Source organism: Procambarus clarkii, chromosome 16 (assembly GCF_040958095.1).
Source record: "Procambarus clarkii isolate CNS0578487 chromosome 16, FALCON_Pclarkii_2.0, whole genome shotgun sequence".
In the NCBI taxonomy this organism is placed as follows: Eukaryota; Metazoa; Arthropoda; class Malacostraca; order Decapoda; family Cambaridae; genus Procambarus; species Procambarus clarkii.
Genome location: NC_091165.1, coordinates 11,619,473 through 11,907,830, shown reverse-complemented (window position 1 = coordinate 11,907,830; position 288,358 = coordinate 11,619,473). Strand labels below are relative to the sequence as shown.

The window sequence follows — 288,358 nt, the reverse complement described above, 5'->3', positions numbered from 1 at the left end:
ATATATATATATATATATATATATATATATATATATATATATATATATATATATATATATATATATATATATATATAACTGAAAACTCACACCCCAGAAGTGACTCGAACCCATACTCCCAGAAGCAACGCAACTGGTATGTACAAGACGCCTTAATCCACTTGACCATCACGACCGGACATAATGAGGTGATAGCCGAGGCTATATGAACCACCCCACCGCCGGCACTCGGATAGTTATCTTGGGCATAGCATTTTACCAAATCACCTCATTCTTTGGGGCACACGTGAGGAACACAAATGCGAACAAGCCTGAATGGTCCCCAGGACATATGCAACTGAAAACTCACACCCCAGAAGTGACTCGAACCCATACTCCCAGAAGCAACGCAACTGGTATGTACAAGACGCCTTAATCCACTTGACCATCACGACCGGACATAATGAGGTGATAGCCGAGGCTATATGAACCACCCCACCGCCGGCACTCGGATAGTTATCTTGGGCATAGCATTATTATTATATGTGTATATGTCCGGTCGTGATGGTCAAGTGGATTAAGGCGTCTTGTACATACCAGTTGCGTTGCTTCTGGGAGTATGGGTTCGAGTCACTTCTGGGGTGTGAGTTTTCAGTTGCATATGTCCTGGGGACCATTCAGGCTTGTTCGCATTTGTGTTCCTCACGTGTGCCCCAAAGAATGAGGTGATTTGGTAAAATGCTATGCCCAAGATAACTATCCGAGTGCCGGCGGTGGGGTGGTTCATATAGCCTCGGCTATCACCTCATTATGTCCGGTCGTGATGGTCAAGTGGATTAAGGCGTCTTGTACATACCAGTTGCGTTGCTTCTGGGAGTATGGGTTCGAGTCACTTCTGGGGTGTGAGTTTTCAGTTGCATATGTCTTGGGGACCATTCAGGCTTGTTCGCATATATATATATATATATATATATATATATATATATATATATATATATATATATATATATATATATATATATATATATATATATATATATATATATATGTCGTACCTAGTAGCCAGAACGCACTTCTCAGCCTACTATGCAAGGCCCGATTTGCCTAATAAGCCAAGTTTTCATGAATTAATTGTTTTTTGACTACCTAACCTACCTAACCTAACCTAACCTAACTTTTTCGACTACCTAACCTAACCTAACCTATAAAGATAGGTTAGATTAGGTTAGGTAGGGTTGGTTAGGTTCGGTCATATATCTACGTTAATTTTAACGCCAATAAACAAAAATTGACCTCATACATAATTAAATGGGTAGCTTTATCGTTTCATAAGAAAAAAATTAGAGAAAATCTATTAATTCAGGAAAACTTGGCTTATTAGGCAAATCGGGCCTTGCATAGTAGGCTGAGAACTGCGTTCTGGCTACTAGGTACGACATATATATATATATATATATTTATATATTTATATATATACATATACATAATATATATATATATATATATATATATATATATATATATATATATATATATATATATGTCGTACCTAGTAGCCAGAATGCACTTCTCGGCCTACTATGCAAGGCCCGATTTGCCTAATAAGCCAAGTTTTCCTGAATTATAATATTTTCTCTAATTTTTTTCTTATGAAATGATAAAGCTACCCATTTCATTATGTATGAGGTCAATTTTTTTTATTGGAGTTAAAATTAACGTAGATATATGACCGAACCTAACCAACCCTACCTAACCTAACCTAACCTATCTTTATAGGTTAGGTTAGGTTAGGTAGCCGAAAAAGTTAGGTTAGGTTAGGTTAGGTAGGTTAGGTAGTCGAAAAACAATTAATTCATGAAAACTTGGCTTATTAGGCAAATTGGGCCTTGAATAGTAGGCTGAGTAGTGCGTTCTGGCTACTAGGTACGACATATATATATATATATATATATATATATATATATATATATATATATATATATATATATATATATATATATATATATATATATATATATATAAAGTTTGTGAGGGTACTACCTCTGGTGCCAATGTGGGGACCCATAGCCTCGGAGAAGAAAATTTAAAGTATTCAGAGGAGGCCTTGTGGTTTCTCACCGAACACTAATATTATCTTCTCCTACCACCCCCATTCTTCTGTATGTACACATATATATTTGTTTTATTTGAACTTTGTTACAAAAAAGGAGTTACATATAGGTTACAAAGATGGTTATCATAGGTTGTTGAGTTCCTCCAGCTCCTCAGATGGCGGGCAGGAACCCTGAATGCAGTGCACATTTCCGCTCTGTATTGCCACACTGAGGCGCTGGAAAAGAAAGCTGGCAGCTCTAGGGTCCTTTGTTGTTTCAATGAGCCTAGAACCCAGTTCCTTCAAAAAACTGGTAGCACTGTTACCCTAGGCGCCGAGTGTCTCAGAAGCAATGGGGACAAAATTGGAGTGGTGATCCAGTTCTCTGGATCACTCTGGTTGTGCAACACTAAGATCAATGTAGGTGTTAGCCAGGGTTGATACGCATGTGTAGTCCCATACCAACTGCCTGCCATTCTTCCAGGGGTTCACTGTGATACCATACGGGCTACCAATAAGAGCATCAGAGTTACGGGGTGTTAGGTAACAGGGCTCTCTTTCAGCTGGACATCCAGCTGTGGTGAGGCTCCTCTTGATGTCGTTAACTTCACTGTGCCTCGAGTGCCATCCCCCTGTGCTTTGGCAGAGTAGGTCATGGTGGCCGTACCTGTCAGCCACCACTTCGCCGCAAATACACCTATATCTGGTGTGGATTGGGGCAACAAGGCTGAGGGCCACAGCAATTCGGAGGGCGTGTGGTGTGAGTCGCGTGCCAGTTGCCGACATTGGGGTTGCTAACAGGAAATCCCCTGCATGTGGGGCTGCTACTGCTGTGAGGCGAGCAATGTCGTGTTGTGTTGTTGCAGCACCCAGGCACTCTGCAGCAACTTGGTCTACAATGGGGCCATCCCAGCTGGATTGCTTGTGGGCTTTCGGGGATGGTGATTGAGGTGATGGGCCTGCACGAGAGGCCCACTCTGTGGCACAACGTGTAAAATTGGGATCATGTACACCTGCCAGCTGATGTAAGTGGGCAGGTAGAATTTCCTTCGCAAGGTCGTCGGATGCCGATAAGAAGGACATTAAGGCTGGAACAGCGATTTGCGTTGCTGTTCGAACTCCGAGGTCCCCAAGTCTTACAGGAAGAGAGGCTTGTTTCCACTGTAGGTCATCAAGAGAGAGGTTAAGGGCTTTTTCTAGCATTGATTTCAGTAACCGGTCATACTCACCGAGTTTTTGGCTACTGTAGGATGGTGAACACCTCAGAAAGTAGGTTAACCTGGGGAGGGACAGACATCTGGTGATGAGGTAGAGTGCATCATAAGCATCAATATCCTCAATCCTCCCATCCATCCTCTTAAGGTCAGAGATTTTCTTATAAAGGACCTCATCGATGGCTTTCAACCCCAGGGGAGCTCCTAGGAGTGTGCTGTCTTCAGGTTTAGTTTTGTGGATATTTGGCAGAAGACCCTCTATTCTCTCTACGATGCCCTGGTTGGAACATATTATTTCACATTTAGAAGGGTTCAGGGTGAGGCCTAAAACTGCACCTTGCTCCTGGATATTTCTGATGTCCTCCAGGAGGGAGTCTTGGGAACCAGCTAGGGTACTATCATCCAAGAACCAGATGTTAAGCTCGCTGGACAGGACCTCTGTGACTTGTTTGATGACTAAGCAGAAAAGGAGAGGAGCAAGGGGGTCACCCTGTTGGACGCCTTCTCGCGAGTCAATTTCATGTTCGCCAAAAAGTAGATTTAGATCCAAACTGTAGCATGAATGTACAAAAGGGTAGAGGGAAGGGAAATGACTATGAACCGCACGGAGTACAGCATCCCTCCGCACCAAATTGAAGGCATTTTTTAAATCTAGCTTGATAAGGGCCTTTTCGTCTGTGATGTTGGCGATGAAGGCTCGAGCTGCATGGGCTGCCGCCTCACACCCTTGTGGAATGCCGAACCCGAGCTGTTTTGGCTACAGCATGTTGGCCGCTGCATCACTAACTGTTCTTGCAGCTGCCTTTGCGACGAGACGCCGGAGAGAATTGCCTACAACTATTGTCCTGATCCCTCCATCCTTTTTCTTTAGAGCACAGAGAGATGCTCCAAAAAAGATAGGTCTTATGGTCGCTGGTATGTTGCCAGCTAGACATGTGTTGGTGAATCTGGTTAATTACACCAAGAGGTTCTTTGCAATGTCATCCAGTGCAGGGTTGAGCATTTGCTTGAGGTGGTTGGGTTTTAGTCCTGTGAACCCACCTGCTGATCCTGTAGGGAAGGACATGGCTCCTTTATGGACCACAGATTCAGCCACCCAGAGAGGTTCTGCTCCGGTAGCCCCCACTTGTACAATGTCGTCCTCACGCGGAGCCCTGGGTGGGTGTTTATCCCTTAGGGTTTGAGCTGTTGCGGCATCTCTGTCGGCAATTGAGTCCTCACTGGTGATGACTCTTATTGCGCCAATGGTGTTTCCTTCTTCTATTTTCTTGGTGACTGTTCTGATTTTTGATGTGTCGGATATGCCACTGTTGCTCTTCCTGCCGTGGGTGTTTCTCGCGCGAGTGGGAAGGCGCACCTGGTTGTCCTCGCTGGGAAAATCATTTATAGCTTTGATGACTGAGGCAGCTAAGGTTTTGTCTCTCCTTGCAGGGGTGGCTAGACATATGTTGCCAAACAATAGGAGGTTGTGCCATGCTTGGGTCGTTCCAGGAGAGTCGTTGACCTTTCTCAGGAGGGCAGATAATTTGGCTGCTGCATGGGGGCGGGCTGCTTTAGGGTTGTGTTGCAAGCTCCTGGCTGATGTTGCTTTGATAGCTTCTAATAAACTTTCTGTGGGAATGAAAGTCTGGGAGGTGTTTTGCCTGACAGGCGGTGTAGGCTGTTGATTGATGTTCTCCCTGGGAGGGCGCCCAGAACCCAAACACCTGGCTACGTTGTGGTAATGATTGTGCACATTACCGTCACTCGACCGGATATAGCATACCTTGTCACACGTCTGACATCTGCCTTGTCTACCCCTGCTTGATGGCTCATCTTGGCTTGGAGAAGCCTGGCTGTCTGTTGAGAGCTGCGACATGGGCGGGCGCTGGGCGGGCGCTGGGCGGAAGGTGGACGGCGGGTGGAGACTGGAGGGTGGGCGGCGGTTGGAGGCTGGGGGGATAGTCAGCTGGCCGTGGCACTTATATATAAGTGCCAGTATATATATGTGTATATATATATACATATATATATATATATATATATATATATATATATATATATATATATATATATATATATATATATGTCGTACCTAGTAGCCAGAACGCACTTCTCAGCCTACTATGCAAGGCCCGATTTGCCTAATAAGCCAAGTTTTCCTGAATTAATATATTTTCTCTAATTTTTTTCTAAGGAAATGATAAAGTTACCCATTTCATTATGTATGAGGTCATTTTTTTTTTATTGGAGTTAAAATTAACGTAGATATATGACCGAACCTAACCAACCCTACCTAACCTAACCTAACCTATCTTTATAGGTTAGGTTAGGTTAGGTAACCGAAAAAGTTTAGTTAGGTAGGTTAGGTAGCCGAAAAACAATTAATTCATGAAAACTTGGCTTATTAGGCAAATCGGGCCTTGCATAGTAGGCTGAGAAGTGCGTTCTGGCTACTAGGTACGACATATATATATATATATATTAGGTACGACATATATATATATGTCGTACCTAATAGCCAGAACGCACTTCTCAGCCTACTATTCAAGGCCCGATTTGCCTAATAAGCCAAGTTTTCATGAATTAATGTTTTTTCGTCTTCCTAACCTACCAAACCTAACCTAACCTAACCTTACCTATAATTATAGGTTAGGTTAGGTTAGGTTAGGTAGGGTTGGTTAGGTTCGGTCATATATCTACGTTAATTTTAACTCCAATAAAAAAAAATTGACCTCATACATAGAGAAAAGGGTTGCTTTATCATTTCATAAGAAAAAAATTATAGTAAATATATTAATTCAGGAAAACTTGGCTTATTAGGCAAATCGGGCCTTGAATAGTAGGCTGAGAAGTGAGTTCTGGCTACTAGGTACGACATATATATATATATATAACTGAAAACTCACACCCCAGAAGTGACTCGAACCCATACTCCCAGATGCCACGCAACTGGTATGTACAAGACGCCTTAATCCACTTAACCATCACGACCGGACATAATGAGGTGATAGCCGAGGCTATTTGAACCACCCCACCGCCGGCACTCGGATAGTAATCTTGGGCATAGCATTTTACCAAATCACCTCATTCTTTGGGGCACACGTGAGGAACACAAATGCGAACAAGCCTGAATGGTCCCCAGGACAATATGCAACTGAAAACTCACAACCCAGAAGTGACTCGAACCCATACTCCCAGATGCCACGCAACTGGTATGTACAAGACGCCTTAATCCACTTGACCATCACGACCGGACATAATGAGGTGATAGCCGAGGCTATTTGAACCACCCCACCGCCGGCACTCGGATAGTAATCTTGGGCATAGCATTTTACCAAATCACCTCATTCTTTGGGGCACACGTGAGGAACACAAATGTGAACAAGCCTGAATGGTCCCCAGGACAATATGCAACTGAAAACTCACACCCCAGAAGTGACTCGAACCCATACTCCCAGATGCCACGCAACTGGTATGTACAAGACGCCTTAATCCACTTGACCATCACGACCGGACATAATGAGGTGATAGCCGAGGCTATTTGAACCACCCCACCGCCGGCACTCGGATAGTAATCTTGGGCATAGCATTTTACCAAATCACCTCATTCTTTGGGGCACACGTGAGGAACACAAATGCGAACAAGCCTGAATGGTCCCCAGGACAATATGCAACTGAAAACTCACACCCCAGAAGTGACTCGAACCCATACTCCCAGATGCCACGCAACTGGTATGTACAAGACGCCTTAATCCACTTGACCATCACGACCGGACATAATGAGGTGATAGCCGAGGCTATTTGAACCACCCCACCGCCGGCACTCGGATAGTAATCTTGGGCATAGCATTTTACCAAATCACCTCATTCTTTGGGGCACACGTGAGGAACACAAATGCGAACAAGCCTGAATGGTCCCCAGGACAATATGCAACTGAAAACTCACACCCCAGAAGTGACTCGAACCCATACTCCCAGATGCCACGCAACTGGTATGTACAAGACGCCTTAATCCACTTGACCATCACGACCGGACATAATGAGGTGATAGCCGAGGCTATTTGAACCACCCCACCGCCGGCACTCGGATAGTAATCTTGGGCATAGCATTTTACCAAATCACCTCATTCTTTGGGGCACACGTGAGGAACACAAATGCGAACAAGCCTGAATGGTCCCCAGGACAATATGCAACTGAAAACTCACACCCCAGAAGTGACTCGAACCCATACTCCCAGATGCCACGCAACTGGTATGTACAAGACGCCTTAATCCACTTGACCATCACGACCGGACATAATGAGGTGATAGCCGAGGCTATTTGAACCACCCCACCGCCGGCACTCGGATAGTAATCTTGGGCATAGCATTTTACCAAATCACCTCATTCTTTGGGGCACACGTGAGGAACACAAATGTGAACAAGCCTGAATGGTCCCCAGGACAATATGCAACTGAAAACTCACACCCCAGAAGTGACTCGAACCCATACTCCCAGATGCCACGCAACTGGTATGTACAAGACGCCTTAATCCACTTGACCATCACGACCGGACATAATGAGGTGATAGCCGAGGCTATTTGAACCACCCCACCGCCGGCACTCGGATAGTAATCTTGGGCATAGCATTTTACCAAATCACCTCATTCTTTGGGGCACACGTGAGGAACACAAATGCGAACAAGCCTGAATGGTCCCCAGGACAATATGCAACTGAAAACTCACACCCCAGAAGTGACTCGAACCCATACTCCCAGATGCCACGCAACTGGTATGTACAAGACGCCTTAATCCACTTGACCATCACGACCGGACATAATGAGGTGATAGCCGAGGCTATTTGAACCACCCCACCGCCGGCACTCGGATAGTAATCTTGGGCATAGCATTTTACCAAATCACCTCATTCTTTGGGGCACACGTGAGGAACACAAATGCGAACAAGCCTGAATGGTCCCCAGGACAATATGCAACTGAAAACTCACACCCCAGAAGTGACTCGAACCCATACTCCCAGATGCCACGCAACTGGTATGTACAAGACGCCTTAATCCACTTGACCATCACGACCGGACATAATGAGGTGATAGCCGAGGCTTTTTGAACCACCCCACCGCCGGCACTCGGATAGTAATCTTGGGCATAGCATTTTACCAAATCACCTCATTCTTTGGGGCCCACGTGAGGAACATAAATGCGAACAAGCCTGAATGGTCCCCAGGACAATATGCAACTGAAAACTCACACCCCAGAAGTGACTCGAACCCATACTCCCAGATGCCACGCAACTGGTATGTACAAGACGCCTTAATCCACTTCGAGTCACTTCTGGGGTGTGAGTGAGGAAAGAATGAGGTGATTTGGTAAAATGCTATGCCCAAGATTACTGTCCGAGTGCCGGCGGTGGGGTGGTTCAAATAGCCTCGGCTATCACCTCATTATGTCCGGTCGTGATGGTCAAGTGGATTAAGGCGTCTTGTACATACCAGTTGCGTGGCATCTGGGAGTATGGGTTCGAGTCACTTCTGGGGTGTGAGTTTTCAGTTGCATATTGTCCTGGGGACCATTCAGGCTTGTTTGCATATATATATATATATATATATATATATATATATATATATATATATATATATATATATATATATATATATATATATATATATATATATATATATATATATATATATATAATGTCGTACCTAGTAGCCAGAATGCACTTATCAGCCTACTATGCAAGGCCCGATTTGCCTAATAAGCCAAGTTTACGTGAAATAATTGTTTTTCGACTACCTAACCTACCTAACCTAACCTAACCTACCTTTTTCGGCTCCCTAACCTAACCTAACCTATAAAGATAGGTTAGGTTAGGTTAGGTAGGGTTGGTTAGGTTCGGTCATATATCTACATTAATTCTAACTCCAATAAAAAAAAATTGACCTCATACATAATGAAATGGGTAGCTTTATCATTTCATAAGAAAAAAACTAGAGAAAATATATTAATTCAGGAAAACTTGGCTTATTAGGCAAATCGGGTCTTGCAAAGTAGGCCGAGAATTGCGTTCTGGCTACTAGATATTAACATATATATATATTTATATATATATATATATATATATATATATATATATATATATATATATATATATATATATATATATATATATATATATATATATATATATTAGTATATTTTGGTAGCAGTCTTTCCTGTAGACATATATTATTAAATATGACCGAAAAAGTAAGATTAATAATTCTAACACGAATTTTCTCAATCTTTCGTACATTTCTTTTCACTGTTGGAGGTAAATCAAAAATCAATTCTCCAAAATTCATTTTTATTTCTAGTCTGACGCGACGCGAGCGCGTTTCATAAAACTTATTACATTTTCAAAGACTTTAGTTCACAAATACACAACTGAATAGAAATTACGCATCTCCGATTTTATATCTACATTTGAGTGAGGTGGAAGGGGTGATGTGGCATTAACACAAGACAGAACAAGAGGTGGCATTAATAGGGTATTAATTTCATCAACACAAGACAGGTCAAGAGGTGGCATTAATAGGGTATTAATTTCATCAACACAAGACTGAACACGAAACAATGGGTATTGAATAGAAGTGTTTGTAGAAAGCCTATTGGTCCATATTTCTTGATGCTTCTATATTGGAGCGGAGTCTTGAGGTGGGTAGAATATAGTTGTGCAATAATTGGCTGGTGATTGCTGGAGCTGACTTCTTGATGTGTAGTGCCTCGCAAACGTCAAGCCGCCTGCTATCGCTGTATCTATCGATGATTTCTGTGTTGTTTACTAGGATTTCTTTGGCGATGGTTTGGTTGTGGGAAGAGATTATATGTTCCTTAATAGAGCCCTGTTGCTTATGCATCGTTAAACGGCTAGAAAGAGATGTTGTTGTCTTGCCTATATACTGGGTTTTTTGGAGCTTACAGTCCCCAAGAGGGCATTTGAAGGCATAGACGACGTTAGTCTCTTTTAAAGCGTTCTGTTTTGTGTCTGGAGAGTTTTTCATGAGTAGGCTGGCCGTTTTTCCGGTTTTATAGTAAATCGTCAGTTGTATCCTCTGATTTTTGTCTGTAGGGATAACGTTTCTATTAACAATATCTTTCAGGACCCTTTCCTCCGTTTTATGAGCTGTGGAAAAGAAGTTCCTGTAAAATAGTCTAATAGGGGGTATGGAAGGTGTTGTGTTAGTTGTCTCTTCAGAGGTTGCATGGCTTTTCACTTTCCTTCTTATGATGTCTTCGACGAAACCATTGGAGAAGCCGTTATTGACTAGGACCTGCCTTACCCTACGTGAAAATTCGTGTTAGAATTATTAATCTTACTTTTTCGGTCATATTTAATAATATATATATATATATATATATATATATATATATATATATATATATATATATATATATATATATATATATATATATATATATATATGTCGTACCTAATAGCCAGAACGCACTTCTCATCCTACTATGCAAGGCCCGATTTGCCTAATAAGCCAAGTTTTCACGAATTAATGTGTTTTCGACAACCTAACCTACCTAACCTAACCTAACCTAATTTTTTCGGGTACCTAACCTAACCTAACCTATAAAGATACGTTAGGTTAGGTTAGGTAGGGTTGGTTAGGTTCGGTCATATATCTACGTTAATTTTAACTCCAATAAAAAAAAATTGACCTCATACCTAATGAAATGGGTAGCTTTATCATTTCATAAGAAAAAAATAGAGAAAATATATTAATTCATAAAAACTTGGCTTATTAGGCAAATCGGGCCTTGAATTACCCCCTTATTAGGCAAATGGGGCGCTGAGAAGTGCGTTCTGGCTATTAGGTACGACATATATATATATATATATATATATATATATATATATATATATATATATATATATATATATATATATATATATATATATATATATATATATATTTATATATATATGTCGTACCTAGTAGCCAGAACGCACTTCTCAGGCTACTATGCAAGGCCCGATTTGCCTAATAAGCCAAATTTTCCTGAATTAATATAATTTCTCAAATAATTTTCTTATGAAATGATAAAGCCACCCATTTCATTATGTATGAGGTCAATTTTTTTTTATTGGAGTTAAAATTAACGTAGATATATGACCGAACCTAACCAACCCTACCTAACCTAACCTAACCTATCTTTATAGGTTAGGTTATGTTAGGTAGCCGAGAAAGTTAGGTTAGGTTAGGTTAGGTAGGTTAGGTCGTCGAAAAAACAATAATTCATGAAAACTTGGCTTAATAGGCAAATCGGGCCTTGCATAGTAGGCTGAGAAGTGCGTTCTGGCTACTAGGTACGACATATATTATATATATGTCGTACCTAGTAGCCAGAACGCACTTCTCAGCCTACTATGCAAGGCCCGATTTGCCTAATAAGCCAAGTTTTCCTGAATTAATATATTTTCTCTAATTATTTTCTTATGAAATGATAAAGCTACCCATTTCATTATGTATGAGGTCAATTTTTTTTATTTTTATTATTTTAATTTTATATATATATATATATATATATGTCGTACCTAGTAGCCAGAACTCACTTCTCAGCCTACTATGCAAGGCCCGATTTGCCTAATAAGCCAAGTTTTCATGAATTAATTGTTTTTCGACTACCTAACCTACCTAACCTAACCTAACCTAACTTTTTCTGCCACCTAACCTAACCTAACCTATTAAGATAGGTTAGGTTAGGTTAGGTAGGGTTGGTTAGGTTCGGTCATATATCTACGTTAATTTTAGCTCCAATAAAAAATAATTGACCTCATACATAATGAAAAGGGTAGCTTTATCATTTCATAAGAAAAAAATTAGAGAAAATATATTAATTCATGAAAACTTGGCTTATTAGGCAAATCGGCCCTTGCATAGTAGGCTGAAAAGTGCGTTCTGGCTTCTAGGTACGACATATATATATATATATATATATATATATATATATATATATATGTCGTACCTAGTAGCCAGAACGCACTTCTCAGGCTACTATGCAAGGCCCGATTTGCCTAATAAGCCAAATTTTCCTGAATTAATATAATTTCTCAAATAATTTTCTTATGAAATGATAAAGCCACCCATTTCATTATGTATGAGGTCAATTTTTTTTTATTGGAGTTAAAATTAACGTAGATATATGACCGAACCTAACCAACCCTACCTAACCTAACCTAACCTATCTTTATAGGTTAGGTTATGTTAGGTAGCCGAGAAAGTTAGGTTAGGTTAGGTTAGGTTAGGTAGGTTAGGTCGTCGAAAAAACAATAATTCATGAAAACTTGGCTTATTAGGCAAATCGGGCCTTGCATAGTAGGCTGAGAAGTGCGTTCTGGCTACTAGGTACGACATATATATATATATATATGTCGTACCTAGTAGCCAGAACGCACTTCTCAGCCTACTATGCAAGGCCCGATTTGCCTAATTAGCCAAGTTTTCCTGAATTAATATATTTGCCTAATAAGCCAAGTTTTCATGAATTAATATATTTTCTCTATTTTTTTTCTTATGAAATGATAAAGCTACCCATTTAATTATGTATGAGGTCAATTTTCTTTTATTGAAGTTAAAATTACCGTAGATATATGACCGAACCGAACCAACCCTACCTAACCTAACCTAACCTATCTTTATAGGTTAGGTTAGGTTTGGTAGCAGAAAAAGTTAGGTTAGGTTAGGTTAGGTAGGTTAGGTAGTCGAAAATACATTAATTCATGAAAACTTGGCTTATTAGGCAAATCTGGCCTTGAATAGTAGGCTGAAAAGTGCGTTCTGGCTATTAGGTATATATATATATATATATATATATATATATATATATATATATATATATATATATATATATATATATATATATATATATATATATATATTGTGACGATAATCTCCTTCAAGAGAGATTGAGCCTGCTCTTCCCTCTTAAGTACGTCCCTATACAACTAATATGGAAGAAATATCTAACAAATACAACACCAAGGTTTGCCCAGAGAGCAAACGTATTCAGCACCGGGAACACCTGCTCCACCTCCACCACTCAACCACCAAACTACCTGTCCGTCGCCTGCTCATTGCTGATTGGCTGGTGCCCTGTCGCACCTGCTCCCTCCACCTGCCACACTAGTTGATGTCTGGGGCCACCACGACCTACAGACCTCAGAATATCCTGTGCTTTCCACAAGTTAACACGTCTCATTGGTAGACTAAGCTCTGGCTTACGTGTACTAAGAGAGGTGGCAGCTTAAAGCCAATATTCCTGCACCCATATATTTCATTGTATATTATTCACTTGTTATTACTCACTTGTATTAACGTAACTTTTCATTTTGCCAGTGATTATTCTTATTATTTTGATTGATTGATTTTATGTTACAATTTGTATGTCCATTTTATTCTTGTTTTGCTTTTCTAACGTAATTAAAATCTCATTGTTAAATTTACTGTGTTTTGTGTGTCTTCCCATTACCTTACCTCAGACGAAAGTTCCAGATTTTCTCTTTTTGTTTCTTTATGTGACGAGGCCATACCCCTAGCTTTTGAAACAGCCGAACACCAACGCGTTACCGTCACATATTAAGTGGGGGCCTGTCCTAGGAGCTTCACTCAGGTACTGGTGCCAAGTAGTAATTAATGGTAAGCGTATTTAACTTTAGTAACATAGCTTTTACTATTTTTCATATTCCATTTTATTTTTTATATGGTGCGGTGTGTATTGTGCATTACGAGAGTAGCATATGGTGAAGGTGAGACAACTTTGGATTACGTGGTGACTGTAGGCCTCAGTCATACTCTTAATTGGTCATCTCTCCCTCCGTGTTATTACTCGTGTTTACCATCTTTTGTCCCTTGGATATTTCTCATATTTTCGACAGATCATCATATTGGTACCCTGGTACTGTGGTCTGCCCCGGGTCAAGTGCACCTAATCTTCTGCAATCTGACTGTAGGAGGATAAAGAGGGCCATAGTTCCTCTAGCACGAACTTTAGTTGCTGAATTGGGACCTCAGTAGCAGTTCTCGTCACCAGTTGACACCTCACACCCCTACACGTCAGTCAGAGATGATGATACATACAATGGTAGGAAATTAGCTTTCTTTTTCAGAGCACAAAAGTTCGCTAATTCTGTAAGTATCATATTAATTTCAGTAGGAAAGACTTGCTTATGTCCTATAGAGACTCGGCAAGGTATGCCTACATCCTTGGACTACCAATTTTACTTTTGAGGCAATTAACTGTTTCATTTGTTTTCGAAACTCAGTTTCACTTGTTTAGTAGGATTTTCTTGCCCTTATCCTCTTACATGAGTACCGGGTACAAGATTTCCTGGGACTTTGATTTAAATTAATCATTTAACATCTTGTACTTAACTTTAATTGTTAAAGATTCCACAGGATAGGTACCAGTTGCCACGTTGTCCTGTTTCTGACATTCACTATATAATGGTATATTCGTTGTACATTTATTTGCTAATTTCACCATGTTTCGTCTCCAAGCTTTCCGTGCAGATCCAGCAGGTGCAATAGGGACTTTAAGTCATGCCAAGAGAGCTGAATTACAAACTCTTGCACATGAGTATCAACTAACAGTTCCCTACCAAGCCAACAAGAGTGAAATACACAACCTGTTACTGGATCATTTCTTAGAGCAAGGTAAGATAGACTCTGAAACTCATGAAACTTACTATATTGCAGATAAAACTGATTTGGCAACGATGAAACTCAAACTAGAGCTGGCCAAGATTGAACGTGAGCAGCAAAGGGAAGCCCTCGAGCAGCAAAGAGAAGCGGCTGCCATACGAAGGGAAGAACAAGAACGTGAGGCTGCCTTAAGAAGGGAAGAACAAGAACGTGAGGCTGCCTTAAGAAGGGAAGAACAAGAACGTGAGTTTGCCTTAAGAAAGGAAGAACAAGAACGAGAAATCGCCCTCACGGAACGTGAACTCGCCCTCTAGGAACGTGAAACTACCTTGAAGAAAGAAGAACAAGAACGTGAGGTTGCAATACTCCGTGAGCGGAAACGAGTACAGCTTGAAACACAACAACGCGAGTTGGAGATGCAACGCGAACATGACAAGCAACAAGCGACTCTGGCTCTAGAGTGTCGTCAACGAGAATTCACGTTGGAAACTTCACACCTTGCTCAACGCCAGCAAGCTACTGCCAATCTTCCCATCAGTTTTAATATATCACATGCAAGTAAGTTAATGCCATCATTTGTAGAAGCAGAAGTTGACGTGTTTTTCACCACCTTTGAAACCCTTGCTAAACAACTCAGTTGGCCTGTCGACCAATGGGCCACACTTCTTAGAGTCCATCTTACAGGTAGAGCTGCAGTCACACTCAGTACTTTGGCGTCTGAGAATGACTACCAGACTCTGAAACAAGCAGTGTTGGACGCCTACCTCCTCTCCACAGAAAGTTATCGAAGGAAATTCCGTGACCACCTGAAGGCAAGTACCACTACCTTCCTCGAGTTTGCTAACACAAAACGGAGATATTTTATGAAATGGCTGGAAGCAGCACATGTCTCTACTTTTACAGAACTCGTCAACCTTATGCTAGTTGAAGAATTCTTGAGGCGTGTGCCGCCTCCTGTCCGTCTATATTTAGCAGATAAAGAAGAAACCGACTACCTGAAGTGTGCTAAGTCGGCTGACACTTACAGCCTCATCCTCCGGCTGACACCCGAACCATCCTCCAGTAAGAAGTCGTGGTACAGTTACGAGAAAGTGAGCACCGATCAAGCTGGCTCGCAATTGTACTGCAAGTATTGTAGACTCTATGGACATACCATAGATAAGTGTGGTAAGTCTCAATACAAAGGAACCACTGACACACAGAAACCCAAACCAACTCCTCCTAAGTCCGGTAAGCCTGTGATGAATGTTGGTGTTAATGTTAATGATCTTTCTCTTTTCAGTAACCACCTGTATACTGGAACTGTCTCTGCCAACGGTTCAAATCCGGAGGGACGTTTCAAATTGAAGATCTTGAGGGACACAGCGGCTCTTCAATCGATCATCTTGAAGTCGGCTGTGCCCAACATCGCCTACACCGGAGAAACTGTCTTCATCACTGACCTCACTGCTACCACTCCTTATCCTCTCGCCAGAGTCCACCTGGATTGTCCCTACGTGAACGGAGAAGTCCAAGTCGCCGTCAGGGAAAAGCCTTTTCCCATGCGTGGAGTGCAACTTCTCCTAGGCAACGACTTGGCAGAAGACCTGCAACCGACCAACCTGATCGTCATGGACAAACCCCAGGTGTGTACCTCTGTGCCAATTAACCCTATATTCGAGTATGTTCCAGCAGAGGTTCAAGAGAGTGATGAAGTTTCTCCTCCGGTTCTAGTGACCACCCGTGCACAAGCCGCACGACCACAGCCAGCTGACTCTACTGCTACCGCTGTCCCTCAAGACCCTCAGAAACTACACCCGAATCTGACCAAGTTGGAGTTCCGTAAGTTGCAGAGGGAAGATCTTACCTTAACACCATTGTTTTTCCAGGCTGAGACTCAACCCGACAGTATTCCTGGGTTCTTCCTAGAGAACGACTTGCTCTACCGCAGATATAGACCCAGTAAACTGAAGGAGGAGGACGATTGGGCCAACATCGAACAACTTGTGATTCCTACCAGCCTGCGGCCCACTATTCTACACCTGGCCCACGGAGCACTCTCCCACTACGGATTCAACAAGACTTACCATGGAATTCGTCAAGACTACTACTGGCCAGGTATGGTAAATAGCGTCAAACAGTACGTAAAACAGTGTCATACATGTCAGATGGCAGGCAAACCGAACATCTCCATTCCCAGAGCGCCACTGATTCCCATACAGGTGCCTGCGGAACCTTTCCACAGACTTATTATAGACTGTGTTGGTCCTTTACCTCGGACCAGTTCAGGTAACGCCTATATCTTAACCATGCTGCGTCCTACCACCAGATTTCCCATAGCAGTTCCAGTGAAGAACATCACGGCTGCTACGGTTGTAAAGCATTTATTGAAGATCTTCACTCAATATGGATTCCCCAGGGAGATTCAGAGCGACTGTGGTACCAACTTCACCAGTGATCTCTTCAAAAGGACAGTGGAGGAGTTCAACATCAAACAGGTATTGTCCAGCCCCTATCATCCTGCTTCACAGGGTTCTCTTGAGCGTAGTCATCAGACTATCAAAGCACTCCTGAAAAAGTTTTGTAGTGAAACCTCTAAGGATTGGGATAAGCAAATTGATTTGATAATGTGCATATATAGAAGTCTTCCCAATGAGTCCCTAGGAGTATCTCCTTATGAGATGCTCTACGGCCGTAAGTGCCATACTCCCCTCAAGGCTTTCAAAGACTCTCTCCGAGATGCCACCTTCAGTGAGCATCAGAATGTGCCCCAGTTTCTTCAAAACCTTCAACACATTCTAGAGAGAGTCCACAGTTTTGCCAATGATAATCTATTGAAAGCACAGGAGAGGATGAAGACTCATTACGATCAGACCAGCAAAGTAAGAAAATTTAAGCCGGGAGACTTCGTGCTAGCATACTTCCCTATCCCAGGTTCTCCTTTACAAAACAGGTTTTCAGGACCCTACCGCATCAAGGAGTGCCGAAACAACCATAACTACGTTCTCGAGACTCCAGATAGGCGGCGGAAGACCCAGCTGTGCCACGTCAACCTCCTGAAGCAATATAATGGTACTCCTCCCACTGTCATGATCAACTATTCTACCTTTACAGAACCCTACATCCACAGTGAGACCTTCCCTGCTTCTCCTCCCGAAAGCACTGACAAGGAGTCAGCGCTTTCTAATTCAAAAATCCATATTGATAATCCCAACCATTTTCAGGACCCTAATAGTGCTCCTTTGCCATATTCTAAATCCACTTTCACCTCGTCAGATAAGCCCTTCATCCTCCATGTCGACACCAGTAGTACCGGCGTTGGTGGTGTCGTGATGCAGCAACGAGGCGAGGAGAATACACCTGTCAGCGACTACTGCTGCAAGGAACTACGGAACAATTGGCAAGGAGCTACTCTTCATCATCCTGAAGCTTCCGCACTTTACTCCACACCTGAAAAGTGCTCGGTCTACCTTCAACACGGACCACACCACCATACACCTCCTGCAGCTCGCCCACTTCTAAACTCAACGTCTTCTACTATGGGCTTGATGACTGCAGGAATTCAACCTGGAGACCCGCTATACCGAGGTTCTGACAACATTATAGCCGATGCACTCTCCAGAGTTTATGAAGTAGAAGCGACTCCATCTATTACTCCACCACATAACGACGTACTTCTTCCAGAACCGCAGGCTTCGGGGGAAGAGTTGTGATGATAATCTCCTTCAAGAGAGATTGAGCCTGCTCTTCCCTCCTAAGTACGTCCCTATACAACTAATATAGAAGAAATATCTAACAAATACAACACCAAGGTTTTCCCAGAGAGCAAACGTATTCAGCACCGGGAACACCTGCTCCACCCCCACCACTCCACCACCAAACTACCTGTCCGTCGCCTGCTCAACGCTGATTGGCTGGTGCCCTGTCGCACCTGCTCCCTCCACCCGCCACACTAGTTGATGTCTGGGGCCACCACGACCTACAGACCTCAGAATATCCCGTGCTTTCCACAAGTTAACACGTCTCATTGGTAGACTAAGCTCTGGCTTACGTGTACTAAGAGAGGTGGCAGCTTAAAGCCAATATTCCTGCACCCATATATTTCATTGTATATTATTCACTTGTTATTACTCACTTGTATTAACGTAACTTTTCATTTTGCCAGTGATTATTCTTATTATTTTGATTAATTGATTTTATGTTACAATTTGTATGTCCATTTTATTCATGTTTTGCTTTTCTAACGTAATTAAAATCTCATTGTTAAATTTACTTGTGTTTTGTGTGTCTTCCCATTACCTTACCTCAGACGAAAGTTCCAGATTTTCTCTTTTTGTTTCTTTATGTGACGAGGCCATACCCCTAGCTTTTGAAACAGCCGAACACCAACGCGTTACCGTCACAATATATATATATATATATATATATATATATATATATATATATATATATATATATATATATATATATATATATATTTATCATTTCATAAGAAAATAATTAGAGAAAATATATTAATTCAGGAAAACTTGGCTTATTAGGCAAATCGGGCCTTGCATAGTAGGCTGAGAAGTGCGTTCTGGCTACTAGGTACAACATATATATATATATATATATATATATATATATATATATATATATATATATATATATATATATATATATATATATATATATATATTGCTGTATAGTGGCAGCAGCTTTTCTTTTATGCATGTCTCATTGAATATGACAGCATATGCCGTATTTACTATTTTCTGATTTAGTGCTTCTATCCCTCTTATTAATGCTCTTGCATCAGGGTTCAGCTGGAAGAGGAGTTCACCAAAAGTCATGTTGTTCTTAGGTGAAGAAAAGAATTGAATAATTGAAGAATATATTACAATAAATACAAAATTGCACAACGTTTCGAACCTCCATGGTTCATTCTCAAGTGAAAAGAAATTACAAAGCTCGGTTATTTATATCAGTATGGGGTCAGGTGATAAAACAAGTACAATAAAGGTAAAGACAAGGGGGATACATAGGTGATAAATTGGGGATGAAGCACATACAAAGATTAATCAGGTGTAATGGGCCTGTTATGTTGAACAGTGTCTTCTGTGTTGGCATCGTTGTATTCCAGTCTTGTCTTTACTCTCATGGTGGGTAGAGTAAATAATTCCGTGATTTGGGTGTTCATGGTAGGTTGTTCTATTCTTATGTGAACTGCTTTAAGAATTTGTAATCTTCTTACATCTTGGGTTTTGTCTATTATACAGGTATTCTTGTTCAACTTTTCTCTTGTTTGGGTGATGTCATGGGCTTGCCTCATGTGATTCCTAGGGGCACCGGATTGAAGATGACAGGTAAAACGCCTCGTCAGCTTGGTCGACGTCATACCTATGTTCTTAGATTGAAGGTTACATCCTTCGTGGGGGCAAGTGTACATGTATACAACGCTTGACTGCTGTAGAGGGTTCTCCGTCGGCTTCAGGCTTGTTTTGATAAGGAGTTCGGAAGTCTTTTTGGTTTTGTAGAATATAATCAGGTCTATGTTTTGGTTAGGAGTAATGCTTTTTACTCATTTACGGATTATTTCTTTCATTATTCTTTCCTCTTTTTTATGTTCACTGTGCATGGTTGATTTGTAATATAATTTTATTGGAGGTATTGTGGTTTCTGTTCTAGGTTCAGGATTATACCATCGGTCCAAGTGTTTTCTTATAGCAACGTTTATTTCCGTGTTGCTATATCCGTTGTTCAACAATACCTGTGTTATTCTTTCAAACTCTCTACTCACGTTGCTCCATTCGGAGCAGTGGGTAAGCGCTCGACGAATGTAAGCATTGAGAACACTGGCTTTGTATCTTTGGGGGCACTCACTTCGACCGTCCAGCCATAATCCTATGTTGGTGGGCTTAGTATATACGTTGGTGCTTAAAGAGGTTCCTGTTTTTGTTATTAGTACGTCCAAGAATGGCAGACTGTTATTTTCACTATTTTCATGTGTAAATCAGAATACTGACTCTCTCTTTCTAGATGGCTTTTTAGATCAATTGGTTCGTCTGAGTCTTTTACTGTGACGAATATGTCATCTACATAACGGCAATATACAGTTGGTTTTTGTCTGCTACTGAAGACCCTGTCTTCGATGGTTCCCAAATAAAAATTCGCAAATAAAACTCCTAAGGGGGAGCCCATTGCTACTCCGTCTATTTGTAAATACATGTCTCCTTGTAGACTGATGAAAGGGGCCTTCTTTGTACATGCCTCGAGAAGACTCTTCAAGTGTGGCTCGGGTATGTCTAATTTGGGGGAGCTCTCGTCTCTGTATACTCTGTCCAGTATCATTCTTATGGTTGTGTCGACTGGAACGTTTGTAAATAGGGATTCGACGTCCAGGGAAGCAATGATTCCATCGGGCTGAGCAGTTTTGATTTATTCTAGGAAATCTGCTGATGAGTGTAGACTATAGTTGCTTGGAGTGTATGGTGTTAGGAGTTCGTTAAGTCTTAACGAATATAGGATGTCTTAACATTGCCATAGGATATGCCTATGGCAATGTTAAGACACACAAACCAGGTAACCCACTATGCCCAATAATCAGCCAAATACCAACTCCAACCTATCACCTGGCAAAAAGGTTTAATGAACTCCTAACTCCATACACTCCAAGCCACTATAGTAAGCAACATAAAGGAAGATCCATAATTATTCTATACATATATACGAAGTAAAACCAAAACAAAGAACTCTGTAGGACCCTTAAAAGATGAGACTAACCAAGTTATATTGGATGATAAAAGAGCAACGAACACTCTGAATGAATATTTTACATAAGTGTCCACACTAGAAAGTTTGAACGGCATCCCATTACCCACACAAATGTTTCAAGGAAGTGAAGAGAGTGAATTAGGGATAAACCCATTACATACGAAACCATCAGGAAGAGCATTGACAAACTAAAAGACTTAAAAACCTCAGGTGTGGATGGATTTCAATCTAAAGTCGTAAAGGAACTGGCAAATGCATTATGCATGCCACTGAAACTCCTTATCAGAAAATTCCTGTACCAAGGGATAGTTCCCCTCTGATTGGAAATATGCAAATTTTACCCCTATTTTCATAAAAGGCAGAAAGAGCTCGGCAGGAAACTAGCGTCCGATCAGCGTGACATCGCACATCTGCAAGCTCATGAAGAGAATCCTAAGGGAAGGAATCAAACAACATCTCACCAAGAACAATCTTGTAAAATCAACGCAACATGGTTTGTTAAAAATAGATCCTGCCTTACTAACCTGCTCACATTTCTGGAAACGGTAACTGGATACTCAGACAAGGGACTTCCGGTAGATAAAGCTTACATGGACTCTGCTAACGTTTTTGACAAGGAACCACATGAGAGACTGACAAGTAAATTACAGTCACATGGAATAAGTAGGAGAATACTCGAATGGGTAAAACAATGGTTAAAACATAGAAAACAATGGGTAGTGCTAAATGGGAATGAATCAAATTGGGGAAATGTGCTAAGTCATAGGGGTTCATTTTGGGGCCAACAATTTTTGTTTATACATGAATGACATAGATGAGAATATTACAAACCACATCATGAAATATGCAGACGACACTAAGATCTATGGTAATGTGGGAAGTGAAGGTGATATTAAGACCTTACAAAGAGATCTACATGAACTACAAATGGTCAGATGACTGTCAAATGCTGTTTAATGTCGATAAATGCAAGACCTTGCATGTAGAGCACAACAATCCAGGTCACAACTACCAAACTTTCAGAACTACCTTACAACAGATAGATGAAAAAAAGGACCTTGGAGTCAGAATTCATCAATTCACTAAACGTTGCACAGCAAGTGGGAGCGGCAACAAAAAAAAAGCGAACCAAACACTGGGAATAATCAAGCATACCTTTACCTTCACGGAAAAGAAATAGTCGTTCAATTGTATAAGTCTCTGGTGCGTCCCCTCCTGGATTATTGCATCCAGGCATGGAGACGTTATCTTTAGAAAGACATAGCTGCTCTAGAGAAAGTGCAAGACCGGACAACAAAAATCACACCAAAGCTTAGTCCTCTCACGTGTCAGGAACGGTTGAGGTTCACTGGTCTAACAACACTGCAAACCAGGCATGACAGGGGCAGATCTCATCGAAACCTTTTAAATACTGAACAATTTGGAGGATGTCGATCCGGATAATTGATTCAGAAGGTCAGATGCAACACGAACGAGGAGCAACAAGTTCAAGCTCAACAAACCATAATGTAAGACAGAAAACGGGAGATGCTTTTTCAGCCATATGGTTGTAAACTCGGGGAACCGTCTACCAGCCGAAACCACAAACGCCAAAATTCTGCTGGGTTTTAAAAAGCAGCTGGAAAAGATCCTCAAGGCAAATTGGGGGACCTTAACAAGCTACCGACTTCCTGTCTTCTTCGAAGCCACTAGTATTAGTGCCCCCTCCCCCCCCCCCCCAGGTATAAATTCAGGTAAATTATAACAGTATTAATTTATGTATGAAAAAAAAATTCTGAATGAACAGCATTCGTAGTGGGGCCTCGTAGCCTGGTGGATAGCGCGCAGGACTCGTAATTCTGTGGCGCGGGTTCGATTCCCGCACGAGGCAGAAACAAATGGGCAAAGTTTCTTCATCCTGAATGCCCCTGTTACCTAGCAGTAAATAGGTACCTGGGAGTTAGTCAGCTGTCACGGGCAGCTTCCTGGGGGTGGAGGCCTGGTCGAGGACCGGGCCGCGGGGACACTAAAGCCCCGAAATCATCAAAAGATAACCTCAAGATAACCATTCTAAAATTGATATTTTTGTCTTTGGGGTCGACCACTGGATGGATTGGGTTTGGCCAGAGGAAGGGTTGCACTTGGGGCAAGTGTAGTGTCGAGTCGGTGGGCAACAGACTTTTTGGAGGTCTCTTATCCACTCCAACAGAGCTGGAGAACCCTCGGAGCTTCCAGCCAAGTTGAAGAGGCAGAGATGTAAAAGACATGAGTTGAGCGGGATACCTATTGAGAGGTATACCCCACAGTCTACCGTGTTAACCAAGACCCACCAAACACAAGTGCTAACAAGATCAGTGGAGTGTGCAAGTGTGGAGGAATATCCTACCAGGAATATATATGATCGTTATTTAATGTAAACAATTAGCGATTGATAAATGTACTGTAATTTTAAGTTAGTTAAGTGGACTGTAGGTTTAAGTTACGTTCCTGCCAAGTGTTGCCCACTTCACACTATTAGTGGGGGGGGGGGAGGTTGAATTTCGTAATCTACATCACCTGAGGTGGATAACAAGACTACAAGGATTAGTTAATTACAAGTTAGTAAGTAAACAGTTGAATTCTTAGCTTCACAGCCCATCCTCTGAATAGACAGTACGTTTTAATACTAAATGTAATAAGTACAATCCTGACCATCGGCATAGTACATAAATACACTTAATCGCCAGAATTGCACCAAAATATTGTGAATATTAGAGTTTACCTGAAAAGCTGTATAGAAAACCATGACCTAACCTTCTTACTGTAAGAGAACAAGCATTATATTGCTTTTTAATTACAATTAGCACTTAACCTATAGCTACATTAATATTACAGTTTTATCAAACTAATAAAACAAAACTAAAATATTTCACTAAATTATAAAGTAACTAAGGATATTTTCAAAATTTGTATAAAATTTCCATTGTTTAATAAATCTGAAAAAGAAATTCTTTATATTTAAAACTTTGTGTGCATAGAATTGAACATGAAAACTTCAACCTAAAATTTTAAGTGTCTGAACAGAAAATGGGAAACTATATGGGGAGGTAAATGTAACGGCACAATTAAGTGCATGTATATACTATGCAGACAGTAAGGAATGTACATACTGTATTTAGTACTAGCTGTACCCCGCCACAACAATCTTTTCCTGTCCCCCAGACCTCCCTACCATGTCTCCTCTCCTCGACCAGCCAACCATTCCCCACTCGCCCGTCCCCTAATCCTCCCAACCATCCCCATCCCCTCATCCTCCCTTCCCCGTCCCCTTATCCTCCCCACCATCCCCTCGTCCTCCCCACCATTCTCCACTCCACCGTCCCCTCGTCCTCCCCAACATCTCCCACTCTCCCTCCCCCATCCCCTCGTCCCTTACATTCTTCTCCTTCCCTGCCCCTCTTCCTCTTCACCATCCCCCACTCCCCTGTCCCCTATTCCTCCCCACCATTCTCCATTCCCCCGTCCCCACCATCCCCAACTCCCCCGTCCCCTCATCCTCCCCATCATTACCCCCCTTCCCAGTCCCCTCAAACCCCCGTCCCGTCGTCATTCTCACCATTCCCCACTCCCTCGTTCGATGCATTCTCAAATGATCTGATGTTCCCATCAGAAAATTGAGAACATCAAATGATCTGATGTTCACATCACTGAAAAATAAGAAAAACAGATAAAAAAACGAAATGAAAAAAGAAAAAAAAGAAAGAAAGAATCTATACTCACAAAATGAACGGTATGGTAAGCAACACAGATCAATTCCAACACAATGTCACACAAAATAATTAAATAAAAATAAAAATAAATCGAAATCTATGAAAATTCAATTTATCAATGCAATCAGAAACATGAAAATTGAATTGTAACATATTTATTATAGCGTGTGTTGCTCTTATGTGCAACAAATGGCGCTGTTTAAAAAAAAAAAAAAGGATGGTTTTACCTTTCACAGCTGTGGCATCTATACTTATACTCATGAAATGAAAGGTATGGTAAACAACACAGCTCAATTTCAGTGCAATGTCACACAAAATAATGAAATAAAAATAAAAATAAATTGAAATCTATGAAAATTCCATTTATTAATGCAATCGAAAACATTTAAATGGAATTGTAACATGTAGTATAGTGTTGCTGCTACGTGCAACAGATGGCACTGTTTTTCAAAAAAGCGTGTTTTTATCTGCCACAAGTTTTGGCATCAATATAGTAGGTATATACAAAAAAGCATATATTCAAATGGAACGTTGTGTCAAAATTTCAAAGTATTCAGTAAACAGGTTTCGAAGTTTTCCCTAACATGAAAATTACAGTTTAAAAAAAAAAGTTTTTTCCTGTCACAAACGTGTCATCTATATAGTATGTATATGAAAGCCAGCTCGGATGCGAATGGAAAGTTGTGTCAAAATTTCAAAGCAATCGGTGAAGAACTTTCGAAGATTAGTGATTTTGAACAAACGAACATTTACATTTTTATTTGTATAGAAGATTAAAACACACTGTCTAATCGGAGGATGTGTTGAAATTTTGAGTGTATTAACAGAAAATGAGGAGAATATATGGGGAGGTAAATGTAACAGCACAATAAGTGTTATTATGTACTATGTAATAAGTGTAATTATGTAGTCAGGAATGTACTTATTACATTTAGTATTAAAACATACTGTCTGTTTGGAGGAAGGGTTTTAGCTTCAACATAGTAAATGGCCTAGTCTTAGGTCCTAGATTTTCTTCAACTGTGGACAAAGAATCCGGCTAGTAGGCAAGGTAATAACATCTGGAGTAACCTCGTGACACTACATGTGATCTGGCATATCCTCGTGACACTACAGGTGATCCGACGTCCTTCTCTGGTACATTGCCTGCCGATTAAATGTCGAGTAGTGTGCTGTTATCAACACAAAATATATTCAAGGAAAATGAGTAAGCATTAATATTATGGCTTACCCAGTTTGTTTATTGCACCTGTATCATAACCGGGTACTGTCTACTAATCATGTAAATGGCCACCACATAACTTATGATGAATACTCGGATCCGATACTTTCCTTAAGGTAGAGCTCGACAGTTGGGTGGAATCTTGTTCTTCCTGTATTGTGAGGCTCAGGAAAGTTGTATTTGTTACTTATGTCAGAACACTAGTACAATAGCGTTGGTAAGTACACAATTATGGCGTCAATTCTTTAAGAGAGCTAGTGTGTCCGCACCTCTCGACAAGCATATGCACACTGGTGTGGCATAACCTGCACCTGCCCCATCTTTCAGCATATGTCCTGGACGTGTCCAGTTGCTCAGATTTACTTATCAGTTATAGGAGGAAGAAGCTTATTTATTCATAATTTATTGTTATATCTAATCTTGATAAATAATTTTCTTCGTATTTTAACCCAAAGACTGGAAACATTATGTTCATTGGGAGAAACATTAAGTACCTTGCTCACTTGGGTGATGCAACACTTCCCATGGTTGCGTGGGAATCTTTTGGTACACTTCTCTTTGATAAATTTAATAATGTTAGAATTATTAGTAAGTACCTGACATAACCATTTTAACTAGGTACGTCAGGGATTAGTAATTGATGTCGGAATTTCCGACATAATTCCGGGGGAGAGAAACACGGTTCGAGTCCACCGTTTAGGACCAAAGTACACTGATACTCCCCCTCAAAATTATAAATTTAATACGAGGTTAGTAACATATCTGTACATCTGTTCTTACAGTACGAATATCCCATACTAGAGTTATGTTGAGATTTCTATGAGAACATCAAAGAGATTTCACTGTTATTTTTATGGGGTTATATTGGGGTTTTTCACAGCTATAGGGACTACAAGTTTCGAGACCTCCATATAATTGGCACCGTAGAAATCCCATCCTACTTCTTTCCTCCCTGTTGCTCCAGTATGCCTCCTTCAGAGAGCCACTTCTGACAGCTACATCAAGTCCGCACGACACATGAGGAATCACTCAATAGAGCAACATGCTTGCAGGCGGGGCGGCCAGTTAAAGCAAACGATCCTGTCTTGCAATTGCACTCCATGCAATGATGCTGACACCAGCAAGGGACACTAGGCATCGTGTCTCAGGTTGGTCTTATCTTCTCCTCTTCTTTCTTCTCTCTTCTTCTTTCTCTCTTCATTTTTCTTTCTTCTCTCTTCTTTCTTCTTTCTTCTTACTCCCATGGTCTTTGACAAGTGACTTGGGGTCTATTGGGGTCCGTCCGTCCTGGGGTCCATTCTGGGTAAACCAATGTTGGTGGGACAGACTGGAGTCGCTGTTGCTCCTCTTCCATCTTTACTGGGTCGTCTGGGGTCGTGTGCAGAACGACCTGGGGTCCAATGGGGGTCCGTCCGTCTTGGGGTCCGTCCGTCCTGGGGTCCACTGGGGTCCAATGTTGACCGACCGAGAGGCTGCATCTTGGGGTCCCCCGGGGTGGTGGTGGTGGTGGTGGAGCCATGACATCCAGGTAGGGGCTGGTCGTGGTGGTGGTGATAAACACCTGCGAGTGTGGTACAGAGCATCCGTCTCCCTCTTCTGTATGTGCGTGCCTGTTACGTGCCCTTTTGGCCAGTACACCTTGTCCTCACCAGGCGTCGTCGTCCATTTGGTGGGGGTTTCGGGAGCTGACCCACAGATGGCGCGGTTGTCACTGCTCCGTGCTCGGACGCTGGATCCGGGTTCGTAACAGCGCCTCTCCTCTGGCTCCAACCTGGGAATGAACATAAATGCAACAATACCCGTGTTCCAACATGGTGTGTGACCCTGCCATTTGTATAGGGTTCACACAGTCCAATCATAACGCTCTCTTCCTGGCAACGATTACACTTAAATTTTAATAATCCAATTAACACTGAATGAAATTGACTTGGTGGAACATAAAACAGTACCAGAGGAAAGTTAGAGAAGAGAGAATAAGGTCGTCACTACTTTTAACTTGTCACCTAAAACAACCTCGACAAAAAAAATATCAATACTAATAGAGACAAAATACTAGCCTAACTTAACTATACCGTTCCTAATCTTACGTACTTAAATAGCCGTTACTCCCACCCTTAACCTACAGCCACCTGCGTGACCCAAAGTGTTTCCCTCGCTTCTCCGCGGGTCCACAACTCAAAACTTTTGCCACTCCTGTGACCAGACTATCTAACGTCGAGCGTCCCAACGTGAAGTCTACTGACATACTAAGCCTCCCCCTAGCATGCTGTACAATACCAGTACACCTCGAGTTATTTCGTTCAAAGGAGTAAAACAGTCGATCGCAACAACCTGAGCAGAACCACCACATAAAGCTACTTATGAACTACACCTGCTACTACCCCTACTGACCTGGAGACCAGCGGTGGCTGGGTGTCCCCCTGGGACATGCAGAGTCACCTGTCACACTCAGCTGATCTGCACTACCACCAACCGCTAAGTTCCCAAATCACCAAATATTATCACTAACATAAATCACTAAACACGCAAGTTCTGGTGAACATTCCTTGAACTTCATAAAACTCACAAAATCACTAGAACACAACGCCAGGGAATCATTATCTCCTAACCTGAAAAAAAACTTGCTAACTCGCGAATATTAAACACCTGTCAAGATCTCCCTGATAGTGCCTGAGCAGCAAAAGGACACGTGGGACTGAACAATGTTAAATGAATACCATCTACCTTAAACATTATTCAACACTGCTGCCATCATTGTAACGGGGAGTAGTGGAAATATCACTCTCTAGTCCATTATTCCACCCCCCAGTTAACTAACGAGGTCGGGGGAAACAGATCTCTTTAGTCAGTTATCCTGCCCTCAGTTAGCTAACTATTCTAGAGCACCCCCAGAGTTCCTATGGCAGCCTCTCTCGTTCAACACCTTGTAACCTAGGTGTCTGACTACCTAGGTGCTACAACTACAAGGCATTGTAACTTGATCGGCTACCCGCAAACTCTAGAGAACTCTAAAACACATTTCACTGCCACAAACGTATAAGAGAAACGAAAGGAAAGAGATGAATAATGAAGTACTTAGTGAGGGTTTGGGGTGAGAGAGGTAGAGAGGTGGGAGGAGCGTGGAGGGTCGTCAGTTGAAAGTGAGACTTTGGAGAGGGGTGGAGGGAGAGGAGTAGATAGGAAGAAGTAGAAAAGTAGATAGTAGAAGTAGAAGAAGAAATGCTCCCACCTTCCATTCATTCGTCCGTACCTACAAGACAAGGAATGGAATTTGTCTGTATCACAATATTCTCAAAGTTGTTATCAAGAGGTCATTATTAGTATGTTCCATCTGTATCATGTACTCATTAAAATCATGAAACCAGAAACCGCAGAGGGTCTCATCTCAACTCAAAAACTCTAGGGAACAAAGTTAAAGACAATTTAAACAATAAATTCATCAATTATATTTCACATGATAAGTATCATAATTTAAGCTATTCAACTTAATGTTCAAGATTAATATGCAAAGTGAGTCATCACAAGAACTCAAGAACCCTACAACTGTCTGCCCCTGATCATCACACAACACTTGTAAACATGAATAAGTCACCTTTCATGCTCAACTCACCACGTGTCTGCCTATAGCTGGGTAGAGAGGGAGGGAGTGGGGGTCTGTAGTTGACAGAGACTGTATATATATATATATATATATATATATATATATATATATATATATATATATATATATATATATATATATATATATATAAATATATATATATATATGCAAACAAGCCTGAATGGTCCCCAGGACTATATGTAACTGAAAACTCACACCCCAGAAGTAAATCAAACCCATACTGCCAGGAGCAATGCAACTGATGTACAGGATCCCTTAACAACTCGACCAACACGACCGGATAAAAGAGGATGGTAGCCGAGGCTATTTCCATCCCCCCTCCGGCACTCGGTTGGTAATCTTGGGCATGGTATTTTATCAAATCACTTCATTCTTTGGGGCACACGTGAGGAACACAAATACGAACAAGCCTCAACGGTCTCCTGGCATATATGCCACTGAAAACTCACACCCCAGAAGGGACTCGAACTCATACTGCCAGAAGCAATGCAACTGATGTACAGGATCCCTTAACCACTCGACCAACACGACCGGATAAAAGAGGATGGCAGACGAGAATATTTCCATCCCCCCTCCGGCACTTGGTTGGTAATCTTGGGCATGGTATTTTATCAAATCACTTCATTCTTTGGGGCACACGTGAGGAACACAAATGCAAACAAGCCTGAACGGTCTCCACGCATATATGCCACTGAAAACTCACACCCCAGAAGTGACTCGAATCCATACTGCCAGAAGCAATGCAACTGACGTACTGGATCCCTTAACAACTCGACCAACACGACCGAACAAAAGCTGATGGTAGCCGAGGCTATTTCCATCCCTCCGCCAGTTCTCGGTTGGTAATCTTGGGCATGGTATTTTATCAAATCACCTCATTCTTTGGGACACAAGTGAGGAACACAAATGCGAACAAGCCTGAACGGACTCCAGGCATATTTGCCACTGATTACCATGATAAAATACCATTCCCAAGATTACCAACCGAGGGCCGGCGGGAGGATGGAAATAGCCTCAGCTACCATCCTCTTTTGTCCAGTTGTGTTGGTCGAGTGGTTAAGGTGTCCTGTACACCAGATTGCAGAGTGCTCCTGGCAGTATGGGTTCGAGTCACTTCCAGGGTGTGAGTTTTCAGTGATATATATATATATATATATATATATATATATATAAATATATCACGATGTAAGTGTTGACAACACTCCTCTTGTGCCTGTCTGGGCAGTCACTATTGAGATTGAGGCACATTCCTATGTTTGGTTCCTTGGTGTTCCTTGGTGTAGACTGCAGTATGGAAGCCTCCGCTCCTTGCCATGACTGTTATATCCAGAAAGGACAGCCTCCCTTTATTTTTCATCTCGTACGTGAAACTCAACACAGAATTCTGCTCAAATGCCTCCTTCAGCTCCTGCAGACATCTGGCATCAGGTACCTGTTTAAAAATGTCGTCAACATACCTGCAGTATATGGCGGTTCTCAAGTCCATGTCAACTAAGACCCTCTGCTCGATGGTGCCCATGTAGGAGTTCGCAAACTGGACACCTAGGGGAGAACCCATGGCGACCCCATCTACTTGCTTATACATGTGCCCATCTGGGCTCAAGAAGGGTGCCTCTTTAGTGCAGGCTTGGAGTAGTTTCCTCAGTATGCTTTTTGGCATATCAAGACGAGTGCAAGCCTTGTCCCGATACACTCTGTCTTCTATCATCCCGATTGTTTCGTCCACAGGTATGTTGGTAAATAGTGACTCCACATCCAACGAGGCTCTTATTCCCGTGGACCGTGCTCCCCGCAGTAAGTCGACAATTTCCTTGGGAGACTTCAGGCTGACAGCACAGGATACGTAAGGAGTCAGCAACCCGTTGAGTCGCTTAGCCAGTCTGCATGTGGGTGTGGGTATCTGGCTGATGATTGACTGAAGTGGGTTTCCAGGTTTGTTAGGTCTTGACATTTCCATAGGCATACCCAGGTTTCTATTCCCCAACAACTTTTGGCAGGTGAAGTCCGGATTTCGTGGCCTTTACAGTTTCGATCAATCTGTTGACCTTCGTTTTCAATTCGACTGTAGTGTCCTTCGTTACCCTTTGGAATTTAGTTTGGTCAGAGTATGAGGTTCATTTTTGTTACATATTCGTGTCTTTTAAGAATGACGTATATTGGCGACTTGTCACCTCTCCTGACGACTATCTCCTTGTTCTCACGAAGGCTCTTAGCTGCCGCTTTGAGTTCGGGGGACAGTATGGTGCTTCTGTAGTTACCTCGAATCTTTCCTCCTTCTGCAATAAGTTCTGCTTGTAAGGTGTCCTTAGTGGTAACCTTCTTTTGCTTCTCGAGGTCGAATATATCGTCCAATAGGATCTCCAACTCTACTTTCCGGACCATCTCAATCGGTCTGGACATAACGTTACAGTTTGTACCCAGATTTAAGAGAGTAATTTGGTCCTCAGTGAGGTTGATTCCAGCAAGGTTTAAGAAGCCATCTCTGGGTTAAGACGCCATCTTTCCGGGCCGAGTGAGATGACCCAGAAAGTGGAGTTGGAGATCTTATTGGACGATGTATTCGACCTCGAGAAGGTCGTGTAAATAGCACAAGAGAATGTGTGGAATGAGTGAACGTTCAACCTGTTTAGGGATTTAAAAAGAGAGACTGTGTTTGTTGCCTGAAGACACTTTGTTCATGTTCAGATATTAGATTATTGCTGGGTAACTTCAGGGGGCTTTTTTGCACTGATTTTTTTCATTTTTATTGAATTTTTGTTTTGCTTAATCTACTTGTTATATATTCCAACTTTGTCTAAATGTTCAACATTGTAACAAAAAATACCAAGTTATTTTTGGGATGAGGGAAATTAAACAAATTATGGGAATCGATTAGTAATTTGTTGCTCTAAAAAAATTTAAAGTTGTAATTTTGTTTTACAAAAATAATTGAAATTGAAGTTCTTTAGATTTTTCTACTATGTAAATTTTCTTCTGACTTTCAATATATGTTGCAAGGTATTTGTACTCGAATATATCAAAGTTCTAGGATCCTCTTTGATCGAAATGGAAAAAAAGTGAATTCTGTTCATTTACTATGAATAAATACACATATATATAAATATTTATTATAAAACATTTTTTATCATTTATTTCAAAACATTGGCACTGTTGTATCTCTACCATTGACGACAATAGTGGAGTGATTTGTAGTGGGGGGGGGGGAGACGGAAGGGTAATAGTAATTTATTCCTAAAAATGTATTATATAACATATAAAGACGTCACTTTCACGAAAATGATGCCAGAAGCAACGAGATTTTAACCGAATTTTCTTTTAATTTTTCCGATTTTTGTCAACATATATCGAATTCTAAAGCACCTGGCCCTTTTAGGTGATTTGTAGTGGTTAAACGATATGCACAGATATGTTAGATAATGATAGATTAGCGAGTAGTATATTATGAGGCGAGCAGATTCAGGAACATAATATCTGATTTTGGAGAGTTTACCAAAAATTTTTGAAACTTTTTTGGCTAAGTGTTGTATGCGGGTGCTGAAGTTCAGTATCTTGTCTATGTATAGGTCAAGGAATTTTTCATCATTTTTTATGCTAATGGAAGAAATTGTCTATCTGAAGGTGAATTTGGTTTGATGATTTCTTCCAAAATAAATGTAGAAGGTTCTTTCTATGTTTATTATGAGTTTGTTGGTTGACATCCATGAGTGGAGTTTATTTAATTTGTTAATTACAAGATTATTTAGTGTGTGTGTATCATGGATTTATACCTTCTCCAGAGGTTACACTTAGTTATTAATGCTCGTTATACTACCTGTGTCATTATCCCAGTTCATTCATCCCATTTTTTTAATTTTTTGACACATTTTTTTGAACGAGTTCAGTGATTTTCTTAAAATTTTTCCATGATGCTTCCATGCCATGGATACCTGTCACCTCCCTTTAGGGAGGTGACAGGTATCCATTTTGCAATTTCCAAATGAATTCGTGAATGAACAATCATTCCATAACTAAGTCAACTTTCATACCTGAAGAATACCATTCTGAAGTCCCACCTCTAACAGTAACTCTGCTTCCAATTGCTTAAGTACTCCCTTATTCACTGGAGAATCCCTACCAGTTATTCTTGCCTATTTGTCCAACTTATGAACCAGCGCCTTAATGGGTACTGTGTCAAAGGCTTTCTGACAGTCAAAGAAAAGGCAGTCTGCCCACTCTTTTCTTTTTTGCTTAATCTTTGTCACCTTGTCGTAGAATTCTATTAAATCTGTGAAGCAAGAGGCATCCCGGAACTTATGTTGGTATGTTTCACGAAGTCCCTTCTCTCCAGATGTGCTACTAGGTTTTTTCTTACGATCTTCTCCATCACCTTGCATGATATACAAGTTAGGAACAAAGGCCTGTAGTTCAGTCCCTACTACCTGTCGCCCTCTCTGTATATTGGGACTTCATTAGCCGTCTTCAATATTTGTAAGCGGCACAAAATATGAAAGTAATATATATTACTAAAAAATATTTCAAATAAAACAAAAAGTTTTATATTATTGTTTATCCTTTAAATTGTTTTAATATGTTTGTCCTGTCAGGGGTCCTTATAATTACTTAAGTGTAGGAACAGGATGAGAGTTACACTCGTGGTGTTTTGTCATATAACGCTTTGAAACTACTGACAGTTTTGACCTCCACAACCTTCTCATTTGTTTCATCTGTCTACCACTGTTTGCGAAAGTGAATTTTCATATATTTTTGGCAGCTGCGTTTAGTTATTTATAATTTATAACCTCTTGTTCTTGAAACTTCAGGTTTCAGGAATTCTTCCTTATCGATTTTGTGGATTCCAGTTACTATTTTGAACACATTAATCACACCGTTTCTTTTTATTTTAGTTATGGCATATTTAATACTTCTAACTACTCCTTCTATTCTCCTAACTACTTTTTCACTACCCCCAACAACTTCAGCCTCTCTTCAGGTGCTTTAGAAAAGGTCCTTACAAGCTGTTACGATTACGATATTAGCTGGACGGTAGAACGACAAGTAAGTAAGTAAGTAATTATCAAAAGAAGGCACCAAACCAGGAAGGCTATGTAGCACCATCAAATACGCAAAATAATCAGAGGGCGCTAAATATCACCAAGGATGCCAATACGAGAACAAAAACGCATAAGGCGAACGATATCAAAAGTATCCGAGTCACCAAGAATTCTATCGAGGGACAGGTGACCGTGAGGGGCGGTCGGAAAGCAAGACATACGCTCGTCCTGGAAGTCAGGACATTCAAGAAGGACATGCACGACCGTAAGAGGGACAATGCAACTAGGACAATAAGGAGCAGGGCGGCGCTCCATCAAGTGACCATGGGTTAAGCGAGTATGGCCAATACGCAACCTCGCCAGAGCTGTTTCCCACCGCCGGTTACGGTGGAAGGAGGACTGCCACGAGGAAACACAACATTTAAGAGTACGTAGCTTGTTACCAGTAACAGACAACCAAGAAGCCTGCCAACGGGTAAGGACTGAGGAATGGATAACCGGGTAAAAGTCGGAATACGGAATGCCCTTACGAGAGATGGGACAAGAGCGGACAGCTTCCTTGGCGGCAGCATCCGCACGCTCATTTAAAGACACACCAATATGGCTGGGAACCCAACAAAACTCAACCGACTTAAATTTACTATGAACGAGAAACAGCCAATGCTGGATCTCGACAACCACTGGATGAACTGGATTAAAGGACCCGAGAGCCATGAGGGCACTACGAGAGTCAACAACAACTACAAAGGAAGACTGACAACGAGAAAGTAGGAGACGAAGAGCATAGAGAATAGCATAAAGTTCCGCTGTAAAGATGCTAGCCTCCGGAGGCAAGCGACACACATAAGTGCGATCAGGAAAAACAACAGAGTAGCCAACACCGTCCGCTGACTTAGACCCATCGGTGAAGACAGAAACGGAGCGGGAGTGAGAAGAAAAGTGCTCGAGGAAAAGGCGTTTTAGAACCGCAGGAGGGGTAAAAGCTTTAGTGATACGGGTCAAGGAAGTACAAAACCGCGGAAGAGGGACCCTCCACGGGGGCAAAGAAGGAACAACACGAGGAGAAACATCAGAAATACGAACGGAAAGAGAATCCTGCAGGAGAGATAACCGGACAGAAAGAGGGAGGTGGTGAAGAGGAACAGGAACCGCAGGAGGGGTAAAAGTTAAAGCACGACAGAGGCGAGAGGAAGGATGTTGCAAGGACCGCGCAAGATAGCGAAGACAGTAGCGATCACGGCGGTCCTGGAGAGACAGGAAGCCAGTGTCAACATACAAGCTAAGGACGGGAGTCGAACGAAAGGCACCAGAACTGAGGCGCAACCCAGTATGGTGCAAAGCATCAAGACGGCGAAGAGTAGAAGGAGAAGCAGACGAGTAAGCAGGGCAACCATAATCGAGCTTAGACAGGACGAGAGAAGAATGTAAAGCAAGGAGAGTGCGCCTATCTGCCCCCCAAGAAGTATGGGACAAGACCCGAAGGAGGGTAAGGGCCTTAGAGCACTCAACACGGAGGTAAGAGATATGGGGAGACCAAGACAAACGAGTGTCAAGGAATAACCCCAAAAGCTTCGCGGAATCTTTGTATTCAAGGGGATGACCATAAAGTGACAAAGAGGGACGAAGAACAACCCGTTTCCGCGTAAATGTCATGGCACAAGTCTTAGAAGTAGAGAACTTGAAGCCATGATCAGTGGCCCAAGACGACACGGCATCAATTGCAAGTTGAAGCCGGCGTTGAAGGAGAGGCGAATCATCACCCTGACAACAAAGGGTAAGATCATCGACATAGAGAGCGGAGAAGACACCAGAAGGAAGAGAGGAAAGAAGACCATTGAGGGCAACCAGAAAAAGAGTAGTGCTCAGAACACTACCCTGGGGCACACCTTCATATTGCTGAAAAGAGGGAGAGAGAGCGGTACCAAGGCGCACCCGAAAGGAACGACGAGAGAGGAAGCTGCGGAGAAAGAGAGGGAGATGACCACGAAGGCCAAAAGAATAAAGTTGAGATAGGATATGATAACGCCAAGTGGTGTCGTAAGCCTTTTCCAGGTCAAAAAGGACGGCAACAACGGAGGTCTTCGCAGCAAAAGCAGTACGAATATAGACCTCCAAGTTCACCAGGACATCTGTCGTGCTGCGGCACTTGCGGAAACCAAATTGAGAAGGGGAGAGGAGGTGATGGTGTTCCAGGAACCACATCAGACGAACGTTAACCATACGTTCAAAAAGTTTGCAGGCACAACTTGTGAGAGCAATAGGGCGAAAGTCCTTAGGGGAAGTACCCAGAGACCCCGGTGTGCGAACAGGGAGGACAACGGCATCGAGCCAGTCCTCAGGGACTGACGACGACTCCCAGATCCGATTATACAGACTCAGTAAATACTGAGACGTGCTCGGAGGGAGATGGCGAAGCATCTCATAATGAATACCATCGGAGCCCGCCGCCGTAGAACCGCAGAGGGCCAGAGCAGAACGAAGTTCAGAGAGAGAGAAGGGATCATTATAGGGAAGCTGAAGATGAGTGCAGAAATCTAAAGGACGAGACTCAAGGATAGGTTTACGAAGAAGGAAAGATTGGGGAAGATGAAGACCAGAGCTAACAGAAGAAAAGTGGGAACCCAGTTCGGAAGCGACCTGCAACGGGTCCGCCACAAGAGTATCATGGAGGTGAAGGACCGGTGAAACATCGGGAACGAACTTACCCGCTATCTTGCGGATACGCTTCCAGATCTGGGCCAGAGGGGTTTCGGACGTAATTGTTGAGACATAAGATGCCCAACATTCACGTTTAGCCGTACGGATGGCCCTACGGGCCACCGCACTCGCTTTCCGAAAGAAAAGAAAAGAATCGGTCGTCTGCCTACGGCGGTGCCTCTTCCAGGCTGCACGCTTACAGCGGACAGCCCGAGCACAGTCCGCATTCCACCAGGGAACGCACTTCCGTGGACCCCGAGAGGAAGAGCGAGGAATAGAGCGGAGGGCAGCGTTGAAGACAGTGTCATGAAAAAGGAGGAGAGCGCGAGAGAGAGGCAGAAGGGAGAGGTCAGAGAGAGCAGCACTGAGGGTAAATAGGGTCCAGTCTGCCTTAGCAAACTGCCACCTAGGGAAAGAGAGGGAAGGGCGAAAAGAGAAAAAGGAAACAAGGATGGGGAAATGATCACTTCCATGGAGGTCATCAAGAACCTGCCACGTGAAATCCAAGTAAAGAGAAGAAGAGCAGAGAGAAAGATCAAGACAAGAAAGGGCGCGAGTCCGAGAGTCCAAATGAGTGGGCTCACCAGAATTCAGAAGAGACAGGGAAGAAGATAGGAGAAACGGCTCAAGGAGGCGACCCCGGGTATTCGTCAGAACGTCACCCCAAAGAGAATGACGACAATTGAAGTCACCCAGCAGGAGCACAGGCTCCGGCAAGGAGTCTAGGAGTTGTTTCAAATCAGGAAGAGAGAGCGGGACACTCGGGGGGAGATAAATGGAACAAACTGTGTACCATTTCCCCACAAAGATACGAGCAGCAGAACAATGGAGAGGCGAAGGAAAAAGTAAAGGAACAAAGGGAACATCTGCACGAATCAAGAGAGCAGAAGAATTAGAAGCCCCAGCAATGGCTGGGGGGGGGGGAGAGAAAGGAATAGCCACGAAAACGACCAGGACGAGCACCAAGCATTGGCTCCTGGAGACAGACACAAAGGGGCGAAAACCGCGAAATCAGAAGTTGGAGTTCGAGGAAATTGGCGTAATAACCTCGAACGTTCCATTGAAGAATGGACAACGACGGGAAGAGAAAGGACAAAAACAGAGAACAAGGAAGAAACAAAGGCGAAAGAGCAACAGAGCACGTTAAAGAATATCAGGGTCGGGATCAGGGTCAGCAAAGTCAGGGTTAGGGGGCATGGGTAAACTGAGCAAAGACGGAGGGAAGGAAACGGGAGAACAGATCAGAGGTGGGCGGGCGGGGTCCGGAGGAGGAGAAGGAAGAGGAGGAGACAACGGAGAGGAGCAGTCAAGGACAGCAGTAGGAAGAGGGGGAGTAGGAAGAGGGGGAGTAGAAAGAGGGGAGCGCACCCCAGCAAGAGCAGCAACCGAAAGGGAAGCAGGGGCCAAAGAAACCTCCATAGCAGGAACAGGAGGCGCAACCACTGAAACGGGAGGGGAAGGAGCAACAGAGCCAGAAGTAGGAGCTAAGGAAGAAAGCGAAGCCTTCTTACCCGCCGGGGAAGAGGAAGGAGAGGAGCCAGGCTTACGCTTCTGACTTAAAGAGACAGGTGTCCCAGCAACTACGTACCGGGCAACGGATTCCAGTGTCTCAACAGGAGAAGCCGAACGAGAGCACACACGACGGCCGTTAGGAGAGCGATGGACATCCGCCTGCACCGACAGGCGGCGGGGAGAGCCGATAGATGGAGGCAGAGGATGGGAAGGAGGATCGGAGGGGGACGAGGAAGAAGACACAGGAGACATGACAGACCGGGTCGAAAGAAGGGGAACCCCAGACAGAGGACCAGGAGGGGGACCCCTCGGGAAAGAACTCAAAGGAACAGAGGAGGGGGCAGTGGGCGTATCAGGGTCCAAGGCCCGGAAACGGTTGAGAGTCTGAGGAAGGGGGGAAGGACGAGGAGAGGAAGAGCTCAACACGCGAGCATAAGAGATGTTAGTATAAGGCGGGAGCCGGCGAACCTGGCGCCTCGCCTCAGGAAAAGACAAACGCTCCCGGTGCTTCAGGTTAAGGACGGCCGCCTCAAGCTTGTAATGGACACAGGCACGGGAGAACGTAGGATGGGCCTCACCGCAGTTGAGGCAGCGAGCTTGGGGAGAAGTGCACTCCGACTTAGAGTGACCTTCACTCCCACACAAAGGACAGAGAGAGACAGTCCCAGAGCAGCGGAGGGCACCATGCCCAAACCTCCAGCACTTATTACAAAGTCGAGGAGAAGGAATATACTCCTGGACAGAGCACCTAGCACCAGCAAGAATGACAGAGGATGGAAGGGTCCTACCATCAAAGGTGATCTTCACAACGCGAAGGGGTTGACGGCGACGACCACGAGGGGGACGAGTAAACGAGTCAACCTGGAGGACAGAATGGCCTTGGGCATCAAGGATATGCCGAATATCATCGTGGCAATCCTGCAGATTCCGAACACCGGTTGCAACATGGGGTGGGAGGAGAATAGTGCCAACACTGGAATTCATCTGAACGTTCTTGGAGACCCGAACAGGGATCTCGCCAAGGCAAGATAAGGCAGCCAAGCGGGAAGCCGCATCCTGAGAAGGAGCAGCAACGACACGTGTACCGAGACGAGTGGGGTTGAAAGTAACACACGCATCCACGGAATCTACAAGATGCCGATGGAGGGAGAAATCGTCAGGAGGCGCAGAATCAAGAGGGAGGAGATCAAAGTATTTGGCCCATGAAGCAGGACCAAACAAGGCCTGATACGCATCAGCACGGGAAGGAATCGAGCGAGTGCGGTTGGGGCGCGAACGGCGTTGAGAACCCCTAGAGAGAGAGGGGTCAAAAGGCGCAGTAGTCACAACGAAAGACTTAGCCACACCAGGGGACGAAGTGGTCACCACCGGGGGCTGGAGGCTCGACCCAACCTCAGAGGAGGGAGGGGAGCTGGGGGAAGAAGTCAGGACGGTCAAAGGAGGAGCAAGGTCGGGGCCCAACGTAGCGGGAGCTACAGAGCCTGGTCTTCCAATACAGGCCGACTCGGGGGCTTGGTCGCCCACCCCACGAGCCTGAGAGGGTACAACGGAAACATTCAACGACATAGAGACGAAAAGTGACAAATTCATCCACGAATGCGCCCCCATACCCACCATGGAGCCACAATTAGAGGCAGGACACCCAACAGGAAGCTATCGCTGATCATGCCGGGGCCCCCTAGGGGTGCGTCGTGAGTATACGCCCCACAAACGCCACCTTAAGAACCGTCAGTCCGTCGAGATCGGGTTCAGCGACGAAAGGGGGATTGACAATAAAAGGTTCCCCTCGCTCGAGACGTCGGGTACTACAGTTCTACGGGTGCAAGAGTATGCCTCCTCAAGCACCCGGGCGTCAAAATAGAAGAAGTCCAAAGAAAGAATCCAAAACAAGCAAAAGGTCGGCAGGAAACGACAAGCAGATAGGAGAAGAGGGGGGAGAAAAACGAAACATAAGGAAAAGGAAAAGCGATCCGGCACAATTGGAGAAGACAGCAGCAGGAGTGCAAGGCCAGAAAAGGACAGGACTGCCCAACGGAGCATCACACTCCGGCAGCCGTCCACCAAGCCCCCTCACGTCGCCAACGGGCCGGAAGGGGAGGGGGGTAGAACGACAAGCTCGCTTCATGCAGGTCGGCGTTCAATCCCCGTTCTGTACAAGTGTTTAGGCATTATCCCTTCTTCCCCAACCCTGTTCCATCCCAAATCCTTATCCCGACCCCTTCCGAGCGCTATATAGTCATAATGGCTTGGCGCTTTCCTCTGATAGTTCCCTTCCCTTCCCTAGGTTGTGGTGTTTTTATAGTGTAACTAGTCAGTGTCACAAGTTTTATTGTCTTTGTATTAACGTAATTTTTCATATGTTATTCAGCTACTGTGTATCAGTCAAGAGGTGTAAGTCAGTTTTTTTTAATTCAGATGTTATTTGTTTATCCTTATTTTAGAGTAAATTTGTTATATAATTTTTTGTTTGAGTATTATTTTCACTCTTGCCCAATTCTCACACTGCTAAGGCCAATGCAAATGTTTTTTTCCTTTATTTTAGTGTGCGTGTGACATTGCCACTGTCCAGTACAACTGCAGTACCGTATTACATCACATTAATGGGGGGGGGGGGGGGTGTCAGTGGGAGCTTTTGCTTTAATGTTGGTGTTAATTGGTATACTTGGCTATTACATATTATGACATTTTCAATTAAACATTTAAGAAATTCCATATTTGTGACTACAAATGATTGTACTACAGATACATAGCAAGATGAAGGAAAGATAGAGGGAAAGAAAGCTACATGAATAGGAAGCTAGATGGATAGAAAACTAGTTGGACAGATAGATTGATGGATAGATGGACAGATAGATTGATGGATAGATGGACAGATAGATTGATGGATAGATGGACAGATAGATTGATGGATAGATGGAAAAATAGATTGATGGATAGATGGACAGATAGATTGATGGATAGATGGGCAGATAGATTGATGGATAGATGGCTGTACATATGGATGTATTGATGGATAGAATGCTAGATGAACAGATTGATTGATGGATAGATGGCTGCAAAGTTGGATGAATAGAAAGCAAGAATGATCGGTAGCTGGAAAGATATATTGACAAATGAACTGAGAGATGGACAGATGAAAGGATAGATAGATGGATGGAAGTAAATTTAGATGGATACATGGACAGAGAGCAACGACGGGTATTCCCCCTAGTCTAGCTATAGGTAGATTATGGATAGAATGATGGATAGATTGATAGAAGATTAGAAGGACAGGTGGATAAATGAATATTTAGGTGGGTGGATAGACGGATAAACAGATAGGTTGATAAAGATATAAATATATGGAGGGTTAGATAGGTAGATGGATGGACAGATGAATATATAAATTTTTAAATCAAAGTATTATTTGATGATTGGATAGATAAATGGATAAATAGACAGACAACTAAATGGACAGAGAGGTGGGTAGATAGATGTATGGATAAGTAGATACATAGATGATTGGCATGATTGATTGATGAATACACAGATGGATAGATAGCTGAATAGACAGGTAAATAGAGAGACAGATGGATGGATAGGTGGATACACAGATGATTGGCTTGATAGATTGAGGAATACATGGATAAATAGATAGCTGAATTGACAGGTAAACAGAGGGATAGATGGATGGATAGATAGATGGACAGATGAGAGACAAACAGACAGACCCTGTCAACGACGGGTATCCCCCTGGTCTAAGCTATAGGAATAAATGTCTGTCTGTCTGTTCAGAGTTGGAGGTCAAGCGGTTTGGTCCAGCCTCACCCAAATTGGCAGAGAGAATGCCAATTCCCAATTGAATGGGATGAACATAGGATGGTTGTGAGGTCGCCAGAATTCAAAAGGGAACAGCGTGCCAGTGTAACATTCAAACATCCATGACAATTTTTGACGCTGCCCGCCAGCTCCACAGCTAAATATTTTAAGAACAAACTTAAAAAAAAATGCTTCATATAGTAATATACACCATTATATTCACTGATATTGGGAAAATAAAAAGAAATTTTCTGTTGTAAATAATTTGTCCATATCATAAGAACATAAGAATGAAGGTAACTGCAGAAGGCCTATTAGGCTCATATAAGGCAGATCCTATTTATATCCACCCAATCTCATTCATATATATCTCTAACCTACCATTCGTAGGTAAAACATATATATAATATATATATATATATATATATATATATATATATATATATATATATATATATATATATATATATATATATATATATATATATATATATATATATATATATTAGTATATTTTGGTAGCAGTCTTTCCTGTAGACATATATTATTAAATATGACCGAAAAAGTAAGATTAATAATTCTAACACGAATTTTCTCAATCTTTCGTACATTACGCTTCACTGTTGGAGGTAAATCAAAAATCAATTCTCCAAAATTCATTTTTATTTCTAGTCTGACGCGACACGGGCGCGTTTCGTAAAACTTATTACATTTTCAAAGACTTTAGTTTACAAATACACAACTGATTAGAACTTACGTATCTCCGATTTTATATCTACATTTGCGTGAGGTGGGAGGGGTGATGTGGCATTAACACAAGACAGAACAAGAGGGGATATTAATAGGGTATTAAAAGTATCAACACAAACAATGGGTATTGAATAGAAGTGTTTGTAGAAAGCCTATTGGTCCATATTTCTTGATGCTTCTATATTGGAGCGGAGTCTTGAGGTGGGTAGAATATAGTTGTGCAATAATTGGCTGTTGATTGCTGGTGTTGACTTCTTGATGTGTAGTGCCTCGCAAATGTCAAGCCGCCTGCTATCGCTGTATCTATCGATGATTTCTGTGTTGTTTACTAGGATTTCTCTGGCGATGGTTTGGTTGTGGGAAGAGATTATATGTTCCTTAATGGAGCCCTGTTGCTTATGCATCGTTAAACGCCTAGCAAGAGATGTTGTTGTCTTGCCTATATACTGGGTTTTTTGGAGCTTACAGTCCCCAAGTGGGCATTTGAAGGCATAGACGACGTTAGTCTCTTTTAAAGCGTTCTGTTTTGTGTCTGGAGAGTTTCTCATGAGAAGGCTGGCCGTTTTTCTGGTTTTATAGTAAATCGTCAGTTGTATCCTCTGATTTTGTCTGTAGGGATAACGTTTCTATTAACAATATCTTTCAGGACCCTTTCCTCCGTTTTATGAGCTGTGGAAAAGAAGTTCCTGTAAAATAGTCTAATAGGGGGTATAGGTGTTGTGTTAGTTGTCTCTTCAGAGGTTGCATGGCTTTTCACTTTCCTTCTTATGATGTCTTCGATGAAACCATTGGAGAAGCCGTTATTGACTAGGACCTGCCTTACCCTACAGAGTTCTTCGTCGACTTGCTTCCATTCTGAGCTGTGGCTGAGAGCACGGTCGACATATGCGTTAACAACACTCCTCTTGTACCTGTCAGGGCAGTCGCTGTTGGCATTTAGGCACATTCCTATGTTTGTTTCCTTAGTGTAGACTGCAGTGTGGAAACCTCCGCCCTTTTCCATGACTGTTACATCTAGAAAGGGCAGCTTCCCATCCTTTTCCATCTCGTAAGTGAAACGCAGCACGGAACTCTGCTCAAATGCCTCCTTCAGCTCCTGCAGATGTCTGACATCAGGTACCTGTGTAAAAATGTCGTCAATATACCTGCAGTATATGGCCGGTTTCAAGTTCAAGTATATGGCAGGTTTCAAGTGAACTTGAAACCGGCCATATACTGCAGGTATATTGACGACATTTTTACAAAGGTACCTGATGTCAGACATCTGCAGGAGCTGAAGGAGGCATTTGAGCAGAGTTCCGTGCTGCGTTTCACTTACGAGATGGAAAAGGATGGGAAGCTGCCCTTTCTAGATGTAACAGTCATGGAAAAGGGCGGAGGTTTCCACACTGCAGTCTACACTAAGGAAACAAACATAGGAATGTGCCTAAATGCCAACAGCGACTGCCCTGACAGGTACAAGAGGAGTGTTGTTAACGCATATGTCGACCGTGCTCTCAGCCACAGCTCAGAATGGAAGCAAGTCGACGAAGAACTCTGTAGGGTCAGGCAGGTCCTAGTCAATAACGGCTTCTCCAATGGTTTCATCGAAGACATCATAAGAAGGAAAGTGAAAAGCCATGCAACCTCTGAAGAGACAACTAACACAACACCTATACCCCCTATTAGACTATTTTACAGGAACTTCTTTTCCACAGCTCATAAAACGGAGGAAAGGGTCCTGAAAGATATTGTTAATAGAAACGTTATCCCTACAGACAAAAATCAGAGGATACAACTGACGATTTACTATAAAACCAGAAAAACGGCCAGCCTTCTCATGAGAAACTCTCCAGACACAAAACAGAACGCTTTAAAAGAGACTAACGTCGTCTATGCCTTCAAATGCCCACTTGGGGACTGTAAGCTCCAAAAAAACCAGTATATAGGCAAGACAACAACATCTCTTTCTAGGCGTTTAACGATGCATAAGCAACAGGGCTCCATTAAGGAACATATAATCTCTTCCCACAACCAAACCATCGCCAGAGAAATCCTAGTAAACAACACAGAAATCATCGATAGATACAGCGATAGCAGGCGGCTTGACGTTTGCGAGGCACTACACATCAAGAAGTCAACACCAGCAATCAACAGCCAATTATTGCACAACTATATTCTACCCACCTCAAGACTCCGCTCCAATATAGAAGCATCAAGAAATATGGACCAATAGGCTTTCTACAAACACTTCTATTCAATACCCATTGTTTGTGTTGATACTTTTAATACCCTATTAATATCCCCTCTTGTTCTGTCTTGTGTTAATGCCACATCACCCCTCCCACCTCACTCAAATGTAGATATAAAATCGGAGATACGTAAGTTCTAATCAGTTGTGTATTTGTGAACTAAAGTCTTTGAAAATGTAATAAGTTTTACGAAACGCGCCCGTGTCGCGTCAGACTAGAAATAAAAATGAATTTTGGAGAATTGATTTTTGATTTACCTCCAACAGTGAAGCGTAATGTACGAAAGATTGAGAAAATTCGTGTTAGAATTATTAATCTTACTTTTTCGGTCATATTTAATAATATAAATATATATATATATATATGCGAACAAGCCTGAATTGTCCCGAGGACATATGCAACTGAAAACTCACACCCCAGAAGTGACTCGAACCCATACTCCCAGAAGCAACGCAACTGGTATGTACAAGACGCCTTAATCCACTTGACCATCACGACCGGACATAATGAGGTGATAGCCGAGGCTATATGAACCACCCCACCGCCGGCACTCGGATAGTTATCTTGGGCATAGCATTTTACCAAATCACCTCATTCTTTGGGGCACACGTGAGGAACACAAATGCGAACAAGCCTGAATGGTCCCCAGGACATATGCAACTGAAAACTCACACCCCAGAAGTGACTCGAACCCATACTCCCAGAAGCAATGCAACTGGTATGTACAAGACTCCTTAATCCACTTGACCATCACGACCGGACATAATGAGGTGATAGCCGAGGCTATATGAACCACCCCACCGCCGGCACTCGGATAGTTATCTTGGGCATAGCATTTTACCAAATCACCTCATTCTTTGGGGCACACGTGAAGAACACAAATGCGAACAAGCCTGAATCGTCCCCAGGACATATGCAACTGAAAACTCACACCCCAGAAGTGACTCGAACCCATACTCCCAGAAGCAACGCAACTTGTATGTACAAGACGCCTTAATCCACTTGACTATTCAGGCTTGTTCGCATTTGTGTTCCTCACGTGTGCCCCAAAGAATGAGGTGATTTGGTAAAATGCTATGCCCAAGATAACTATCCGAGTGCCGGCGGTGGGGTGGTTCATATAGCCTCGGCTATCACCTCATTATGTCCGGTCGTGATGGTCAAGTGGATTAAGGCGTCTTGTACATACCAGTTGCGTTGCTTCTGGGAGTATGGGTTCGAGTCACTTCTGGGGTGTGAGTTTTCAGTTGCATATGTCCTGGGGACCATTCAGGCTTGTTCGCATTTGTGTTCCTCACGTGTGCCCCAAAGAATGAGGTGATTTGGTAAAATGCTATGCCCAAGATAACTATCCGAGTGCCGGCGGTGGGGTGGTTCATATAGCCTCGGCTATCACCTCATTATGTCCGGTCGTGATGGTCAAGTGGATTAAGGCGTCTTGTACATACCAGTTGCGTTGCTTCTGGGAGTATGGGTTCGAGTCACTTCTGGGGTGTGAGTTTTCAGATATATATATATATATATATATATATATATATATATATATATATATATATATATATATATATATATAGACATATGTCGTACCTAGTAGCCAGAACGCACTTCTCAGCCTACTATGCAAGGCCCGATTTGCCTAATAAGCCAAGTTTTCATGAATTAATTGTTTTTCGACTACCTAACCTACCTAACCTAACCTAACCTAACGTTTTCGGCTACCTAACCTAACCTAACCTATAAAGATAGGTTAGGTTAGGTTAGGTAGGGTTGGCTAGGTTCGGTCATATATCTACGTTAATTTTAACTCCAATAAAAAAAAAATTACCTCATACATAATGAAATGGGTGGCTTTATCATTTCATAAGAAAAAAATTAGAGAAAATATATTAATTCAGGAAAACTTGGCTTATTAGGCAAATCGGGCCTTGCATAGTAGGCTGAGAAGTGCGTTCTGGCTACTAGGTACGACATATATATATATATATATATATATATATATATATATATATATATATATATATATATATATATATATATATATATATATATATATATATATATATATATATATGTCGTACCTAGTAGCCAGAACTCACTTATCAGCCTACTATGCAAGGCCCGATTTGACTAATAAGCCAAGTTTTCATGAATTAATTGTTTTTCGACTACCTAACCTACCTAACCTAACCTAACCTAACTTTTTCGGCTACCTAACCTAACCTAACCTATAAAGATAGGTTAGGTTAGGTTAGGTAGGGTTGGTTAGGTTTGGTCATATATCTACGTTAATTTAAACTCCAATAAAAAAAAATTGACCTCATACATAATGAAATGAGTAGATTTATCATTTCATAAGAACAAAATTAGAGAAAATATATTAATTCAGGAAAACTTGGCTTATTAGGCAAATCGGGCCTTGCATAGTAGGCTGACAAGTGCGTTCTGGCTATTAGGTACGATATATATATATATATATATATATATATATATATATATATATATATATATATATATATATATATATGTCGTACCTAGTAGCCAGAACGCACTTCTCAGCCTACTATGCAGGGCCCGATTTGCCTAATAAGCCAAGTTTTCCTGAATTAATATATTTTCTCTATTTTTTTTTCTTATGAAATGATATAGCTACTCATTTCATTATGTATGAGGTCAATTTTTTTTATTGGGGTTAAAATTAACGTAGATATATGACCGAACCTAATCAACGCTACCTAACCTAACCTAACCTATCTTTATAGGTTAGGTTAGGTTAGGTAGCTGAAAAAGGTAAGTTAGGTTAGGTTAGGTAGGTTAGGTATTCGAAAAACAATTAATTCATGAAAACTTGGCTTATTAGGCAAATCGGGCCTTGCATAGTAGGCTGAGAAGTGAGTTTTGGCTACTAGGTACGACATATATATATATGTCGTACCTAGTAGCCAGAACGCGCTTCTCAGCCTACTATGCAAGGCCCGATTTGCCTAATAAGCCAAGTTTTCCTGAATTATTATATTTTCTCAATTTTTTTTCTTATGAAATGATAAAGCTACCCATTTCATTATGTAAGAGGTAATTTTTTTTTTATTGGAGTTAAAATTAACGTAGATATATGACCGAACCTAACCAACCCTACCTAACCTAACCTAACCTATCTTTATAGGTTAGGTTAGGTTAGGTAGCTGAAAAAGTTAGGTTAGGTTAGGTTGGGTAGGTTAGGTAGTCGAAAAACAATTAATTCATGAAAACTTGGCTTATTAGGCAAATTGGGCCTTGCATAGTAGGCTGAGAAGTGAGTTCTGGCTACTAGGTACGACATATATATATATATATATATATATATATATATATATATATATATATATATATATATATATATATATATATATATATATATATATATATATATATATGGAGGTTAGACATATCAGCATGACGCAGACAATTCTTCAACAGCATCAAAACAATCTCAAGCCACAGTGCGTTATCAGAGCAGAAGGTTACTATTCTATTTTCAGTATTATCACCACCGAGCTCTTCTCACTGGCGACCACAGACACATTAGAGTAATATTTTTTATAAAAGAGAGAGAGACTGAGACACACAGAGACAAAGACTAACACAGAAACAGAGACACACCGTGAGAGGCTAAGAAAGAGATAGACAAAGTGAGAGGCTAAGTCAGAGAAAGAGACAGTAGGTAAATTGATGGATGGACAGATGGAAAGATAGATGCATAGATTGATGGATAAATGTTTGTATAGATAGTTGAAGGGATATAAAGATGGACAAAGGAGAGCCAGACAGACAGGCCCGGCAATGTTAAGTGCCTCCCTTTGTAGAATAGATATATAGAAATGTCTGTCAAAATGACTGTTCGATGTTGAAGGGTAGATGCATGGGGGCTAGAAGTACGCACATTTCCTCATTAATTTCTGTTGCATTCATGCTCTACATTGGCAGCTTGTGATTGACATGTATCTCTCTCTGTGTCTCGCTCTCTCTGACTCTCAGTCTTTATCTCTCAGTCTATATAACTCTCCTAAAAAGTCGACTTTTTCATAATATCGTCGTTAAAATGGCTATCCCATGAACACTATTTTTTTTTAATATTGTAACTAAAAGGACTGTGCCTGAACGACGACTTTTTCACAATTTCTTCGGTGAAAGGATTATGCTAGGACCAAGACTTTTCCAAAACATAGTCTTTAAATATCGCCGGTCGTGAGCGACGACCTTATAAAAAACAAGATATCATCGTAAAAATGACTTCTCCTGGACAACGACATTGCCACAACTAAAATAGCTTCGTCCTCTAGTATATAAATATTCTAATTTTCTGGATGGTTAGAGTTAAAATTGAGTTATTAGTGTGAGTGAGTTAGAGATAATTGTTAATAATGAGCTTATCAGTGGAAAAAATAGCTTAATTGGAATGGGTTGGAAGTGGCACTTGGTGCAGTTGCAGGGCGCCCAAACTGCTGATGTGATAAGGCATGTGAGATTGGGGATGAAGAAGACAGAGTCGGGGTGATAAAGAGGCGTGTTGTGTGATTGGGGAAGAAAGAGAGGAGTGGAGAATAAGGTGGTGATCTTCAAAAAGAATGAAGAAGCTGATGTGTTATTGAAGTGGTGTTGATGAGCTTCATTAATCCTTCTCTAGTAGGTGGTGTTTTTCGGGGTGGAATGGATGAGGCTCATCCATCCCACTCCGGGGGTGGGAGAAGATATGAGAACTAAACCACACACCAGAAGATGAGCAGACAATGACGTTTCGGTCCGTCCAGGACCATTATCAAGTCGATCTTCTGGAGTGTGCTTCAGTTTTCATATCTTCAATCCATGTTATTGTGACTTCTCCCAGCATGTGGGAGAAGGTGTAACGGTGAGAGTCCGCATGACTACCTGTTCAAGAGCTGATTAGAGATTAGGTAAGCTTTATCAATGGTGGGAGATTTACTCCATTTTCAAGGTGTCGTGTTTGTGCACGGTCGTTGTGGATCCTTTTCACCCAAGTAGTGCAGACGTAGTTCAACCCGTGCTAGATAGTAAAGGTATGTAACAACAGCAGTTCTGTGTATTATGGTGGAACACTCGAGCCCATACACATACATACATACATACATACATACATACATACATACATACATACATACATACATACATACATACATACATACATACATACATACATACATACACACATACATACACACATACATACACACATACATACACACATACATACACACATACATACACACATACATACATATATATATATATATATATATATATATATATATATATATATATATATATATATATATATATATATATATATATATATGCGAAAAAGCCTGAATGGTCCCTAGGCATATATGTAACTGAAAACTCACACCCCAGAGGTAACTCGAACTCATACTGCCAGGAGAACTTTGCAACTGGTGTACAGGTCACCTTAACCACTCGACCATCACAACCGAACAAAAGATGATGGTAGTTGAGGCTATTTCCCCATCATCCCACCAGCACTCTGATGGTAATCTTGGGCATAGTATTTTATCAGATCACCTCATTCTTTGGGGCACAAATGAGGAACACAAATGCGAGCAAGCCTGAATGGTCCCCAGGCATATATGCAACTGAAAACTCACACCCCAGAAGTAACTCGAACCTATATTACTAGAAGTACTTTGCAACTGGTGTACAGGATACCTTAACCACTCGACCTTCCTGGCCGGACAAAATATGGTGGTATTTGAGGCTATTTCCCCATCATCCCGCCGGCACTCTGATGGTTATCTTGGTCATAGTATTTTAACAAATCACCTCATTCTTTGGAGCACACGTGAGGAACACAAATGTGAGCAAGCCTGAATGGTCCCCAGGCATATATGCAACTGAAAACTCACATGTGACTCGAATTATACTGCCAGGAGCACTTTGCAACTGGTGTACAGGAGACCTTAACCACTCGACCTTCCCGACCGGACAAAAGATAATGGTAGCTGAGGCTATTTCCCCATCATCCCGCCGGCACTCTGATGGTAATCTTGGGCATAATATTTTATCAAATCACCTCAGTCTTTGGGGCACACATGAAGAACACAAAGGCGAACAATCATGAATGGTCCCCAGGCATATATGCCACTGAAAACTCACCCCAGAAGTGACTCGAACCCATACTGCCAGGAGCACTTTGCAACTGGTGTACAGGCCATTTGTAAAACCATGTTGTGAGTCGTTTATTAATTTATGTTTTTCAATATGGAGACGAATGGTATTTGCAATTATCGATACAAGTAACTGTCCCACAATAGACGTTAGGCTAATTGGCCAATAGTTTGATGCAAGTGATCTCTATCCTTTCTTAATTAAAAATTGGTACCACATTAACTACCTTCCATGACTCTGGCTCTCTGCCTGGCTCTAATGATTTATTAAATATGGTATACAATGGCAAAGCTCCTCTTTGCATTCTTTAAGCACCCTGGCAAACACTTCATCCGGCTCTGGGGATTTGTTTGGTTTGAGTTTTACTATTTGTTTAATAATATAATCCCTGTTAGACTAGTCTACCTGTTCTCGTCCCCACCCATATAGACTTGTTCGGCTGAAGGCATAGAGTTAAGATTTCTTTAGGAAATACAGAGACAAAATATTTATTAAAAATACTTCTCATCTCTTCGTCATTATCCGTTATCTGACCTGTCTCAGTATTTAATTGACCTATCCTTTCTTTAACCTTTGTTCGATATAACTGAAAAAAAACTTTATAATTTTCCTTTGCTTGGCCTACTATACGAACCTCATAATTTCTTTTTGCCCTCCTTATCATTTTTTTAACATTTCTAACCATTTGTACGAATTCCTGATCTAAACTGACTTCCCCATTCCTAATTCTTTTGTATCAAGCTCTCTTTTTACCTATAAGGTTCTTCAGATCCTTTGTTATCCACTTTGGTTCATTAGTATTCGATCTATTTAATTTGTATGGTATACTACGTTCCTGTGCTTTGCTTAAAATATTTTTAAATAAGTTATATTTTGAATCAACATCGAAATCCCTTTTTATGTCACCCCATGGCTTGGTTTTCGTCTCGCTCCAAGACCCCACCTTCCCCCCCATGCCCTAGACTCTCCAATCTATTTGACCCAAAGAATTACTTTTTCAATTAATATCAGCTTTTCGAAAATCCGGCACTTTAACATAATTTTCTCCTACAGATCTATTCAATTCTACGCTAAATCTGATTTCTCTGTGATCACTGTTCCCTAGCTCATTTCCTATTCCGATGTCATTCATTTGTGTTTCCCTGTTAGTTAACACTAAATCTAAAATATTATTTTCCCTCGTTGGTTCCTTAATGTGTTGCGTAATAAAGCAATCATCAATTAATTCTAGAAAATCTTCTGCTTCAATATTCTCTGTTTTGTTAAACCAATTTATTCCACTAAAGTTAAAGTCACCCATGACACAAATACTGCTAGACCTAGATGCTCTAGATATTTCATCCCATAGGTGCTTTGCTACCATCCTGTCTAAGTTTTATGGCCTGTATATAACTCCTATTAGAAGATTATTTGCTCTTTCGTTTAATTCTATCCAAATAGTTTCTTTGTGGATCAGTTTTGATTCCCTCTTTGAGATTACATTTTAACTTTTCCCTAACATATATGGATACTTCCCTCCTCGTCTAATATATCTATCTGTGTCAAATAGTTTAAATCCATTTATTTGGCATTCAGCTAGTAGTTCTCTATTTTCTACAGTCATCCACGTTTCGGTAAGTGCAATAATATTTATTTTTTTCTGTGTACACAAGAGCATATAAATCGTTTATTTTATTTCTTAGACTTCTACTGTTAGTGTAATATACCCTAAATGTATGGTTATTTTGAGGCCCTTCTCTTTCCGTGGTCATTTTGCCAATTTGTTTCCCCCACAAACACATACTTTTATTACTCATTTCTCCATTTCAATTCCCATACCACTATCTACTAACAGTTTAAACCCAAACCCAAACAAACGCCTCAAATCACTGGTTTCAATGAATTCGCAAGCACAACAACCCCAGCCCTCGATAGATGCACCCCATCCCGAGCATACATTTCATCTCTTCCATAAAAGTGTTCCAAGTTGTCTATGAAAGATATTGCATTTGATTTGCAATATTTTTCCAGCCGGCAATTCCATTCATTTCCCTCTCCCTTTCTTGGAAGAATGCCACATATGATCTGGATTCCCCCCTTGCTCCTAACTAAATCTATGGCTGTCTTATACCTTTGCATCAGTTCCTCACTCCTAACTCGTCCAACATCATTTCCACCTGCACTAATACATATAATGGATTTAGTCCCATTTCCAGCCATAACATCATTCATGTTATTAATAATATCGCCAGTTCCAGCTCCCGGATAGCAAACCATTAACCTGTTTCCCCCTATCTCTGGCACGAAAAGTTCTTTCCAAATATTTTGGAAAGAATTATATTTTGGACCTGGGAATCTCCTACAACCAAAATTCGCTTAGTTACTTCCTTTACTCTCTTAGCACTTTGAGGGACCTGCACTTCGTTGCTTTCCCTTTCGAACGAACTGAAGGCTCACCACAGCACTCATCCTCCAACAGGCAAATGAGTTGGAAACCTTACGGTACCTGTAGGCGACTTTGTTAAAGTCTTCTTAAGACCCCTGTCCTTTACGACTTTCCAAGACGAAGTCTTTTTAATAATGGTCTCCTCCTTTGTTTCTGCCTGCTGTTGTTTCAGCTGTCGTACATCCTCCCGTAGAGAACCCAACTCTGTCCTCAGAGCTCCAACTAGATTCATCAGTTCCTTCACTACAACTTCCATTATTGCTATGAAAATAGTACTACAATCAGAGCTCCAGCTACGCACAACCTCTCACTGTGACTACCTGTGCCTGACAAGTAGTCTCTCAGGCGCAGGTAATAATTTGGGTCTGACGCGGTTGCTTTCAAATTTCTACATGGAATTTTTCGAAAAGAAATTTGTTTCAAAAAGTACCCCTGGAATCATTACATGGTTTAGATATGTTGATGATATTTCTCTAAACGACAGAAAATTTTAGAGTTATGATTCATAAGAACATAAGAATAAAAGTAACTGCGGAAGGCCTATTGGCCTACGAGGCAGCTCCTATCTATAACCACCCAATCCCAATCATAAACATGTCCAACCCACACTTGAAACAATCGCAGGACCCCACCTCTACCACGTTACGCGGTAATTGGTCCCACAAATCAACAACCCTGTTACTGAACCAGTATTTACCTAAGTCTTTCCTAAATCTAAACTTATTCAATTTATTCCCATTGCTTCGTGATCTGTCTTGTGTTGATACTTTTAATACCCTATTAATATTCCCTTTGTTATGTCCATTCATCCACTTGTAAGCCTCTATCATGTCACCCCTAACTCTTCGCCTTTCCAGTGAATGCAATTTAAGCTTTGTCAATCTTTCTTCATATGAAAGATTTCTAATTTGGGGAATTAACTTAGTCATCCTACGCTGGACACGTTCAAGTGAATTTATATTCATTCTATAGTATAGCGACCAAAACTGAACTGCATAATCTAAATGGGGCCTAACCAGAGCAAGATATAGCTGAAGAACCACACCAGGTGTCTTGTTACTAACGCTTCCATTAATAAATCCCAGTGTCCTATTTGCCTTATTACGAACATTCATGCATTAATAATTTTGTTTAAAATTCTTACTAATCATAACTCCCAGATCCCTTTCGCAATCCGACTTCGCAATCTCAACACCATCTAGCTCGTATCTTATAACTCTATCATCATTACCTAGCCTCAGAACTTTACATTTATCAGCATTATACTGCATCTGCCAATCTTTTGGCCATTTCAAAACCCCATTTAGATCAACTTGAAGTGATAGTGAGTCTTCTTCCGTATTAATTTCCCCTACCCTACCGATTTTTGTATCATCTGCAAATTTGCAGATGTTGCTACTCAAACCTGAATCTAAATAATTTATATATATTAAAAACAACAGAGGTCCCAGGACAGAGCCTTGAGGCACTCCACTAACAACATTATCCCACTTTGACTTAACCCCATTTATACTAACTCTCTGTTTCCTTTGGAATAGCCATGACCTAATCCAACTTAATATAGCACCCCCAATACCATGCGCCTCTATTTTTTTAATCAGTCTTTCATGTGGCACTGTATCAAAAGCTTTCCTAAAGTCAAGGTACACTACATCACAATCCTTACCACTATCAACTGCCTCAACTATGCTGGAATAAAAAGATAGCAAAATACAGGGAGGATGTTCTTAAACAAATAGTAAAACTCAAACCAAACAAATCCCCAGGGCCGGATGAAGTGTTTGCTAGGGTGCTTAAAGAATGCAAAGAGGAGCTTTGTGACCCACTGTCAACCATATTTAATAAATCAATAGAGTCAGGCAGAGTGCCAGAGTTTTGGAAAGTTGCTAATGTGATACCAGTTTTTAAGAAAGGAGATAGATCACTTGCGTCTAACTATCGACCAATTAGCCTAACGTCTATTGTGGGAAAGTTACTCAAATCTATAATAGCAAATAAAATTCGTCTTCATCTTGAAAAACATAAATTAATAATTGAGTCGCAACATGGTTTTATAAATGGCCGTTCATGTTTAACAAATTTGTTATCTTTTTATTCTAGCATTGTTGAGGCAGTTGATAGTGGTAAGGATTGCGATGTTGTATACCTTGACTTTAGCAAAGCTTTTGATACAGTGCCACATGAAAGACTGATTAAAAAAATAGAGTCTCATGGTATTGGGGGTGCTATATTAAGCTGGATTAGGGCATGGCTATACCAAAGGAAACAGAGAGTTAGTATAAATGGAATCAAGTCAGAGTGGGAAAATGTTGTAAGTGGAGTGCCTCAAGGCTCTGTCCTGGGACCTCTGTTGTTTATAATATATATAAATGATTTAGATTCAGGTTTGAGTAGCAACATTTGCAAATTTGCCGATGATACGAAAATCGGTAGGGAAATTAATTCGGAGGAGGACTCACTATCACTTCAAGTTGATCTAGATAGGGTTTTGAAATGGTCAAAGGATTGGCAGATGCAGTTTAATGCTGATAAATGTAAAGTTCTGAGGTTAGGTAATGATGATAGAGTTACAAGATACGAGCTAGATGGTGTTGTGATTGCGAAGTCGGATTGCGAAAGGGATCTGGGAGTTATGATTAGTAAGAATTTAAAACAAAAGGATCAATGCATAAATGTTCGTAATAAGGCAAATCGGACACTTGGATTTATTAATCGCAGCGTTAGTAACAAGACACCTGGTGTGGTTCTCAAGCTATATCTTGCTCTAGTTAGACCCCATTTAGATTATGCAGTTCAGTTTTGGTCGCCATATTATAGAATGGATATAAATTCACTTGAACGTGTCCAGCGTAGGATGACTAAGTTAATTCCCCAAATTAGAAATCTTTCATATGAAGAAAGATTAACAAAGCTTAAGTTGCATTCACTGGAAAGGCGAAGAGTTAGGGGTGACATGATAGAGGTTTACAAGTGGATGAATGGACATAACCGGGGGGATATTAATAGGGTATTAAAAGTATCAACACAGGACAGAACACGAAACAATGGATATAAATTGGATAAGTTTAGATTTAGGAAAGACTTGGGTAAATACTGGTTCAGTAACAGGGTTGTTGATTTGTGGAACCAATTGCCGCGTAACATTGTGGAGGTGGGGTCCCTCGATTGTTTCAAGCACGGGTTGGACAAGTATATGAGTGGGATTGGGTGGTTATAGAATAGGAGCTGCCTCGTATGGGCCAATAGGCCTTCTGCAGTTACCTTTGTTCTTATGTTCTTATGTTCTTGTTAAACATGAACGGCCATTTGTAAAACCATGTTGCGACTCATTTATTAATTTATGGTTTTCAAGATGAAGACGAATTGTATTTTCAATTATTGATTCAAGTAACTTTCCCACAATAGACGTTAGGCTAATTGGCCGATAGTTTGATGCAAGTGATCTATCTCCTTTCTTAAAAATTGCCACCACATTAGCTACCTTCTATGACTCTGGAACTCTGCCTAACTCTATTGATTAATTAAATATGATAGACAGTGGCTCGGAAAGCTCCTCTTTGCATTCATTAAGCACCCTGGCAAACACTTCTTCTGGCTCTGGGGATTTGTTTGGTTTAAGTTTTACTATTTATTTAATTACATCCTCCCTGGTAACTGCTAAACTAGTCAACCTGTCCTCGTCCCCACTCACATAGAATTGTTTGGCTGAAGGCATATTGTTAAGTTCCTTTTTAGTAAATACAGATATAAAAGATTTATTAAAGATACTACTCATCTCCTCGTCATTATCCGTTATTTGACCTGACTCAGTTTTTAATGGACCTATCCTTTCCCTAGTCTTAGTTCGATATGACTGAAAAAAAAAATTTAGGTTTTACATAAGAACATAAGAACAAAGGTAACTGCAGAAGGCCTATTGGCCCATACGAGGCAGCTCCTATTCTATAACCACCCAATCCCACTCATATACTTGTCCAACCCGTGCTTGAAACAATCGAGGGACCCCACCTCCACAATGTTACGCGGCAATTGGTTCCACAAATCAACAACCCTGTTACTGAACCAGTATTTACCCAAGTCTTTCCTAAATCTAAACTTATCCAATTTATATCCATTGTTTCGTGTTCTGTCCTGTGTTGATACTTTTAATACCCTATTAATATCCCCCCGGTTATGTCCATTCATCCACTTGTAAACCTCTATCATGTCACCCCTAACTCTTCGCCTTTCCAGTGAATGCAACTTAAGCTTTGTTAATCTTTCTTCATATGAAAGATTTCTAATTTGGGGAATTAACTTAGTCATCCTACGCTGGACACGTTCAAGTGAATTTATATCCATTCTATAATATGGCGACCAAAACTGAACTGCATAATCTAAATGGGGCCTAACTAGAGCAAGATATAGCTTGAGAACCACACCAGGTGTCTTGTTACTAACGCTGCGATTAATAAATCCAAGTGTCCGATTTGCCTTATTACGAACATTTATGCATTGATCCTTTTGTTTTAAATTCTTACTAATCATAACTCCCAGATCCCTTTCGCAATCCGACTTCGCAATCACAACACCATCTAGCTCGTATCTTGTAACTCTATCATCATTACCTAACCTCAGAACTTTACATTTATCAGCATTAAACTGCATCTGCCAATCCTTTGACCATTTCAAAACCCTATCTAGATCAACTTGAAGTGATAGTGAGTCCTCCTCCGAATTAATTTCCCTACCGATTTTCGTATCATCGGCAAATTTGCAAATGTTGCTACTCAAACCTGAATCTAAATCATTTATATATATTATAAACAACAGAGGTCCCAGGACAGAGCCTTGAGGCACTCCACTTACAACATTTTCCCACTCTGACTTGATTCCATTTATACTAACTCTCTGTTTCCTTTGGTATAGCCATGCCCTAATCCAGCTTAATATAGCACCCCCAATACCATGAGACTCTATTTTTTTAATCAGTCTTTCATGTGGCACTGTATCAAAAGCTTTGCTAAAGTCAAGGTATACAACATCGCAATCCTTACCACTATCAACTGCCTCAACAATGCTAGAATAAAAAGATAACAAATTTGTTAAACATGAACGGCCATTTATAAAACCATGTTGCGACTCAATTATTAATTTATGTTTTTCAAGATGAAGACGAATTTTATTTGCTATTATAGATTCGAGTAACTTTCCCACAATAGACGTTAGGCTAATTGGTCGATAGTTAGACGCAAGTGATCTATCTCCTTTCTTAAAAACTGGTATCACATTAGCAACTTTCCAAAACTCTGGCACTCTGCCTGACTCTATTGATTTATTAAATATGGTTGACAGTGGGTCACAAAGCTCCTCTTTGCATTCTTTAAGCACCCTAGCAAACACTTCATCCGGCCCTGGGGATTTGTTTGGTTTGAGTTTTACTATTTGTTTAAGAACATCCTCCCTGGTAACTGCTAAACTCGTCAACCTGTCCTCGTCCCCACCCACATAGACTTGTTCGGCTGAAGGCATATTGTTAAGTTCCTCTTTAGTAAATACAGATACAAAATATTTATTAAAAATACTACTCATCTCTTCATCACTATCTGTTATTTGACCTGTCTCAGTTTTTAATGGACCTATCCTTTCCCTAGTCTTAGTACGATATAACTGAAAAAACCCTTTAGGATTTGTCTTTGCTTGCCCTGCTATGCGAACTTCATAGTTTCTTTTTGCTTTCCTTATCTCTTTTTTAACATTTCTAACCAGTTGTACGAATTCCTGTTCTAAAGTGACCTCCCCATTTTTAATCCTTTTGTACCAAGCTCTCTTTTTACCTATAAGGTTCTTCAAATTCATTGTTATCCACTTTGGGTCATTAGTATACGATCTATTCAATTTGTATGGTATACTACGTTCCTGTGCTTTGTTTAGAATATTCTTAAATAAGTTATATATTGAATCCACATCGAAATCCCCATTTAAGTCACCTATCGCTGGGTTCATGTCTCGCTCCAAGACCGGCCCACACCCCATACCCAAGCCTTTCCAATCAATTTGACCCAAAAAATTTCTTAGGCTATTAAAATCAGCTTTTCGAAAATCTGGCACTTTAACAGAATTTTCTCCTACTGGTCTATTCCATTCTATGCTAAATCTGATTTCTTTGTGATCACTGCTCCCTAGCTCACTCCCTATTTCGATGTCATTAATTTGCGTTTCCCTGTTAGTTAACACTAAATCTAAAATATTATTTTCCCGTGTTGGTTCCTTAATGTGTTGCGTAAGAAAGCAATCGTCAATTAATTCTAGAAAATCTTCTACTTCACTATTCCCTGTTTTGTTCAACCAGTTTATTCCGCTAAAATTAAAGTCACCCATGACATAAATACTGTTAGATCTAGATGCTCTAGATATTTCATCCCATAGATGCTTTGCTTCCATTCTGTCTAAATTTGGTGGCCTATATATTACTCCTATTATAATATTATTAGCTTTTTCGTTTAATTCAATCCAAATAGTTTCTGTGTGTGGCTCTGTTTTGATTCCCTCTTTGAGACTACATTTCAAATTGTCCCTAACATATATGGCTACTCCACCTCCTCGTCTAATATATCTATCTGTGTGAAATAGTTTAAATCCATATATTTGGTATTCAGCTAATAGTTCTCTATTTTCTACATTCATCCACGTTTCGGTAAGTGCAATAATATCTATTTTGTCTTCACTTGCCCTGCTATGCGAACTTCGTACTTTCTTTTTGCTTACCTTATCTCTTTTTTAATATTTCTAACCAGTTGTACGAATTCCTGTTCTAAACTAACTTCCCCTTTCTTAATCCTTTTGTACCACGCTCTCTTTTTACCTATAATGTTCTTCAGATCCTTTGTTATCCACTTTGGATCATTAGTATTCGATCTATTCAATTTATATGGTATACTACGTTCCTGGGCTTTGCTTAGAATATTTTTAAATAGGTTATATTTTGAATCCATATCGAAATCCCCTTTTCCGTCACCTGTCGCTGGGTTCACGTCTAGCCCACACCCCATCCCCAAGATATTCCAATCTATTTGACCCCAAAAAATTCTTAGGCTATTGAAATCAGCTTTTCGAAAATCAGGCACTTTAACAGAATTTTCTCCTACAGATCTATTCCATTCTATGTTAAATCTGATTTCTTTATGATCACTGTTCCCTAGCTCACTCCCTGTTTCCATGTCCTTAATTTGTGTTTCCCTGTTAGTTAACACTAAATCTAAAGTATTATTTCCCCGCGTTGGTTCCTTAATATGTTGCGTAAGAAAGCAATCGTCAATTAATTCTAGAAAATCTTCTGTTTCATTATTCCCTGTTTTGTTCACCCAGTTTATTCCACTAAAATTAAAGTCACCCATGACATAAATACTGTTAGATCTAGAAGCTCTAGATATTTCATCCGATAGATGCTTTGCTTCCATTCTGTCTAAATTTGGTGGCCTATATATAACTCCTATTATAATATTATTTGCTCTTTCGTTTAATTCTATCTAAATAGTTTCTGTGTGTGGCTCAGTTTTGATTCCCTCTTTGAGACTACATTTCAAATTGTCTCTAACATATATGGCTACTCCCCCTCCGCGTCTAATATATCTATCTGTGTGAAATAGTTTAAATCCATTTATTTGATATTCAGCTAATAGTTCTCAATTTTCTGCATTCATCCACGTTTCGGTAAGTGCAATAATATCTATTTTTTCTGTACAGACAAGAGCATTTAACTCGTTTATTTTGTTTCTTAGACTTCTACTGTTAGTGTAATATACCCTAAGTGAATTGTTATTTTGAGGCCCTTCTCTTTCCCTGATCATTTTGCCTATTTGTTTCTCCAACAAACACATACTTTTTATTACCTCCTTCCTCCCTATCAATTTCCATACCACTATCTACTAACAGTTTAAACCCAAACAAATGCCTCTTACCACTGGTTCCAACGAGTTCGCAACAGCAATAACCCCAGCCCTCGATATATGCACCCCCATTACGAGCATACATTTTATTTCTCCCATAGAAGTGTTCCCAGTTGTCTATGAAAGATATAAGAACATAACATAACATAAGAACAAAGGTAACTGCAGAAGGCCTATTGGCCCATACGAGGCAGCTCCTATTCTATAACCACCCAATCCCACTCATATACTTGTCCAACCCGTGCTTGAAACAATCGAGGGACCCCACCTCCACAATGTTACGCGGCAATTGGTTCCACAAATCAACAACCCTGTTACTGAACCAGTATTTACCCAAGTCTTTCCTAAATCTAAACTTATCCAATTTATATCCATTGTTTCGTGTTCTGTCCTGTGTTGATACTTTTAATACCCTATTAATATCCCCCCGGTTATGTCCATTCATCCACTTGTAAACCTCTATCATGTCACCCCTAACTCTTCGCCTTTCCAGTGAATGCAACTTAAGCTTTGTTAATCTTTCTTCATATGAAAGATTTCTAATTTGGGGAATTAACTTAGTCATCCTACGCTGGACACGTTCAAGTGAATTTATATCCATTCTATAATATGGCGACCAAAACTGAACTGCATAATCTAAATGGGGCCTAACTAGAGCAAGATATAGCTTGAGAACCACACCAGGTGTCTTGTTACTAACGCTGCGATTAATAAATCCAAGTGTCCGATTTGCCTTATTACGAACATTTATGCATTGATCCTTTTGTTTTAAATTCTTACTAATCATAACTCCCAGATCCCTTTCGCAATCCGACTTCGCAATCACAACACCATCTAGCTCGTATCTTGTAACTCTATCATCATTACCTAACCTCAGAACTTTACATTTATCAGCATTAAACTGCATCTGCCAATCCTTTGACCATTTCAAAACCCTATCTAGATCAACTTGAAGTGATAGTGAGTCCTCCTCCGAATTAATTTCCCTACCGATTTTCGTATCATCGGCAAATTTGCAAATGTTGCTACTCAAACCTGAATCTAAATCATTTATATATATTATAAACAACAGAGGTCCCAGGACAGAGCCTTGAGGCACTCCACTTACAACATTTTCCCACTCTGACTTGATTCCATTTATACTAACTCTCTGTTTCCTTTGGTATAGCCATGCCCTAATCCAGCTTAATATAGCACCCCCAATACCATAAGACTCTATTTTTTTAATCAGTCTTTCATGTGGCACTGTATCAAAAGCTTTGCTAAAGTCAAGGTATACAACATCGCAAATGATATTGCATTTCATATCATCGCAAATGATATTGCATTTCATTTGCAATATCTTTCCAGCCGGCAATTGACACCAAGTGCCCTCGACATCCATTTATTCCCAACGTTCTTTCTTGGAAGAATGCCACATATGATCGGGATTCCTCCCATGCTCCTAATTAATTCTATATGAGCCTCTATTTTTTTAATCAGTCTTTCATGTGGCACTGTATCAAAAGCTTTGCTAAAGTCAAGGTACACAACATCACAATCCTTACCTTGAGAGCTTGGTACAAAAGGATTAAGAATGGGGAAGTCAGGTTAGAACAGGAATTCATACAACTGGTTAGAAATGTTAAAAAAGAGATTAGGAAAGCAAAAAGAAACTATGAAGTTCGCATAGCAGAGCAAGCAAAGTCAAATCCTAAAGGTTTTTTTCAGTTATATCGAACTAAGACTAGGGAAAGGATAGGTCCATTAAAATCTGAGACAGGTCAAATAACGGATAATGACAAAGAGATGAGTAGTATTTTTAACAAATATTTTATATCTGTATTTACTAAAGAAGAACTTAACAATATGCCTTCAGCCGAACAAGTCTATGTGGGTGGGGATAAGGACAGGTTGACTAGTTTAGCAGTTACCAGGAAGGATGTAATTAAACAATTAGAAAAACTAAAACCAAACAAATCCCCAGGGCCGGATGAAGTGTTTGCCAGGGTGCTTAAAGAATGCAAAGAGGAGCTTTCCCAGCCACTGTCTACCATATTTAATAAATCAATAGAGTCAGGCAGAGTACCAGAGTCATGGAAGGTAGCTAATGTGGTACCAATTTTTAAGAAAGGAGATAGATCACTTGCGTCAAACTATCGGCCAATTAGCCTAACGTCTATTGTGGGAAAGTTACTTGAATCAATAATTGCAAATACAATTCGTCTCCATCTTGAAAAACATAAATTAATAAATGAGTCGCAACATGGTTTTACAAATGGCCGTTCATGTTTAACAAATTTGCTAACTTTTTATTCCAGCATAGTTGAGGCAGTTGATAGTGGTAAGGATTGTGATGTTGTGTACCTTGATTTTAGCAATGCTTTTGATACAGTGCCACATGAAAGACTAATTAAAAAAATAGAGGCTCATGGTATTGCGGGTGCTATATTAACTTGGATTAGGGCATGGCTATTCCAAAGGAAACAGAGAGTTAGTATAAATGGGGTTAATTAAGTCAGAGTGGGATAATGTTGTTAGTGGAGTACCTCAGGGCTCTGTCCTTGGACCTCTGTTGTATATAATATATATAAATAATTTAGATTCAGGTTTGAGTAGCAACATTTGCAAATTTGCCGATGAAACGAATATCGGTAGGGAAATTAATTCGGAGGATTACTCACTATCACTTCAAGTTGATCTAGATAGGGTTTTGAAATGGTCAAATGATTGGCAAATGCAGTTTAATGTTGATAAATGTAACGTTCTGAGGCTAGGAAATGATGATAGAGTTACAAGATACGAGCTAGATGGTGTTGAGATTGCGAAGTCGGATTGCGAAAGGGATCTGGGAGTTATGATTAGTAAGAATTTAAAACAAAAGGTTCAATGCATGAATGTTCGTAATAAGGCGAATAGGACACTGGGATTTATTAATCGAAGCGTTAGCAACAAGACACCTGGTGTGGTTCTTAAGCTATATCTTGCTCTGGTTAGGCCCCATTTAGATTATGCAGTTCAGTTTTGGTCGCCGTATTATAGAATGGATATAAATTCACTTGAACGTGTCCAACGTAGGATGACTAAGTTAATTCCCCAAATTAGAAATCTTTCATATGAAGAAAGATTAACAAAGCTTAAGTTGCATTCACTGGAAAGGCGAAGAGTTAGGGGTGACATGATAGAGGTTTACAAGTGGATGAATGGACATAACAGGGGGGATATTAATAGGGTATTAAAAATATCAACACAAGACAGAACATGAAACAATGGGTATAAATTGGATAAGTTTAGATTTAGGAAAGACTTGGGTAAATACTGGTTCAGTAACAGGGTTGTTGATTTGTGGAACCAATTGCCGCGTAACATGGTGGAGGTGGTGTCCCTCGATTGTTTCAAGCGCGGGTTGGACAAGTATATGAGTGGGATTGGGTGGTTATAGAATAGGAGCTGCCTCGTATGGGCCAATAGGCCTTCTGCATTTACCTTTGTTCTTATGTTCTTATGTTACCACTATCAACTGCCTCAACTATGCTGGAATAAAAAGACAGCAAATTTGTTAAACATGAACGGCCATTTGTAAAACCATGTTGCGACTCATTTATTAATTTATGTTTTTCAAGATGAAGACGAATTGTATTTTCAATTATTGATTCAAGTAACTTTCCCACAATAGACGTTAGGCTAATTGGCCGATAGTTTGATGCAAGTGATCTGTCTCCTTTCTTAAAAATTGCCACCACATTAGCTACCTTCCATGACTCTGGAACTCTGCGTAACTCTATTGATTAATTAAATATGATAGACAGTGGCTCGGAAAGCTCCTCTTTGCATTCATTAAGCACCCTGGCAAACACTTCTTCTGGCTCTGGGGATTTGTTTGGTTTTAGTTTTACTATTTGTTTAATTACATCCTCCCTGGTAACTGCTAAACTAGTCAACCTGTCCTCGTCCCCACTCACATAGTCTTGTTCGGCTGAAGGCATATTGTTAAGTTCCTTTTTAGTAAATACAGATATAAAATATTTATTAAAGATACTACTCATCTCCTCGTCATTATCCGTTATTTGACCTGACTCAGTTTTTAATGGACCTATCCTTTCCCTAGTCTTAGTTCGATATAACTGAAAAACTCCTTTAGGATTTGTCTTCGTTTGCCCTGCTATGCGAACTTTATAGTTTTTTTTCCTTATCTCTTTTTTAACATTTCTAACCAGCTGTGCAAATTCCTGTTCTAAACTGACTTCCCCATTCATAATCCTTTTGTACCACGCTCTCTTTTTACCTATAAAGTTCTTCAGATCCTTTGTTATCCACTTTGGATCATTAATATTCAATCTATTCAATTTATATGGTATACTACGTTCCTGGGCTTTGCTTAGAATATTTTTAAATAGGTTATATTTTGAATCCACATCGAAATCCCTTTCTACGTCACCTATCGCTGGGTTCACGTCTAGCTCTAAGACCGGCCCACACCTCTTACCCAAGACTTTCCAATTTATTTGACCCAAAAAATTTCTTAGGCTATTGAAATCAGCTTTTCGAAAATCAGGCACTTTAACAGAATTTTCTCCTACAGATCTATTCCATTCTATGCTAAATCTGATTTCTTTATGATCACTGTTCCCTAGCTCACTCTCTATTTCCATGTCCTTAATTTGTGTTTCCCTGTTAGTTAACACTAAATCTAAAATATTATTTCCCCGCGTTGGTTCCTTAATGTGTTGCATAAAAAAGCAATCATCAATTAATTCTAGAAAATCTTCTGCTTCATTATCATAGCAATATGGAAGTTGTAGTGAAGGACCTGGTGACTCTAGTGGGAGCCCTGAGGACAGAGTTGGACTCTCTGCGGGAGGAGGTGCGTCAGCTTAAAAAACAACGAGAAGTAACGAAGGAGGAGACCAGCAGTAAAGGGACCTCGTCTTGGAGAGTTGCGAAAGACAGGGGCCTTAAGAAGACTTTGATAAAGCCGCCTTCAAACGCCATAGCAACTTCAAATTCATTTGACGTTTTGGAGGACGAGTGCTGTGGAGAGACTGTGGATCGCGCAAAAGGGAAAGCAACGAAGAGAAAGGAAGCGCAGGCCCCTCAGAAAGTAAAGGAAGTACCTAAGCAAACATTAGTTGTGGGAGATTCCCAGATAAGGTATTTGGATAGAACGTTTTGTGCTAGAGATAGGGGGAACAGGTTAAGGGTTTGCTATCCCGGAGCTGGCATTGGTGATATTATAAACAACATGAATGATATTATGGCTGGTAATGGGAACAATCCCATTATTTGCATTAGCGTGGGAGGAAATGATGTTGGTCGAGTCAGGAGTGAGGAACTGATTCAGAGGTATAAAACAGCCATAGAGTTAGTTAGGAGCAAGGGAGGAATCCCGATCATATGTGGCATTCTTCCAAGAAAGGGAGTGGGAAATGAATGGATATCGAGGGCACTTGGTGTCAATTGCCGGCTGGAAAGATATTGCAAATCAAATGCAATATCTTTCATAGACAACTGGGAACACTTCTATGGAAGAAATGAAATGTATGCTCGTGATGGGGTGCATCTATCGAGAGCTGGGGTTGTTGCTGTTGCGAACTCGCTAGAAGAAGTGGTTAGAGGTGTTTGTTTGGGTTTAAACTGTTAGTAGATAGAGGTATGGGAATTGATTTGGAGGAAGGAGGTAATAAAAGTATGTGTTTGTGGGAGAAAGGAATTGGCAAAACGATCAGGGAAAGAGAAGGTCCGCAAAATAACAATTCACTTAGGGTATATTACACTAACAGTAGAAGTCTAAGAAATAAAATTAACGAATTAAATGCTCTTGTCTGCACAGAAAAAATAGATATTATTGCACTTACCGAAACGTGGATGAATGTAGAAAATAGAGAACTATTAGCTGAATATCAAATATATGGATTTAAACTATTTCACACAGATAGATATATTAGACGAGGAGGTGGAGTAGCCATATATGTTAGGGACAATTTGAAATGTAGTCTCAAAGAGGGAATCAAAACAGAGCCACACACAGAAACTATTTGGATTGAATTAAACGAAAAAGCTAATAATATTATAATAGGAGTAATATATAGGCCACCAAATTTAGACAGAATGGAAGCAAAGCATCTATGGGATGAAATATCTAGAGCATCTAGATCTAACAGTATTTATGTCATGGGTGACTTTAATTTTAGCGGAATAAACTGGTTGAACAAAACAGGGAATAGTGAAGCAGAAGATTTTCTAGAATTAATTGACGATTGCTTTCTTACGCAACACATTAAGGAACCAACACGGGAAAATAATATTTTAGATTTAGTGTTAACTAACAGGGAAACGCAAATTAATGACATCGAAATAGGGAGTGAGCTAGGGAACAGTGATCACAAAGAAATCAGATTTAGCATAGAATGGAATAGACCAGTAGGAGAAAATTCTGTTAAAGTGCCAGATTTTCGAAAAGCTGATTTTAATAGCCTAAGAAATTTTTTGGGTCAAATTGATTGGAAAGGCTTGGGTATGGGGTGTGGGCCGGTCTTGGAGCGAGACATGAACCCAGCGATAGGTGACTTAAATGGGGATTTCGATGTGGATTCAATATATAACTTATTTAAGAATATTCTAAACAAAGCACAGGAACGTAGTATACCATACAAATTGAATAGATCGTATACTAATGACCCAAAGTGGATAACAAAGAATTTGAAGAACCTTATAGGTAAAAAGAGAGCTTGGTACAAAAGGATTAAAAATGGGGAGGTCACTTTAGAACAGGAATTCGTACAACTGGTTAGAAATGTTAAAAAAGAGATAAGGAAAGCAAAAAGAAACTATGAAGTTCGCATAGCAGGGCAAGCAAAGACAAATCCTAAAGGGTTTTTTCAGTTATATCGTACTAAGACTAGGGAAAGGATAGGTCCATTAAAAACTGAGACAGGTCAAATAACAGATAGTGATGAAGAGATGAGTAGTATTTTTAATAAATATTTTGTATCTGTATTTACTAAAGAGGAACTTAACAATATTCCTTCAGCCGAACAAGTCTATGTGGGTGGGGACGAGGACAGGTTGACGAGTTTAGCAGTTACCAGGGAGGATGTTCTTAAACAAATAGTAAAACTCAAACCAAACAAATCCCCAGGGCCGGATGAAGTGTTTGCTAGGGTGCTTAAAGAATGCAAAGAGGAGCTTTGTGACCCACTGTCAACCATATTTAATAAATCAATAGAGTCAGGCAGAGTGCCAGAGTTTTGGAAAGTTGCTAATGTGATACCAGTTTTTAAGAAAGGAGATAGATCACTTGCGTCTAACTATCGACCAATTAGCCTAACGTCTATTGTGGGAAAGTTACTCGAATCTATAATAGCAAATAAAATTCGTCTTCATCTTGAAAAACATAAATTAATAATTGAGTCGCAACATGGTTTTATAAATGGCCGTTCATGTTTAACAAATTTGTTATCTTTTTATTCTAGCATTGTTGAGGCAGTTGATAGTGGTAAGGATTGCGATGTTGTATACCTTGACTTTAGCAAAGCTTTTGATACAGTGCCACATGAAAGACTGATTAAAAAAATAGAGTCTCATGGTATTGGGGGTGCTATATTAAGCTGGATTAGGGCATGGCTATACCAAAGGAAACAGAGAGTTAGTATAAATGGAATCAAGTCAGAGTGGGAAAATGTTGTAAGTGGAGTGCCTCAAGGCTCTGTCCTGGGACCTCTGTTGTTTATAATATATATAAATGATTTAGATTCAGGTTTGAGTAGCAACATTTGCAAATTTGCCGATGATACGAAAATCGGTAGGGAAATTAATTCGGAGGAGGACTCACTATCACTTCAAGTTGATCTAGATAGGGTTTTGAAATGGTCAAAGGATTGGCAGATGCAGTTTAATGCTGATAAATGTAAAGTTCTGAGGTTAGGTAATGATGATAGAGTTACAAGATACGAGCTAGATGGTGTTGTGATTGCGAAGTCGGATTGCGAAAGGGATCTGGGAGTTATGATTAGTAAGAATTTAAAACAAAAGGATCAATGCATAAATGTTCGTAATAAGGCAAATCGGACACTTGGATTTATTAATCGCAGCGTTAGTAACAAGACACCTGGTGTGGTTCTCAAGCTATATCTTGCTCTAGTTAGGCCCCATTTAGATTATGCAGTTCAGTTTTGGTCGCCATATTATAGAATGGATATAAATTCACTTGAACGTGTCCAGCGTAGGATGACTAAGTTAATTCCCCAAATTAGAAATCTTTCATATGAAGAAAGATTAACAAAGCTTAAGTTGCATTCACTGGAAAGGCGAAGAGTTAGGGGTGACATGATAGAGGTTTACAAGTGGATGAATGGACATAACCGGGGGGATATTAATAGGGTATTAAAAGTATCAACACAGGACAGAACACGAAACAATGGATATAAATTGGATAAGTTTAGATTTAGGAAAGACTTGGGTAAATACTGGTTCAGTAACAGGGTTGTTGATTTGTGGAACCAATTGCCGCGTAACATTGTGGAGGTGGGGTCCCTCGATTGTTTCAAGCACGGGTTGGACAAGTATATGAGTGGGATTGGGTGGTTATAGAATAGGAGCTGCCTCGTATGGGCCAATAGGCCTTCTGCAGTTACCTTTGTTCTTATGTTCTTATTATTCCCTGTTTTGTTCACCCAGTTTATTCCACTAAAATTAAAGTCACCCATGATTCATGCCAGATTCTGGCACGAATCTTCTCGATATTCGTAATGTTTTTCTTCATTGAAGCAGGAAGTTTAAAAATTAACTCTACAAAGTTCATTTGTACTTTTGATTTGTGTCTGACACCTAGTAATGCGTTTCGTTAGGTCTCATAATAACGTAAGAACTAAGGTAACTGCAGAAGGCCGATTGGCCCATACGAGGCAGCTCTTATTTATACCTACTCATTCCCACTCATATATATGTCCAACCGAAGCTTGAAACAATCGAGGGACCCCACCTCCACCATCGTACGCGGTAATTGGTTCCACAAATCAACAACCCTGCTACCGAACCGGTATTTACCCAAGTCTTTCCAAAATCTAAACGTATACAATTAATACCCATTGTTTCGTGTTCTGTCTTGTGTTGATACTTTTAAACCCTATTAATATCCCCTTTGTTGTATCCATTCATCCACTTGTAAACCTCTATCATGTTACGTCTAACTCAAAAAGCTACATAAGAACATAAGAACAAAGGTAACTGCAGAAGGCCTATTGGCCCATACGAGGCAGCTCCAATTCTATAACCACCCAATCCCACTCATATACTTGTCCAACCCGTGCTTGAAACAATCGAGGGACCCCACCTCCACAATGTTACGCGGCAATTGGTTCCACAAATCAACAACCCTGTTACTGAACCAGTATTTACCCAAGTCTTTCCTAAATCTAAACTTATCCAATTTATATCCATTGTTTCGTGTTCTGTCCTGTGTTGATACTTTTAATACCCTATTAATATCCCCCCGGTTATGTCCATTCATCCACTTGTAAACCTCTATCATGTCACCCCTAACTCTTCGCCTTTCCAGTGAATGCAACTTAAGCTTTGTTAATCTTTCTTCATATGAAAGATTTCTAATTTGGGGAATTAACTTAGTCATCCTACGCTGGACACGTTCAAGTGAATTTATATCCATTCTATAATATGGCGACCAAAACTGAACTGCATAATCTAAATGGGGCCTAACTAGAGCAAGATATAGCTTGAGAACCACACCAGGTGTCTTGTTACTAACGCTGCGATCAATAAATCCAAGTGTCCGATTTGCCTCATTACGAACATTTATGCATTGATCCTTTTGTTTTAAATTCTTACTAATCATAACTCCCAGATCCCTTTCGCAATCCGACTTCGCAATCACAACACCATCTAGCTCGTATCTTGTAACTCTATCATCATTACCTAACCTCAGAACTTTACATTTATCAGCATTAAACTGCATCTGCCAATCCTTTGACCATTTCAAAACCCTATCTAGATCAACTTGAAGTGATAGTGAGTCCTCCTCCGAATTAATTTCCCTACATAACAGACTAAATTGTGCACGAATGAATTTCAGAAGAGATAGAACCGAAACTAATCAAGGACTTCTTAGAGCTGTCCGAGATCATGTGCACGAAGAAACAGCAAAAATCAGAGAAGGAAAATGGCTCGAGTGGTGTGCCAAGCTAAATCAGCATACATCCTTGGGCAACATCTGAAGGCAGATCAACAAGGCCCAAGGAAAATCTCCTCCTGCTCCGCCGCATCATGTTCATCCAGAGCAAGAAGCGGAAAGGTTAGCAAATCTATTTGCTTCTTGAGCCAGTTCCACTCAACTTCCTCAAGCAACTGACCCACCAACAAAGACTTCAAGCAGCAAGATGGAAAAAAAATAGATGATGACCTGACGAACTAGACCAACCTTTCAGTCTGAAAGAACTCAGAAGAGCTACAAAGAAAACTAAAAATACAGCTCCAGGCGAGGACAAAATCACTTACAACATGCTGGCCAAGCTAGGAGAAAAGGGGTGAAGACGCCTTCTTGAATCTTATTAACAGAGTATGGGTGACAAGAACTCGACCACTCTCTTGGAACAGTGCAATTATAGTTCCCATTCCAAAACCTAAAGACAAAGGAAATCCAAGACCCATCTCATTAACACGCTGTCTGGCCAAAACAGCAGACAGAATGGATCTTAATCGAATTGAATAGAAAGCCAATCCACTACACCAAAATATGTTTGCTTACAGAAAAGTTGTTGGAATCACAAAATGCCTTACCTCCCTCCTGGATCATATCAATGACAAAACTGGAATCCTTATTTTTCAAGACCTTGAAAAAGCCTTCGAGTTAGCCAATGCTCCAGCTACACTGTGAGGCTTTGTGGATAAGGAAATCAAAGGACACGCTCTTGTCTTTGCCAAAGGAAACCTGCTTAAGCGAGAATCTAAAGTCAAATTATAAGGAAAAACATCGACCTCAAAGAGGCTGCAAAATGAAACATCGCAGGAAGGAATACTAAGCCCCTTCCTCTTCAACTGTCTCAAGGAATAATTCATGAAGCTCAAGTTACCAAAAGCCAAACTACTTAACTATGCAGACGACTTTGTGGTCATCATCAATGGCAAGGCGCAAGGAACCATGCACAAAAATGCCTAGATATTATCAGCAGGGAAAGCGGAATGCATAGCAGTGAAAATAAACAGCAATAAAACAAAATCCATGGCTGTTACAATGAGAACTGAAGACATCAGACTCGCAATACAAGGACATGAAATTGAGTGGATTACCTCTTTTCAATACCTAGGAGTCATAATAGACAGTCGGTTGAAATTATTCAAGAAATTGAATATCTTCGGCAACGTTATAAAGCCAGAAACTCAGCTTTGCGCTCCCTGGCAAGTCTTAGAGATGGTGCATCCCTACCAGTACTCAAAATGTACTACGTTCAAGGAGTTAGGTCATTCATTGACTCTGCTGCTTCTGCTCTAACATCCCTCAGTGATAACCAATGAGAGAAACTGGAAGTGTCTCAAAATGATGCTCTCAGAACAATGCTGGGAGCACCTATATGGACGCGTACAGAGAATCTAAGAAGGGAAACCAACTTACCAGCATTAGAAAACAGGATCAAACAAAAGATAGCCACCATAACAGCAAAACCTGTTAGAACCACCGCCAGACTGCCAATCAAAGACAGCATACACAGATCGCTTCAGAGAAACCTTCTATATAAAACAAGTGCATAGACGGATAATCTGGTCAAGATTCTAGAGGAAGTGGGCTTGAAATGGACCATTAAAAACAAAGGGTAAAATTAACCGTATCAACACTTTCGGCAGCCTTCTCCATGGGAAGAATCGAGTCTAAAGATAATCATTGAAGGATTACCAGTTAAAAAATCAGCATGTGACTCGCAGAGGCTTGGAGCATCTCAAGACCTACAAAGACTCACATCTTCACAGACGGATCAGTTGATTAAGAAAGAGGTTCTGCAGGGGCAGCAGTTTACACTACCAACCATGAAGCTTACTGGAGCATGAATAGTTGGTGCTCAACATTGCAAACAGAATTATATGCCCTGAAGCAGGCCATAAACTATACAATTGAGAATAATTTACATGATGTCATCATTCATACCGACTCTAAATCTTCGCTCCAGGCATTGTTATCCAGTCAGCACAGAGATAATATACAACTCCTCACAGAAATCCAACATATAGGAAAAGAAGCCCATAATCTGGGACTGTCAATCATCATAAACTGGATAGCAAGTCACATTGGCATAGATGGTAATGAAAAGGCAGACTCACTAACAAAATCTGCTACTGTTCTACCTGTTGTACAGGTTCAAATACCTCCAAGTTTTTCACAGTTTATGGAGCAAATCAAGAAGAAAATACTCCAACTATCAAAAGTCGCCACAGAGCCAAAGTAGCGGAAGGAAGATCCACTGAGATATGATACTAACAAGCTGCTGGGTACTCCTCTTTCAAGCCTGGCAAAAAGATATCCAGAGACATTGCATTAATGTCTTTATTAATGTCTTTATTCTTTATTAATGTCTTTATTAATCTTTATTAATGTCTAATCTTCTGTTATCAATGAATCTATCAATGATTTTGGTGTTACTCGTCAAAATATCCCTGATGATCGTCTCGTTGTGTGTAGCGAATATATATTCCTTGATAAGGCCTGTTTTTTGTGCATTGTTAATCGCCTAGAGAGAGACGTTGTTGTCTTGCCTATATACTGAGTATACCGAGGCAAGACAACAGTTCTTCTAGCCGTCCAAGTTCTTCTAGCCATAGTAAAAAGAGGTACTTTAGTTATTGAAGAAAGATTCACCCCTCACAAGCACACCCTCATTCTATCATAAGTTTTCTTTGAACCAGGACTCACCACCTAGGAACAAATCTTAACATCTTCCCCACAGCATCGTAGATTTGGGCCTTAAAAAAGGCGCCTGCATTATAAGATCTGTATAAGATGCTTACAGTAACTGCATTGATTCAGCCTCTAGTTTCTGTAATCCCATGATGACTGCTTTGAAATTACTCATGTGACTTCCAAGAAGATTCACTGTAACTCCTACGTCCTAAGCTATTCACAAAAACGTAATGTCTTATGTCATGGATTATGACTGTTATATTAAGGTATATCAATATGGTATCTCAACTCTTACCGTTAACCAAGCTTGAGTAAATATATTGCGAATAACGATATTGCTCAGTATAATTTGTATCAAAATATTTAATTTATTGTTCTGTAGGGTATTGGAACCCTCACGTTCAGGTCTGCAAGAACTCGGGAGTCATGATGAGCTTCACTGAGCAGGAATATTTGGGGCTGACCCTTGAACACCTGGACGACGTTTGTGACCTTCTTGTAAATCATTTCTATCCGCGAGACATTATAGTAAGTCGGTCGTAAGTTATCGTACACCTGGCATGGTACTTGGTAGAATTTTCAAATACTTATACTAATCAGAAAAAAATCAATATGTTACTGAGAAGATTACAAAATTTTCCAAAGTCAAATTTAATGAGCATGCATAATTTACTGTAACCAATTATTTTTCTACATTTTTAAATTGTCCTGAATCATTGCAGACTTTAGGGCTGGGTTTAAGCCCAGAAAACAGGCTGACTCTCGACCTTCCTCACATACGGACATGCTTGGCATCTGGGCTTTCAGTGGGCGCTAGAGAAAAATCAACACGGCGGCTGGTTGGAGTACTTCTGAATTACATATTCATTGCTGACTCTACACCGAAGCAAACTTTAAAAAATTACACCACTGAAGCTGAGGTAAGTTGGTGTACAAGTAATTATACAATGCCACATGAAGGCCAGTGTTCTACCGTCATTAATGCAGGACCTGAAGGTTCTAATCTGGTTGAGAGAATACAGACCAAAAGTGTCAGAGAAGCTACAGGGACGCAGCTTAATTAAATTTTGGCTGCAAGAAGAACATCACTCTATTGTATAATTAACAACATAAAAACAGTGTATCTTCAACAGATTTTGTGCCCTGAGCATTAAACAGAAATATTCCTATATACTCTAATGAGGTAGAGAAATATACTCTTGACTTTAGGAAAACTTGCATTATTTAATAAACAAGACATTAAAACTAAGCAACCCGTTCTCGCTATAACATAGTACCTACGTAACTAAAAGCTAGTAGTGTAAAGTGTGACTAGAACCGCGCACACCACCTGCCCAGGTGGCTCTATTAAAGTCAGCTGGGCAGGTGGTGCGCAAGTGTCTAGTCACACAGGGTTTTGGGGGGAATTTTCCCGGAAGTTTGGCGCGTTTCGGACGCGTGTGAGCGTCCGGTGTTATGGTATGTGGTCAGGAAAGATGAGAGGTCATGTTGTTGAGTGCCAGGTGGTGCGCGTCGTCGTCGTCGCAGCGCGTCGTCGTAGTCGCAGAGGGTTTGGGAGGGTAATTTCCCGGATGTTATGACGCGTGGCATCCGGACAGGCGTCACTTGAGAGAGTGTCATGTTGGGGTTGGAAGCTAAGTGGTTGGTATGCAGTCATGTAGGGAGGAAGAGGAGGGGGGAGAGGAGGAGTGAAGGTTATGTTGTGAAGGGAGGGGGGAGCCCCAATACCTGAGAGGATATCAATGACGTCCATTAGTTCTCCCCCTACATGGGCAGGAAGTGTTGAGGGGAGCGTGAGAGACCAGGGTCTTAAGATTGGAGGGGGAGAAGGAGGGGAAAGGGAGGTAACAGCGGGCAGTGGGTTTGTGTGTGAAAGTAGTCATTATTTTTTCTTAAAGAATGACAGTTTTATGTACCCTCCCTGCTTCCTGAGCGCTAAGGATATGTGGGCTATACCTACCACATAGCTATGAAGAGTGACACCACATGTCCACATGGGTTACCTCTTCAAAGGCTGAGGCCTAACTGTTGCGAATGTCATCATCAACCTCTAACATAGTCAGTCAGTCATGCCCTCCCCCTCCATCCACATAGCAGGACATACCCACTTACCACCACCACCACCACCACCACACTGCGGGGAGTGACAGCAATATGGCATACCATACTCTCTCATGACACAGCTCTCACCGGCACATAGCATTGAGTGTGACAATGTTCTTTCTCAAAGGTGAACCATGAGCGCAACATACAAATTCCAAAATGCAGTCCTGGGAGTTTGACACACATTGATTAACAAGCTATCTGATTATTTATACAGCTTCTCGCTCTCTACATTATATGCGGGTTACATAGTGTGTCAAGAACTCTCTCTCTCTCTCTCTCTCTCTGTCTCTCTCTGTCTCTCTCTGTCTCTCTCTGTCTCTCTCTGTCTCTCTCTGTCTCTCTCTCTCTCTCTCTCTCTCTCTCTCTCTCTCTCTCTCTCTCTCTCTCTCTCTCTCTCTCTCTCTCTCTCTCTCTCTGTCTCTCTCTGTCTCTCTCTGTCTCTCTCTGTCTCTCTCTGTCTCTCTATGTCTCTCTGTCTCTCTGTCTCTCTCTCTCTGTCCCGCTCTAAAGTCCACCACACGTCTCTTCACTTAGTAAACTCAGTCAAAGTCCGGAGGTTAGCGTTTACTAAAAGAGAGAAACATTTCACATCATCACTGAGACGCGATCTCTACCTACAAATTATTCTTGTTAACTGTGATCACATCATCTGCTGGCTCAAATAAATATCCTTGAAATGTATGCATGTTTACTCAATCTCCATCACCTCTTCGTCCTACATCCATTACTGCTGTGCAGAGGTTGTATCACACACAACAGGCGTTATCATAGCAAGACTCCTGAATGAATGAATCGGCAGCCCCTCTCGCTGAGGTCCAACCTTCGTGCCGGTTTGTGCTGTAGTGAGATGGAGGATGTAATGGGCCGGCCTTATCCTCTCCCCATCCACCATACCCACACCCCTACCACCCCCCTCCATGCCCGAACCATCACTGCTCCCTTCCCAGACCGGATGTTCTGTTCTAAGCTTTAGTATCATCATTCTTTGCTGAAATAGCATTTTTTTTAAGAATATCCAGTCATAAGCTGGTCTTCAATCTTATTATTATAACAAATCATAATTTGCTGTTCTCTCTCTCTCTCGCTCTGTCTCTGTCTCTCTGTCTCTCAGTCACTCTCTCTCTCTCTGTCTCTCTGTCTCTCTGTCTCTCTGTCTCTCGGTCTCTCGGTCTCTCTCTCTCTCTCTCTCTCTCTGTCTCTCTGTCTCTCTGTCTCTCTGTCTCTCCAGATCATTTAGTAGTTGGGGAAAGTAACATCATTTCCTTTCTCCTGCTGCCGCTGTTCACGTATCTTTCTCCATCAAGGCTGTCTCTCTTAAGACCTACATCATCCAATGTAAACACCAATCGATGAGAATAAGACCGGTGAGTCGATAGTGAAATAGGTCTGGGTTAAGTCTGTTTTTCAGTTCTTGTAACACAGTCAATGTAGCGTAATGGGAAACCAGTCTTTCTACTGCCTACATAAATAGCGTTTGAAAATGTATGCAAGTCTAGACAAACTCCTATAGCCCTTACATTCTAACACAAATAAAATATTAGCACACGATTGCATCGCATTATATCATCATTAAGTAACGTAGAGATCAACTTTCTGGCTGTTGTCCGAATATCATTATTGAAATGTGAACTCATTTAGCCAAACACAGTATCTCCATTACATCTCATAGCATATGAATATTGACCTATACCAGTTTAGCCCTCTGTAACACAATGTAACGTAACGTAACGTAACGCAATCAACTTTGCAGCCCAAAATGACATTTTTAAATAAAGTACAACTTAGTCCATCTTCGTTACATCTCTCACCATATAGACATATGGTGTTAGCATATTAGGTGAAAAAAATAGTTGATTTCAATTCTTAGCATGTTCTTCACATGTTCAGTGTTCATTCTTGTATTCCCTATGTTCCCTATCATGTCTTCTTATTCTCTATAAGTTCATATTCCCTGCATGTTCACTCTATTCATCAACTTTTTCTTACATGTTTTCTGTGTTCACCGTATGTTCACTGTGTTCATTCCCCTACTTAACCTCAATTTTTTTTTATGTTCTTTGTTTCTTTAAACCAATTTGTTTCTTCCATTCACTAACTAGTTCTTTGTCAAATAATATTATACTGCAATACAGTCCCCTCAACAATTTTAATCACCCAGTTTTTATTTACAATCTATGTCAAAGTAATTCTCGTCGTCAACTTAATAGTTCTACCAACCCCGTTCTTAAACAAATCTACACTTTATTCAGTTCCAAATTTACAAAGACAAACCTTTCTTGTAACTTGTTAACTAAAAATCTTTCACCAATCAACTAAGTAAGTAAGTAATTATCAAAAGAAGGCACCAAACCGGGAAGGCTATGTAGCACCATCAAATACGCAAAATAATCAGAGGGCGCTAAATATCACCAAGGATGCCAATACGAGAACAAAAACGCATAAGGCGAACGATATCAAAAGTATCCGAGTCACCAAGAATTCTATCGAGGGACAGGTGACCGCGAGGGGCGGTCGGAAAGCAAGACACACGCTCGTCCTGGAAGTCAGGACATTCAAGAAGGACATGCACGACCGTAAGAGGGACAATGCAACTAGGACAATAAGGAGCAGGGCGGCGCTCCATCAAGTGACCATGGGTTAAGCGAGTATGGCCAATACGCAACCTCGCCAGAGCTGTTTCCCACCGCCGGTTAGGGTGGAAGGAGGACGGCCACGAGGAAACACAACATTTAAGAGTACGTAGCTTGTTACCAGTAACAGACAACCAAGAAGCCTGCCAACGGGTAAGGACTGAGGAATGGATAACCGGGTAAAAGTCGGAATACGGAATGCCTTTACGAGAGATGGGACAAGAGCGGACAGCTTCCTTAGCGGCAGCATCCGCACGCTCATTTAAAGACACGCCAATATGGCTGGGAACCTAACAAAACTCAACCGACTTAAATTTACTGTGAACGAGAAACAGCCAATGCTGGATCTCGACAACTACCGGATGAACTGGATTAAAGCACCCGAGAGCCATGAGGGCACTACGAGAGTCAACAACAACCACAAAGGAAGACTGACAACGAGAAAGCAGGAGACGAAGAGCATAGAGAATAGCATAAAGTTCCGCTGTAAAGATGCTAGTCTCCGGAGGCAAGCGACACATATAAGTGCGATCAGGAAAAACAACAGAGTAGCCAACACCGTCCGCTGACTTAGACCCATCGGTGAAGACAGAAACGGAGCGGGAGTGAGAAGAAAAGTGCTCGAGGAAAAGGCGTTTTAGAACTGTAGGAGGGGTAAAAGCTTTAGTGATACGAGTCAAGGATGTACAAAACCGCGGAAGAGGGACCCTCCACGGGGGGCAAAGAAGGAACAACACGAGGAGAAACATCAGAAATACGAACGGAAAGAGAATCCTGTAGGCGAGATAACCGGACAGAAAGAGGGAGGTGGTGAAGAGGAACAGGAACCGCAGGAGGGGTAAAAGTTAAAGCACGACAGAGGCGAGAGGAAGGATGTTGCAAGGACCGCGCAAGATAGCGAAGACAGTAGCGATCACGGCGGTCCTGGAGAGACAGGAAGCCAGTGTCAACATACAAGCTAAGGACGGGAGTCGAACGAAAGGCACCAGAACTGAGGCGCAACCCAGTATGGTGCAAAGCATCAAGACGGCGAAGAGTAGAAGGAGAAGCAGACGAGTAAGCAGGGCAACCATAATCGAGCTTAGACAGGACGAGAGAGGAATGTAAAGCAAGGAGAGTGCGCCTATCTGCCCCCCAAGAAGTATGGGACAAGACCCGAAGGAGGGTAAGGGACTTAGAGCACTCAACACGGAGGTAAGAGATATGGGGAGACCAAGACAAACGAGTGTCAAGGAATAACCCCAAAAGCTTCGCGGAATCTTTGTATTCAAGGGGATGACCATAAAGTGACAAAGAGGGACGAAGAACAACCCGTTTCCGCGTAAAAGTCATGGCACAAGTCTTAGAAGTAGAGAACTTGAAGCCATGACCTGTGGCCCAAGACGACACGGCATCAATCGCAAGTTGAAGCCGGCGTTGAAGGAGAGGCGAATCATCACCCTGACAACAAAGGGTAAGATCATCGACATAGAGAGCGGAGAAGACACCAGAAGGAAGAGAGGAAAGAAGACCATTGAGGGCAACCAGAAAAAGAGTAGTGCTCAGAACACTACCCTGGGGCACACCTTCGTATTGCTGAAAAGAGGGAGAGAGAGCGGTACCAAGGCGCACCCGAAAGGAACGACGAGAGAGGAAGCTGCGGAGAAAGAGAGGGAGATGACCACGAAGGCCAAAAGAATGAAGTTGAGATAGGATATGATAACGCCAAGTGGTGTCGTAAGCCTTTTCTAGGTCAAAAAGGACGGCAACAACGGAGGTCTTCGCAGCAAAAGCAGTACGAATATAGACCTCCAAGTTCACCAGGACATCTGTCGTGCTGCGGCACTTGCGGAAACCAAATTGAGAAGGGGAGAGGAGGTGATGGTGTTCCAGGAACCACATCAGACGAACGTTAACCATACGTTCAATAAGTTTGCAGACACAACTTGTGAGAGCAATAGGGCGAAAGTCCTTAGGGGAAGTACCCAGAGACCCCGGTTTGCGAACAGGGAGGACAACGGCATCGAGCCAGTCCTCAGGGACTGACGACGACTCCCAGATCCGATTATACAGACTCAGTAAATACTGAGACGTGCTCGGAGGGAGATGGCGAAGCATCTCATAATGAATACCATCGGAGCCCGCCGCCGTAGAACCGCAGAGGGCCAGGGCAGAACGAAGTTCAGAGAGAGAGAAGGGATCATTATAGGGAAGCTGAAGATGAGTGCAGAAATCTAAAGGACGAGACTCAAGGACAGGTTTACGAAGAAGGAAAGATTGGGGAAGATGAAGACCAGAGCTAACAGAAGAAAAGTGGGAACCCAGTTCGGAAGCGACCTGCAACGGGTCCGCCACAAGAGTATCATGGAGGTGAAGGACCGGTGAAACATCGGGAACGAACTTACCCGCTATCTTGCGGATACGCTTCCAGATCTGGGCCAGAGGGGTTTCGGACGTAATTGTCGAGACATAAGATGCCCAACATTCACGTTTAGCCGTACGGATGGCCCTACGGGCCACCGCACTCGCTTTCCGAAAGAAAAGAAAAGAATCGGTCGTCTGCCTACGGCGGTACTTCTTCCAGGCTGCACGCTTACAGCGGACAGCCCGAGCACAGTCCGCATTCCACCAGGGAACGCACTTCCGTGGACCCCGAGAGGAAGAGCGAGGAATAGAGCGGAGGGCAGCGTCGAAGACAGTGTCAGGAAAAAGGAGGAGAGCGCGAGAGAGGGGCAGAAGGGAGAGGTCAGAGAGAGTAGCACTGAGGGAAAATAGGGTCCAGTCCGCCTTAGCAAACTGCCACCTAGGGAAAGAGAGGGAAGGGCGAAAAGAGAAAAAGGAAACAAGGATGGGGAAATGATCACTTCCATGGAGGTCATCAAGAACCTGCCATGTGAAATCTAAGTAAAGAGAAGAAGAGCAGAGAGAAAGATCAAGACAAGAAAGGGTGCGAGTTCGAGAGTCCAAATGAGTGGGCTCACCAGAATTCAGAAGACAGGGAAGAAGAGAGGAGAAACGGCTCAAGGAGGCGACCCCGGGTATTCGTCAGAACGTCACCCCAAAGAGAATGACGACAATTGAAGTCACCCAGCAGGAGCACAGGCTCCGGCAAGGAGTCTAGGAGGTGTTTCAAATCAGGAAGAGAGAGCGGGACACTCGGGGGGAGATAAATAGAACAAACTGTGTACCATTTCCCCACAAAGATACGAGCAGCAGAACAATGGAGAGGCGAAGGAAAAAGTAAAGGAACAAAGGGAACATCTGCACGAATCAAGAGAGCAGAAGAATTAGAAGCCCCAGCAATGGCTGGGGGGGGGGGGGAGAGAAAGGAATAGCCACGAAAACGACCAGGACGAGCACCAAGCATCGGCTCCTGGAGACAGACACAAAGGGGCGAAAACCGCGAAACCAGAAGTTGGAGTTCGAGGAAATTGGCGTAATAACCTCGAACGTTCCATTGAAGAATGGACAACGACGAGAAGAGAAAGGACAAAAACAGAGAACAAGGAAGAAACAAAGGCGAAAGACCAACAGAGCACGTTAAAGAATATCAGGGTCGGGATCAGGGTCAGCAAAGTCAGGGTTAGGGGGCATGGGTAAACTGAGCAAAGACGGAGGGAAGGAAACGGGAGAACAGATCAGAGGTGGGCGGGCAGGGTCCAGAGGAGGAGGAGGAGGAGGAGGAGGAGGAGACAACGGAGAGGAGCAGTCAAGGACAGCAGCAGGAAGAGGGGGAGTAGAAAGAGAGGAGCGCACCCCAGCAAGAGCAGCAACCGAAAGGGAAGCAGGGGCCAAAGAAACCTCCATAGCAGGAACAGGGGGCGCAAGCACTGAAACGGGAGGGGAAGGAGCAACAGAGCCAGAAGGAGGAGCTGAGGAAGAAAGCGAAGCCTTCTTACCCGCCGGGGAAGAGGAAGGAGAGGAGCCAGGCTTACGCTTCTGACTTAAAGAGACCGGTGTCCCAGCAACTACGTACCGGGCAACGGATTCCAGTGTCTCAACAGGAGAAGCCGAACGAGAGCACACACGACGGCCGTTAGGAGAGCGATGGACATCCGCCCGCACCGACAGGCGGCGGGGAGAGCCGATAGATGGAGGAAGAGGATGGGAAGGAGGATCGGAGGGGGACGAGGAAGGAGACACAGAAGACACGACAGACCGGGTAGAAGGAAGGGGAACCCCAGACAGAGGACCAGGAGGAGGATCCTTCGGGAGAGAACCCAAAGGGACAGAGGAGGGGGCAGTGGGCGCATCAGGGTCCAAGGCCCGGAAACGGTTGAGAGTCTGAGGAAGGCGGGAAGGACGAGGAGAGGAAGAGCGCAACACGCGAGCATAAGAGATATTAGCATAAGGCGGGAGCCGGCGAACCTGGCGCCTCGCCTCAGGAAAAGATAAACGCTCCCGGTGCTTCAAGTTGAGGACGGCTGCCTCAAGCTTGTAATGGACACACGCACGGGAGAAGGTAGGATGGGCCTCACCGCAGTTGAGGCAACGAGCCTGGGGAGAAGCGCACTCCGACTTAGAGTGACCTTCGCCACCACACAAAGGACAGAGAGAGACAGTCCCGGAGCAGCGGAGGGCACCATGCCCAAACCTCCAGCACTTGTTGCAGAGCCGAGGAGAAGGAATGTACTCCTGGACAGAGCACCTGGCACCAGCAAGAATGACAGAGGGTGGAAGGGTCCTACCATCAAAGGTAATCTTCACAACCCGGAGGGGTTGACGGCGACTACCACGAGGGGGACGAGTAAACGAGTCAACCTGGAGGACAGAATGGCCTTGGGCATCAAGGATATGCCGAATATCATCGTGGCAATCCTGCAGATTCCGAACACCGGTTGCAACATGGGGTGGGAGGAGAATAGTGCCAACACTGGAATTCATCTGAACGTTCTTGGAGACCCGAACAGGGATCTCGCCAAGGCAAGATAAGGCAGCCAAGCGGGAAGCCGCATCCTGAGAAGGAGCAGCAACGACACGTGTACCGAGACGAGTGGGGTTGAAAGTAACACACGCATCCACGGAATCTACAAGATGCCGATGGAGGGAGAAATCGTCAGGAGGCGCAGAATCAAGAGGGAGGAGATCAAAGTATTTGGCCCATGAAGCAGGACCAAACAAGGCCTGATACGCATCAGCACGGGAAGGAATCGAGCGAGTGCGGTTGGGGCGCGAACGGCGTTGAGAACCCCTAGAGAGAGAGGGGTCAAAAGGCGCAGTAGTCACAACGAAAGACTTAGCCACACCAGGGGACGAAGTGGTCACCACCGGGGGCTGGAGGCTCGACCCAACCTCAGAGGAGGGAGGGGAGCTGGGGGAAGAAGTCAGGACGGTCAAAGGAGGAGCAAGGTCGGGGCCCAACGTAGCGGGAGCTACAGAGCCTGGTCTTCCAATACAGGCCGACTCGGGGGCTTGGTCGCCCACCCCACGAGCCTGAGAGGGTACAACGGAAACATTCAACGACATAGAGACGAAAAGTGACAAATTCATCCACGAATGCGCCCCCATACCCACCATGGAGCCACAATTAGAGGCAGGACACCCAACAGGAAGCTATCGCTGATCATGCCGGGGCCCCCTAGGGGTGCGTCGTGAGTATACGCCCCACAAACGCCACCTTAAGAACCGTCAGTCCGTCGAGATCGGGTTCAGCGACGAAAGGGGGATTGACAATAAAAGGTTCCCCTCGCTCGAGACGTCGGGTACTACAGTTCTACGGGTGCAAGAGTATGCCTCCTCAAGCACCCGGGCGTCAAAATAGAAGAAGTCCAAAGAAAGAATCCAAAACAAGCAAAAGGTCGGCAGGAAACGACAAGCAGATAGGAGAAGAGGGGGGAGAAAAACGAAACATAAGGAAAAGGAAAAGCGATCCGGCACAATTGGAGAAGACAGCAGCAGGAGTGCAAGGCCAGAAAAGGACAGGACTGCCCAACGGAGCATCACACTCCGGCAGCCGTCCACCAAGCCCCCTCACGTCGCCAACGGGCCGGAAGGGGAGGGGGGTAGAACGACAAGCTCGCTTCATGCAGGTCGGCGTTCAATCCCCGTTCTGTACAAGTGTTTAGGCATTATCCCTTCTTCCCCAACCCTGTTCCATCCCAAATCCTTATCCCGACCCCTTCCGAGCGCTATATAGTCATAATGGCTTGGCGCTTTCCTCTGATAGTTCCCTTCCCTTCCCTAGGTTGTGGTGTTTTTATAGTGTAACTAGTCAGTGTCACAAGTTTTATTGTCTTTGTATTAACGTAATTTTTCATATGTTATTCAGCTACTGTGTATCAGTCAAGAGGTGTAAGTCAGTTTTTTTTAATTCAGATGTTATTTGTTTATCCTTATTTTAGAGTAAATTTGTTATATAATTTTTTGTTTGAGTATTATTTTCACTCTTGCCCAATTCTCACACTGCTAAGGCCAATGCAAATGTTTTTTTCCTTTATTTTAGTGTGCGTGTGACATTGCCACTGTCCAGTACAACTGCAGTACCGTATTACATCACATTAATGGGGGGGGGGTGTCAGTGGGAGCTTTTGCTTTAATGTTGGTGTTAATTGGTATACTTGGCTATTACATATTATGACATTTTCAATTAAACATTTAAGAAATTCCATATTTGTGACTACAAATGATTATACTACAGATACATAGCAAGATGAAGGAAAGATAGAGGGAAAGAAAGCTACATGAATAGGAAGCTAGATGGATAGAAAACTAGTTGGACAGATAGATTGATGGATAGATGGACAGATAGATTGATGGATAGATGGACAGATAGATTGATGGATAGATGGACAGATAGATTGATGGATAGATGGAAAAATAGATTGATGGATAGATGGACAGATAGATTGATGGATAGATGGGCAGATAGATTGATGGATAGATGGCTGTACATATGGATGTATTGATGGATAGAATGCTAGATGAACAGATTGATTGATGGATAGATGGCTGCAAAGTTGGATGAATAGAAAGCAAGAATGATCGGTAGCTGGAAAGATATATTGACAAATGAACTGAGAGATGGACAGATGGAAAGATAGATAGATGGATGGAAGTAAATTTAGATGGATACATGGACAGAGAGCAACGACGGGTATTCCCCCTAGTCTAGCTATAGGTAGATTATGGATAGAATGATGGATAGATTGATAGAAGATTAGAAGGACAGGTGGATAAATGAATATTTAGGTGGGTGGATAGACGGATAAACAGATAGGTTGATAAAGATATAAATATATGGAGGGTTAGATAGGTAGATGGATGGACAGATGAATATATAAATTTTTAAATCAAAGTATTATTTGATGATTGGATAGATAAATGGATAAATAGACAGACAACTAAATGGACAGAGAGGTGGGTAGATAGATGTATGGATAAGTAGATACATAGATGATTGGCATGATTGATTGATGAATACACAGATGGATAGATAGCTGAATAGACAGGTAAATAGAGAGACAGATGGATGGATAGGTGGATACACAGATGATTGGCTTGATAGATTGAGGAATACATGGATAAATAGATAGCTGAATTGACAGGTAAACAGAGGGATAGATGGATGGATAGATAGATGGACAGATGAGAGACAAACAGACAGACCCTGTCAACGACGGGTATCCCCCTGGTCTAAGCTATAGGAATAAATGTCTGTCTGTCTGTTCAGAGTTGGAGGTCAAGCGGTTTGGTCTAGCCTCACCCAAATTGGCAGAGAGAATGCCAATTCCCAATTGAATGGGATGAACATAGGATGGTTGTGAGGTCGCCAGAATTCAAAAGGGAACAGCGTGCCAGTGTAACATTCAAACATCCATGACAATTTTTGGCGCTGCCCGCCAGCTCCACAGCTAAATATTTTAAGAACAAACTTAAAAAAAAATGCTTCATATAGTAATATACACCATTATATTCACTGATATTGGGAAAATAAAAAGAAATTTTCTGTTGTAAATAATTTGTCCATATCATAAGAACATAAGAATGAAGGTAACTGCAGAAGGCCTATTAGGCTCATATAAGGCAGATCCTATTTATATCCACCCAATCTCATTCATATATATCTCTAACCTACCATTCGTAGGTAAAACATATATATATATATATATATATATATATATATATATATATATATATATATATATATATATATTAGTATATTTTGGTAGCAGTCTTTCCTGTAGACATATATTATTAAATATGACCGAAAAAGTAAGATTAATAATTCTAACACGAATTTTCTCAATCTTTCGTACATTACGCTTCACTGTTGGAGGTAAATCAAAAATCAATTCTCCAAAATTCATTTTTATTTCTAGTCTGACGCGACACGGGCGCGTTTCGTAAAACTTATTACATTTTCAAAGACTTTAGTTTACAAATACACAACTGATTAGAACTTACGTATCTCCGATTTTATATCTACATTTGCGTGAGGTGGGAGGGGTGATGTGGCATTAACACAAGACAGAACAAGAGGGGATATTAATAGGGTATTAAAAGTATCAACACAAACAATGAGTATTGAATAGAAGTGTTTGTAGAAAGCCTATTGGTCCATATTTCTTGATGCTTCTATATTGGAGCGGAGTCTTGAGGTGGGTAGAATATAGTTGTGCAATAATTGGCTGTTGATTGCTGGTGTTGACTTCTTGATGTGTAGTGCCTCGCAAATGTCAAGCCGCCTGCTATCGCTGTATCTATCGATGATTTCTGTGTTGTTTACTAGGATTTCTCTGGCGATGGTTTGGTTGTGGGAAGAGATTATATGTTCCTTAATGGAGCCCTGTTGCTTATGCATCGTTAAACGCCTAGCAAGAGATGTTGTTGTCTTGCCTATATACTGGGTTTTTTGGAGCTTACAGTCCCCAAGTGGGCATTTGAAGGCATAGACGACGTTAGTCTCTTTTAAAGCGTTCTGTTTTGTGTCTGGAGAGTTTCTCATGAGAAGGCTGGCCGTTTTTCTGGTTTTATAGTAAATCGTCAGTTGTATCCTCTGATTTTGTCTGTAGGGATAACGTTTCTATTAACAATATCTTTCAGGACCCTTTCCTCCGTTTTATGAGCTGTGGAAAAGAAGTTCCTGTAAAATAGTCTAATAGGGGGTATAGGTGTTGTGTTAGTTGTCTCTTCAGAGGTTGCATGGCTTTTCACTTTCCTTCTTATGATGTCTTCGATGAAACCATTGGAGAAGCCGTTATTGACTAGGACCTGCCTGACCCTACAGAGTTCTTCGTCGACTTGCTTCCATTCTGAGCTGTGGCTGAGAGCACGGTCGACATATGCGTTAACAACACTCCTCTTGTACCTGTCAGGGCAGTCGCTGTTGGCATTTAGGCACATTCCTATGTTTGTTTCCTTAGTGTAGACTGCAGTGTGGAAACCTCCGCCCTTTTCCATGACTGTTACATCTAGAAAGGGCAGCTTCCCATCCTTTTCCATCTCGTAAGTGAAACGCAGCACGGAACTCTGCTCAAATGCCTCCTTCAGCTCCTGCAGATGTCTGACATCAGGTACCTGTGTAAAAATGTCGTCAATATACCTGCAGTATATGGCCGGTTTCAAGTTCAAGTATATGGCAGGTTTCAAGTGAACTTGAAACCGGCCATATACTGCAGGTATATTGACGACATTTTTACACAGGTACCTGATGTCAGACATCTGCAGGAGCTGAAGGAGGCATTTGAGCAGAGTTCCGTGCTGCGTTTCACTTACGAGATGGAAAAGGATGGGAAGCTGCCCTTTCTAGATGTAACAGTCATGGAAAAGGGCGGAGGTTTCCACACTGCAGTCTACACTAAGGAAACAAACATAGGAATGTGCCTAAATGCCAACAGCGACTGTCCTGACAGGTACAAGAGGAGTGTTGTTAACGCATATGTCGACCGTGCTCTCAGCCACAGCTCAGAATGGAAGCAAGTCGACGAAGAACTCTGTAGGGTCAGGCAGGTCCTAGTCAATAACGGCTTCTCCAATGGTTTCATCGAAGACATCATAAGAAGGAAAGTGAAAAGCCATGCAACCTCTGAAGAGACAACTAACACAACACCTATACCCCCTATTAGACTATTTTACAGGAACTTCTTTTCCACAGCTCATAAAATGGAGGAAAGGGTCCTGAAAGATATTGTTAATAGAAACGTTATCCCTACAGACAAAAATCAGAGGATACAACTGACGATTTACTATAAAACCAGAAAAACGGCCAGCCTTCTCATGAGAAACTCTCCAGACACAAAACAGAACGCTTTAAAAGAGACTAACGTCGTCTATGCCTTCAAATGCCCACTTGGGGACTGTAAGCTCCAAAAAACCCAGTATATAGGCAAGACAACAACATCTCTTTCTAGGCGTTTAACGATGCATAAGCAACAGGGCTCCATTAAGGAACATATAATCTCTTCCCACAACCAAACCATCGCCAGAGAAATCCTAGTAAACAACACAGAAATCATCGATAGATACAGCGATAGCAGGCGGCTTGACGTTTGCGAGGCACTACACATCAAGAAGTCAACACCAGCAATCAACAGCCAATTATTGCACAACTATATTCTACCCACCTCAAGACTCCGCTCCAATATAGAAGCATCAAGAAATATGGACCAATAGGCTTTCTACAAACACTTCTATTCAATACCCATTGTTTGTGTTGATACTTTTAATACCCTATTAATATCCCCTCTTGTTCTGTCTTGTGTTAATGCCACATCACCCCTCCCACCTCACTCAAATGTAGATATAAAATTGGAGATACGTAAGTTCTAATCAGTTGTGTATTTGTGAACTAAAGTCTTTGAAAATGTAATAAGTTTTACGAAACGCGCCCGTGTCGCGTCAGACTAGAAATAAAAATGAATTTTGGAGAATTGATTTTTGATTTACCTCCAACAGTGAAGCGTAATGTACGAAAGATTGAGAAAATTCGTGTTAGAATTATTAATCTTACTTTTTCGGTCATATTTAATAATATAAATATATATATATATATATGCGAACAAGCCTGAATGGTCCCGAGGACATATGCAACTGAAAACTCACACCCCAGAAGTGACTCGAACCCATACTCCCAGAAGCAACGCAACTGGTATGTACAAGATGCCTTAATCCACTTGACCATCACGACCGGACATAATGAGGTGATAGCCGAGGCTATATGAACCACCCCACCGCCGGCACTCGGATAGTTATCTTGGGCATAGCATTTTATCAAATCACCTCATTCTTTGGGGCACACGTGAGGAACACAAATGCGAACAAGCCTGAATGGTCCCCAGGACATATGCAACTGAAAACTCACACCCCAGAAGTGACTCGAACCCATACTCCCAGAAGCAACGCAACTGGTATGTACAAGACGCCTTAATCCACTTGACCATCACGACCGGACATAATGAGGTGATAGCCGAGGCTATATGAACCACCCCACCGCCGGCACTCGGATAGTTATCTTGGGCATAGCATTTTACCAAATCACCTCATTCTTTGGGGCACACGTGAGGAACACAAATGCGAACAAGCCTGAATGGTCCCCAGGACATATGCAACTGAAAACTCACACCCCAGAAGTGACTCGAACCCATACTCCCAGAAGCAACGCAACTGGTATGTACAAGACGCCTTAATCCACTTGACTATTCAGGCTTGTTCGCATTTGTGTTCCTCACGTGTGCCCCAAAGAATGAGGTGATTTGGTAAAATGCTATGCCCAAGATAACTATCCGAGTGCCGGCGGTGGGGTGGTTCATATAGCCTCGGCTATCACCTCATTATGTCCGGTCGTGATGGTCAAGTGGATTAAGGCGTCTTGTACATACCAGTTGCGTTGCTTCTGGGAGTATGGGTTCGAGTCACTTCTGGGGTGTGAGTTTTCAGTTGCATATGTCCTGGGGACCATTCAGGCTTGTTCGCATTTGTGTTCCTCACGTGTGCCCCAAAGAATGAGGTGATTTGGTAAAATGCTATGCCCAAGATAACTATCCGAGTGCCGGCGGTGGGGTGGTTCATATAGCCTCGGCTATCACCTCATTATGTCCGGTCGTGATGGTCAAGTGGATTAAGGCGTCTTGTACATACCAGTTGCGTTGCTTCTGGGAGTATGGGTTCGAGTCACTTCTGGGGTGTGAGTTTTCAGATATATATATATATATATATATATATATATATATATATATATATATATATATATATATATATATAGACATATGTCGTACCTAGTAGCCAGAACGCACTTCTCAGCCTACTATGCAAGGCCCGATTTGCCTAATAAGCCAAGTTTTCATGAATTAATTGTTTTTCGACTACCTAACCTACCTAACCTAACCTAACCTAACGTTTTCGGCTACCTAACCTAACCTAACCTATAAAGATAGGTTAGGTTAGGTTAGGTCGGGTTGGCTAGGTTCGGTCATATATCTACGTTAATTTTAACTCCAATAAAAAAAAAATTACCTCATACATAATGAAATGGGTGGCTTTATCATTTCATAAGAGAAAAATTAGAGAAAATATATTAATTCAGGAAAACTTGGCTTATTAGGCAAATCGGGCCCTGCATAGTAGGCTGAGAAGTGCGTTCTGGCTACTAGGTACGACATATATATATATATATATATATATATATATATATATATATATATATATATATATATATATATATATATATATATATATATATATATATATATGTCGTACCTAGTAGCCAGAACGCACTTCTCAGCCTACTATGCAGGGCCCGATTTGCCTAATAAGCCAAGTTTTCCTGAATTAATATATTTTCTCTATTTTTTTTTCTTATGAAATGATATAGCTACTCATTTCATTATGTATGAGGTCAATTTTTTTTATTGGGGTTAAAATTAACGTAGATATATGACCGAACCTAAACAACGCTACCTAACCTAACCTATCTTTATAGGTTAGGTTAGGTTAGGTAGCTGAAAAAGGTAAGTTAGGTTAGGTTAGGTAGGTTAGGTATTCGAAAAACAATTAATTCATGAAAACTTGGCTTATTAGGCAAATCGGGCCTTGCATAGTAGGCTGAGAAGTGAGTTTTGGCTACTAGGTACGACATATATATATATATATATATATATATATATATATATATATATATATATATATATATATATATATATATATATATATATATATGGAGGTTAGACATATCAGCATGACGCAGACAATTCTTCAACAGCATCAAAACAATCTCAAGCCACAGTGCGTTATCAGAGCAGAAGGTTACTATTCTATTTTCAGTATTATCACCACCGAGCTCTTCTCACTGGCGACCACAGACACATTAGAGTAATATTTTTTATAAAAGAGAGAGAGACTGAGACACACAGAGACAAAGACTAACACAGAAACAGAGACACACCGTGAGAGGCTAAGAAAGAGATAGACAAAGTGAGAGGCTAAGTCAGAGAAAGAGACAGTAGGTAAATTGATGGATGGACAGATGGAAAGATAGATGCATAGATTGATGGATAAATGTTTGTATAGATAGTTGAAGGGATATAAAGATGGACAAAGGGGAGCCAGACAGACAGACCCGGCAATGTTAAGTGCCTCCCTTTGTAGAATAGATATATAGAAATGTCTGTCAAAATGACTGTTCGATGTTGAAGGGTAGATGCATGGGGGCTAGAAGTACGCACATTTCCTCATTAATTTCTGTTGCATTCATGCTCTACATTGGCAGCTTGTGATTGACATGTATCTCTCTCTGTGTCTCGCTCTCTCTGACTCTCAGTCTTTATCTCTCAGTCTATATAACTCTCCTAAAAAGTCGACTTTTTCATAATATCGTCGTTAAAATGGCTATCCCATGAACACTATTTTTTTTTAATATTGTAACTAAAAGGACTGTGCCTGAACGACGACTTTTTCACAATTTCTTCGGTGAAAGGATTATGCTAGGACCAAGACTTTTCCAAAACATAGTCTTTAAATATCGTCGGTCGTGAGCGACGACCTTATAAAAAACAAGATATCATCGTAAAAATGACTTCTCCTGGACAACGACATTGCCACAACTAAAATAGCTTCGTCCTCTAGTATATAAATATTCTAATTTTCTGGATGGTTAGAGTTAAAATTGCGTTATTAGTGTGAGTGAGTTAGAGATAATTGTTAATAATGAGCTTATCAGTGGAAAAAATAGCTTAATTGGAATGGGTTGGAAGTGGCACTTGGTGCAGTTGCAGGGCGCCCAAACTGCTGATGTGATAAGGCATGTGAGATTGGGGATGAAGAAGACAGAGTCGGGGTGATAAAGAGGCGTGTTGTGTGATTGGGGAAGAAAGAGAGGAGTGGAGAATAAGGTGGTGATCTTCAAAAAGAATGAAGAAGCTGATGTGTTATTGAAGTGGTGTTGATGAGCTTCATTAATCCTTCTCTAGTAGGTGGTGTTTTTCGGGGTGGAATGGATGAGGCTCATCCATCGCACTCCGGGGGTGGGAGAAGATATGAGAACTAAACCACACACCAGAAGATGAGCAGACAATGACGTTTCGGTCCGTCCAGGACCATTATCAAGTCGATCTTCTGGAGTGTGCTTCAGTTTTCATATCTTCAATCCATGTTATTGTGACTTCTCCCAGCATGTGGGAGAAGGTGTAACGGTGAGAGTCCGCATGACTACCTGTTCAAGAGCTGATTAGAGATTAGGTAAGCTTTATCAATGGTGGGAGATTTACTCCATTTTCAAGGTGTCGTGTTTGTGCACGGTCGTTGTGGATCCTTTTCACCCAAGTAGTGCAGACGTAGTTCAACCCGTGCTAGATAGTAAAGGTATGTAACAACAGCAGTTCTGTGTATTATGGTGGAACACTCGAGCCCATACACATACATACATACATACATACATACATACATACATACATACATACATACATACATACACACATACATACACACATACATACACACATACATACACACATACATACACACATACATACACACATACATACACACATACATACACACATACATACACACATACATACATATATATATATATATATATATATATATATATATATATATATATATATATATATATATATATATATATATATGCGAAAAAGCCTGAATGGTCCCTAGGCATATATGTAACTGAAAACTCACACCCCAGAGGTAACTCGAACTCATACTGCCAGGAGAACTTTGCAACTGGTGTACAGGTCACCTTAACCACTCGACCATCACAACCGAACAAAAGATGATGGTAGTTGAGGCTATTTCCCCATCATCCCACCAGCACTCTGATGGTAATCTTGGGCATAGTATTTTATCAGATCACCTCATTCTTTGGGGCACAAATGAGGAACACAAATGCGAGCAAGCCTGAATGGTCCCCAGGCATATATGCAACTGAAAACTCACACCCCAGAAGTAACTCGAACCTATATTACTAGAAGTACTTTGCAACTGGTGTACAGGATACCTTAACCACTCGACCTTCCTGGCCGGACAAAATATGGTGGTATTTGAGGCTATTTCCCCATCATCCCGCCGGCACTCTGATGGTTATCTTGGTCATAGTATTTTAACAAATCACCTCATTCTTTGGAGCACACGTGAGGAACACAAATGTGAGCAAGCCTGAATGGTCCCCAGGCATATATGCAACTGAAAACTCACATGTGACTCGAATTATACTGCCAGGAGCACTTTGCAACTGGTGTACAGGAGACCTTAACCACTCGACCTTCCCGACCGGACAAAAGATAATGGTAGCTGAGGCTATTTCCCCATCATCCCGCCGGCACTCTGATGGTAATCTTGGGCATAATATTTTATCAAATCACCTCAGTCTTTGGGGCACACATGAAGAACACAAAGGCGAACAATCATGAATGGTCCCCAGGCATATATGCCACTGAAAACTCACCCCAGAAGTGACTCGAACCCATACTGCCAGGAGCACTTTGCAACTGGTGTACAGGCCATTTGTAAAACCATGTTGTGAGTCGTTTATTAATTTATGTTTTTCAATATGGAGACGAATGGTATTTGCAATTATCGATACAAGTAACTGTCCCACAATAGACGTTAGGCTAATTGGCCAATAGTTTGATGCAAGTGATCTCTATCCTTTCTTAATTAAAAATTGGTACCACATTAACTACCTTCCATGACTCTGGCTCTCTGCCTGGCTCTAATGATTTATTAAATATGGTATACAATGGCAAAGCTCCTCTTTGCATTCTTTAAGCACCCTGGCAAACACTTCATCCGGCTCTGGGGATTTGTTTGGTTTGAGTTTTACTATTTGTTTAATAATATAATCCCTGTTAGACTAGTCTACCTGTTCTCGTCCCCACCCATATAGACTTGTTCGGCTGAAGGCATAGAGTTAAGATTTCTTTAGGAAATACAGAGACAAAATATTTATTAAAAATACTTCTCATCTCTTCGTCATTATCCGTTATCTGACCTGTCTCAGTATTTAATTGACCTATCCTTTCTTTAACCTTTGTTCGATATAACTGAAAAAAAACTTTATAATTTTCCTTTGCTTGGCCTACTATACGAACCTCATAATTTCTTTTTGCCCTCCTTATCATTTTTTTAACATTTCTAACCATTTGTACGAATTCCTGATCTAAACTGACTTCCCCATTCCTAATTCTTTTGTATCAAGCTCTCTTTTTACCTATAAGGTTCTTCAGATCCTTTGTTATCCACTTTGGTTCATTAGTATTCGATCTATTTAATTTGTATGGTATACTACGTTCCTGTGCTTTGCTTAAAATATTTTTAAATAAGTTATATTTTGAATCAACATCGAAATCCCTTTTTATGTCACCCCATGGCTTGGTTTTCGTCTCGCTCCAAGACCCCACCCTCCCCCCCATGCCCTAGACTCTCCAATCTATTTGACCCAAAGAATTACTTTTTCAATTAATATCAGCTTTTCGAAAATCCGGCACTTTAACATAATTTTCTCCTACAGATCTATTCAATTCTACGCTAAATCTGATTTCTCTGTGATCACTGTTCCCTAGCTCATTTCCTATTCCGATGTCATTCATTTGTGTTTCCCTGTTAGTTAACACTAAATCTAAAATATTATTTTCCCTCGTTGGTTCCTTAATGTGTTGCGTAATAAAGCAATCATCAATTAATTCTAGAAAATCTTCTGCTTCAATATTCTCTGTTTTGTTAAACCAATTTATTCCACTAAAGTTAAAGTCACCCATGACACAAATACTGCTAGACCTAGATGCTCTAGATATTTCATCCCATAGGTGCTTTGCTACCATCCTGTCTAAGTTTTATGGCCTGTATATAACTCCTATTAGAAGATTATTTGCTCTTTCGTTTAATTCTATCCAAATAGTTTCTTTGTGGATCAGTTTTGATTCCCTCTTTGAGATTACATTTTAACTTTTCCCTAACATATATGGATACTTCCCTCCTCGTCTAATATATCTATCTGTGTCAAATAGTTTAAATCCATTTATTTGGCATTCAGCTAGTAGTTCTCTATTTTCTACAGTCATCCACGTTTCGGTAAGTGCAATAATATTTATTTTTTTCTGTGTACACAAGAGCATATAAATCGTTTATTTTATTTCTTAGACTTCTACTGTTAGTGTAATATACCCTAAATGTATGGTTATTTTGAGGCCCTTCTCTTTCCGTGGTCATTTTGCCAATTTGTTTCCCCCACAAACACATACTTTTATTACTCATTTCTCCATTTCAATTCCCATACCACTATCTACTAACAGTTTAAACCCAAACCCAAACAAACGCCTCAAATCACTGGTTTCAATGAATTCGCAAGCACAACAACCCCAGCCCTCGATAGATGCACCCCATCCCGAGCATACATTTCATCTCTTCCATAAAAGTGTTCCAAGTTGTCTATGAAAGATATTGCATTTGATTTGCAATATTTTTCCAGCCGGCAATTCCATTCATTTCCCTCTCCCTTTCTTGGAAGAATGCCACATATGATCTGGATTCCCCCCTTGCTCCTAACTAAATCTATGGCTGTCTTATACCTTTGCATCAGTTCCTCACTCCTAACTCGTCCAACATCATTTCCACCTGCACTAATACATATAATGGATTTAGTCCCATTTCCAGCCATAACATCATTCATGTTATTAATAATATCGCCAGTTCCAGCTCCCGGATAGCAAACCATTAACCTGTTTCCCCCTATCTCTGGCACGAAAAGTTCTTTCCAAATATTTTGGAAAGAATTATATTTTGGACCTGGGAATCTCCTACAACCAAAATTCGCTTAGTTACTTCCTTTACTCTCTTAGCACTTTGAGGGACCTGCACTTCGTTGCTTTCCCTTTCGAACGAACTGAAGGCTCACCACAGCACTCATCCTCCAACAGGCAAATGAGTTGGAAACCTTACGGTACCTGTAGGCGACTTTGTTAAAGTCTTCTTAAGACCCCTGTCCTTTACGACTTTCCAAGACGAAGTCTTTTTAATAATGGTCTCCTCCTTTGTTTCTGCCTGCTGTTGTTTCAGCTGTCGTACATCCTCCCGTAGAGAACCCAACTCTGTCCTCAGAGCTCCAACTAGATTCATCAGTTCCTTCACTACAACTTCCATTATTGCTATGAAAATAGTACTACAATCAGAGCTCCAGCTACGCACAACCTCTCACTGTGACTACCTGTGCCTGACAAGTAGTCTCTCAGGCGCAGGTAATAATTTGGGTCTGACGCGGTTGCTTTCAAATTTCTACATGGAATTTTTCGAAAAGAAATTTGTTTCAAAAAGTACCCCTGGAATCATTACATGGTTTAGATATGTTGATGATATTTCTCTAAACGACAGAAAATTTTAGAGTTATGATTCATAAGAACATAAGAATAAAAGTAACTGCGGAAGGCCTATTGGCCTACGAGGCAGCTCCTATCTATAACCACCCAATCCCAATCATAAACATGTCCAACCCACACTTGAAACAATCGCAGGACCCCACCTCTACCACGTTACGCGGTAATTGGTCCCACAAATCAACAACCCTGTTACTGAACCAGTATTTACCTAAGTCTTTCCTAAATCTAAACTTATTCAATTTATTCCCATTGCTTCGTGATCTGTCTTGTGTTGATACTTTTAATACCCTATTAATATTCCCTTTGTTATGTCCATTCATCCACTTGTAAGCCTCTATCATGTCACCCCTAACTCTTCGCCTTTCCAGTGAATGCAATTTAAGCTTTGTCAATCTTTCTTCATATGAAAGATTTCTAATTTGGGGAATTAACTTAGTCATCCTACGCTGGACACGTTCAAGTGAATTTATATTCATTCTATAGTATGGCGACCAAAACTGAACTGCATAATCTAAATGGGGCCTAACCAGAGCAAGATATAGCTGAAGAACCACACCAGGTGTCTTGTTACTAACGCTTCCATTAATAAATCCCAGTGTCCTATTTGCCTTATTACGAACATTCATGCATTGATAATTTTGTTTTAAATTCTTACTAATCATAACTCCCAGATCCCTTTCGCAATCCGACTTCGCAATCTCAACACCATCTAGCTCGTATCTTATAACTCTATCATCATTACCTAGCCTCAGAACTTTACATTTATCAGCATTATACTGCATCTGCCAATCTTTTGGCCATTTCAAAACCCCATTTAGATCAACTTGAAGTGATAGTGAGTCTTCTTCCGTATTAATTTCCCCTACCCTACCGATTTTTGTATCATCTGCAAATTTGCAGATGTTGCTACTCAAACCTGAATCTAAATAATTTATATATATTAAAAACAACAGAGGTCCCAGGACAGAGCCTTGAGGCACTCCACTAACAACATTATCCCACTTTGACTTAACCCCATTTATACTAACTCTCTGTTTCCTTTGGAATAGCCATGACCTAATCCAACTTAATATAGCACCCCGAATACCATGCGCCTCTATTTTTTTAATCAGTCTTTCATGTGGCACTGTATCAAAAGCTTTCCTAAAGTCAAGGTACACTACATCACAATCCTTACCACTATCAACTGCCTCAACTATGCTGGAATAAAAAGATAGCAAATTTGTTAAACATGAACGGCCATTTGTAAAACCATGTTGCGACTCATTTATTAATTTATGGTTTTCAAGATGAAGACGAATTGTATTTTCAATTATTGATTCAAGTAACTTTCCCACAATAGACGTTAGGCTAATTGGCCGATAGTTTGATGCAAGTGATCTATCTCCTTTCTTAAAAATTGCCACCACATTAGCTACCTTCTATGACTCTGGAACTCTGCCTAACTCTATTGATTAATTAAATATGATAGACAGTGGCTCGGAAAGCTCCTCTTTGCATTCATTAAGCACCCTGGCAAACACTTCTTCTGGCTCTGGGGATTTGTTTGGTTTAAGTTTTACTATTTATTTAATTACATCCTCCCTGGTAACTGCTAAACTAGTCAACCTGTCCTCGTCCCCACTCACATAGAATTGTTTGGCTGAAGGCATATTGTTAAGTTCCTTTTTAGTAAATACAGATATAAAAGATTTATTAAAGATACTACTCATCTCCTCGTCATTATCCGTTATTTGACCTGACTCAGTTTTTAATGGACCTATCCTTTCCCTAGTCTTAGTTCGATATGACTGAAAAAAAAAATTTAGGTTTTGTCTTCACTTGCCCTGCTATGCGAACTTCGTACTTTCTTTTTGCTTACCTTATCTCTTTTTTAATATTTCTAACCAGTTGTACGAATTCCTGTTCTAAACTAACTTCCCCTTTCTTAATCCTTTTGTACCACGCTCTCTTTTTACCTATAATGTTCTTCAGATCCTTTGTTATCCACTTTGGATCATTAGTATTCGATCTATTCAATTTATATGGTATACTACGTTCCTGGGCTTTGCTTAGAATATTTTTAAATAGGTTATATTTTGAATCCATATCGAAATCCCCTTTTCCGTCACCTGTCGCTGGGTTCACGTCTAGCCCACACCCCATCCCCAAGATATTCCAATCTATTTGACCCCAAAAAATTCTTAGGCTATTGAAATCAGCTTTTCGAAAATCAGGCACTTTAACAGAATTTTCTCCTACAGATCTATTCCATTCTATGTTAAATCTGATTTCTTTATGATCACTGTTCCCTAGCTCACTCCCTATTTCCATGTCCTTAATTTGTGTTTCCCTGTTAGTTAACACTAAATCTAAAGTATTATTTCCCCGCGTTGGTTCCTTAATATGTTGCGTAAGAAAGCAATCGTCAATTAATTCTAGAAAATCTTCTGTTTCATTATTCCCTGTTTTGTTCACCCAGTTTATTCCACTAAAATTAAAGTCACCCATGACATAAATACTGTTAGATCTAGAAGCTCTAGATATTTCATCCGATAGATGCTTTGCTTCCATTCTGTCTAAATTTGGTGGCCTATATATAACTCCTATTATAATATTATTTGCTCTTTCGTTTAATTCTATCTAAATAGTTTCTGTGTGTGGCTCAGTTTTGATTCCCTCTTTGAGACTACATTTCAAATTGTCTCTAACATATATGGCTACTCCCCCTCCGCGTCTAATATATCTATCTGTGTGAAATAGTTTAAATCCATTTATTTGATATTCAGCTAATAGTTCTCAATTTTCTGCATTCATCCACGTTTCGGTAAGTGCAATAATATCTATTTTTTCTGTACAGACAAGAGCATTTAACTCGTTTATTTTGTTTCTTAGACTTCTACTGTTAGTGTAATATACCCTAAGTGAATTGTTATTTTGAGGCCCTTCTCTTTCCCTGATCATTTTGCCTATTTGTTTCTCCAACAAACACATACTTTTTATTACCTCCTTCCTCCCTATCAATTTCCATACCACTATCTACTAACAGTTTAAACCCAAACAAATGCCTCTTACCACTGGTTCCAACGAGTTCGCAACAGCAATAACCCCAGCCCTCGATATATGCACCCCCATTACGAGCATACATTTTATTTCTCCCATAGAAGTGTTCCCAGTTGTCTATGAAAGATATTGCATTTCATTTGCAATATCTTTCCAGCCGGCAATTGACACCAAGTGCCCTCGACATCCATTTATTCCCAACGTTCTTTCTTGGAAGAATGCCACATATGATCGGGATTCCTCCCATGCTCCTAATTAATTCTATATGAGCCTCTATTTTTTTAATCAGTCTTTCATGTGGCACTGTATCAAAAGCTTTGCTAAAGTCAAGGTACACAACATCACAATCCTTACCTTGAGAGCTTGGTACAAAAGGATTAAGAATGGGGAAGTCAGGTTAGAACAGGAATTCATACAACTGGTTAGAAATGTTAAAAAAGAGATTAGGAAAGCAAAAAGAAACTATGAAGTTCGCATAGCAGAGCAAGCAAAGTCAAATCCTAAAGGTTTTTTTCAGTTATATCGAACTAAGACTAGGGAAAGGATAGGTCCATTAAAATCTGAGACAGGTCAAATAACGGATAATGACAAGGAGATGAGTAGTATTTTTAACAAATATTTTATATCTGTATTTACTAAAGAAGAACTTAACAATATGCCTTCAGCCGAACAAGTCTATGTGGGTGGGGATAAGGACAGGTTGACTAGTTTAGCAGTTACCAGGAAGGATGTAATTAAACAATTAGAAAAACTAAAACCAAACAAATCCCCAGGGCCGGATGAAGTGTTTGCTAGGGTGCTTAAAGAATGCAAAGAGGAGCTTTCCCAGCCACTGTCTACCATATTTAATAAATCAATAGAGTCAGGCAGAGTGCCAGAGTCATGGAAGGTAGCTAATGTGGTACCAATTTTTAAGAAAGGAGATAGATCACTTGCGTCAAACTATCGGCCAATTAGCCTAACGTCTATTGTGGGAAAGTTACTTGAATCAATAATTGCAAATACAATTCGTCTCCATCTTGAAAAACATAAATTAATAAATGAGGCGCAACATGGTTTTACAAATGGCCGTTCATGTTTAACAAATTTGCTAACTTTTTATTCCAGCATAGTTGAGGCAGTTGATAGTGGTAAGGATTGTGATGTTGTGTACCTTGATTTTAGCAATGCTTTTGATACAGTGCCACATGAAAGACTAATTAAAAAAATAGAGGCTCATGGTATTGCGGGTGCTATATTAACTTGGATTAGGGCATGGCTATTCCAAAGGAAACAGAGAGTTAGTATAAATGGGGTTAATTAAGTCAGAGTGGGATAATGTTGTTAGTGGAGTACCTCAGGGCTCTGTCCTTGGACCTCTGTTGTATATAATATATATAAATAATTTAGATTCAGGTTTGAGTAGCAACATTTGCAAATTTGCCGATGAAACGAATATCGGTAGGGAAATTAATTCGGAGGATTACTCACTATCACTTCAAGTTGATCTAGATAGGGTTTTGAAATGGTCAAATGATTGGCAAATGCAGTTTAATGTTGATAAATGTAACGTTCTGAGGCTAGGAAATGATGATAGAGTTACAAGATACGAGCTAGATGGTGTTGAGATTGCGAAGTCGGATTGCGAAAGGGATCTGGGAGTTATGATTAGTAAGAATTTAAAACAAAAGGTTCAATGCATGAATGTTCGTAATAAGGCGAATAGGACACTGGGATTTATTAATCGAAGCGTTAGCAACAAGACATCTGGTGTGGTTCTTAAGCTATATCTTGCTCTGGTTAGGCCCCATTTAGATTATGCAGTTCAGTTTTGGTCGCCGTATTATAGAATGGATATAAATTCACTTGAACGTGTCCAACGTAGGATGACTAAGTTAATTCCCCAAATTAGAAATCTTTCATATGAAGAAAGATTAACAAAGCTTAAGTTGCATTCACTGGAAAGGCGAAGAGTTAGGGGTGACATGATAGAGGTTTACAAGTGGATGAATGGACATAACAGGGGGGATATTAATAGGGTATTAAAAATATCAACACAAGACAGAACATGAAACAATGGGTATAAATTGGATAAGTTTAGATTTAGGAAAGACTTGGGTAAATACTGGTTCAGTAACAGGGTTGTTGATTTGTGGAACCAATTGCCGCGTAACATGGTGGAGGTGGTGTCCCTCGATTGTTTCAAGCGCGGGTTGGACAAGTATATGAGTGGGATTGGGTGGTTATAGAATAGGAGCTGCCTCGTATGGGCCAATAGGCCTTCTGCATTTACCTTTGTTCTTATGTTACCACTATCAACTGCCTCAACTATGCTGGAATAAAAAGACAGCAAATTTGTTAAACATGAACGGCCATTTGTAAAACCATGTTGCGACTCATTTATTAATTTATGTTTTTCAAGATGAAGACGAATTGTATTTTCAATTATTGATTCAAGTAACTTTCCCACAATAGACGTTAGGCTAATTGGCCGATAGTTTGATGCAAGTGATCTGTCTCCTTTCTTAAAAATTGCCACCACATTAGCTACCTTCCATGACTCTGGAACTCTGCGTAACTCTATTGATTAATTAAATATGATAGACAGTGGCTCGGAAAGCTCCTCTTTGCATTCATTAAGCACCCTGGCAAACACTTCTTCTGGCTCTGGGGATTTGTTTGGTTTTAGTTTTACTATTTGTTTAATTACATCCTCCCTGGTAACTGCTAAACTAGTCAACCTGTCCTCGTCCCCACTCACATAGTCTTGTTCGGCTGAAGGCATATTGTTAAGTTCCTTTTTAGTAAATACAGATATAAAATATTTATTAAAGATACTACTCATCTCCTCGTCATTATCCGTTATTTGACCTGACTCAGTTTTTAATGGACCTATCCTTTCCCTAGTCTTAGTTCGATATAACTGAAAAACTCCTTTAGGATTTGTCTTCGTTTGCCCTGCTATGCGAACTTTATAGTTTTTTTTCCTTATCTATTTTTTAACATTTCTAACCAGCTGTGCAAATTCCTGTTCTAAACTGACTTCCCCATTCTTAATCCTTTTGTACCACGCTCTCTTTTTACCTATAAAGTTCTTCAGATCCTTTGTTATCCACTTTGGATCATTAATATTCAATCTATTCAATTTATATGGTATACTACGTTCCTGGGCTTTGCTTAGAATATTTTTAAATAGGTTATATTTTGAATCCACATCGAAATCCCTTTCTACGTCACCTATCGCTGGGTTCACGTCTAGCTCTAAGACCGGCCCACACCTCTTACCCAAGACTTTCCAATTTATTTGACCCAAAAAATTTCTTAGGCTATTGAAATCAGCTTTTCGAAAATCAGGCACTTTAACAGAATTTTCTCCTACAGATCTATTCCATTCTATGCTAAATCTGATTTCTTTATGATCACTGTTCCCTAGCTCACTCTCTATTTCCATGTCCTTAATTTGTGTTTCCCTGTTAGTTAACACTAAATCTAAAATATTATTTCCCCGCGTTGGTTCCTTAATGTGTTGCATAAAAAAGCAATCATCAATTAATTCTAGAAAATCTTCTGCTTCATTATCATAGCAATATGGAAGTTGTAGTGAAGGACCTGGTGACTCTAGTGGGAGCCCTGAGGACAGAGTTGGACTCTCTGCGGGAAGAGGTGCGTCAGCTTAAAAAACAACGAGAAGTAACGAAGGAGGAGACCAGCAGTAAAGGGACCTCGTCTTGGAGAGTTGCGAAAGACAGGGGCCTTAAGAAGACTTTGATAAAGCCGCCTTCAAACGCCATAGCAACTTCAAATTCATTTGACGTTTTGGAGGACGAGTGCTGTGGAGAGACTGTGGATCGCGCAAAAGGGAAAGCAACGAAGAGAAAGGAAGCGCAGGCCCCTCAGAAAGTAAAGGAAGTACCTAAGCAAACATTAGTTGTGGGAGATTCCCAGATAAGGTATTTGGATAGAACGTTTTGTGCTAGAGATAGGGGGAACAGGTTAAGGGTTTGCTATCCCGGAGCTGGCATTGGTGATATTATAAACAACATGAATGATATTATGGCTGGTAATGGGAACAATCCCATTATTTGCATTAGCGTGGGAGGAAATGATGTTGGTCGAGTCAGGAGTGAGGAACTGATTCAGAGGTATAAAACAGCCATAGAGTTAGTTAGGAGCAAGGGAGGAATCCCGATCATATGTGGCATTCTTCCAAGAAAGGGAGTGGGAAATGAATGGATATCGAGGGCACTTGGTGTCAATTGCCGGCTGGAAAGATATTGCAAATCAAATGCAATATCTTTCATAGACAACTGGGAACACTTCTATGGAAGAAATGAAATGTATGCTCGTGATGGGGTGCATCTATCGAGAGCTGGGGTTGTTGCTGTTGCGAACTCGCTAGAAGAAGTGGTTAGAGGTGTTTGTTTGGGTTTAAACTGTTAGTAGATAGAGGTATGGGAATTGATTTGGAGGAAGGAGGTAATAAAAGTATGTGTTTGTGGGAGAAAGGAATTGGCAAAACGATCAGGGAAAGAGAAGGTCCGCAAAATAACAATTCACTTAGGGTATATTACACTAACAGTAGAAGTCTAAGAAATAAAATTAACGAATTAAATGCTCTTGTCTGCACAGAAAAAATAGATATTATTGCACTTACCGAAACGTGGATGAATGTAGAAAATAGAGAACTATTAGCTGAATATCAAATATATGGATTTAAACTATTTCACACAGATAGATATATTAGACGAGGAGGTGGAGTAGCCATATATGTTAGGGACAATTTGAAATGTAGTCTCAAAGAGGGAATCAAAACAGAGCCACACACAGAAACTATTTGGATTGAATTAAACGAAAAAGCTAATAATATTATAATAGGAGTAATATATAGGCCACCAAATTTAGACAGAATGGAAGCAAAGCATCTATGGGATGAAATATCTAGAGCATCTAGATCTAACAGTATTTATGTCATGGGTGACTTTAATTTTAGCGGAATAAACTGGTTGAACAAAACAGGGAATAGTGAAGCAGAAGATTTTCTAGAATTAATTGACGATTGCTTTCTTACGCAACACATTAAGGAACCAACACGGGAAAATAATATTTTAGATTTAGTGTTAACTAACAGGGAAACGCAAATTAATGACATCGAAATAGGGAGTGAGCTAGGGAGCAGTGATCACAAAGAAATCAGATTTAGCATAGAATGGAATAGACCAGTAGGAGAAAATTCTGTTAAAGTGCCAGATTTTCGAAAAGCTGATTTTAATAGCCTAAGAAATTTTTTGGGTCAAATTGATTGGAAAGGCTTGGGTATGGGGTGTGGGCCGGTCTTGGAGCGAGACATGAACCCAGCGATAGGTGACTTAAATGGGGATTTCGATGTGGATTCAATATATAACTTATTTAAGAATATTCTAAACAAAGCACAGGAACGTAGTATACCATACAAATTGAATAGATCGTATACTAATGACCCAAAGTGGATAACAAAGAATTTGAAGAACCTTATAGGTAAAAAGAGAGCTTGGTACAAAAGGATTAAAAATGGGGAGGTCACTTTAGAACAGGAATTCGTACAACTGGTTAGAAATGTTAAAAAAGAGATAAGGAAAGCAAAAAGAAACTATGAAGTTCGCATAGCAGGGCAAGCAAAGACAAATCCTAAAGGTTTTTTTCAGTTATATCGTACTAAGACTAGGGAAAGGATAGGTCCATTAAAAACTGAGACAGGTCAAATAACAGATAGTGATGAAGAGATGAGTAGTATTTTTAATAAATATTTTGTATCTGTATTTACTAAAGAGGAACTTAACAATATGCCTTCAGCCGAACAAGTCTATGTGGGTGGGGACGAGGACAGGTTGACGAGTTTAGCAGTTACCAGGGAGGATGTTCTTAAACAAATAGTAAAACTCAAACCAAACAAATCCCCAGGGCCGGATGAAGTGTTTGCTAGGGTGCTTAAAGAATGCAAAGAGGAGCTTTGTGACCCACTGTCAACCATATTTAATAAATCAATAGAGTCAGGCAGAGTGCCAGAGTTTTGGAAAGTTGCTAATGTGATACCAGTTTTTAAGAAAGGAGATAGATCACTTGCGTCTAACTATCGACCAATTAGCCTAACGTCTATTGTGGGAAAGTTACTCGAATCTATAATAGCAAATAAAATTCGTCTTCATCTTGAAAAACATAAATTAATAATTGAGTCGCAACATGGTTTTATAAATGGCCGTTCATGTTTAACAAATTTGTTATCTTTTTATTCTAGCATTGTTGAGGCAGTTGATAGTGGTAAGGATTGCGATGTTGTATACCTTGACTTTAGCAAAGCTTTTGATACAGTGCCACATGAAAGACTGATTAAAAAAATAGAGTCTCATGGTATTGGGGGTGCTATATTAAGCTGGATTAGGGCATGGCTATACCAAAGGAAACAGAGAGTTAGTATAAATGGAATCAAGTCAGAGTGGGAAAATGTTGTAAGTGGAGTGCCTCAAGGCTCTGTCCTGGGACCTCTGTTGTTTATAATATATATAAATGATTTAGATTCAGGTTTGAGTAGCAACATTTGCAAATTTGCCGATGATACGAAAATCGGTAGGGAAATTAATTCGGAGGAGGACTCACTATCACTTCAAGTTGATCTAGATAGGGTTTTGAAATGGTCAAAGGATTGGCAGATGCAGTTTAATGCTGATAAATGTAAAGTTCTGAGGTTAGGTAATGATGATAGAGTTACAAGATACGAGCTAGATGGTGTTGTGATTGCGAAGTCGGATTGCGAAAGGGATCTGGGAGTTATGATTAGTAAGAATTTAAAACAAAAGGATCAATGCATAAATGTTCGTAATAAGGCAAATCGGACACTTGGATTTATTAATCGCAGCGTTAGTAACAAGACACCTGGTGTGGTTCTCAAGCTATATCTTGCTCTAGTTAGGCCCCATTTAGATTATGCAGTTCAGTTTTGGTCGCCATATTATAGAATGGATATAAATTCACTTGAACGTGTCCAGCGTAGGATGACTAAGTTAATTCCCCAAATTAGAAATCTTTCATATGAAGAAAGATTAACAAAGCTTAAGTTGCATTCACTGGAAAGGCGAAGAGTTAGGGGTGACATGATAGAGGTTTACAAGTGGATGAATGGACATAACCGGGGGGATATTAATAGGGTATTAAAAGTATCAACACAGGACAGAACACGAAACAATGGATATAAATTGGATAAGTTTAGATTTAGGAAAGACTTGGGTAAATACTGGTTCAGTAACAGGGTTGTTGATTTGTGGAACCAATTGCCGCGTAACATTGTGGAGGTGGGGTCCCTCGATTGTTTCAAGCACGGGTTGGACAAGTATATGAGTGGGATTGGGTGGTTATAGAATAGGAGCTGCCTCGTATGGGCCAATAGGCCTTCTGCAGTTACCTTTGTTCTTATGTTCTTATTATTCCCTGTTTTGTTCACCCAGTTTATTCCACTAAAATTAAAGTCACCCATGATTCATGCCAGATTCTGGCACGAATCTTCTCGATATTCGTAATGTTTTTCTTCATTGAAGCAGGAAGTTTAAAAATTAACTCTACAAAGTTCATTTGTACTTTTGATTTGTGTCTGACACCTAGTAATGCGTTTCGTTAGGTCTCATAATAACGTAAGAACTAAGGTAACTGCAGAAGGCCGATTGGCCCATACGAGGCAGCTCTTATTTATACCTACTCATTCCCACTCATATATATGTCCAACCGAAGCTTGAAACAATCGAGGGACCCCACCTCCACCATCGTACGCGGTAATTGGTTCCACAAATCAACAACCCTGCTACCGAACCGGTATTTACCCAAGTCTTTCCAAAATCTAAACGTATACAATTAATACCCATTGTTTCGTGTTCTGTCTTGTGTTGATACTTTTAAACCCTATTAATATCCCCTTTGTTGTATCCATTCATCCACTTGTAAACCTCTATCATGTTACGTCTAACTCAAAAAGCTACATAACAGACTAAATTGTGCACGAATGAATTTCAGAAGAGATAGAACCGAAACTAATCAAGGACTTCTTAGAGCTGTCCGAGATCATGTGCACGAAGAAACAGCAAAAATCAGAGAAGGAAAATGGCTCGAGTGGTGTGCCAAGCTAAATCAGCATACATCCTTGGGCAACATCTGAAGGCAGATCAACAAGGCCCAAGGAAAATCTCCTCCTGCTCCGCCGCATCATGTTCATCCAGAGCAAGAAGCGGAAAGGTTAGCAAATCTATTTGCTTCTTGAGCCAGTTCCACTCAACTTCCTCAAGCAACTGACCCACCAACAAAGACTTCAAGCAGCAAGATGGAAAAAAAATAGATGATGACCTGACGAACTAGACCAACCTTTCAGTCTGAAAGAACTCAGAAGAGCTACAAAGAAAACTAAAAATACAGCTCCAGGCGAGGACAAAATCACTTACAACATGCTGGCCAAGCTAGGAGAAAAGGGGTGAAGACGCCTTCTTGAATCTTATTAACAGAGTATGGGTGACAAGAACTCGACCACTCTCTTGGAACAGTGCAATTATAGTTCCCATTCCAAAACCTAAAGACAAAGGAAATCCAAGACCCATCTCATTAACACGCTGTCTGGCCAAAACAGCAGACAGAATGGATCTTAATCGAATTGAATAGAAAGCCAATCCACTACACCAAAATATGTTTGCTTACAGAAAAGTTGTTGGAATCACAAAATGCCTTACCTCCCTCCTGGATCATATCAATGACAAAACTGGAATCCTTATTTTTCAAGACCTTGAAAAAGCCTTCGAGTTAGCCAATGCTCCAGCTACACTGTGAGGCTTTGTGGATAAGGAAATCAAAGGACACGCTCTTGTCTTTGCCAAAGGAAACCTGCTTAAGCGAGAATCTAAAGTCAAATTATAAGGAAAAACATCGACCTCAAAGAGGCTGCAAAATGAAACATCGCAGGAAGGAATACTAAGCCCCTTCCTCTTCAACTGTCTCAAGGAATAATTCATGAAGCTCAAGTTACCAAAAGCCAAACTACTTAACTATGCAGACGACTTTGTGGTCATCATCAATGGCAAGGCGCAAGGAACCATGCACAAAAATGCCTAGATATTATCAGCAGGGAAAGCGGAATGCATAGCAGTGAAAATAAACAGCAATAAAACAAAATCCATGGCTGTTACAATGAGAACTGAAGACATCAGACTCGCAATACAAGGACATGAAATTGAGTGGATTACCTCTTTTCAATACCTAGGAGTCATAATAGACAGTCGGTTGAAATTAATTCAAGAAATTGAATATCTTCGGCAACGTTATAAAGCCAGAAACTCAGCTTTGCGCTCCCTGGCAAGTCTTAGAGATGGTGCATCCCTACCAGTACTCAAAATGTACTACGTTCAAGGAGTTAGGTCATTCATTGACTCTGCTGCTTCTGCTCTAACATCCCTCAGTGATAACCAATGAGAGAAACTGGAAGTGTCTCAAAATGATGCTCTCAGAACAATGCTGGGAGCACCTATATGGACGCGTACAGAGAATCTAAGAAGGGAAACCAACTTACCAGCATTAGAAAACAGGATCAAACAAAAGATAGCCACCATAACAGCAAAACCTGTTAGAACCACCGCCAGACTGCCAATCAAAGACAGCATACACAGATCGCTTCAGAGAAACCTTCTATATAAAACAAGTGCATAGACGGATAATCTGGTCAAGATTCTAGAGGAAGTGGGCTTGAAATGGACCATTAAAAACAAAGGGTAAAATTAACCGTATCAACACTTTCGGCAGCCTTCTCCATGGGAAGAATCGAGTCTAAAGATAATCATTGAAGGATTACCAGTTAAAAAATCAGCATGTGACTCGCAGAGGCTTGGAGCATCTCAAGACCTACAAAGACTCACATCTTCACAGACGGATCAGTTGATTAAGAAAGAGGTTCTGCAGGGGCAGCAGTTTACACTACCAACCATGAAGCTTACTGGAGCATGAATAGTTGGTGCTCAACATTGCAAACAGAATTATATGCCCTGAAGCAGGCCATAAACTATACAATTGAGAATAATTTACATGATGTCATCATTCATACCGACTCTAAATCTTCGCTCCAGGCATTGTTATCCAGTCAGCACAGAGATAATATACAACTCCTCACAGAAATCCAACATATAGGAAAAGAAGCCCATAATCTGGGACTGTCAATCATCATAAACTGGATAGCAAGTCACATTGGCATAGATGGTAATGAAAAGGCAGACTCACTAGCAAAATCTGCTACTGTTCTACCTGTTGTACAGGTTCAAATACCTCCAAGTTTTTCACAGTTTATGGAGCAAATCAAGAAGAAAATACTCCAACTATCAAAAGTCGCCACAGAGCCAAAGTAGCGGAAGGAAGATCCACTGAGATATGATACTAACAAGCTGCTGGGTACTCCTCTTTCAAGCCTGGCAAAAAGATATCCAGAGACATTGCATTAATGTCTTTATTAATGTCTTTATTCTTTATTAATGTCTTTATTAATCTTTATTAATGTCTAATCTTCTGTTATCAATGAATCTATCAATGATTTTGGTGTTACTCGTCAAAATATCCCTGATGATCGTCTCGTTGTGTGTAGCGAATATATATTCCTTGATAAGGCCTGTTTTTTGTGCATTGTTAATCGCCTAGAGAGAGACGTTGTTGTCTTGCCTATATACTGAGTATACCGAGGCAAGACAACAGTTCTTCTAGCCGTCCAAGTTCTTCTAGCCATAGTAAAAAGAGGTACTTTAGTTATTGAAGAAAGATTCACCCCTCACAAGCACACCCTCATTCTATCATAAGTTTTCTTTGAACCAGGACTCACCACCTAGGAACAAATCTTAACATCTTCCCCACAACATCGTAGATTTGGGCCTTAAAAAAGGCGCCTGCATTATAAGATCTGTATAAGATGCTTACAGTAACTGCATTGATTCAGCCTCTAGTTTCTGTAATCCCATGATGACTGCTTTGAAATTACTCATGTGACTTCCAAGAAGATTCACTGTAACTCCTACGTCCTAAGCTATTCACAAAAACGTAATGTCTTATGTCATGGATTATGACTGTTATATTAAGGTATATCAATATGGTATCTCAACTCTTACCGTTAACCAAGCTTGAGTAAATATATTGCGAATAACGATATTGCTCAGTATAATTTGTATCAAAATATTTAATTTATTGTTCTGTAGGGTATTGGAACCCTCACGTTCAGGTCTGCAAGAACTCGGGAGTCATGATGAGCTTCACTGAGCAGGAATATTTGGGGCTGACCCTTGAACACCTGGACGACGTTTGTGACCTTCTTGTAAATCATTTCTATCCGCGAGACATTATAGTAAGTCGGTCGTAAGTTATCGTACACCTGGCATGGTACTTGGTAGAATTTTCAAATACTTATACTAATCAGAAAAAAAATCAATATGTTACTGAGAAGATTACAAAATTTTCCAAAGTCAAATTTAATGAGCATGCATAATTTACTGTAACCAATTATTTTTCTACATTTTTAAATTGTCCTGAATCATTGCAGACTTTAGGGCTGGGTTTAAGCCCAGAAAACAGGCTGACTCTCGACCTTCCTCACATACGGACATGCTTGGCATCTGGGCTTTCAGTGGGCGCTAGAGAAAAATCAACACGGCGGCTGGTTGGAGTACTTCTGAATTACATATTCATTGCTGACTCTACACCGAAGCAAACTTTAAAAAATTACACCACTGAAGCTGAGGTAAGTTGGTGTACAAGTAATTATACAATGCCACATGAAGGCCAGTGTTCTACCGTCATTAATGCAGGACCTGAAGGTTCTAATCTGGTTGAGAGAATACAGACCAAAAGTGTCAGAGAAGCTACAGGGACGCAGCTTAATTAAATTTTGGCTGCAAGAAGAACATCACTCTATTGTATAATTAACAACATAAAAACAGTGTATCTTCAACAGATTTTGTGCCCTGAGCATTAAACAGAAATATTCCTATATACTCTAATGAGGTAGAGAAATATACTCTTGACTTTAGGAAAACTTGCATTATTTAATAAACAAGACATTAAAACTAAGCAACCCGTTCTCGCTATAACATAGTACCTACGTAACTAAAAGCTAGTAGTGTAAAGTGTGACTAGAACCGCGCACACCACCTGCCCAGGTGGCTCTATTAAAGTCAGCTGGGCAGGTGGTGCGCAGGTGTCTAGTCACACAGGGTTTTGGGGGGAATTTTCCCGGAAGTTTGGCGCGTTTCGGACGCGTGTGAGCGTCCGGTGTTATGGTATGTGGTCAGGAAAGATGAGAGGTCATGTTGTTGAGTGCCAGGTGGTGCGCGTCGTCGTCGTCGCAGCGCGTCGTCGTAGTCGCAGAGGGTTTGGGAGGGTAATTTCCCGGATGTTATGACGCGTGGCATCCGGACAGGCGTCACTTGAGAGAGTGTCATGTTGGGGTTGGAAGCTAAGTGGTTGGTATGCAGTCATGTAGGGAGGAAGAGGAGGGGGGAGAGGAGGAGTGAAGGTTATGTTGTGAAGGGAGGGGGGAGCCTCAATACCTGAGAGGATATCAATGACGTCCATTAGTTCTCCCCCTACATGGGCAGGAAGTGTTGAGGGGAGCGTGAGAGACCAGGGTCTTAAGATTGGAGGGGGAGAAGGAGGGGAAAGGGAGGTAACAGCGGGCAGTGGGTTTGTGTGTGAAAGTAGTCATTATTTTTTCTTAAAGAATGACAGTTTTATGTACCCTCCCTGCTTCCAGAGCGCTAAGGATATGTGGGCTATACCTACCACATAGCTATGAAGAGTGACACCACATGTCCACATGGGTTACCTCTTCAAAGGCTGAGGCCTAACTGTTGCGAATGTCATCATCAACCTCTAACATAGTCAGTCAGTCATGCCCCCCCCCCTCCATCCACATAGCAGGACATACCCACTTACCACCACCACCACCACCACCACACTGCGGGGAGTGACAGCAATATGGCATACCATACTCTCTCATGACACAGCTCTCACCGGCACATAGCATTGAGTGTGACAATGTTCTTTCTCAAAGGTGAACCATGAGCGCAACATACAAATTCCAAAATGCAGTCCTGGGAGTTTGACACACATTGATTAACAAGCTATCTGATTATTTATACAGCTTCTCTCTCTCTACATTATATGCGGGTTACATAGTGTGTCAAGAACTCTCTCTCTCTCTCTCTCTCTCTCTCTCTCTCTCTCTCTCTCTCTCTCTCTCTCTCTCTCTGTCTCTCTCTGTCTCTCTCTGTCTCTCTCTGTCTCTCTCTGTCTCTCTCTGTCTCTCTCTGTCTCTCTCTGTCTCTCTCTGTCTCTCTCTGTCTCTCTCTGTCTCTCTCTGCCTCTCTCTGCCTCTCTCTGCCTCTCTGTCTCTCTCTGTCTCTCTCTCTCTCTCTCTCTCTCTCTCTGTCTCTCTCTGTCTCTCTCTGTCTCTCTGTCTCTCTGTCTCTCTGTCTCTCTGTCTCTCTGTCTCTCTGTCTCTGTCTCTCTGTCCCGCTCTAAAGTCCACCACACGTCTCTTCACTTAGTAAACTCAAAGTCCGGAGGTTAGCGTTTACTAAAAGAGAGAAACATTTCACATCATCACGGAGACGCGATCTCTACCTACAAATTATTCTTGTTAACTGTGATCACATCATCTGCTGGCTCAAATAAATATCATTGAAATGTATGCATGTTTACTCAATCTCCATCACCTCTTCGTCCTACATCCATTACTGCTGTGCAGAGGTTGTATCACACACAACAGGCGTTATCATAGCAAGACTCCTGAATGAATGAATCGGCAGCCCCTCTCGCTGAGGTCCAACCTTCGTGCCGGTTTGTGCTGTAGTGAGATGGAGGATGTAATGGGCCGGCCTTATCCTCTCCCCATCCACCATACCCACACCCCTACCACCCCCCTCCATGCCCGAACCATCACTGCTCCCTTCCCAGACCGGATGTTCTGTTCTAAGCTTTAGTATCATCATTCTTTGCTGAAATAGCATTTTTTTTAAGAATATCCAGTCATAAGCTGGTCTTCAATCTTATTATTATAACAAATCATAATTTGCTGTTCTCTCTCTCTCTCGCTCTGTCTCTGTCTCTCTGTCTCTCAGTCACTCTCTCTCTCTCTGTCTCTCTGTCTCTCTGTCTCTCTGTCTCTCTGTCTCTCTGTCTCTCTGTCTCTCTGTCTCTCTGTCTCTCGGTCTCTCTCTCTCTCTCTCTCTCTCTCTCTCTCTCTCTCTCTCTGTCTCTCTGTCTCTCTGTCTCTCTGTCTCTCCAGATCATTTAGTAGTTGGGGAAAGTAACATCATTTCCTTTCTCCTGCTGCCGCTGTTCACGTATCTTTCTCCATCAAGGCTGTCTCTCTTAAGACCTACATCATCCAATGTAAACACCAATCGATGAGAATAAGACCGGTGAGTCGATAGTGAAATAGGTCTGGGTTAAGTCTGTTTTTCAGTTCTTGTAACACAGTCAATGTAGCGTAATGGGAAACCAGTCTTTCTACTGCCTACATAAATAGCGTTTGAAAATGTATGCAAGTCTAGACAAACTCCTATAGCCCTTACATTCTAACACAAATAAAATATTAGCACACGATTGCATCGCATTATATCATCATTAAGTAACGTAGAGATCAACTTTCTGGCTGTTGTCCGAATATCATTATTGAAATGTGAACTCATTTAGCCAAACACAGTATCTCCATTACATCTCATAGCATATGAATATTGACCTATACCAGTTTAGCCCTCTGTAACACAATGTAACGTAACGTAACGTAACGCAATCAACTTTGCAGCCCAAAATGACATTTTTAAATAAAGTACAACTTAGTCCATCTTCGTTACATCTCTCACCATATAGACATATGGTGTTAGCATATTAGGTGAAAAAAATAGTTGATTTCAATTCTTAGCATGTTCTTCACATGTTCAGTGTTCATTCTTGTATTCCCTATGTTCCCTATCATGTCTTCTTATTCTCTATAAGTTCATATTCCCTGCATGTTCACTCTATTCATCAACTTTTTCTTACATGTTTTCTGTGTTCACCGTATGTTCACTGTGTTCATTCCCCTACTTAACCTCAATTTTTTTTTATGTTCTTTGTTTCTTTAAACCAATTTGTTTCTTCCATTCACTAACTAGTTCTTTGTCAAATAATATTATACTGCAATACAGTCCCCTCAACAATTTTAATCACCCAGTTTTTATTTACAATCTATGTCAAAGTAATTCTCGTCGTCAACTTAATAGTTCTACCAACCCCGTTCTTAAACAAATCTACACTTTATTCAGTTCCAAATTTACAAAGACAAACCTTTCTTGTAACTTGTTAACTAAAAATCTTTCACCAATCAACTAAGTAAGTAAGTAATTATCAAAAGAAGGCACCAAACCGGGAAGGCTATGTAGCACCATCAAATACGCAAAATAATCAGAGGGCGCTAAATATCACCAAGGATGCCAATACGAGAACAAAAACGCATAAGGCGAACGATATCAAAAGTATCCGAGTCACCAAGAATTCTATCGAGGGACAGGTGACCGCGAGGGGCGGTCGGAAAGCAAGACACACGCTCGTCCTGGAAGTCAGGACATTCAAGAAGGACATGCACGACCGTAAGAGGGACAATGCAACTAGGACAATAAGGAGCAGGGCGGCGCTCCATCAAGTGACCATGGGTTAAGCGAGTATGGCCAATACGCAACCTCGCCAGAGCTGTTTCCCACAGCCGGTTAGGGTGGAAGGAGGACGGCCACGAGGAAACACAACATTTAAGAGTACGTAGCTTGTTACCAGTAATAGACAACCAAGAAGCCTGCCAACGGGTAAGGACTGAGGAATGGATAACCGGGTAAAAGTCGGAATACGGAATGCCTTTACGAGAGATGGGACAAGAGCGGACAGCTTCCTTAGCGGCAGCATCCGCACGCTCATTTAAAGACACGCCAATATGGCTGGGAACCTAACAAAACTCAACCGACTTAAATTTACTGTGAACGAGAAACAGCCAATGCTGGATCTCGACAACTACCGGATGAACTGGATTAAGGCACCCGAGAGCCATGAGGGCACTACGAGAGTCAACAACAACCACAAAGGAAGACTGACAACGAGAAAGCAGGAGACGAAGAGCATAGAGAATAGCATAAAGTTCCGCTGTAAAGATGCTAGTCTCCGGAGGCAAGCGACACATATAAGTGCGATCAGGAAAAACAACAGAGTAGCCAACACCGTCCGCTGACTTAGACCCATCGGTGAAGACAGAAACGGAGCGGGAGTGAGAAGAAAAGTGCTCGAGGAAAAGGCGTTTTAGAACTGTAGGAGGGGTAAAAGCTTTAGTGATACGAGTCAAGGATGTACAAAACCGCGGAAGAGGGACCCTCCACGGGGGGCAAAGAAGGAACAACACGAGGAGAAACATCAGAAATACGAACGGAAAGAGAATCCTGTAGGCGAGATAACCGGACAGAAAGAGGGAGGTGGTGAAGAGGAACAGGAACCGCAGGAGGGGTAAAAGTTAAAGCACGACAGAGGCGAGAGGAAGGATGTTGCAAGGACCGCGCAAGATAGCGAAGACAGTAGCGATCACGGCGGTCCTGGAGAGACAGGAAGCCAGTGTCAACATACAAGCTAAGGACGGGAGTCGAACGAAAGGCACCAGAACTGAGGCGCAACCCAGTATGGTGCAAAGCATCAAGACGGCGAAGAGTAGAAGGAGAAGTAAGTAAGTAATTATCAAAAGAAGGCACCAAACCGGGAAGGCTATGTAGCACCATCAAATACGCAAAATAATCAGAGGGCGCTAAATATCACCAAGGATGCCAATACGAGAACAAAAACGCATAAGGCGAACGATATCAAAAGTATCCGAGTCACCAAGAATTCTATCGAGGGACAGGTGACCGCGAGGGGCGGTCGGAAAGCAAGACATACGCTCGTCCTGGAAGTCAGGACATTCAAGAAGGACATGCACGACCGTAAGAGGGACAATGCAACTAGGACAATAAGGAGCAGGGCGGCGCTCCATCAAGTGACCATGGGTTAAGTGAGTATGGCCAATACGCAACCTCGCCAGAGCTGTTTCCCACCGCCGGTTACGGTGGAAGGAGGACTGCCACGAGGAAACACAACATTTAAGAGTACGTAGCTTGTTACCAGTAACAGACAACCAAGAAGCCTGCCAACGGGTAAGGACTGAGGAATGGATAACCGGGTAAAAGTCGGAATACGGAATGCCCTTACGAGAGATGGGACAAGAGCGGACAGCTTCCTTGGCGGCAGCATCCGCACGCTCATTTAAAGACACACCAATATGGCTGGGAACCCAACAAAACTCAACCGACTTAAATTTACTATGAACGAGAAACAGCCAATGCTGGATCTTGACAACCACTGGATGAACCGGATTAAAGGACCCGAGAGCCATGAGGGCACTACGAGAGTCAACAACAACTACAAAGGAAGACTGACAACGAGAAAGTAGGAGACGAAGAGCATAGAGAATAGCATAAAGTTCCGCTGTAAAGATGCTAGTCTCCGGAGGCAAGCGACACATATAAGTGCGATCAGGAAAAACAACAGAGTAGCCAACACCGTCCGCTGACTTAGACCCATCGGTGAAGACAGAAACGGAGCGGGAGTGAGAAGAAAAGTGCTCGAGGAAAAGGCGTTTTAGAACCGTAGGAGGGGTAAAAGCTTTAGTGATACGGGTCAAGGAAGTACAAAACCGCGGAAGAGGGACCCTCCACGGGGGCAAAGAAGGAACAACACGAGGAGAAACATCAGAAATACGAACGGAAAGAGAATCCTGCAGGCGAGATAACCGGACAGAAAGAGGGAGGTGGTGAAGAGGAACAGGAACCGCAGGAGGGGTAAAAGTTAAAGCACGACAGAGGCGAGAGGAAGGATGTTGCAAGGACCGCGCAAGATAGCGAAGACAGTAGCGATCACGGCGGTCCTGGAGAGACAGGAAGCCAGTGTCAACATACAAGCTAAGGACGGGAGTCGAACGAAAGGCACCAGAACTGAGGCGCAACCCAGTATGGTGCAAAGCATCAAGACGGCGAAGAGTAGAAGGAGAAGCAGACGAGTAAGCAGGGCAACCATAATCGAGCTTAGACAGGACGAGAGAAGAATGTAAAGCAAGGAGAGTGCGCCTATCTGCCCCCCAAGAAGTATGGGACAAGACCCGAAGGAGGGTAAGGGCCTTAGAGCACTCAACACGGAGGTAACAGATATGGGGAGACCAAGACAAACGAGTGTCAAGGAATAACCCCAAAAGCTTCGCGGAATCTTTGTATTCAAGGGGATGACCATAAAGTGACAAAGAGGGACGAAGAACAACCCGTTTCCGCGTAAAAGTCATGGCACAAGTCTTAGAAGTAGAGAACTTGAAGCCATGACCTGCGGCCCAAGACGACACGGCATCAATCGCAAGTTGAAGCCGGCGTTGAAGGAGAGGCGAATCATCACCCTGACAACAAAGGGTAAGATCATCGACATAGAGAGCGGAGAAGACACCAGAAGGAAGAGAGGAAAGAAGACCATTGAGGGCAACCAGAAAAAGAGTAGTGCTCAGAACACTACCCTGGGGCACACCTTCGTATTGCTGAAAAGAGGGAGAGAGAGCGGTACCAAGGCGCACCCGAAAGGAACGACGAGAGAGGAAGCTGCGGAGAAAGAGAGGGAGATGACCACGAAGGCCAAAAGAATGAAGTTGAGATAGGATATGATAACGCCAAGTGGTGTCGTAAGCCTTTTCTAGGTCAAAAAGGACGGCAACAACGGAGGTCTTCGCAGCAAAAGCAGTACGAATATAGACCTCCAAGTTCACCAGGACATCTGTCGTGCTGCGGCACTTGCGGAAACCAAATTGAGAAGGGGAGAGGAGGTGATGGTGTTCCAGGAACCACATCAGACGAACGTTAACCATACGTTCAAAGAGTTTGCAGACACAACTTGTGAGAGCAATAGGGCGAAAGTCCTTAGGGGAAGTACCCAGAGACCCCGGTTTGCGAACAGGGAGGACAACGGCATCGAGCCAGTCCTCAGGGACTGACGACGACTCCCAGATCCGATTATACAGACTCAGTAAATACTGAGACGTGCTCGGAGGGAGATGGCGAAGCATCTCATAATGAATACCATCGGAGCCCGCCGCCGTAGAACCGCAGAGGGCCAGGGCAGAACGAAGTTCAGAGAGAGAGAAGGGATCATTATAGGGAAGCTGAAGATGAGTGCAGAAATCTAAAGGACGAGACTCAAGGACAGGTTTACGAAGAAGGAAAGATTGGGGAAGATGAAGACCAGAGCTAACAGAAGAAAAGTGGGAACCCAGTTCGGAAGCGACCTGCAACGGGTCCGCCACAAGAGTATCATGGAGGTGAAGGACCGGTGAAACATCGGGAACGAACTTACCCGCTATCTTGCGGATACGCTTCCAGATCTGGGCCAGAGGGGTTTCGGACGTAATTGTCGAGACATAAGATGCCCAACATTCACGTTTAGCCGTACGGATGGCCCTACGGGCCACCGCACTCGCTTTCCGAAAGAAAAGAAAAGAATCGGTCGTCTGCCTACGGCGGTACTTCTTCCAGGCTGCACGCTTACAGCGGACAGCCCGAGCACAGTCCGCATTCCACCAGGGAACGCACTTCCGTGGACCCCGAGAGGAAGAGCGAGGAATAGAGCGGAGGGCAGCGTCGAAGACAGTGTCAGGAAAAAGGAGGAGAGCGCGAGAGAGGGGCAGAAGGGAGAGGTCAGAGAGAGTAGCACTGAGGGAAAATAGGGTCCAGTCCGCCTTAGCAAACTGCCACCTAGGGAAAGAGAGGGAAGGGCGAAAAGAGAAAAAGGAAACAAGGATGGGGAAATGATCACTTCCATGGAGGTCATCAAGAACCTGCCATGTGAAATCTAAGTAAAGAGAAGAAGAGCAGAGAGAAAGATCAAGACAAGAAAGGGTGCGAGTTCGAGAGTCCAAATGAGTGGGCTCACCAGAATTCAGAAGACAGGGAAGAAGAGAGGAGAAACGGCTCAAGGAGGCGACCCCGGGTATTCGTCAGAACGTCACCCCAAAGAGAATGACGACAATTGAAGTCACCCAGCAGGAGCACAGGCTCCGGCAAGGAGTCTAGGAGGTGTTTCAAATCAGGAAGAGAGAGCGGGACACTCGGGGGGAGATAAATGGAACAAACTGTGTACCATTTCCCCACAAAGATACGAGCAGCAGAACAATGGAGAGGCGAAGGAAAAAGTAAAGGAACAAAGGGAACATCAGCCCGAATCAAGAGAGCAGAAGAATTAGAAGCCCCAGCAATGGCTGGGGGGGGGGGGAGAGAAAGGAATAGCCACGAAAACGACCAGGACGAGCACCAAGCATCGGCTCCTGGAGACAGACACAAAGGGGCGAAAACCGCGAAACCAGAAGTTGGAGTTCGAGGAAATTGGCGTAATAACCTCGAACGTTCCATTGAAGAATGGACAACGACGAGAAGAGAAAGGACAAAAACAGAGAACAAGGAAGAAACAAAGGCGAAAGACCAACAGAGCACGTTAAAGAATATCAGGGTCGGGATCAGGGTCAGCAAAGTCAGGGTTAGGGGGCATGGGTAAACTGAGCAAAGACGGAGGGAAGGAAACGGGAGAACAGATCAGAGGTGGGCGGGCAGGGTCCAGAGGAGGAGGAGGAGGAGGAGGAGGAGGAGACAACGGAGAGGAGCAGTCAAGGACAGCAGCAGGAAGAGGGGGAGTAGAAAGAGAGGAGCGCACCCCAGCAAGAGCAGCAACCGAAAGGGAAGCAGGGGCCAAAGAAACCTCCATAGCAGGAACAGGGGGCGCAAGCACTGAAACGGGAGGGGAAGGAGCAACAGAGCCAGAAGGAGGAGCTGAGGAAGAAAGCGAAGCCTTCTTACCCGCCGGGGAAGAGGAAGGAGAGGAGCCAGGCTTACGCTTCTGACTTAAAGAGACCGGTGTCCCAGCAACTACGTACCGGGCAACGGATTCCAGTGTCTCAACAGGAGAAGCCGAACGAGAGCACACACGACGGCCGTTAGGAGAGCGATGGACATCCGCCCGCACCGACAGGCGGCGGGGAGAGCCGATAGATGGAGGAAGAGGATGGGAAGGAGGATCGGAGGGGGACGAGGAAGGAGACACAGAAGACACGACAGACCGGGTAGAAGGAAGGGGAACCCCAGACAGAGGACCAGGAGGAGGATCCTTCGGGAGAGAACCCAAAGGGACAGAGGAGGGGGCAGTGGGCGCATCAGGGTCCAAGGCCTGGAAACGGTTGTGAGTCTGAGGAAGGCGGGAAGGACGAGGAGAGGAAGAGCGCAACACGCGAGCATAAGAGATATTAGCATAAGGCGGGAGCCGGCGAACCTGGCGCCTTGCCTCAGGAAAAGATAAACGCTCCCGGTGCTTCAAGTTGAGGACGGCTGCCTCAAGCTTGTAATGGACACACGCACGGGAGAAGGTAGGATGGGCCTCACCGCAGTTGAGGCAACGAGCCTGGGGAGAAGCGCACTCCGACTTAGAGTGACCTTCGCCACCACACAAAGGACAGAGAGAGACAGTCCCGGAGCAGCGGAGGGCACCATGCCCAAACCTCCAGCACTTGTTGCAGAGCCGAGGAGAAAGAATGTACTCCTGGACAGAGCACCTGGCACCAGCAAGAATGACAGAGGGTGGAAGGGTCCTACCATCAAAGGTAATCTTCACAACCCGGAGGGGTTGACGGCGACTACCACGAGGGGGACGAGTAAACGTGTCCACCTGGAGAATAGAATGGCCCTGGGCAGCGAGGATATGTCGAATATCGTCGTGGCAGTCGCGTAGGTCCCGAACACCGGTCGCAACATGGGGCGGGAGCAAAATAGTGCCAACACTGGCATTCAACTGAACGTTCTTCGAGACCCGAACGGGGGTCTCGCCAAGGCAGGATAAGGCAGCCAAGCGGGAAGCAGCATCCTGAGAAGGAGCAGCAACGACACGTGTACCGAGACGAGTGGGGTTGAAAGTAATGGAGGCATCCACGGAATCAATGAGATGTCGATGGAGGGAGAAATCGTCAGGAGGCGCAGAATCAAGAGGGAGGAGATCAAAATATTTGGCCCACGAAGCGGGACCAAACAAGGCTTGATAAGTAGCAGAACTGGAAGGAATCGAGCGAGGGCGGCCGTGACGAAGACGGCGGTGAGAACCCCCAGAGAGAGAGGGGTTAAAAGGCGCAGTAGTTACAACTAGAGAAGGAGCCACGCCAGGGGACGAGGTAGTCACCACTGGGGGCTTGGGGCTCGACCCAACCACAGAGGAGGGAGGGGAGCCAGAGGAAGGAGTCAGAGAGGCCAAAGGAGGAGCAAGGTCGGGGCCCAATGCAGCGGAGGCTACAGAGCCCGGTCTTCCAATACGGACCGACTCGGGGGCTTGGTCGCCCACCCCACGAGCCTGAGAAGGTAAACCAGAAGAAGCCGAAGCAGGGGTAATCATCTTGACGAAAGAAAGAATTCACTCACGAATGTGCCCCCACACCCACCATGGAGCCACAATTAGAGGCAGGACACCCAACAAGAAGCTATCGCCGACCTTGTCGGGGCCTCCTAGGGGTGCGTCGCGAGTATACGCCCCACAAACGCCACCTTAAGAAACCGACAGTCCGTCGAGATCGGGTTCAGTGACAAAGTGGGGATTGACAATAAAAGGTTCCCCTCGCTCTCGACGTCGGGTACTGCAGTTCTACGGGTGCATGAGTATGCCTCCTCAAGCACCCGGGCGTCAAAATAGAAGAAGTCCAAGGGAAGAACCAGAACGAGCAAAAGGTCGGTAGGAAACGGCAAGCAGATAGGAGAAGAGGGGGGAGAAAAACGAAACAGAAGGAAAAGGAAAAGATGCCCAGCAGAATTGGAGAGGACGGCAGCAGGAGCACAAGGCTAGAAAAGGACAGAGGACTGTCCCAAGGAGCATCACACTCCAGCAGCCGCCCACTAAGCCCCCACACGGCGACAACGAGCTGAGCGGGGAGGGGGACCAATCAACTAAAACATAGTCACTTTCCTCATTTCTCAACTAAACTTATATCCAATCAACCAAAAAATAGTCAAAGGAATCTTTCCAACGCTGTTCATAACTAAACTTATTCCCTAGTCATCAGAAAAATAACCGTGTTCTTCATGTTTCATTGTCATTTCATAACTAAAATTATCCATCAATCAACAGAAAAAGTCATATTCATCATCATTGTTCCTAACTAAATTATGTTTTGTCAAGTAAGAAAAAATAACCAAAGATATCTTTCATCGCTGTTCTTAACTGACATTATACTTTGGGGAGCACAAAAATAGTCTCCCTCGTCATGTTTTGTCTTTTTCCTTAACTACAAGTATTCATCAGCCAAATAAAAAATAGTTACTTCATCATGTTTCCCTGTCATTTCTTAACTGAAATATCACTTCTCTCATCTGAAATAGTCATGTGTAGCCTCTTTCCAACACTGTTCTTAACTAAAGTAGCCTTTCACTTTGCTAAAATAGTCATATTCATCATTGTTCCTAACTAAAATTATATGTCGTTAAGTACATCTTCATTAAAGTTATTCTCGGAGCTATCAAAATTAATCTCTAAAAACAACAAAAGTTAATCTCGGTCATCAAAGTTGATTTGCAAGTTACCTTCGAGACATCAAAGTTACTCTTCATTACATCAAAGACTCATTCAAATACTACTCTTGTTCTCAGAAGTCATTCTCAAAGTCATCACCGATTTTCTCAGAGTCACCAAAGTTATTCTCTGAGTTAACAAAATACTACTCATGTTCTCAAAAGACATTCTCAAAGTCATCAAAGTTATTCAAAGAGCTAACAAAAGTTATTCTCGGAGTCACCTTCGTTCTTCAGAGAAACTTTCCAAAACATCTTTGTTCATCAAAGTTATTCTCGGAGTCATCAAAGGTATTCTCTAACTCACTTTTGGTCATTAAAGTTAATTTCTATGTTATAAAAGTTTGTCTCAGAGACATCTAAAGTTAATCTTAGAGTTATCAAATGTAATCTCTAACTCACTTTTGTTCATCAAAGTTGATCTCAGAGTTAACAAAGGTAATCTCTAACTCACTCTCGTTCATCAAAGTTGTTTCAAAGACATTAAAGTTAATCTCAGAGTTATCCAAAGATATTCTCATGTCCACAAAAGTTATTCCAAGAGACGTCAAAGTTAATCTCAGACATCTTCGTTCATAAAAGTTATTCTCAGAGACATCTAAAGTTATTCTCTAAGACATCAAAGTTATTCTAAGAGCTATCAAAAGTTATTCCCAGTCATGATATGTTATTCTCTAAGTAACCTTCCGTTCATCAAAGACATTCTCTAAGCTCTCAAAGTTATTCTCTAAGACAACAAAGTCATTCTCAGAGTCATCAAAAAGTTATTCTCAGACTCACCTTCGTTATTCAAAGAAGCCTTCTGAGACATCCTCGTTCAACAAAACTGTCCTCAGAGCCATCAAAAAGTTAAATACAGTCATCAAAGTTATTCTCTAAGTAACTTTTCGTTCATCAGAGAAGCTTTCTAAGACATCTTTGTTCTTCAAAGTTGTTCTCTAAGACATCAATGTTGTTCTCTAAGACATCAATGTTGTTCTCTAAATCATAAAAGTTAATATCTAAGGTACCTTCGTTTACTAGAGAAACTTTCCAATCCATCTTCGTTGATCAAAGTTATTCTCAGAATCATCAAAGAGATCTCTAATTCCCCTTCGTTCACCAAAAAGTTGTTCTCTAAGACACCTTCGTTCATCAAAGAAACTCTCCTTCCATCATGTTATTCTTTAAGACATCTTCAGTCATAAAATTTCTCTCCAAAATGTAACTAGTTCAGCTTTTCATACCAAACCTGCACTTCTGTTAAAATATATTTTCTTAGTCACTTTACCCTAAAACTGTTCTCAGAACTACACTGCCCAAATCCTACGTAACCTATCCTCTCCACCCAATGTTACTTAGTTAACGTAACGTTCCTAAACCTAACTTTACCTATCCTAACTTAACTTACCTTACCTTTACCTATCGTACCTAACTTAACCTGCATAACCTAACTTTACCTATCGTAACATGACTTACCTTACATTACCTATCTTACTTAACCTGCACAACCTAACTTACATAACTTATCTTACCTATCCTAACGTAACCTAACTCGCTTTACCTAACTTAATCTTACATTCCCAAACTGATGTATCCTAACTTATCTAGTCCAACCAGACATGATCTAACTTACATAATTATTCCTGCTTGTCTTTTGTGTTTCGTCAATCATTGTCTCATATTCATTTACTCATTTCAAGGGTTAATTTCTCAAATGGACATTTTTGCATTTCAAGTGTTATTTGTTTAAGATTGGGTGTTTAACCATTTCAAAGGATTTTTGTTATATAAGGGAATTTACTCGTTTCAAGGGCAAATTTCTCAAATGGTCATTTTTGCAGATCAAGGGTTATTTGTTAAAGTTCATCAAGTTGCTCATAAGTTGTATTTATTATGCTTGTTATTATTTATTCTTATTCCCCAACCCCTTAACCTAACCTCTTGTAATCTTAGTGTATTTAGTAGGTTCTAGCATATGTTCTTATTCCCCAACCCTTTAACCTAACCTTTCAGATGTAGTTTATTGTGTTTTTTGACGTATTTGTTGAATATATTATCCTTTTCCTAATCTTTCAGATGTAGTTTTGTTTCTCCTTTTTGTTTATTTTTACCCAAACCCACCATCCCAACTAAGTGAATGAGAGTGAGGGTGCGAGAATGGGAGCATTTAGACTTGAATTTGAGAAAGAAGAGAGCATTTGAGCAAATGAGTGAGAGAGCTCACTCTCATTCACTTAGTTGGGATGGTGAGTTTGGGTAAAAATATACAAACAGGAGAAACAAAACTACATCTGAATGGTTAGGAAAAGGATAATATATTCAACAAATACGTCAAAAAACACAATAAACTACATCTGAAAGGTTAGGTTAAAGGGTTGGGGAATAAGAACATATGCTAGAACCTACTAAATACACTAAGATTACAAGAGGTTAGGTTAAGGGGTTGGGGAATAAGAATAAATAATAACAAGCATAATAAATACAACTTATGAGCAACTTGATGAACTTTAACAAATAACCCTTGATCTGCAAAAATGACCATTTGAGAAATTTGCCCTTGAAACGAGTAAATTCCCTTATATAACAAAAATCCTTTGAAATGGTTAAACACCCAATCTTAAACAAATAACACTTGAAATGCAAAAATGTCCATTTGAGAAATTAACCCTTGAAATGAGTAAATGAATATGAGACAATGATTGACGAAACACAAAAGACAAGCAGGAATAATTATGTAAGTTAGATCATGTCTGGTTGGACTAGATAAGTTAGGATACATCAGTTTGGGAATGTAAGATTAAGTTAGGTAAAGCGAGTTAGGTTACGTTAGGATAGGTAAGATAAGTTATGCAAGTTAGGTTGTGCAGGTTATGTAAGATAGGTAATGTAAGGTAAGTCATGTTACGATAGGTAAAGTTAGGTTATGCAGGTTAAGTTAGGTACGATAGGTAAAGGTAAGGTAAGTTAAGTTAGGATAGGTAAAGTTAGGTTTAGGAACGTTACGTTAACTAAGTAACATTGGGTGGAGAGGATAGGTTACGTAGGATTTGGGCAGTGTAGTTCTGAGAACAGTTTTAGGGTAAAGTGACTAAGAAAATATATTTTAACAGAAGTGCAGGTTTGGTATGAAAAGCTGAACTAGTTACATTTTGGAGAGAAATTTTATGACTGAAGATGTCTTAAAGAATAACATGATGGAAGGAGAGTTTCTTTGATGAACGAAGGTGTCTTAGAGAACAACTTTTTGGTGAACGAAGGGGAATTAGAGATCTCTTTGATGATTCTGAGAATAACTTTGATCAACGAAGATGGATTGGAAAGTTTCTCTAGTAAACGAAGGTACCTTAGAGATTAACTTTTATAATTTAGAGAACAACATTGATGTCTTAGAGAACAACTTTGATGAACAAAGATGTCTTAGAAAGCTTCTCTGATGAACGAAAAGTTACTTAGAGAATAACTTTGATGACTGTATTTAACTTTTTGATGGCTCTGAGGACAGTTTTGTTGAACGAGGATGTCTCAGAAGGCTTCTTTGAATAACGAAGGTGAGTCTGAGAATAACTTTTTGATGACTGAGAATGACTTTGTTGTCTTAGAGAATAACTTTGAGAGCTTAGAGAATGTCTTTGATGAATGGAAGGTTACTTAGAGAATAACATATCATGACTGGGAATAACTTTTAATAGCTCTTAGAATAACTTTGATGTCTTACAGAATAACTTCAGATGTCTCTGAGAATAACTTTTATGAACGAAGATGTCTGAGATTAACTTTGACGTCTCTTGGAATAACTTTTGTGGACATGAGAATATCTTTGGATAACTCTGAGATTAACTTTGATGACTTTGAAACAACTTTGATGAACGAGAGTGAGTTAGAGATTACCTTTGTTAACTCTGAGATCAACTTTGATGAACAAAAGTGAGTTAGAGATTACATTTGATAACTCTAAGATTAACTTTAGATGTCTCTGAGACAAACTTTTATAACATAGAAATTAACTTTAATGACCAAAAGTGAGTTAGAGAATACCTTTGATGACTCCGAGAATAACTTTGATGAACAAAGATGTTTTGGAAAGTTTCTCTGAAGAACGAAGGTGACTCCGAGAATAACTTTTGTTAGCTCTTTGAATAACTTTGATGACTTTGAGAATGTCTTTTGAGAACATGAGTAGTATTTTGTTAACTCAGAGAATAACTTTGGTGACTGAGAAAATCGGTGATGACTTTGAGAATGACTTCTGAGAACAAGAGTAGTATTTGAATGAGTCTTTGATGTAATGAAGAGTAACTTTGATGTCTCGAAGATAACTTGCAGATCAACTTTGATCGAGATTAACTTTTGTTGTTTTAGAGATTAATTTTGATAGCTCCGAGAATAACTTTAATGAAGATGTACTTAACGACATATAATTTTAGTTAGGAACAATGATGAATATGACTATTTTAGCAAAGTGAAAGGCTACTTTAGTTAAGAACAGTGTTGGAAAGAGGCTACACATGACTATTTCAGATGAGAGAAGTGATATTTCAGTTAAGAAATGACAGGGAAACATGATGAAGTAACTATTTTTTATTTGGCTGATGAATACTTGTAGTTAAGGAAAAGACAAAACATGACGAGGGAGACTATTTTTGTGCTCCCCAAAGTATAATGTCAGTTAAGAACAGCGATGAAAGTTATCTTTGGTTATTTTTTCTTACTTGACAAAACATAATTTAGTTAAGAACAATGATGATGAATATGACTTTCTCTGTTGATTGATGGATAATTTTAGTTATGAAATGACAATGAAACATGAAGAACACGGTTATTTTTCTGATGACTAGGGAATAAGTTTAGTTATGAACAGCGTTGGAAAGATTCCTTTGACTATTTTTTGGTTGATTGGATAATAAGTTTAGTTGAGAAATGAGGAAAGTGACTATGTTTTAGTTGATTGGTGAAAGATTTTTAGTTAAGAAGTTACAAGAAAGGTTTGTCTTTGTAAATTTGGAACTGAATAAAGTGTAGATTTGTTTAAGAACGGGGTTGGTAGAACTATTAAGTAGACGACGAGAATTACTTTGACATAGTTTTGTAAATAAAAACTGGGTGACTAAAATTGTTGAGGGGACTGTATTGCAGTATAATATTATTTGACAAAGAACTAGTTAGTGAATGGAAGAAACAAATTGGTTTAAAGAAACAAAGAACATAAAAAAAATTGAGGTTAAGTAGGGGTGTGGGAACCGACCTGTGAGATTTATATTTATTTAATTTATATGAATTTATATTTACGTTAATTTATATACTTCGATAGCAATTTGTATAATGATAAGTGGACTGTATTTCTGCAATAATCTCTTAATCTCACAAATCGATCCTCTACACATTAGGGGGGGTTATTAAATTAATATATATGCAGCCAATCAAACTACAGAATTAACTACATACATTGAAGAGGTTCCTTATCTTATAGTACAGCAGGCTAGTCCACCAGGTATAACTAGGGTGTAGACACCAAATTATCCTCTTTGAGGTAGCTTCCATATCACCCAGTAACTGGTGCACAAAACCTTGCATCCTCGTCTTGACCTGTCAAAAGTGTGCTAGCTGTGAAGCCAGAATCCTATATATGACAAGCTATATCAGAGAAAACACTATACAGTATATGGAACATTAAAGACCTGGCTTAATTACCTTTAGTTTGAGGCTTCCACATGATCTAACCGGATCACCCTATATCCTGACATTAATGGCCATAAATGAATGATAAACGGGTTTCGGATAGACACTTAACTTGAATTTGTAGACAGCGTGTTGACAATGGAGATGGTACCTTTGGTTTCCATAACACTACGTCCAAGTAAAATTAACAGGAGCCGAATTTGCTCCCGTGTGAGCCTCTGGTCTCAATATAAAACAATGGCTGCATCTAACACTCCATTCTATTGACGTCTGGCCGACATTGTCCAGATATGATAGGAGCCAAATTTACTCCACACGTCTCGGAGGTGACACAACAATGGCTGCCCTCCTTCCTCACTCTCTGACGCCTGGCCTACTTTGTCCAGATTTCAGAAAGTGATAGAAGGGTCACATTTACTCTACTTTAATATTGATAATTAAGTTAATTTATATAAGATGTTTTTATGATGGTAAAGTCCAAAGACTAATGTATTTAAGAATAATTCCCAGCAGAATAGCTGGTGAATTATAATAGTATGTGGTGATGATATCCCGTTTTCTATAGATGGTAATTCCACTACAAGTTACGTTTTCTATGGGTTACTTGTTTATACAATACAGCTATTATCTGTATGATATATTAAATGGTGTCGGATTTTCCGACAAGGGGAATGAACACAGTGAACATACGGTGAACACAGAAAACATGTAAGAAAAAGTTGATGAATAGAGTGAACATGCAGGGAATATGAACTTATAGAGAATAAGAAGACATGATAGGGAACATAGGGAATACAAGAATGAACACTGAACATGTGAAGAACATGCTAAGAATTGAAATCAACTATTTTTTTCACCTAATATGCTAACACCATATGTCTATATGGTGAGAGATGTAACGAAGATGGACTAAGTCGTACTTTATTTAAAAATGTCATTTTGGGCTGCAAAGTTGATTGCGTTACGTTACGTTACGTTACATTGTGTTACAGAGGGCTAAACTGGTATAGGTCAATATTCATATGCTATGAGATGTAATGGAGATATTGTGTTTGGCTAAATGAGTTCACATTTCAATAATGATATTCGGACAACAGCCAGAAAGTTGATCTCTACGTTACTTAATGATGATATAATGCGATGCAATCGTGTGCTAATATTTTATTTGTGTTAGAATGTAAGGGCTATAGGAGTTTGTCTAGACTTGCATACATTTTCAAACGCTATTTATGTAGGCAGTAGAAAGACTGGTTTCCCATTACGCTACATTGACTGTGTTACAAGAACTGAAAAACAGACTTAACCCAGACCTATTTCACTATCGACTCACCGGTCTTATTCTCATCGATTGGTGTTTACATTGGATGTTGTAGGTCTTAAGAGAGACAGCCTTGATGGAGAAAGATACGTGAACAGCGGCAGCAGGAGAAAGGAAATGATGTTACTTTCCCCAACTACTAAATGATCTGGAGAGAGAGAGAGAGAGAGAGACCGAGAGACCGAGAGACAGAGAGAGACCGAGAGACAGAGAGAGACCGAGAGACCGAGAGACCGAGAGACCGAGAGACCGAGAGACAGAGAGACAGAGAGACAGAGAGACAGAGAGACCGAGACACCGAGACACCGAGAGACCGAGAGACCGAGAGACCGAGAGACCGAGAGACCGAGAGACCGAGAGACCGAGAGACCGAGAGACAGAGAGAGAGAGAGAGAGAGAGAGAGAGAGAGAGAGAGAGAGAGAGAGAGAGAGAGAGAGAGAGAGAGAGAGAGAGAGACAGAGCGAGAGAGAGAGAGAACAGCAAATTATGATTTGTTATAATAATAAGATTGAAGACCAGCTTATGTCCGGATATTCTTAAAAAAAATGCTATTTCAGCAAAGAATGATGATACTAAAGCTTAGAACAGAACATCCGGTCTGGGAAGGGAGCAGTGATGGTTCGGGCATGGAGGGGGTGATAGGGGTGTGGGTATGGTGGGTGTGGATGGGGAGAGGGTAAGGCCGGCCCATTACATCCTCCATCTCACTACAGCACAAACCGGCACGAAGGTTGGACCTCGGCGAGAGGGGCTGCCGGTTCATTCATTCAGGAGTCTTGCTATGATAACGCCCGTTGTGTGTGATACAACCTCTGCACAGCAGTAATGGATGTAGGACGAAGAGGTGATGGAGATTGAGTAAACATGCATACATTTCAGTGATATTTATTTGAGCCAGCAGATGATGTGATCACAGTTAACAAGAATAATTTGTAGGTAGAGATCGCGTCTCCGTGATGATGTGAAATGTTTCTCTCTTTTAGTAAACGCTAACCTCCGGACTTTGACTGAGTTTACTAAGTGAAGAGACGTGTTGTGGACTTTAGAGAGGGAGAGAGAGAGAGAGAGACAGAGAGACAGAGAGACAGAGAGACAGAGAGAGACAGAGAGAGACAGAGAGAGAGAGAGAGACAGAGAGACAGAGAGACAGAGAGACAGAGAGACAGAGAGACAGAGAGACAGAGAGACAGAGAGACAGAGAGAGGCAGAGAGGCAGAGAGACAGAGAGAGAGAGAGAGAGAGAGAGAGAGAGAGTTCTTGACACACTATGTAACCCGCATATAATGTAGAGAGAGAGAAGCTGTATAAATAATCAGATAGCTTGTTAATCAATGTGTCAAACTCCCAGGACTGCATTTTGGAATTTGTATGTTGCGCTCATGGTTCACCTTTGAGAAAGAACATTGTCACACTCAATGCTATGTGCCGGTGAGAGCTGTGTCATGAGAGAGTATGGTATGCCATATTGCTGTCACTCCCCGCAGTGTGGTGGTGGTGGTGGTGGTGGTAAGTGGGTATGTCCTGCTATGTGGATGGAGGGGGGGGGCCATGACTGACTATGTTAGAGGTTGATGATGACATTCGCAACAGTTAGGCCTCAGCCTTTGAAGAGGTAACCCATGTGGACATGTGGTGTCACTCCTCATAGCTATGTGGTAGGTATGGCCCACATATCCTTAGCGCTCTGGAAGCAGGGATGGTACATAAAACTGTCATTCTTTAAGAAAAAATAATGACTACTTTCACACACAAACCCACTGCCCGCTGTTACCTCCCTTTCCCCTCCTTCTCCCCCTCCAATCTTAAGACCCTGGTCTCTCACGCTCCCCTCAACACTTACTGCCCATGTAGGGGGAGAACTAATGGACGTCATTGATATCCTCTCAGGTATTGGGGCTCCCCCCTCCCTTCACAACATAACCTTCACTCCTCCTCTCCCCCCTCCTCTTCCTCCCTACATGACTGCATACCAACCACTTAGCTTCCAACCCCAACATGACACTCTCTCAAGTGACGCCTGGCCGGATGCCACGTGTCATAACATCCGGGAAATTCCCCTCCCAAACCCTCTGCGACTACGACGACGCGCTGCGACGATGACGACGCGCACCACCTGGCACTCAACAACATGACCTCTCATCTTTCCTGACCACATACCATAACACCGGACGCTCACACGCGTCCGAAACGCGCCAAACTTCCGGGAAAATTCCCCCAAAACCCTGTATGACTAGACACCTGCGCACCACCTGCCCAGCTGACTCTAATAGAGCCACCTGGGCAGGTGGTGCGCGCGGTTCTAGTCACACTTTACACTACTAAAGCTTATAGTTCTTATGCTGATAATGTTCATGGTTCCTCTATGGTAGATTTCCAGTTATTTCCTATCACCAGGCACCAACTCGTCATTACGTACCAAAGTATGTCCTATAGTACACGTCCCATCGCCTTAGACAGCAAAATAGTCGGACTGCTTCAATTTCAGTGATAATTGTATTTTTCCAGTTCCAGAAAATTGTGAAATTTATGTACTATTTTCCATGCTATTCGAATATCATGTATCAGCTACATCCGATTGAAGGCTTTAGTTTTGTTTTGAGAAATCTTGGTAGTTCTCAGTAAATTATAATAAGAATTATAAATTATTATATATAATAATGGGGCTTTCACCAATCAATAATATATACAATAGTGTGTGTTTAAAAATCTAAAGAAAATGGATTGTAGGAATGTCAACAGAAAATGATGTTATGTTTTCATGGTTATGGGCTACAGGATGAATATATTTATTTATTACTAGCAATACCCGGCCACGTATTGCTGTGGCTCAGCAACGCATGTGCGTTGCTGAGCCACAGCAACCTTCCCCGTCCCCCAGTCCTCCCCACCATACCCCCCCTCACCTGTCTTCTCGGCCTCCCAACCATTTCCCACTCCACCATCCCCTCTTGCTTCTCACCATGCCCCACTCACCTATCCCTTTGTCCTCCCCACGATTCTCCACTCCCCCATCCCCATCATCCCAAACTCCCCCGTCCCCTCGTCCTTCCTCACCATTACCCCCTCCCTTGTCCCCTCGTCCTCCCCACCATCTCTCACTTCCGTCCCCTCATCATCCCCACCATTCCCCACTCCCTCGTCCGATGCCTTCCCAAATGGTTCGATGTACCCATCAGAAAATTGGGAACATCAAGTGATTTGATGTTCCCATCACTGAAATATAAGAAAAATAGTTTAAAAATAAAATGAAAATATGAGAAAATATAAAAATAAACTATACTCACGAAATGAACGGTCTGGTAAACAACACAACTCAAGTCCAACGCAATTGAAACAAAATAATTAGATCAAAATGATAATAAATCAAAATCTATGAAAATTCAATTTATTAATGCAATCAGAAACATTGAAATGGAATTGTAACATATCTAGGATAGGATGTGTGTTGCTCTTACATGCAACAGATGGCGCTGTTCTTCAAGAAAAGCATAGTTTTACCTGTCACAGGTGTGGCATCTATAATTATACTTACGAAATGAATGGTATGGTAAACAACACAGCTCAATTCCGACACAATATCACACAAAATAATTCACTAAAAAATAATATAAATTAAAATCTATGAAAATAAAATTTATTAATGCAATCGGAAACTGAAATGGAATTCGTGACATATTTTATATAGCATGCATGTTGCCATTATGTGCAACAGATGGCACTGTTTTTCAAAAATGCATGTTTTTACCTGTCAGTGGGGTGGCATCTATATAGTAGGTATATAATAAGACACGTCTATTCGAATGCAACGTTGTCAAAATTTAAAAGCAATTAATTGAAGAACTTTCGGAGATTACAGCCTGTGTTGCTCTTACGTCCAACAGATGGCGCTGTTTTTCAAAAAAGCAAGCCTTTTCCTGTCACAGGTGAGGCATATATATAGTAGATATATAAAAAGACGCGCCTATGCGAATGCAACGTTGTGTCAAAATTTCAAAGCAATCGGTAAAGAGGTTTCGAAGATTTCCCTCACATGAAAAACACAGTTTTTCAGCAAAAGCATGTTTTTTTTTTTTACCGTCACAGACGTGACATCTATATAGCATATATATAAAAACCTGTTCGGATGCGAATGGAACGTTGTGTGAAAATTTCAAAGCAATCGGTAAAGAACTTTCGGAGATTAGCAATTTTTAACAAATGAACATTTCTTTTTTTATTTATATAGATTTATTTTATATATAAGAAAGGTACATTCGGTTTGTGAGAGTACATAGCATTGTTTACATTCTTGTAAAGCCACTTGCACGCACAGCGTTTCGGGCAGGCTCTTAATCAAACAGATAATATTAAGTAGGTAAATTCTACCAAAATTTCTTAAATGTAACAGGTACAAAGTGAGAAAAAATTGTGAGAGATTAGTAGGTATATTAAATATATATATTAAGCACATTGATAGCTTTGATTGATAGTAGTGATAGCTTGATTGATAATTTGACAGAGACTAATTGGCACACTTAAACATAATGATAGCACATATGACAGCCATCACAATGGTAAAGTTGAGATACAAATACAACTTTACCATCACAATGGTAAAGTTGTATACCTTAGGTACATAAATATTGGGGGATTAGGTAGCACTAGGTACAGTGCAAGTTTCAAGCACTAGGTAGGAAACTATGAAGATGAAATTGGGTACTTTTTTGTTTTGTTTTTGAATAAGACAAAAATTTGACAGCTTTTCACTTCATTAGGGAGTGAGTTCCATGGACAAGGTCCCTTTATTTGCATATTGTTTACACAGATTAAGTTTGACTCTGGGGGGATATCAAAGAGATATTTATTTCTGGTGTGGTGATTATAGGATCCACACCAAGTCACACGATGTTGATGGGGTCCACTACCACAAAAAAGGAAAGGTATGGAGCTCAATACCACCTTTTGGATAGGCATGGGGTTCACTACAATCTTTTGGATGGATAAGGGGGTCCAATACTGCCCACAGTTTGGGTATGGGGTCCACTACCACCTGTTGGATGGGGTATGGGATCCACTGATGCGCATAGGATGAATATTTGGTCCACTACTGCCCACAGAATGAGTATGGGGTCCACTACCACCCACAGGATAGGTATGAGGTCTACTACTACCCACAGGATTAGTATTGGTTTCCATTACCACCAGTAGGATGAGAATAAGGTTCACTACAGCCTACAGAATGAGTATGGGGTACACTGCCATCTAGAGGATGGGTATTGAGTTCACTACCTTCCACAGGAAGATTATGGGGGTTCACTACCACCTACTGGATTGGTATGGGGTTCGCTAACACTTACTGGATTTGGATGGGGCTCACTACCACTCACTGGATGGAGACAGGGCTCACTACCACTCACTGGATGGAGACAGGGCTCACTACCACCCACTGGATGGGTATGGAATCCACTACCACCCACAGGATGGGTATAGGGTCCACTACCGCCCAGAGGATGGGTATTTGGTTCACTACCGCTCACGCAATGGGAATGGGGTCTACTCCCGCCCACAGGATGAGTATTGGGTCCGCTATCCCAAACAAGATGGGTATGGGATCCATTACCGCCCACTGGATTGGCACGGCTCCACTACCGTCCTGAGGATGTGTATATGGTCCGCTATCGCCTACACAACCTTGTGTTTATGAACACAACCATAAACTACTTAACTGACAAAGATATATTGTCACCAGGCCACCCTACTTGCTACTGAGGGTCTCAGACAGACGCTACTCCCCCAGTGTCTCCCTCACCTCCGAGTTGCCTACGTCTGATACAATTCTTATAATACACACTGCCCACTGAAATCATCACTCTCAAACAGCCACGCATATAGTAACACAATAATTTATAAGTTCTAATATTATAACTGTAAACATAACATTCTTAATTGACTAAAATAAACAATTATTTTATGATAAGGATGGCACAAGTTGGCAACACCACACTGGTGGACTCCTCACACAGACAAACACACACGTATTTAACATGAACATTTCCTGTCCACTTAATGTCAGCCCATCCTCATACAATGGAATATAACAATCTGTTCTGTTATACATTCTAATACATCATAAAACATAATATAGCAGCCATTCCAAATGTATATTATATACACTATGCAAATTACTCACATTATATGCAAATACACTCCTACAGTCTGAGATGGCTGATAAAAGATGGAACTAATGTTTACCTGTGAGATCCTCTAGATAGTAACATCCACTACCACCAAAAGAATGAGGATGGGGTCCACTTCCGGCCACAAGATGGGTATGGGGGTCCATTACCGCCCATACGATGGGCATGGAGTCCTCTACCACCCACAGGATTGATATGGGGGTTCACTACCGCCCAGAGGATGGGTATAGGGTCCACTACCGCCCACAGGATGGGTATAGGGTTCACTACCGCCCAGAGGATGGGTATAGGGTCCACTACTGCCTACAGGATGGGTATAGGGTCCACTACCGCCCAGAGGATGGGTATAGGGTCCACTACTGCCTACAGGATGGGTATAGGGTCCACTACCGCCCAGAGGATGGGTATAGGGTCCACTACCGCCCAGAGGATGGGTATAGGGTCCACTACTGCCTACAAGATGGGTATAGGGTCCACTACCGCCCAGAGGATGGGTATAGGGTCCACTACTGCCTACAGGATGGGTTTGGGGTCACGTATTGCTCACAGGCAATAGCCGGTGGGCAATAGGAGGGAGGGAGGAGGGAGCCATCGGAGGGAGTCGGTGGCTGAGCGGACAGAACACTGGGTGCATGATCCTGTGGTCCTGGGTTCGATCCCGGGAGCCGGCGAGAAACGATGGGCAGAGTTTCTTTCACCCTGATGCCCCTGTTACCTAGCAGTAAATAGATACCTGAGAGTTAGTCAGCTGTCACGGGCTGCTTCCTGGGGTGGAGGCCTGGTCGAGGACCGGGCCGCGGGGACACTAAAGCCCCGAAATCATCTCAAGATAACCTCAAGAAGATAACCAGGATGGCTATGAAGTGCAGTACTGTTCCATAGCCATTCGGTACTGCCTATGGGGTTCAGTACTCTAGGCGGGACTAAAGAGCTAAAACTCAACCTCCGCAAGCTCAACTAGGTGAGTACAGGATGAGTATGGCGTCCACTTCCTCCCACAGGATTGGTACTGGGACAACTACAGCTCACAGGTTGGAGTATGGAGTAACCTACAGCTCACAGGTTGGAGTATGGAGTAACCTACAGCTCACAGGTTGGAGTATGGAGTAACCTACAGCTCACAGGTTGGAGTATGGAGTAACCTACAGCTCACAGGTTGGGGGTCCTAAATGGATGCCTTCACCATGGAATCTATTTAGGCCATGAGTAATGGCTCCTAAATGGATGCCTTCACCATGGTATCCATTTAGGCCATGAGTGATGGCTCCTAAATGGATGCCTTCACCATGGTATCCATGTAGGTCATGGTTGATGGTTCCTAAATGGATGCCTTCACCATGGTATCCATGTAGGTCATGGTTGATGGTTCCTAAATGGATGCCTTCACCATGGCATCCATGTAGGTCATGGTTGATGGTTCTTATATGGATGCCTTCACCATGGCATCCATGTAGGTCATGGTTGATGGTTCCTAAATGGAGACATCTCCCATGTCAGCTACATACATAAAATAATATAAATAAATAAATAGTTTATTTAGAAAAAAATACATACATACATATTGAGTTACAAGTAGAATGTTGGATTTCTATATAAAGCTACTATATACGCACAGCGTATAGATAAAGCCACTATGCACAGCGTTTTGGGCAAGATGTGGGAAAAACCTAAAAACTAAGACAAGACTAATTGAGAACAACAACATGAATTGAAATGATATAGGTTGACATATAGGAGGTAAGGTAGGTTACATGGAGTTGATTATGTAGTACTTGGTTGTTTTTGTCTTAAACTGGATGACATACGGGGCAGTCTTAGACGTGATTGGGAATGAATACATACATACATACATACATACATACATACATACATACATACATACATACATACATACATACATATATGTATGTATGATGAAGAGTAAAAATATGACAGTAATTGTAGGTTAATGCGTGACATAGGTTAGATGGTGTATCTACAAGTACCAGCTGGTGGCTGGGGGAGTGTTGTGGAGTCAGCTGGTATTATGGACAAATGTTAGAGGGTGGCTGTAAACAGCCCCCACGTTGATAACAGATCGTCTAAGGCTACCTGCCACTCTCACTTACTAAGGGTGTCAGACACACACACACACACACACACACACACACACACACACACACACACACACACACACACACACACACACACACACACACACACGCGCAGAAGTGCAAGGACGCAGCAAACAAGTTTGTCCCAGTCCAAAAGGAAAACAGTGAAATGAAGATGAAAAACCCATGGTTTAATCAGGGATGTGGGCTAGCTAAGCAGCAAAGTAAAAGGGCATGGAGAAACTATAAGAATAACAGGACACTTGAGAGCAGAGATAGATATCAGAATGCCAGGAATGAATAAGTCAGGATGAGAAGAGAGGCAGAAAGACAATACGAAAATGGCATCGCAAGCAAGGCAAAGACTCAGCATAAATTGCTGCACAGCCACATCAGGAGAAAAACCACAGTAAAGGAACAGGTTATGAAATTAAGAATAGGGGAAGAAGGATTCACTACAAACGACAAGGAAGTGTGTGAGGAACTGAATAAGAATTTCCAGGAGGTCTTCACCTTAGAGCAAGGAGAAATCCCAGAAATAAGAGAGGAAATAGCTAACCAGGATCCACTGGAAGAGTTTGAGATTACCAGCAGGGAAGTAAGGAAGTGTTTACTAGAGTTGGATGTGACAAAGGCTATAGGCCCAGATGGAATCTCCCCTTGGATACTAAAGGAAGGAGCAGACGAACTGTGCCTGCCGCTCTCCATAGTAAGTATACACACACACACACACACACACTGTGGGCCAAGGCCACTGATAGTTACAAATCACTGGTAACAGAGGAACTGCCAGAAATTTGGAAAGCAGCTAACGTAGTCCCGATATACAAGAAAGGGGATAGACAGAAGGCACTGAACCACAGGCCAGTGTCCCTAACCTGCATACCATGCAAGCTGATGGAGAAGATTGTGCGAAGAAAGCTAGTGGAACATCTGGAGCGAAAGAACTTTGTAACACAGCATCAACATGGGTTCAGGGATGGCAGGTCCTGCCTCATAGGGTTACTTGAATTTTACGACCAGGCAACAAAAATCAGGCAAGAAAGAGAAGGGTGAGTAGACTGCATATTCTTGGATTGTCAGAAAGCCTTTGATACAGTACCACACTAGAGGCTAGTGAAACAGCTGGAGATGTAGGCCGGTGTGAAAGGGAAGGTACTCCATTGGATAAAGGAGTACCTAAGCAACAGGAGACAACGAGTCAGTTTGAGGGGTGAGGTCTCAGATTGGCGAGACGTTACAAGTGGAGTCCTGCAGGGGTCAGTCCTTGGACCTATACTGTTTCCGATATATGTAAATGATCTCCCAGAGGGTATAGAATCGTTTCTCTCAATGTTTGCTGATGATGCAAAAATTATGAGGAGGATTGAAACAGAGGATAATAGTAGGAGGCTACAAGATAACCTAGACAGAATGAGTGAATGGTCCAACTAATCGCTGCTGAAGTTCAACCCGAGTAAATGCAAAGTAATGAACCTAGGCAGTGGAAACAAGAGGCCAGACACAGGATACAGAATAGGAGATGACGTACTTAATGAAACGGACAGAGAGAAAGATCTAGGAGTTGATATCACACCAATCCTGTCTCCTGAAGCCCACATAAAAAGAATAACGTCTGCGGCATATGCGAGGCTGGCTAACATCAGAACAGCGTTCAGGAACCTGTGTAAGGAATCATTCAGAATCTTGTACACCACATATGTGAGACCAATCCTGGAGTATGCGGCCCCAGCATGGAGCCCGTACCTTGCCAAGCACAAGACGAAGCTGGAAAAAGTCCAGAGGAATGCCACTAGACTAGTCCCAGAACTAAGAGGCATGAGTTACGAAGAAAGGCTGCGGGAAATGCACCTTACGACCCTGAAAGACAGAAGAGTAAGGGAAGACATGATCACAACCTATAAAATCCTCAGGGGAATCGACCGGGTAAACAAGGATAAACTATTCAACACTGGTGGTACGTGAACAAGGGGACACAGGTGGAAACTGAGTACCCACATGACCCACAGGGACGTTAGAAGGAACTTTTTCAGTGTCAGAGTAGTTAACGGATGGAATGCATTAGGCAGTGATGTGGTGGAGGCTGACTCCATACACAATTTTAAATGTAGATATGATAGAGCCCAGTAGGCTCAGGAATCTGTACACCAGTTGATTGACAGTTGAGAGGCGGGACCAAAGAGCCAAAGCTCAACCCCCGCAAGCACAAATAGGTGAGTACAAATAGGTGAGTACACACACACACACACACACACACACACAAGGTGATGCAAGGTGATGGAGAAGATTGTGAGAAAAAACCTAATAACACATCTGGAGAGAAGAGACTTCGTGACAAACCATCAACATGGGTTCAGGGAGGGTAAATCTTGCCTTACAGGCTTGATAGAATTCTATGATCAGGTGACAAAGATTAAGCAAGAAAGAGAAGGATGGGCGGACTGCATTTTTTTGGACTCTCGGAAAGCCTTTGACACAGTACCCCATAAAAGGTTGATGCATAAGCTGGAGAAACAGGCAGGAGTAACTGGTAGGGCGCTCCAGTGGATAAGGGAGTACCTAAGCAATAGGAAGCAGAGAGTTATAGTGAGGGGTGAGACCTCAGAATGGCGGGAAGTCACCAGTGGAGTCCCACAGGGCTCTGTGCTTGGACCTATCCTGTTTCTGATATACGTAAATGATCTCCCAGAGGGTATAGACTCATTCCTCTCAATGTTTGCTGACGACGCCAAAATTATGAGAAGGATTAAGACAGAGGAGGACAGCTTGAGGCTTCAAGAAGACCTGGACAAGCTGCAGGAATGGTCGAACAAATGGATGTTGGAGGTTAACCCAAGCAAATGTAATGTAATGAAGATAGGAGTAGGAAGCAGGAGACCAGATACAAGGTATCACTTGGGAGATGAAATACTTCAAGAGTCAGAGAGAGAGAGAAAGACCTGGGGGTTAATATCACGCCAGACCTGTCCCCTGAAGCTCATATCAGCAGCATATGCCAGGTTAACTAACATAAGAACGGCCTTTAGAAACTTGTAAGGAATCTTTCAGAACATTATATACCACATATGTCAGACCAATCCTGGAGTATGCGGCTCCAGCATGGAGTCCATATCTAGTCAAGCATAAGACTAAACTGGAAAAGGTTCAAAGGTTTGCCACCAGACTAGTACCCAAGCTGAGAGGTATGAGCTACGAGGAGAGACTACGGGAATTGAACCTCTCTTCGTTGGAAGACAGAAGAGTTAGGGGGGACATGATCACCACATTCAAGATTCTCAAGGGAATTGACAGGGTTGATAAAGATAGGCTATTTAACACAAGGGGCACACGCACTAGGGGACACAGGTGGAAACTGAGTGCCCAAATGAGCCACAGAGATATTAGAAAGAACTTTTTTAGTGTCAGAGTGGTTGACAAATGGAATGCATTAGGAAGCAATGTGGTGGAGGCTGACTCCATACACAGTTTCAAGTGTAGATATGATAGAGCCCAATAGGCTCAGGAACCTGTACACCTGTTGATTGACGGTTGAGAGGCGGGACCAAAGAGCCAGAGCTCAACCCTCGCAAGCACAACTAGGTGAGTACAACTAGGCGAGTACACACACACACACACACACACAGGGGGGGCCTCGTAGCCTGGTGGATAGCGTGCAGGACTCGTAATTCTGTGGCGCGGGTTCGATTCCCGCACGAGGCAGAAACAAATGGGCAAAGTTTCTTTCACCCTAAGTTCCCCTGTTACCTAGCAGTAAATAGGTACCTGGGAGCTAGTCAGCTGTCACGGGCTGCTTCCTGGGGTGTGTGTGTGTGGTGTGGAAAAAAAAAAAAAAAAAAAAAAGTAGTTAGTAAACAGTTAATTGACAGTTGAGAGGCGGGCCGAAAGAGCAAAGCTCAACCCCCGTAAAAAACACAACTAGTAAACACACACACACACACAAACACACACACACACACACACACACACACACACACACACACACACACATCTCCCGGAGGATATAGATTCATTTCTCTCAATGTTTGCGGACGATGCCAAAATTATGAGAAGGATTAAGGCAGAAGAGGACTGTTTGAGGCTTCAAGAAGACCTAGACCAACTGAAGGAATGATCGAACAAATGGTTGTTAGAGTTTAACCCAACCAAATGTAACGTAATAAAGATAGGTGTAGGGAGCAGGAAGCCAAATACAAGCTACCATCTGGGAGCGGAAATTCTTCAGGAGTCACAGAAAAAAAAAGACTTGAGAGTTGATATCACGCCAGACCTGTCTCCTGCAGCCCATATCAAGAGGATAACATCAGCAGCATATGCCAGGCTGGCCAACATACGAACGGCATTCAGAAACTTGCGTAAAGAATCATTCAGAACTTTGTATACCACATATGTCAGGCCAATCCTGGTGTATGCAGCCCCAGCATGGAGTCCATATCTAGTCAAGGATAAGACTAAACTGGAAAAAGGTTCAAAGGTTTGCCACCAGACTAGTACCCGAGCTGAGAGGTATGAGCTACGAGGAGAGACTACGGGAATTAAACCTCACTTCGCTGGAAGACAGAAGAGTTAGGGGGGACATGATCACCACATTCAAGATTCTCAAGGGAATTGATAGGGTAGATAAAGACAGGCTATTTAACACAAGGGGCACACGCACCAGGGGACACAGGTGGAAACTGAGCGCCCAAATGAGCCACAGAGATATTAGAAAGAACTGTTTTAGTGTCAGAGTGGTTGACAAATGGAATGCATTAGGTGGTGATGTGGTGGAGGCTGACTCCATACACAGTTTAGAGTGTAGATATGATAGAGCCTAATAGGCTCAGGAATCTGTACACCTGTTGATTGACGGTTGAGAGGCGGGACCAAAGAGCCAGAGCTCAACCCCCGCAAACACAACTAGGTGAGTACACACACACACACACAAACACACACAAACACACACATGCATGCATCAGATTCTTAACATAAAATATTTAAGATTTATCAATTTCTGTTACTACCTAGACTCTCAATTTCACAAAATTTTATAAACCTGACAATTACAATTTTTCAATCTGTTTCATAAATTGATAACTTTGTTAATTATCAATTAATAATTAATTTACTCACTTAAATATTTCCACATTAATATTAGCTAGTATATTCTTTTTTGTGTTACAATATTCCATCATTGTTAATGGACTGTCAAGCTTTAAGTACATCTGCGTCTCCAGTCCATACTTGTCTGTTCCTATTGTTTATATTGCGGTAGTGGACCCCATACTGAACCTACAGGTGGTAGTGGACCTCATACCCAACCAACCGGTGGTAGTGGACCCCATACCCAACCTACAGGTATTAGTGGACCCCATACCCAACCAACCGGTGGTAGTGGACCCCATACCCAACCTACAGGTAGTAGTGGACCCCATACCCAACCAACCGGTGGTAGTGGACCCCATACCCAACCTACAGGTAGTAGTGGACCCCATACCCAACCAACCGGTGGTAGTGGACCCCATACCCAACCTACAGGTAGTAGTGTACCCCATACCCATCTTGTGGGTGGTAGTGGCCCCCATACCTAACCTACAGGTGGTAGTGAACCTTCTAACCAACCTACAGGTGATTGTGGACCCCATACCCATCCTGTTGGTGGTGTGGGACATTTGGGGCTTGAATCTGATTATTTAAATATTAATGTAGTAAATTAAATTACGAAGGACCACCCGCTTTTATAGTAAAGAGGGAAACTGAGAATTTCTGATCATTAAATAATTCCTAGATGAACCAGTAACTATGGATAAAATACTAGAGAATATGATCATAGAAATAATTAATGGGCTGTATAATTAAATGAATCAAACCCTCAAACACCTACATTGGGGGGTTATTACTGGAAGTCAGTACGTCCAGGAACTAGTGTGGTTCGTTCACTAATCCAAATTATAATAATCTAATCCTATGAATTATAGTGAAACTAATGTCATTACCATGAATGGGAACATAGATTATAAGTATAGTAATGATAGTCACAATAAACACATGTTAATCCAAAGGAATTCTGCATGTAAGTAATTTCAGAAATTTCATGAATAAAGACAAAGAAATCTTAGCTTAAAGACGATTCCTTTATGTAAGCCACGACGTTTCCTCTAATTCCCTGGGCTCGGCTGGCTGACGAATGGGATGGATTAACATGGGAGAAGACGGCAGGGAGAATTCTTCTCACATGCTGCAAGATAAATATTTACAGTAGCAACTAATTCAACTACTGAATCTCTATATTCAAGAAATTAAGAGTTACAGGTGATAATAATTAATAACCTGTGGTTTGGTGTTAACATGCGTCGTCACGGTCAATCACCCAGCTACTACACTACACTTTACCGGATGCATCAAATAAAGAGAAGATACTTAGCTAATATGGGCACTGTATAAGTTTTAAGATTGCCGAAATTCGCGTCCCAGGCTCCGGCTTCAGCTTATCCTGGATAATGGCGCGCTTCACTGGCCGGTCACGTGTAGTCAGGAACCAGATTAAAAAGGTTCCTTATGTTACACCAGCACCAGTTGAAGATATTATCTGCAAGGTTGTTCACGCCTCACAGTGGCGACTTTCATCTGAGGATGGCTAACGTCTACCCTGATGGCTGGGCAATGGCGTCTCCTCGTGAGCACGATACGGGTAGGTCTGCCTCAGAGCTTCCCTCCACGTGTACTGGCGTGCCTCCCTCACCCACGCCGCGTCTCGCGTTTATTAGACAAATTATTGTCATGAATATTAGTATTTCTCGCATTTGTGCTTGAAATGTTGGAGACTGGACGGGTTTATTATTTAGAAGAGGGAAATATTATTATTTGCCAATTTAGTGATAGTAAACATATAAGGGAGAGGAATTAATGTCTCTCCATGGCATTCACTTGTGACGTTAAGTTTTATTACTAGATAATCGCTATGACTAACGCTCTATTCGGCTTTTAGTTGGAGGTCAATTTATCTGCAATTAATTACCACACAGAATGCCTTGGTTATAGAGAATCAAATTTAATTCTCAGATACATTGGATATAATGTGTTTATTGTAAGGAAATCCGACGCAATACTGGCGTCGGATGACGTGAGAATTCTAGCCTACTGCACAGATGAAATTATTAGTACATGAGAATTCTACGTGGTGTTAATTTTACTTACTACAATAATTAGTAGAGTTAGTAATAAGTAATGAGAATACAACAGTGTTGGATTCGGTGTTGGAAATTTCCAACATAACTCCGGGGGGAGGATTCTAGGGTCGTAGTGTACTGTGGAGTACTGACCTATCCCGAAGTGACATTAAGATTAGTACATTAGTATGTTAATATGTTAGTATGTTAGTACACACATAACGAACGTCCCAGATTTATCAAGGACTTACAAGAACTTGAGTCTTGCTATTTACATGTCAAATGAAACATGTTGCTTATAGCCTACACAATATTTATAGATTTTAACTCACACAATTTAAACTAACAGAATCTACTGTGATGGGATATCCTGGGTCATAGTGACGTGTAATGTTTGGTTACGTGATATCTCATCGTAGCATCATCATAGTTATCTAAGTGGGATGTGAAGGAAATTACTCTTGTTCAGAGTTGTAATAGGCTTGCAAATTCCGCCTACATTGTTGAGCAGCAGCTCTAGTGGGGCGGTTGCTTGGAGGAACAGGATCATTGTCCTCGGAAATTACTGGGGAAACTGGATCTGGCTGATATTCTTGCTCAGTCAGTTCAAAGGGAACCAGCTTCTCTAAAGTTTTTAGAGTAGTGTTGCCTCGGCATAAAACTTTAACTACTCTCAGTACACCTTGATGATCTGGATGAATGGCAACAATTTTGCCTATAGGCCACTCTGACCTTGGTCCATCACTGTCGACTAGTACTAGGTCTCCTGGTTTTAATTGCACCTTATTGTAGGGACTCGAAGCTCCGTAGTGGTACTCTCGTAGAGCTGTGAGGTACTCTCGAGTCCACACCTCATTCCACCTGTTAATAACTCTGGAGAGATGCTGGTAGCTTTCCACCAAGTCTCATCTGGTCACATGTGACGGGTCTACAGGGTCCTCTTCGGCTAAAGGGATGAGAGGGCTCAGTAGACCTCCATGGATCAAGTGTGAGGGGCTCAGAGGTTCTCTCTGGGTGAAATCATCAGACAGGTAGGTTATTGACTCGCGCCTCGATTTCCACAACAATAGTTTGGAGTTCTGAGTAACTGACCCTTTGTCGGTGTAAAGTTTTCTTTAGACACTTCTTGACTGTGCCTACCATTCGCTCATAGAACCCACCTTGCCAAGGGGCTCTCGGTGCTATGAATTTCCAGTGACATTGTCGTCTCTGTAGGACTGACTGTACTTCTGGGTGGTTCCAGACTTCTCGCAAACAACTTTCTCCTGCCACAAAATTGGAACCGTTGTCCGATATCATTAATTTAGGACACGATCGGCGGGCAGCAAATCTGCGGAAAGCTTGAATGAAGGCTTCAGCACTCATGTCTGGAGTGACCTCTAAGTGTACGCCTCTGGTTGTAGCACACGTAAAGAGACAAATGTACGCCTTCACTGGTATATTATCTGGGTTACCAGTGAGAAGTAAGGCTCCTGTGTAATCAACACCAGTGGTTTCGAAAGGACGAAGATGAACTACTCGCTCTTCTGGGAGTGGTGGAGGTCCTGGGTAAGGACATACTCTAGCGTCGTATCTCTTACAGATTACACAAGATTTAATAATTGTCTTAACAGTCTGACGACCTTGAGGAAGCCAGTACTTTTGTCTAAGGTCGGTGAGAGTATCTAAAACTCCACCATGTAATGTACCATATTGATGGTGGTGTAAGACAAGAAGTTTAGTGATGATGTGGTGACGAGGTAGAAGAATTGGATTCTTTGTGTCCAAATCAATTTTTGCATGTAGCAAACGTCCTCCACATCTTAGTATGTTATGAGTGCTGGCATCGTACCAGATGCCTAGAGACTTAGTTAATTTATCTGGAAGATTCTCATATTCGCTTCCATATGTCTCTTGTTGTGCACGTTTGATCCAGTAGAGGATAGGATTGGGAAATTTATGTCGAATTCCTACCTTAGCAAGAAAATCAAACACATGTGCAGTCACTCGTAACAATTTGCTGAAGTTAGAATAATGATGAGGATCAATGGCTAATATTCGTTGAGGTTCTGGTTCTTTCATGGGAGTGGTGATATTGGTCACTATGACTTGTGGCTTTTGTTTGGGCCACTGACCACCAACAAGTCATGAAGGTCCATTGAACCACAGCGAAGACTTGATAAGTTGTTTTAATGTTAACCCTCGAGATAAATAATCTGCAGGATTGTCCTTAGTAGGAACATGTCTAAATTTATATCCAGCAGATAAATCATGAATCTCCCTGACGCGATTACTGACGTAAGGAGTTTTGTTGTTATTGTTTCTTACCCATTGTAAGACTGCCTCGTTGTCTGACCACACTACAACCTCACCAAAGTGGATATTATTGAGTGTCTTTGCTAGGCAATGAGCCAATCTTACTCCCACTAGCAATGCAGTCAACTCCATCTGAGGTAAAGATCTCTTCTTAATGGGAGCAACTCTTGCTTTAGATGCGAGCAAAATTGATTGTGCACTATTGACTAAATAGGCTACGGCGCCATATGCTTTGCCAGAGGCATCGCAGAAAACGTGTAAATTGGTGGGTAAGTTTGGTCCTGAAGCATTACGAGGAAATTTCAAAACGCCTAACTGGTTAAAATCCGTTGAGAGTATTTGCCATTTAGCTTGTAACTCACTTGATAGCGGATCATCCCATCCCATATGTTTCTGCCAGCACTCCTGCATTAGGAGTTTGCCCCTTATTAATATAGGACTAAGTTGGCCTAAAGGGTCAAATGGTTGACTGACAAATGAGAGCAGTGTTCTCATGGTAAGAGATAATGGTAATTCTCCACGCCTAGAACCTTTAATTGACTGGGTACCTGATAATCTGGAAATTCTTTCTCGATGACCTGGTTAAGCAGTTTATTATTTGAGGCCCATGACTGTAGTGGCATATTGGCTCCTAATAGTTCACGGTTAGCCTCATGGTAGATTTCTACCAGATCAGCTTGATCATTAGTTGTCCCCTAAAAATTGTCGACATACAAGTTGTCGCTAATGTCTGCCTTATAGGGGCTGTTTGATTTCCTCAAATGTGTGTCTAATGTCGCTTGCAAAAGAAACGGTGAGGACGTAGCTCCAAATAATACTGAGGCAAAACGATAGGTGATTACTTCACTGTTAGGATCCAGTGGATCCTTAATCCAGAGGAATTTTGTGTAGTCACGATCTTCCTCCTGTAACCCTACTCGGAGAAAGGCTTTGCTGATATCAGCTGTATAGGCAAAAATGTCTGTGTGAAATCGTAACAACACATCATGTAGCCTTTGTGTTAGGCTAGGTCCCGTTTGGAGACATTCATTTAAAGACACACTGCTTGGCTTTACTTTAGCACTGCAGTTAAAGACAATACGAATAGGTGTTGTCAATGAGTCTTTCACCACAGCGTGATGAGGTAAATAATGACCTGTTTTTCGGTCATCGTGTTCAACAACTTCAATGAACTTATTGTTAAGTTGTTGTTGGATAAGTTGATGATACATGTTCAGTTTGTCTGGCTGCTTCTGTAGTCGTGTTAATTGAGACTGCAATTGTGAGGTTGCCATAAAATAATTAACTGGAAGTTGTGGATGATCCAACTTCCATGGGAGTCTTACCCAGTATTGTTTATTTGAGTAGACAACTGTATCCAGATATTGCTGGTAAGTCCACGTATCATCAGGACTTGGTTGCTCAGGGATGATGCCTAAAGTGTCTAAATCCCACAAACGATGTATTGGTGGGTCAGACTCAATATCCTCAGATATTTCCCTGAAACGTAGGGGTGACTGTTCTAAGCCTAGTCATGCCACAATTACATTATTGGATTGTTGGTTTGTGGATGCTGGACCTTGTCTGAAAAGCACTGGTCCTGTAAGCAATTTGCCTCCTGCGGACGACAACAAATTCATACCATGTTGCCTAGTGCATCCAGTTATAAACTTGTAATAATGATCCGCGCCTATAAGTATTCCAACATCTGTGAGGCAGTCAGAATTTATTTTATAATCTGCTAGCCTCATGCGGTTTCGTTTAAGGTGTTTCGCAGTGCGAGCTAACCCTGTGACCTGTAGGTCGGTAGGAATCTTATCCACTACTACCACTTGGATTGGGCTAGTAGAAGATCCTAGTCTTACTAATACTTTAACTGCCTTGTAGTCACGAGGTCCACTATTTGACAAGAAACCAGAAATATTTAACCTCACACTTTTGGCAGGTTTTAAATTTAACTTATCTACCAACTGTTGTGTAATGAAGGTTTTCTGTGAACCTTGGTCAAAAAGGCCTCTAGTGTTAATTCTAGATCTTCGGTTTATTAGTTTAAGTTGAGCTGTAGGCAAAGTAGTATTATTGCCTGACTCAGTAGCAAGTACATTCACCTCTTGATGCACTTTGCAATATTGCACTGCAGTAGAATTCGTAGAATTCTCCCCAGTGGTCATGGTTGGTGTAGAAGATTTTCTACATAAGGCGGAGTGGTGTACACCTTGGTTGCATCTGTTGCAGGGACGTAGCTGCACTACACATTTCTTGGGATCATGAGAGCCCATGCACCTGGTGCACTTGCGTATTTCTTGCAACCTTTTAATCCTAGCATTATAAGTAGGATAAACAGAGCATTTGTATGCGGTATGCCCTTGATTGCAGAGCAGACACCTTCTCTCTTTGTTTGACTTGTTCTCTTTAGTAGACAAGTCATTGGTTATCTCTGAAGGAGACACCGAATATGTACCTACATTTCCACTTCTTTTCCCAGTGGATGGAGTAGTTCTTGATGTAAATTTATTAGACTTATTTAAAGTCTGTTTAGGTTTGACTGAAGTGTCAACTTGAGTTGAGTTACGTTGAGAGTTGGTAGAGGAGTTTGAAACTTTCTCCCCGTCTTGATTGGCTCTTTGTCTTTCGACTAAGGTATGTAGACCTTCTGTGATTTCTTTCAGAGTCAAAAAGGTCGTATTGTATATAGTACACAACTTATCTAAAGTTTCTCTTGGCAATTTTCGCTTTACAACTACTTTAGTCATCCATTCGGCTGACTGGATTTGGACCTTAAGGCTTAAGGCCTTGAGTAAAGACTCTAGGTCTAGTCTGAAATTTTGGAGAGACTCTGCGGAATTATTAGCAGAGGGTAAATCTAGCAATTTTTGAACTAAGACAGTAACAGTTCTCTCCGTGTTATCGTAGTTGGTTTTGAGCAATTGAACAGCTGATGTGTAACCATCACTGGTCAGTGTTATATTGGAGATTACTTTCAAGGCTTCATTTCTTAACAGGCCTTGTAGATAAGTGAATTTGGTGGTTTGAGGAATGTTAGTTTTAGAGTCTACTGCATCTACGAATTTACTCCAGAAATCATCCCAACTTTCGTTCTCATCACCAGAGAATGTGGGTATATTGATTTGAGGTAATTTAACCTCAGGATCTGTACGTACAGTAGAAGATACTGTCAGCTTGTTTTTAGCAATTTGCTTCTTAAAGGGTAAAAGCTTAACTCGGATATCTTCTTCATACTGAGCTAACTCATCTATAACCTCATCAAGTTCACTACTTTCTACAGAAGTTGATTGAAGTTCTGTCAAATACAAATTCATGTGTTGCTTAATATGAGCAAATTTACTTTCAGCAACTTGTAATAAATCTTCTAACTCAAAGTAATCAACAGTTGACTGTTGTGACAGATTTTGGCATTTATTAATCTGTCGGGTCAAATGACCTTTCAGACCGATAAGGGTCCTTTTCATTTTGGTAGCCGTGTCCATCTTCTTGGTTAAAGGCTGATTGGTCAGTAAGTATTTATTACTGAGATAACTGGGATATTGACTCATTCAGTGGAGTTCAATATCAATGAGAATAGCCTAATATACTCGAATAGACTATGGTTCTACCTACCTAACACGAAATAGCTAGATATTTTGTGCACTGTCTGAACTTCACCATTAGTTCTCGTCCGGTTAGCTCATCTATATCATCATCAGAGTTAATGGAGATTATCCAGCAATACACAAAATAGATACACAAAATAATGCATACAAGAGAAATATTATGGAGACACTCCAACCAGAGTTATCTCAAAATTTAATCCCACCCTGTATAGGGTCAGCACAAATAATATAATACATACACTACTGACTAGTTTAAATCTAGTCGTGAGAAATCCTAAGAACTATAAATTTATTTAGTCTGGGCTTGTGCCAAATTCAGCACAATCTCGGCCTAAATTCTACCTAATAACATTGGTAAAGATTATTGTGGTGCAGTAAGGTGAATATAATTGTGCTGTATTTTTGTTTTTTTTGTTTTATAAGAGTGCACTTGTACACACAGGTGAAAACATATAAAGGTTATGAGCTGATGCTCCTGGTGACCTAAAGATTCATACTTCTGTATGAGGTATAGGTCTAAGTGTTGTGGGTAATTGGCTATGACCCACTAAAGCTACCTTGTACATGAGGTGAAAGTAGCAATATGTTAGTGTGATCTAGGCTAACTGATGTGTTACACTGTTAGTTGACACAATTAATTAAATAGTTAGTCTAGCTTCTATCACACAAGGATTAGTTATTAATGATTAATATTTTAATTATAAATTTAATGCCTATCCGGTTCGATAAGGACCATAATGTGGGACATTTGGGGCTTGAATCTGATTATTTAAATATTAATGTAAAAAGTAAATTAAATTACGAAGGACCACCCGCTTTTATGGTAAAGAGGGAAACTGAGAATTTCTGATCATTAAATAATTCCTAGATGAACCAGTAACTATGGATAAAATACTAGAGAATATGATCATAGAAATAATTAATGGGCTGTATAATTAAATGAATCAAACCCTCAAACACCTACATTGGGGGGTTATTACTGGAAGTCAGTACGTCCAGGAACTAGTGTGGTTCGTTCACTAATCCAAATTATAATAATCTAATCCTATGAATTATAGTGAAACTAATGTCATTACCATGAATGGGAACATAGATTATAAGTATAGTAATGATAGTCACAATAAACACATGTTAATCCAAAGGAATTCTGCATGTAAGTAATTTCAGAAATTTCATGAATAAATACAAAGAAATCTTAGCTTAAAGACGATTCCTTTATGTAAGCCACGACGTTTCCTCTAATTCCCTGGGCTCCGCTGGCTGACGAATGGGATGGATTAACATGGGAGAAGACGGCAGGGAGAATTCTTCTCACATGCTGCAAGACAAATATTTACAGTAGCAACTAATTAAACTACTGAGTCTCTATATTCAAGAAATTAAGAGTTACAGGTGATAATAATTAATAACCTGTGGTTTGGTGTTAACATGCGTCGTCACGGTCAATCACCCAGCTACTACACTACACTTTACCGGATGCATCAAATAAAGAGAAGATACTTAGCTAATATGGGCACTGTATAAGTTTTAAGATTGCCGGTTCCTTATGTTACACCAGCACCAGTTGAAGATATTATCTGCAAGGTTGTTCACGCCTCACAGTGGCGACTTTCATCTGAGGATGGCTAACGTCTACCCTGATGGCTGGGCAATGGCGTCTCCTCGTGAGCACGATACGGGTAGGTCTGCCTCAGAGCTTCCCTCCACGTGTACCGGCGTGCCTCCCTCACCCACGCCGCGTCTCGCGTTTATTAGACAAATTATTGTCATGAATATTAGTATTTCTCGCATTTGTGCTTGAAATGTTGGAGACTGGACGGGTTTATTATTTAGAAGAGGGAAATATTATTATTTGCCAATTTAGTGATAGTAAACATATAAGGGAGAGGAATTAATGTATCTCCATGGCATTCACTTGTGACGTTAAGTTTTATTACTAGATAATCGCTATGACTAACGCTCTATTCGGCTTTTAGTTGGAGGTCAATTTATCTGCAATTAATTACCACACAGAATGCCTTGGTTATAGAGAATCGAATTTAATTCTCAGATACATTGGATATAATGTGTTTATTTTAAGGAAATCTGACGCAATACTGGCGTCGGATGACGTGAGAATTCTAGCCTACTGCACAGATGAAATTATTAGTACATGAGAATTCTACGTGGTGTTAATTTTACTTACTACAATAATTAGTAGAGTTAGTAATAAGTAATGAGAATACAACAGTGTTGGATTCGGTGTTGGAAATTTCCAACAGGTGGTATGGACCCCATACCTAACCTACAGGTGGTAGTGGATGCCATACCCAACCTACAGGTAGTAGTGTACCCCATACCCATCTTGTGGGTGGTAGTGGACCCCATACCTAACCTACAGGTGGTAATGAACCTCATAACCAACCTACAGGTAGTAGTGGACCCCATACCCATCTTGTGGGTGGTAGTGGACCCCATACCTAACCTACAGGTGGTAATGAACCTCATAACCAACCTACAGGTGATTGTGGACCCCATACCCATCCTGTTGGTGGTATGGACCCCATACCCAACCTACAGGTGGTAGTGGACACCATATCGAACCTACAGGTGGTGTGGGGAATTGACTTGTGATTTATATTTATTTAGTATATATTAATTTATATAGTAATTTATATTGTACGTTAATTTATATTTTCGATTGCATACTATGATGTTTAAAATTAATTGTACGATTTAAAATTCTCACAAATCGCTTTTCTTAAATATTCTGAGGGGTTTATAGCTTATTTATGTAGTCAATCAAAATTATTGATTAGTAGACACTCACTACGGTACTGGACTACACATATTAGTAATTAAATGGGAAGGCCTGTCTTGAATGGCTGATTTTGCCCTAGGTAACCAGATATGAACATGGATGAACAAACTAGTCGATGCACTTTGTGTGTGAGGCTGACCTTCAACTCATGTACTGGAGTACTAGGTAACAAGTAATTCTTCTTCCTCTTCAATTACACTTCTCATAGGGCACTCACAAATAATAGCAGTAACCTAATATAACAGCTATATCGCATTAAATATAGTGTATTGATTGTTAGGTGAGGGCAATAATAATTACTATGGGTTTTGTCTCGCTTCGTGTCCTAACCAGCTTCACCCTGTGTATCTACTAACTTCTCTGGCCAGGAAAGCACTAGATAATAAACAAGTTTCGGTAAGACACTTCCCTAATACTAGACAATGATTGAGTGTTGATAATGGAAGCACTTTGCTCTTCATAACACTGTCCAAGGGAGAATTATTGGAGCTAAATTTGCCCCAGCGTGACTTCTTGTTAAAATTAATGGCGACTGACTCTGCAGGCCCTCTCCCACTGACCACATCCCTTGTTCTCCAGATGCGTCAAGAAGTAGTTAGATGTGCCACATTTACTCTACTTTGGTAATGATAATTAGGTTGATTCAAGGGAAATGTTTTTATGATGTTTACAGTCCAAAGCTTGCTGTATTAAGAATAATTCCCATTATTAAGTGGTGAAATTAATAACGCCATGTGGCAATGATATCTCGTTTTCTACGGGAAGAAATTTCCACTGTACTCTCGTTTTCTATGAGTTATTTGTTAATTACAAAACAGCAGCAATATTATCTGCTTATTGTATTAAATGTTAGTAAATGGTGTCGGTTTATTCCAACAGGTGGTAGTGGACCCCACACCCAACATACAGGTGTTAGTGGACCCCATACCCAACATATAGGTGGTAGTGGACCCCATACCTGTCCTATGGGTTGTAGTGGACCACATACCCAACATACAGGTACGTAGTGGACCCCCATACCTGTCCTACGGGTGGTAGTGGAACCCCATACCCAACAAACAGGTGGTAGTGGACCCCATACCCAACATACAGGTGGTAGTGGACCCCATATCCAACATACAGGTGGTAATGGACCCCATACACATTGTGTGACTAGTTGTGACACCTATATCCATCCTGTGAACGGTAGTAGCCCCTATACCCATCCTTTGGATGATACTCCCATCCCATGGGCAGTAGTGGACCCCATACTCGTCCTGTGGGCGGTAGTGGACCCCATGCCTATGCTGTGGGCGGTAATGAACGCCAAGCCAATCTTGTGGGGCGGTAATGGAACCCATACCCATTCTGTGGGTGGTAGTGGTTCATACCCATCCTCTGCGCGGTAGTGATCATTATACCGATCCAGTTTGTGGTAGGGAGCCCCATACCCATTCAGTTTATGGAAGGAATCCCCATACAAATGTAGTGGGTTGTAGTGAGCCCCATACCAATCCAGTCGGTAGTAGCGAACCCCATAACCATCTAGTGGATGACAATGGACCCAATACCCATCCTCTTGGTGTAGAGGATCTAATACCCATCATAGTGGCAGTAGTAGACCCCATACCCATCCTCTAGGTGGTAGAGGACCTAATACCCATCATTTAGGCAGTAGTAGACCCCATATCCATCCTACTCGTGGAAATAGACCCCATACTCATCCTGTAGATAGTAGTGGACCACATATCTATCCTATAGGTAGAAGTGGACCGCCATACTCATCCTGTGGGTGGTAGTGGACCATATACCTCTCCTGTGGGCAGTAATGGACCCCATAACTATCCTGTGGGAATTAGTGGACACCATATCCATTCGACAGGTGGTAGTGGACCCAATACCCATCTTGCGGGCAGTAGTGAATCCCCATACCCACCCATTGGGCAATAATGGACCCCATACCCGCCCTGTGGGCATTAGTGGATCCCATACCCATTCAACAGGTGGTAGTGGACCCAATACCCATCGAACAGGTGGTAGGGGACCCTATAACTATATAAAACGTGGTAGTGGACCCCATATCCATCCAACAGGTGGTAATGGACCCCATACCTATCCTTTTGGGTGGTAGTGAACCCTATTCATCCTACTTAGAGTAGTATACCCCATAGCCATACCAACGTAACATGGTTTTCTGTTAAACGTTCCTACTATCCATTCTCTTTAAACTTTTAAACTTACTCTATTGTATATAATATTATTTGGCGAAAGCACCATTATTATACGTAATAAATTATTGTACTTATTATAACTTACTGAGAACTACCAATATTTCTCAAAACAAAACTTCGCGCCTTCAACAGGATGAAGCCTATCCATGATATTCGAATAGCATGGAAAATAGTACTTAAATTTTACAATTTATTGGGACTGGGAAAATACAATTATCATTAAAATTGGAGCATTCCGACTATTCTGCTGTCTACGGCGACTGGGCGGGTACTATGGGACATGCTATGGTACGTAAGGAAGGGTTAGTGCCTGGTGATATTTAATAACTGGAAATCTACCACAGAGGAACTATCAACATTAGCAGCATAAGAACTATAAGCTTTTAGCTACATCGGAACTATGCTATAGTGAGAAAGGGTTGAAACTAGGAGAACTTGGAACATTTAGTAACATTTTAAATTTTTAATTAAATATTAAAATGGAAAAAATATTAACAAAAAATTAAATTGCAAATATACAAAAAAAAAAATCGCCATATATTAAGTCTAAATGGCAAAATATTAACATAAATGAAAGTTAGATGTTCTTGGTTTATTTGGCAAAAATAAAATATGATCATGAAAATAGAAATGTATTAAATATGAGAAAAAATTAGCAGGTAAACGAGAGAAATAAAGAGAAAGTGTGCCTGAATAAGGAGTGGAATGTGGCTGTTTTAACAGAATTAACCCTTGCAACAATTGTAACTGCAGCAACACTTATAATGGGTGCCAGGGGTATTGTCAATAAAGGCACTCAATGCAACTTTTCTCCATATACAAGCTCAACTCCATATACAGCCTCCACTGGGACACGAAGCATGTCGCACATCACCAACTCAATGGCTGGATAACCAGCCTTACACGAGAACTCTAGTCCCACGGAATTCACCCGCAAAACAGGAGGAATTGCAAGGCCCCCCCCCCCCATGTCAAAACTGCCACGTCAGCACGCAGCCAGACAGGCAACAACACTGAGAGGGCAGCAACGCCCTCACCACCTGGCGACCAAACGGCAAACAACCCCAGCAGTCACGGAGGCCGGGACACGTCCTCACTCCACGGCTGCTCAGGGCGGACTCCACAAAGTAGAATTCACTCAATGCAACTGGTAATTAAAGTGTGAGCAAACAATAAGACTCCGATGTTTCAGTGCTTGAGAGCATGTAACAAAGTAATAACACTTTCCTCGAGAAGATGGTGATCTCACATCACTTGGGTTGTAGTCTTGAACAAACGAGAGTCGTTATATTGTGTATAACACTACGGGGTTTCACACCAAAATGTTGGTTTGATACTGAGATATGAAGCAGCACTACCCAAGGTTCAGCCCGTCCTCCCAAAACCCAGAAGTGATTCCATGCACCCACCAAACCCCATGTTTATGAATGAAAAACGGTTTCACACGACTCACCAACCCGTCCTCGACTCAAGTCCATTACATCGAGCGGTCGACCTCAGGGATGCATCTATAAACTTCAGCCCGTCCTTCAAACAAAGATCCAAAAGTGATTCCATGCACCCGCCAAACCCCCTGTTTATGAATGAAAAACGATTTACACACGACTCACAACTGCTGACGTTCGAACATATCCGGAACAAGAGCTTCACTGACGAATTTTGTTCGAATCACAACGCTATAAATGCTTCACCCACGTACTACAAATACAAATAATCACCAACAGAACCTAAACACCTAACCTAACCTAACCTATGCCTATATATACACAATATGCTAATATATTATAATATTAATTTATACTTGAGAAAATTCCCGTTTTGAATGAACAGCATGTTAAAATTTATGAATGCGTCTGTGGGGTCGACCGCTGAATGTAATGGACTTGAGTCGAGGACGGGTTGATAAATTTTTACATGCTGTTCATTAAAAACGGGAATTTTCTCATATATTAATTAATATTATAATATATTAGTATATTGTGTATATATAGGCATAGGTTAGGAGTTTAGGTTTTGTTAGCGATTATTTGTATTTGTAGTACATGGGTGAGGCATTTATGGCGTTGTGGTTCACTGAGAAAAATCGTCAGTGAAGCATTTGTTCTGGAAGTGTTCGAACGTCAACAGTTGTGAGTCGTGTGTAAATCATTTTTCATTCATAAACAGAGGGTTCGGCTGGTGCATGGAATCACTTTTGAGTCTTTGGAGGACGGGCTGGACTCACAACTGATTTCGTTCGAACACTTCTGGAACAAGTGCTTCACTGACGAATTTTATTCAAACAACATTGCTGTAAATGCTTCACCCACGTACTACAAATACCAGTAAGTAATTATCAAAAGAAGGTAACAAACCGGGAGGCCATGTAGCACCATCAAATGAGTGGAATAATCAGAGGACGCTAAATGTTACCAAGGATGCCAATACAAGAACAGAACCGCATAAGGCGAACAATATCAAAAGTATACGATTCACCAATAATTCTATGACCGCGAGGGATGGTCAGAAAGCAAGACACACGCTCGTCCTGGAAGTCAGAACATTCAACAAGGATATGCATGATCGTAAGAGGGACAAAGCAATTTGGACAATATGGAACTTAGTGGCGCTCCATTGAGTGACCATGAGTTAAGAGTGTATTGCCAATACGTAACCTCGCCAGAGCCATTTCTCATCGCCGGTTATGGTGGTAGGAGGACGGCCATGAGGACACACACAACTCTTAAGAGCACGCAGTTTGTTACCAGTAACAGAAGACCAACAATCCTGCCAACAGGTAAGCATGGAGGAATGAATAACTGGGTAATAGTCGGAAAAAGGAATACCTTTACGGGAGATGGGACAAGAACGGACAGCTTCCCTAGTGGCAGCATTCGCACACTTATTTAAAGAGACACTAATATAGCTGGGAACCCAGCAAAACTCAATTGACTTAAATTTACTGAAAACAAGAAACAATTAATGCTGAATCTTGACGACCACTGGATGGACCGAATTAAAGGACCCGAGAGCCATGAGGGCAGTACGAGAGTGAACGACAACTACAAAGGAAGATTGACAACGAGAAAGCAGGAGACGAAGTGCATAGAGAATAGCATAAAGTCCTGCTGTAAAGATGTTATTCTCCGGGGGTAGGCGACTCATATAAGCACGGTCAAGAAAAGCAACAGAGTAGCCTACACCGTCCGCAGATTTAGACCCATCGGTGAAGATGGAGACGGAGCGGGAGTGAGAAGAAAAGTGCTCAAGGAAAAGGCGTTTCAGAATCGTAGGAGGGGTAAAAGCTTTAGTGATGCAGGTCAAGGATGTACAAAACTTCGGAAGGGGGACTCTAAAGGGGTCAAGAAAGGAACAATAAGAGGAGAAATATTAGAAATACGAACTGAAAGAGAATCCTGTAAGCGAGATAACCGGACAAAAAGGGGGTGGTGGTGAAGAGGAACAGGAGGCTCACGAGCGGTAAACGTTAACGCATAACAGAGACGAGAGGAAGGATGTTGCAAGGACCTCGCAAGATAGCGAAGACAGTAGCGATCATGGCGGTCCTGGAGAGATAGGAAGCCAGTGTCAACATACAAGCTGAGGGCGGGAGTCGAACGAAAGTCACCAGAGCCGAGGCGCAACCGAGTATGGTGCAAAGCATCAAGATGGCGAAGAGTAGAAGGAGATGCAGACGAGTAAGCAGGGCAACCATAATCGAGTTTAGACACGAGAGAGGAATGTAAAGCGAGGAGAGTGCTCCTATCCGCTTCCCAAGAAGTATGGGACAATACCCGAGGGTAAGGGACTTAGAACATTCAACTCGGAGGTAAGAGATATGGGGCGACCAAGACAAACGAGTGTCAAAGATTAACCCCAAAAGCTTACCTTAATCCTTGTACACAAGGGGGTGACCATTAAACGACAAAGAGGTACGAAGAACGACACATTTCCAAGTAAAAGTCATAGCACAGGTCTTAGACGTAGAGAACCTGAAGTCATGATTAGTGGTTCAAGACGACACGGCATCAATCGCAAGTTGAAGCCGCCGTTGAAGGAGTCATCACCCTGACAGCAAAGGGTAAGATCGTCGACAAAGAGAGTGGAGAAGACGCCAGAAGAAAGAGAGGAAAGAAGACCACTGAGGGCAACCAGAAAAAGAGTAGTGCTCAGAACACTACCTTGGGCCACACCCTAGTATTGCTGAAAAAAGGCAGAGAGTGGCACCAAGCCTTACTCGAAAAGAACGACGAGAGAGGAAGCTTTGAAGAAAGAGAGAAGCGATTATACAGACCCGATTATACAGACTCAGTACATACTGAGACGTACATGGAGGGAGATGGCTAAGCATCTCATAACGAATGCCATCGGAGCCCGCTGCCGTAGAACCACAGAGGGCCAGGGCAGACTGAAGTTCAGAGAGAGAGAGAAGGGATCTTTATAAGGAAGATCGGGAAGAGAAAGCGGGACATTTGGTGGAGGTAAATGGAACAAACCATGTACCATTTAAGCACAAAGAGACGTGCAGCAGAACATTCGAGAGGCAACGGAAAAAGTAGGGGGACGAAGGGAACATCAGAACGAATCAAGAGAGCAGAAGAGGAACGGGCCCCAGCAAAACCTGGGGGGAAGGGAAACGAGAAAGGAATAGCCACGGAAGCGACCAGGACGAGCACCAAGCATCGGCACGAATGGGCGAAAACTGTGAAATCAGAAGTTGGCGTTCATAGAAATTGGCGTAATATCCGCGAATATTCTATTGAAGGATAGACATCAACAAGAAGAGAAAGAACAGCAACAGAGAACAATGAAGAAAAAAAGGTGAAAAAGGAACACAGCACGTTAAAGATGCGCAGGATCAGGATCATGGTCAACAAAGTCAGGGTTAGGGAGGCATGGGTAAACTGAGTAAGGATGGAGGGAAGGGAGCGGGAGGACAGGCCAGAGGCAAATGAGCAGGGTCCGGAGGAGGACAGTAGGACAACCGAGGGTCAAGGACAGCAGCAGGAGGGGCAGAAACCTGGGAGTGCACCTCAGCAAGGTTAACAACCGAGAGGGCAGTGGGGGCCAAAGAAACCTCCATAGCAGGAACAGGGGGCGCAACCACCGAAACAGGAGGGAATGGATCGAGAGAGTCAGAGGTTGGGGGCGAGGAAGAAAGCGAAGCCTTCTTACCTGCCAGGGAGGAGGAAGGAGATGAGCCAGGTTCTCGCTTCGGACTTAAAGAGACAAGCGTCCCGGCAACAACGTACTGGGCAACAGATTCAAGCGTCTCAACAGAAGAAGAACAACAAGAACAAATAACACGATGGCCGCTGAGAGAGTGATGGACATCAGCCCGCACTGACAGATGGTGGGGAGAGCTAAGAGCTGGAGGAGAAGAATGGGAAGGAGGATCGGAGGGAGACGAGGAAGAAGACACAGGAGACAAGACAGACTGGGTAGAAAGAAGGGGAACCCCAGACAGAGAACCATGAGGAGGGGGACCCTTCGGGACAAAACTTAAAGGAATAGAGGAGGCGGAGGTGGACGTGTCTAGGCCTAAGGCCTTGAAACGGTTGTTAGACTGAGGAAGGTGGGAAGGACGAGGAGAGGAAGAGTGCAACACGTGAGTATAAGAGACGCCAGCAAAAGGGGGAAGGCGGCGAACTTGGTGCCTCGCCTCAGGAAAAGAAAAACATTCCCGGTGTTTCAAGGTGAAGACGGTTGCCTCAAGTTTGTAATGTACACATGCGCGGAGAAGGTAGAGTGGGCCTCACCGCAATTGAGGCAGCGAGCCCAGGGAGAAGTGTACTCCGACTTAGAGTGACCTTCATCCCAACTCAAGGGACAGAGAGAGACAGTACTAGAGCATCGGAGGGCACCATGCCCAAACCTCCATTACTTATTATAGAGCCAAGGAGAGGGAATGTACTCCTGAACGGAGCACCTGGCACCAACAAGAATGGCAGAGGATGGAAGGGTAAAAAATAATCAAAGGTAATCTTCACAACCCGAAGGAGCTGACGGCGACGACCAATCCTGTAGTTTCCTAACACCTGTTGCAACATGGTGTGGGAAGAGGACAGTGCTAACACTAGCATTCAACCGAGTGTACTTGGAGACCCGAACAGGGGTTTTGCCAAGGCTGGATAAGGCGGCCAAGCGGATGGCTGCATCCTGAGAAGGAGCAGCAACGACACATGTACCGAGACGGGTGGGGTTAAAAGTAACAGAGGCATCTACTGAATCAACAAGGTGCCCATGGAGCGAGAAATCGTCAGGAGGTGTAAAATCCAGAGGGAGGAGATCAAAGTATTTGGCCCACGAAGCAGGACTAAACAAGGCTTGGTACACATTAGTATGGGAAGGGATCGAGCGAGTGCAGCCGTGGCGTGGACGGTGTTGAGAACACCCCAGAGGGATTGAAAGGCACAGTAGCCACAATGAGAGACTGTGCCATGCCAGGGAACGATGTGGTCACCACTGGGGGCTTGTGGCTCGACCCAATCACAGAGGAGAGAGGGGAGCCAAAGGGAGTAGTCAGGAGGGTCAAAGGAGGAGCAAGGTCAGGGTCCAATGCAGCGGGGGCTACAGAGTCCGGTCCTCTAACGCAATCTGACTCGGGGGCTTGGTCACCCACCCAAAGAGCCCGAAAAAGTACAAGAGGAATATAATTTGACATAAAGACGAGAGGAAAGACTTTCATTCACGAATGTACCCCCACACCCACCATGGAGCCACAATTAGAGGATAGGACACCCAACAAGAGACATGTTGCCAATATTGCCAGGGGCCCCCCAGGGGTGTGTCGTGAGTAAACGCCACCTGAAGAACCGTCAGTCCATCAAGATCGGGTTCAGTAACGAAAGGAGGAGTAGCCACAATGAGAGACTGAGCTGTGCCAGGGGACAAGGTGGTCACCACTGGGGGCTTGAAGCTCGACCCAACCACAGAGGAGAAAGGGGAGCCGGGGGCAGTAGCCAGGAGGGGTCAAAAGAGGAGCAAGGTCGGGGCCCAATGCAGCGGGGGCTACAGAGCCCGGTCTTCCAACACAATCTGACTCTGGGGCTTGGGCTTGAGCCCGTGAAGGTACAAGAGGAACAGAATTTCACATAAAGACGAGAGGAAAAACTTACATTCACGAATGTGCCCACACCCACCACAGAGCCACAATTAGAGGATAGGACATCCAACAAGAGACATGTTGCCGATCTTGCCGGGGCCCTTCCCCGGGGTGCGTCGTGAGTATATGCCCCACAAACGCCACCTGACGAACCGTCAGTTCGTCAAGATCGGGTTCAGTAACGAAAGGAGGTTGAAAATAAAAGCGTCCCCTTCGCTCGCGACATTGAGTACCACAGTTCTAACGGTGCAAAGAGTATGCCTCTTCAAACACCTAGGGCGTCAAAACAAAAGAAGGCCGATAGAATAATCAAAACAGGCAAAAGGTTGGTGGGAAATGACAATCAGAAAGGAGAAGATTGAGAAGGGGAGAAAAACGAAACATAAGGAAAAGTCGTCTGGCTGAATTCGATAGGACAGCAGCAGGAGCATAAGGCCACAAAAGGACAAAGGACTGTTCCATGGAGCATCACACTCCGGCAGCCGCCCACCAAGCCCCCTCTTGGCAGCAACGGGCTGGACAGGGAGGGGGGCTACAAATTTAAATAATCGCCAACAGAACCTAAACACCTTACCTAACCTATGCCTATATATATGTACAATATGCGAATATATTATTATATTAATTTATATATGAAAAAATTCCCATTTTGAATGAGCAGCATGTAAAAATTTACGAATGCGTCTGTGGGGTCGACCCCGCTGGATGTAATGGACTTGAGTCGAAGACAGGTTGCAAGGTTTGTGCCAAAAGGACCCTTAATACAGTAATTGCGGTATTGAGAGAGTGAATGTACTTGGGAAAACGGTTAATTGAAAGCCGAATGTATAACAAAAATGAAAGTTTATTTACAAAAATAGTTTAATAATAGTATCCTACTGCTATACTAATTATGCAAAGATCATTACTTATTTAATATTTTCAGATGATGCAAGCACGTTTCCGTAAGGTTTTGGCCATAATGACGGACAAAATTGATTGTCCAGAGGAGGGCAGTGTTATGTGCTCATCTCGAGCCTGTGTCCACTCAGACTTTGGTCAACGAGGTATTATATCAAAACTTACAGAGGTGAGTGACAAATTATCTTTAATGATGTTGAGAAGCTGATGTAGATAGGCCATAGATCCATGAACCATGTATTGGTAGAAAGGTGCAGCAATTGGCGTTAATGAACCCTTACTTCAGATGGAGGTAGTAAGCCACTATTTGTAACATTAATTGACCCTTAGGACAGGTGTTATCTTATCTTGAGTTATCTTGAGATGATTTCTGGGTTTAGTGTCCCTGCGGCCCAGTCCTAGACCAGGCCTACTTTTTGTTACACACCCCCAGGAAGCAGCCCGTAGCAGCTGTCTAACTCCTAGGTACCTATTTACTGCTAGGTAACAGGAGCATCAAGGTGAAAGAAACTTTTTGCCCATTCGTCTCTGCTTCCACCGGGCATCGAACCTGGAACCTCAGAACTACGAATCCGAAGCGCTGTCCACTCACCTGTCAGGCGCCCAACTGCTGCATGGTGTTGTATGCATTCTAAATCTTTACACTGTTATTGACCAATATTCAACATTTTGTATGGATGTACCTATGGTCTGGCCGATAGTGAAACTTTACACACACACAGGGGGAGACGGTAAGGGAGACACACGACTAGTGAGGTCCGCGGAAATTCGTAAATTTCTCAGGACATTGAAGGAGTATAAAGGCTAGATCATAGTATTTGGCCTCTCGCAGTGTGTAGCTAGCAGGGTGCAACATAGCATAGTCATATCGCTGGCGATAGTGCGAAGATTTGGCGAAGAAACCAAAGTGGAGCTAGTGGCATCACCAGTGCATGTAAGTGTGTGACCTGACCGGGTGGGACACCCCACCGTGGAACTACCTGATTGTGCTGTTGAGTGGTGACTGTGATCAGTGGTACAGTGAATTAGTGAACTGTCACACAACGATACAGTGACTGACTCCAGAGCTTTGTGTAGACTGAGAAGAACCGACCTCATCAATCTACCAGCACTTAGTGAATCACCTAGTGGGAGACAACGACGGATAACCATCGTCATCATACATCGTCCTTACTCATCTTGTTGTGTGAGCGGGAGGCAGACTGGTATGTACCCCCTCTCTGGTCAATTAATCAGGTGTACAGATTGAGGTAAAATATTATCAAATTCTTGTTCAGGATATCATATGTATTTAAAAATCTCAGGGTGGCTCATTTAGGCAGAGGTAACGCATAAGGGATATCTTGACACATACACGCACGCCCGCCCACGTACGTATACGCGCACACAGGTGTGCACACGCTAAAACAGACACACACACACACAATCGTTCAGTCAGGGGAAAAGGCATTAACACCTGGGATCAGGACCTTACTATCCCCCCCCCCTCTTGACCTCCCCATCTGACCTGACCTGACTGGTCGCCATCTCTGCCCCCCCCCACCCCCAGTCCCCCGCATCGCCCATACACACACTCTTCCCCTCCCCACTCTCTCCCCCTCCCACTCCATCTCTCTCTCTCTCTCTCTCTCTCTCTCTCTCTCTCTCTCTCTCTCTCTCTCTCTCTCTCTCTCTCCCTCTCTCTCTCTCTCCCCCTCTCTCTCTCTCTCTCTCTCTCTCTCTCTCTCTCTCTCTCTCTCTCTCTCTCTCTCTCTCTCTCTCTCTCTCTCTCTCTCTCTCTCTCTCTCTCTCTCTCTCTCTCTCTCTCTCTCTCTCTCTCTCTCTCTATCTCTCTCTATCTCTCTCTATCTCTCTCTATCTCTATCTCTCTCTATCTCTCTCTATCTCTCTCTCTATCTCTCTCTATCTCTCTCTATCTCTCTCTATCTCTCTCTATCTCTATCTCTCTCTATCTCTCTCTCTATCTCTCTCTCTATCTCTCTCTATCTCTCTCTATCTCTCTCTCTATCTCTCTCTCTATCTCTCTCTATCTCTCTCTCTATCTCTCTCTATCTTTCTCTCTATCTCTCTCTATCTCTCTCTCTATCTCTCTCTATCTCTCTCTATCTCTCTCTATCTCTCTCTATCTCTCTCTCTATCTCTCTTTCTATCTCTCTTTCTATCTCTCTTTCTATCTCTCTTTCTATCTCTCTCTATCTCTCTCTATCTCTATCACTATCTCTATCACTATCTCTATCACTATCTCTATCACTATCTCTATCACTATCTCTATCACTATCTCTATCACTATCTCTATCTCTATCACTATCTCTCTCTCTATCTCTATCACTATCTCTCTCTCTCTCTATCACTATCTCTCTCTCTCTCTCTATCACTATCTCTCTCTCTCTCTATCTCTCTCTATCTCTCTCTCTCTCTCTCTCTCTCTCTCTTCTCTCTCTCTCTCTCTCTCTCTCTCTCTCTCTCTCTCTCTCTCTCTCTCTCTCTCTCTCTCTCTCTCTCTCTCTCTGCCCACACACACACATACACACACACACACCTCCCCCCCTCTCTCCCTCTCCATCTCCATCTCTCTCCCTCTCCATCTCACTCCCTCTCCATCTCTCTCCCTCTCCATCTCTCTCCCTCTCCTCTCTCTCCCTCTCTCCCTCCCGTCTCTCTCTCCATCTCCCCCCCCCCTCCTCTTCTACTTTCTTCTCACTTCAGTGGAAGGGTCGGATCCCCCCCACCCACCCATTTATCTCTCCCTTTATCACTCCCTTTCTCTCTCTCTTTTTCTCTCTCTCTTCCTCTCTCTCTCTCTCTCCCTCCCCCATCCCGCTCTGCCCTCCTGACAAATCCTATCACGGCGCAACTATAGGAACAGGGTCAAGCATGGCAGCCAGAGGTACCAGGGGAACAGGGAAGAGCCAAGGTGACGAAATGAAGGAAATGTTTGCCCAGTTTCTGGAGGACATCAAGAGTGAGATGCAAGAAATGATGCAGGAAATGAAGAACAAAATAAGCAACCTGAAAAGAGAGCTGACAGCAGCAAAGGAGGAGATTAGAGCCCTCAAAAAGAATGGTATCGAGGCTGAGAATCAGAAAACCATCCAGGGAGAAGGTGGTAATAGTTTTTTGGATGAGAATGCCACAATAAAAGCAACATTTGCAGAAATACTAAAAAAAAAATAACTCTGAAGTAATGACTGCAGTGATGGAGGTAGCCATGAAAGCAGCCACCTCACAGGAGGCGGCACGCTCCACTAGCCAACTGCTGGAAAGGAACAGATCAGTGGTTGCTGTGGGTATTAAAGAGCAGGAAGGCTCTAATAGGACAGAGTGGAATGACAAGGACAAAGCAGCAGTGAATGAAGTACTAAAGGCACTAGACATGGAAGGGGCTGAGCATAGCATTGAGAAGGTTTTCAGGCTAGGCTGGTGCAACAAAGACCGAGACCGAATGATAAAGATAGTGTTTGCAAACAAGAGCACAAAGGAGAAGATCCTATCAAGGAAGAGCTCCCTGAAAAACGTGGGAAAATTCAAACATGTATTCCTCCAGAGAGACATGAAAAGGGAGGAGAGAGCCGTGGCGGCAGAAGCAAGAAAGAGGCGCAGGGCAAGAGGGGAATAGCTCTCACAACACAGAGCTCTACACAACACCCGCAGAGGTGAGGGGGGAACCCACAACCAGCTACCCAGCAACACCAGAAGGGAGGACAACCCCGCCTCCCTCCTCTGCATAGAAAACCCCCTACCCCAAACCCTCCCTATCCCCCACTCAAATGTTCAGCCAAATCTCCTTCCCCCCACACCCAATCCCCACCCTTCTACCCCTCCCCTCCTCCCGAGTCCTCCCTCCCCCCCCTTTCCTTCCCGTCCTCCCTCCCCTTTCACCCCATACCCTCCCTGTCCCTCCCCCTTCACTGGATCCCCCGCCCCTCATCCCAGTATCCTCTGAGACCCTGTTATCCACCTCACAGGTCCTCACACCCATGGAACAGCTTTCCCCACCAGCAGAACACTCACCAAGGAGGCGATTTGAGAAGGGACAGAAAAAAGTGAGCCTCAAAGCGATGTACACTAACATAGATGGAATTAAAAAAAAAGCAAATGAGCTTGGAGAACTGGTACTAGAGGAAAACCCAGACATAATAGCCCTCACAGAAACAAAGATCACGAAAACGATAACAAACGCAGTGTTCCCACAGGACTCTTATGTTATGAGGAAAGAGAGGGAAGGAAGAGGTGGGGGTGGTGTAGCTCTGCTGGTAAGAAAAGGCTGGGATTTTGAGGAGATGGATATTCAGGGCTGTGAAGGTTTCAGTGACTACATAGCAGGTACCATAACAAATGGAGGGAAAAAAATTATAGTCGTAGTCATATATAATCCACCACCAAATGACAGAAGACCTAGACAGGAATATGATAGAAACAACATGGCCACCATTAACATAATAGAAAGAGCAGCTACTGTTGCTAGCAGGAATGGATCTGGACTACTAATTATGGGAGACTTCAACCATGGGAAGATAGATTAGAAGAACAGAGACCCGCATGGAGGACCAGAAACATGGAGAGCTAAGCTGCTGGACGTGGCAACAAGAAACTTTCTAAGCCAGCACATCAAAGAACCAACAAGAATGAGAGGAGAAGATGAACCAGCAATGCTTGATTTGATATTTACCCTAAATGAGTGGGATATAAGGGAAGTTAAGATGGAAGCGCCCTTGGGAATAAGTGACCACAGTGTATTGAACTTTGAGTACCTGGTAGAGCTAGGACTTATCCCCCCCAAAAAAGAACTAGGAATCAAAAGGCTGGCATATCGAAAGTCGAATTATGAACAGATGAGAAGTATCCTAAGTGAAATACCTTGGGACACAGACCTCAGAGATAAGTCTGTATGACGGTATGATGGACTATGTAACCCAAAAGTGTCAAGAGGCAGTAAACAGGTTCATCCCGGCCCAAAGGGAAAAATCCGAGAAGCAACAGAGGAATGCATGGTATATTAGGGCATGTATGGAAGCGAAGAAACTGAACAAAAGGGCGTGGAGGAACTTACGGAATAACAGAACACCAGAAAGCAGAGAGAGATACCAGAGAACTAGGAATGAGTACGTCAGGGTGAGAAGAGAAGCAGAGAAAAGTTTTGAAAATGATATAGCAAACAAAGCCAAGACCGAACCAAAGCTACTCCACAGTCACATCAGAAGCAAAACAACAGTGAAAGAACAGGTATTGAAACTTCGAACAGGCGAGGACAGGTATACAGAGAATGACAGAGAGGTGTGTGAAGAACTCAACAAGAGGTTCCAGGAGGTCTTCACAATAGAACAAGGTGAGGTCACTGTGCTAGGAGAAAGGGAGGTAACCCAGGTGGCCTTGGAAGAGTTCGAAATTCCGAGAGAGGAGGTCAAGAGACACCTGCTGGATCTGGATGTTAGAAAGGCTGTTGGTCCAGATGGGATCTCACCATGGGTATTGAAAGAGTGTGCAGAGGCACTTTGCTTGCCACTCTCCATAGTGTATAGTAAGTCACTGGAGACGGGAGACCTACCAGAAATATGGAAGATGGCGAATGTGGTCCCAATATACAAAAAGGGCGACAGGCAAGAGGCACTGAACTATAGGCCAGTGTCCTTGACTTGTATACCATACAAGGTGATGGAGAAGATCGTGAGAAAAAACCTGGTAACACATCTGGAGAGAAGGGACTTCGTGACAAATCGCCAACATGGGTTCAGGGAGGGTAAATCTTGCCTTACAGGCTTGATAGAATTCAACGATCAGGTGACAAATATTAAGCAAGAAAGAGAGGGCTGGGCGGACTGCATTTTCTTGGATTGTCGGAAAGCCTTTGACACAGTACCGCATAAGAGGCTGGTACATAAGCTGGAGAGACAGGCAGGTGTAGCTTGTAAGGTGCTCCAGTGGATAAGGGAGTATCTAAGCAATAGGAAGCAGAGAGTTACAGTGAGGGGTGACACCTCCGATTGGCGTGAAGTCACCAGTGGAGTCCCACAGGGCTCTGTACTCGGTTTTATCTTGTTTCTAATATATGTAAATGATCTCCCGGAGGGTATCGATTCATTTCTCTCAATGTTTGCGGACGATGCTAAAATTATGAGAAGGATTAAAACAGAAGAGGACTGTTTGAGGCTTCAAGAAGACCTAGACAAGCTGAAGGAATGGTCGAACAAATGGTTGTTAGAGTTTAACCCAACCAAATGTAATGTAATGAAGATAGGTGTATGGAGTAGGAGGCCAGATACAAGGTGTCATCTGGGAGAGGAAATTCTTCAGGAGTCAGAGAAGGAAAAAGACTTGGAGGTTGATATCATGCCAGACCTGTCTCCTACAGCACATATCAAGAGAATAACATCAGCGGCATATGCCAGGCTGGCCAACATACGAACGGCATTCAGAAACTTGTGTAAAGAATCATTCAGAACTTTGTATACCACATATGTCAGGCCAATCCTGGAGTATGCAGCCCCAGCATGGAGTCCATATCTAGTCAAGGATAAGACTAAACTGGAAAAGGTTCAAAGGTTTGCCACCAGACTAGTACCCGAGCTGAGAGGTATGAGCTACGAGGAGAGACTACGGGAATTAAACCTCACTTCGCTGGAAGACAGAAGAGTTAGGGGGGACATGATCACCACATTCAAGTTTCTGAAGGGAATTGATAGGGTAGATAAAGACAGTCTATTTAACACAAGGGGACACAGGTGGAAACTGAGTGCCCAAATGAGCCACAGAGATATTAGAAAGAACTTTTTTAGTGTCAGAGTGGTTGACAAATGGAATGCATTAGGAAGTGATGTGGTGGAGGCTGACTCCATACACAGTTTCAAGTGTAGATATAATAGAGCCCGATAGGCTCAGGAATCTGTACACCTGTTGATTGATGGTTGAGAGGCGGGACCAAAGAGCCAGAGCTCAACCCCCGCAAACACAACTAGGTGAGTACACACACACACACACACCTTACAAATAAAGCAAATGAGCTTGGAGAACGGGTACTAGAGGAAAACCCAGACATAATAGCCCTTACAGAAACAAAGCTAACGAAAACGATAACAAATGCAGTGTTCCCACAGGACTATTATGTTATGAGGAAAGAGAGGGAAGGAAGAGGTGGTGGTGGTGTAGCTCTGCTGGTAAGAAAAGGCTGGGATTTTGAGGAGATGGTTATTCTGGGCTGTGAAGGTTTCAGTGACTACATAGCAGGTACCATAACAAATGGAGGGAAAAAAATTATAGTCGTAGTCATATATAATCCACCACCAAATGACAGAAGACCCAGACAGGAATATGATAGAAACAACATGGCCACCATTAACATAATAGAAAGAGCAGCTTATGTTGCTAGCAGGAATGGATCTGGACTACTAATTATGGGAGACTTCAACCATGGGAAGATAGATTGGGAGAACAGAGACCCGCATGGAGGACCAGAAACATGGAGAGCTAAGCTGCTGGACATTGTTATGATCTCAGCCTACAGGAGAAACGAGTCTCCCTCCTTGAAAGTTATTCAGCAAGCCTGACCTGATTAGAAGGTTTTGCAAATATTGAGGTGATAACCCATATGAAAAATAGTATGGTGGATTCAATGAACAGTTTAAGATTATGGGCAGTAAGTAAGGAAATAGATAAATGACTGGCTAGGAGATGTGGACATTTTGCTGGAGGCGTGAGGCTCGCTTCGGAGGGCTTTGACCTCACTTGAGGCCAGACATCGCAGGGGGAAAGCCGCGCTCCGTTGAGCTCCCGTCAGAAAGGAACCCCTAGTGATATATCTCCAAGAGAAGAGAAGTGTGCAGACGTGCCAGCTGTGGAATTGAGCTGAGAACGTTGTGGTCTCAAGTCTTGGACGGCGAGGAGAGGTTAATATGCTGCTCAGAGGCATTTTCTTGGGCTGTGTGGAGCGCCCTGACCAGACGCCGTCAGAGGGAGAGCGCCCTTGACCAGATAATCTGTGGTAAGCACGATATACGCCAGTTCATACTGATTGCTTGTAGTTGGTCGTGTGCCCAGCGACAGTAGCAATGTTTATTGATAAGTTAGACATGTTTTAATAAGGCAGAAAGCCTGAAATAAGAGAGTGGAGAGGGAGGAAAACAAAGCGACGTCCATCCACTCTGAGCGGTCCTCACTCAGCGTGAGTGAGGACCGCTGCCGGGCGAGGTGGAGTATGGACCCGCCCAAATGGGGGAGTCCACTCTCACTGTATATAGAGGACAGATAGAGGTTTGAGGCAAACATATTGTGTGATTATTTTTGTTTATGTGTTAGAGGGGAAACATTTTATTGGAGTGTCGATGGGTTGCAGGTTTGTCTTTGGGGAAGAAGTTGTTGAGAACTTCGAAGTCAGCACAGATGAAGTAGTTGATGAGACTCCAAGGTAGTGGAGCAGAGGACCTCGAGCTGCGAGGAGAAGCAGTGAAGAGGAGTGTCACGTGCTTCTGTAGAGGTGGAGAAGCACCATAGTTGCTCGAGGAAACTTCATGGTGTAGCAGCCAAGAGAGCTGTGGAGGACCCTAGCAGAAGGGTGAAGCACCATAGTTGCTCAAGGAAACTTCATGATAGCAGCCTGGAGGAGCTGCAGAGGATCCCGGTAGTGAAGCCCGGAAGAACCTGAAGATATCAGGGTAGTGAACTTCCAGAGGTGGAAGGGAAGTTCTGGTGGATTACTTATAGGGAGTTGATAGTGTTTGGTTGTCATTAGCGTGCAAGACGCAGTGAGAGGTGAGTGACTGTTTGCATTCTTATGTCAAGGAGTGTTTTACACTGAAGTTTAGAGTTACAGTTGTAGGCTGGATTACCTACAGATGTATGCATTCTAGGACTGATAGAGTGATCGATTGATCATTGTTGTGTATCAATGAACATTTATACTGATATATGTTATTGCATTCAAATGCTGATTTTCTTTGTACACATTTATAGATACATATATATATTCTCTTACTGATGGTGCAACAGTGTATGTAGACTTGATCAACTTAAGGAGGTTGATAGTATCAGGTGGTGAACCAGGAGATAGGACACCACTTGATAAGCTGATGATAGAGTTCTGATGATGTTGGAGTGCAACCTGATTGTAATAGTATAGAGTATAGGATTCATTATTACTGTATGTGTGTATGTATTGTGTATGTGCTTTGTCCAGTAAATGTATCCCAATTTGCCGGTATTTGCCCTTGTCCTAGTGAGGCTTCCCAGGAGGTAGTAAAGAAGGAGAGAGAGAGAGAAAGAACCAAGAACCACTGCTGTGGACAGGGTAGGAGGTAATACTAGTAAGTCATAGGGGATTGAGGAGATCATATCTCATAAGGAGAGAGTGGGGAGTCACAGCGGCTCGAGTGGGTGTGTGCACGTGACAACGAGTCTAAGTGTTGGAGCTGCATCCCCTAAACGTGTGACGTTGAGCCCCTCTCCAAGAGCCAGAAGCACCAAGGGTGATCTCCTAGTATAAGCACTCTACCGAGTTGTGGGTTGGGTTGTCCATAGAGAAGGATCAACGACGACAACACCAACCAACCCACAGACTATAATAAATTGGGGGCCTGTGTCCGGGAGAGTGAACTGACACACCCACACCCTGTCCAAGAGTGGATTTGTACACCCTTGCTGAAATAGATCAACTGTGACCGCAGGTGTATATTCTCTCTCTTGGGAAGACTCACAGGACAAGATGGATAAGGTGCAAGCGTTTGTGGAGTCAGGCAAGCCTGAGGACTTGGAAGGTTGCACGAGGGATCAATTGAAGCAAATAGCAGAAAAATGTGGCATTAGGTTGAAAGCATCTAAGGTGGCTGGGATGAAGGATGAGATCCTTAGACAGTTGAGAGCCAGAAGTGAAGCGGCAGAGCAAGGAGCCCAAAAAGGAGCTGAAAGTGGAAAGGAGGATGATGGGCAGGATGAAGTGAGATCCCAGGGATCGAGTAGGAGCTGCAAGAGTAGCCGCAGTAGCAGGAGTAGCCGAAATAGGAGCTTGGAGAGATTCCAGTTAGAGCTCCAGATGCAGCGTGAGGACAAGGAGAGACAGTTCCAGCTGGAAAAGATGAAATTAGAACTCCAGATGAAAAATGAAGCCGAGAAGGAAAAAGAGAAAACCAGAATAAGGGAACTGGAGTTGGAACAGGAGGAAAGAAAAAGAGAAAACCAGAATAAGGGAACTGGAGTTGGAACAGGAGAAAGAAAAAGAGAAAGCAAGGCTAGAGGTGGAAAAAGAAAAAGAGAGAACAAAACAAATGAAGATAGAAGCGAATAGAACCTTGGCTGAACAAAGGATTGAACATGGGTTGCCAGAGAGCACCACCCAGGTATCACACTCACCAGATGTTAGGGTTAGGGAGAAGGACATTCCCTTGTTTGTTCCCGAAGAGGCAGAGAGCTTCTTCGAGCACTTTGAAAAAGTTGCCAGCATCAAGGAGTGGCCACAGGAGGAATGGGCCCAGCTGGTCCAGTTAAGATTGACCGGTGCAGCCAGGGAGGCATACACCCAATTGTCACTGGAAGAGTGCCAGGATTATGCCACGGTAAAGAGCAGCATATTGCGCTCGTTTCAGTTAACCGCAGAAGCTTATAGGAAGCGCTTCAGAGAGATGATCAAAGTTGGAGCGTGTACGTTTGCTGAGACAGCAAGGGATCTGGAAAGACGATTCCAGAAGTGGATTGAGGCTGCTGGAGTTGGATCTTACGCTGATCTGAAGCAACTGATGGCCATGGAGAAGTTCTTGGAGATGATGCATCCCGAAACAAAGTTCAAGATCCAAGAAGCAGGGATAAAGGAGGTGAAAGATGCCGCAGATAGGGCGGATATGATTACTGAAGCATACAAGAGCTTGATGGAGAACAGAGTAAGAAGTGAGGCGAGACGCAGCAATAGCAGATCCAGTGGAGTCTGGGGAGGAAGAAATTATGAAAGACCCAGAGGAGTCTGGGGTGAGAAGAATTTTGATAAATGGGCAGATAAAAGTAAGTACCCTAAAACTCAGAAGAGTAGGTCGCGCACTTCGTCTGAAAGTGAGGATGGAGGAGCCAAACGAGAAACTAATCGTTATCCAGGAAATCAAGAGTCCAGTAAAGCCCCACCGAGTGCAGGTAGTGTACCTGGCCCGAGGAACTCTCATGCGAGTGGACAAAGTCAGAGTCACTCTGGTACATATAGAAGAGACTTTTCCCAGGTGAGGTGTTACAATTGTAACGGATTGGGTCACGTGATGCGAGATTGTAGGCAGGGCAAGAGAATTGTGACCCTGGCCATGTGTGACCCCCGAAGTAAATATACTAATGTGTTCCGAGACAAACCACAGAAGATGAACTTAGTGAACGAGAGGTATAGGCCGTTCATTAGCAAAGGTTGGATCAGAATAGGAAGCCAACCTGAGGTAGAAGTTGGTATCTTAAGGGATACCGGAGCTAATCAGAGCTTGATTCCGAGAAGCCTGATTGGGAATGATCGACGGTTAGCTGGCAGGAGTAAAATGAAAGTATATGGGTTGTTGTCTGAGAGTGACATGTCCGTATGTACTGTCCAGCTAAGGTCGGAATATGTGTCGGCAGAGGTGATGTTGGGAGTGTGCCCCGACATACCTGTTCCAGGAGTCCAAGTGATCCTGGGGAATGACTTGTGCGGGACAAAGGTGTTGCCAAGAGTCATAGCGGAGACTGTGCCAGAGGAGTGCCCAGAAGGCCACGGCATGGGTGGGACACCTGAGAGTGTGAACCTGACTGACATCCGAGGAGAGGCGTCAGGAGACCGCCAAGCCATTGAGTACATTGTCTCGGTAGTGATGAAGACAGAGGTGGCCGACGAGGAAGACGCTGGAGAAGATGAGACAGTGTCGATTAAACCGGTAGAAGATATCGATGTAGATATAGCATGGCTGTTTGATGAAGGTCCAGCCCAGAAAAATGAAGTCTCGGTGAGGTCAAATGTGAAGATGGCCCAGCCGAAGAAGAATACTGTGAAGAGAGTGGACCTGAGTAAAGCCCAGACTGCTGAAATTAAGAGTCGGGAGGCGAATGCAACTGTGCTGAGTAGGAATGAGGAAGGATGTGGACAGACTGAGGACAGGAGTAGAGCGTCAAGTTGTCCACGAGCACAGAGGCATCTGGATAGTAGAGTTAAGTTGTTTGAGGTGTCAGGAGTTGACATGTTTCACAGAAACGTGGAGGAGAGATAGTGAAGAAGAGTGATACCCGAGAAAATGAAAGGAGAAGAGACAGTATGTGTGGAGAGATGCTTACGAGCACTCTAGGAGAGGTAAAGCGACATGTACTGTCGAGTGCTGTTGTATGTAGTACAGTGCTTGAAGAAACTTTTAGGGAACGAAGAAGAGTTGAAGGAGAAGAAATGGAGTTGTATAGAGGTGAAAAGTGTGGGAAGAGGAAGATGATACAAGCATGGAGGAATAGAGGAAAGCCGAGGACTCGGTGGGAGTCAAACAGGATGAGGTCTCAGGTAAATGAGGAGACGAAAGGGAGGAGCGTCGGTGAAGACGAGGGAGTGAAGTATGATGACAGGAGACGAAAGTATAATGGCAGTAGATGGAAGTGTGAAGACGACAGAGGAGGTACAGACAGTAGATGTCTGACTCTGGACGTGAAGAGAAGAAGACGAGGAAACGGAGGGTGGAGACAGTAAGTAGAGTGGACCGATGGAGTGCAGGCGTCCACGGAGGACAGCCTAGCTAAGAGGTGTCAGAGAGGTCAAATCGTTTGTGAGAAGATCGTGTTTCTGGCGAGTTGTGAGCCAGATTTTGCAAGGTGCAACGAACTAATTGTAGACTCCTAAGGGAGTATATGGGGTGAAGAACGAGACAGTGTGGTGGCGGATGAATTATCCCGAGCTTTGCCACTGCCATTCTCAAAAATAAGGGGAGGGGAGTGTTATGATCTCAGCCTACAGGAGAAACGAGTCTCCCTCATTGAGAGTTATTCAGCAAGCCTGACCTGATTAGAAGGTCTAGCAAATATTGAGGTGATAACCCATATGAAAAATAGTATGGTGGATTCAATGAACAGTTTAAGATTATGGGCAGTAAGTAAGGAAATAGATAAATGACTGGCTAGGAGATGTGGACATTTTGCTGGAGGCGTGAGGCTCGCTTCGGAGGGCTTTGACCTCACTTGAGGCCAGACATCGCAGGGGGAAAGCCGCGCTCCGTTGAGCTCCCGTCAGAAAGGAACCCCTAGTGATATATCTCCAAGAGAAGAGAAGTGTGCAGACATGCCAGCTGTGGAATTGAGCTGAGAACGTTGTGGTCTCAAGTCTTGGACGGCGAGGAGAGTTTAATAAGCTGCTCAGAGGCATTTTCGTGGCCTGTGTGGAGCGCCCTGACCAGATGCCGTCAGAGGGAGAGCGCCCTCGACCAGATAATCTGTGGTAAGCACGATATACGCCAGTTCATAGTGATTGCTTGTAGTTGGTCATGTGCCCAGCGACAGTAGCAATGTTTATTGATAAGTTAGACATGTTTTAATAAGGCAGAAAGCCTGAAATAAGAGAGTGGAGAGGGAGGAACACGGAGCGACGTCCGTCCCCTCTGAGCGCTGGCAGGTAACTGAGGGAGCCCGGCTCCTGACAGCGAAGGACCCTCCCAGCGTGAGTGAGGACCGCCGCCGGGCGAGGTGGAGTATGGACCCGCCCAAAACGGGGGAGTCCACTCTCACTGTATGTAGAGGACAGATAGAGGTTTGAGGCAAACATATTGTGTGATTATTTTTGTTTATGTGTTAAAGGGGAAACATTTTATTGGAGTGTCGATGGGTTGCAGGTTTGTCTTTGGGGAAGAAGTTGCTGAGAACTTCGAAGCCAGCACAGATGAAGTAGTTGATGAGACTCCAAGGTAGTAGAGCAGAGGACCTCGAGCTGTGAGGAGAAGCAGTGAAGAGGAGTGTCACGTGCTTCTGTAGAGGTGGAGAAGCACCATAGTTGCTCGAGGAAACTTCATGGTGTAGCAGCCAAGAGAGCTGTGGAGGACCCTAGCAGAAGGGTGAAGCACCATAGTTGCTCAAGGAAACTTCATGATAGCAGCCTGGAGGAGCTGCAGAGGATCCCGGAAGTGAAGCCCGGAAGAACCTGAAGTTATCAGGGTAGTGAACTTCCAGAGGTGGAAGGGAAGTTCTGGTGGATTACTTATAGGGAGTTGATAGTGTTTGGTTGTCATTAGCGTGCAAGACGCAGTGAGAGGTGAGTGACTGTTTGCATTCTTATGTCAAGGAGTGTTTTACACTGAAGTTTAGAGTTACAGTCGTAGGCTGGATTACCTACAGATTTATGCGTTCTAGGACTGATAGAGTGATCGATTGATCATTGTTGTGTATCAATGAACATTTATACTGATATATGTTATTGCATTCAAATGCTGATTTTCTTTGTACACATTTATAGATACATATATATATTCTCTTGCTGATGGTGCAACAGTGTATGTAGACTTGATCAACTTAAGGAGGTTGATAGTATCAGGTGGTGAACCAGGAGATCGGACACCACTTGATAAGCTGATGATAGAGTTCTGATGATGTTGGAGTGCAACCTATTTGTAATAGTATAGAGTATAGGATTCATTATTACTGTATGTGTGTATGTATTGTGTATGTGCTTTGTCCAGTAAATGTATCCCAATTTGCTGGTGTTTGCCCTTGTCCTAGTGAGGCTTCCCAGGAGGTAGTAAAGAAGGAGAGAGAGAGAGAAAGAACCAAGAACCACTGCTGTGGACAGGGTAGGAGGTAATACTAGTAAGTCATAGGGGATTGAGGAGATCATATCTCATAAGGAGAGAGTGGGGAGTCACAGCGGCTCGAGTGGGTGTGTGCACGTGACAACGAGGCTAAGTGTTGGAGCCGCATCCCCTAAACGTGTGACGTTGAGCCCCTCTCCAAGAGCCAGAAGCGCCAAGGGTGATCTCCTAGTATAAGCACTCTACCGAGTTGTGGGTTGGGTTGTCCATAGAGAAGGATCAACGACGACAACACCAACCAACCCACAGACTATAATAACATAGCAACAAGAAACTTTCTAAGCCAGCACATCAAGGAACCAACAAGAATGAGAGAAGATGAACCAGCAATGCTTGATTTTATATTTCCCCTGAATGAGTGGGATATAAGGGAAGTTAAGATGGAAGCGCCCTTGGGAATGAGTGATCACAGTGTATTGAACTTTGAGTACCTGGTAGAGCTAGGAATTATCTCCCCCCAAAAAAGAACTAAGAATCAAAAGGCTGGCATACCGAAAGGGGAATTATGAACAGATGAGAAGTTTCCTAAGGGAAATACCTTGGGACACAGACCTCAGAGATAAGTCTGTGCAGGGTATGATGGACTATGTTACCCAAAAGTGTCAGGAGGCAGTAAACAGGTTCATCCCGGCCTAGAGGGAAAAATCCTAGAAGCAACAGAAGAATCCATGGTATAATAGGGCATGTATGGAAGCGAAGAAACTGAACAAAAGGGCTTGGAGGAACTTACGGAATAACAGAACACCAGAAAGCAGAGAGAGATACCAGAGAACTAGGAATGAGTACGTCAGGGTGAGAAGAGAAGCAGAGAAAAGTTTTGAAAATGATATAGCAAACAAAGCCAAGACCGAACCAAAGCTACTGCACAGTCACATCAGAAGCAAAACAACAGTGAAAGAACAGGTATTGAAACTTCGAACAGGCGAGGACAGGTATACAGAGAATGACAGAGAGGTGTGTGAAGAACTCAACAAGAGGTTCCAGGAGGTCTTCACAATAGAACAAGGTGAGGTCACTGTGCTAGGAGAAAGGGAGGTAACCCAGGTGGCCTTGGAAGAGTTCGAAATTCCGAGAGAGGAGGTCAAGAGACACCTGCTGGATCTGGATGTTAGAAAGGCTGTTGGTCCAGATGGGATCTCACCATGGGTACTGAAAGAGTGTGCAGAGGCACTTTGCTTGTCACTCTCCATAGTGTATAGTAAGTAACTGGTGACGGGAGACCTACCAGAAATATGGAAAACGGCGAATGTGGTCCCAATGTACAAAAAGGGCGACATTCAAGAGGCACTGAACTACAGGCCAGTGTCCTTGACTTGTATACAATGCAAGGTGATGGAGAAGATCGTGAGAAAAAACCTGGTAACACATCTGGAGAGAAGGGACTTCGTGACAAATCGCCAACATGGGTTCAGGGAGGGTAAATCTTGCCTGACTGTCTTAATAGAATTTTACGACCTGGTGACAAAGATTGAGTAAGAAAGAGAGGGCTGGGCGGACTGCATTTTCTTGGATTGTCGGAAAGCCTTTGACACAGTACCGCATAAAAGGTTGGTACATAAGCTGGAGAGACAGGCAGGTGTAGCTGGTAAGGTGCTCCTGTGGATAAGGGAGTACCTAAGCAATAGGAAGCAGAGAGCTACAGTGAGGGGTGAGACCTCCGATTGGCGTGAAGTCACCAGTGGAGTCCCACCGGGCTCTGTACTCGGTCTTATCTTGTTTCTGATATATGTAAATGATCTCCCAGAGGAGATCATTTACATATATAAATGAAACCAACGTGGTTTCCTTCAGCGCCTTCAGCAGCCAGCACATTTGCTCATTCATTTCCACAGATTCCACAGATTTAAGGAGGAGGAGGACGAGAAGGAAGGACGAGGAGGGAGAGGAGGAGAGAGGAGGGCGAGGAGCAGGGAGGAGGGCGAGAAGGAAGGAGGAGGAGGGTGAGGAGGGAGGAGGAAGAGAGCGAGGAGGAAGGAGAAGTAGGGCGAGGAGGAAGGAGGAGGAGGGCGAGGAGGAAGGAAGAGGAGGGCGAGGAGCAGGGAGGAGGGCGAGAAGGAAGGAGGAGGAGGGTGAGGAGGAAGGAGGAGGAGAGCGAGGAGGAAGGAGGAGTAAGGTGAGGAGGAAGGAGGAGTAGGGCGAGGAGGAAGGCGAGTAGGAAGGAGGAGGAAGGAGGAGGAGGAGGACGAGGAGGACGGAGGATGGTGAGGAGGAAGGAGGAGGAGGACGAGGAGTATGGTGAGGAGGAAGGAGGAGGACGAGGAGGAAGGAGGATGGTGAGGAGGAAGAAGGAGGAGAGCGAGGAGGAAGGAGGAGGAGGGCGAGGAGGAAGGAGGAGGAGAACGAGGAGGAGGGCGAGGAGAAAGGAGTAGGGCGAGGAGGATGAAGGAGGGCGAGGAGGAAGGAGGATGGCGAGGAGGAAGGAGGAGTAGGGCGAGGAGGAAGGAGGAGTAGGGCAAGGAGGAAGAAGGAGGAGAGCGAGGAGGAAGGCGAGTAGGAAGGAGGAGGAGGGTGAGGAAGAAGGAGTAGGGCGAGGAGGAAGGAGGAGGGCGAGGAGAAAGGCGAGGCAGAAGGAGGAGGAGGGTGAGGAGGAAGGAGGAGTAGGGCGAGTTGGAATGAGGAGGACGAGGAGGATGGTGAGGAGGAAGGAGGAGGAAGGAGGATGGTGAGGAGGAAGGAGGAGGGCGAGGAGGAAGGAGGAGGAGAGCGAGGACGAAGGAGGAGGAGGGCGAGGAGGAAGGAGGAGGAGGGCGAGGAGGAAGGAGGAGTAGGGCGAGGAGGAAGGAGGAGGAGGGCGAGAAGTAAGGAGGATGGCAAGGAGGAAGGAGGGAAGGGGGGATGAGAAGGAATGGAAAGAGGAGGGAGTGAGGGTATGGGGAAGAAGTAAGGGAACGGGGGGGGGGGAACCTAAGGAGCGGTAGGGTTAAGAGAAAGGGGGAAGAGGAGGGGTAAGAGAAAGGGAAGAGGAGGGGGGAGGGGTAAGGGAAATGGGATAAGGAGGGGGGAGAGGTAAGAGAAGGGGGGGTGTGAAGGAAGGGGAAGAGGGGAGGGGTAAGCGAAAGGGAATGAGGAGGAGGAAGGGGAAGGGGGGGGGGGGTAAGAAGGGAGGAGAAGATGGGGGAGGGAGTGTAACAGGATCTGTGTGACGGCTGGGGCATGTACACTGTAGGCCTACAGAGTTGCCATGACGTGTTAGGGCGCTGGATTAAACAGGCATGTCTTGGTAGATGACTGGTGTGTTCATCTTCATCAAATACAGCAAGAAAAATAACGAATCAGATAATAATGTTTTGCATAACTTTATCTCCGATTTTACTAATGAATTAAATTAGTGTTATTAAGTGAACACTTCAAGTTGGTGAGGCAGCGAGGGTTGTGATGTGGGCTCCACCAGGCGAGGGTCAGTAGTAGCCAGCTGACCATCACCCCGGTGGTCCAGTGTTTATACCCTCGCGTAGTGACCATCACCCCCTCCCCCTGCTCAACCCCTTCCTTCTCTTACCCCTCCCCTCTTCCCCTTCATCCTCATCCCCCCTCCTCTCTTCCCCTTCCTCCTCATCCCCCTCCCCCTTCCCTTACCCCTCCCCCTCCTCTTCCCTTTTCTTCTCATCCCTCCTTCCCTTGCCCCTCCTCTCTTCCCCTTCCTCCTCATCCCCCTTCTCTTACCCCTCCCCCCTCCTCTTCCCCTTCTCTAACCCCTCCTCTCTCCCTCTCCTCTTCCTTCTCATCCCCCTTCTCTTACTCCTCCTCCTCTTCCCCCTCCCCCTCTTACCTGTACTACTCCTACCCCTGCTATGCTTCCCCTCCTCTTCTCCTCCGTTACCTAATTCCCCCTTCCCCCCCCCCCCCCCCAGATGTCCTGCTCCTCCCCCCCTCCTCCTTTCCTCTCCCCCTTCTTCCTCTTTCCTCTTAGACCTACTCCTTCCTCCTCGTTTTCATCCTCCTTCCTCCTCTGCCTCGACCTCCTCCTCCTCCTTCCTCCTTGATCTTCTCCTTCCTGCTCGATCTCCTCCTCCTCCTTCCTCCTCAACATCATTCTCCTTCCTCCTCGACCTCATCCTTCTACCTGGAATTTTTCCTCCTTCCTCCTTGACCCCTTCCTCCTCTTTCTCGACCTCCTCCTCCGCAACCTTCCTACCTCCCCAAATCTTCCTTCCTCTTCGACCTCCTACTCCTCCTTTCTCCTTGCTCTTCTCCTCCTTAACCACCTCTTTAACATCCTCCTCCTTCCTTTTCGCCTTCCTCCTTCCTCCTCGCCCTCCTCCTCCTTCGTCCTCGCCCTCCTTCCTCCTCGCCCTCCTCCTCATTCCTCCTTGCCCTTCTCCCTCCTCGCTCTCCTCTTCCTCCTCGCCCTCCTCCTCCTTCCTCCTTACCCTCCTCCTTCCTCCTCCCACTTCTTCGCGCTCCTCCTCCTTCTTCCTCGACCTCCTTCTTTCTCCTCGACCTCATCCTCTTCTCTGGAATTCAGGAGGAAGAAGGAATTCTTCCTCCTTGTTCTCCTCCTTCCTCCCCGCCCACCTCCTTCCTCCTCGACCTCCTATTCCTTCCTTCTCGTCCTCCTCCTCCTCCTCGCTCTCCTCCTTCTTCCTCGCTCTCTTCCTCCTCCTCCTTCTTCCTCCTTGCTCTCCTCCTTTTCCTTCCTCCTCGCCCTCCTCCTCCTCTTCCTTCCTCCTTGCCCTCCTTCTTCCTTCACCTCCTTCCTCCTCGCTCTCCTCCTCCTTGCCCTCCTTGTTCCTCCACCTCCTTCTTCCTCTCTCTCCTCCTCGAAATATTATTCCTTCCTTCTCGCCCTCCTCCTCTTTCCTCCTTCCTCTTCGCTGTCCTACTCCTCCTTCCTCCTCCTCCTCCTTCCTCCTCCTCCTTTCTCCTTGCTTTCCTCCTCCTTCCTCGTGGCCCTCCTGCTCCTCGCTCTCCTCCTTCCTCGACCTCCTACTCCCTCCTCCTCCCCATCATTCCTTCTCGTCCTCCTTCCTTCTCGCTCTCCTCCCTCTCCCTCCTCGCCCTACTCTTCCTCGCTCTCCTCCTCCTTCCTCCTCGCTCTCCTCCTCGTCCTTCTCGTCTTCCTCCTTGCCCTCCTCCTTCCTCCTCACCCTCCCCCTCCTCGCCCTACTCCTCCTTCCTCCTCTTCCTCCCTCTTCGCCCTCCTCCTTCCTCCTCGATCTCCGCCTCCTTCCTCCTCGAGCTCTTCTTAAAAAAATGATGAATTAACCTTTATGATCTTTTCTTTTTACTAAATGTTGAAATATACTTTTATATTTCTACATTTATATAAATAACAGCAATAAAAAACTACGTATATGAAACATTTAAGGTTGCCACAAGGTTTCATTTTTTTTTTTAGCCAACGTTTCGTGCGATACGTTTCAGAAACTTATTTACATCCACACAAAATTACGCATTTAATGCGTAAAAACAAACGTTGCCCCTACTTTCCAGATACGTTGTGGCAACCTAAAATTGTTTCCTGGGTTGGGCACCAGCCTCACATCATCAGAGCCGGATGTCGACCCAGAGACCCAGACAACACAAGCCGGGCGAACCGACGCCCTCCGCAGGACGGCAGCATCCTCAACCACACAGGGAACCAGGTCGAACACAGTAGGAGGTCCCACAGCGACCCCAGCACCCAGCACATCCTGGGCACACGACGAGGGTGCAGTGACAGGCACCACAGACGGAGAACAGGAAGACGGGGGAGCCGTGCATACAGGAGCCGGAAGAACCACGGAAGCATCCAAGGACAGCAACCGGGGCAGGACGAACACCCGACGGCAACACAACCGCCTGAGAAGAGGCAACCGCAACAGGCGACACAGCCTCTGGAGGAGGGGCGACATCTGCAGGAGACACTTCAGGCGACACACAGGATACGGCAGCAGCCAAAGCGGCGTCCACACCCAACGAATCCTCCTCCACAGGGAGCGGCGGAAAATCCTCCTCACGGAAGAGGTTGACGGGCGCGACGGCAGGTTCAGAGCACCATAGCAGCCTGATGACCCAAGAGGCCAAAACGGTAACACATACGGGGCTGGCGAGCATAAAACACTCGAATAGAACACCCCAGAAGCCTCACTTGAGAAAGAATGTCCGCCCGCAGCCTCATTCCTAGGGTGCGAATATTTGACCGCACACCCTTTAGCGGACCCGAGGAGAGCAGGTGCAACCGCACACTGACGACCGCCCCAAACTGGCCGAAATAACGCCTCAGCAGTTCCTCCGGAAATTCCAGGGGCGCCCCATGCACGCTTACATACGTGATGGCACCACTGCGATCGGATACAGTCACAGTGCCCGCACCTTCGGGCAGGGGCAAAGTCCGCCACTCGTACTGACGTAAAAACGCCCTATATACCTCCTCTGTCGTTAGCTTAACAACCACTCTACGGGCAGACACCAGCTCAACACCATAAACATCCCCCACAGGGACCCGCAGCATGTCACACAGCAGCAAACCCACCTCGGGATATCCCGCCCGAGCAGAAAACGCGAGGCCCATTGACTGGGCACGCACAACAGGGGGGAGGGGTACCCCATGGCGCCGACACGCCAAACTGCACCCGCCCCCTCACAACTGTAGGTAGCAGCTGGCAGGTCAAGCGAGCGCGTCTTGACCCCCTGGCGGCCAACGAGCGAATCCTCCATCACCACAGTAAATAACACAATACCATGGGGCACTGTGACACTACGATCACACACACACACATATATATATATATATATATATATATATATATATATATATATATATATATATATATATATATATATATATATATATATATATATATATATATATATATAAATATATATATATAAATATATATATATAAATATATATATAAATATATATATATAAATATATATATGTATATATATATAAATATATATATGTATATATATATATATATATATATATATATATATATATATATATATATATATATATATATATATATATATATATATATATATATATATATATATATATATATATATATATAAATATATATATATATATATGTCGTACCTAGTAGCCAGAACGCACTTCTCGGCCTACTATGCATGGCCCGATTTACCTAATAAGCCAAGTTTTCCTGAATTAATATATTTTCTCAAATTTTTTTCTTATGAAATGATAAAGCTACCCATTTCATTATGCATGAGGTCAATTTTTTTATTGGAGTTAAAATTAACGTAGATATATGACCGAACCTAACCAACCCTACCTAACCTATCTTTATAGGTTAGGTTAGGTTAGGTAGCCGAAAAAGTTAGGTTAGGTTAGGTTAGGTAGTCAAAAAAAAATAATTCATGAAAACTTGGCTTACTAGGCAAATCGGGCCTTGAATAGTAGGCCGAGAAGTGCGTTCTGGCTACTAGGTACGACATATATATATATATATATATATATATATATATATATATATATATATATATATATATATATATATATATATATATGTCGTACCTAATAGCCAGAACGCACTTCTCAGCCTACTATTCAAGGCCCGATTTGAGTAATAAGCCAAGTTTTCATGAATTAATGTTTTTTCGTCTACCTAACCTACCTAACCTAACCTAACCTAGCTTTTTTTGGCTACCTAACCTAACCTTACCTATAAATATAGGTTAGGTTAGGTTAGGTAGGGTTGGTTAGGTTCGGTCATATATCTACGTTAATTTTAACTCCAATAAAAAAAAATTGACCTCATACATAGAGAAAAGGGTTGCTTTATCATTTCATAAGAAAAAAATTATAGTAAATATATTAATTCAGGAAAACTTGGCTTATTAGGCAAATCGGGCCTTGAATAGTAGGCTGAGAAGTGAGTTCTGGCTACTAGGTACGACATATATATATATATATATATATATATATATATATATATATATATATATATATATATATACATATATATATATATGTCGTACCTAGTAGCCAGAACGCACTTCTCAGCCTACTATGCAAGGCCCGATTTGCCTAATAAGCCAAGTTTTCATGAATTAATTGTTTTTCGACTACCTAACCTAACCTAACTTTTTCGGCCACCTAACCTAACCTATTAAGATAGGTTAGGTTAGGTTAGGTAGGGTTGGTTAGGTTCGGTCATATATTTACGTTAATTTTAACTCAAATAAACAAAAATTGACCTCATACATAATGAAATGGGTAGCTTTATCATTTCATAAGAAAAAAATTAGAGAAAATATATTAATTCAGGAAAACTTGGCTTATTAGGCAAATCGGGCCCTGCATAGTAGGCTGAAAAGTGCGTTCTGGCTACTAGGTACGACATATATATATATATATATATATATATATATATATATATATATATATATATAGATATATATATATATATATATATATGTCGTACCTAGTAGCCAGAACGCACTTCTCAGCCTACTATGCAGGGCCCGATTTGCCTAATAAGCCAAGTTTTCATGAATTAGTGGTTTTTTGACTACCTAACCTACCTAACCTAACTTTTTCGGCTACCTAACCTAACCTAACCTATAAAGATAGGTTAGGTTAGGTTAGGTAGGGTTGGTTAGGTTCGGTCATATATCTACGTTAATTTTAACTCCAATAAAAAAAATTGACCTCATACCTAATGAAATGGGTAGCTTTATCATTTCATAAGAAATAAAATAGAGAAAATATAATAATTCAGGAAAACTTGGCTTATTAGGCAAATCGGGCCTTGCATATTAGGCTGAGAAGTGCGTTCTGGCTATTAGGTACGACATATATATATATATATATATATATATATATATATATATATATATATATATATATATATATATATATATATATATATATATATATATATATATATATATATATATATATATATGTCGTACCTAGTACCCAGAATGCACTTATCAGCCTACTATGCATGGCCCGATTTGCCTAATGAGCCAAGTTTTACTGAATTAATATATTTTCTCTAATTTTTTTTCTTATGTAACGATAAAGCTACCCATTTCATTATGTATGAGGTCAATTTTTTTTATTAGAGTTAAAATTAACGAAGATATATGACCAAACCTAACCAACCCTACCTAACCTAACCTATCTTTATAGGTTAGGTTAGGTTAGGTAGCAGAAAATGTTAGGTTAGGTTAGGTAGTCGAAAAACAATTAATTCATGAAAACTTGGCTTATTAGGCAAATCGGGCCTTGCATAGTAGGCTGAGAAGTGCGTTCTGGCTACTAGGTACGACATATATATATATATATATATATATATATATATATATATATATGTCGTACCTAGTAGCCAGAACTCACTTCTCAGCCTACTATTCAAGGCCCGATTTGCCTAATAAGCCAAGTTTTCCTGAATTAATATATTTACTATATTTTTTTTCTTATGAAATGATAAAGCAACCCTTTTCTCTATGTATGAGGTCAATTTTTTTTTATTGGAGTTAAAATTAACGTAGATATATGACCGAACCTAACCAACCCTACCTAACCTAACCTAACCTATATTTATAGGTAAGGTTAGGTTAGGTAGCCAAAAAAAGCTAGGTTAGGTTAGGTAGGTTAGGTAGACGAAAAAACATTAATTCATGAAAACTTGGCTTATTAGGCAAATCGGGCCTTGAATAGTAGGCTGAGAAGTGCGTTCTGGCTATTAGGTACGACATATATATATATATATATATATATATATATATATATATATATATATATATATATATATATATATATATATATATATATATACAGAGTATATATATATATATATATATATATATATATATATATATATATATATATATATATCAGAGAGGACAGAGTATACAGAGATGAGAGCACCCCCAAATTAGACATACCTGAGCTACCCTTGAAAAGTCTTCTCGAAGCATGTACAAAGGAGACATGTATTTCATCAGTCCACAAGGAGACATGTATTTACAAATAGACGGAGTAGCAATGGGCTCCCCCTTAGGAGTTTTATATGCTAATTTTTATATGGGAACCATCGAAGACAGGGTCTTCAGTAGCAGACAAAAACCAACTGTATACTGCAGTTATGTAGATGACATATTCGTAATAGTAAAAGACTCAGATGAACTAATTGACCTAAAAAGACACCTAGAGAGAGAGTCAGTACTCCGATTTACACATGAAAATAGTGAAAATAACAGTCTGCCATTCCTGGATGTACTAATAACAAAAACAGGAACCTTTTTAAGCACCAACGTATATACCAAGCCCACCAACATAGGATTATGCCTGAACGGTAGAAGTGAGTGCCCCCAAAGATACAAAGCCAGTGTTCTCAATGCTTATATTCGTCGAGCGCTTACCCACTGCTCTGAATGGTGCAACGTGAGTAGAGAGTTTGAAAGAGTAACTCAGGTATTGGTGAACAACGGATATAGCAACGCGGAAATAAACGCTGCTATAAGAAGACACTTGGACCGTTGGTATAATTCAGAACCTAGAACAGAAACCACAACACCTCCAATAAAATTATATTACAAATCAACCATGCACAGTGAACATATAAAAGAGGAAAGAATAATGAAAGAAATAATCCGTAAAGGAGTAAAAAGCACTACTCCTAACCAAAACATAAACCTGATAATATTCTACAAAACCAAGAAGACTTCCGAACTCCTTATCAAAAACAGCCCGAAGCCGACGGAGAACCCTCTACAGCAGTCAAGCATTGTATACATGTACACTTGCCCCCACGAAGGATGTAACCTTCAATGTAAGTACATAGGTATGACGTCGACCAAGCTGACGAGGCGTTTGACATGCCATCTTCAATCCGGTGCCCCTAGGAATCACATGAGACAAGCCCATGACATTACTCTAACAAGAGAAATGTTGAACAAGAATACCTGCATAATAGACAAAACCCAAGATGCAAGAAGATTACAAATTCTTGAGGCAATTCACATAAGAATAGAGCGACCTACCATGAACACCCAAATCACGGAACTATTTACTCTACCCACCATGAGAGTAAGGACAAGACAAGAACATATCGATGCCAACACAGAAGACAATGTACAACATAATAGGCCAATTACACTGGATTGATCTTTGTGTTTACATAGGAGCTGCCTCGTATGGGCCAATAAGCCTTCTGCAGCCTCTATGTTTCACCTCACATTTATCCCTTATGTATCACCCCATGTTTTCACCTTTATTGTATTATCACCTGACCCAGTGCGGGTATAAAATCAACTAGTATTGTAAGATCTGTTCACTTGAGAATGAACCATGGAGGCTCGAAACGTTGTGCAAATTATATAAATAAATGTAATACACTCTATAGTAAATCACTTCTTTTCTTCACCTTAAAAGTACGAAAATGAGTTTTGGAGAACTCCTATTTCAATTAAGCCCTGATGCTAAGAAAATAGTTAGAGGGATAGAAGCCCTAAACCAGAAAATAATAAATACAGAATATGCGGTCATATTCAATGAAACATGTTTGAAAGAAAACCTGCTGCCAGTATACACCAATATATATATATATATATATATATATATATATATATATATATATATATATATATATATATATATATATATATATATATATATATAAATATGACAATGTTAGGAATAGGAATCTTCATTCCTTCTGAAGATGTATTTAATATACGAAAGTACTTAAGGAAATTCCTGTTTCATTTTCCTCCGCGGTCTGACATTGTCACATTCTTAATCACGTGTTTATTTTCGTGATATACACACATATATAAATATATATATATGCGGAAAATCCACAGAGAAATATGAAATGAGGTGAACGTTTCGGCTTTGTTAAAGCCTTTGTCAACACCAGACTGACTAAGGAGAAGGGAGAAGGGGGGAAGATATATAGGCCGACACCTGACCACCCCATCCCAAGGGTTGGTCAGGTGTAATTAACCAAAAACAGGTATAGCTTAGCTTAGAATGGTCAAAGAGGATTAAGCGGTCAGAGAATAAGGATGAAAGATTAAAGAAAAGCCTCATGAACACACAATATATGAATATACAATTATAATGAGACATTGTAAGCCTCTCTATCAGAGTTGTTTCTTAAACTGTTGTGCAATATTATAACTTAAAAATGGATCAAGTTTGTACATTCCAGTACTAACATTAAGAAGATTTGGACACTGACTGATTAGAGCAGACTCAATCAAATTCCGTTCCACGAAATCCCCACAATTGGTAATGCTTTTTGCCCCATTCCAGTTAATATTGTGATCGCATAAACTCGTATGTAGATACAATGCATTAGACGTTTGGGCAGTTCTAATACTATAAGCATGTTGTGACAACCGCAATTGTAAGGACTTTCCTGTTTGTCCAAGGTACACAGAATCACAATCATTGCAGGGAATCGAATACACACAACCTGCTGTATCAGGGGAGTTTTTTATTAAATTGGATTTGATCGTACTATTAGTGAACACCAAATTTATATTAAGTTTCTTAAAAATCAGAGACAATTTTTCAAGTCCACTCGCATAAGGTACCACCAATGAGTTAATAATTTTTGGTTTCGCTTTAGGGACGTGATTATAAAACGTACGCTTGGCTTGTACAAACGAGAAATCCAAAAACCTCTTAGGATATTGTAAACTCTTCCCAATTTCATATATTTTAGCAATCTCTTCATCAAAAAACTCAGGGCTGCAAACCCTCAAAGCTCGTAGAAACATTCCTGAAAATACTGCCTGTTTAACTTTACTATGATGATTCGAATAAAAATGAACATACGACCCCACGTTGGTAGGTTTCCTATACACATTAAATTTGAACTTTCTAGTGACTCTATGAATCATAATGTCCAAAAACGGAAGAGTACCATTCTCCTCAGTCTCACAAGTGAATTTTATTGAAGGTACCAAAGAATTGAGTTCATTAAGAAAAACTATCTGGTCTTTGTCACACGGCCATAAGCACAAAATATCATCAACATACCTATACCAAACCACATTAGCCGGGATAATCCTGGATAAGATTTTTGTTTCAAAGAATTCCATATACAAATTGCTTAAAACTGGGGACAGGGGATTGCCCATCGCCATACCAAATGTTTGTTTGAAAAATTTTCCATTAAAACTAAAATAATTGTCTTTTATACACAATTTAATAAGTTCCAATACTTTATTGGTCTGCAAGCTCAAATTATATTTAGGCAGTTCCTCACGTAGAAATTCTAACAGATCATCAACAGGAACTTTAGTGAATAAAGAGGTCACATCGAAACTTATAAGTTTAAAATCAAAATTTAAATTCAGTGTGGATAGCTTATTAACTAAGTCCACATTGTTTGTCAAGTGTGAGTTGGAAATAGTACCAACTATAGGGGACAAAACTTTGACTAACCACTTAGAGAGTTTATAAGCCGCCGAACCAATTGAACTAATAATCGGCCTTGCCGGATTATATGGCTTATGAGTTTTTATAAGACCATACATGTAAGGAAGAGAGGGGGATCGACTTGTTAGCCTAGATATCAACTCTTTATCGCCTTTACACACGGTTTTAAGAGTTTTGTTAAAATGTGCAATCACTTTTTCAGTAGGATCTCTGTTAACCAATAGATAAGTATCCCTGTCTTCCAAGAGTAACTCCATTTTTCGGACATAGTCATCTTTATTCATAATAACTACTGCATTTGACTTATCAGCCTTGGTAATATGTAATGAACTATCTTTTTTGAGATTTTTGAACGCATGAACAAATCGACTTGGACAATTAGGAACAGAATTGTTAAGTGAAACGCCATACATCATACCTTTGCACACATTAATATCTTCAACTGAGACATTGCTATACTTTTCAAGATTGCTGAAACCTTTGGCAATATCTACATAATTGACTGTTCCGTTAGATGTGGCAAAGCTCAGGCCATATCCTAATGCAGTAATCGTGTCATTATCAAGCTGTCTATCCGAGAGGTTTATAACAAAATCCCGGTTGGAGTGTTTATTCCAGTCACTTTGTTGAATAAGTTTCTTTAATTTGAAATCAAGTTTAGTACTCACCTTTCTGCAGGTAGACCTCAAAGTAGTATAACAGTAATCCATCATACAACGGTTCCACTCAGGCGGAATGGCTTGGAGAAAAGAGTACTTACAGTTATTCACAACTTTAAAACATTCACGAACTTCAAATTTAAGTAAATCGATGTTTTTCATAAGCACTATGCGGGGTATCTCATCAAACGGCTGATCTGACAATTTAAGAACGCTGTTGGGTAATAATGAACGGGGAAGCACTTGTTCACTGAGGCATTTTCGAAGAAAACGAAGACGAATTTTTAAGGAATGAGATTTCACTAAAGCAGAACGAAGTTTAGTAACAAAAGGTTTAAGGGAAGGGTAGAGAGAGGAGAAGGTAAGAAATTGGCACGTGGTATCCATTGATGCAATTGACGATCACAAAACACTGATCATTTTATGCGGAAAATCCACAGAGAAATATGAAATGAGGTGAACGTTTCGGCTTTGTTAAAGCCTTTGTCAACACCAGACTGACTAAGGAGAAGGGAGAAGGGGGGAAGATATATAGGCCGACACCTGACCACCCCATCCCAAGGGTTGGTCAGGTGTAATTAACCAAAAACAGGTATAGCTTAGCTTAGAATGGTCAAAGAGGATTAAGCGGTCAGGTCAAGTTCAAATTTAATGTGTATAGGAAACCTACCAACGTGGGGTCGTATGTTCATTTTTATTCGAATCATCATAGTAAAGTTAAACAGGCAGTATTTTCAGGAATGTTTCTACGAGCTTTGAGGGTTTGCAGCCCTGAGTTTTTTGATGAAGAGATTGCTAAAATATATGAAATTGGGAAGAGTTTACAATATCCTAAGAGGTTTTTGGATTTCTCGTTTGTACAAGCCAAGCGTACGTTTTATAATCACGTCCCTAAAGCGAAACCAAAAATTATTAACTCATTGGTGGTACCTTATGCGAGTGGACTTGAAAAATTTCCTCTGATTTTTAAGAAACTTAATATAAATTTGGTGTTCACTAATAGTACGATCAAATCCAATTTAATAAAAAACTCCCCTGATACAGCAGGTTGTGTGTATTCGATTCCCTGCAATGCTTGTGATTCTGTGTACCTTGGACAAACAGGAAAGTCCTTACAATTGCGGTTGTCACAACATGCTTATAGTATTAGAACTGCCCAAACGTCTAATGCATTGTATCTACATACGAGTTTATGCGATCACAATATTAACTGGAATGGGGCAAAAAGCATTACCAATTGTGGGGATTTCGTGGAACGGAATTTGATTGAGTCTGCTCTAATCAGTCAGTGTCCAAATCTTCTTAATGTTAGTACTGGAATGTACAAACTTGATCCATTTTTAAGTTATAATATTGCACAACAGTTTAAGAAACAACTCTGATAGAGAGGCTTACAATGTCTCATTATAATTGTATATTCATATATTGTGTGTTCATGAGGCTTTTCTTTAATCTTTCATCCTTATTCTCTGACCGCTTAATCCTCTTTGACCATTCTAAGCTAAGCTATACCTGTTTTTGGTTAATTACTCCTGACCAACCCTTGCGATGGGGTGGTCAGGTGTCGGCCTATATATCTTCCCCCCTTCTCCCTTCTCCTTAGTCAGTCTGGTGTTGACAAAGGCTTTAACAAAGCCGAAACGTTCACCTCATTTCATATTTCTCTGTGGATTTTCCGCATAAAATGATCAGTGTTTTGTGATCGTCAATTGCATATATATATATATATATATATATATATATATATATATATATATATATATATATATATATATATATATAAATATATATATATATATATATATATATATATATATATATATATATATATATATATATTATACCTGTTTTTGGTTAATTACACCTGACCAACCCTTGGGATGGGGTGGTCAGGTGTCGGCCTATATATCTTCCCCCCTTCTCCCTTCTCCTTAGTCAGTCTGGTGTTGACAAAGGCTTTAACAAAGCCGAAACGTTCACCTCATTTCATATTTCTCTGTGGATTTTCCGCATAAAATGATCAGTGTTTTGTGATCGTCAATTGCATCAATGGATACCACGTGCCAATTTCTTACCTTCTCCTCTCTCTACCCTTCCCTTAAACCTTTTATATATATATATATATATATATATATATATATATATATATATATATATATATATATATATATATATATATATATATATATATATATATATATATATATATTAAATATGACCGAAAAAGTAAGATTAATAATTCTAACACGAATTTTCTCAATCTTTCATACATTTCTTTTCACTGTTGGAGGTAATTAAAAAATCAATTCTCCAAAATTCATTTTTATTTCTAGTCTGACGCGACAATTGAGCGCGTTTCGTAAAACTTATTACATTTTCAAAGACTTTAGTTAACACAATACACAACTGAATAGAACTTACACATCTCCGATTTTGTTTATATCTATAGTTGAGTGAGGTGGATGGGGTGAGGTGGTATTTAATAAGGTATTAATTTCATCAACACAAGCCAGAACATGAAACAATGGGTATTGAATAGAAGTGATTGTAGAAAGCCTATTGGTCCATATTTCTTGATGCTTCTATATTGGAGCGGAGTCTTGAGGTGGGTAGAATATAGTTGTGCATTAATTGGCTGTTGATTGCTGGTGTTAACTTCTTGATGTGTAATGCCTCGCAAACGTCAAGCCGCCTGCTATCGCTGTATCTATCGATGATTTCTGTGTTGTTTACTAGGATTTCTCTGGCGATGGTTTGGTTGTGGGAAGAGATTATATGTTCCTCAATGGAGCCCTGTTGCTTATGCATCGTTAAACGCCTAGAAAGAGATGTTGTTGTCTTGCCTATATACTGGGTTTTTTGGAGCTTACAGTCCCCAAGAGGGCATTTGAAGGCATAGACGACGTTAGTCTCTTTTAAAGCGTTCTGTTTTGTGTCTGGAGAGTTTCTCATGAGTAGGCTGGCCGTTTTTCTGGTTTTATAGTAAATCGTCAGTTGTATCCTCTGATTTTTGTCTGTAGGAATAACGTTTCTATTAACAATATCTTTCAGGACCCTTTCCTCCGTTTTATGAGCTGTGGAAAAGAAGTTCCTGTAAAATAGTCTAATAGGGGGTATAGGTGTTGTGTTAGTTGTCTCTTCAGAGGTTGCATGGCGTTTCACTTTCCTTCTTATGATGTCTTCCACGAAACCATTGGAGAAGCCGTTGTTGACAGGACCTGCCTTACCCTACAGAGTTCTTCGTCGACTTGCTTCCATTCTGAGCTGTGGCTGAGAGCACGGTCGACATATGCGTTAACACTCCTCTTGTACCTGTCTGGGCAGTCGCTGTTGGCATTTAGGCACATTCCTATGTTTGTTTCCTTAGTGTAGACTGCAGTGTGGAAACCTCCGCTCTTTTCCATGACTGTTACATCTAGAAAGGGCAGCTTCCCATCCTTTTCCATCTCGTAAGTGAAACGCAGCACGGAACTCTGCTCAAAAGTAGAGTTGGAAATTCTGTTGGACGACATATTCGACCTCGAGACACAAAAGAATGTCACTACCAAAGATACCTTACAAGCAGAACTTATTGCAGAAGGAGGAAAGAATCGAGGCAATTACAGAAGCACCATACTGTCCTCCGAGCTCAAAGCGGCAGCTAAAAGCCTTCGTGAGAACAAGGAGATAGTTGTCAGGAGAGGTGACAAGTCGCCAATATATGTCATTCTTAAAAAAGACGAATATCTGGTGAAAATGAACATCATACTCTCTGACCAAACTAAGTTCCAAAGGGTAACGAAGGACACTACAGCCGAATTAAAAGCAAAGGTCAACAAACTGGTCGAAACTGTGAACGCCAAGAAATCCGGACTCCACCTGCCAAAGATCATTGGGGAATATAAACCTGGATATGCGTATGGAAATGTCAAGACACACAAGCCTGGAAACCCACTTCGGCCAATCCTTAGCCAGATACCCACACCCACGTACAGACTGGCGAAGCGACTCAACGGCCTGCTGACTCGTTATGTTCCTTGCGCCTTCAGCCTGAAGTCTCCAAAGGAATTTGTTGACTTACTGCGGGGCACACGGGCCACAGGGATAAGAGCCTCGTTGGACGTAGAATCGCTGTTTACCAACGTACCTGTGGACGAGACAATTGGGATGATAGCCGACAGAGTGTATCGTGATCCAGCCTGTACTCCTCTTGACATACCAGAAAATATTCTGAGGAAACTACTCCAAGCTTGTACTAAAGAGGCACCCTTCTTGAGCCCGGATGGGCACATGTATAAGCAAGTAGATGGGGTCGCCATGGGTTCTCCCCTAGGTGTCCTGTTTGCAAACTTCTACATGGGTACCATCGAGCAAAAAGTCTTATTCGACATAAACTTGAAACCGGCCATATACTGCAGGTATGTTGACGACATTTTTACACAGATACCTGATGTCAGACATCTGCAGGAGCTGAAGGAGGCATTTGAGCAGAGTTCCGTGCTGCGTTTCACTTACGAGATGGAAAAGGATGGGAAGCTGCCCTTTCTAGATGTAACAGTCATGGAAAAGAGCGGAGGTTTCCACACTGCAGTCTACACTAAGGAAACGAACATAGGAATGTGCCTAAATGCCAACAGCGACTGCCCAGACAGGTACAAGAGGAGTGTTGTTAACGCATATGTCGACCGTGCTCTCAGCCACAGCTCAGAATGGAAGCAAGTCGACGAAGAACTCTGTAGGGTAAGGCAGGTCCTAGTCAACAACGGCTTCTCCAATGGTTTCGTGGAAGACATCATAAGAAGGAAAGTGAAACGCCATGCAACCTCTGAAGAGACAACTAACACAACACCTATACCCCCTATTAGACTATTTTACAGGAACTTCTTTTCCACAGCTCATAAAACGGAGGAAAGGGTCCTGAAAGATATTGTTAATGGAAACGTTATCCATACAGACAAAAATCAGAAGATACAACTGACAATTTACTATAAAACCAGAAAAACGGCCAGCCTACTCATGAGAAACTCTCCAGACACAAAACAGAACGCTTTAAAAGAGACTAACGTCGTCTATGCCTTCAAATGCCCTCTTGGGGACTGTAAGCTCCAAAAAACCCAGTATATAGGCAAGACAACAACATCTCTTTCTAGGCGTTTAACGATGCATAAGCAACAGGGCTCCATTAAGGAACATATAATCTCTTCCCACAACCAAACCATCGCCAGAGAAATCCTAGTAAACAACACAGAAATCATCGATAGATACAGCGATAGCAGGCGGCTTGACGTTTGCGAGGTACTACACATCAAGAAGTCAACACCAGCAATCAACAGCCAATTAATGCACAACTATATTCTACCCACCTCAAGACTCCGCTCCAATATAGAAGCATCAAGAAATATGGACCAATAGGCTTTCTACAATCACTTCTATTCAATACCCATTGTTTCGTGTTCTGTCTTGTGTTGATGAAATTAATACCCTATTAATGCCACCTCTTGTTCTGTCTTGTGTTGATGAAATTAATACCCTATTAATGCCACCTCACCCCATCCACCTCTCTCAAATGTAGATATAAAATCGGAGATGCGTAAGTTCTATTCACTTGTGTATTTGTAAACTAAAGTCTTTGAAAATGTAATAAGTTTTACGAAACGCGCTCGTGTCGCGTCAGACTAGAAATAAAAATGAATTTTGGAGAATTGATTTTTGATTTACCTCCAACAGTGAAAAGAAATGTACGAAAGATTGAGAAAATTCGTGTTAGAATTATTAATCTTACTTTTTCGGTCATATTTAATAATATATATATATATATATATATATATATATATATATATATATATATATATATATATATATATATATATATATATATATATATATATTGTCGTACCTAATAGCCAGAACGCACTTCTCAGCCTACTATTCAAGACCCGATTTGCCTAATAAGCCAAGTTTTCATGAATTCATGTTTTTTCGTCTACCTAACCTACCTAACCTAACCTAACCTAGCTTTTTTTGGCTACCTAACCTAACCTTACCTATAAATATTGGTTAGGTTAGGTTAGGTAGGGTTGGTTAGGTTCGGTCATATATCTACATTAATTTTAACTCCAATAAAAAAAAATTGACCTCATACATAGAGAAAAGGGTTGCTTTATCATTTCATAAGAAAAAAATTATAGTAAATATATTAATTCAGGAAAACTTGGCTTATTAGGCAAATCGGGCCTTGAATAGTAGGCTGAGAAGTGAGTTCTGGCTACTAGGTACGACATATATATATATATATATATAAATATATATATATATATATATATATATATATATATATATATATATATATATATATATATGTCGTACCTAGTAGCCAGAACGCACTTCTATGCCTACTATGCAAGGCCCGATTTGCCTAATAAGCCAAGTTTTCCTGAATTAATATATTTTCTCTAATTTTTTTCATTTGTAATGATAAAGCTACTCATTTCATTATGTATGAGGTCAATTCTTTTTTATTGGAGTTAAAATTAACGTAGATATATGACCGAACCTAACCAACCCTAACTAACCAAACCTAACCTATCTCTATAGGTTAGGTAGCCGAAAAAGTTAGGTTAGGTAGGTTAGGCAGTCGAAAAACAATTAATTCATGAAAACTTGGCTTATTAAGCAAATTGGGCCTTGCATAGTAGGCTGAGAAGTGCGTTCTGGCTACTAGGTACGACATATATATATATATATATATATATATATATATATATATATATATATATATATATATATATATATATATATATATATATATATATATATATATATGTCGTACCTAGTAGCCAGAACGCACTTCTCAGCCTACTATGCAAGGCGCGATGTGCCTAATAAGCCAAGTTTTCCTGAATTATTATTTTTTCTCAAATTTTTTTCTTATGAAATGATAAAACTACCCATTTCATTATGTATGAGGTCAATTTTTATTTATTGGAGTTAAAATTAACGTAGATATATGACCGAACCTAACCAACCCTAACTAACCTAACCTAACCTATCTCTATAGGTTAGGTAGCCGAAAAAGTTAGGTTAGGTAGGTTAGGCAGTCGAAAAACAATTAATTCATGAAAACTTGGCTTATTAAGCAAATTGGGCCTTGCATAGTAGGCTGAGAAGTGCGTTCTGGCTACTAGGTACGACATATATATATATATATATATATATATATATATGTCGTACCTAGTAGCCAGAACGCAATTCTCAGCCTACTATGCAAGGCCTGATTTGCCTAATAAGCCAAGTTTTCATGAATTAATATATTTTCTCTAATTTTTTTCTTATGAAATGATAAAGCTACCCATTTCATTATGTATGAGGTCAATTTTTTTTTATTGGAGTTAAAAATAACGTAGATATATGACCGAACCTAACCAACCCTACCTAACCTAACCTAACCTATCTTTATAGGTTAGGTTAGGTTAGGTAGCCGAAAAAGTTAGGTTAGGTTAGGTTAGGTAGGTTAGGTAGTCGAAAAACAGTTAATTCATGAAAACTTGGCTTATTAGGCAAATCGGGCCTTGAATAGTAGGCATAGAAGTGCGTTCTGGCTATTAGGTACGACATATATATATATATATATATATATATATATATATATATATATATATATATGTCGTACCTAGTAGCCAGAACTCACTTCTGAGCCTACTATGCAAGGCCTGATTTGCCTAATAAGCCTAGTTTTCATGAATTATTGTTTTTTCGACAACCTAACCTACCTAACCTAACCTAACCTAATGTTTTCGGCTACCTAACCTAACCTAACCTATAAAGATAGGTTAGGTTAGGTTAGGTAGGGTTGGTTAGGTTCGGTCATATATCTACGTTAATTTTAACTCCAATAAAAAAAATTGACCTCATACATGATGAAATGGGTAGCTTTATCATTTCATAAGAAAAAAATTAGAGAAAATATATTAATTCAGTAAAAGTTGGCTTATTAGGCAAATCGGGCCTCGCATAGTAGGCTGAGAAGTGAGTTCTGGCTACTAGGTACGACATATATATATATATATATATATATATATATATATATATATATATATATATATATATATATATATATATATATATATATATATATATATATATATATATATATATATATATATATATATATGTCGTACCTAGTAGCCAGAACTCACTTCTCAGCCTACTATTCAAGGCCCGATTTGCCTAATAAGCCAAGTTTTCCTGAATTAATATATTTACTATAATTTTTTTCTTATGAAATGATAAAGCAACCCTTTTCTCTATGTATGAGGTCAATTTATTTTTATTGGAGTTAAAATTAACGTAGATATATGACCGAACCTAACCAACCCTACCTAACCTAACCTAACCTATATTTACAGGTAAGGTTAGGTTAGGTAGCCAAAAAAAGCTAGGTTAGGTTAGGTTAGGTAGGTTAGGTAGACGAAAAAACATTAATTCATGAAAACTTGGCTTATTAGGCAAATCGGGCCTTGAATAGTAGGCTGAGAAGTGCGTTCTGGCTATTAGGTACGACATATATATATATATATATATATATATATATATATATATATATATATATATATATATATATATATATATGTCGTACCTAATAGCCAGAACGCACTTCTCAGCCTACTATTCAAGGCCCGATTTGCCTAATAAGCCAAGTTTTCATGAATTAATGTTTTTTCGTCTACCTAACCTACCTAACCTAACCTAACCTAGCTTTTTTTGGCTACCTAACCTAACCTTACCTGTAAATATAGGTTAGGTTAGGTTAGGTAGGGTTGGTTAGGTTCGGTCATATATCTACGTTAATTTTAACTCCAATAAAAAAAATTGACCTCATACATAGAGAAAAGGGTTGCTTTATCATTTCATAAGAAAAAAATTATAGTAAATATATTAATTCAGGAAAACTTGGCTTATTAGGCAAATCGGGCCTTGAATAGTAGGCTGAGAAGTGAGTTCTGGCTACTAGGTACGACATATATATATATATATATATATATATATATATATATATATATATATATATATATATATATATATATATATATATATATATATATATATATGTCGTACCTAGTAGCCAGAACACACTTCTCAGCCTACTATGCAAGGCCCGATTTGCCTAATAAGCCAAGTTTTCATGAAATATTTGTTTTTCGACTACCTAACCTACCTAACCTAACCTAACCTAACTTTTTCGGCTACCTAACCGAACCTAACCTATAGAGATAGGTTAGGTTAGGTTAGGTAGGGTTGGTTAGGTTTGGTCATATATCTTCGTTAATTTTAATTCCAATAACAAAAAATTGACTTCATACATAATGAAATGGGTAGCTTTATCATTTCATAAGAAAAAAATTAGAGAAAATATATTAGTTTAAGGAAAACTTGGCTTATTAGGCAAATTGGGCCTTGCATAGTAGGCTGAGAAGTGAGTTCTGGCTACTAGGTACGACATATATATATATATATATATATATATATATGTCGTACCTAGTAGCCAGAACGCACTTCTCAGCCTACTATGCAAGGCGCGATTTGCCTAATAAGCCAAGTTTTCCTGAATTATTATTTTTTCTCAAATTTTTTTCTTATGAAATGATAAAACTACCCATTTCATTATGTATGAGGTCAATTTTTATTTATTGGAGTTAAAATTAACGTAGATATATGACCGAACCTAACCAACCCTACCTAACCTAACCTAACCTATCTTTATAGGTTAGGTTCGGTTATGTAGCCGAAAAAGATAGGTTAGGTTAGGTTAGGTAGGTTAGGTAGTCGAAAAACAATTAATTCATGAAAACTTGGCTTATTAGGCAAATCGGGCCGTGAATAGTAGGCCTAGGAGTGCGTTCTGGCTACTAGGTACGACATATATATATATATATATATATATATATATATATATATATATGTCGTACCAAGTAGCCAGAACGCACTTCTCAGCCTACTATGCAAGGCCTGATTTGCCTAATAAGCCAAGTTTTCCTGAATTAATAAATTTTCTCTATTTTTTTTTCTTATGAAATGATAAAGCTACCCATTTCATTATGTATGAGGTCAATTGTTTTTTATTGGAGTTAAAATTAACGTAGATATATGACCGAACCTAACCAACCCTACCTAACCTCACCTAACCTAGCTTTATATGTTAGGTTAGGATAGGTAGCCGAAAAAGTTAGGTTAGGTTAGGTTAGGTAGGTTAGGTAGTCGAAAAACAATTAATTCATGAAAACTTGGCTTATTAGGCAAATCGGGCCTTGCATAGTAGGCTGAGAAGTACGTTCTGGCTACTAGGTACGACATATACATATATATATATATATATATATATATATATATATATATATATATATATATATATATATATATATATATATATATATATATATATATATATATATATATATATATATATATATATATATATATATATATATATATATATATATATATATATATATGTTGTACCTAGTAGCCAGAACGCACTTCTCAGCCTACTATGCAAGGCCCAATTTGCCTAATAAGCCAAGTTTTCATGAATTAATTGTTTTTCGACTACCTAACCTACCTAACCTAACTTTTTTGGCTACCTAACCTAACCTAACCTATAAAGATAGGTTAGGTTAGGTTAGGAAGGGTTGGTTAGGTTCGGTCATATATCTACGTTAATTTTAACTCCAATAAAAAAAAATTGACCTCATACGTAATGAAATGGGTAGCTTTATCATTTCATAAGAAAAAAATTAGAGAAAATATAATGATTCAGGAAAACTTGGCTTATTAGGCAAATCGGGCCTTGCACAGTAGGCTGAGAAGTGCGTTCTGACTACTAGGTACGACATATATATATATATATATATATATATATATGTCGTACCTAGTAGCCAGAACTCACTTCTCAGCCTACTATTCATGGCCCGATTTGCCTAATAAGCCAAGTTTTCCTGAATTAATATATTTACTATAATTTTTTTCTTATGAAATGATAAAGTAACCCTTTTCTCTATGTATGAGGTCAATTTTTTTTTATTGGAGTTAAAATTAACGTAGATATATGACCGAACCTAACCAACCCTACCTAACCTAACCTAACCTATATTTATAGGTAAGGTTAGGTTAGGTAGCCAAAAAAAGCTAGGTTAGGTTAGGTTAGGTAGGTTAGGTAGACGAAAAAACATTAATTCATGAAAACTTGGCTTATTAGGCAAATCGGGCCTTGAATAGTAGGCTGAGAAGTGCGTTCTGGCTATTAGGTACGACATATATATATATATATATATATATATATATATATATATATATATATATATATATATATATATATATATATAAATATATATATATATATATATATATATATATATGTATATATATATATATATATAATAATATACTTTTAGGTTAAACAAATTAAATAATATATAATTAAGTTTTATTGTTGTTTCTTCGACTTTCAGAAGAGTGTCATTATTGCCACCAAGCAGGGGTTCAAAATGACTTCTTTAATAATGACCAACCCACGCGTGGAGAAAATGTTTCTTCGTCTAGGTTACAAGGTCCACACCACATTTGACTTCTGCACCCTGGAAGAAGGTCTGCTCGACCTGTCCCGCATGGATCACAAGCAGTTCAAAATAATGACTAAATACCTATCACCAAAATCACAGTTATAATCAGGAAACCACAAACAATGAGAGCTTTTTCAAAGACTTTTACTTAATTTTTTGTAATGTTTACATTACATGTCAGTCAAATTTTGTTTGAATACAACTCTAAACACACATTAGAACACACACATAAACACATATTCATGTAATATACATATACATACAAGCAAGCACATACACACACAGGAAGAAATGGCTAAACTTTCCATCACCTGATGCACTAGTTCACTAAGCAGTAAGTAGGTCCCTTTAAGTTAGACAGCTGCAATAGACTGCATCCTAGGAATGTGTGTGTGGGTTTGTACTCCCCTAGTTGTGCTTGGGGGTTAAACTTTGGCTCTTTCGAGTAGTGTAAAAGGAGACATATGTTGGGAAATCTAACAGTGATTGTTTTGATTATTAATTCAATAGATTGTATTTAATTATATTTATTACTTGTGAATGGACTGCATTTTTATGATTTTTGTATCACCGGTAAAATTACCTTCATATATTTTTGGGAGGGGTTTTTAATTCAATTTATCACACCCTAGTGAATCAGTTGATATAAATTATCTGCTAAACTGTAATTAAATAGTTAGTAGTATTTCTGCAACTGTGTTAGTTATAATTTAAACTGTCTCAGGTGGTCATCCAACATCAGATTCCCTTGGGCACATGTACTCCGTACTGGACAGGTATTAATGGCGTCTGGGTGGTCTTGGGATGTACCAGCTCAATGTTGTTTTATGCGTGTTGACAAATTACCTGTAGAGATGTTACATAGTAACATATGTATAACTAAAGATAAAATTAATTTATAAATATTAAACCATCACGAATAACATATTAGTTAATCATGATGGTTTACTCATGCTGGATGTGTTTCCCTGCTGCTTGATGATAAATTCCTACACTAATAAATGGTCCAAAAATATATGTAATAAAATAAATCGAAAGCTGTACTTTCCATGGGTTTCAAGTTTTGGCAACAATTAGTGATTAATGTGAGTCACTCTACATTCTGGACTTGCTGGAGTAATTTTCTTGTGTTGAGGGAGGCACGCTCTGTTACAGCTCAAGTTTCACCAACAAAAACTATGATGGCTTTTCCCTCCTCCCTATTCACTCTGGATGTGTCCATGAACAGTTAATTTGTTATTTTGGAGAATTGGTTTATTTAGCATATTTTATTACTTATTATTATGGAATGTATGATTAAATGAGATAGTTTGTTAATTGTGTTACCAGTTCTGAGACTGGAGAATTTTACAATAAATTAGCTAGAAACTTTTTTGTTGTTTATTTCAGGGGCTAAATAAAGTATTTATTAACTACTCGAACTAATGCAAATTAACAGCATTTTATGACTGTTACATTATAATGTTATATTTGATGTGGGAATTTCCAATGTAATTCTGGGGGGTGGGGTGGAACATGGGTCGGATTCCATAGTTTAGGACTGGCCAACACTTCAATGCTCCCATTCTGAATTATTGTAATTATGTTTAAGTTTCATTTAGGACTGTTGTGCAACAGTTCGTTCATGACGGATGTCCAGTACTGGAGCTGCAGGGATGGGAAGTCTCTGGGCGACTTCATTTCTTGCTAGCTCCAAAATAACTATTTTTTTATAGTGTCTTGAGACTAGTGGTGCCTCTGCACTTTATTTGCACTATTCTCAAGACATCTTGGCTGTCTGGATAGACAGAGACTATATGGCCTAGAGGCCAATCTAAGCATGGTCAGGTATTGTCCACCTTAACAACATGTCAGGATGAAGTTGTATTTTATTATTGGGGTTGTGTGCCTCATATTGATACTCCCTCGGAACAGTTAGGTACTCTCGGGTCCAAACTTCAATCCACCGACTAATTACTCTGGACTGATGTTTGCAACACTACACCAGGACGTTCTCTCTGACATATGAAGGATCTCTTAATCCATCGTCAGTGAGGAACGCTAGAGGAGCTAGAATTCTTCCATACATCAGATGAGACAGACTTATATCTCAGGTTGTGAGATATCGTCAAAGAGGTAGGTCAGTGGTCGGTTATTGACCAGAGATTCAATTTCCGTGACAACAGTTTGGAGCTACTGAAAATCGATCTATTGGCGATGTAGGGTTTTCCTATAACAGCGTGTTACTGTCACCACCTTCTGCTCAGAGAAGCCTTTGTGCCACGGTGCTCTGAGGGGAGGGGGGGGGGGTGGTATAAATTTCCACTGGCTCTGTCGTTGATTCAGGGCAGTGCGTACCACTGACTGGTTCCAGACCTCTCTCGGGCATACTTCCCATGCCAACAACTTTGATCCATTGTCAGAGATCATCAACGTGGAGCAGGATCGACTGCAAGCAAGTCTGCAAAAAACCCATATGAATGTCTCTGCACACCAGTAAAATAATAATATAAGAAACGAATTATTTCTATATCATACATCTGTATTCTACATCTGTATTCTACATCAGAATCCTATCAGAATCATACATCTATTGAATCCTTCCTATATTAGAATCATACATCTGGATCGTAAATGACATCACCACAATCGCCACGTCTGCCATTAGACCTATGGATGCCTGCAAGCCTTTACTTGTCTATCTTCAAGTATCTAGGAGGTTTGACAAGAAGCTGTCTTAATTGAAATACTACTGGAACATAATTCTGAAACAGTGACATACTTTATTTTTAAGTCTGCTAAACTGTAATTAAATAGTTAGTAGTATTTCTGCAACTGTGTTAGTTATAATTTAAACTGTCTCAGGTGGTCATCCAACATCAGATTCCCTTGGGCACATGTACTCCGTACTGGACAGGTATTAATGGCGTCTGGGTGGTCTTGGGATGTACCAGCTCAATGTTGTTTTATGCGTGTTGACAAATTACCTGCAGAGATGTTACATAGTAACATATGTATAACTAAAGATAAAATTCATTTATATATATTATACCATCACGAATAACATATTAGTTAATCATGATGGTTTACTCATGCTGGATGTGTTTCCCTGCTGCTTGATGATAAATTCCTACACTAATAAATGGTCCAAAAATATATGTAATAAAATAAATCGAAAGCTGTACTTTCCATGGGTTTCAAGTTTTGGCAACAATTAGTGATTAATGTGAGTCACTCTACATTCTGGACTTGCTGGAGTAATTTTCTGAGTTGAGGGAGGCACGCTCTGTTACAGCTCAAGTTTCACCAACAAAAACTATGATGGCTTTTCCCTCCTCCCTATTCACTCTGGATGTGTCCATGAACAGTTAATTTGTTATTTTGGAGAATTGGTTTATTTAGCATATTTTATTACTTATTATTATGGAATGTATGATTAAATGAGATAGTTTGTTAATTGTGTTACCAGTTCTGAGACTGGAGAATTTTACAATAAATTAGCTAGAAACTTTTTTGTTGTTTATTTCAGGGGCTAAATAAAGTATTTATTAACTACTCGAACTAATGCAAATTAACAGCATTTTATGACTGTTACATTATAATGTTATATTTGATGTGGGAATTTCCAATGTAATTCTGGGGGGTGGGGTGGAACATGGGTCGGATTCCATAGTTTAGGACTGGCCAACACTTCAATGCTCCCATTCTGAATTATTGTAATTATGTTTAAGTTTCATTTAGGACTGTTGTGCAACAGTTCGTTCATGACGGATGTCCTGTACTGCAGCTGCAGGGATGGGAAGTCTCTGGGCGACTTCATTTCTTGCTAGCTCCAAAATAACTATTTTTTTATAGTGTCTTGAGACTAGTGGTGCCTCTGCACTTTATTTGCACTATTCTCAAGACATCTTGGCTGTCTGGATAGACAGAGACTATATGGCCTAGAGGCCAATCTGAGCATGGTCAGGCATTGTCCACCTTAACAACATGTCAGGATGAAGTTGTATTTTATTATTGGGGTTGTGTGCCTCATATTGATACTCCCTCGGAACAGTTAGGTACTCTCGGGTCCAAACTTCAATCCACCGACTAATTACTCTGGACTGATGTTTGCAACACTAAACCAGGACGTTCTCTCTGACATATGAAGGATCTCTTAATCCATCGTCAGTGAGGAACGCTAGAGGAGCTAGAATTCTTCCATACATCAGATGAGACAGACTTATATCTCAGGTTGTGAGATATCGTCAAAGAGGTAGGTCAGTGGTCGGTTATTGACCAGAGATTCAATTTCCGTGACAACAGTTTGGAGCTACTGAAAATCGATCTATTGGCGATGTAGGGTTTTCCTATAACAGCGTGTTACTGTCACCACCTTCTGCTCAGAGAAGCCTTTGTGCCACGGTGCTCTGAGGGGAGGGGGGGGGGGTGGTATAAATTTCCACTGGCTCTGTCGTTGATTCAGGGCAGTGCGTACCACTGACTGGTTCCAGACCTCTCTCGGGCATACTTCCCATGCCAACAACTTTGATCCATTGTCAGAGATCATCAACGTGGAGCAGGATCGACTGCAAGCAAGTCTGCAAAAAACCCATATGAATGTCTCTGCACACCAGTAAAATAATAATATAAGAAACGAATTATTTCTATATCATACATCTGTATTCTACATCAGAATCCTATCAGAATCATACATCTATTGAATCCTTCCTATATTAGAATCATACATCTGGATCGTAAATGACATCACCACAATCGCCACGTCTGCCATTAGACCTATGGATGCCTGGAAGCCTTTACTTGTCTATCTTCAAGTATCTAGGAGGTTTGACAAGAAGCTGTCTTAATTGAAATACTACTGGAACATAATTCTGAAACAGTGACATACTTTATTTTTAAGTCCTAAATAAATAATTAATTTGTACTGTATGTACCACCTATAATCATTAAATCCAATAAAAAATTCTTTTACAATCTCATTTTTATCTACGTAATCTGTCTAGACAATAAAAATAATGAATATGTATTCATTGAAGGCCACCCTCACTGAGAGAGTGATAGCCGCCGTCCAGGGCGAGAACACATGATTTACACACACAGTGATCACGAGATGATGCTTGAGACTTTCAACAGGACCAGAACCGCACAAACTAATCTTAATTCTCAGTGATAAGTTACTAAAATTGCTCTCTAAGATACTCAGGGAGGTGTTGAACTATAAATCAGAACAAATTATTTTTGCAATTATCTAAATACGAGTGTCGAGTAGTACACCCACAGCACATGTGTTCGCTCTCCACTACCAGTTATTCCTTAATCCTAACAAGCGCTACAAGTGAATCTATTTTACAGCAAAGCTGCTATCTTATTATCAAAATACTGTGCCTCATATCATCAAGAGAAATCATAAATCTGGCAAACGGTTAGATGAGCATCGGTTTTAAATTTGGATAAGTAATTATGTGTTTGCAGAGTGTAAATTGGACAATTGTATGCTCTATGGCCTTAATTTGTTCATATAAATTGTTAATCGTTATTTATGGGGAAACTCCCCACAATCAAGTGAGCATTTATCTTTGTCTTTACAATTTAATCTGAATATATGTATAAACATATGCATATATAATTAATCTGTATAAATCATTACGATATCAATTGCTATCACAGTAATCATTAATTTTTCATATTTGCTTACATATAATATCATGCTTGTATCATATAACTAGTTGTTGCTATAATTACTAAACATAATCTCTGTTAGTTGCTACGCAGTCAAGAGCTTGGCTAGACTATAGTGTTCAGATCTTTTGATTCCTGAAGAGAACCAGTATTCAGTCATTGTACTGTGTTGATCTTCTCCACCCATTGTATAAATTCAATGCTAATGCGTTTAAATGCCAACAGGTACATTGTGTTCCTTCAATCAAAAACCTTGTTTACTCTTTAGAACTGTACTTGAAGTTTACAGCTCATTTACCTGTATCAAGGACAAGAGGATTGGCTGGACGTACAAACCGACTAAGGTTTTTTATAATTTTATTTTGCATTCTTATTTTAAAGTAGCATTCCTTACTTTCCAGTCCTCATTATATCTCTCCCCCTGGTATTTATCCCTCACTTATATCGGGAGTCACTTCTAAGTGTAGTGTAGTGTCACTACTCCTCCTCCTACTTACCAGTGCCACTACTCCTCATGTAGTGGCACAGGTAAGCAAGTGCCTTCACAGGGATTTTGTCCCCTAGGGCCTGTCAAAGTTATGGCTCCTGTGTAGTCTACACCACTGGTCTCAAAAGGACGAAGGTGGACAACTCGTTCCTTATTGAGTGGTGAAGGTCCTGGATAGGGACACACCCGAGCTTCGTACCTCTGGCAGACTACGCAAGATTTTAGAAGTAATTTTACAGTCTGACGACCTTGAGGAAGTCAGTAATGTTGTCTTAATGCAGTGTTGGTGTTGTTGGTGGTGATTTAGAGACAACGACGATCGTGGGACCAGATGCGCCCTGGCATACCTGTGAAGGGTTAATCACGAAGTCCGGAAAGGTAAAACGCCAAACCTACTAGTGAAACGAGTGACGCCAATCACTGGAAACTAATATGCCTCGTGACAAAGAAACCCCGACCAGCAATGTCACCCTGGGAGCCCCAGGAGTCCCTCAGGGTGACAAGCACCGGCCCCGCCCCACATAGAGAACACTAGGTAGCAAAACCACAAACTCGACCCCCAGCTAAGACGCGAAAGTCATCCAGTGCTCCCCGACAAAGTAAAAGCCGGCCGCCCACCACGGCTGAGGGCACACCAGGAGCTTACTAAGACCCACTGTAACACTGTAAGGTGTTTGGTTTAGTTGTATTTAATACATACATAGAGTACATGAGTCACAGACAAGAATTTGAGAAGGCGCCAGTTTGTCCACCGGAAAGTCACACCTCTAAGAGTTAATGATCCCAAGTGACCTGAGGTCAGATCATGCGAATTTCACCTTACTTCTACTAATCTTATAATTGGAGCCTGGTAGCCTTCAAACATGCTGACGTTTAAGGAGTGGCTTGGTAGAGAGCCGGAGGCTATCTACTTGTGGGCGGAGTTAGCTACTAGGTTCCCCAATATATACTCAGAGAGCTATCGATTCGAGAGCATTAACAGAGAAGAACAGCAGCCAGCAGAGCAGAGGAGACGGCCTAGCAGGGAGGCTGTTGGCCGGCAGGGCGAGACAGTCTCTGTCCACTACAGACCCCCCCCCCCCATCCAGCTATAGGCAGACACTTGGTGAGTTGAACATTAAGGTGACTTGGTCGTGTTTTACAAGTGTTATGTGATGATCAGGGGCAGTCAGTTGTAGTGTTCTCAGATTCTTGGAGGTTGACTCACTTTACATATATAGATCTTGAACATTGCTTTCATTATGATACTTAGTATGTGAAATATAATTGAATTTATTATTTAAATGGACTTTATTTTGTTCCCTAGAGATTTTGAGTTGAGGTGAGAAAGCCTCTGTGATTACTGGTTTCATGGTTTAGAATGAGTACATGATAAAGATGGGACATACTAATAATGATCTTGATAACATCTTTTGTGAATATTGTGATACAGACAAGTTCCATTCCTTGTCTTGTATATAATGGTCTTGAATGGATGGTGGCAGCATTTCGTCTTCTACTATCTATCCTTCTATCTCTACTATCTACCCTTCTACTTCTACTATCTACCCTTCTACTTCTACCTATCCACTCCTCTCCCTCCACCCCTGTCTTAACTCTCACTTTCAGCTAATGACCCTCCTCACTCCTCCCACCTCTACCTCTCTCACCCCAAACCCTCCCTAATTACTTCACTATTCATTTCTTTCCTTTCGTTTTCTCTTATACGTTTGTGGCAGTGAAATGTATAATAGAGTTCTCTCTAGAGTTTCGGGTATCTGATCCAGTTACGGCGCCATGTAGTCTTAGCACCTAGGTAGTCAAATACCTAGGTTACAAGGTGTTGAACGAGAGAGGTTGCCTTAGGAACTCTGGAGGCGCTCTAGAATAGTTAGCTAACTGAGGACGGAATAACGAACTAGAGAGAGCTGTTTCCCCTGGCCTCGTTAGTTAACTGGGGGGTGGAATAATGGACAAGATAGAGCTATTTCCCCCACCCCCCGTTACAATGTTGGCAGCGGTGTTGAACAATGTTTATGGTAGTGTTCATTTAACATTGTTCAGTCCCACGTGTCCTTTTGCCGCTCAGGCGCTATCAGGGAGATCTTGACAGGTGTTTTACTTTCGCGATTTAGCGAGTTTTTTTTCAGGTTAGGAGATAGTGATTTTCTGGCGTTGTGTTTTAGTGAGTTGGTGAGTTTTGTGGTGTTCAGGGAATGTTCATCAGAACTTGCGTGTGTTGTGATTAATGTTAGTGATAAGATTTGGTGATTTGGGAACTTAGCGGTTGTTGGTAGAGGAGGTCAGTTGAGTGTGACAGGTGACCCCGCATGTCCCAGGGGGACACCCAGCCACCTCTGGTTGCCAGGTCAGTTGGGGAGTGGCAGGTGTAGTTCTTAAGTAGTATTAAGTGGTGGTTCTGCTCAGATTATTGCGATCGACTGTTTTACTCCATTTGAACGCAATAACCCGAGGTGTACTGGTTTTGTACAGCATTCTCGGGGGAGGCTTAGTACGTCAGTAGACTTCACGTTGGGGACGCTCGACGTTAGATAGTCTGGTCACAGGGGTGGCAAAAGTTTTGAGTTGTTGACCGGCGGAGAAGCTAGGGAAACACTCTGGGTCACGTAGGTGGCTGTAGGTTAAGGGTGGGAGTAACGGATATTTAAGTACGTAAGATTAGGAACGGTATAGTTAAGTTAGGCTAGTGTTTGGTCTATTAGTTTTGATATTTATTGTGGAGATTGGTTTAGGTGACAAGTTAAAAGTAGTGACGACCTTATTCTCTCTTCTCTAACTTTACTCTGTTACTGGTTTATGTTCCACCAAGTCAGTATCATTCAAAGTTAATTGGATTATTTTAAAATTTGAGTGTAGTCGTTGCCAGGAGGAGAGCGTTATGATTAGACTGTGTAAACCCTATACAAACTATAGGGTCACACAACATTTTGGGAGCACGGTATTGTCGCCTTTCTGTTCATTCACAGGTGGGAGCCAGAAGAGAGGCGAGGCGCACATACAAAAGAGGGAGACGGCTGCTGTGTACCAAACTCACGGGCGGTTATCACCACCACCAGCCCACTACCTGGAGGTCATGGCTCCACCACCACCACCACCCCGGGGGACCCCAAGATGCAGCCCTCTCGGTCGGTCAACATTGGTCTACCCAGTGGACCCCAGGACGGACGGACCCCAGTGGACCACAAGACGGACGGACTCCCAGTGGACCCCAGGTCGTTCTGCAGACGATCCCAGACAACCCAGTAAAGATGGAAGAGGAACAAAAACGACTCCAGTCTGTCCCACCAACATCGGTCTACCCAGGATGGACCCCAGGACGGACGACCCCAATGGACCCCAGGTCGCTTGTCAAAGACCCATGGGAGGAGGAAGAGAGAAGAAGAGAGAAGAAAGAAGAGAGAAGAAAGAAGAGAGAAGAAAGAAGAGGAGAAGATAAGACAAGCTGAGTGAGACACGATGCTTAGTGTCCCTTGCTGGTGTCAGCATCATTGCATGGAGCGTAATTGCAAGACAGGATCGTTTGCCTTAACTGGCCGCCCCTCCTGCAAGCATGTTGCTCTGTTGAGTGATTCTTCCTGTGTCATGCGGACTAGATGTGGCTGTCAGAAGTGGCTCTCTGAAGGAGGCGTGCTGGAGCAACAGGGAGGAGAAGAGTAGGATGGGATTTCTACGTTGGCAACTATTATTTGAAGGTCTTGAACCTTGTAGTCCCTATAGCTGTGAAAAACCCCAATATACGTCTCTCATGGTGACTGACGTAGGGCCAATTACAGATCAGCTGGGACAACCGAATTCCACGGTCCTGTGCGCAGTTCAAGTAGTAACGGCTTTCTGGTTGACCAAGGGTTGTTGTGCGTTAACGACGGAGAAGCGACGGAGGCAGTTGTGTTGAAGAAATGTGGTACAGGACTATCTACAAGACCAAGCAGTGACGTCGCCCAGCCAGAGACAATGGACGTCTGTCTACATATTTCATTTTTTAGAGTAGGATGATGTATATTTGTTTAGCTAGGATGTATTTTTTTTCGTTAATAAAGTTGTTGCACACAGCTAGCTTGCTTTAGCAGTGTTACAAAAACTTTATTTCGGGGAGAAGGGGAGATGTAATACTGTAAGGTGTTTGGTTTAGTTGTATTTAATAAATACATAGAGTACATGAGTCACAGACAAGAATTTGAGAAGGCGCCAGTTTGTCTACCGGAAAGTCACACCTCTAAGAGTTAATGACCCCAAGTGACCTGAGGTCAGATCATGCGAATTTCACCTTACTTCTACTAATCTTATAATTGGAGCTTGGTAGCCTTCAAGCATGCCGACGTTTAAGGAGTGGCTTCGTAGAGAGCCGGAGGCTATCTACTTGTGGGCGGAGTTAGCTACTAGGTTCCCCAATATACACTCGGAGAGCTATCGATTCGAGAGCATTAACAGAGAAGAACAGCAGCCAGCAGAGCAGAGGAGACAGCCTAGCAGGGAGGCTGTCGGCCGGCAGGAAGAGACAGTCTCTGTCCACTACAGACACCCCCCCCCCCCATCCAGCTATAGGCAGACACTTGGTGAGTTGAACATTAAGGTGACTTGGTCGTGTTTTACAAGTGTTATGTGATGATCAGGGGCAGTCAGTTGTAGTGTTCTCAGATTCTTGGAGGATGACTCACTTTACATATATAGATCTTGAACATTGCTTACATTATGATACTTAGTATGTGAAATATAATTGAATTTATTATTTAAATGGACTTTATTTTGTTCCCTAGAGATTTTGAGTTGAGGTGAAAAAGCCTCTGTGATTACTGGTTTCATGGTTTAGAATGAGTACATGATAAAGATGGGACATACTAATAATGATCTTGATAACATCTTTTGTGAATATTGTGATACAGACAAGTTCCATTCCTTGTCTTGTATATAATGGTCTTGAATGGATGGTGGCAGCATTTCGTCTTCTACTATCTACCCTTCTACCTCTACTATCTACCCTTCTACTTCTACTATCTACCCTTCTACTTCTACCTATCCACTCCTCTCCCTCCACCCCTGTCTTAACTCTCACTTTCAGCTAATGACCCTCCTCGCTCCTCCCACCTCTACCTCTCTCACCCCAAACCCTCTCTAATTACTTCACTATTCATTTCTTTCCTTTCGTTTTCTCTTATGCGTTTGTGGCAGTGAAATGTATACTAGAGTTCTCTCTAGAGTTTCGGGTAGCGGATCAGGTTACTGCGCCTTGTAGTCTTAGCACCTAGGTAGTCAAATACCTAGGTTACAAGGTGTTGAACGAGAGAGGCTGCCTTAGGAACTCTGGAAGTGCTCTAGAATAGTTAGCTAACTGGGGACGGGATAACGGACTAGAGAGAGCTGTTTCCCCCGGCCTAGTTAGCTAACTGGGGGGTGGAATAATGGACAAGATAGAGCTATTTCCCCCACACCCCCCGTTACACCACCAACTCCCAGCACCTCTCGCCCAAGCCGGCGTTTGACACCGTCACCCCACCCGGAGAACCATCTAGAACACGACCAAAAATATCTATCAGAATCAAGTGACCTAGGGCAATATGTGCGCCAGGCGTCGTACAACTGGACCGTTGAAGATGAATGCCAAATGGCAGTATCAAATTCAAATCGCAAAACAGAACGTCATCCGATGGCTCCCAGGTGGAGGAGGCATCCAGACGTCCGCTCAGCATCTCGGTGGAACCAGGAGTCCCTCTTAATGCAGTAAGAGTATCTAGTACCCCAGTCAAAGAGTATCTAGTCAACAGGATTCTCTTTTGTGGGTACATATCTGAGTTTGTAATCAGCTAGCAACTCTCTTATTTCCTTTATGCGATTGCTCACGTAGAGTGTTTTACTATTATTTGTTTTCACCTACTGTAATACTGCCTCATTATCTTACCATACCACTGTTTCTTCAAAGTGGATGTTACTTAAGGTTTTGGTAAGATAATGAGCCAGTCTTACTTCTAGCAGTAGGGCAGTTAACTCCAGTTGTGGTAATGATCGTTACTTTTAGGGTGCCACCCCCTTGCTTTAGATGTAAGAAAATTTCCTTGCTCATTAGTTACTAAGTAGGCTACTGTGCTGTAAACCCTTCCTAATGCATCACAGAACACAAACACATGTAGCTTAATTGATTGATTTTGTTGTGTGGAATTTCGAGGGAACTAGACAGACTCTAGGATACTTAGATCCTTCACTAGCCCCCTGCCACTATTCATACAAGGTAGGAGTTAGTGGATCATCCCAGCCTTTCCTATCTTCCCAGCATTCCTGCATTAACAACTTCCCTTTAAATAATATTGAACTAAATAATAATCTCAAGGGGTCGAAGGGTTTGCTGACTTGAGATAGGTAGTTCCCTCATTGTTAAGTTGGTGGTTTCTGGTTCCACCGATTTTCTTGTTAATTAGTCAGATGTTGTTTACCATTTTCACCTACTAGTTTCAGTTTTATTTGGGTTATTGGACTTCTTCAAATGCGTGTCTAGGGTTGATTGGAGCAGAAACGGTGAAAAAGTTTTTCCAAACAAAACTGAAGCAAACTTGGATGTAATTCTTTCACTGTTTGAACCAGGAGGATCCTTTATCCATAGGAACTTGGTGTAATTTCGGTCCTCCTCTTTTAGGCCTACCTTAAGAACTGCCTTACCATGTATGCATGTATGCATGGAATCTGCCATGTATGCATAAGTTCCTATGCAGAACTTTAACAGCACGTAGTACAGCCTTTGTTTCAGGCTAGGGCCAGTTTGAAAGCAGTCACTCAACAAGGCACTATTCTCTTTTTCATCTCCTCATCTCAATCATACTGACTTCGTAATTCCTTTATATGCCAGTATTCTTCAATTAGTGAATCAGTTTGTAAAACACACATCCACTATTTCTTCTGACTTAGCGTCCATTTATTCTCCTACTGCCCCTTAAATTTTTATTATACATCAGTACCTGTAAAAGTATCAATAAGGATATACAACAATCATTGTTTATACATATTCCACACATAAAAAGACAAACTAGCTAAATATCGCCTCGTGTCAAGTCAAATACCAACATAACTCGATTATCATCTTTACACTATTGCACAAATTTCTCAATATCTTCACAAATCACAATCACACTCATTAGTTTGCTCATTTACATATTTGTATCACTTATAATAGTGTGTTTCTCACAATAACATGCAAATGTCACTTATAATGCATGCAATCATGCTCTTCGACCTTACACAATTTTTTTTTTCATAAGCACTTACACTCCTACACAAAAAACTCAGAAAAGATATACCATTGAACTTTTTTTTACACATGCTACCATAAACCTATCCCTTTCTCAATCTAACATCTTATCCCTTTCTCAATACGTTCATTTTATCCCTTTCTCAACCTGACACACTCACATTATACAAATGTACAATCTTATAAAAAAATTCTCAAACATAAAGTCACTTCTATGCAATTTCCACATTAATCCTCAAGCACAAACTTTCTCAATTCTTTCTTAATCTCTTAAACAAATCACAGTCTCAAGCACAATCTTGCAAAATCTTTCACACACTTTCTCTAACTCTTGCTCAACTCGCTCTCTTCATTAATTTCAATAATCACAAATATGCAGAGTTTACCAATGCAAGTTCTTAATTAAGTCATATTTTTTCCAAACGAGGTTACATGTCCAGAAACTTTTAGTTACCAATGCAAGTACATAGAGACTTAGTTTTTCAAACGAGGCTACTTACCCAGAAACTTTTACTTTTCATCTGCACTCAACAAAAAAATCCTATTATCAACTCTTGTGTGAATAACTCCGTTCCAGTTTTCATGTAATGTTCAATATTTCTCACTTGTTACGAGGTAAACAGCACTTCTTTGACTATCCTCCTTCGATCAGTTAAATCCCATACTTTAGCTACGTAGTACAATAGTGCTCACTAGATTTTATTGAGGTATACAAACACTACCTCTTTTACAATTTCAACCACACTAAATGCTTTTCATTCGCTTACACACGCTCACCACAACTCACACATGCTTTCTAACCTATCACAGTGTTCATTCATAATTCCCATCTTTCCTCTGATAATTGATACACCTACTCATTGTTACGTACCCCTACTGGATACGTATATATATATAAAATAATTACTATTTCCATGCATCATTACTTGTATGTGCTTATATATTATATCATTAATTGTATGTGTATTATATCATTACTTGTATGCTTATATCAGTACTTGTATGCTTATATCATTACTTGTATGTGCTGATATGTTATATTGTGGTAATGATCAGTGGGTGGACCAAACCGTGGGAAACCGTTATTTTTTTTTGTGTACTCACCTAATTGTCACCTAATTCTGCTTGCGGGGGTTGAGCTTTGGCTCTTTGGTCCCGCCTCTCAACTGTCAATCAACTGGTGTACAGATTCCTGAGCCTACTGGGCTCTATCATATCTACATTTGAAACTGTGTATGGAGTCAGCCTCCACCACATCACTTCCTAGTGCATTCCATTTATTAACTACTCTGACACTGAAAAAATTCTTTCTAACGTCTCTGTGGGTCATCTGGGTACTAAGTTTCCACCTGTGTCCCCTTGTTCGTGTCCCACCCGTGCTGAAGAGTTTGTCTTTGTCCACCCTGTCAATTCCCCTGAGAATTTTGTAGGTGGTTATCATGTCTCCTTTTACTCTTCTGTTTTCCAGGGATGTGAGGTTCAGCTCCTTTAGCCTTTCCTCGTAGCTCAATCCTCTCAGTTCCGGGACGAGCCTGGTGGCATACCGCTGAATCTTCTCCACACACATACCGTGTGTGTGGTGGTCAGCGAGTCAGCTTCCCGTCAGAAAGTTATATTTTGTACGTATCACTTTGTGGAAAGACCGTGTGAAACCGTTATTATTTGTTCATCTTGACGGCTGTGGGAACCGACCTGTGAGATTTATATTTATTTAATTTATATGAATTTATATAGAATTTATATCTACATTAATTTGTATACTTCGATAGCAATTTGTATGATGTTAAGTGGACTGTATTTCTGCAATAATCTCACAAATCGATCCACTACACATTAGGGGGGGGGGGTTTATATTGAATTTATATATATGCAGCCAATCAAACTACAGTATTAGACTACATACATTGAAGAGGTTCCTTATCTTATTTGTACAGCAGGCCTTAGTCCACCAGGTATAACTAGGGTGTAGACACCACATTTTCCTCGTGTGAGGTAGCTTCCATCACCCTGGTAACTGATGCACAAAGCATGCTTCCTCGTCTTGACCTGTCAAAAGGGCGCTAGCTGTAAAGCCAGAATCCTAATATATGACAGCTATATCAAAGAAAACACTGTACATTAAACCATGAAGACCTAGGCTTAATTACCTTTTTTTGAGTCGATCATTTGTGATCTAACTGGCACACCAATATCTACCTGACATAAATGGCCATAAATGAAAGATAAACGGGTTTCGGAAAGACACTTCCCTTGAGATTGATGACAGCGTGTTGATGATGGCAGATCACTACTCTCATCTTCCATAACACTTCGTCCAAGAGAATTTATAGGAGCCGTAATTCACTCCACGACTCTGTGGTCTTAAACAACAATGGCTGACCACTCCCTCACCCTGACGCCTGGCTTACTTTGTCCAGATATCAGTAAGTGATAGAAGGGTCACATTTACTCTATTTTAATATTGATAATTAAGTTAATTTATATGAGATGTTTTTTTGATGGTAAAGTCCAAAGACTAATGTATTTAAGAATAATTCCCACCATAATAGGTGGTGAATTTATAATAGTAAGTGGTAATGATATCCCATTTTCTATAGACGGAAAATTCCACTACGTTACATTTTCTATGGGTTAACTTGTGTATACAATGCAGCAATATTATCTGCCTGTATGATATTATTAAATTAAATGGTGTCAGATTTTCCGACAACGGCAACATTGTGGGATATTATTTCCTGCTATGTTGGGCAGTTGCCAGAAAATTCTTTTTATTTTATAAATATATAACTATTATATTAATAACTACATTACTTCTGTTTATGCATGTAAATCTGATCATTCCTTAATTTAGTTAATTAATTCACATTATATGGCTCCATATAAGTAAGATTTATATTAATTAAAAACTGTCACTCAAAATGTTGTGCAGAAGCAAGATCGGCTCCTGCCGTGAGAAAATTATTCAGTAACTGTTTGGACACAAGAAGGATCACATCTAGGAGTTAAGTGCTGTTATATTACATTATGTTCTGTTGTAGTATGTTAGTCTGTGGAGACATAATTTTATTTTGATTTACATGTGATTACCCATCTGTTGATTGATATATAATATTGATAATTAACTTAAATATATTTCTAATTCACATTTATTTTTATATGTGTGATTACTTATTCCTAAGGGTGGTGATTAATTTTAATTCTTGCCTGTACAAACCAAGGGATTATACTGGTGACACACCTTGAGATTGCAGCATCGGTAAATGTCCCTAGACTACAATATTTTGTTGCTATTACGTGTCACGAGCATTAATGTACGGTTTGTAACAGTGATTTTGGGGGTCTGGCCGGGAGATATTGTTCCCACATATATTTAACTTTTGCTAATCTAACCTTGACTTCCTAGGTACCAGTGTGCTTAGAAGTCTGTGTGTTTAAGAAACTTGCAATATGCCATGCCAGAGTCATCCTGTGTAACAAGTAACCTACGTTTCACGATTTTGGAGGTAAGTCATCTAATAATTTGTTTGTGCAGTGAGGCCATGCAAATTTTCAATGTCGTGACAATTTCAAATGAAGTGTAGCGCTGTGCCATTCTGTTAATTATTTTAGTCAGTCAAGTGCCAAGTGTTAATTAACCATGGAGGATCAAGTGTTGTCACTGTTGGATAATCCAGACTTTGAGGGAATTAAAAACCTAAAAAAGTCTGCCTTAATATATATGGCAACTAAGTTAGAATTAACATCCAAAAATAACATGACTAAAGCACAAATTCTGAGAGTCATAGTGACACATTTAGTAGAAAATGGTGAGTTAGAAGAGGAATTTCTGGAGAAAGTAAAGGAGGAGACTAGTGAGCAAATTGCTTTAAGGCGTTTTGAGTTAGATGCACAATTAACGTATGCTAAACTTGAGGCTCAAGAAAAAGAAAATGAATTTGTAAGGCAACAGAAAATATTAGAGCTTGAAGCTCAACAGAGGGAGTTTGAAACTAGACGTATAGAGATTGCCGCACAGTTGCAGTTAGAAGCAACTAAGAAACAGCAGTTAGAAATTCAACAACAAATGGCAGAGGCTAACTACAGACTTGAAACACAGCGTTTGGCAGCTGGGCATGGTAATACTAGTAGTGTTTCAAATAGTAGTGATCATAATCCCATAAGGATGAATAAACACATAGAGTTACCCAAGTTCAATGAGAAGGATCCCGAGTTTTTTTTTCTCACATTTTTCTAAGAGTGCAGTCAGTATGAACTGGCCAAGGAATCAATCGGTTACAATCATGCAAAGTCAACTGAAAGGACGAAGTCAGGAGGTTTTTGCATTCTTACCTGATGAGAATAGTTTTGACTATGAGTTTGTTAAGAAAAGTATCTTAAATGCTTACCAATTAAATCCGGAAACACACAGAGAAAAGTTTAGGAACCTAAAGAGGGTAAGTGATCAGACAATAGCAGATTTCACCCGTCTAAAAGTTAATTACTGCAACAGATGGCTAAAATCACTTTCAATAACCGAGTATGATGCTCTTAAGAATCTTCATATAACAGAAGAAGTGATGTCATGTCTCCCAGACCAATTGTCTACTTTTATGGCTGAACAGAAAAATATAAGACATTTATGAGCTGTCTAAGCTCGCGGATGAGCATGAGTTGTTGACTAAGACCCAGTTTAAGGCCCAATCACCTGAGTTTAACCGTAGAGTAAATTATAATGCTCACCGAACTCCTTATCAGTATAAATGCAGTCCTATTGCTGCAGTTACTCCCATGAACTCTTCTCTTATAAAACTCAAAGTTGTTACTCCATTGCCAGGACCATTGAGGCAGCCGGTCGACCAAGCGAACAGCACGGTAGACTTGTGATCCTGAGGTCCTGGGTTCGATCCCACGCGCCGGCGAGAAACAATGGGCAGAGTTTCTTTCACCCTATGCCCCTGTTACCTAGCAGTAAAATAGGTGCCTGGGTGTTAGTCAGCTGTCACGGGCTGCTTCCTGTGAGTGTAGGTCTGGTCGAGGACCGGGCCGCGGGGACACTAAAAAAAAAAAAGCCCCGAAATCATCTCAAGATAACCTCATCTCAAGAAGATAACCATCTAATCCTAGTAATGTTAATTCTAAACCTGCAGTTGGTTCCACAGGTGTGTCCACTGTCAGGCATTGTACACATTGTAAGAGAAGAGGACATGTGATTGCTTCTTGCTATAGTTTGCATCCTTAATTACGGCCAACTGGTCTTATAATGAGTAGAGGATTGCAAACTAATAATTCTCCATGTACTACAGTCAATCCCCATTGGATGGCTGAATTTAAACCATACATTTCTACAGGTACATTATTGTGTAAAGATGGTAGTAGTAAGACTGTTCAATTACTCCGTGATACTGGAGCTTCCCAGTCTCTTATTGCGCAGAATGTACTTGCTGATGTTGACACCCGAGATCTTGGTGAAGTTGTGCTTCTCCAAGGTATTGTAGGTAGTGTGCAACAGGTGTCTTTAATGCAAATTAACCTTGATTCTAATTTTACTTCAGGATGGTGTAATGTTGGTGTAAGTAAACAATTGCCCATTCCAGGGGTAGATATTTTATTGGTAATGATTTTGTCAACCGAAAGGTTGAAGGGACCAAGTGCCCCATAATGTTAATTAATCCCAATAATGTACTAGATTAACCGGAAGCAGATGATGGCATTATTTACCCTGCTTGTGTTGTAACTAGATCAATGAGAAAAACAGGCGAAAGTAATCCTGTCTTCACTAAGGTAGCTGTTCTCAAGACCAGGACCCCTTCAGTAAAGTAGTGGGAGGTGGATCTTGAACATTCTTTTATGACTCGACTGGATGATGAGAGTGAGGCAGTAGTAGAAGCCCCGCCGAACCTAAACCACAAGGAAAGTGAAGGTGAGGAGGCTGAACTACCTGTACCTTGCCCGCTTGTCTCCCCTAAACCAGTTGTCGAGAATGAGGCCGAAGTAGCTATTCTGATCAATCAGGAAAAGAGATCAAGCTACTAGGTTCTTGCCCGCTCGCTACTGAGTCTGAGTCATTGCCCTTAAGTGTTATACAGACTACTGATCCTAGTTTACTTGAGTGTATTTCTGAGGCACCTGATAATGTTGATGCATTGGAGGAAGGGACGGGTTTCTTTTTCAAGGATCGACTTCTGATGAGAAGGTGGAGACCAAATGGAACTCCCTCATCAGATGATTGTGAGACCAGAACCCAACTAGATGTCCCCAATGTTTATCGTAAGCAGGTCCTGCAGGCTGCACATGATGACCCCATGGGAGGTCACCAAGGTATCACAAATATGTACCATAAAATATGCAAATATTTTTACTGGCCCAAGCTAAAGAAAGATGTGGTCAGGTATTGTCATAACTGTGTACCCTGTCAAATTGTTGGCAAACCAAACCAATCTGTACCAAGAGCACCATTGCAACCTATTGTAGTTCCTGATGAACAATTTTCTCATGTTGTAATAGATTGTGTAGGTCCTTTACCTAAGACTAAGTCGGGTAACATTTTTATGTTTACTCTTATGTGTATGACGACGAGATTTCCTGAGGTATATGCTTTGAGAAATACCAAGACTCATAATCTCATTAAGTGTCTTGAACGATTTTTCTCCTTGTTCGGAATGCCTAGAGTTATCCAGAGTGACAATGGGGGAAATTTTGTTTCCAAAGTTTTCAAAACTTTCTGCAAATCCAAAGGGATTCAGCACACATTTTCCAGTCCTTATCAACCACAAAGCCAAGGTGGGCTTGAACGTTTTCACCAGACGTTGAAACAAATGTTAAAGACGACAGGAGAAACTTATCCACGTAATTGGGATGAGAATCTCCCTTTTGTGCTGTTTGCTGCCAGAGAAGGGTTACAAGCGTCATTAGGGTGTTCACCTTTTGAGCTCGTATTTGGTCACCAAGTGAGAGGTCCGTTAAAAATGCTCGAAGAAAAGTTGATGGGAGATGTCTCTTCATCAGAGTGGTTGGTACTTGAGTGAGGTCAAGGACAAGTTGTGTCAGGGTCGAGAGTTGGCGAAGGAACATCTGGAACAGACTCAACAAGCCATGAAACAAAGATATGACAAAAAGGTCAGGGCTAAGCTCAGGTTGTTGGCTGTCGGAGATTTCGTGTTGGTGTTGAAACCTCGTTTGGGGACTTTCATGTCCCATAAGTTTGATGGACCCTACCAAGTGGTAGAGAAGGTGGGAGACCTAACTTACAAAATATTTAACCCTACTCTTTCAGAACATAAAATGAATGTGCATATTAACAGGTTAAAGGCTTATGTTGGACCAGAAGTGGTAGCTTGTTGTACTAGGGAAGAGTTACCATCTGAGGGAAATTGTAGTGAAGAAAATGATGTTAATATTCAACTTCTCAGTTCCAGTTCCAATGGCAGGGAAATGCTATGTCATTTACAGGAGGAGCAACGTGATGAGTTCCAGGTTCTGCTGGACAATCATACATCTCTGTTTGGGGAGGTTCCCACACAGACCCACCTCATCACACACGACATTCAGCTCCTGGACAGCACTCCAATTAGACAACATCCTTACCGAGTGAACCCAGAAAAGAGGAAACTTATACAACAAAAAGTGGACTATCTGCTCCAGCATAATTTCATTCGGCCAAGTCAAAGTACTTGGAGCTCTCCGTGCTTGTTAGTGCCATAACCAGGGGGAACCTGGAGGTTGTGTGTAGATTATCGTAAACTGAACAAGAGCACTACTGATGATATATTTCCATTACCACTTTTGGAGGAGTGTATTGAATCAATAGGACATGCTAATTATGTAAGTAAACTTGATTTATCTAAGGGATATTATCAGATTGCCTTAACTGATTATGCTAGGGAGGTTACTGCTTTTGTTACACCTGATGGTGCTTATGAATTCAATGTCATGCCATTCGGTTTGAGGAATGCACCTGCCACCTTTCAAAGACTCATGAATTTCTTACTCAAGGATGTGCCAGATTGTAGGGTCTACCTTGACGACATTGTTTTATACAGTAAGAATTGGGCAGATCATCTTTCAGGCCTTAAGCAATTGTTTACGGCGTTGAAAAACGTCAATTTAACAGTGAATATGAATAAGTGTAGTTGGGCAATAGACTATAACCTATCTTGGGCATGAAGTAGGACAAGGTAAGATAATTCCTTTACAAGATAAAATACAAGCCATTGTGGACTACCCAGTGTTAACCAGTAAGAAGGGAGTCAAAAGATTTATCGGTATGTGTGCTTACTATAGGCGGTACTGTAGAAAAATTTTCGACAGTTGTTGCCCCATTGACAAATTTGTTGGGAAAGCAAGTAAAGTTTAAGCGGACTCAAGATTGCCAGAATTAATTTCAGAACTTAAAGGGCATATTGTCAACGTCACCTGTTCTTGCTAGTCCCTAATTTGACAAACATTTTATTTTACATATTGATGCTTCAGATGTTGGATTAGGTGCTGTGCTTATACAAGTTGGTCTACATAATATTGAGCATCCTGTATATTATTACTCTAGAAAATTTAATTCAGCCCAGAAGAACTATTCAGTGGTAGAAAAGGAGGCGTTGGGTCTCATATTGTCAATCACGAAATTTGAAATTTACCTTTCAGGTAATAAGGTGCTAGTGTTTACTGACCACAATCCACTTATATTCATAAATATGATGAAAATTAAGAACCAACGAATTCTGCGCTGGTCATTGTTTCTACAAGAATTTAATATGGAGATTAAACATATTCCAGGCAGGCAGAATGTCATTGCTGATGCTTTGTCCAGAAGTTTTGTATATGATGTACCATGAGTGAAATATTCTTTTACTTAACATTTTTACTTCAGAAAAAATGCCATTGATCTTCAATCCATTGCATTTTTTTTCTTGGTGGTGGAAGTGTTACGTACCCCTATTAGATACGTATATAAATATAAAATAATTACTATTTTCATGCATCATTACTTGTATGTGCTTATATATTATATCATTAATTGTATGTGTATTATATCATTACTTGTATGCTTATATCAATACTTGTATGTTCTTGTATGCTTATATCATTAATTGTATGTGCTGATATGTTATATTGTGGTAATGATCAGTGGGTTGACCAAACCGTGGGAAACCGTTATTTTTGTGTGTGTGGTGGTCAGCGAGTCAGCTTCCTGTGAGAAAGTTATATTTTATACTTATCACTTATTGGAAAGACCGTGTGAAACCGTTATTATTTGTTCATCTTGACGGCAACATTGTGGGATATTATTTCTTGCTATGTTGGGCAGTTGCCAGAAAATTCTTTTTATTTTATAAATATATAACTATTATATTAATAACTACATTATTTCTGTTTATGCATGTAAATCTCATCATTCCTTAATTTAGTTAATTAATTCCCATTATATGGCTCCATTTAAGTAAGATTTATATTAATTAAAAACTGTCACTCAAAATGTTGTGCAGAAGCGAGATCGGCTCCTGCCGTGAGAAAATTATTCAGTAACTGTTTGGACACAAGAAGGATCACATCTAGGAGTTAAGTGCTGTTATATTATATTTATTATGTTCTGTTGTAGTATGTTAGTCTGTGGAGACATAATTTTATTTTGATTTACATGTGATTACCCATCTGTTGATTGATATATAATATTGATAATTAACATAAATATATTTCTAATTCACATTTATTTATATATGTGTGATTACTTATTCCTAAGGGGGGTGATTAATTTTAATTCTTGCCTGTACAAACCAAGGGATTATACTGGTGACACACCTTGAGATTGCAGCATCGGTAAATGTCCCTAGACTACAATATTTTGTTGCTGTTACGTGTCACGAGAATTAATGTACGGTTTGTAACACTCATCTCACAAAATCTTTCTTCTAAATCACTACTCACTTTTTTCTGTACCATACTCTTTCTGTACTTTGTGAGAAATATTTTTTTAAACTGCCTGATCACTGATCACACAATGTTTCTCTACTCAACCTTTTGCGAGCTCATTTATCAGTCAGTTAGTTTACGAGTAAACTTCACTTCAGGTAAGCATCTTTATTTCATATGTTCTCTGATTCAACATAAATTACTGTGCAGGTGAAGCAATAATAAATCCAGTTTCAAAACTTTCGGAAGATCCCTGAACTCATCCTCATATTACTGAGAAATACCCTGCGTATTTCATCACAGTTTACTAATAAAGTCATCATTTCCATTCCGCCTAGAAGGTATAGTTATTTCCAATACTAGGTTCAATTATTATTGCAATGCAATGTTTGCATCATCAGGTTCTCGTAGGTTTATCCATATATGTATTTTCCACAAAGGAGCTCTCCCATTACTTCACATACATTAAGAAAAACCTTCCGAACCTAACCTGACCTAATGAGTTTCGGTCATCCAACAGTTTGATGACCGAACCTAACCTAACCTAATGAGTTTCGGTCATCCAACAGTTTGATGACCGAACCTAACCTAACCTAGTGAGTTTCAGTCATCCAACAATTTGATGACCGAACCTAACCTAACCTAGTGAGTTTCGATCATCCACCAGTTTGACACAGAGTTGTATTTGTAAAAAGCAATTTAGTCAACTTCCCAAGTTGACTAAACATCACTAGAAGTTAAAATATTTTTCGTTATTCCCTAAGTACTTCATTTATGCTGTACATAAATGTACATGTTCTCTCAATATTTCTTCAGCCACTCTGTAATTAGAAAAAAACTTTTTCCAACAACAGGAACGAGTAACTCATCGTATATCCATCCAATACCCCCTCATATTTTGTCTGGTGCACAAGAGTATCACTCTCCTGCAAGTTTAGGAGAGATGGACCTACTATTTCCAATATCAAACTCTCAACAAAGGTTCATTTCAAAATTACAAGTTTTCCACAGATGGAGCTCTTATTTCTAATGTCAGGCTGCATTATTTCCACCTTGTTGGATATTCCTTAATCAATATCACTCTATCCATTACATTTCTTTTTGTCTCGTGAACCAGGTTTTATTTAAACCTTTATGATATTTTCTTATTTCTCATATGATAACAGACCCCAACCTAACATCACCTAGTGTGATTCAGTCATCCTATTGCTTTTCTTTCAAATCTCAGTGCCTCGTATTTTTTTGGCAAAGAGTCTTTCCACATTTTTGTGGAGGTGGTCGCTAAGAGGTTAATGGCAGTCGACCACGTGATATCATAAACTTATATCAAGAGCTCACCTTGAGCTGTAGTCTTCTGGGAGGGTAATTGAAGCAATGCTAGGCTTCTCTGGGGAGGTAGAATGGAAGACGGGCGAGGTCCCAAGTATTCAACTAAGAAAGATGAGTATCTCATATACTAGTGAGTGCAATATCAGGGCCGTGCTGGGTCAGGTGCGCTTGTCTTCTATCTCTGTCTCCTCCCACAGTCGTGCTCGGAGGAGGCGAACACGGTCAATATCCGACAATCATGGTACAGCTGTGCCTAAGATGTGAAATGCTTCTCCTGGCGGGCTCTTTGAATATGGTTCCCTTCATACTCCCTCCCCCTATCCCTATAAATCAATGGGTGTATTAGAAGGATTATGCTTTATTTAAACTGAACATGTCCCTTTGGAAAAGAAGCTCCACATTGAGGGGTGGAATTGCACATGGGGCAACAAAGAAAATATTTCTGGTTTAACTAAAGGAAACATCTTACAATTTAAATATGTTTCTTTATTTGTGAAACTGTTCGTGGTTACTGCACTGACATGATATTATTGGTTCATCTATTTCTTGTGATTGAATGAGGTAGTACTATTTTTGTGCACTTAACTGATCATGATTTATTTACCCTACACACTACACCATTTTTTTTTTTTGGTTTTCATTTAAGATTCACTCCTGGGGATTAACTCTGCCTTAGTAATGGTCCTCACACCTAAGTGCTGCCTCTTGGTTATGGTTCCTTCTTTGACAGAGCAACAGTTTCCACACACTGTTGTTCACTGTTCCACACACTGTTTTCCCTTGTGATCCCCCAGGATCCCAAGGGAAAGCAATTGGATCTATGTCTTCCAGTAACTGACCTACTGCTAGTTTTTCTTTTACTTTCTTCTGAGTACTCGTTTTCGAATTGTATCTTAAAGGGCCCAGCTTCCTGTAAGGACTTGATGCCTTCCTGTGGGTCCTCCGGCCGTAATTACATTTCCCGTTGGGCCGCTCCTGTAACCTAATTCCTCCCTAACAATGAGAGCAGGAGACACCCTCACATGTTGATCAAACCACACACTAGAAGTTGATGAGACGACGAGGTTTCGGTCCGTCCTGCACCATTATCAAGCCAATTGTGAAGAGACGATTGATTGATTGATGAAGATTGAGGCACCCAAGAGGTGGCACGGGCATGTATAGCCCATAAGAAGAGACGAGAAAGGCATGGGCATATGTAAGGCAAGAAAGAGGTGAGGAATGTAAAAGGCAAGGCGAAAGATAGGAGTAATAAAGGATATGAAGGAGGATTATAAAAAGGAGTAAATGGGAACGAAACTGAAAGTAAAAGAAAAAGAGAGAAAGAAAAATAAAGAGAAAGAAATAAAGAAAGGGTAGGCTTATGTTTGGTCACGTTTGTTAAAACGTTTATAACATTTGAGTATATACTGTGAAAGGGAAGAGTCAACAGCAACAAAGCCTGAACTAAGGTTCATGTTGGGTAGGTTGTGTATTACACCCGATTTGATAAACGGCGTCTGTGAAGAGGAGAGGCAGGAAAGATTATCTTAGAAGACCAATTGGTAGGATGATTAGAATCCCTAACATGACAGAAGAGAGCATTGTTTGTGTCTGCAGACTTAACACTTGTTTTGTATTTCCTTAAGTCTGTCATTAAGTGTACGGCCAGTTTCCCCAAAGTATTGGAGAAGACAAGACAAACAGGAAATAGAGTAGACACCAGCAGCATTAGAAGCAGGAGGGAAAGTGTGAACAAGATTAGTACGAAGGGTGTTAGTTTGACAAAAGGCGAGCTTTATGTCAATAGCAGGAAGGGTACTAATAAGAGTTTTGATTTCAGATGTGAAGGGAAGGCAGAGCACAGTATTAGTAGTGTTGGAAGCAGGTTTAGGATGAAAGAAATTACGTTTAGCTTGAGAATAGGCACAGTTGATAAAATGTAAGGGTAATCAAGGCGAGAGAAAGATTTGTAAATAAAGGTAATTTCCGAATGAAGAAACGAGAGTCACTGATGCGAAGAGCGCGGAGGAAGAGAGAGACGAGGACACTTTTCTTAGCAGAAGGAGGATGTAAAAAAATAAGTGAATATGCATGCCACTATGCTTAGGTTTGCGGCAGACAGAGAAAGAGAACCCCGGTCAAATAGCTGTGAATATGAACGTCGGTAAAAGGAAGGAGGGAATTAGATTCCCAATCTACTTTGAAATGTATGGAAGGAGCCAGATTGTTAAGAGAGGAGAGGAAAGGCTGGAAAACACTAAGGTCATGAGGCCATAAAGCAAAAATTTCATCAATTTAGCAAAGCCAGAGAGGGACGAGTATCAATAAAGGGAAGGAGAACGGTTTCGAAGTATTCCATATAGAGATTGGCAAGAAAATAGGAGAGCGGGGAATCCATAGCGACACCGAAAGTTTGAGAGAAGTATTTGCCAATGAAAGAGAAGGAGTTAGTCTTCACAGAGTCTGATGAGTTCGAGGAACACGTCAGTCGGGAGCGGAAGATGAAGAAGGCCCTCAGTCGCCTTATGAATAAGGAAGAAGAGAACGTCATCAAGGGAACATTAGTAAACAGAGAGCCAATATCAGGACTAAGCATCTTACAGGATGGTTGAAGGCGCAGGCTTTCTATGAAATCCTGAGAGCAACGAAGGTGGGCAGGAGAAAAAGTGCCAAGGTAAGACGTCAGAGTTTTAGCTAGCCAGGAGATGGGACGAAGAGAAACACCAGGTTTATGAGTCTTAGGTAGACCATAGATATAAGGAAGGGCAGAAGACACGGAAACATTTTATAAGATCGAAGTCAGGAGGACAAAGACTAGGGATCTGTTTTAGTTTGGGGTTGAAGGAAGACCCCTCACATCTTGGTTCTAAAGTCTTAATTAATCTTCCTGAAAGTTGACTGTTCACCATAGCAGCTTCCTGAAAGTTGACTGTTCACCATAGCAGCTTCCTGAAAGTTGACTGTTCACCATAGCAGCTTCCTGAACCTGACCTCTTTGTTCAGTAAAGGCAAGGTCCTGAAATGTCATTTCTGTCCTGCATTGAAGCACTGAAAGAACTTCACCTGATGAGTTCCCACCCAGCATAGCCGAACTCTGCTGATCATCCTTGTCCGTATCTGCTGCTTCCGCCCATGAATCTATTACAAGATTAAAGCTGAACGAGCCGTTTCTTCTAACCCCTATTCTGAAGATTGGATATATGCCTGGGCCGTCTTCTGCTTTTGATCAGGTTGTTCAGCTAGCGTATGGTCCTAAAGTACGCTCTTTTCCCCTGGTCCTGCACTCTAACATTGAGGAAACTTTGTGGGATATCTGGGGCTTGACTCAATTATTTAATTATTTAATTATTTAATTTAATAACGAAGGACCACCCACTTTTGAGAAAAGAGGGAAACTAATAAAAAGTGTTCATTAGAAACACAAGAATGAACCAGTGTCTATGGATAAATATTAGAGAGAATAATCACTTAAATAAATAATGGACTGTATGGTTAATTAAGTAAAGTCAGAGCCTCAAACACCTACATTGGGGGGATATTGCTAGAACTTCATATACGTCTAGGAACTAGTGTGGTTCGTCACCAGTTCATTGTTGAGTAAAGAATATTATGACCAAAAATATTATAGAATCAATAGGTAAATTCAAATAGAGAATATTAATGATTGTTAGAATTAAAGAGCAATCATCTAAGTAAACACATCAATTTCCAAAACTAATATAGTAAATATTCGATATGATAATATTATGGATATGTATAATAAAATGGAATAATTAAATGTGTACAAAAAGTCTTAGCTTTAAGACGATTTCTATGACATCGTTCGTGCTTCGTCCTCATGATCTCCACATAGAAGCCATTAGAGGTGAATAACACGAATGTAGTTAACGACTCGTTGACTCCTCACATACGAGCTGTAATTTAAAGGATATTACGTAGCATTGAACTAGGCTACTTAAATCTCAAAATTTATGAAAATAGAAAATGAATATTAATGTGGTACTAACGTTGGATTTGTTGTCGTCCCGCTATGTAACGACAGACTACCCACGAAATATACAATCTCTAATGATGCATCAAGAAAGAAAATATACTTAGCATGAGCGCAGTATATGCTGAAGTCTGCCGATATCGCGTCTCAGTCTCAAACTTCCACGATGTTGTACACGTGATTGAGAGTTTGGCTTGATTCTCGACGCGTTATTGTTTGACCGAGCACTATGGAGTACGTGGAAGAATAATTATTCGTTATAAGTTGAGTATCAGTGTAATTCTTGCTGATAATCGCAACGCCACGTGTCTCAGACTCTGACGCCACGACTTTCCTCTGTCCAAGTACACACGCTGGCTGCTCACTCCGCAACACCAGCCTCGACAATGGCGTCTCCTTCCTCTCCAACCCGCGTCCCGCATTCACCACAGAAATTATTTATCACGAATAATACTATTTCGCGCAATTGTGGTTGAAATACTTTAATAAGGACTGGGTTGTGATTCTAGGGATTTAAATATTATTGCTTTCTCGTCTTTTGGTGTTAAACGAGAAATGGAGAAGATTATAGTTTTCTCCATGGCATTCACGCGTGACAGAAAAACTATTACTTGATAACAATTGTAACTAAAAACTCTCGATTTAGAATTATTTGGGAGTTATGTTATCAGTAAATAATTATCACACGGAATACTGATGATTTTAGAGAACCACATTCAATTCTCTAGCACATTGGCAATAAATGTGTTTAACTAGATATAATCTGACGCAATGTTAGTGCTTTATTTCGTAAGAATTCTAGCATTAATACGCAGATTGGCAATAAATGTGTTTAACTAGATATAAACTGACGCAATGTTAGTGCTTTATTTCGTAAGAATTCTAGCATTAATACGCAGATATAATGGTTAGTTTATGTTAACACTACTGTTAGTAAATTTAATGACTACTGTAGTTAGTATATAATAATAATGATTTATTATAATACAATAGTAGTGGATTAGTGTTGGAAATTTCCAACAAACTTCACGTGACGAGCTTTCAGGCTGCAAAGATGTAATCTGCTGACATTCAAATATGAAAATTGAATCCTATTGACCTTTAACATCAGATTACTTACAACTTTGGGTACAAACATAAGAATATAAGAAGAATAGGATATAGAAACAGGCAGATAAAAATATATATAATATCAAATAAATATATATGCAAGTTCTAACTAATACAAATAATTAATCACTTTAATATCACAATATAATCAGATGGCTATAAACACATGGAAATATATATAGTCTCACCAGATAATTAATCTGCTATAACGAAACAAAATAAGAATCACAGACACGATGTTCCCCGACATGACACGATGTTCCCCGACTGAATGTCTCCTTCCTACTAACGTGTATCCGACGCTACTACCACATCACCCTTCCTCCCCCCCTCCATCCAGGTCAAGGGATGGTAAACGAGTACTTTTACATAAAACTAATTAATTAGAAAAGTAATCGTTCTCACACAGTTAGGAATAAAAACTACAATATAACTGCAACATGTAAATAACATAATTTACAATGCAACATGATTAATCAAAGGTAAATAATAATAATATGTATATTAAAAGGTGACCTTTGGCACCTCCACCAGTGAACACGTACAATTATTTGGTCCAACAACTGACCAGACTAATACAGGTATAAGACATGTGAAATATAGCAAACCTGCTCCAACTTATGTTGCCAAGTCCCACTCGACTCCTGTTAAACAGGAGTCGAAAACCAAATATATACACATGTACATATGAACTATTTAATTTCTTTTCACAATGAGAAAAAAATGCAATTGATTGAAAATCAATGACATTTTTTCTGAAAGTAAGAATGTGACAATGAAAATTAAAAAGAAAAAAATATATCATATTATTATGTTACATCATGCACAAAACTCCTAGATAAAGCATCAGCAATTACATTTTTGCGTACCAGGAATATAATTAATCTCTACATTGAATTCTTGTAGAAATAAGGACCATCGAAGAATCCTTTGGTTCTTAATTTTCAACATATTGATGAATACAAGTGGATTGTGATCTGTATAAACTAACACTTTATTACCAGAACGGTAAGTTTCAAATTTCTTAACAGATAAAATGAGACCTAATGTCTCTTTTTCCACCACTGAATAGTTCTTCTGTGCTTTATTAAATTTTCTAGAATAATAATTTAATGGGTGTTCAAAGTTATCAAGGCCAACCTGTATAAGAACTGCACCGATTCCCTAATCAGATGCATCAATATGCAGGATAAAAGGTCTGTCATATTAAGTGCTGTCAAGAACAGGTGAGGTAGATAATATTCCCTTTAAATTCTGAAATGAATTTTGACAATCTTGTGTCCACTTAAATTTCACTTGCTTATGCAATAAATTGGTTAATGGGGCAGCAACTGTAGAAAAATTCTTACATTACCGCCTGTAGTAAGCACACATTCAAATAAATCTTTGCACTCCCTTTTTACTAGTTAACACTGGATAGTCCACTATTGCTTGTATTTTATCTTGCAAAGGAAGTATCTTACCCCTGTCCCACTTCATGCCCAAGATATATTATAGTGCTATTTGCCCAACTACACTTGTTGACATTCACAGTTAAATTGGCACTCTGCAACACTGTAAATAATTTCTTAAGACCTGACAGGTGGTCTGTCCAACACTTACTGTACAAGACTATACCATCCAGGTATGTCCAGCAATTTGAGACGTCCTTAAGCAAACAATTCATAAGTTTCCGGAAAGTGGCAGGTGCATTTCTCAAACCAAAAGACATTACATTAAGTTCATATGCACCATCAGTTGTAATAAAGGTTGTCACTTCCCTAGCATAATCACTTAAATAGATCTGATAGTAAACTTTAGACAAATCAAGTTTTAACACACATTGAGCATTTCCAATCTGGTCTATACATTCTATATACAGTCTATATAGTCCACACATAACCTCCAGGTTCCCCCTGGTTTTGGCACCAGTAAACAAGGAGAACTCCAAGAACTTTGGCTTGGACGTATGAAGTTATGTTGAAGTAGATAATCCACTTCCTGCTGGATGAGTTGTCTTTTCTCGGGATTCACCCTGTATGGATGCTCTTGAATTGGAGTGTTGTCAAGCAATTGGATGTCGTGGGTGATGAGATGTCTGTGTGGGAACCTTCCCAAACAGATTCGCATGTGTGTCCAGCAGAACCTTTCCTTTCCTTGGAAAGGAACTTATAATTTCTTCTCACAACCAGAGAAATCTTAACAAACAACACAGAAATCATTGATAGATTCAGCGATAGCAGGAAGCTCGACATCAGCGAGGCACTACACATCAAAAAGTCAACACCAGCAATCAACAGCCAATTAATGCACAACTATCTTCTACCCACTTCAAGACCCCGAACCAATATAGAAGCATCAAGGGGGAAGTGTGGACCAATAGGCCTTCTGCAATTACTTCCTTTCTTATGTTTTTATACCCATTGGTTCGTGTTCTATCATGTGCAAATATCAATCACCTCACCCAAAACTTTTGTACCATATCAGCTCACCCAAATGCGAATATAAGTATGGCTGTATTTTGTGTTTACAGGTTACAGTTGTGTGTGTAAACTAAAGTCTTTGAAAACGTAATAAGTTATTACGAAATGCGTTCAGGCGTCAGACTAGAAATAAAAATGAATTTTGGAGAGTTGATTTTTCAATTGCCAATTGCGCATGGGCGGTGCACAAAGACACAGGGCCACTGGTCACTAATCAGGAGCACAGTATTTCCTTGCATAAGAGATATTCACGCTGGCGGGCACTTTGAATGTGGTCCCTCCACACCATCCTGTGGGAAGTAGTGGACCATATACACATCTTGTGGGTAATAGTGGACCCCATACGCATCCTGTGGACGGTAGTGGTTCTCATGCCTATCGTGTGGACAGTAATGGACCCCGAACCCATCCTTTGGGCAGTACTAGCCCTAATACTCATCCTGTGCTCTGTACTGGACTCCATATCCAACCAGTGGGCGGTAGTATAGTGTACCCTACCACATTCGTTTTCTATATTACATAACAAGCTGTCCCCGCCACGCATTGCTGTGGCTTAGTCTGGTTAAATGGAAAAGAAATAAAAGAAAAAGTGCACGTATTTAATATGTTTAATTTCTCAATGCTTCTGGATATACAATATTTCTTGTTGTTCCATTGTCTGTGGAGATATAGAGATTGTCCGGTTTGCAGACTCTAGAACACACAACATATAATTGTCCATGAGAAGCAATCCGTGTCTAGATACAAACCGCACAATTCTAAAGAGCGACCCTGAGTTTTGTTGATGGTGATTGCAAACGCCAATCGAATTAGAAATTACAATCTCTTAAATTAAAATGGCAAATCCATTGGAATCATAGGAATGCGAGGAATGAGGACATCTTCACCTTTGAAATGGCCTGTCAAGAGTGTTGCTTCTACGACGTTGCTGATTATTTTTTCTACTCCAACCCGCGTGCCGTTGCAAACCTTTGGCTGGTTGATATTTCGTAACATGATAATTGGCACACCGCTTCTCAATTGCAGTACGTGCGGTGGTATTCCTGGCAGTTCGAGTGAATTCCAAAATTCTGTTGGATAATTAACCGTTTCATCTGCTTCCACAACAGTGTCGACTGACCTGTACCTCGCTTTGGATGTTAGACTGAATATTATTGTGAAGTTAGTAGACGTCTTCATTCTTGGCCGCAAGAATAGTTGGTTCACTCAGCAAATCGTGATTTTTATAATTGGTTTGAATATTGGGAAATACTCTTTCAACTAATTCTTCTTTTGACATCACAAAATTGCAGAAGTTATGAGTCAATGAAATTCGTCCTGAGGTCAGATCAACCGGCACGTTTCCGTTCCCAATTTCCGGCAACTGATGTGAGAATATCTCAGCTGACGGATCGTTTCTCAGCTGGACACGCATATTTGTAGTTAATTTTAACGTCTTTATGTGGCGCCACAGAGTAGAGTATTTCAGGCAAGCATTTATTTCATCCGCTGGTGTCGATCGAGGAATTACAGGTAATGTTTGCATGAAATCTCCAGCAAGCAATATTAATGCGTTCCCAAATGGTCTGATGTCCCCACGCAAATCTTGCAATGATCGATCAATAGCCTCGAGCGATTTTTTGTGGGCCAATGTGCATTCATCCCAAACAATAAGTTTGTATTTCTGCAATACTTTACCCATGCCGGATGCTTTGGAAATGTTGCACAGGGGAGTTTCAATGAATTGCATGTTCAATGACAATTTCAAAGCCGAATGAGCAGTTCTTCCACCTGGTAGCAATGTCACAGCCATTCCGGAAAATGCAAGAGCAAGGCTATGCCATTTTGGGATCGAATTGCTGCCATAATCAATCTAATTAGGTTTGTTTCAGCAGTTCCTCCTGGCGCATCTAAGCAGAAGATGCCCGTTATTGCCAGTGCCCAAGCCCGTTATTGGCAGTTTTAATTATTTAATCGTAAATGCCTTTTTGCTCATGCTTTAGCTTAGGAATATTTGATTGCACATGCGATAACAGATCACCCGTGTTATAATTTTGTCCACGACGCAATTCTACATCCGAACTAAGCAGTAGCAGATCGATTCGATAATGGCATTCCCAACTGAGAACGTTGTTTGCGATTTCTAAGCACAAATCTTCAATCATTATCAACGCTTCGTTGTAGATTTCTGCTGTGAAAGCCGTGTTCATATTTGAATTTTCCTTCGTATTCAATGAACAATATCTTCAGCCAATGTGCGATTAATATTTCTCTCATAACTCTGTTGGATTTTTTTTTTTTATGGATATTCCTGCACGGGCCCTAGGCCTCTGGCTGGCCCACTAAGTGCTGCTTGTTTCTGTTTTACTTGGGCGGAGTATGAGTATTTATGACTTGTATGGTCGCTTCAGTAAGATTTTGTCATAGTTGTTTAACAACTTCTTCTGCTCTGTTGAATCTAAGTTGTAATCTTAATGAGTTTGTAACTCTGCACTGTGTTAGATAATGTTCCAGTGGTCTGTAGGGCATATCTCCACAGTGCTGACATTATTCTGTTTGAGATCAAGGAGAGCAGGCGGTCAATATGATTGAAAACAATGCACGAATTTGATTTGTATGTGACCTGTTGGACGCGTTAATAATGCACACATCACAGTGTCGGTCGTTCTCCAATAAATTCAGAGCATGACATGCACTACGGAAAGTGGCATGTGTAACGCCGTTCACAAATCTCAATTGCTGGAAAGACGTTTAACCAGGCACATTTATCAACAGCATGTGAAGAAAGAAGTATTCATCTTGATTGGGATGCACGGTGTACAGTCTGCCTATCGTAGTTTGTTTGAATATGCCAGATTGTCCGTCGACTCGATCTCCTCGTTTTCGTCGTTCAAATTATTTTCTACTGGCATTCCATGTGTAATACGTAGGCACTTCCGAATACAGCAGTGTTTTCGCCAACGCGTCATTTTGACAAAATGTTAAGAACGGAGTTAACGTTGTAACCGGTGGATCATGGTTATTTGTGGCACATATGCAGATGTGAGATAAATGCATTGTCCATTTTCTTGTTTTCAAAACAAAAAATACTAACGAAATATTTCAATTCAAACGCAGATCAATCAACACAGCTCAATTCCACTGCCAATTGCACTGAAAAATAAGAAAAACAATTAAAAAAATGAAATAAGAAATAAAAAATAAAAAATAAACTATACTCATGAAATGAACCGTATAATAAAGAACATAGCTCAATTCCAATGTAATGTCATGCAAAATAATTAAATCAAAATGAAAATCAATCAAAATCTATGAAAATTTAATTTAACAATGCAATTGGAAACATAAAACTGGAATCGTAACATATTTAGAATAGGGTGTGTTCATTTTACATCCAACAGATGGCGCTGTTTTAAAAATATTTTTTTTACCTATCATATGTGTGGCAGCTATATAGTACATATATAAAAACACGCACGTATTCGAATGGGACATTATGTCAACATTTCAAAGCAATTGGTGAAGAACTTTCGGAGATTACAGCGTGTTTTGCTCTTACATCCAACAGATGGCGCTGTTTTTTTTTTTTTTTTAACTTAATTTTTAAAAAAAATTGTTTTTTCCTGTCACAGGTGAGGCATGTATATAGTAGGTATATCAAATCACGCGCCTATTCGAATGCAACATTGTGTCAAAATTTCAAAGCAATCGGTAAAGTGGTTTCAAAGATTTCCCTTACGTGAAAAACACAGTTTTTTAAAAAAACATGTTTTTCTCCCATCACAGACGTGACATATATATTATATGTATACAAAAACCTGCTCAGATACGAATGGGACGTTGTGTCAAAATTTCAAAGTGATCAGTGAAGAGCTTTCGGAGATTAGCGATTTTGAACAAACGAACATTTCCATTTTTATTTATATTGACTAGCTGTACCCGGCCACGTGTTGCTGTGGCTCAGCAACGCATGTCCGTTGCTGAACCACAGCAACCTTCCCTGTCTCCCAGTCCTCCCCACCATTCCCCATGCCCCGTCCCCTCATCCTCCCAACCATTCCTCACTCACCCGTCCCCTCGCCGTTTCGAACCTCGTTCGAAATTTGAGGTTCGAAACGTTGTGCAAATTGTATAAATAAGTGTAATACATTCTATAGTAATTCACTTCTTTTCTTCACCTTGAAATTACGAAAATGAGTTTTGGAAAACTCCTATTTCAGCAAAGCCCTGATGCTAAGAAAATAGTTAGAGGGATAGAAGCCCTAAATCAAAAGATAGTAAATACAGAATATGCGGTCATATTCAATGAGACATGTTTGAAAGAAAACCTGCTGCCAGTATATATATATATATATATATATATATATATATATATATATATATATATATATATATATATATATATATATATATATATGCAAACAAGCCTGAAATGGTCCCCAGGACTATATACAACTGAAAACTCACACCCCAGAATGGTCAAGCGGATTAAGGCGTCCCTGTACATACCAGTTGCGTTGCTCCTGGCAGTATGGGTTCGAGTCACTTCTGGGGTGTGAGTTTTCAGTTATATATATATATATATATATATATATATATATATATATATATATATATATATATATATATATATATATATATATATATATATATATATATATATATATATATATATATATATATATATATATATGTTGTACCTAGTAGCCAGAACGTCTTTCTCGGCCTTCCAACCATTCCTCACGCCATAGTCCCACCGTCCTCCCCACCATTCCCCTCTTCCTTCCCACCATGCCCCACTCCCCTGTCCTTTTGTCCTGCCCACCATTCTCCATTCCCCCATCCCTTCGTCCCCACCATCCCAAACTCCCCCGTCTCTCGTCCATCTCCACCTTTACCCCCTCCACTGTCCCCTCGTCCTCCCCACCATCTCTGGCTTCCATCCCCTCGTCATCCCCACCATTCCCCGCTCCCTCTCCGATGCCTTCCCAAATGGTCTGATGTTCCCATCACTGAAATATAAGAAAAATAGTAAAAAATGAAACGAAAATATGAAAAAGTAAAAAAATAAACTGTACTCACGAAATGAATGGTATGGTAAACAACACAGCTCAATTCCAATGCAATTCACACAAAATAATTAAATCAAAATTAAAATAAATCCAAATCTATGACAATTTAATATATCAATGCAATCAGAAACATTGAAATGGAATTGTAACACATTTAGTATAGTTGTCGTGACGCTGAACCCCGGTTCATTCCGAACACAGCGATTACACAACACATAACACCTTGCCTCAGCAACCGTTACTACCACCGTGTACTCCTACACCCACCAGACCCTTGAGGCGTACCACTAGGTTTGTACTGGCACACAATGAGTGGACATATGGAAGGTATTTAAAGGCCGTCGGGTTTTGTCATTTAATTACAAAGAATAGACTCTGACAAATAATACTATATTAATTAACATACTCTATTAGGTCAATACACTTCCAATACCCATAGACCACTTGACCTCTGCGATCACCACCCACACTCGTAACTTCCGCCTAAGTCCCTAATACGGAATGATTACTACAACGCTCCACACCCGGTTAGTCTTTCATTCAATACTCACATACTGCAGACTTAACTTCGTCACTAAGATCACATCAGGTTCTCGCATAGCTGTCTGCTACACTTCCTGCTGCCACAAACGGGGATCCAAAGGACTTGCTAGTTCAACTTCCACAATCAGACTCACTCTAGCCAACCATGGCCTCAAACATTTCACCACTCCTCTCAAGGAAGGTATAATCCGATTAACCTTATCCCTAGAGCGGTAACCTTGATCCTAGAAGCCTGACGAAGAATAATTCCTCTTTCCAGGAATTATTAATTTGGCTAAACAGCTTCGGTCTTAATCCATTGACCTTTCTTAGATATGTGATCCATAGTTTGTCTACTTACATGTACTTCCAATCATCATTCGTTAAGTGTTGTAGTAATGATCCTCTAGCTAATAATTCCTACTAACTTGTGGATTACAACACCACTCCCCTCCTTAAACACGCATATGTCCCTATATGCATCATTGCAATGGTTCCATTAGTGCAAGGACCTGGAGGATGCACCCACCATATGTGTACAACTAAAAAATCATCCAATAAGTTCATCATACACACAATGAAATAAATTAAAATTTTCCCCGACATAACTCACAACACTTCTCCAACATATACATTATATTCACATCATAGCACAGGTAAAATAGTCTGTAATAATTTTTCCCATCTCCAACAATGCACATATACCTAAACTGCTGACATATAATTACATACAAACATAACCATAAAATTACATGGACCAGAATGCTGGCACTTAAACAGAAATGACACTAGTCATTAATATATACACAACACATATATATCTAAGGTTCTTCATCCTTAGTAATAAGTTAATTACAATTTAACATCTTGCCCTGTACTGTTGACATAAGGGCTTACAATAATCACACAATGTTTCACTGGCCTCCTCCACAATTGGCAGCATCACTTCTCTTGTCTTCGTGTCCCATGGTGGCTAGGTCATAGATCCTCCATGACCCAGACAAAACCCAGGCTGTCCAGCCTGGTGAATGTTGTCAATGTCCCATCGTTGCTCTGAGCTAACGTGATCCTAGCCTCCAGAGCAACGGAGATTCCTACCCCAGGGTCATGTTCCCTCGGGTCTGTGCTGACGTCTCGTTCGAGGGCACCAATCCCAGAATGCTGTAGATCCCTCACAGCTCTCTGGTCATCCTTCCTTGCTGTGCTCACCACAGCTGTAGCACATTACTCTAGGCCCATCCGCCCAGAGTGTGTCCACCTGTATTCACACCTTCCCGACCGCTGTACCTGCAAAATATTCCCTCGGAGCCCCCTGGCTCGATCCCATTATTACATAACACCCCCTCGGCTCCTTACTCTCTCCCCGTATATAGCCTGAGCGCAGCTGCAAAGCTATTGCAGCTGGCCCTTATCCCTGCTTTGATGTCAGGGGGCGAATTTCGCCTATAACGTCACGTTGGCTTCCCTTCCTCCCCCTTTTTTTCTAGAATTACTGAGTGTAGCCTCATAGCTTCCCTTCTACTCTACCTGAAGTTCTGTGACATGATCCCGGGGGACCTTCTCAAGCCTAACACTCAGTAATGGTGCCGATGAGGTAATATACAGTATATACATACACATACATTATCACAATAAATACCTCATTAAAATCATTTCACAACTAATGTCACTAAAGCATCATACTGCCACTGGCTCGCCTCTAGCGAGATTCCTGTAACAACTTAATTAATGAGAGATTAGTATATCTACTTGGCTGAAATTTGAAATTCTACCTTATAATCTTATCCATAAGACTTACCCACTCCGACTTAATTAATGAAAATTTTAATGAAAATAATGAATTTTTATTAGTCTTTTATGAGTCTTGCTAGAGATATCGACTTGACTCGCCTACTGCAGCCACCAACTCCTGCAATTATCCACATTTCATCTTATCCATAAGACTTACTTACTCCGACACACCATTACCACTGGTCATCCCAACCACTGATGACCTCAATATAACGCCACACATCCCTACAACCACTTCCTGCGTCCTAACGCACCGACCTTGCTACGCCAATACTCACCTTACCGACCACTACCTGGCGCCCCTGCGCCACCATATACTCCACAACACCTCACTCCATACCAGGCGTCCAAACGCCACTACACTACACCACCCAATGGCGTCCCCCAACGCCCTCAACACAACACACGTCGTCCCCAACGCCATCAACACAACACACGGCGTCCCCAACGCCATCAACACAACACACGGCGTCCCCAACGCCCTCAACACAACACACACGGCGTCCCCCAACACCATTACCACCACAGGCATATGCCTTACGCCAGAGCGCATCAAAACACCACGAGACGTCACCACCAATAACACCACCAATAAGTAACCAGACGCCACACACACTCCCTTTTCTCTCGTAATCCGTTAATTACCTGACCAACACTCGTCAGGCATAATTTCTTGTGTAGTGGCCACCCGCCACACTCTACCACCTGCGTTAACATACTTCAACGCTAATGTCTACAATACACCCGGTGTTACAACAACCAGTTATGCTACACATGCTACACCTTGGCGCTACAATGCCAACAATGTCATGCACTATACTACATCCATGATATCCACAGTGAAAACATGCACATTTCACTACAGTAAATACTATGCATTACGCTGGCGTCTAATAAGCCACTACACATGCATTACACTACACACCACATGCATTACACTACACACCCCGGCGTACAAACGCCAATACACAACCATGCACTACACCCGGCGCCACACACCCCCACCAACGGGACACGCTCCCCGTGTCCCACGGTAACACTCTCCATAATGCTACCTGCACCCACCAAAAAAATCTCCATGGCCCTCTCCAGGGTACAGTAGACGGCGAACCCCAGACGTCAAATTACGCGTCGCTCGCTATGCCAAGGCCTCCATAATTCACTGCGCCTATTTTCTGTATCTACACCTGACAACGCCGGAACTCGCACAGTACTTTAGGTAATATTTCATTATCCTTAAAATATTCGATTTACACGTTACATGAAATTTAATTAACTTTAAATTACGTAGTTTACACGATTAATTTCACCTTAGCAACGGTTTCTCACTATTTCCGCCTTACCAACGATATAAAATAAGCTCCAAGGTGCGGCTCGCTTGGCCCGCACATGGCCGCACATGGCCCACGCTGGCCCACATTCACCCGCGCTAGTTTACCTCGCCACGCTGTATAATCCGCACTACGAACACTGTATAATCCACACTACGAACACTGTATAATCCGCACTACGAACACTGCACTTGTTTTGGATCCCGATGCTTCAGTGGTCCAGACTTGCCTCTTAGCCGTCTCTCGTTGCGGGAATCTGGAAAGAAAGAAATAAACCCCACATGTGCCCCACAATGGCCTAGTCCCTTTAATTAACTAACTCCTCTGCCCTGGTCTCACCTGACCCTTCTTTCCTCCGTCTAGTAACCACCATTCTCACCACAACCCGACGTCTACCATTTCCCGAACATTCCCTCACCAACTAAACCAGAAACACACTTCCTTCATCTCGCACAGTGTTCCAAAACCTGTTTGCGCTGCCACCAAATATGTCGTCTACCAATTCCCTAACATTCCCTCACCAACCAAACCAGGAACACTATGAAGGGACACATGGAAAGTATTTAAAGGCCGTCGGGTTTTGTCATTTAATTACAAAGAATAGACTCTGACAAATAATACTTTATTAATTAACATACTCTATTAGGTCAATACACTTCCAATACCCATAGACCACTTGACCTCCGCGATCACCACCCACACTCGCAACTTCCGCCTAAGTCCCTAATACGGAATGATTACTACAACGCTCCACACCCGGTTAGTCTTTCATTCAATACTCACATACTGCAGACTTAACTTCGTCACTAAGATCACATCAGGTTCTCGCATAGCTGTCTGCTACACTTCGCTGCTGCCGCAAACGGGGATCCAAAGGACTTGCTAGTTCAACTTCCACAATCAGACTCACTCTAGCCAACCATGGCCTCAAACATTTCACCACTCCTCTCAAGGAAGGTATAATCCGATTAACCTTATCCCTAGAGCGGTAACCTTGATCCTAGAAGCCTGACGAAGAATAATTCCTCTTTCCAGGAATTATTAATTTGGCTAAACAGCTTCGGTCTTAATCCATTGACCTTTCTTAGATATGTGATCCATAGTTTGTCTACTTACATGTACTTCCAATCATCATTCGTTAAGTGTTGTAGTAATGATCCTCTAGCTAATAATTCCTACTAACTTGTGGATTACAACATTAGTATGTGTGTTGCTCATACATTGAACAGATGGCGCTGTTTTTCAAGAAATGCATAGTTTTACCTGTAACAGGGGTGATACCTATTTTTATACTTACGAAATGAACGGTATGGTAAATAACACAGCTCAATTCCAACACAATATCACACAAAATAATTCAACAAAAAATTAAATGAATCGAAAACTGTGAAAATAAAATTTATCAATGCAATCGGAAACATTCAAATGGAATTCGTGACATACTTAGTTTAGGGTGCATGTTGCTATTATGTGCAACAGATGGCGCTTTTTTCAAAAACGCATGTTTGTACCTGTCACAGAAGTGGCATCTATATAGTAGTTATATAAAAAGACGTGCATATTCGAATGGAACGTTGTGTCAGAATTTGAAAGCAATCGGTGAAGAACTTTGGGAGATTACAGTGTGTGGTTGCTCTTACATCCAACAAATGGCGATGTTTTTCAAAAAAAACATATTTTCTCCGGTCACAGGTAAGGCATGTATATAGTAAGTATATAGAAACACGCGCCTGTTTGAATGCAACGTCGTGTCAAAATTTCAAAGATTTCTCTCATATGAAAAAAACAGTTTAAAATAAAAAGCATGTTTTTTTTCCTCCCAGACGTAACATCAATATAATATATATAAAAAAACATGCTCGGATGCAAATGGAACATTGTGTGAAAATTTCAAAGCAATCGGTGAAGAACTTTCGGAGATTACAGATTTTGAACAAACGAACATTTCCATTTTTATTTATATAGATGTACGATCAATTTTTCTTCATTTTGCATAGAGCATACCTTATTGTATGTATCATTACTTAGCGCCAATTGGAAGATTTACAGATAATTCCTTGAATGATTATTATAATTTACAGAGACCCACCAAGATTTCTCAGAAGTAAACTACGAGCCTTCAATGGGATGTTGTTGTGTTAATTTAGCATTTCATTACCTTCAATGGGATGTAGCTGTAGATATTCGAATAGGCTGGAAAGTAGTACGCAAATTGCACACCAGAGGTGGGACCGGAAAAATCCAAATATCTCTTAATAGTGTAGCAAATGGACCATTATGCTGTTCACGGCAAAGGAACGGGTACTATGGTACGTGATGAAGGGTTGGTGCCTGGTGATAGCTAATAACTGTAAATCTACCACAGGGAAACTATGAACATGAGCACCATAGTAACTATAATGTAGAAGGAACCACATTCATGGTACCCCCCCAGAGGTACAGAGCTATATCTTAAGCAGAGCTTGGCCCTGCTTGGTGGACGAGGTGAGTGTGCGCACCTCCCCGGCGCACGCCTGGGGGCAAGGAGAGACAAAGAAGAACCGTACCTAAGCACATGTAGACCTGCTACCGACCCTCCTAAGCATTGGGATATCCAATATTGGCACAATTGTTTGGACCTCGCCCATCCTTTTCCCCTGAGAAGCCTAAGCATCGCTTCAGTTCTCCTACCCGAAGACTACAGCTCAAGGTGATCCCCTGTCTTTAATATTACTCTTATGTATATCTATCACCACGTGGTCGGTCGCCCCAACCCTAAGGGACCGCCGCCACCACACTGGCGCAGTGAGTAATCGGCCTACACGGTGATCAAGAGGACCTCGCCACGCTGTCTGCGTCGTCGCTCTGCTAAATCCGATTGAGAGTTGGTGTTCAACGCTATGGTTTCAATTTACTGTGTTTGGTTGCACCATAGATGTTCTCCGGTTTGCTAGGTGCTGCCCTATGTTTTTCAGCTGGGTTGTCTGAGACATTGTGGTTCCTGCTTTCTGTGTCTTTGCTTTATGCCCCATTTCTTGTGTTTTTCTAAGATTCCACACAATTTTTCATGTGTTTGTATTCACTCCTTGTACTCTACGGCTCTCGTTCATTCTGTAAGTTAGTCAGCATTTGATTAAATTTCTCGGTTTCCTGCTCTGTTCCACAGTGTCAATTTTTTTCTGTTACGGGCAATTTCCTGTAATTTCCTATTTTCTGTAATTTCGGCAAATATTCATTGTTCTCCAGACGACGCCATCGCCCTGCCCGGCCACAGTCATATTAGTTGCATGTTGTTGCCCTCTTCAGCAGTTGGCGTTTCCAGTTGCCAGTTATCTTGTATCTTGGGGTTTCTCTCCATTTGATGTTTTATTTTTGTTTTGTTCATTATTTCCACATTTTCTACATTTTATTTAGGACAGGGGAAGTGGTTACCGACTCAGAAATTCCACCCCACCGTTCATGAACGTATCCGGGCTCAGTGTTATTGTTAACTCACAGTTGCAGAGGACCTAGTGTATATAAATAGTTATATATTATAATATTGTAACCTGAAATACTGTGGTTTGGAAATTTCCACTTTTTTGGGTGGCATAAATTCATGTGGTATTCTTACATTGAACAGTGGGGTACTTATACATATTCTCACCTCAGTAGCGCTTTCAAGTGTGCCAGATTGTGCCTTGCTGTACGCTAAGTGTATCTTTGAAACAACCACTTTCTTCAATAGACATGAATTTATGACATTTCCGTATATTGAAAAATATTCTAGATTTAAGTGTATGTCCCTAGATTTAAATTTATGATAATAGATTTAAGTGCATGACCCTAGACTTAAGTGCATGACTACGTTAAGTGTTTGAACCTCATAAGAGTATCCAGTTCTATTCAAAGTGTCCAATGCCATTTCAAATATGGCTTATGTCTTCAAATTCTGGGAGGAAGTAATGCCGAGTTCAGTTAATCATATATATTGGGCTCCAACCTATGTTTTCTTCTTTCTGAATTTGTACTGTGCATTATTACCTCAAACATACTGGATACTTTCGAAGACTTACCTACATAAATTAGTTACATTTTTGTATGTGGAGTGCTATTATTGAATATTTCTAGAATTAAGGTCTATTGCCTGGCGTATCCTATTATTTTATTTTATGGCTGTAACCTGACTGTAAGCATACTTTCTTCACAAAATATCTCTGAGCTTTGGCTTTTCATTACGGCAGTATGTCTCTACTTAGGATTAACACAGCATCAGTTCGCTAACTAGCATCGCTACCTGGAATGTCGCACACTTTGGCCAATCGAGTTGTAAGGTTTAGACACTCTGGCATGATTACAGCTGGCAACATCCACAGTATTGCCATCCTTCGGGTCACGGCTTCCTTTTTAAATGCCATATCTTTGACATGGATTTAATATGGCTACAGCTCTCACACGCTCGTGGACCCACATGCTAGGGGTTGCTCACAGACCAGCAATGGGAATGCCTCCATTGCTTCTGAAAGTGTCGTTAGACGCAGCCACTCCAGAGAATGGTCCCCACCTCCGGTTACTCATGGGTCTGGGGATTCACATTTTATGCAGCAGGGGCGTGCCACACCTCATCGGTCGTCTCGTTTGACTCTTCATTCATCGGCTAGTTCCCAGAGTTCTGATTCCAATGACTCCACTTACCCTAGTCGGAGGACCGGCCATGTCCGACAGAAGAACTTCCGTCTGCCACCTCGGGAGTTAGATTATGATGATAAGTCCGATTGGACGTCTTTCTATCGTCGTTTTAAGCCCTATGCCTCTGAGAAGGACTCAAATGGAGCTACTTCCCTGACACAATTGGGTTATTGGGTTAGTGTATCAAGGGAAAAGCGGGTGATTTTTATAAACGTGTACTCGACCGAGATCCATCCATTGATTATACTTGCATGACGCATAAACTTGTCAAGCGGTTTGGAGACAGGGAAGCCTTGGACGTCGCTATGTGGAAGTTTATTCAGGCTCATCAGAAGTTCGATGAGGACCTCGTTAATTGGGCAGACAGAGTCCAGTATTTGGCTCATCGAGCCTACAAACACATACCACAGTGGGAAGAAAAGCAGATGGCGGTCATGTGATTTGGATAGGGGGTTATATGATAAGCGTCTAGCAGAATATATTTCCAACGATAAAATTTCATCGATGTAAGAGACTATATTGACTGGGCCCAAAGTTTTCAACATAACTCTGTTGCTATTTACGGGTCCTTAGGTTCATCTAAATACGGCTCACACCAGCGTATGTCCCAAGACCTGTAGTGTGGGGTAAATGCCGTGGGTAGGTCCTCCCAGTACGAACACCCTTCCCGGAGTAAGGTTGCTTTTCGTTCCCGTCCACATGCTCCCACACAGTTCCCCGGATTCATCACCAGCCGCTAGCCCGTCAGGGCACGGGAACGGTGCTTGCCGATAAACAGGTGCTGGGGTCAGGTTCTCAACCTTTTGCTAGTATAGATTCAAAATTAAACAAGGTGTCATCGGGACTCTTAGGGAATAGAGACAAACTGGATGATGTATGCGAGAGTTTGAGGCGTCTCACAACCAGTATTCTATCGCCTCGTACTCGTTGTAGCCTGTCACCTAGACGGAATAAAGAGTTTTTTACCAGTGGGGAGGAGGGCCACCTTGCTCAGGATTGTTTAGGACCCGGGGGAGTCCGCCAGCATGGGGAACTTCCTTACAGCAAGCTATACGTTTCATTCAACGATGAGGATTTGTCTTCAAACACGGCTAGGCTGCCTCAACAGGCCTAAATCTGACGCAGCCACCACCAGGCCTGCAACGTCTACGGCTCCAGAACGTTGTAAGTAATCTGATGTTAAAGGCCATTAGGAATCACATTTCGTCTTTGAATGACCCTGCAGAGGGTCAGAAGATTTCATCTATGCAGCCTGAAAGCTCGCCACATGAGGTTTCCTCAATGCTAGAGTGCAGGACCAGAGAAGAGAGCGTACTTCAGGACCATACGCTAGTTGAACAACCTGATCAAGGGCAGAAGACGGCCCAGACAAGTATCCATTCTTCAAAGGAGGGGTTAGAAGAAACGGCTCGTTCAAACATTTATCTTGTAATGGATTCAAGGGCAGAAACAGCAGATGCAGACAAGGATGATCAGCGGAGTAAGCTATGCTGGGTGGGAACACATCACTTAAAGCTCCTTCGGTGCTCCAATGCAGGACAGAAGTGATATTTCAGAACCTTGCCTTTACTGCACAAACAGGTCAGGATCAGGAAGCGGCTCTGTTGAAAAGCCAACCTTCAGGAAGATTAATTAAGACTTTAGAGCCGAGATGTGAGGGTGTCTTCTTATGCTCTCGTTTTAAGGGACGAATTAGGTTTCAGGAACCCTCTCAAGGGGAAATGTAATTACGGCCGGAGGAAGCATTGGAAGGAGCCAACTCCTTACAGGAAATGGGGCTCTTTAAAACACAATTCGGAAACAAGTGCTCAGAATAAAGTAAAAGAGTAAAAACAGTAGGTCAGTTACTGTAAGGCATAGATCCAATTGCTTTCCCTTGGAATCACGGGGGTAAGATGTGTGGAAAGTGTTGTTCTGTCAAAGAAGGAACCATAACCAAGAAGCAACACTCATGTGTGAGAACCATTATTAGGGTAACTCCCTAGGAGTGATTCTTAGAAGAAGAAAAAAACTGCAGGTTTAGCGAATAGTGTAAATAAATCGTGATCAGTTCAGTGCACAAAAACCTCATCATTCAATCACAACCCTCAACGTTCAAGTACTACCTCATTCAATCACGAGAATTAGACCAACCAATACCATCATGTCAGTATGGGTCTGGGTCCGGCCCAGCCCTGAGCCGGGCCGGGCCCGGACCCAGGGCCCAGTACTTGGCCCAGAGTCCAACTTGTGGTGGACCGACAATGGCCTGGGGTGGGAGTGGGGCGACCAACCACCACCCCACTCAGGCCCAACCAGTTCCCTTCCCTCTCACAAACCCACCCACCTCTACCTACCATACTGACCCTGCCCTTACCTCACCATCCATACCCCCTAATGCCTCACAGTCAACCAGCTCTCCTGCCTCCCACCCAACCCTCCCTTCTACCCAACCAACTACTTCTCCTCCTCACCCACCAACCACTCCCCCTCCTCATCCACCAATCACTCCCCCCTCCTCATCTACCAACCAACATTTCACTAGGTCCAGACAACACAATCCCGCACGAAATGGAAGCAATGATTACCCCTGTGATACAAAATCACCCATACATTTAAGAAGTAATAAAGAAGCAAAATAAACTTGAGAATGCCCTGTGTACAATTTCGAAGAACAAGGAGGCCATACTCGAAATGCTGCAGGACCAGAGGTCGTCTCGGGAGAGTATAGCAAGCTGCAATTTGGTGCATCGTGATGCAACATGTGGAGTCAAGGCACATAACAGCACACACAGTGATACCATTGCCTCAGTGAACACATCAACCCTAATAAACACATCAAGACCAATGAACACAACACCATAAGTAAACACACTAACACTAATAGACACATCAACACCAGTGAATACTACAACACCAGGGAACATACCAACACTAGTGAACACAACACCACTGACCACTGGTACCAATACATACAGTAACACCAGCACTTGACGGTGGTGCAACACCACATACAACACCACCAGTGCACACACTCCTACCAGTAACAACACCGCACACAGCACATCTGACGACCAACACCCTAGCAATAGGGGATGTTGGTCAACCACAGTGAAGGAAATCTTACTATCCTACAATGGAACTGCAACGGAGTTCGCTGTAAATTTAATGACATAATACAATGCGCTCGTGAACACCAAACTGACGTCATAGTGCTACAGGAGACACTGGTGGGTGATGACTTCAACCCAAGGTTCAGCGGTTATCACAAGTTGTCCCTGCCCACTGGGGACAGGAAATGGGGTTTTATTACCTATATAAGTAACACAATACCTACACAGATTATTGATAATTTCCACATGGGGGATAAGTATGAATCACTGGGGAAACTCTTCACTCAAACAATAATGCCCTACATATAATCAACCAATATGTGCCACATTGACCCTTACTAACGAAGAACCTACCCTGCTGGTTGGTGACCTTAATGTCAGACACACACACTTTGATGCCAACTGTCAGCCCAGTGTCAATGGACGGAAACTGTCACTCTATGTTAGGGGAAGTGAAAACCTTTGGGTTCTGGGTGATGAACAGCCAACTCAATTCAGAGGAGGAAGATTAGACTGCTCTCCTGCTGAATGCACAGGACACGGATGCCAGTACACACATTGTACACAGTTTGTGTAGTGACCACTGGGCTCTGATTACCACCATCGACATGAGCAAGAGAAAGAAAGAGAAAAATAAAAGAAAAAGGTTATCACTCGGACTGGATATGAGACCGCACTTCAAAACAAGATGAAGTGTTTTGAAGTGTACAAATCCACAAGGGCCGTGACGAGGATTCGAACCTGTGTCCGGGAGCATCCCAGACACTGCTATAATCGACTGAGCTACGACAGGGTTAAAAAGAGTTGAAACCGAAGTTCTACTGAACTTACTGGATCCCGTAGCCTCTCTGAGGCACAAACAAGGATTTTACACAACTCCCCCCTGCACCCGAGCTATGTCAATAGGCTGATTTCCCTCTTCGCCCTTACATCATTACACACAGAGATCAGACTAACGTGATGCATCAAATGAACAAATCCAAATGAACAAAAAATCCTGGTTTGTGCCTCGGAGAGGCTACGGGATCCAGTAAGTTCAGTAGAATTTCGGTTTCAACTCTTTTAACCCTGTCGTAGCTCAGTCGATTAAGGCAGTGTCTGGGACGCTCCCGGATGCAGGTTCGAATCCTCGTCACGGCCCTTGTGGATTTGTTCATTTGATGCATCACGTTAGTGTGATCTCTGTGCGTAGTTTTGAAGTGTACTCCACTTCAAAACTTGTTCACGGAATACCAAATCCCAGAAGACATTGATACCGTTGTTGATGACCTTAATAACCAAATTGAGAGCTGTCTCAGAGTTACGCTCCATACGACTGGGCGCAGTAACCCTCAGAAGAAGAAAATAAAATGGTATGAGAACGATTACATAATGATGCTCAATGCAAATGTATGGAACATGAGTAGAGAGTACCGGAGACATTCCACTGAAAGCAACCAAGAGCTGTTTAAAACTGTGTCAAGTAGCCAGGGAAGAGAAGATTAAAGGGCGGGAAAGACAATGGCTTGAATTCATTAGCTCTATTGGAAGAGAAACATCTGCAAGACAAGTGAGGGCAAAAATTCAGATAGCTAAGGGGAGCAGAACCCGGCCCGTGGCTCACTGTAAGTTTAAGGCTGAGGAACTAATCCACAAGTGGTGTGATGCAGAATCATCCTTCTCCTTCCTCCCTGCAGAAGTAAGCAGGGAACAGCTCCTGCGACATAATGGCAGAAGAATTAGGATAACAAGAACACTGTCTAGTGATGACGAGTATGGGCAACCAATCACAGCCCGTCTAATAATAAACGTTCCATCTACCAACAAACGTGCCATCTGCCAACAAACGTTCCATCTGCCAACAACGTTCTGTCTACCAAAAAACGTCCAGTCAAATGACAAGCACTGTGTTGTCAACAAACGTTCCGGCTACCAACAAACGTTCCATCTACCAACAAACGTTCCGTCTACCAACATACGTTCTGTCAAATAACAAACGTTCCATCTGCCAACAAACATTCCATCTACCAACAAACGTTCCATCTACCTACCTTCAGTTTGCTAAGGCAGACTAGAACCTATTTACCCTCAGTGCTGCTCTCTCTGACCTCTCCCTTCTGTCTCTCCCTCGCGCTCTCCTCCTTTTTCATGACACCGTCTTCGACGCTGCCCTCCGCTCTATTCCTCGCTCTTCCTCTCGGGGTCCACGGAAGTGCATTCCCTGGTGGAATACAGAGTGTGCTCGGGCTGTCCGCTGTAAGCATGCAGCCTGGAAGAGACACCGCCGCCGGCAGATGGCCGATTCTTTTCTTTTATTTCGGAAGGCGAGTGCGGTGGCCCATAGGGCCATTAATACGGCTAACCGTGAACGTTGGGCATCTTATGTCTCTACCAATACATCCGAAACTCCTCTGCCGCAGATCTGGAAGCGTATCCGCAAGATAGCGGGTAAATTCGTTCCCGATGTCTCACCGGTCCTTCACCTCCGTGGTACTCTTGTGGCGGATCCGTTAAAGGTCGCTACCAAACTGGGTTCCCACTTTTCTTCTGTTAGCTCTGGTTTTTATCTTCCCCAATCTTCCCTGCTTCGTAAACCTGTCCTTGAATCTTGTCCTTTGGATTTCTGTATTCATCTTCCCCTTCCCTATAACGATCCCTTCTCTCTCTCTCTCTCTGAACTTTGGTCTGCCCTGGCCCTCTGCGGTTCTACGGCAGCGGGCTCTGATGGCATTCATTATGAGATGCTTCGCCACCTCCCTCCATGCACGTCTCAGTATTTACTGAGTCTGTATAATCGGTTCTGGGAGTCATCATCAGTCCCTGAGGACTGACTCGATACCGTTGTCCTCTCTATTCGCAATCCAGGGTCTCTGGGAACATCCCTTAAGGACTTTCACCCTATTGCCCTCACAAGTTGTGTCTGCAAACTCTTTGAACGTATGGTTAATGTTCTTCTGATGTGGTTCTTAGAACACCATCACCACTTCTCCCCTTCTCAATTTGGTTTCCGCAAGTGCCGCAACACAACAGATGTCCTGATGAACTTGGAGGTCTATATTCGTACTGCTTTTGCTGCGAAGACCTCCGTTGTTACCGTCCTTTTTGACCTGGACACACCAATATGGCTGGGAACCCCACAAAACTCAACCGACTTAAATTTACTGTGAACAAGAAACAGCCAATGCTGGATCTCGACAACTACTGGATGAACCGGATTAAAGGACCCGAGAGCCATGAGGGCACTACGAGAGTGAACAACAACTACAAAGGAAGACTGACAACGAGAAAGCAGGAGACGAAGAGCATAGAGAATAGCATAAAGCTCAGCTGTAAAGATGCTAGTCTCCTGAGGTAAGCGACACATATAAGTGCGATCAGGAAAAATAACAGAGTAGCCAACATCGTCCGCAGACTTAGACCCATCGGTGAAGACAGAAACGGAGCGGGAGTGAGAAGAAAAGTGCTCAAGAAAAAGGCGTTTTAGAACCGTAGGAGGGGTAAAAGCTTTAGTGATGCGGGTCAAGGACGTACAAAACTGCAGAAGGGGACTCTCCACGGGGAGGTAAAGAAGGAACAACACGAAGAGAAACATTAGAAACACGAACGGAAAGAGAATCCTGTAACCGAGATAACTGGACAGAAAGAGGGAGGTGGTGAAGAGGAACAGGAACCGCAGGAGGAGTAAAAGTTAAAGCACGACAGAGGCGAGAGGAAGGATGTTGTAAGGACCGCGCAAGATAGCGAAGACAGTAGCGATCACGGCGGTCCTGTAGAGACAGGAAGCCAGTGTCAATTTACAAGCTAAGGACGGGAGTCGAAGGAAAGGCACCAGAACTGAGGTGCAACCCTGTATAGTGCAAAGCATCAAGACGGCGAAGAGTAGAAGGAGAAGCAGATGAGTAAGCAGAGCAACCATAAACGAGCTTAGACAGGACGAGAGAGGAATGTAAAGTAAGGAAAGTGCGCCTATCCGCTCCCCAAGAAGTATGGGACAATACCCGAAGGAGGGTAAGGGTCTTAGAGCACTCAACATGAAGATAAGAGATATGGGGAGACCAAGACAAACAAGTGTCAAGGAATAACCCCAAAAGCTTCGCGGAATCTTTGTACTCAAGGGGATGACCATAAAGTGACAAAGAAGGACGCAGAACGACCAGTTTCCGAGTAAAAGACATGGCACAAGTCTTAGAAGTAGAGAACTTGAAGCCATGCTCGGTGGCCCAAGACGACGCGGCATCAATCGCAAGTTGAAGCCGGCGCTGAAGGAGAGGCGAATCAACACCCTGACAGCAAAGGGTAAGATCATCGACATAAGAGAGTGGAGAAGACACCTGAAGGAAGAGAGGAAAGAAGACCATTGAGGGCAACCAGAAAAAGAGTAGTGCTTAGAACACTACCCTGGGGCACACCTTCGTATTGCTGGAAAGAGGCAGAGAGAGCGGTACCAAGCCCCACCCAAAAGGAACGACGAGAGAGGAAGCTGCTTGAAAGAGAGGGAGATGACCACGAAGGCCAAAAGAATGAAGCTGGGATAGAATATGATATCGCCAAGTAGTGTCGTAAACCTTTTCCAGGTCAAAAAGGACTGCAACAACGGAGGCCCTCGCAGCAAAAGCAGTATGAATATAGACCTCCAAGTTCACCAGGAAATCTGTCGTGCTGCGGCACTTGCGAAAACCAAATTGAGAAGGGGAAAGGAGGTGATGGTGTTCCGGAAACCACATCAGACGAACGTTAACCATACGTTCAAAGAGTTTGCACACACAACTTGTCAGGGAAATAGGGCGAAAGTCCTTAGGGGAAGTTCCCAGAGACCCTGGTTTGAGAACAGGGAGGACAACGGCATCGAGCTAGTCCTCAGGGACTGACGACGACTCCCAGATCCAATTATACAGACTCAGTAAATACTGAGACGTGCACGGAGGGAGATAGCGAAGCATTTCATAATGAATACCATCGGAGCCCGCCGCCGTAGAACCGCAGAGGGCCAGGGCAGAACGAAGTTCAGAGAAAGAGAAGGGATCGTTATAGGAAAGTCGAAGACGAGTGCAGAAATCTAAAGGACGAGACTCGAGGACAGGTTTACGAAGAAGGAAAGATTGGGAGAAGATGAAGACCAGAGCTAACAGAAGAAAAGTGGGAACCCAGTTCGGTAGCGACCTGCAACGGGTCCGCCACAAGAGTACCACGGAGGTGAAGGACCGGTGAAACATCGGGAACGAACTTACCCGCTTTCTTGCAGATATGCTTCCAGATCTGTGGCAGGGGAGTTTCGGACGTAATTGTGGAGACATAAGACACCCAACATTCACGTTTAGCCGTACGGATGGCCCTACGGGCCACCGCGCTCGCTTTCCGAAAGAAAAGAAAAGAATCGGCCGTCTGCCGACGGCAGTGCCTCTTCCAGGCTGCAAGCTTACAGCGGACAGCCCGAGCACAGTCTGCATTCCACCAGGGAATGCACTTCCATGAACCTCGAGAGGAAGAGCGAGGAGTAGAGCGGAGGGCAGCGTCGAAAACAGTGTCATGAAAAAGGAGGAGAGCGCGAGGGAGAGGCAGAAGGGAGAGGTCAGAGAGAGCAGCACTGAGGGTAAATAGGTTCCTGTCCGCTTTAGCAGACTACCACCTAGGGAAGGAGAGGGAAGGGTGAAAAGAGAAAAAGGAAACAAGGATGAGGAAGTGGTCACTGCCATGGAGATCATTAATTAACACTTTCGCGCTCTCGGCGCTCAAAAAAAAAACAATACCCCAGATGCTTTCGGCACTTCGCGCGCCTACGCGGTAAGACCGAAAAAGTGTACACTCTTTTGACTGTCCTGACAATAATTGAAGGCGCACGTATTTAAATTTGGTATCACTGTGTTCGCAATGAAATTGTCTATGAGAACATACCTATAAAATGCCGCCCAAGCATAAGAAGTATCAACACCAAATAAAAAACTATGCAGATCACTCGCCGAGAGCGCCAAACAGCAACAAAATGTTTCCACTCTTTTAATGGTTGCGAAGCCTACAGTTGTCCTACATCGCTAATTTTGGTATCACTGGAATTGCAATAAAATTCTCTACACGAACATATGCATATGAATGTTTAATATAGGTAATTGCCCACCCGCAAGAGTGAGTGAAGTGGAGAGTAGTTAGCCGCGAGCGCACTGGCGAAAACACAGGGGGGAAATCATGCTTGGAAAGTTTATACGTTTCCTGACCCTACTTTTCTATGTACGTATTTCTTTTTTATACCAATGTGTTCGCAATAAAATTTTCTATAAGATGAAATGTATAACATTTGTACAAAGCATGTGTAAGAGAAGCGCCAAATATAGAACTACGTCGCTCAGTATGCGTTCGCGGCAGAAACGAACGCATTGTTTTCGTTCGTTTGATGTTTGTCATGTTTATACTTGTTGAAACATTTTATAATTTGTATGACAGTGATCGCAGTAAAATTCCCTACACAGACATCTACATAACACATACAAATATTTCCCACGTGTTGGATATATCAACGGCTAAAGGGAACCCACTGCCACACGCTCGCCACACCCCCAAACATACTTTGTGTATTTTTTTTTACTCATAGAAGTTTATGTGATATAATATTCATTCTGGTACCAAAAAATTCGCAAATAAATTCTCTACAAAACGTATATAATCTGAGAGTATCCCCATCCATTTCGGTTAAAAAATGGAATTTATAGAAATATTTTTTCGATGGACGAGAAAAGTAGGCTGTTATGCGGAATCGTAAGAAAAAACGGCGACGAGTTATCTCTAATCTAAAGCGCGAAAGTGGACCTCGAGAGGAAGAGCGAGGAGTAGAGCGGAGGGCAGCGTAGAAGACAGTGTCATGAAAAAGGAGGAGAGCGCGAGGGAGAGGCAGAAGGGAGAGGTCAGAGAGAGCAGCACTGAGGGTAAATAGGTTCCAGTCTGCTTTAGCAAACTGCCACCTAGGGAAGGAGAGGGAAGGGTGAAACGAGAAAAAGAAAACAAGGATGGGGAAGTGGTCACTGCCATGGAGGTCATTAATTAAGAACCTGCCACATGAAATCTAAGTAAAGAGAAGAAGAGCAAAGAGAAAGATCAAGACAGGAAAGGGTGCGAGTCCGAGAGTCCAAATGAGTGGGCTCACCAGAATTCAGAAGAGACAGGGAAGATGAGAGGATAAATGGCTCAAGAAGGCGACCTCGGGTATTTGTCATCACCCCATTTGTCATCACCCCAAAGACAATGACGACAATTGAAATCACCCGGCAGGAGCACAGGCTCCGGCAAGGAGTCCAGGTGGTGTTTCAGATCAGGGAGAGAAAGCGGGACACTCGGGGGGAGATAAATGGAACAAACTGTGTACCATTTCCCCACAAAGATACGAGCAGCAGAACAATGGAGAGGCGAAGGAAAAAGTAAGGGGACAAAGGGAACATCAGAGCGAATCAAGAGAGCAGAAGAATTAGGAGCCCCAGCAACAGTTGGGGGGGGGGGGGAGAGAAAGGAATAGACACAAGAACGACCAGGATGAGCACCAAGCATCGGCTCCTGGAGACAGACACAAAGGGTCGAAAACCGCGAAATCAGAAGTTGGAGTTGGAGGAAATTGGCGTAATAACCTCGAATGTTCCATTGAAGAATAGACATCGACGAGAAGAGAAAGGACAACAACAGAGAACAAGGAAGAAACAAAGGCGAAAGAGCAAAATAGCACGTTAAAGAATATCAGGGTCGGGATCAGGGTCAGCAAAGTCAGGGTTAGGGGGCATGGGTAAACTGAGCAAAGACGGAGGGAAGGAAGCGGAAGAACAGACCAGAGGTGGGCGGGTGGGGTCTGGAGGAAGAGGAGGAGACAACGGAGAGGAACAGTCAAGGACAGCAGCAGGAGGAGGGGAAGTAGAAAGAGGGGAGCGCACCTCAGCAAGGGCAGCGACCGAAAGGAAAGCAGAGACCAAAGAAACCTCCATAGCAGGAACAGGGGGCGCAACCACTGAAATGGGAGGGGAAGGAGCAATACAGCCAGTAGTAGGGGCCGAGGAAAAAAGCGAAACCTTCTTACCCGCCGGGGAGGAGGAAGGAGAGGAGCCAGGCTTACGCTTCTGACTTAATGAAACTGGTGTCCCAGCAACTACGTACTGGGCAACGGATTCTAGCGTCTCAACAGAAGCTGAACGAGAGCACACACGACGGCCGTTTGGAGGGCGATGGACATCAGCCTGCACCGACAGGCGGCGGGGAAAGTCAAGAGATGGAGGAGAAGGATGGGAAGGAGGAATGGATGGAGACGATGAAGAAGACACAGGAGACAAGACAGACCGGGTACAAAGAAGGGGAACCCCAGACAGAGGACCAGGAGGTGGATCCTTTTGGACAGAACTCAAAGGAACAGAGGAGGGGGCAGTGGGCGTATCAGGGTCCAAGGCCCGGAAACGGTTGTGAGTCTGAGGAAGGTGGGAAGGACGAGGAGAGGAAAAAAACGCAACACGCGAGCATAAGAGATATTAGCAGAAGGCGGGAGCCGGCAAACCTGGCGCCTCGTCTCAGGAAAAGATTAACGCTCCCGGTGCTTCAAGTTGAGGACGGCTGCCTCAAGCTTGTAATGGACACACGCACGGGAAAAGGTAGGATGGGCCTCACCGCAGTTGAGGCAACGAGCCCGGGGAGAAGTGCACTCCGATTTAGAGTGACCTTCGCCACCACACAAAGGACAGAGAGAGACAGTCCCAGAGCAGTGGAGGGCACCATGCCTAAACCTCCAGCACTTGTTACAGAGCCAAGGAGAAGGAATGTACTCCTGGACAGAGCACCTGGCACCAGCAAGAATGACAGAGCGTGGAAGGGTCCGATCATCAAAGGTAATCTTCACAACCCGAAAGGGTTGACGGCAACTACCACGAGGGGGACGAGTAAACGTGTCCACCTGGAGAATAGAATGGCCCTGGGCATCAAGGATATGTCGAATATCGTCGTGGCAGTCTCGCAGATCTCAAACACCGGTCGCAACATGGGGCGGGAGGAGAATAGTGCCAGCACTGGCGTTCAACTGAGCGTTCTTTTAGACCCGAACAGGGGTCTCGCCAAGGCAGGATAAGGCAGCCAAGCTGGAAGCTGCATCCTGAGAAGGAGCAGAAATGACACGAGTACCGAGACGAGTGGGGTTGAAGTTAACAGAGGCATCCACGGAATCAACGAGTTGTCGATGGAGGGAAAAATTGTCAGGAGGCGCAGAATCAAGAGGGAGATCAAAATATTTGGCCCACGAAGCGGGACCAAACAAGGTAAGGTAATTATCAAAAGAAGGCACCAAACCGGGAAGGCTATGTATCACCATCAAAGTGCAAAATAATCAGAGGGCGCTAAATATCACCAAGAATACCAATATGAGAACAAAAACGCAAAAGGCGAACGATATCAAAAGTATCCGATACACCTAGAATTCTATCGAGGGACAAGTGACCGCGAGGGACGGTCGGAAAGCAAGACACACGCTCGTCCTGGAAGTCAGGACATTCAACAAGGATATGCACAACTGTAAGAGGGACAACGCAATTCGGACAATAAGGAGCAGAGCGGCGCTCCATTAAGTGACTGTGGGTTTAGCGAGTATGACCAACCCGCAGCCGTGCCAAAGCAGTTTCCCACCGCCAGTTATGGTGGCAGGAGGAAGGCCACGGGGACACAATACGTTTGAGAGTACGCAGCTTGTTACCAACCACAGAGGACCAACAACCCTGCCAACGGGCAAGAATGGAAGATTGAATAACAGGATAAAAGTCGGAATAAGGAATACCTTTATGGGAGATGGGACAAGAACAGATAGCTTCCTTAGCGGCAGCATCCGCACGCTCATTGAAAGAAACACCAATATGGCTCGGAACCCAGCAAAACTCTATTGATTTAAATTTACTAGAAATAAGAAACAGCCAATGTTGAATCTCGATGACCACTGGATGGACAGGATTAAAGGACCCTTGAGCCATGAGGGCACTACGAGAGTCAACTACAACCACAAAGGAGGAATGAGAATGAGAAAGCAAGAGACGAAGAGCATAGAGAATAGCATAAAGTTCTGCCGTAAAGACGCTAGCCTCCGAAGGGAGCTGACACATATAAGTACGGTCAGGAAAAACAACAGAGTAGCCCACACCGTCCGCAGACTTAGACCCATTGGTGAAGATTGAAATATAGTGGGAAGGTGAAGAAAAGTGCTCAAGGAAGAGGCTTTTCAGAATTGGAGGAGGGGTAAAGGCTTTAGTAATACAAGTCAAGGACGTACAAAACTTGGGAAGGGGGACTTTCCACGGAGGTAAGGAAGGAACAATACGAGGTGAAACATTAGAAATATGAACAGAAAGAGAATCCTGCAAGCGAGATAACCGGACAGAAAGTGGGAGACAATGAAGAGGAACAGGAACCATAGGAGGAGGAAAAGTCAATGCACGACAGAGGCGAGAGGAAGGATATTGGAAGGACCACGCAAGATAGCAAAGACAGTAGCGATCATGGCGGTCCTGAAGAGAGAGAAAGCCAGTGTCAACATACAAACTAAGGGGCGGGAGTCGAACGAAAGGCACCAGAGCTGAGACGCAACCCAGTATAGTGCAAAGCATCAAGACGGCGAAGAGTAGAAGGAGAAGCAGAAGAGTATGCAGGGCAAACTTAATCGAGTTTAGACAGGACGAGAGAGAAGTGCAAATAGAGGAGCGTGCACCTATCTGCTCCCCAAGAAGTATGGGACAATACCTTAAGGAGGTTAAGGGCCTTAGAGCATTCAACTCGGAGGTAAGAGATATGGGCTGACCAAGACAAACGAGTGTCAAAGACTAAACCCAAAAGCTTCGCAGAATCCCTGTACACAATGGGATGACCATAAAGCAACAAAGAGGGACGAAGAACGACATGCTTCCGAGTAAAAGTCATGGCACAAGTCTTAGACGCAGAGAACTTGAAGCCATGATCGGTGGCCCAAGACGACACGGCATCAATCCCAAGTTGAAGCCACCGTTGAAGGAGAGGGGAATCATCACCCCAACAGCAAAGGGTAAGATCATCAACATAGAGAGCAGAGAAGACGCCAGAAGGAAGAGAGGAAAGAAGACCGTTGAGGGCAACTAGAAAAAGAGTAGTGCTCAGAACACTACCCTGGGGTACACCCTCATACTGCTGAAAAAAGGCAGAGAGAGCAGTACCAAGCCGCACACGAAAGGAACGACGAGAGAGGAAGCTCCGGAGGAAGAGAGGGAGGTTCCCACGAAGGCCAAAAGAATGAAGTTGAGACAGAATATGATACCGCCAGGTAGTGTCGTAAGCCTTTTCCAGGTCAAAAAGGACGGCAACAACGGAGCTCTTCACAGCAAAAGCAGTACGAATATAGGCCTCCAAGTTCACCAGGAAATCTGTTGTGCTGCGGCACTTGCGAAAACCAAATTGAGAAGGGGAGAGGTGGTGATAGTGTTCTAAGAACCACATCAAACGAACGTTGACCATACGTTCAAAGAGCTTGCAGACACAACTCTTGAGCGCAATAGGGCGGAAGTCCTTGGGGGATGACCCGAGAGACCCTGGTTTCCGAACAGGGAGGACAACAGCATCGAGCCAGTCTTCAGGGACTGACGACGACTCCCAGACCCGATTGTACAGACTCAGTAAATACTGAGACGTGCGCGGAGGGAGATGGCGAAGCATTTCATAATGAATGCCATTGGAGCCCGCTGCCGTAGAACCACAAAGGGTTAGGGCAGATTGAAGTTCAGAGAGAGAGAAGGGATCATTATAGGGAAGGTGAAGATAAGTACAGAAATTTAAAGCACGAGATTCAAGGAGAGGCTTACGAAGAAGGAAGGATTGGGGGAGATGAGAACCAGAACTAACAGAGGAGAAATGGGAACCCAGTTCGGTCGCAACCTGCAATGGGTCCGCCACAAGAGCACCATGGAGGCAAAGGACCGGTGAGACATCGGGAACGAACTTACCCGCAATCTTGCGGATACGCTTCCAGGCCAGTGGAAGAGAAGTTTCGGACGTAATGGTGGAGACATAAGACGCCCAGCAAGCACGTTTAGCCGCATGGATGGTCCTACAGGCCACCGCACTCGCCTTCCGAAACAAAAGAAAAGCCTCAACCGTCTGCCGGCGGCAATGTCTCTTCCAGACTGCACGATTACAGCGGACAGCCCAAGCACCGTCCAAACTCTACCAGGGAATGCACTTCCGTGTTCCCCGAGAGGAAGAGCGAGGAATAGAGTGGAGGGCAGCGTCAAAGACAGTGTCATGAAAAAGAGGGAGGGCGCGAGGGAGAGGTAAAATGGAGAGGTCGGAAATAGTAGCACGGAGAGTAAAGAGGCGCCAGTCAGCCTCGGCAAACCGCCACCTTAGGAAGGAGAGAGGAAGGCGAAAGGAGAAAAAAGTGACAAGGATAGGAAAATGGTCACTGCCATGGAGGTCATCAAGGACTCGCCACCCGAAATCTAAGGAAAGGGATGACGAGCACAGAGAAAGATCGAGACAAGAAAGGGAGCGAGTCCGAGAGTCCAAATGAGTGGGCTCACCAGAATTAAGAAGGGACAGGGAAGAAGAGAGGATGAAAGGTTCAAGGAGGCAACCCCGGGTGTTTGTCAGCACATCACCCCAAAGGGCATGACGACAATTGAAATCACCCAGCAGGAGCACAGGCTCCGGCAAGGAGTCTAGGTGTTGTTTAAGATCGGGAAGAGAAAGTGGGACAGTGGGGGGGGGAGACAAATGGAACAAACCGTATACCATCTACACACAAAGATACGGGCGGCAGAACAGTGGAGAGGCGAGGAAAAAAGTAAGGGGACAAAGGGAACATCGGAACGAATCATGAGAGCAGAAGAATTATGTACCATCACTGCTACGGAAGCGACCAGGACGAGAACCAAGCATTGGCTCCGGGAGACAGACACAAAGGGGCGAAAACTGTGAAATGAGAAGTTGGTGGTCAAGGAAATTGGCGTAAAATCCACGGATGTTCCACTGGAGAAAAGACATCAGCAAAGAGAGAGAGGAGAGCAACAGAGAGGGAAGAAGAAACAAAGGTGAAGAAGGAACACGGCACGCTAAAAAAGCACAGAGTCAGGATCAGGGTCAGCGAAGTCAGGGTTAGGGGGCATGGGTAAACTGAGTAAAGAAGGAGGGCAAGAAGCGGGAGGACGGACCAGAGGTGGACGAGTAGGGTCTGGAGGAGAAGGAAGGGGAGGAGAGGGGGCAGAAAGAGGGGAGTGCACCTCAGCAAGGGCAGTAACCGAGATGGAACCGGGGGCTAAAGAAACCCCCACAGTAGGAACAGGGGGCACCACCACCGAAGCGGGAGGGGAAGGAATGATAGAATCAGAGATAGGGAGTGAAGAAGAAAGCGAAGCTTTCTTACCGACAGGGGAGGAGGAAGGAGAGGAGCCAGGTTTCCGCTTCTGACTCAAAGATACAGGCGTCCCAGCAGCAAAGTACTAGGAAACAGACTCCAGTGTCTCGATAGGAGAAGAAGAGCGAGAGCGAACAACACAACCATCAGGAGAGCGATGGACGTCGGCCCGCACAGCCAGGCGGCGTGGAGAGCCAGGAGACGGAGGAGAAGGACTGGAAGGAGGACTAGAAGGAGAAGAAATAGAAGACACAGGAGACGTGACAGACCGGGTAGAAAGAAGGGGAACCCTAGACAGAGAACCAGGAGGGGGACCCTTCAGGACAGAACGGAGGGGAACAGGGGAGGTGGTGGTGGGCGTGTCCGGGTCTAAGGCTCGGAAACGGTTGAGAGACTGAGGAAGGCGGGAAGGACGAGGAGAGGAAGAGCGCACCACGTGAGCATAGGAGACACCGGCAAAAGAGGGGAGACGATGAACTTGGCGCCGAGCCTCAGGAAAAGACAAACGGTCCCGGTGCTTCAAGTTGAGGACAGCCGCCTCAAGTTTGTAACGAATACACGCACGGGAGAAGGTAGGGTGGGCCTCACCGCAATTGAGGCAGTGGACCTGGAAAGAAGTGCACTCCAACTTAGAGTGACCCTCGCTTCCACACAGGGGACAGAGAGAGACAGGACTAGAGCATTTGAGGGTACCATGCCCAAACATCCAGCACTTACTGCAGAGCCGAGGAGATGGAATATACTCCTGAACGGAGCACCTGGCACCAGCAAGAATGACAGAGGATGGAAGGGTCCTACCATCAAAGGCAACCTTCACAACCCGAAGAGGCAGACGGTGATGACCACGAGGGGGACGAGTAAATGTATCCACCTGGAGGACAGAATGACCCTGGGCCTCGAGGATATGCTTGATATCCTTGTGGCAGTCCCTGAGATCCCTAACACCAGTCGCAACATGGTGCGGGAGGAGAACAGTGCCCACACTGGCATTCAACCGGGCGTTCTTCGAGACCCGAACAGGGGTTTCGCCAAGGCAGGATAAGGCGGCCAAGCGAGTGGTCGCATTCTGAGAAGGAGCAGCAACGACACGGGTACCAAGATGAATGGGGTTAAAGGTGACAGAGGTATCCACGGAATCGACAAGATGCCTATGAAGGGAAAAATCGTCAGGAGGAGTTGAGTCCAAAGGTTGGAGGTCAAAGTACTTAGTCCAGGACCAAACAAAGCATGGAACGAAGTAGGATGGGAAGGAAGCATACGAGAGCGGCCGTGGCGGGTACGGCGATGAGAACCCGTAGAGACGGGTCGAAGGGTGCAGTAGTCGCAAGAAAAGATGGAGCCGTGCAAGAGGACGAGACGGGCACCACAGCAGGCTTGGGGCTCGACCCAACCACAGAGGAGGGAGGGGAGCAGGAAGGAAGAGTCCGGTCTGGGCCTAAACCGGGCTCTGTAGCGGAGGCTACAGATCCCGGTTTTCCAGGACGGTCCGACTCAGGGGCCTGGTCGCCCACCCCATGAGCCTGGTTAAGTAAGTAAGTAATTATCAAAAGAAGGCACCAAACCGGGAAGGCTATGTAGCACCATCAAATACGCAAAATAATCAGAGGGCGCTAAATATCACCAAGGATGCCAATACGAGAACAAAAACGCATAAGGCGAACGATATCAAAAGTATCCGAGTCACCAAGAATTCTATCGAGGGACAGGTGACCGCGAGGGGCAGTCGGAAAGCAAGACACACGCTCGTCCTGGAAGTCAGGACATTCAAGAAGGACATGCACGACCGTAAGAGGGACAATGCAACTAGGACAATAAGGAGCAGGGCGGCGCTCCATCAAGTGACCATGGGTTAAGCGAGTATGGCCAATACGCAACCTCGCTAGAGCTGTTTCCCACCGCCGGTTACGGTGGAAGGAGGACGGCCACGAGGAAACACAACATTTAAGAGTACGTAGCTTGTTACCAGTAACAGACAACCAAGAAGCCTGCCAACGGGCAAGGACTGAGGAATGGATAACCGGGTAAAAGTCGGAATACGGAATGCCTTTACGAGAGATGGGACAAGAGCGGACAGCTTCCTTAGCGGCAGCATCCGCACGCTCATTTAAAGACACGCCAATATGGCTGGGAACCCAACAAAACTCAACCGACTTAAATTTACTGTGAACGAGAAACAGCCAATGCTGGATCTCGACAACTACCGGATGAACTGGATTAAAGCACCCGAGAGCCATGAGGGCACTACGAGAGTCAACAACAACCACAAAGGAAGACTGACAACGAGAAAGCAGGAGACGAAGAGCATAGAGAATAGCATAAAGTTCCGCTGTAAAGATGCTAGTCTCCGGAGGCAAGCAACACATATAAGTGCGATCAGGAAAAACAACAGAGTAGCCAACACCGTCCGCTGACTTAGACCCATCGGTGAAGACAGAAACGGAGCGGGAGTGAGAAGAAAAGTGCTCGAGGAAAAGGCGTTTTAGAACTGTAGGAGGGGTAAAAGCTTTAGTGATACGAGTCAAGGATGTACAAAACCGCGGAAGAGGGACCCTCCACGGGGGCAAAGAAGGAACAACACGAGGAGAAACATCAGAAATACGAACGGAAAGAGAATCCTGCAGGCGAGATAACCGGACAGAAAGAGGGAGGTGGTGAAGAGGAACAGGAACCGCAGGAGGGGTAAAAGTTAAAGCACGACAGAGACGAGAGGAAGGATGTTGCAAGGACCGCGCAAGATAGCGAAGACAGTAGCGATCACGGCGGTCCTGGAGAGACAGGAAGCCAGTGTCAACATACAAGCTAAGGACGGGAGTCGAACGAAAGGCACCAGAACTGAGGCGCAACCCAGTATGGTGCAAAGCATCAAGACGGCGAAGAGTAGAAGGAGAAGCAGACGAGTAAGCAGGGCAACCATAATCGAGCTTAGACAGGACGAGAGAGGAATGTAAAGCAAGGAGAGTGCGCCTATCTGCCCCCCAAGAAGTATGGGACAAGACCCGAAGGAGGGTAAGGGACTTAGAGCACTCAACACGGAGGTAAGAGATATGGGGAGACCAAGACAAACGAGTGTCAAGGAATAACCCCAAAAGCTTCGCGGAATCTTTGTATTCAAGGGGATGACCATAAAGTGACAAAGAGGGACGAAGAACAACCCGTTTCCGCGTAAAAGTCATGGCACAAGTCTTAGAAGTAGAGAACTTGAAGCCATGACCTGTGGCCCAAGACGACACGGCATCAATCGCAAGTTGAAGCCGGCGTTGAAGGAGAGGCGAATCATCACCCTGACAACAAAGGGTAAGATCATCGACATAGAGAGCGGAGAAGACACCAGAAGGAAGAGAGGAAAGAAGACCATTGAGGGCAACCAGAAAAAGAGTAGTGCTCAGAACACTACCCTGGGGCACACCTTCGTATTGCTGAAAAGAGGGAGAGAGAGCGGTACCAAGGCGCACCCGAAAGGAACGACGAGAGAGGAAGCTGCGGAGAAAGAGAGGGAGATGACCACGAAGGCCAAAAGAATGAAGTTGAGATAGGATATGATAACGCCAAGTGGTGTCGTAAGCCTTTTCTAGGTCAAAAAGGACGGCAACAACGGAGGTCTTCGCAGCAAAAGCAGTACGTATATAGACCTCCAAGTTCACCAGGACATCTGTCGTGCTGCGGCACTTGCGGAAACCAAATTGAGAAGGGGAGAGGAGGTGATGGTGTTCCAGGAACCACATCAGACGAACGTTAACCATACGTTCAAAGAGTTTGCAGACACAACTTGTGAGAGCAATAGGGCGAAAGTCCTTAGGGGAAGTACCCAGAGACCCCGGTTTGCGAACAGGGAGGACAACGGCATCGAGCCAGTCCTCAGGGACTGACGACGACTCCCAGATCCGATTATACAGACTCAGTAAATACTGAGACGTGCTCGGAGGGAGATGGCGAAGCATCTCATAATGAATACCATCGGAGCCCGCCGCCGTAGAACCGCAGAGGGCCAGGGCAGAACGAAGTTCAGAGAGAGAGAAGGGATCATTATAGGGAAGCCGAAGATGAGTGCAGAAATCTAAAGGACGAGACTCAAGGACAGGTTTACGAAGAAGGAAAGATTGGGGAAGATGAAGACCAGAGCTAACAGAAGAAAAGTGGGAACCCAGTTCGGAAGCGACCTGCAACGGGTCCGCCACAAGAGTATCATGGAGGTGAAGGACCGGTGAAACATCGGGAACGAACTTACCCGCTATCTTGCGGATACGCTTCCAGATCTGGGCCAGAGGGGTTTCGGACGTAATTGTCGAGACATAAGATGCCCAACATTCACGTTTAGCCGTACGGATGGCCCTACGGGCCACCGCACTCGCTTTCCGAAAGAAAAGAAAAGAATCGGTCGTCTGCCTACGGCGGTGCTTCTTCCAGGCTGCACGCTTACAGCGGACAGCCCGAGCACAGTCCGCATTCCACCAGGGAACGCACTTCCGTGGACCCCGAGAGGAAGAGCGAGGAATAGAGCGGAGGGCAGCGTCGAAGACAGTGTCATGAAAAAGGAGGAGAGCGCGAGAGAGGGGCAGAAGGGAGAGGTCAGAGAGAGTAGCACTGAGGGAAAATAGGGTCCAGTCCGCCTTAGCAAACTGCCACCTAGGGAAAGAGAGGGAAGGGCGAAAAGAGAAAAAGGAAACAAGGATGGGGAAATGATCACTTCCATGGAGGTCATCAAGAACCTGCCATGTGAAATCTAAGTAAAGAGAAGAAGAGCAGAGAGAAAGAGCAAGACAAGAAAGGGTGCGAGTTCGAGAGTCCAAATGAGTGGGCTCACCAGAATTCAGAAGAGACAGGGAAGAAGAGAGGAGAAACGGCTCAAGGAGGCGACCCCGGGTATTCGTCAGAACGTCACCCCAAAGAGAATGACGACAATTGAAGTCACCCAGCAGGAGCACAGGCTCCGGCAAGGAGTCTAGGAGGTGTTTCAAATCAGGAAGAGAGAGCGGGACACTCGGGGGGAGATAAATGGAACAAACTGTGTACCATTTCCCCACAAAGATACGAGCAGCAGAACAATGGAGAGGCGAAGGAAAAAGTAAAGGAACAAAGGGAACATCAGCCCGAATCAAGAGAGCAGAAGAATTAGAAGCCCCAGCAATGGCTGGGGGGGGGGGAGAGAAAGGAATAGCCACGAAAACGACCAGGACGAGCACCAAGCATCGGCTCCTGGAGACAGACACAAAGGGGCGAAAACCGCGAAACCAGAAGTTGGAGGTCGAGGAAATTGGCGTAATAACCTCGAACGTTCCATTGAAGAATGGACAACGACGAGAAGAGAAAGGACAAAAACAGAGAACAAGGAAGAAACAAAGGCGAAAGACCAACAGAGCACGTTAAAGAATATCAGGGTCGGGATCAGGGTCAGCAAAGTCAGGGTTAGGGGGCATGGGTAAACTGAGCAAAGACGGAGGGAAGGAAACGGGAGAACAGATCAGAGGTGGGCGGGCAGGGTCCGGAGGAGGAGGAGGAGGAGGAGGAGGAGGAGGAGACAACGGAGAGGAGCAGTCAAGGACAGCAGCAGGAAGAGGGGGAGTAGAAAGAGAGGAGCGCACCCCAGCAAGAGCAGCAACCGAAAGGGAAGCAGGGGCCAAAGAAACCTCCATAGCAGGAACAGGGGGCGCAAGCACTGAAACGGGAGTGGAAGGAGCAACAGAGCCAGAAGGAGGAGCTGAGGAAGAAAGCGAAGCCTTCTTACCCGCCGGGGAAGAGGAAGGAGAGGAGCCAGGCTTACGCTTCTGACTTAAAGAGACCGGTGTCCCAGCAACTACGCACCGGGCAACGGATTCCAGTGTCTCAACAGGAGAAGCCGAACGAGAGCACACACGACGGCCGTTAGGAGAGCGATGGACATCCGCCCGCACCGACAGGCGGCGGGGAGAGCCGATAGATGGAGGAAGAGGATGGGAAGGAGGATCGGAGGGGGACGAGGAAGGAGACACAGAAGACACAACAGACCGGGTAGAAGGAAGGGGAACCCCAGACAGAGGACCAGGAGGAGGATCCTTCGGGAGAGAACCCAAAGGGACAGAGGAGGGGGCAGTGGGCGCATCAGGGTCCAAGGCCTGGAAACGGTTGCGAGTCTGAAGAAGGCGGGAAGGACGAGGAGAGGAAGAGCGCAACACGCGAGCATAAGAGATATTAGCATAAGGCGGGAGCCGGCGAACCTGGCGCCTCGCCTCAGGAAAAGATAAACGCTCCCGGTGCTTCAAGTTGAGGACGGCTGCCTCAAGCTTGTAATGGACACACGCACGGGAGAAGGTAGGATGGGCCTCACCGCAGTTGAGGCAACGAGCCTGGGGAGAAGCGCACTCCGACTTAGAGTGACCTTCGCCACCACACAAAGGACAGAGAGAGACAGCCCCGGAGCAGCGGAGGGCACCATGCCCAAACCTCCAGCACTTGTTGCAGAGCCGAGGAGAAGGAATGTACTCCTGGACAGAGCACCTGGCACCAGCAAGAATGACAGAGGGTGGAAGGGTCCTACCATCAAAGGTAATCTTCACAACCCGGAGGGGTTGACGGCGACTACCACGAGGGGGACGAGTAAACGTGTCCACCTGGAGAATAGAATGGCCCTGGGCAGCGAGGATATGTCGAATATCGTCGTGGCAGTCGCGTAGGTCCCGAACACCGGTCGCAACATGGGGCGGGAGCAAAATAGTGCCAACACTGGCATTCAACTGAACGTTCTTCGAGACCCGAACGGGGGTCTCGCCAAGGCAGGATAAGGCAGCCAAGCGGGAAGCAGCATCCTGAGAAGGAGCAGCAACGACACGCGTACCGAGACGAGTGGGGTTAAAAGTAATGGAGGCATCCACGGAATCAATGAGATGTCGATGAAGGGAGAAATCGTCAGGAGGCGCAGAATCAAGAGGGAGGAGATCAAAATATTTGGCCCACGAAGCGGGACCAAACAAGGCTTGATAGGTAGCAGAACTGGAAGGAATCGAGCGAGGGCGGCCGTGACGAGAACGGCGGTGAGAACCCCCAGAGAGAGAGGGGTTAAAAGGCGCAGTAGTTACAACTAGAGAAGGAGCCGCGCCAGGGGATGAGGTAGTCACCACTTGGGGCTTGGGGCTCGACCCAACCACAGAGGAGGGAGGGGAGCCAGGGGAAGGAGTCAGAGAGGCCAAAGGAGGAGCAAGGTCGGGGCCCAATGCAGCGGAGGCTACAGAGCCCGGTCTTCCAATACGGACCGACTCGGGGGCTTGGTCGCCCACCCCACGAGCCTGAAAAGGTAAGCCAGAAGCAGCCGAAACAGGGGTTATCATCCTGACGAAATTACGAATTCACTCACGAATGTGCCCCCACACCCACCATGGAGCCACAATTAGAGGCAGGACACCCAACAAGAAGCTATCGCCGATCTTGTCGGGGCCTCCTAGGGGTGCGTCGTGAGTATACGCCCCACAAACGCCACCTTAAGAAACCGACAGTCCGTCGAGATCGGGTTCAGTGACGAAGAGGAGATTGACAATAAAAGGTTCCCCTCGCTCTCGACGTCGGGTACTGCAGTTCTACGGGTGCAAGAGTATGCCTCCTCAAGCACCCGGGCGTCAAAGTAGAAGAAGTCCAAGGGAAGAACCAGAACGAGCAAAAGGTCGGCAGGAAACGGCAAGCAGATAGGAGAAGAGGGGGGAGAAAAACGAAACAGAAGGAAAAGGAAAAGATGCCCAGCAGAATTGGAGAGGACGGCAGCAGGAGCACAAGGCTAGAAAAGGACAGAGGACTGTCCCAAGGAGCATCACACTCCGGCAGCCGCCCACTAAGCCCCCAGACGGCGACAACGAGCTGAGCGGGGAGGGGGTGAGCCTGGTTAGGAGTAAAGTCATCATCCATATAGTAAACCAATATATAAGGGATGGGGACCCGGAACCAAGGGATACCACCTACCAAGGCAGCCAGGGAGGCCGAGCGCGGGCCAGTGCAGGAAGGGTGTGTCGTGTCCAGCAGTGCTCCCCTTTTCAACAGGGGAGTCCTACTACTTCGTTCATTCTCCCACACTGGTGCTAAGACCCCAGTCCCCCTATCGCCCTAGCCTCGACACCCAACCATCCATTCAGGGCGGCCTCTCACAGGCGACCCCTCCAGCGGGTGGTCCGATGGTTCACAAGGCCCCTACATGGTACTCTTCAGCACGTACACCACCCAAAGAGGGGGCAGGAGAGGGGGCACAGGCAACCCACACCTGTCCCAGGGAGGTGTTCGTGATCTCCTCACCAAGGCAAGGAGGCACCACGGAGGGGCGGGACCAAACAAGGCTTGATAGGTATCAGAACGGGAAGGAATCGAGCGAGGGCGGCCGTGACTGGGACGGCGTTGAGAACTCCAAGAGAGAGGGGTTATTAGGTGCAGTGGTTACAACTAGAAATGGAGCCGCGCCAGGGGACGAGGTAGTCACCACTGGGGGCTTAGGGCTCGACCCAACCACAGGACGGAGGAGAGCCGAGGGTAGGAGTCAGAGAGGCCAAAGGAGGAGCAAGGTCGAGGCCCAATGCAGCGGAGGCTACAGAGCCCAGTTTTCCAACACGGACGACTCGGGGGCTTGGTCGCCCACCCTACGAGCCTGAGAAGGTAAAGGAAAAACAGTAGAAACAGTATACATCATCGCTATGAAAAAGAAACATTCATTCACGAATGTGCCCCCACACCCACCATGGAGCCACAATTAGAGGCAGGACACCCAACAAGAGTCTATCGCTAATCATGCCGAGGCCTCCTAGGGGTGCGTCGTGAGTATACACCCCACAAACGCCACCTTAAGAAGCGACAGTCCGTCGAGATCGGGTTCAGTGACGAAAGCAGAATTGACAATAAAAGATTCCCCTCGCTCTCGACGTTGGGTACTACAGTTCTACGGGTGCAAGAGTATGCCTCCTCATGCACCCGGGCATCAAAATAGAGGAAGTCCAAAGAAATAACCAAAACAAGCAAAAGGTCGGCAGGAAACGGCAAGCAGATAGGAGAAGAGGGGGGAGAAAATGAAACAGAAGGAAAAGGAAAAGTTGCTCAGCACAATTGGAGAGGACGTCAGCAGGAGCACAAGGCTACAAAAGGACAGAGGACTGTCCCAAGGAGCATCACACTCCGGCAGCCGCCCACTAAGCCCACCTCATGGCATCAACGACCTGAGTGGGGAGGGGGGTGCCACTAGGGAAGCTGTCCACTCTTGTCCTGTCTCTCATAAAGGTATTCATTATTCCGATTTTTACCGTTATCCATTCCTCCATCCTTACCCGTTGGCAAGCTTGTTGGTCTTCTGTTCCTGGAAACAAACTGCATACTCTTAAAAGAGTTTTGTCCCAGTGGCCGTCCTCCTACCACCGTAACCGGCCATGGGAAATGGCTCTGGCGAGTTTGTGCATTGCCCATACTCACTTAACTCATGATCACTTGATGGAGCACCGCCTGCTCCTTATTGTCAAAACTGCATTGATCCTCTTACAGTCATGCATATCCTTGTTGAATGTCTTGACTTCCAGGACGAGCGTATGTCTTGTTTTCTGATAGTCCCCCCGCGGTCGCTTGTGTCTCGATAGTATTCTTGGCGACATACTTTTGATATCGTTCACCTTATGTGTTTGTTTTTGTATTGGCATCCTTGGCGATATTTAGCGCCCTTCGATTATCCCACACATTTGATTTGCCTTCCCAGTTTGGTGCCTTTTGATAATTACTATCTACCCTCACCCAACCTCTCCATGCCACACTCAACTTCTCTCCCTATTAACTATTAAATGTTTAAATACAACAAGTTATGCTGATGAACTGTTTATAAATTGGTTAAGGATGGCGAGAATAGGTGGGGTTACAAGAAGAGGGCGAGGCGAGCACTCGGGTGGGTGGGCAGGTTTTGAGTAGGAGTGTGGACAGGGTGATGAGTGTACTCACCTAGCTGTACTCACCTAGTTGTGCTTGCTGGGATTAAACTCTGGCATATTTGTTCAACCTGGCCCGCCTCTCAACCGTTAATCATCTGGTGTACAGATTCCTGAGCCTACTGGGCTCTATTAAATCTACATTTGAATTTGTATAAGAGTCATCCTCCACCACATCACTGCTTAATGCATTCTATTTGTTAACTTCCCTGACACTGAAAAAATCTTTCCAATGACTGTGGCTCATCTGGGTACTAAGTTTCCACCTGTGTCCCTATGCTTGTGTTCCATTTGTGCTAAACAGTTTGTCTATGTCCCCCCCCAGTCAATTCCCCTGAGAATTTTGTAGGTGATTATCATGTCTCCCCTTACTTCTGTTTTCCAGGGACGTGAGGTTCAGCTCTTAGCCTTTCCTTGTAGCTCATACCTCTCAGCTACCTACCTACCTTGTGGTTACCTAGATATGGACCCGTTATGGTCACTATGGACCAGTAACCGGGTTCTTGATGGATGAACCTTTTTGTATTATCCGACCCCAAATCGGTAGTATACTTACAACATTTAACTATGTAGTGCAGTGAATAAGGGGGGGGGGGAGGGATGAACAAAACACTACTCTGTTCACAAATTTATTTACCTTAACCAATAAAATATTAAAATAAGAGTATTTCTTCACTTATGTACAGGGGTGCTTCTTTCACTCAGTACACCAAGAGGTCTCACATGCAGTGTTCACCAACCCCAGCGTTTCCTCCACTGCCCAGTACCTCATCTAACCGTACTGGGAAACACTGGCGAGTTCATCATTTACGTGGGCCAGTCCACTGACACAGTATCACGAGTTGTCTATACCCCATGACCACTCTCCAGCCACTCGCTGGCAGAGGACCTCAGCCACATGCTGATCAGAGTCACAAAATAACCAATACAGCAGTAGTGAACCCCTGGCAGAAGCTTCTAGCGACCGGCTAGCAGCGCTTCTCAACAGGCACCTCACTGTCGTCCATTCTCTTCTAAACCAATCCCGGGGGGGGGGGGGGGGGGCGCCGATCTCTTCCAACACTATGTAACTTGCAGCTAACACACTCCTTCAGATTGGCAGCGGCTTACTTAGTCGTCGTCCAGGACCAAGCTAAGAGAACGTGGACTGCTCAAGGTATAAACTGCCCACTTGAGTACGACTGCCTCCAGACGTCACCTCTGTGGACATAACACGTCATCAGTTAAATGGACGGTACACTGGGGAAATCAGCAGGTAACACTTATTCACTAGGGAGTAACTCATTATGCACGTAGCACAACCTAGGTGGCGCTGATCTTGATCCGCCACTCACCAGAGGTCATCCACAACGACTTCACTGTCTGACCAAGGCAGGAAACTGAAGCCATTTGCCACTGTCACGCCACGATAAATAGATGGCGTTGTCTACATAGCGTCCAATTCCAGAAAGTTTTGAGTGCAGACGTATAGATGGCACTGGAACTGCCACTGTACACACTGACAAACGGTGACGAGTCAGTAACAGTGCCCCAGGCTGGTGCTGTAAATTCCAGGATTGGTTTGACATAGGTGGTATACAGGATCCTGAATGATTCCTACACAAGTTTCTAAAGGCAGTTCTTATGATGGCCAATCTAGTATATGCCGCTGATGGGCCTCTGGGGACAGGTTCGGTGTGTTATCAACCCCCAGATCTTTCTCTCTATTTGACTCTTGCAGGATCTCACCTTCCAGATGGTACCTTGTGTTCAGCCTTCTGTTCCCTTCGCTTAATTTCATTACTTACCACTCTCCTGAGTTGAACTTTAGTAACCATTTCCTAGACCATTCCTCCAGTGGGCGAGGAGGAGTGTGGGCGGGGCGAGGAGGAGTGTGGGTGTGGCGAGGAGGAGTGTGTGCTGGGTGAGGAGGTGTGTGGGTGGGGCGAGGAGGAGTGTGTGCTGGGTGAGGAGGTGTGTGGGTGGGGCGAGGAGGAGTGTGGGCGGGGCGAGGAGGAGTGTGGGCGGGGCGAGGAGGTGTGTGGGTGGGGCGAGGAGGAGTGTGTGCTGGGTGAGGAGGTGTGTGGGTGGGGCGAGGAGAAGTGTGGGCGGGGCGAGGAGGAGTGTGGGTGGGGCGAGGAGGCGTGTGGATGGGGTGAGGAGGAGTGTGGGTGGGGCGAGGAGGAGTGTGTGCTGGGTGAGGAGGTGTGTGGGTGGGGCGAGGAGGAGTGTGGGTGGGGCGAGGAGGAGTGTGGATGGGGCGAGGAGGAGTGTGGATGGGGCGAGGAGGAGTGTGGGTGGGGCGAGGAGGAGTGTGTGCTGGGTGAGGAGGAGCGTGAGCGGGGCGAGGAGGAGTGTGGGTGGGGCGAGGAGGAGTGTGGATGGGGCGAGGAGGAGTGTAGGTGGGGCGAGGAGGAGTGTGTGCTGGGTGAGGAGTGTGGGTGGGGCGAGGAGGAGTGTGGGTGGAGCGAGGAGGTGTGTGGGTGGGCGAGGAGGAGTGTGGGCGGGGCGAGGAGGAGTGTGGGTGTGGCGAGGAGGAGTGTGGGTGGGGCGAGGAGGTGTGTGGGTGGGGCGAGGAGGAGTGTGGGCGGGGCGAGGAGGAGTGTGGGTGTGGCGAGGAGGAGTGTGAGTGGGGCGAGGAGGAGTGTGGGTGGGGCGAGGAGGTGTGTGGGTGGGGCGAGGAGGAGTGTGGGTGTGGCGAGGAGGAGTGTGGGTGGAGCGAGGAGGTGTGTGGGTGGGGCGAGGAGGAGTGTGGGTGGGGCGAGGAGGAGTGTGGGCGGGGCGAGGAGGAGTGTGTGCTGGGTGAGGAGGTGTGTGGGTGGGGCGAGGAGGAGTGTGTGCTGGGTGAGGAGGTGTGTGGGTGGGGGGAGGAGGAGTGTGGGCGGGGCGAGGAGGAGTGTGGGCGGGGCGAGAAGGAGTGTGTGCTGGGTGAGGAGGAGTGTGGGTGTGGCGAGGAGGAGTGTGGGCGGGGCGAGGAGGAGTGAGGGCGGGGCGAGGAGGAGTGTGGGCGGGGCGAGGAGGAGTGTGGATGGGGCGAGGAGGAGTGTGGGTGGGGCGAGGAGGAGTGTGGGTGGGTCGAGGAGGAGTGTGTGCTGGGTGAGGAGGTGTGTGGGTGGGGCGAGGAGGAGTGTGTGCTGGGTGAGGAGGTGTGTCGGTGGGTCGAGGAGGAGTGTGGGTGGGGCGAGGAGGAGTGTGGGTGGGGCGAGGAGGTGTGTGGGTGGGGCGAGGAGGAGTGTGTGCTGGGTGAGGAGGTGTGTGGGTGGGGCGAGGAGGAGTGTGGGCGGGGCGAGGAGGAGTGTGGGTGGGGCGAGGAGGAGTGTGGATGGGGCGAGGAGGAGTGTGGGTGGGGCGAGGAGGAGTGTGTGCTGGGTGAGGAGGTGTGTGGGTGGGGCGAGGAGGAGTGTGGGTTGGGCGAGGAGGAGTGTGGATGGGGCGAGGAGGAGTGTGGATGGGGCGAGGAGGAGTGTGGGTGGGGCGAGGAGGAGTGTGTGCTGGGTGAGGAGGAGCGTGAGCGGGGCGAGGAGGAGTGTGGGTGGGGCGAGGAGGAGTGTGGATGGGGCGAGGAGGAGTGTAGGTGGGGCGAGGAGGAGTGTGTGCTGGATGAGGAGTGTGGGTGGGGCGAGGAGGAGTGTGGGTGGAGCGAGGAGGTGTGTGGGTGGGGCGAGGAGGAGTGTGGGCGGGGCGAGGAGGAGTGTGGGTGTGGCGAGGAGGAGTGTGGGTGGGGCGAGGAGGAGTGTGGGTGGGGCGAGGAGGTGTGTGGGTGGGGCGAGGAGGAGTGTGGGTGTGGCGAGGAGGAGTGTGGGTGGAGCGAGGAGGAGTGTGGGTGGGGCGAGGAGGTGTGTGGGTGGGGCGAGGAGGAGTGTGGGTGTGGCGAGGAGGAGTGTGGGTGGAGCGAGGAGGTGTGTGGGTGGGGCGAGGAGGAGTGTGGGTGGAGCGAGGAGGTGTGTGGGTGGGGCGAGGAGGAGTGTGGGTGGGGCGAGGAGGAGTGTGAGTGGGGCGAGGAGGAGTGTGTGCTGGGTGAGGAGGAGCGTGAGCGGGGCGAGGTGGAGTGTGGGTGGGGCGAGGAGGAGTGTGGATGGGGCGAGGAGGAGTGTAGGTGGGGCGAGGAGGAGTGTGTGCTGGGTGAGGAGTGTGGGTGGGGCGAGGAGGAGTGTGGGTGGAGCGAGGAGGTGTGTGGGTGGGGCGAGGAGGAGTGTGGGCGGGGCGAGGAGGAGTGGGGGTGTGGCGAGGAGGAGTGTGGGTGGGGCGAGGAGGTGTGTGGGTGGGGCGAGGAGGAGTGTGGGCGGGGCGAGGAGAAGTGTGGGTGTGGCGAGGAGGAGTGTGAGTGGGGCGAGGAGGAGTGTGGGTGGGGCGAGGAGGTGTGTGGGTGGGGCGAGGAGGAGTGTGGGTGTGGCGAGGAGGAGTGTGGGTGGAGCGAGGAGGTGTGTGGGTGGGGCGAGGAGGAGTGTGGGTGGGGCGAGGAGTGTTGGCGGGGCGAGGAGGAGTGTGGGTGGGGCGAGGAGGTGTGTGGGTGGGGCGAGGAGGAGTGTGGGTGTGGCGAGGAGGAGTGTGGGTGGAGCGAGGAGGTGTGTGGGTGGGGCGAGGAGGAGTGTGGGTGGGGCGAGGAGGAGTGTGGGTGGGGCGAGGAGGTGTGTGGGTGGGGCGAGGAGGAGTGTGGGCGGGGCGAGGAGGAGTGTGGGTGTGGCGAGGAGGAGTGTGGATGGGGCGAGGAGGAGTGTAGGTGGGGCGAGGAGGAGTGTGGGTGGAGCGAGGAGGTGTGTGGGTGGGGCGAGGAGGAGTGTGGGTGGGGCGAGGAGGAGTGTGGGTGGGGCGAGGAGGAGTGTGTGCTGGGTGAGGAGGAGCGTGAGCGGGGCGAGGTGGAGTGTGGGTGGGGCGAGGAGGAGTGTGGATGGGGCGAGGAGGAGTGTAGGTGGGGCGAGGAGGAGTGTGTGCTGGGTGAGGAGTGTGGGTGGGGCGAGGAGGAGTGTGGGTGGAGCGAGGAGGTGTGTGGGTGGGGCGAGGAGGAGTGTGAGTGGGGCGAGGAGGAGTGTGGGTGGGGCGAGGAGGTGTGTGGGTGGGGCGAGGAGGAGTGGGGGTGTGGCGAGGAGGAGTGTGGGTGGGGCGAGGAGGTGTGTGGGTGGGGCGAGGAGGAGTGTGGGCGGGGCGAGGAGAAGTGTGGGTGTGGCGAGGAGGAGTGTGAGTGGGGCGAGGAGGAGTGTGGGTGGGGCGAGGAGGTGTGTGGGTGGGGCGAGGAGGAGTGTGGGTGTGGCGAGGAGGAGTGTGGGTGGAGCGAGGAGGTGTGTGGGTGGGGCGAGGAGGAGTGTGGGTGGGGCGAGGAGGAGTGTGGGTGGGGCGAGGAGGAGTGTGGGTGGGGCGAGGAGGAGTGTGGGTGGGGCGAGGAGGAGTGTGGGTGTGGCGAGGAGGAGTGTGGGTGGGGCGAGGAGGTGTGTGGGTGGGGCGAGGAGGAGTGTGGGTGTGGCGAGGAGGAGTGTGGGTGGGGCGAGGAGGTGTGTGGGTGGGGCGAGGAGGAGTGTGGGCGGGGCGAGGAGGAGTGTGGGCGGGGCGAGGAGGAGTGTGTGCTGGGTGAGGAGGAGTGTGGGTGGGGCGAGGAGGAGTGTGGGTGTGGCGAGGAGGTGTGTGGGTGGGGCGAGGAGGAGTGTGGGTGTGGCGAGGAGGAGTGTGGGTGTGGCGAGGAGGAGTGTGGGTGGGGCGAGGAGGTGTGTGGGTGGGGCGAGGAGGAGTGTGGGCGGGGCGAGGAGGACCCAGCAAACACAAATCATCTACACAACGTTCGCCTATCTCTTCCCATAGGTGTGGGAATGATTTGCATTGAGAATGGTGCAGGAGAGCCTTTGAGAAACTTTTACTCAAAAAATCCAAACACAAAGGTTTAATTATAAATTGTTTTTCTACAATTATTTTCTTCCAAATATAAAACAAATAGTTTTTACATGTTTAAATATAAAATTTATGGTGTTTTTTTGTAAAATTTATTAATAAATTGTGAATGATATATATTGGCTGAGTGAAACCTTTAAAATCCATTTAGTTATAATATGAACAGAAAAAAGTAGTTTTCCAAATTTTCTAAAAATCGCTCTTTTTAACACAGTTTGACTCCTTATGCATTCCACTAAACACTAATATCATGTTCAAATATATAATTTATGTATTATTCCCTAAGATAATTTATATAAATTATAAAAGTTGCTGGAAAGTGGTGAGAAAGAATCTGAAAACGTTTTGTTGTCTTATATTGGCATGTTCTTATTAACTAGAGTGAGTAAGAGTGAGCGAGAGTGGGTAAGAGTGAGTAAGAGTGACTGAAGGTGAGTGAGAGTGCCAGAGAGTATGTAAGTGTGAGTAAGAGTGAGTATAAGTAAGAGTGACTGAGAGTGAGTAAGAGTGACAGAGTGAGTAAGAGTGAGAGTAAGGGTGACAGAATGAGTAAGAGTGAGAGTAAAGTGATTGAGAGTAAGGGTGAGTATGAGAGTAAGAGTGATTGAGAGTAAGAGTGATTGAGAGTTAGTGAGAGTAAGAGTGATTGAGAGTAAGAGTGATTGAGAGTTAGTGAGAGTAAGAGTGATTGAGAGTAAGAGTGATTGAGAGTAAGAGTGATTGAGAGTAAGAGTGATTGGGAGTAAGAGTGATTGAGAGTAAGAGTGATTGAGAGTAAGAGTGAGTAAGAGTAAGAATGAGAGTAAGAGTGATTGAGAGTAAGAGTGATTGAGAGTAAGAGTAATTGAGAGTAAGAGTATGAGAGTAAGAGTGAGAGAGTGAGTATGAATGGGTAAGGGTGACTGAGAGTGAGTAAGAGTGACAGAGTAAGAGTGACAGAGAGTAAGAGTGAGAGAGAGTAAGAGTGACAGAGAGTAAGAGTGACAGAGAGTAAGAGTGACAGAGAGTAAGAGTGACAGAGTAAGAGTGACAGAGAGTAAGAGTGACAGAGAGTAAGAGTGACAGAGTAAGAGTGACAGAGAGTAAGAGTGACAGAGAGTAAGAGTGACAGAGTAAGAGTGAGTATGAGAGTGAGTAAGGATGACTGAGAGAAAGAGTGAGTAATAGTGCGTAAGAGTGATTGAGAGTTAGTGAGAGTAAGAGTGATTGAGAGTAAGAGTGATTGAGAGTAAAAGTGATTGAGAGTAAGAGTGATTGAGAGTAAGAGTGAGTAAGAGTAAGAATGAGTAAGAGTGATTGAGTAAGAGTGATTGAGAGTAAGAGTAATTGAGAGTAAGAGTATGAGAGTAAGAGTGAGAGAGTGAGTAAGAGTGAGAGAGTGAGTAAGAGTGACAGAGAGTAAGAGTGACAGAGAGTAAGAGTGACAGAGAGTAAGAGTGACAGAGAGTAAGAGTGACAGAGAGTAAGAGTGACAGAGTAAGAGTGACAGAGAGTAAGAGTGACAGAGAGTAAGAGTGACAGAGAGTAAGAGTGACAGAGAGTAAGAGTGACAGAGAGTAAGAGTGACAGAGAGTAAGAGTGACAGAGAGTAAGAGTGACAGAGTAAGAGTGAGTATGAGAGTAAGAGTGACAGAGAGTAAGAGTGACAGAGAGTAAGAGTGACAGAGTAAGAGTGAGTATGAGAGTGAGTAAGGATGACTGAGAGAAAGAGTGAGTAATAGTGCGTAAGAGTGATTGAGAGTTAGTGAGAGTAAGAGTGATTGAGAGTAAGAGTGATTGAGAGTAAAAGTGATTGAGAGTAAGAGTGATTGAGAGTAAGAGTGAGTAAGAGTAAGAATGAGTAAGAGTGATTGAGTAAGAGTGATTGAGAGTAAGAGTGATTGAGAGTAAGAGTGATTGAGAGTAAGAGTGATTGGGAGTAAGAGTGATTGAGAGTAAGAGTAATTGAGAGTAAGAGTATGAGAGTAAGAGTGAGAGAGTGAGTAAGAGTGAGTGAGTAAGAGTGACAGAGAGTAAGAGTGACAGAGAGTAAGAGTGACAGAGAGTAAGAGTGACAGAGAGTAAGAGTGACAGAGAGTAAGAGTGACAGAGAGTAAGAGTGACAGAGAGTAAGAGTGACAGAGAGTAAGAGTGACAGAGAGTAAGAGTGACAGAGAGTAAGAGTGACAGAGAGTAAGAGTGACAGAGTGACAGAGTGACAGAGTGTAAGAGTGTAAGAGTGACAGAGTGTAAGAGTGACAGAGTGTAAGAGTGACAGAGAGTAAGAGTGACAGAGTAAGAAAGTGAGAGTGATTATGAGAGAGTTAAGAGTGTGAGGTGTGAGAGAGTAGCAGGCCAGGGAGGCAGGATGTGTGGTCACAGGCGAGGCCTAGGCCTCGTGATCTCTAATGTTGGTTTTTATATATATGTTGGATTTTTTGTCCTGTTTCAAATTATAATTATTTAGCAGGAATGTAATAAGATATTGCACAGTATTAATGTGACAATAATATATGCATTATTTCCTTGATAATCAAACTTGTTGTTCAAAGAAAATATACAATCTTTGAAGGAAACATTTTGAGAGCGCGAGCTGGCAACACTGTTCTGGTGGGTGAGAGAGACATATGGTTAGTTGAGCTCAGACCTTCAGTGGTGAAGGGTGTGTCCCAGCTGGCCGCCACCAGCCGCCACCCGCCGCCACCCGCCACCCACCACCACCCGCCACCTGCCACCACCCACCACCAGCCACTAGCCGCCACCCGCCGCCACCCACCACCACCCACCACCAGCCGCCACCCGCCACCACCCACCACCAGCCGCCACCCGCCACCACCCACCGCCACCCACCGCCACCCACCACCCACCGCCACCCACCACCGCCACCCACCACCGCCACTCACCACCCACCGCCACCACCCGCCGCCACTCGCCACCCACCACCAGCCGCCACCCGCCACCACCCACCACCAGCCGCCACCCGCCACCACCCACCACCCACCACCAGCCGCCACCCGCCACCCACCACTGCCACCCGCCGCCGCCGCCACCACCACCCACCACCACCGCCGCCACCACCCATCACCGCCGCCGCCACCACCACCCACCACCGCCGCCGCCACCACAGCCGC

General features: G+C 42.7%; 1 protein-coding gene and 1 long non-coding RNA gene across 2 annotated transcripts; both read left to right on the top strand.

Moving 5' to 3' along the window:
- The first annotated feature begins 51,246 nt into the window (after nucleotides 1–51,246).
- Nucleotides 51,247–76,907, top strand: LOC138365420 (uncharacterized). Its single transcript, XR_011228803.1, has 3 exons — nucleotides 51,247–51,331; nucleotides 76,070–76,215; nucleotides 76,410–76,907. It is a non-coding gene; the product is annotated as an uncharacterized lncRNA (long non-coding RNA).
- An 18,209-nt stretch (nucleotides 76,908–95,116) lies between these two features.
- Nucleotides 95,117–209,832, top strand: LOC123760096 (uncharacterized). Its single transcript, XM_069325251.1, has 5 exons — nucleotides 95,117–95,195; nucleotides 113,479–113,624; nucleotides 113,820–114,017; nucleotides 167,242–167,385; nucleotides 207,463–209,832. The coding sequence occupies exons 2-5, from the start codon at nucleotides 113,523–113,525 to the stop codon at nucleotides 207,676–207,678; spliced, it is 660 nt and encodes a 219-aa protein (XP_069181352.1). The 5' UTR covers nucleotides 95,117–95,195; nucleotides 113,479–113,522; the 3' UTR covers nucleotides 207,679–209,832.
- The last annotated feature ends 78,526 nt before the right edge of the window (nucleotides 209,833–288,358 follow it).

Excerpts from the sequence above, each read along its gene's own strand:
- LOC123760096 (XM_069325251.1), top strand. The coding sequence starts at position 113,523 with ATGATGAGCTTCACTGAGCAGGAATATTTGGGGCTGACCCTTGAACAC. Across the intron at positions 114,018-167,241 it reads ATTACACCACTGAAGCTGAG|ATGATGCAAGCACGTTTCCG; the intron begins GTAAGTTGGTGT and ends TAATATTTTCAG. Across the intron at positions 167,386-207,462 it reads TTATATCAAAACTTACAGAG|AAGAGTGTCATTATTGCCAC; the intron begins GTGAGTGACAAA and ends TTCGACTTTCAG.